The following is a 288,358-nucleotide window of genomic DNA, read 5'->3' as shown; positions in this document are numbered from 1 at the left end:
GCAAGTTGAAGACCTTTACTCTGACATGGAGACACGTATTGAAGACTATCTTCTGGAAATGGCCACACCTCCACACTCGGGCTGTTTTAGACCAATATGACAGTCAGAATAGTTTTCTGTTGTTTTAAAGTGAAACTTCTGTAGGATGTAGTTTGTGGATGGTTTTTAATTTCATGCAATGAAAGACTTGAAACTCAAAGTGAGTGTGATATTGATGTGTATGATGTTTGCACACAGTTTAAAAACATGCAAAATAAAAAATGAAACATTTTTTTGTCAGGACGTACTCTTTATACTGTTTACACTTAGACTTTTGACTTACCTTGATTGATTAAAAACAAGGTATGAGAGGAAAACCAAAAAAAGTAATGTCATAAAGTCACGGTAATAATCGCAGAGCTGTTGTGCTGATGGAACTGGCCTCAGAGAGTTGAAGCACTCAAATAAAAGAGCCTTTGGTGTGTCGTATTGTAAGAAATAAAGAAATATTTTTACTAATTCAAATATGAGTGTCTTGTTTGTTTTAATGGTTTAAGCTCAGAGTACATTGTGCTGTGGAGGAGGTTTAAAGCAGAATCCTCACTTCAGTTCATCACAAACAGTTTGTAGGATGTGTCCTCCTTCATTTAAACAAGGAATCACAACATGGAAGTCCTCAGACATAACTTTCTGTGTCTACTTCATAAACAATAAGTACCACTGAGCAGAAAACTATGTACAGAACTCACCCACCAGCATTAATTTTTCTTTTAAGATTTGATCCCACAATCAGGATTAAACCAAGCAGGATTCAGTCCCCCCTTACACATTATCCATCCATTATCTTGACCGCTTATCCCGTTAGGGGTCACGGGGGGCTGGAGCCTATCCCAGCTGACTTCAGGTGGAAGGCAGGGTACACCCTGGACAGGTCGCCAACCTATCACAGGGCAAACACAGAGAGACAGGCAATCATTCACGCACACACCTACGGGCAATTTAGAGTGATCAATCAACCTGGTGAGCATGTTTTTGGAGTGTGGGATGAAGCGAGTACCCCGAGAGAACCCACACATGCAAGAACATGCAAACTCCACTCAGAAAGGCACCTGCCAGACCAGGCAGGTAAAACTAGGAACCTTCTAGCTGTGAGGCAACAGCGCTACCCACTGCACCACCGTGCAGCCCAAATAACACATCAATGATATACTGTATAATGATATGTCTGCTTTGGTGTCTTTTACACCCAGTTAAGATGCATTCTTCTTATTGATTTGTCCCCTTTTAACTCAGCTGTAAGAGTCTGTCGGTGTGTAAGTGAGCGAATACAGGAGTTTGTTTCTTTTGGTTGAGTTATGAGTTGATTTTTGAATTATATGTTTTCATCAAACATATGTCAATCAAAATTATCAACACAAAAAAGGATATGGTCCTACTAAATGATAAAAAAAATCCAGTTCACTACATGACTTAAAAGCACCTACCTTTGTGGCTCCTACAATGCCAGCTAAATTACCAGCATGTCAATAATCCTGTCACTCAAACAATAAAACTGAATGTTTTCAAGAAACTAACATTTTTATAGTCATAAATATTGATTGCAGAAGTAAGACACTGAGAAATTATTTAATTACACATGTTTTTCAGATTAAAGATAATCAACACTCTTATTGTCAGTAGCATGTAGTTAAAGTGCAATTGTAATTAACATTCACCTCATAAGGTTAGATATTTTTTTATTCAATCATTCTGTCTGATGATAAATGGTAATTTACAAAAATGCAATATTCATTAAGTCTTAATTTTCAAAGCAACTTCAGCTGTAAAATAAATGTAACTCAGTAAAAAGTACAAAACTTGATCCAGAAATTTACTATAGTTTATGTAAAAGCTGTGTCGAAGAAGATAAACAATCCTGTGAAGTAAACATAAGCTTTACTTTTATACAGAGCTTGTACTGTCTTACTTGCCACTGTTGTGTCAGGTTTATTTTAAGCTCATTAACAAAATACATTCTTAAGGAGGTATATGAGTAAAGATTACTATTTGAATCATTGGTGCAGGAAGGCCACATTAAAAATACCTGTTATACAAGGACAATGTCCATTTTCAGATGATCATTTGTTCCAAATCTTCTGTGTTGGTTTTAGTTATCTTTATGAAATCTGTATACCTACAATATCAAAGCAAAGCTTGTTCTAGATAATGAAGTTCTAGAGAAATATCAGAATATCAGTCGTTAACAAAGAAAATATAAAGCAAAAAAAGATCTCATGAAATAGTATTACTCATGAGGATTACAGATACCATGTGTAACATACAGCAGTGGAGTACCAACCCTTACAGCTGCTGTAACACTATGTTGTAACCATTTTCTGCTCTGAGTTATCTGGATGATAAATGGTCATTTCAACTCAAACATTCATGAAAGTGACGGAGATGAAACATGGCAGCGTCTATTGTCTGATTTCACTCCAACTTAGAGACAAAACAGTCACAGCTCTGAGTGGGACGCAGCTATTGTTTGTGGTGTTCAGTTGTTTTAGCTGTTCCAGATGAAGCTGCATTCTCATCAGGCACTGACACAGCAGATCCAACATACACTCACCTGTGTGTCATTCTTTCACACACATTTACCTGCATGTTCCCCAAAACACACCACGGGTCATTGAAGAGATGGATCTTTGCTGGCCTGAGGTCAGTCTCCCAGTGAGCCTGAAGGTAAGTGGGTCCTGTGGGTGCACATGGTTGAGGAGGTTTTTGTAACATATTTCACAAAGAGGATGTTGCCAAAGTGTGTTCTTTTCACAGAGTGGTAACCCTTCGCAAGATGAGGACTACAGGTCTACTGTTGGCTGTCGGGTTATGTGTGTTAAACATCACATCATCCCTGAAAATCTGCGCTTTTAATGTTCAGAGTTTTGGAGAATCAAAGGCACACAACAAGAAGGTTATGGGGATTTTATTAAAGGTAATCTACTGAGTTCATACCAGGACTGGAGCATCATCTACTCAACTAGAACCCCTGATTGTTTTTTTTTTTCTTCTTCTGCTCCCAAGATTCTGTCTCGGTGTGACTTGTGTCTCATTCAGGAGGTCCGTGATTCCAAAGGAGAGGCAATCCAAGCTTTGGTGAAGGATCTCAACAGGTACAAGCTCTGAAAAACTCCTGAACTAAGCATAGAGTTATATCAGACAACATTTAATTAGTATCTTATTCATGTTTTTTTCAGATATGACAAATCAAACTCATATTCCTATGTTGCAAGTGAAAGGCTGGGCAGGAAGACCTACAAGGAGCAGTATGTCTACATTTATAGGTAACACACCAAACAATTGGCCTCTTGTTGGTGAATCGAAAGTTTAGAATAACATCCCTTAATGACGACTTTTTCTTTTATCTTCTCCAGGAACAATGTGCTGAAGGTCAAAGAGCATTACCAGTATCCAAAAGTAGAAGTAGAAGGGGCCAATGAGACTGATGTTTTCTCCAGAGAGCCTTTCATCATTCGCTTTCACTCCCCCACCACATGTAAGGGGAAACAAACGCAAAAGGACTCAATCAAGGAGGAGAAATAGTGCTTGTACATGCTGATATACTACTAGGACTATTATCTTTTTGTATGTACAAACATCATAACCACCTATAAACATGTATTTAAACATCTGGATATGAATGATTAGGTTCCTTTTAAATGTCATATCCAGTAAAATATCAAACCAAGGAATACGTTTGAGGCATGTTAGAAACATGCATTAAAAATGTATAATTTGGGGGTGCTGATCAAAGGTAGTTTTGGAACTAAGGCCACAGTCCTCGTCACAGAGGTCGCTGGGTTGACTCCCAGCCATGGCCCCTTGCTGCATGTCATCCCACATTCTCCTCTCCCCTCTCTCTTCATCTGTCTTATCGAATAAAGACAGAAAAATAATATATCATTTTTCATAGTGGTGAAGGATTTTGTCCTGATCGGGCAGCACACTTGTCCCAAAAATGCCATGAAGGAGATGGACCAGCTGTACACTGTCTTCAAAGGAGTTCACCAGAAGTGGAAGACCGATGTAAGTTCATCCATGTTTACCCATCCTGCTAGTTCTGTATGTTTATTTGCTCTGAAGTTACTCACTTTATCCTCATTATGGTTTCTCTCTGTTACAAACAGAACAATATCCTTTAGGAATGATTTTGCTCTGTTAAACTTCCCTTCTTGCTTCCTGTCATTTACTCAGAATGTGATGATCTTAGGAGACCTGAATGCAGACTGCAGCTATGTCACCATTAAGGGCTGGAGGGCCGTGCGCCTGAGGAGTGACCCCAGATTTCGTTGGCTTATTGGAGATGAACAAGACACAACTGTGCGTGAGAAGACACACTGCGCGTATGACAGGTAATTATATTATTCACTTGATATAATCTCCAGACGTCTTTTGAGTTGAACCAAGTATTGACAAACAGTATCGCTGTTTACATTTTCACACAGGATCATTGTCCATGGACGTGAGATTATGTCTTGTATAGTTCCAGGTTCAGCTCAACCGTTCAACTTTAAAGAGAATTTTCATCTCACTGAGGAAGAGGTAAACATAATAAAATCTTTCTTCAGTCTGTTAAGTAAGTTTAATCAAGTGTTAATCTTGTTTTTGATGGCACTTTAGGCTCTCGAGGTGAGTGACCATTATCCTGTAGAAGTCGACCTGAAGCCAAACCATCGTTACCTCCTCCGTAATGAGCTGTAGACCCCTCAGGACCACCCTCATCACACCAGGATGTTTTTATTTAACTGTAGTTTTACTTGATTTAAGCTTTTAAAATAAATCAGTGTGACCAAAAGAAGATTCACTGTTGGCAAGTTTCTTTTAGATAACTCTGAATCATTTGCACTCATCTCAGGGATATAAGACCCATGAGCGTGAAGCAGCTGCATGTTTGACTGCTGCAGCTTATTTTGTGCATCTGTTACCAAAACCACATCAAAGCTGACATCATTTCATGAGCTCACGAAGGTTAGTCCCTGCAGCAACACAAAACACAAACATTAGACATTGGATGCTTCACTGTTTAAGAGGGATTATTTAACCACTTAGTATTAACTTCTATTTAACTGTAGGTTTTTGTCAGGTAGATATTTCTAATCATATATTGGAACATTTAAATGAGACTCAATGTGTTATTTTTGCACTGTCTGTCAGACAGGAAGCCACTCTCAGCGACAACAGATGAGCTGTACTTTTTGTTCTCTTCATTACTGAGTGAAGAGATCGTCTGTGGCGTTGTGCTAATGTTTGTCCTGGGGTAAATTCTTACATTTGACATTTTTTTGCTTCTTGCAAAGATGGAACAAAGTTTTGCTGATCTACTAAGTGATGCATTTTCAGGTAAGAAGTTTGGCTTCCTTTTTGTGGTTTTAATCCTTATTTTAAAACTATTTCCAAAAGTTTTCAATTTCAAAATGATGATGTTGTTACAGAAACATCTGGTCCTGTGTTTGTTGAAGACGATATGGATTTTGAGAATTTGAATTTTGGCGAAGAGAACAAAACAGGCATCTCTGAGGAAAGCCAGCAAACAAAGGAAGACAATGGTCTGCACCAGGAAGCCACTTCTGCACCTCAAGCTGAGGATGTAAACATGGCAGAAACTGATGATAAAGGCCAGTCAGATGAGGAGGATTTTCAAGGTGTAGGGGTCACGAGTGTGGACAAAACCCAGGAGGAGGGTTATACAAGCTCAGAGGAAGATTCTGAACAAGAAGGATCTGTTTCTGAAGATGATGAAGATAGTGAGGAAGAGGAAGAAGAAGAGGATCTCAGAGCAGGAGAGGAACCTGGAGACTTGTTGATGTCAGTTTGCTGTGCTGGTTATAGAGAGGAAATGATCCTTGTAGAGGGACTACCTCCGGACCCTCAGGGTGCTGAAAACGCCCAAGATAGAAACACAGAGCAAGGTGAAAAGGAGGTGTCCTATTTTGAGAGAGTCCCTGAACGTGGCAGTGAGATGGGGATAAAAGGTGACGGGAGTGAAGATGATGAGAAAGAGAGGGAGGAAGCAAAGCAAGAGGACTCATCTGACTCTGAGCATGAGGACATGAAAATCAAACAAGAGGAAGAAGAAGAAGAAGAAGAAGAGAATCGGTGCTTCGTGCAGGAGGTTGAAAATCCTTACAGAGAAGACCACGAGAGGGAGAAATGGAGTCTGGAGTTTCCAGAAATATCTGTAAGAAATCTGCAGGATCTCCTCGCTGAAGTTGAGGGTGAGGAGAGTGTGGAGAATGTAGAGGATTTCTCTGGGGAGGAGCACCAAGAGGCAGGTGAGAGCTTTGCAGATTATCCCTCAGACTTTTCTTCCTGTGAGTATGTAGAAGAAAAACATCAGTTACGTCAAAGCAGTTCAGATGCAAATCAAGATGCCTCCCTGGAAGGAGACAGAACCTGCGCGGAAAGAGGTGAGGATATAGACAAGGAGGAAGACGAGTACCTGTACAGCAGAAATTTAGAAGATGACGATGATGATTACTTGAGGGACCTGAATGGGACAAGTGGGAGAAAAGACGAAGGGATGTTAGAGCTCCCTGAAGGAGACGCAGGGTGTGATGATGACGTTGAGACAGATCCGAGTGATTCCTGCAGCTCCAGTGATGATAAGGATGAGGTAAAGAGGAGTGATGAGGAACCGGACATATACACTGAAAACAAAATCAAACAACTAGAAGAGACTCAGCTTCACAGAAACAGCCCAGAGTTTTCCTGCTGGAGCACATCAGGCAACTACCACAGAGAGAACGCAGCAGGTCTCGACATAAACTGGAATCCAAATGTGTCAACAACGTCTGCCCTTCAGATTGAAGACCTGTTAACCACAGAGGACATAGACAGGGTGGAAACACTGCTCTCGGATGTGACTCGTCCTGCTGAAGACGTCTATTTAGCCGTACAGAGAGGAGACCCCAATACAACAATCTTCTCCAACCAGGGATCTGTGGACGATGGCTTCTTCTTCAACACTGAAGTTGAATCCTCCGGTGTCACTGTGCTGTCACAGCAAGGAGATGATGAGTACGAAGAGGAGAGGAACTGGGATCAAGAGCAGGAGAGAATTAAAGCTTTCTACAAGTTTTATGACAACGGTGACAAAGATGAAGGAGGAGAAGGTGAGTGTGGATGAATCGTTGGTGCTTCAGTGTTGAACAAATTCTATAGTTTGTTAGTTTTATTTTGTGTTTTTTAACAGAGAGGCAGACTAAAGTCCAGTTTTGTGCAGATCCTTTGTCTCGAGTCATTCACTTTGAAACCGACAGGTAAGCAGCTCTCCCATCACATTTAAGATGATCTGTTTTTATAACTACAACCTGAGTTTTGCAAGATCTTGACAACAATCTGCTTCCTTCTTTTCTTTTAAGTGACAGAGATTCAACCAGCACCTCCACAGATGTGGAAGAGGACCTGAGCTCTGCAGAAACATCTGAGGTTTGCAGATAGAAACATATGAGAAAGCACACATGAACAGTAAAACATATAGATGCTGTCACTGTTTGTCTTTTAGCAGGAGTTACAGGAGCCTGTGAACAACAACATGGAAAAGAAACCTGCTTTGGATCCACCAAACACTGAGATACCGAAGGATGTGCCAGATCTCAGGACTGCACCAGTTTGTACCAGGAAACAAAAAGTAAGTACTCACTTAGTGTTTTTAACTTAGCATTCACTTGATTGTTTGTTTACCAATACCTTCCTGTACACTTCTTTGTTCCTGCAGTGTGTCAACATGCTGAAGCTAACTCTGAAGATGGTTGCGGTGATATTGATGGGACTGTTGATGTTCTGGTTGGTCACAGACCAAGGAGAAATGTTCAACCCAGTCTCTTTCATGATGGGCAAAGCCTAATTGTTTCATGCTTCAGAAATATGATAGAATTAAAATCCAGAATGACTTAAATACCTTGTAAAAAAAAAAAAATGATGTAAGTGTGAGACATTTAATGATGCAGTGCTGTTATCTGTAATTTGCAGACTTATACTTAATAAAGATTCAACTTGTTCCAAAATAATGTTGACTAATTTGTTTGAAATGTAAAGTAGTTACTTGTCAAGGTGATCGAGTATAAATCAGGGAAAAATAAACTAAGCAATCTAAATGTAATGTGATGGATAAAACTCAGCATATTTGTGTACTTAAATACGAAAGAAAATAAGATACATGTACTTCACTTGAGTATTCCTAAACTTTAGTCGGCATAGTTTTTTGTTTTTTGGGGGAATTGAAGATTACACACACTCAAAACAAGAAATGCATTAAACACACATACAGTAAAAGTATTTAACATGTTAAAATGTTTTGTATTTTATTTGAAGAACACAAATTGCTATACGCTAATGCACTTTAAACCATAACCAAATATAATATGAATCAAGGAAAGGGTTTGTTTGTGTAATGTAGTCTTTTGTTCTTATATTTTTGATATATTTATAATCTCCAGCTTAATACAATTTTGATAAAAGAACTTAAACATTGAATTTCTGCTAATGAAATGATAGCCATAGCTACCTCTTTCTCACAATAACATTTTAGAGCTACCTTTGCTGTCTGTATTTAACCTTTGTATTTGCCCATAGTGATCATAGACCATTGGTGTCAAACATGAGGCCCGTGGGCCAAACTGTTCATGCTGGAGCTGAGGGGTCCAAAATAGTCAACTTTACCTTCTTCATTATTATAATCCATCTGTTCTTTTGATGTAAACATTACACTCTGTGTCAGGTGAATGGGTGACCTGTGTGTTTGGTGTGTTTGCAGCAGGTCTCAGGACTTAGAGAGTAAAATATTGTATAAATAATGTACTTGTACTTTTTTTGCGCTGAAACAAAGGGAAACATTTGGAGTTTACATTATTTAAAGGTTATTATGTTATGATTTTACTGGTCTGGCCTACTTCAGATCAACTTGGGCTGTATGTCGCCCCTGAACTGAAATTAGTTTGACACCCCTGCTTTAGACTGTGTAATAAAGGAAGTGACAGAAGCATACTGATGGATGGCGCTATTTTTCCTTGAGGGAAACCAGAATAAACTAAAAGAAACCATAGAAGAAGAATTTGACATGCGGAAACGGAAGTGATGCTGGATATGACTGAAGATGCGAATGTTTTCTTCACCTTGTATAACAAAGGAGGGCGGGGACGAGCCCCACTCGGTTTGAAACAGGTTTGAAAGCAGCCGTTAGACGCTACAACCATACAACGAGAAGTCTCTGCCAACACGCGCACAAAACGAGCTCGCCGTCACTTCCGGTGGGAGGAGTTACGGCAGTTGTCTTTTCTGGCAGCCGAAATCACAGCTTGGTAGACACAGGACATTAAACCATAACAGAGAAACCTAAAGAAATAAACGAGTTCTCACAGAATGTCTTCATTAAGCAGTAAATCCACGCAGGAAATAATTGACCTGCTCGATGATTACGGGATAAAGCACGGGCCTGTGGTTGGTGAGTGGCTCAGATTGAACGTTTAATCAGCGCCTGTTTTTGAATAATCAGCTAACTTCATGTTCCCTCACTATGTTTACCCTGAGCTGTGTGTTGGATTTATACTGTCTCCTGTATTCATGTGTCCATTATTTATCAAGTATTGGTTGTTTTTGCCTTGTTTATACTCAGACTCCACTAGAAGTCTGTATGAAAGGAAGATTAAAGAGGCCATGGCCAGAGGGAAGAAAGTGAAACTATCACCTGACAAAACCTTCTACAGAGAAGAAGGTAACTGTGTTCTCTTTATATTTCACATATTCTGATTGAAATGCAATACGATCAAATACACAATCCACAGGTTGAAATAGCTAACCTTATAAGCAGTGGCGTGTCCAGAGGGGTGGGGGTGTTTGCCTTATCAGAGGTGGGGTTTCTGTTAAAATCTATAATTTGGGATGAGTTAAAATACTGACAGTAGATTTTTTTTATTAGTGACTGCCCTCAAATGTGACTTTGAAAAAAAAAACTTTTGTAAGTCTTTAAGTAATTCAGCTTAGAAGATTTAAGCCACTTTGTCATGTTTTTTTTTTAAGTCAAGATGAATATAACAACTGTTTAATACTTAAATGGAAGTAGGTTGTTAAGACAGAAATGGCAAATATTATTTATTTGTAAGTGCACTGGCCACCCCTGCCTATGTGAGATCCTCAGTTGGGCCACGCCGGTCAAAAAGTTCTGGATACACCCAGCATACAAGTACTCTGCTTCTCAAGGGCGCAACTATTTGTTTTGTTAACCTCTAAGAGATGAATGTGGAGATTTCCCCAAAGATCAAATTGAAGTAACATAGGCCTGAATTAACCAGAGCCCTGCTGCAGAAAGTTAATTCAGTTATTATTACGACTCCAGAAAAATAATCATTGATCGGAGTTTATGGAAACAACAGGTTTTAAGTCCAAAGAACAGTTCTTGATTTGTTTGGTTAGTTGCTGTGTGAGTATATCCATATAAGGATGGAGGGAGTCAGATATTACAAATTGAGGATATATCATCATCTTAAAAAAACATACTTACTTGTATGAAACTGTAGTCACACATAAATGGTTATTGATTGCCGTTGAGCACATTTTTTAATGCTGTATAGACATTAACAGTCTAATGTTTGTTTTCATTTCAGAGGAGGAGGTCACCTATGTCTACAGGGCACCTGTAAGTATCTCTGTCCACATGTTTGTTTGTTTCTTTCATTACACTACTAATCAGGGAAGTGATCCTCTCCTAATGTGCAGCAACACTGTAATAAAATGGAACCATTGTAAATGTTGCAGGTGAGGAGCGATGGAGCAGGAGACAGGTATGTTCCCTTTCATATCCTCTTTTTTTATCTCCTAACAAGCAAAGAAAAAAAACTCTGAATAAGCATATACTTTTTTCCTTGCTTTTCTAGTGGGTCTTACTCGAGGTCTCAACAAGAGTGGACTGAGAGAGAACATGAGTAAGATTTAGTTAATTTGTTTGTGAAGTAGCAGCTGTCTCATTTAGTGAGGAGATGACCTTGTTCTTTCAATGAATTGAAATGACCAAATTTTCTTAATTAACAATCACTTTTTTTTTATTGTCTATCCAGTGGGTCTTTCTCAAGATCAAGACCAGAGTGGACTGAGAGAGAACACGAGTAAGATTCAGTTAAATAACAGTTGTCTCATTTAGTGAGGAGACAACTTGTTATTTCAATATATTTATTTTTTTAAAGTCTAAGTTAACAATGACTCTTTTTCTCTTCTATCTAGTGTGTCTTTCTCGAGGCCAAAACCAGAGTGGACTCAGAGAGAACACGAGTAAGTTATATTTACACACGTTTACATCTTAGAAGCTGTGGTCTGGAAAATGCAAACTCTCAGATAACGTGTAATATTTCTCTTTCTACAGAAAGTCCTACTCCGGCTACACACGGACTCAGCCTGAATACAGAGGAAAGGATACAGCTAATGAGTAAGAATGTTTATACTAAAAGTGTCAGCATCGTCTATACAGTATCTCACAAAAGTGAGTACACCCCTCACATTTCTTCTAAAGCTGATGCACAAGAAAGCCCGCAAACAGTTTACTAAAGACAGCAAGGACATGGATTACTGGAACCATGTCTTGTGGACTTATGAGACCAAGATAAACTTATTTGGTTCAGAAGGTGTTAAGCGTGTGTGGTGGCAACCAGGTGAGGAGTACAAAGACAAGTGTGTCTTGCCTACAGTCAAGCATGGTGGTGGGAGGATCATGGTCTGGGGCTGCATGAGTGCTGCACTGGGGAGCTACAGTTCATTGAGGGAACCCTGAATGCCGACATGTACTGTGACATACTGAAGCAGAGCATGATCTCCTCCCTTTGGAAACTGGACCACAGGGCAGTATTCTAACATGATAACGACCCCAAACACATCTCCAAGACGGCCCCTGCCTTGCTAAAGAAGCTGAGGGTGAAGGTGATGGAGTGGCCAAGCATGTCTCCAGACCTAAACCCTATTGAGCATCTGTGAGGCATCCTCAAATGGAAGGTGGAGGAGCACAAGGTCTCTAACATCCACCAGCTCCGTGATGTCGTCATGGAGGAGAGGAAGAGGATTCCAGTGGCAACCTGTGAAGCTCTGGGGAACTCCATGCCTAAGAGGGTGAAGGCAGCTCTAGAAAATAAAGGTGTCCCCAGCAAATATTAACACTTTAGGCCCAATTTGAACCTTTTCACTTAGGTGTGTACTCACTTTTGTTGCCGGTGGTTTAGACATTAATGGCTGTGTGTTGAGTTACTTTGAGGGGACAGTAAATTTACACTGTTATACAAGCTGTACACTGACTACTTTACATTGTATCAAAGTGTCATTTCTTCTGTGCTGTCCCATGAAAAGATATAATTAAGTATTTGCAGAAATGTGAGGGGTGTACTCACTTTTGTGAGATACTGTATGTTGCACAGTGTATAACCGATTCAAATGAAAGTTTCCTGTGTTTGAATTTTATGTCTAGCATAATTTCTGCTTCCCTTCCAGACCCTACATGTACGACACACCATCCACCTACAGATCATCCTATTTAAAATCAACACCCATGAAACCTGCGCAGCAGGCACCGCAGACCCCCCAGTCATCGCGCCTCATCCCCCTCTGGGTTCAGTTTGTTTTTTTCCTGGCCGTGGCCGCATTCCTCTACATCGTCTTTTCCAGTATGGAGACGAACGAGTCCCTCAAAGGATTAGAATGATTTTAGTTCTACTCATTCTCAGTTTGTTGGAGAGTTTCACTTTATTACGCATTTTAATATGGGGGAATGTATTTTGATTCACGCATTTATTTTAGAAATGTCATTTTGAGATTTTTGAGATATTTTTTTGTTTGAATTGCCATTAATTTTTGCTTGCTTCGCATAAAGGTAAAATATACATTTACCAGCCATCTTCACTCAGCTACACTTAGATGAAAGGATGACTTTGTCAAGTACAGATCACTAACATCACAATTGCAGCTTCCTCTAACTTGATCAGTTGCTTTTTGTCAATGCAGATGGTGCTGGGGTGACCTGTTAAAATATTGGAGCTCCAAGGTTTGCAGTTCTGAATTTGCCAAGGAATTACATTTCAGAAGCCCAACTCATTCTAAATATTACGCCACAGTTTCAAAGTAATCCTGCAATCAACAATTAAGGGTCAGTGAATTGTTTGAAAGAGTAATCTAATATTTAGAAAGCCTTATGAAGATTTTGTTGGCACATTGCACATTTAAAAACTGCAAAGCATGTTACTCAACTCCTTAATGTTCCTGAGTCTCAACCAAAAATGTCCACTGTTGAACCTCAGGAGCTGACAGTGGATCTATCTGCATGGGAAGATAACACTTTATCCACGTTAAAGTATTATTGATGAGAAATATCCTAGACATTTCCATCAAAGTTAATAGTTCCAGTTGGTCTAAAAAAACAACTAAAACAGAAGCGTCACGTTTCCAATCAAACACTAAACTTGTGTCACTATGAATATTGAGTAATCTGCAGTTTAATATTAAATACATTGCAGCAGGGTTCAATGCGTTTTTTCATTTTATTGTACTTTTAAAAAGCTTGTGTGCGCTGTCTTTCATTTTGTGTATCTTGTCCATAGAGCAGTGTGTCCAGTACTTGTAGTTTGTATTATAACACAGTTTTGACAGATTTAATCCAAGGGTCTCATCAGTTTATTGGACTTTTTGGTTTTGATTCTAGTGTTGTTTTTTGAGAAAATTTGAGAAAAGCTTTATCTTGTGGGGGAAAGAAAACCAAACTTTCGTTACAACTTGTAATAACATTTTAACTTTTAAGTCGACTCAGACAAAGTATTTCACGTTTTACATCCTGTGGAGTCTAATGTTCTGTTTGTATCACTGTTTTCTATTCAAACTATAAAAAACGTGTTTATTCAAACACTTGAAGCTTCAAGTCATTTATTCAAAGTGTTATGTTTGATCTCTAAATAATGGAAGGTGTAAACAGGGTTCCCACGCGTCCTGGAAAACCTGGAAAACAGTTGACCTAGTTTTTGAGAAAAGAGAAAGCTGAGATGAGAGGTGTCTACATTGTTACTTGGTTGCACTAATAAAGTGCTTTACATCTGTGGTTGCATTATTCTATTATCAATTTGCCATCATTTTTAACCATGTAAGAGATGATTTCATGGATAGCCATAGACTGCACGTCTTTCAATGTAGACTTCCACTGAGAGGAACATATTAGACTATTTGGGAGCTAAATTAGGAACTAAATTTAGACTGTCATACCAGCTTGATCATCAATGAAAATGTCCTTGAAATGTCCTGGAAAATGATCTCTGGAAAAGAGTGGGAACCCTGTATAAAGGTAAGTGATGAAGTTTGCATTATGTTGAAAATGTTTTCTCATATTAGTTAGATCTGACACTCGCAGTACTATCAATATTTTGTGATTCTTAAAAAGAAAAAAACTTGATGAACCCAACAACATCAGCATTTTAATCAATTACATCTCCGATCAACACTTTGAAGTGCAATAATGTACATATTATAATGACAAAAGATGCATAGTAGGGTAAGACTTAAAATACAAAAAACATCTAATCCTTTAAGGATCATTGATCTGTAGAAGATAATACATAACAAGCTAGTGGAGCTTTCATTAGTGTCACCTGGTAATAAATAAAAAAGAATGTTTTTAAACTGCATACACACACAGAGACCTGAGGAACACATCAGTTTCCACAGTTAAGCTTTAAGAAGTCGTTTTTCTCTCACCCTGGGTCAGAGTGAACCTGAAGCCAAGTTCGAACCACTTTCAGGTTTTACTGTCAACAACAGCTGTGCTAGTTTTCTCTGTGCAGCTATCTCTAGAACACAAGTTAATAATTACGGTATCTCAAGAGAAACAAGATAACAAACCGTTTCTCACTAAAAAGGTTGTTTCCTGTTGTTGCCTAAGATGTTAAACAGAGATACAGCTGTCTCCAAGTTTCTCATAACTATCCTTGTATCTTGAGAAATCGTGATATTATTTTAGATACTTTTTTTTTTTTTCTGGCTGAGATCATGAAAATAATAAATGATCTAGAGAAAACTGCCTTTAAAGAAATAAGAGCAAACATTGTTGTACTTAAATGTCCACATCTGTAGCCATTAGCCTCCACCTCACCATAATATAATGCTTCAAAGTTTAGTATTACAGTTGTGTCCAGAGCAGTAAGACTAGATTTCTGCTGTGCAGTCTTGGTTAGGTCTATAGTAGAGTCTAGTTAAAACTGTGCCTCATCTCGACTGAGCCCAACTGAGTCCAGATGGTGTCTTTTCCTAAGAGACGAAGGAGGCCCAGCCGAGCTGTTTTGTTCAGGATTACATCCACTGCTGCCTTAATCACCCATGTAGCCTTCAGCCTGTTCATGAGACAAACACAATGCTTCACTTTAACTCACTTGTGTTGACATTAACAACAGTTTGCATTTATGTGATAGTCAAACACTTTTAAGCCAGATGAGATCTGAGGGGTATATTACGAAGCAAGTTCAACATATCCCAGATATCTTCTCCTGATCCGGCTTCACTGAACCTAACAAAGGAGATCATATTTTTCAAACACTGCACTGATATTAGAAAAATATGAAGAAGTTAAACACATCACCCATATTAACTACAACACAGCTGTGTTTGAAACATGTAGGAAGAACTGAGAGAGCAGACAAAAACTGCAAATGACGTCTTATTTCTCATCACTTAGTGCAGATATAACTGACTATAATAACTCTGTTTATTCCCTGACAGTGATCTCTTACTGATTTAATCTTGTCTCGTGTGTGTAAGTTTTAGATGTAATACTTTTAGCTGCAGTCCTGACGGTATCAAACTGAGCGGTGCAGTTAGCCTACAGGACAAATACATGATTCAACGTGATAAGCACGCAGTTTTATATTTAATGCAGGAACAAAACTTCTCCTGACTCACCTGTTTTAGACTCTGTTTAAGTATGATGTCAGGAAAGAAAATCAATAACTGTCATCAGTATTTTATGTATAAAATCATACAGGTAGACAAAGTGTCCTGACAATCTCTCCCCCCTCCCCTCGCGATCAGCTCACAGAGCTCCGTCATAGAGCGAGCTGATTGGGCAGTGGGTGGATTTTTCTCCAAACTGATCTCTGATCCTGAACATAACCTGCCCTGGAGCAGGTTAGGAGTTCAGCATGAGTAACCATGGTGATCTACCCAGGTAAGATGGGAACCACCTTCGTAGTACTGAAAATCCAGAGTTAACCCTGAAGTTACCTTGATAACTGCAAATCCGGCTTCATAGTATACCCCTCAGCTGTGTTTGGCTCAGTTTTTTCAGTGTATTAAATTAATACAGTAAACAGTATCTTCTATTTTGTAGCAATAGTGCATGCAAGTATTATGACTTTATTACCTTTAGTTATCTGTTGCCTGCAGACCCGGTCAAAGCTTGTTTATTGATAAGGCAACATAAGTGTTGTCCACACCTGTAAACAGAAACACAGTTATCACTCTGGGCAACATATTTTCTAAAAGCCACATTCCTGTCAATGATGAAAAATAAACGTACAGGTTCTGGTCTCTCTTTCCAGCTCAGAGGGCTTCTTCTCCTTGTTACACAGCACCTTGGCCACAATGGCTATGATTATGACGGCCACAACAAACGTCACACCAGACACAAGCCAGCTGATCACCATCGGACTCAGCACTGGGTCTGGGTCTGAAGGAGAGAGGAAGAATCTGTGAGTTATTCATAGAGGAAATTTCAACGACTGCTTTTAATCGGTGATGTCTTTCTTTTCTGTCTGTATTATTGTAACTGGTTCACCTCTGATGGCTATAGGCAGGGGCTGGCTCTCTCTGGAGACAAAGGTGCGTCCACCCAGCTGTACCCGGTACAGGCAGTAGTAGTAGCCCTCGTTAGAGCTCTGTGCGTTGGAAAAAGTAAAAGTGACGGATGGGCTGAGGGCAGGCAGAGACTGGCGCACTGTGCCGTTGGAGCGGATTAGACGCAGCTGGAAGGAGCCTCCGGGGTACTGCTGCAGGGTGGAGCAGGTGATGTTGAAGCTGTGGCCTTTAAGGACGGAACCAGCAGGGGCTTCGGTGGACGTGTTGTACCAGTGCTGGGGAGTCAGGAGCTCCACTGTGCTCAGCAGAGAAACAACACATCTTATATTATCTGATCTACTTTGTCAGCCCTGCACCCCACATGCATCTGATAGATCACTCAAGTTTTCGTCCGTGTATAAAAGTTGAACATAGACACGATTTTCTATGATCCTTAACTTGAGATTAATATCAGAAAACCCTATATGGCATGGTGACAGGATGATTTCCAACCTAAAGAACACTGAACACAGACTAATGTTTGCTGTTAGTACGCAGAGGCAAAATAACATTTTTCCTGAAAAACAATGTTAACCCAAAATGACATATTCCCTCTGAATATCATTCATAACTCAGAAGAAATGTGTGTATCTCCAGAGCTCTCTGACATATTTTCTAATTTTCCGGTGGTGTGAAGCCTCCTGTCACATGAGTCAGTCAGCAGATTGGGACCAAATACTGATAAACAAGTAGGGACCAGCCAACATCGTTGTCTCTCTCCTCTGCTCTCAGTCTGTCTGTAACAGACGTAAATGTATCACATGTATCTTTATGAGATGCCAAAGGGACTTAAAGCATTGGTATTTGCCAAACTGTGAATGAGTAGAGCCAGCGGTGTACGTAGAGGCTGTGACAGAGGGTGGAGTAGAGACACACACTAGAGGATGACATTTTTTCAGGAATCCCACGGGTCACGGGATTCCTGCGGGATGGGAGACAAATTTGCTATTAATCACGTGATTGGGACGGTACAGGATAAAAAGTTAACAGGGCAGACGGGAGCGGGAAGGTATAGAGGGACTGTAGTTAAGTCTAACTTGTGACAGCAAGAAGTTTTCTCGGTTCATTGTGTGTAAACTGTAAACATTATCTCAGTTTATGCACCTGCACCACCAGGTAACGTGGGAATCTCTCCTGCTCTCCAGTTTAGCTCTGAAGTTTCTCCTTTTTTTTCCTCCGGTGCATTAAATCACCTTTTCCTCACTAAACTCCGGCTCTCAAGTGGAGCATACACCTAACCTGAGATAAGTGCTAGGGACTTAGTTTTCCAAAACTCCGGTACAGTATGTGAATTGTGAAGGTAATGCCTTTATCCACTGCTGTTCATTGAGGTATGTATTGCCTAAAGACTAAAGGAAGGAAAAACAATGGGAGCGGTACAGGAGCGGGAGCTATTCTGAATGGGAGAGGGATGGGGAGTATTTTTACTGGGAGCGGGGCGGAACAGGATTTTTTTTTTTTACTCTGGCCTGGGATTGGGATGGAACAAGACTTTTTTCTGTGGGAGTGGGATGGGACAGGAGTGAAAATACACTCCCGTGTCACCCTCTAACACACACAGCAGCCAGGTAAGAGTGTGACCTTGACAGCAAACAAAGTCCTGCGCTTTTGAGCGGATGAGTGGACATGTAGCTTTAGATGAACAGTATGACAATAGATCTGTTATTTTTCATACATTGCTCCCTTTTGATACTGTCAATTTTAAAAATAATATTGTGCTGTTTTCAAGTATGTGGTACTGGAAAGTATCAAAATTTACAAAAATAATTGACAACCTTACATGAGATGCAATCGAAAGCTCAAAGGAGGCAAGAAAATAGACTTTTTTGTTTACATTTTTGGTATAGTAAACTACCATAGACTGTATAAAATATGGACGTAGGATCCATGACGTCACCCATCTGTTTCTGAAGAGCTGTTTTGAGACCAATCGGCGGCGGCAGCCATATTGCTGCTGTCGAGCCAGTGTGAGGTAAAGAGACAGGCTTTGAGCCTCCTAGCCAACAGCTACAGTGTTCCCACCTGTCAATCAAGTCAGCTGTGCCTCTCATTTGAAGACTCGTAATCTCAATATCTTTGAAATTGCCGCGTTAAAAAAAAATCCCGACCCCCCTGTACAGTGTGTGCCGATTGAGAAATGAGCTAACCAGACTACACTCGTCTTTTGTATCAGGCTGTAAACATGTTTATTTCTGTTGTAAAGATCGTCTTTTTTGAATTGGTGTGTATGTGGTACCCTGTACTTCCGGAGCCAGCATCAAGCGGATCTTCAATGAACAGCGGTTTTTAACGCTTCCGCATTGGACTCATATTTTTACACCCGAGGTTGCCGCTTGTAAACTACACAAGTCAACGCCTAAGTCCAAAATGTTACTGCCCTGTTGGTTAAGATTAAGGCATTTAAATGGAAAATTAAAAAAACTGACACACCCCGAACACATGAGCATGTACTTCTTCATTGACAGAGCAGGACAAGTTCATGAGAGCGTTTAAGAGAGAATCATTGTCAGATATAAATGTCTACCACTTCTTCTCCCTGCTACTCTTTCGCATATAGCTCACTGGCTTTAATGAGCCCCCTGGCATAATGAGTGCACAGGCAGAGCATGCAGGGGTAGACGGGTAAATAGCTGGAGAGATGTATTACTGTCCTAAGACAGCCAGAGACAAAGTACTTCCTCTTCTCTTAAGAGCATTTAATAAATGGACTGCTGTCAGGCTGTGGGGGAATTTCAATGGATAAAATCAATAGTGAATCCAAATAAAAGTCCTCCCCTAGCCTACAATAAAATCAAATGAACTTGATTTAATAGACTGTTCCAGGTTGAGTCAGGCGGGGAATTACGAGTCTAATATATGTTGCACAACCAGACCCTGTGGTATGGGAATAAGTCTTGGTGCATTAATATGGATTAGACACTGCAGGTATGACTCACCCACAGTGATGTTAATGGAGTTGCTAGGTGGAGAGCTGAGTAGCTGAGAGGGGAAGCCTCCCTTGATCCTGTACCGACAACTGTAGCTGCCCTGGTGGAAAGTCTCTATGTCGGACAGCGTGAGCTCCACTGTGGTCTGGGTCTGGTCCGCTCTCTGCGTGACCAGTGGCGTGGACACTCCATGCTTGTACAGGTGGAAGTCACTGAGGTGGTGTCCCAGCAGAACGCTGCAGCCAAAGCGAACAGCCTCCCCGGGAGAGAACACAGTGTGAGGAGACAGCAAGGTGAGGGTGGGCATTAAAAGAGTACCTGTAAGAAAAAACAGGACGGTCACAAAGTGGGAAAGTAAGGGTAAAAGGCTGAAATAACAAAGACCCGGTGAACAAGCTTTCAATTAGTTTGTTGATATGCAGTATATGAAGTTAATGTGGTAGTCCTACTTCTGCAACCTGTTTCATCAGTGTTACTTTAAACAATTTCCCTTCCCAGCCAATCAACCAACATACACCTAATATTTATTTACACCACACTGAATCTATGTTAATGTGTAGAGAATAGTTCTGTCCTGAGAGTGATCTGTTTTCTCTTAATTTCAAATATATCGTGAGTAAACTGAAGATGCTCAACGCTAGTCAAATTTGAGCCGTATCACTTTGATGTGAGAACATGCCGAGATAATAGTTTCTGAATCATCATATGTGGTAGATTCAATGTCCAGTTGAGTGTTTACATGAATCAACCCAAATTTAAAACCCCAAGTATCTTTAAAACTGTCTAATTACTCACTTACTTAACCCTCCTATTATGTTGCAGGTCAAATTGACCGTTTTTAAAGTCCATATTAGGCACTTTATGCCTTCCAAACCAGCTAAATGCAGCATAAAATTCTGGGCAGCATGTGACAGATGAGGAATTGTGTTAATTTATCAACATCATTTCATAAAAATAAAAAAATTCAAAATTTAAAATGAAATTAAAAAAAATCTATGTCATGTCAAACTATTGTATTTATATTTAGCGTTTTCCAACGTACATTAAAAAAAGTTTTAACATTAATTTTAATGAAAAATGAGTGAGTTATCCTTATTGAACCATGATCTGTGAGAATTAAAGAACACCATTACACTAAATATTGATTTAAATGGTTTGTAATGGAGTTAAAAATTAGATTTAAAAAAATGTGTATTGGGATTTTTTGGGGTTGTGATTGAACATGCCCCGGGTCAAATTGACCCAGGAAAATTATTGCTGTTCCAGAGAAACGAACATAACAGGAGGGTTAAATAGTGTCTCTGAATTAATCCCACAAAAGTCAACCATCTCTCACTATTTTCAGTAGATAACGTCTCTTAGCAGAGTGAAGTTTCACCTGAGCATCTCACCCCCACATCATTCTCATGGGTGCAGTGGGAGTTACTTTGAAGGACAACTGCGCAGCGTGTCAGACTGGACTCGTGTCCTGAGCACTGGGCATGCTGCAGCCAAATCTCTCCCCTGCCTGGACCGAAGGATTCACGGTGATGGTCAAATTCAGCTAATCCACAGCCCAGCTCCAAGCACACCACGTCAGCCTCCCGGATGTCCCAGCCATGGTCACAAACAGTTCCCCACTGGTCATGGCGGAGCACCTCGACTCTGCCAGAACATCTGTTCGTCCCATCCACTAGTCTGACCCCTGCTGTGGGTCAGAGGAAAATTACTTAGAGTAAACGTGAAAGTGGCTATGGATGCTGCAGGATTACATATACCTGTGTCTTACCAAAAGCATTAACTCCATCCCACAGAAAACCAAACAGGCCTGGAGAGAAAATTACAAACATGGATTTATCATCAAGCAACACAAATGCATTCAAAAGTCCAACAATATCACTTTTTTATACTCATAACTACGGAAAAAATAATGTAGTATACAACAGTCCTATAATAAATTCCCATTTAACAGAGGTGTTCAGTATTGACTGACACTTTTCAGAGAGCATTGTTATGATACTTCTAGAGGCTGCAATATGCGGCTCTTAGGTATTATTATTTCACATTGAGAGGTGTTTCAATATCATGGTCATCCTGTGTTGCTGGAGTTTGAGGTTGAACTACACAGTGTTACATCCCTAATTATAACACAATATAATGTAAGAGCACCTCTTACTACAGCACCCAATAAAACAACTACACTACCCTTACTACATTAACTCAAAAGCAAACCCTTTATTCCTTTATTAAGATCCCCATTAGCTGCCACTAATGCAGCAGCTACTCTTCCTGGGGTCCACATAAAACAAACATAACATACAAAATATACATTAAATACAAAACTGAAAATGCAACAATCATGAAACACAAGAACAGAAAAATGCTACAAACAGAGAATACAACAACTGAATATACTACAAATGTAAGATCCAGCAAAATGCTACAAACATAAGATAGAAAAATTGAAAACTGGAAATGCTACAAACAGGAAATAGAGCAGCTAGAAATGATACAAACATAAAAACAACAACTAAAAACTCAGGATGTTCACTAAAATTCATTAAAATTCATTAATGTTAGGGTTATTATTAAGGTGTTCCTTCAAAAGTCTTTTAAATCTACCCTTGAGGGTAGTGTCTGTATTGTGACAGTTTTATGTAACTGTGTTCTAATCATATGCTTAAATGTACTTAGTAATCCTTAACTACAAGAAGCATACAGGTCCATAGTAATTTAACTTATTATTTAATGACAAATTCAAGAGAAAACTTTGTAATGTAAATTATTATTATTATTATTATTTTATAGATTAGATTAGGTTTATTTTGGTCTGCATCAACAACCAATACTTCCCTCCACAACATAGGAGCCTTGTAAAAATAACAAATAAAAGCAAAAAAACAAAACAATCACTAAGGGATTCATCAAGAAAATATATATAGACATATATACACACATATCGATATGTACATGCATACGTACAAATACACATGCACATTGACATGAGCCCTGAAAAAATAAAGCTAACTAAAGTTGAAATAACTCCTGGTCAAGTTTCCCTGTTACATAATGACAAGCAGCATAAGCTCTCTCTCTGGTCCTACTTCACAGCTAGCTGGCCAACAAGCTTAGCTAACCTATTATAGCAGACGAGGCTTATCGTTACCTGTTAAAAGGATCTGGAGAAATCTCAGCATGGTTCCCTCAGCCTTCCATCAGTCGGCCGGCTGGGAAGGATGCCGGCTGTCGAGGTGAGGACGATGCGAACAGCTGTTTAATACTAGTGACCGCACGAGACATGAGCTAGCTGCAAAGATCCAGATCATAGGGTCTAGATCAGGTCCAGATCCACTAACTCAACTCAGAGCTAAGGGTTAGCAACAAAGAGACACTACGGCTCTGGCTTCGTCAAAGTCGATAACAGAGTAATATCAATGCAGCGACAGACAATGGTTTCGTGTGTCGAGGTGAAGAAAGACTGTCGATGAATCCTGTCACAATAACATGATGTCAATCTGAATCTAGGCAGAGAGCTACATGCCGTCGTAACGCCATACTCACGTCCACAGTCAGTCCGGGACTGAGTCGTTCCCCCTGCAGCAGACAGAGGTCAGCACAAGCCGCAGCGCCGCATTTAGACCAGAAGCTTTCCCATTAAAGGGTCGCCTGCACAGGGGCGTACTACCTACACATCTTAGGACAAACAAAGTCATTCCTCAACATCTTTATGTATATATATATATATAATTTTATTTTATTGAGCGTGCAAGGGTCTAAATACATCAGTACATTCTGTGATTCAAATCATTAGTCATCTTAATTCAAAGAATAAATAAACGAATACAAATAAAAACACAACAAACAAGCAAAAAACTAAAAACTAAAAAAACAGGGAAATCAAATTTAATTTCATAGATCCTGTTTGTGTTATTCATTCACATTACAGTTACATTAAATTGATCTCACAGGTATCCCTTACACCCACTCTGACATGTATTCCACCATACACCTTCACCGACATATAGACACACACACACACACACACACACACACACACACACACACACACACACACACACACACACACACACACACACACACACACACACACACACACACACACACACACACACACACACACACACACCATACATCTTAGGACAAACAAAGTCAGTCCTCAAAATGGTTTTTTTTTGTATTTAATTTTATTTTATTGAGTGTGCAAAGGTCTAAATAAATCAGTACATTCTGTGATTCAAATAATTAGTCATCTTAACCCCCCCCAAAAAAACAAACAAAAACAAAAACAAAAACAAACAAGCAAAAAACAAACAAACAAGGAAATCAAATTTAATTTCATAGATCCTGTTTGTGTTATTCATTCACATTACAGTTACATTAAAATGATCTCACAGGTATTTTGTATCCCTTACACCTACTCTGACATGTTTACACTTGTCCACCATACACCTTCGCAGACATATAGACACACACACACACACACACACACACACACACACACACACACACACACACACACACACACACACACACACACACACACACACACACACACACACACACCATAAGCTTTCTCATTAAAGGGTCTCCTGCACAGGGGCGTACCTACACATCTAACGACAAACAAAGTCAGTCCTCAAAATGTGCAGACAATCAGATAAACTTGTAAAGATCCAAAAGTTAACCACTATTGTTCACAATAAGATATAAGATAAGATATCCCTTTATTCGTCCCACAACGGGGACATTTACAGTGTTACAGCAGCAAAGATAGTGCAAAACAGTATAAAGTAAACAAGAGCATATATAGCATTTATTAAAAAAGTTGTTAGCAATTAAAATTAAATAAGTACAAATAAACATATCTTAAGATATATATACACAATTAAATAAGTAGATTTACAAATGAAGAGTTCATTTGCAAAAACAGATAACTGACTATTTAAGAATTTAAAAAATGTTTAAAAAAGCATATTTTTTCTATTGCTAGCTTTAGGTATTATCAATCAACTGAAGTTGGGTGGCTTTGAATACGTAGGAATGACATCAATTATTAGGGGTATATCAAAAATGTAACTTTATTAAACATGTATATTAAAAAGAAATGTGTTTTGGGGAAATTTCTAAAAACGGAATTATCTGTTTATGCAAATGAAGTCTTCACATTTTCACAAAACCAGTCATACTTTGAAAAATGTGCACAGACTTGTAGCATAGGTATAAAACAATGTACAGAACAGAACTGAGAAGATGAGTAGAACAAATGTATTGCACGTGTAAGAAGAGAGGGGTGAAGTAATTATTGCACGTTAATAAATAGACGAGGGAGATATTGCACATGAGCCTGTCGTATCGTAACAGCCTGTGATATGTAGATGTAGAAGGAAATATCAGTTTATATCTCTTATTAGATATAAAATGCAAAGACGTCAACTGTCACTGTCAATTATATTTATAAGCAAGGGGATCTTCTTATAGACCTTCCTGAATTCTTCTGAAGCTATTTTACACATTCTTGTGTGCCATGAGTTAAACATGAGATACTTCAAGTCTGTTTTGGTGAGGTTATTGTTGATTATAAAGTCTGATCACAACAGGAAGAAAAGACCTGCAGTATTTCTCTGTGAGACACCATGGGGAAAGAAGTCTGTCACTGAACGAGCTTCCAATGCCACCATTGACTGCCTTTGTGATTTCAATAGACTAGATTTCCTCTTGGCCACCACCCAAACGACCTTTTGTGTTATGCAATAAGTCATTTGCTTAATCTAATTGTGTAATCATATTAGTACTGGCAAATCTGTAGCAAGTGAGTATATATGTTCCTGTTTCTCTTAAGTCATCCTTTAAAGAAGGGTTTATAAGTTGTTAAACTAATCATTCATTTATCCTGTACCAATACTAACAAGATCAGTTACAACAGAGTCATGTTTTTCAAGTCTATCTCAATACAGTGACTCATGCTATGTTTACATTTAAAGCATACCTGTTTGCTGTAAATGTCCCTTCTGTAAACTTATGGGGTGCCGACACCATATATTGCAATAACTATTTTCTTCTTTACAAACCAGGACCTATATAGAGAGAGATTTGTTTTAACATTGCTATTTACTCTATTTGTTAATAGAGTCATTAAGACTTTGTACTACGAGTAAAATCCAGTTTCAGGTTCGATGTGCTGTTACTCAGCAAAGAAACAATATTTACACAAGTATGAAAAGGGAATTTCATCATAAAAATCACAAATGAATCATCATTAGATTGAAAAAACAATGATAAATGAACCAAACTGGTCAAACTTGGACAAACTAGTCCCATCAGCGTTCGTTTGTTTGTTTACCTTATTATGAACACATTTTATTTCAATATAAATGCAACATATTAGTGTCTAATCTTTGTTCTTGATGGACCATTAGACATCAAGAACAGAAACAGGTGAAGACAGTGTAAAATAAAAACAAATGATTATGGAGAAATCCTGAAAACCAGCTTCACTCTGGGCCAGAGCAGCAGCCTGTAAGATTTATTTTCCATTCGAACCAAATCCGTTATTAAACAGAATTCAGATTTCTTTTGGTGGGTCATTCAGAGTCTAGACCTTAGAACATAACCCCTTTACCCAAGTCATAACCTTTGGAGGGAAAACTGACACACTTTCCTGATTCAACTTGCCTACATGGCCTAACCTGAATACGGAGAATATCAAATGCGCACTCTATCATTTGAGCCTCATATTTGCAAATAATGCAGGTTAGTAGGTTTGTATGTTCTCCTGCTCTGTGATCAAAATGAAAAAGTCCCTGGGGAGGGGGATACTTTCTATAGACACATGGGAAGACAAAACTTGGAAGACTGGAGTCTCTCTCATGTTCTAAATTTGACAATAAAAGGCTGTGTTTACTGAACTGGACAACCACATTTTTAGATGTATGTAACAGACTCACTTTGTTAACATCAGGTGCAAAAACCAGCTGGTACTTTGTAGCATCACAATCCTTGATGTATTTGAAGATTTTGGAACATGAATACTACGATGGAAAGAGTCAACCAAGAAAAGATTTTTCACAACCCATCTGCAGGGGCAGATCTGGGGGGCATTACCGACCTTGTAATCTGAATGGCCACCACAGGTGCCACCCAAAAAAGTAGAGGTGGAAAAAGTAAAGAAATGTTATCAATTCATGTGCACGCACGCACGCACACACGCACGCCATGCTACCTTTAAGTCAGTCAGTGCCCCAGTTGGGCCGCCCTTGCCAAATAAATCTGGATCCACCTTTGTCTGGCAGGCCTTAAGTTGCCGATCAATTTTTGCTTATATTGATGTTAACAGAATTACAAGGTGATAAATCAACATTAAGATAACAATTGATTTCAAATTGAAAACCCTTTATCAGAGGAAATGTATTAGAACATGATACCATTCCAGCACACACTGCTGCTAAAGCCCTTCCAATGAAAACCATCTGGTCACCAGCCTGGTATTTCCCGCTACAAAGCATGTGCATGAATCAACCCGAACCGCACCAGGAAGGCTTTTCATGCTGATTCATGCCTGTCTTCAAAAGTTTCTACACACAATCAGATGACTAATCCAATAGATACCCTGCGGCCTTTTCCACATTATTTCCAGTAATATATGACAAGGCTTCCCTTTGTCACTAGTTTGCCTTTTTTCCATATTCTCAACAAGTTTTATTTCACTAGAACAATATGTTAACATATTAGTCTGTAATCTTTGTTCATGATGGACCAGTAGTCATCAAGAACAGACACAGCTGGGGCAGTGTGAAAAGAAAAAAATAATACAGAGAAATCCTGAAAAACAGTTTCAGTCTGGACCAGAGCAGCAGCCTGTAAGACTTTTTTTCCATTCCAACCAAACAAAATTCAGATTCCTTTTGATGGTTCATTCAGTCTAGACCTGAAGTCATAACCTTTGGAGGGAAAACTGACCCGCTTTCCTGATTCAACTTGCCTACATGGCCTTACCTAATTTAAACCAACCTGTCAACCTGAATCAAGTTTGTATGTGCTGCCAAAGGTGTTATGTTTGAATACGGACTGACAGAGTATATCAAATGTGCACTATATCATTTGAGCCTCATATTTGCTCATAATGTACGTTAGTATCTTCTTCTGCTCTGTGATCAAAATGAAAAGGGGGGGAGGGGATACTTTTTATAGATGCACGTGAAGACAAAACTTGTACAACTTGTTCACAGGAGCCTCTCTCATGTTCTGATTTGACAGTAAAGGGCTATGTTTAGTGAACCTGGAGTCTGCAAAATTGTGTTATGCCTGCATAATAACAATAAAGAAACTTGAATCTTGAATCTTGAATCCGTTTTACAGACTTACTTTATTAACATCAGGAACCAAAACCAGCTGGTACTTTTCATGATGCACTTTATTGAACCACTGGTCAAATAAGCATCCACGTTCTCATTATCTGGTAAATTTAGCTATCTTTTTCACAAAGAAAACATACAGATAAGCCTGTATTCATATATACAGAATTTGTTGATGTATATATTAACAAAAAATATGATAAATTTCTCTGTAATTCAAACTTTAAAACCAGAGCATTGCATTTGTGAATCAGAAATCTCAAAATGATATGTGCAGTCATAAAAAATGCAAGGAACAGCACTATAACTAGCACTCCATCTGAATAACCCACTATCATAAAGTAAATGAGTCAAACTGCACGGTCATGTGAGTGGGTACATTTACCACTGAGAAAAGAAAACAAACAGTCATAAAATAACAAAACATCAAATAATTTAGTTAACTTAACACTAGTCCTCAAAGAAGATGACCTCTTTCCACAGGTTTAGAGTTTGACTGAAGTACCTCGACTTTGAACATTCTCAACTTCCAACGATAAGCTCTGATAAAACTATACGTTAAGCTCTTTGGATAACAGCACAACCTGCTTCGCTTTCACCATAAGTCTCTGTGGCACTACATAGAAAAATGTATGTGATGCATTTTTCAAGTCTCTCGCTCAGTGTGTGTTGAGTTTTTTTATAAGCGTCCATTGTCAGAAAAAAAAACCCAACTTTCAAGCTCTTCTTCATTTGGAGTCCCCGAGCAGATGGACAATGAGTTCATACGAGGAGAGGACGATGGCTGTGTTGGGGATTTGTCTAATGAGCTGTGGAATGAGTCCTCTATAAAAAGCTGCGTAGCCTTCTTCCACCATTATTAACCTCCCCGTTTGGAAGAAATACTTGTACTTGCTGCCTTCCTCACGCAGCCGTGTCCGAATGACCTCTGTGGAGACAAAAAAAAGGGGATGTTATTCACATTAAATGTGTTTATGTGATGTCAAATTGTCATACCACAGGTGACAAATGTGAGTATTTACCATGTGGGTAGGCTATGCAGGACGCACAACCCTTTGAAAATGCAGCTGCCAACATCAGTCTCAAGAAGTCTGACGCTCTTTTCTCGTTTTCACTATTCGGGGAGTTTAGCTGGCTCTTAGCGATGTGTTTTTTCAGTGTCTCGTAGATGAGGAAGCAGATCATGGTCTCCGAGATGCCAGCATACGATGCAGTCAGACCTCGGTAGAAGCCCCGGATTCCTTCACTTTTGTAAACATAGCGGGCGCACTGCAATGCGTTCATCTTTTTTTCTCCTCTGGCTCTGAAAAGATAAACCGGTTGGGCTCATTAGTACAAAAAAAAACTCAAAGCAAGTTAAAAACTAACTTCAGTAAGTGTTTATTATGAGAATGTTTCTCCTTTCTTCTAAACTTGTTCAGTAAATATGCAGCCGCTGAACTATCAAAACTGAAAACCAATCATAAGTTGTTCAAGCCAAAGAAGTCTGACAAACATTTCTTGTCATATTATGACAGAAAGAAGTTGTCTGAACATTAAGTTTTTTTTTCCTTAAACAATAACGTCACAAACTACCTGTTCCTTTTCTGTTTATTGTTTAAGCTGTTGGTGATCTTTTAACCCAATACAGTTGCATAACTCATCGTTTCCTTATAGGGTTGAATGAGTAACTGCTATAACCTTGACTTAATGTTGTCCTTTATTCCTTTTCATTTACAAAGATATCATGTTGTAATGTAGGACAGGTGTCTCTTTAAATGACACAATAAACACACGTGTTCCTTTGACCCTCACATTATACTACAGCCTGTACTCTGCAATGTAAATATAGACTCTTCCTCTGCACGCAGGACAGTGCGTCAGCTCTGTGTATTTATGGATCCAGATCACACGCTCAGGCTGCATAACTCAAGGACAGTGTGATGAAGGAGGCCTCTGTTAAAGACTTCTATTAAAGGGCACATTTATTAGGAGAATCTTACCTACTGCTAAGTCCCTAAAATAACTTAGATTCAGTCAGTCTAAAGCTAAAAAAGGTCAAGTCAAGAGTGTACACACTTTTTTTCCAGCTGCATCCTGGTCTTGACCATCCAGATGGGGTTCATTAGAGAGTTAGTAACGAAAGCTGAAAATGACATGGACAAAAGAAGCATACACAGTGTTACACCAGTGTAATAGTAGATATTGTTTTGTTTAACTACACTGTATTATTATCTTAGAGCTGTGATGCCCATTTCATGTTGTATGTAACAGGCTAACATGCTGACTGCTCACCTGCAGCACCAGCAGACGACATGTGCACCACTCCACTGTTAGGCACAAACAGCCCATTGAAGGTCTCTTTAGATTTCGAGTATGCAGCAAAATAAATGGCCCTGAAACACAGAGAACAAACTGGTTAGAGCTGTAAGGATTAACAGGCAGTGCTGGAATATGAATGCATTTCCAATATGTGCATGCTGTTTTATAAACAGCTGTGATATTATGTAATATAAGCCTTTGACAGAGTGCATCCAGAGCAGTCTGTTCCCAAGCGCCTTCACTCTCCCGCTCTCTCTCCCGCTCTCTCTCCCGCTCTCTCTCTCCCCCTCTCTCTCCCCCCTCTCTCCCCCCCCTCTCTCTCTCTATCTCTCTCCCTCCCTCCCTCTCTCCCTCCCTCTCTCACTCAATCCCTCCCTCTCTCCCTCTCTCTCTCTCTCTCTCTCCCTCTCTCTCTCTCTCTCCCCCTCTCTCTCTCCATCTCTTTCTCTCTCTCCCTCTCCCTCCCTCTGTCTCTGTCTCTGTCTCTCTGCCTGCTTGACTTCTGGAACAAACTGTCACTGCACCAGAAAGGGCTGAATAAGCACCGGGCACCACAGATGCCCCCTGAGCTGCTGTGAAGTGAGCCCGTCCAAGTTGGCCAGTGGAACGGAGGGGCAGTGGGATTACTGAGCAAAAGGATTGTGCTGAAGCTACTCATTAACCAAAAGGCAAAGTAAATGTAACCCATGACTTTGTTTTCAGTTCCCCAGTCTCAAAGTCTAATCAGCAGCAGGACACTTAATTTTATCAGTGTATTGCTGTTATATATGAGCGTTAACTTCAGAGTTTATCAACAGGAAACAGGGCCATGTACTGACCCTTTGATAACAATAAAAACAGAACACAGGTGAAATCAAAATCTCAAACCATGTACTCAAGGAAGTCTTGACTTTCAATATGACTTGGCGTCACACACAAGTTAAAATCAGCTCAATAATTATCCAGCCTTTTTTACTGCTCCATGTGTTAAACTGTGAACCCCATGACTCACACAGCCTTCCTTACTTGTGCTTATTCATGTTTGCCTCAAGCTGAGAAAATGTACAAACACAACCTTGCTTATAATGCTGACAGAGACTGCAGTCAACACTCTCGGGAGCTGATCTTTGTGAGGTTAGAGGAGGACTCGGAAGTTGTTGCCATGACAAAAGCTTCCTGTTTACAAAGCCATTCAATGCCTTCACCACCCTGTGAAATGTACTCATAGCCACAGCCAGCTCCTTTTTTGTTAACCATGGCTTGTGGGATAATACACTGTTAAATGAGATGTTTTCTTTAAAAAGCAAGAAAATAAAACTGTAGCTGTGCCAGGGCGGGGAGATGCGAGTCATAAAAGGAAAGCTCAGGATAACAGTCAAGCCCTGGAGGCATTTCTATTTCCGTCTCAGTTGATAACAATGAAGTGCTCTGTACATGAAAACAAACTCTACTATGATATAACTAGTGTGCTTCACTTTCTAGGTTTTCTTTTTAAAAGACAAAGAGGCCAGTTATTCCCAAGTTAACCTCACCTGATTACAACAGACAGGTACATTTTTAATTAATACTGCTCAATAGTTTCAGGTTTTTATCAGTCCAATCTGCAGTGTGAAAGAGCTGTAGGAACATAAAACATGTCACATTAACCAGGATGTCTCTGTACCTTGAAGGAGCCACGCCAACAAGGTTAGGCCCCAGGCCACGGAAAAGTGATCTTGGTCCCTCTTTTTCAAGGATTGATCTGAAATCAAATTTAAAAAAAACAGCCATGAATCATCAATACACCTTACATATATTCCACTGTTTATATTTACATACATTTTTACATGCTTAACTGTCTGATAATTTGAAGGCATGTGTTAGTTTATCCCCATGTCTTAAATTGGACTGAGTACGTCAGTGCTGCGTGCCGAGCCAGTCCGGGTCACTTGAGCACACTTTACATAAGATTTTGCATGTCACACCGTCTCCCCTGCAGTGCCTGGCCTGTCACTCAGCCACACCCACACAGCATTTCGGACTGCAGTGACCTTCATTCTCCAGATGACAGGGTGGTCTGCTTGGGGCCATGTAAAAGGGGGGGAGGGTACAACTGAAATTTGCGTCAGTCAGTTTCTGTAACGCACACCTGATCTCTCAGCTTGTTCCCGCTCTCTCACAGATACCTAACACCTCTTCTCACTGAAGATTTCTTTTAAAACCCAATAACGACCTAGAAGAGCCTGGTCTTTATTTTGAATGCTGTGAGAGAAAGAGTTGCAATTCATGTTAAATTTAAATACTTTATATGATACAAGCCAATATATGTTAGGGAAATAATGCATTTGTATCAGCTCAGGTGGATGAGAGCTAGCATAGGATCTCAAATGGCAAGGATATGGATTTGTTTAAGAAAATGTCTTTTGGCTTAAACAGTGTGCAGCGACAGCAGACACGAGTTCAAACCGGCTCAGTTTTAGACCCCAGTCATCTGAATGTAATATAACACTCGTGCAGCTCCCTCGTTAAAGTGCTCTCTCCTTCCTCTAGGCCCCCTGAAGCTACTCTGAGCATTTTTTAATCTAAGCAGGGTTCTTACAGAGCTACTTATAATTCCAAAAAAATACAAATAAGAGTACATTTTGAGAAATCGATTATATCACAAGGCCTGGAAAGCAGGTTTGGTGCTTTGTTGAAAGACACTTAATACAAACAGGATACTGTGTACTTAGTCCTCAGTTTATATGGGATTGGATTAGAAGCCTTCATTTGCAGACTGCAAAGCCAAAAAGCAAACGACAGGCTCTACCTGATGTGTTCCCATGGACTAAATCCTGAGAACTGTGCGGAACAACACACAACTACTCCATTCTGAACTATTCATCATGACATTTTGTTCTTTCATAACTCTGGCATGCTGAAAAACAAAGGAGTCAGCAGAGAAAAAAAAATCAGCGGCATGCCATCATGCAACAAGAAACACACAACCTAATAATTATGTCAGTCTCAAAAGCTAGTTTTTAGGAACATAAAGAGCATCAGCTGTTAGTTAGGAACATTTTGTTCCTTTGTTTGCAGGTAGGAAAACATGAACGCCTCAGGGGAAAAGTCCTAGTTGCTGCAGCATTATTTGCCTCACAACAACAACAACAACAACAACAACTTACCGTAGGACCTGCAGCAACCCTGGTGTAACAGTGCCCGGTCGGATTACCCCGGTGCCGCTCAATGTACCCAGCTGTACCTGGAAGACCGGTCTGAGGGCGAGACCAGAAGACTGCAACCGAGTCTTCAACACCTCCAGAGGGCACGTCACGATGGCCCCCACAGTACCACTACACCTGCAAATCAATAACATCAAAATTAGGATAATGGGCTATGAGGTGTTTCAAGTCTTGCAATAAATTCAGCAATGTACCATTCGTTTATTAATGCATAATCTGATCCTTTTAGTACAATAGCTATCTTTCTCAGTGTAACAGGTTTTAATATCTAGAGAATCACCCATAGCAGAAATTTTTTTTCCCCCCGTAACACAGCTGTGGAGCTGGCAGCCACTCTCAATGAACAATTATGGTCAAAGGCAGTCTCCTTCTCTGTGGTGGAAATACTCTGAGTTAACCCAACACACTGAGTGCACAGGGTTTTACAGCTCGGACATTAATAGCTCTTGGAAAATTCTGTTTAACGGAGGAACAATTGTTCTTAGACAGCAGTTTTCCAAATACAGAATAAACAAGTAATTTTGTTTTTAGCAGCTCTCACTTGTAGATCCTACAAGTGTCTCCTCTCATTAACTTCACTAGTGACAAACTTGGAGGAACAGAAACGATTAAACTCGGCCTCTGTTATGTTTACCTGTTGTGTCTGAAGGCAAAGATCCTGAATTGCTAAACCCTGACCCCTTTCTCCAATTACTGATCATTAGTCATCTGACCATGCCTATGCTATCATTTTCAAGTATAAGGAAGGAATTACACAGTGTATTCAGTTCACCCACATTGCATAACCCAATTGAATAACCAAATCCAACAAACGCATGCAACAATGTGTAAATAATGTGCTGTGGCCATGACCACTGACCAACAAGATAAGAAATCTAAGGGAATGGGTGCAATAGTCTGGGCCCTCCAACATGACAAACATGTTAATAACTCTGCACTACATGAACTGAGTACCTGTGTTGTTCAAAACATGCCTCGGTTAGAAAGGATCCAATGCTGTCATACAAGCTCAGCTGGTTTGCTTTGCAATTATGCTCTCAAGAGGTAAAAAAAATACAGTAAACACAGTAAATTTACTTGAGTTCTGTACTTAGGTACATTTTTTGAGTATCTGTACTTTAATTGAGTATTACTTTTGGGGGGAGCGTATGACTTTTACTTCACTACATTTAGGAGAAAATTATTGTACTTTTTACTCCACTACATTTCTATTAATGCTCTAGTTACCCACTACTTTTTCTTTGAAGTCAAATGAGGAATTTCCTTCTCTTTTCTGAAATCTGATACCTCAGAAAGTAGAGCAGACAAAGCGAATTTCACTCAGATCAGGCAGTTCATTTAGAGGTGGTAATGATGGCGATAATTCTCCACCTGAGCACCCATGTCCATATCTACAGCCCGTGTTAGAGGTTTTAGAAATGAAGAATGATATGTATCGTTTTAAATGTTCTCCCTGTTTTCCACTCTGCCCAAACATACAAACATTCACTGTCCAACCTGAGAAAACTTGTCGAGCTACATGACATTTGATTCATTCCAGATGAACATTTCAAACTAAGTTGTCTGAGCTTGGAGTAACTTAGTTCCTGTTTTTATTCCATGGTATATATTTTAGAGATTTCAAGTTGTGTTTTCCAGATAAACAGAATGTAACAGAATTTACTCCTATGTCTTATTGACTGCCATCATGTATTGTTAAAATACAACATTTTGAGATTTTTAAAGAAGTACGTTGAATACTTAAGTATTTTTAAAAGCAAGTACTCCATTACTTTAACTCAAGTAATAATCTGACTGAGCAACTTTCACTTGTATTGGAGTAATATTTGACCAGGAGTATCTATACTTTTAAGTAATGAAGCTGTGTACTTTGTCCACCGCTGCATATACTGCATATTTGAGCTTATAATGACATGGTTTAGTCAGCTGATCCATCCAGTTTACTTTTTCACAACACTGGTCTATATTTGACTGACATTTGCTTCACACGAGTCATCATAACACTTCAAGGGTAAAATGGCGCCGTTTCCAAAGAGCTAATTCTGTTTAAATGTGACCTTAACATAAACTGGAGAGCATCCAGCTCGTCCAGCTTGTGTCATAGTAATGAATATTACTATTCCGTGTTCATTAACAGCAGAATGTGTCCGGGTGGTGTTGAGCTGAGGGCAAAGCGAGCAGACGGTTCTGGTTTCTGGCAAGTGCTCAGTGATATTATGTAACACGGAGGAACATCTTGTGGCGAGAGGCTAACGACTCTCGTGACTGCGCCACGTCCAGACATGAGAGACACGGGTTTCTTTTTATAGCTTAACAAACTCAATGTGTTCTTTTACACACCACAGTGTCAGCGTTACCATAAAACCACCTTTATTTCACAGAACACCATGTTAAAACTATGCAGTGTAAACACGACGAGTTAATGTTGATATCCTGCTAGCTACCGGAAGCTAACAGACATCAGTGGAAATAAAAGAGGCTGTCTAGGGTTTCATTGTCCTCAATGAGCTGGGACTTGTGTGTTTGAATTGTATTAGGTTCTTAAAGATTCTAGTCACCGCATTCACCAAGTACTGCCCCACTATTAACAGATCAGAAGGCACAGAGCTCTGGTGTCTGGAGGAGGAAGTGAAATCTAACCCTGTACATAAAAAAAGAACATGCTGTGCTAACACGAACTAGCCCGCATGTTTGTACATGTGAGCCTTTTGGGCCGTTATAGATCCAACGAGGGTTATAGTCTTCACATCGGCGTTTCATTTGTTGTTTAAATAATCATAAATCTTACTGTTAAAGGACCTGCTCATTTACATTTGAGTTAACATAGATTTGACTTACCCCCCGGCGAAGAGATGTAGCAGCGTGTCTTTCTGCGGCATCTTTCTCTCTCTCAAACAGCCACCATAATCGGGATGTCTTTCTCTAAAAGCCTAGTTTAGTGCTGAGGACGAAGGGTTGGGTTGAGTTTCTGTAGTCCCAGTGTACTACTGTTCATGTGTCCCTCTATTTGTCTGTCAGTGGTGGGCCGAGCTCCAGGGTGACCTGAAGATCTGCTCACATTTACGTCAGTGGGCCGGGCGGGGGTGTTGCCCATGACGTAGGCACACGTGCTCGCCACCTTGTGCTGTGTCCTTTTTCAAGATGTTGCATAATAACTTACCCAGCAGCAGCAGTGATCCAAAAAAACAATACGCTGGACTTCTGAGCCCCCTCCTGACCTTCACTAGTTTTATTATAAAATGATAGCTTTTTTTTAACAAAACATTTTTATAAGTTCATTCGTAGTGGTGGACAGTAATAGAGTAAATTTACTTGAGTACTGTACTTAAGTACATTTCTTGAGTATCTGTACTTTACTTGAGTATTATTTTTTGAGGAAACTTATCACTTTGACTCCACTACATTTAGAGGACAATTATTGTACTTTTGACTCCACTACATTTCTATCAGTGCTCTGGTTACTCACTACTTTTGCTTTGAAGTCAGCTCATGAATTTCCTTCTCTTTTCTGAAATCTGATCCCTCAGACAGTAAAATGTGTTTGTGTAGTTCTGTTTGTCTCAGTGGTTTAGCTGTACCTATATATAAAACAGAGCAGATTTCACTCAGATCAGGCAGTTCATTTAGAGGTGGTAATGATGGCTATAATTCTCCACCTGAGCACCCATGGTCATATCTGCAGCCCGTGTTAGAGGTTTTTGAAATGAAGAATGATATGTAACGTTTTAAATGTTCTCCCTGTTTCCCACTCTGCCCAAACATACAAACATTCACTGTCCATCCTGAGAAAGTGTGTCGAGCTACGTAACGTTTGTTTCATTCCAGATGAACATTTCAAACTAAGTTGTCTGTGCTTGGAGTAACTTAGTTCCTGTTTTATTCCATGGTATTTTTTTTTAGAGATTTCAAGTAATGGTTTCTAAATTAACATAATGTAACATGATATACTCCTATGTATTCTTGACTGCAAGTATGTATTGTGAAAACACATCATTTTGAGATTTTTTAAGAAGTACTTTGAATACTTAAGTATTCTTAAAAGCAAGTACTTCAGTACTTTAACTCAAGTAATAATCTGACAGTGCAGCTTCAACTTGTATTGTAGTAATATTATATTGAAGTAATGAAGATGTGTATTTTGTCCACCACTGTTCATTCATGATTAGAATATAAGTTATATAATGCATGCAATGTGAATGAATAGACATAATAATTAAGGGAAAAAAAACGCTCACGTGTTCATTTATGTTTTTCAAAGTCTGGCTGGAGAGAAGTATGTGTAAACTTCATAACCCCTACGACGTATTTACTTTTGATGACTAAGAGCTATGAAGATGTTTTCCTGCACCGACCACAATGGAACAATTTGATCAGTATGCTTATCCCAAACTTAGTATATTTTGCTAGTTTTTGCTGTTAGAGCAGCTTTTACATACTTTTCCCTTCAATGAAAAAAGTTGTTGACCATTCATTATGGTGTTCCTACTCTGATAAGAAATAGATTAAAAAAATAGGGACAAATAACCTCATCGTCTCCAACAGGAAGACAGGAAAAAGAACAGTCCCTGATTTCTGCCTGCAACAGCATATGACTCCATGTGTGAGCCGCAGAGGACACACGATGTTACCGTACTTGCTGTCCACCGGTGAGTCATAAAAGCTGGAACGTGACTCCTGCTGGACCCCAGAGGATATCTGACCGCACAGAAAGTTTCCCAATCACCTGCAGAACCTTGTTTGTCCTTATGTCTGTACAATAATATCTGTGCCATTGTGTCAAAACAGCCTTGTCAAACCAGCTGTACTTGCTTTTGTTCTCTTTCACTTCATAACAGCCTTGTTGTTGTGCTGTATTGACAGGCCACATTGATTCTGTGATAATCCCAGAAACAACTGTTCTACTTATTCTGCTCTTTGCCCATACGGTCAGATATTAGTTTGTTCCAACAGATTTTTAAGCTTGTCATTTATTAGCAGTGTAGCATTTCACATATAACATAAGTGCAAGTCTGTTAAGTGTTGAATTTAACTGACACCCGAGGTGGTGTCAGTAAACCAGTTACATATACCAAGAGTCTGCAATGTTTATTCAGCTTGTACATTTTACTACCAGTAGTGATTGAGAAGAATAGACTAAACTTATTTAAATAATGTATGTTATGAAAACAAAAATCACAAGATCAAATGCTCAGAAGGCTTTCTTTTAATTTGATTACTTGCACTTTTTTCTAAAGTTATGAATTCCAGTCCCTCTTTCACAGCTGATTTTCAGTTGCATTGGGATTGTTGTAGCCGTAAGCCAGCCATCACACTATATGATCATTATAAGTTTGAAGTAGTTGGAAATGCTGACACCAAGTGACAGAATCTTGCAGCTACATGACAGTTTCTTACAGCACTGCCTGCAGAGAGGAGACATTTAGATTTTTAAAGCCTGGAATGTGTTTTTTTGTCCTTCTTTCTATTCTATAAGCTACATTCAGTCACTTTTCATTTAGTTTATGCCCTTTTTTGTCCTGTTTTAGCAGCGATCTGGCTTGCAGCTGCAATTAAGTTCTAGTAGGGGTGTTATCTGGTTTTCAATAAATTAGCTGTGTGTCTTTGTTTGTGTGCAAATACATCCTGCAGCTGAACCAAATACTGTGCCTTATGTTAATTTTTAAACAGTCAGATTGAAGTGTTTCAGTTTCTGTATCAGTGAAACTGGCACAGTATTTGGAACCATCAGTCAAAGAGGCTCAAATCCCCCGTACCCTATCTGAAAGTGTTGGTTTCTCTCAGTGCTTGGCTCATAAGATAAGATAAGATAAGATAAGATATACTTTATTGGTCCCTCATTGGGGGAAATTCTTTGCTACAGCAGCTTACAACACTGGACAGGGGAAAACAACAATGTAATAACATTAATAATAGCAATGATAAAGGTATAATAGAATGTACATTCCAATGCTGTTGGTTTTTAAAGCAGTGACCTTGTTATGTTATTTGTATTATCATTTTATTTATTCATTTTTTATCCTTGTTTTTCAGTGTAAACCTGTGTGTGTTTTTCTTTCTTTGCATCTGACACATAACTCTGCCTGTGAGATTGACACTTCTTTGGGGTATTCAAGTTTTGAGGTGACAGTTTGTTTCATTTACTTAGAACTCTATACTACATTAGAAACACACCAAGGAGAAGAAGAAAAAGAATGTTGAACTGCGTGGAGGTATTTGTGTTCAGCCAGGAGCTAAATGAGCCACATTTACCTATTTTAGAAAACTCAGCAGGTCTAAACATGCAAGTACATGGTGTACTTTACTCAATTACATGCAGGGCCTGCTCAGTTTTCTTAATTGTGTAACAGCCAGATTTAGCACTGCTGCAATATCTGCAGTGGAGTTGTTAGTTGTTGGGGAGTGAGGTCCTTAGATCTGTTGCACTATTTGTGAAAGAACAGATATTACAATCCTACAGTTGGTTTAACAAACCCTGTGAATGGGAATAGCTCTTGAGAGAGCTATGGATTTCACTCAAACGGTCTCTTCCTAATGCCACCCTCACTGAGCGTCGACACAGGTCCGTCAGAGAGAGGGTTCAGCTGTGGGGGGAGATAAGAGGAGGAGAGGGGTGAGGAGGAGCAGGTTTTAAAGAATAGGTTAATCTTATTCCAGTATGGTGTAGCATTATGGCTTGAGCATGAAAAGCAGTGTGAAGAATGTAAACAACAATGTCAATAATAAGCAGCAGGGAGGTGATGCACTCTTAAATTTTTAAGTGCTTGGGTAGAGAAGCTTTATATTAAACACAGGGGCCTTTAAACTGACAAAATCCTCCTTTTTGTGACAGAAAGATTAACCACAGTACTAATAAAGCACTTTTAAAACATGTTACCTCCATTGATCAACCTGTTAGTCAAATTCAGGCAGTTTGTGCTTTGAAAAGTCTGCAATGATCTAAATCAGGACTGCTGATTTATTCATGGTGGGTTATCACACTGAGGGATTTCAATTTTCATGGTCATAAAGTCATTTCTAAACTGCAGCAATGTTATCAAATGTCCAGTTTTTCTGCACCAAGTCAGCACTACACTCAGAGGAACAGCAGTCAGATGATATGTGACCACTTTGATTCCCACTTTGCCTTTTAATTGATTCAATTAGTGTTTTTTTGACCTCTTGTTTACATTAGCTTAATTCTAGCATCCAGATTAATGTTCAATCTAGTAAAATGCGTGCAAGATTTGCCAAGTGTTTGTTTTTCTAAACCCACCTGTTATGTTGCGGGTCAAATTGACACTTTTTAAAGTCTATTTTAGGTTATATATGCCTTCCAAACCAACTAAATGCAGCATAAAAATCTGGGCACCATTTGACAGAAGAGGTTTCATGTTAATTTATCAACATCACTTCATAAAAAAGAAACTTCAAAACGGAAAATAATATCAACAAAAATCTCTCATGTAAAACTATTGTATTTATATTTAGGTCTTTCCAATGTACATTAAAAAAAGTTTTAACATGAATTTTAATAAAAAAACGAGTGAGTTACACTCATTAAATCATGATCTGTGAGAATTAAATAACACCAATGGACTAAATCTTGACTTAAATTGTTAGTAATGTAGTTAAAAATTAGATTAAAAAAGGTGTATTGGGATTTTTGGGGTTCTGACACTTTTGAATAATTGAATATGCCGTGGGTCAAATTGGCCCAGGACCATTATTGCTGTTCCAGAGAATCAAAAATAATTGGAGGGTTAATGCTTGTCTGTTATGTAAGACTCTTTTGTAACTCTGTGGTTTTCTTGTTGTCAGGAGGAACCGTACAAACATTCCTTGCCGTGAGAAACCAAAGGGCCCTGCCCATCCACACAGGTGTTTTCAATTATTATGGCTGATTAGCAACTTAATCAAACAGAGTATGGTCGAAAACTCGCACTTATTGCATAAGATGATCTAGGATGTTCTACACGGATAGGCATTTTTCACAGCAGGCATGCTGGCTTGCCACGGTATCAAAAACACACAAGTGTTTCTAATAAGATTAACAAGGTCTGTGCTATATACAAGCATCCCAGCACCTAACATCGTCAGCATGCACACTAAGAGGACACTGAAACAAATGTAGCTAACTGGAACGCAGAAATTGTACATATTTACACGTGGTTTCCTGTGCCGTCAAACCTAGAATGAGTGAGAGGTTATTGAAGCACCATCAATCTGCATACCTACACTCTGTGAGGGTGAACATATTCATAGTGCACAGGATACACTTGCAAACACAGGTTGCAGATTTCAGTGCAGACCATACTTACTTATTGCAAAGCAGAAAACAGACATGTAACAGCCTTACCTTTTTGTGAACTGGAAGTATCTTTTGAACTAGTTTGAATCTCCACAGGTGCCACATGAAGTCAGTGCCTTTCTTGTTTGTGTTGTGTCAGGAAAAGAAGGCACCATTTAACAGTTGAGAAATGTCAACAAAGCTGCATGTCTGAAAGGGAGTGCTCGCCACCACAAAAGCAAACCGGGAGCTGTTGGAGATATCACTCCAGCATGTTGCACTGCTGTTTGTAGTAACCTTGAGGGTTGTGTATCTGAGAGGAGCTCCAAGTTTTCATAGACAGACCCATAGGAAAAGAAATTTAGAGAGATCTCAAAGGTGTTTCATTTATGTCTCCTAGACAACAATGAGATCTGTTTGAAAGCAAAATGAGACTATAGCATATGTCTCCTGTTTCTCATTCTTGGCTCCAGAAAAAAGTTGCAAAGAGTCTCAGCTTAGTCTCCCTTTCAGTTCAAAAGGAAATCTGGTCAGAATCTGAAATGATTCTCAGGTATTTCTCAAGTTTTGTGACTCTTTTTGAGCTCAGGTGGAGATATCAGGGAGCTCTCTCAATTGTCTCAATCTAACCTCATCCATTTGTTTTTGTCAGACTCAGTTTTTGTGTCTCAAGTTGAGCTCAGATGGAGCAAAGAAAGAGCCTGAGCCCATCTTTTCATGAACATTTATAATGCCCTGCAAAATTAAGATTTCAATGTAATTGTCCACAAACTTACAATTCTCATTCAAACATTAGAACCACTTGCAAGATCAGCTATTTAGATGTCAAATGATCTCTTCTTTGACTTCACAATATGGTCATTCCATTACAAGTTTGTTTGGAACAAAACAACTTCACAAAGATTTAGTGTATTTGAGAGGAATTGCAAAAGAGAGATTTCATACCAGGCATGACGGACGATTTATTTAAAATATGGGCCGCAAAAGGGCTGACCAGATTTAGCCAGATTATTACAATTAAAGGGGTGGATTATTTTGGGCGCTGATGGCCTAGCGGTCTAAGCGCCCCACATACAAAGGCTACAGCCCTTGTTGCAGGGGTCGCCGGTTTGATTCCCGGCCAGTTGACCATTTCCTGCATGTCTTCCCCCGCTCACTACTCCCCACATTTCCTGTCTCTCTTCAGCTGTCCTGTCAAATAAAGGCAAAAGGGCCAAAACTAAAATTAGCCATTAATGAGATCTCTCATTTAAGTCTTAAATAAGACTCATGTTATGATCTCAACTAATTCTCCTAGTGAATTTTAGGAGAAACTATTGAGAAAGGAATGAGAACAATTTGAAACTTGAATGAGGCTGAAGTGAGAATCTCAATTTTGTCTCCAGAGACTTAGAAGAGAAAGCATTGAGCAGTAAAATTTCCCTCAAAGAGAATGACATTCCCACTCATTTAAATTACAGGGGATGAACAAGGCAACAACAAACTTCCAAACCTGTATAATTTACAGCTTCAGTAATTTGACTGAGAGTTGAGGACTACCTTTTATTATTACATGAGTGTTAGGCGTCAGATCTCATTTTTTAAAGCTTAACAACCAACTTTTTTCAACATTTCACTTAAAATTTGTGATAAATATTCATCTAACCCCTGTAGTATGACATCTTCATAGGAGAACACTGTACAGTAAACAGTCAATATTTTGAAATAAACTTTAATAGATACTTACAAACAAATCTACGAGTACAAATAAAATGGAGTCTGCAAGCAAGGAAAACAAAAGGTGTGACACAGTGAAGCCCCATTAGCTTGGTGCTGAATAAGAACCATGTCTGCACATTTAAAAATACTAGAGTCAACAGGTCTATGATATGGCATTTGACAATATGTTGGCAATCATGACTTCTTTCATTACATTTGTGCAGCACTTTGTGGATTGTCTTTTCATGTCGTTACGGTGTCTTGAACCAGAAGTTAGCTGACTAAGAAACAATATTGTCCTCCGACATAACCTGAACCCTTTAAACCCCCTTTACATGTCTTAAAACACAAACACTACATCAATGGTTCTCAGCTATGCGCCAGTAAGACCCAAGAATAGCATGCGTCCATTCAAAAACTGCCACGTTTCCTGCAATTTCATTGGTTAGTTTCATTTTCTGGTTGAATTTGTGCAAACCAGTGAAATCAGTTGATGTAGAAACTGGTTGGATGATAATGTCAGGAATAACTGCAGTCTTGGGCCTTGACAGCGTGTGTTTGAAAACTACTGTACTGCACAACAAAAAGCAGGAGTGACAGAAAAGATAAAAAAAGAAGACTTTGAGACTGTATTGAGAAAGATTTCCTGCAGATGCATGCTACAAATAATCACAGTGACATTATCCTTCTGTTAAAGTTTCTGCTGATGATGTTCCTGTCCCATGCCTTGAAGGTAAGCAATAGGGCACACTTCCATATCACAGTGTAATCTGAGGTGTAGGGGCTGCTCTCCAGCTTCCTCACAGTGCAATCATCCTCACTGCACCACAGACTCATATGGAGTGGTCAGCATCTCATTTTTGTGTTGGATGAATACCAATTTTATAACAATTATCCTTTTAAAAAACAGAATCTTTAAATGCAAGAGAATCTCATTTCTATAATTCTCATTTTAAGAGAATGTTCAGGTCGACATGTGTATGTGCTGCCACCTTGTGGTCGGATACTGGCAGTGGGCTTCTGCACCAACATTTTATTTCATTTTCACACACAACCAAGGACATTTAGATTTAAAAAGGCTACAAGATAGAAATTCATCATCTTAAAGTCTAGATTTCAAAGCAGAGATACCGACCACATACATATGCCACATTTACTTACTCACTGGAAGAGTTACACCAACATGGTGACTGTCAGGGCATCGTCTGGATCAGCATGTGCATAGTGCTCAGTGATTCCTGATTTAATAAAGTTAGAAGGTACATTTGCAAAGAGTCATAAAAACAGGATAAGAAACGCTGACACAGAAGCATACTTGTTGAAGGCTGCGTCAGACCTGGTAGCTCGAGCAATGTTGTCGAACGGGTTCGACCCAAGGAGAATCCCAGAGAAATATGAGAGAGACGTGGGTGTGCTGAGCGTGTGTCTGTCTGTGAGTGAGACCGTCAGCGCCGCCATTGGTAGAGTAGATAGCTCTTGAGAGAGACAGGCAGGGGCAGTCTATGGATTTCACTCAAACGGTCTCTTCCTAATGCCACCCTCACCGAGCGTCGACACAGGTCCATCAGAGAGAGGGGTTCAGCTGTGGGGGGAGATAAGAGGAGGAGAGGGGTGAGAAGGAGCAGGTTTTAAAGAATAGGTTAATCTTATTCCAGTATGGTGTAGCATTATGGCTTGAGCATGAAAAGCAGTGTGTAGAATGTAAACAACAATGTAAATAATAAGCAGCGGGGAGGTGGTGCACTCTTAAATTTGGAAGTGCTTAGGTAGAGAAGCTTTATATTAAAAACAGGGGCCTTTAAACTGACAAAATCCTCCTTTTTGTGACAGAAAAATTAACCAGAGTACTAATAAAGCACTTTCAAAACATGTTACCTCTATTGATCAATCTGTTAGTCAAAACCACACAGTTTTAGCTTTGAAAAGTCTGCAATGATCTATATCAGGACTGCTCAGAGCATCCAGGTCCACCAGTAGATTTATTCATGGTGGGTTTTCACACTGAGGGATTTCACTCTTCTCTGAAGTAATATATTAGACAAACATTCTGCAGACGTGGTGTCAACTTCAGGGTGAGTCAGTGATGATCTCTCTGCTCTGAGAGTGGACTGGAGCGAACATCAAACTCGCAAATTTAAGATGTGTACTTCAATTTGTCCAAATTATGATCTACTAATACTCTAAATTATTCATCAATTAATTTATACTTCAGGTTTCTGATGTTGTATGTTAGAAAAAATGTAAGGTGATAAGAGAACAACCCAGCAAGTGCCAAATTTGAGTCCTATAAAATGTTCAATACAAAGTACAAACAGTTATTCTTGGACCTCCTAATATATCAACATGCAGCTCTATTGGTGTTTACTATCAGAGCTTTTATCTGATGTAAAAAATAAGACAAAAAGACAGAAATAGTGTCGGGGATTTTTCAGGCAACCAGTCTTTGCTGCAGTGCCAGCTCTGCAAACTGGTTACTGGATCCTCACAAACACAAGATCAAGTACAGACTGGGATCCAAACAGCCTCCAACAACAATGTGAGACACCATCATTTTCCTTCTTTCTCCAAAATTAAAAGGCAAAACAAATCAAATTCAAACTAGCTTTGACGCATATCAGTGCATCCGAAGTGCTCGTCTTCCAACAGGCTTTAAAACTAGGTCGAGGAGTCTGAGCTGTGCATAAAAGTCTAATGAGCACAGAGCACATGGGACATGTAGCCAGCACAGCATGTTTGGATAAGCACCTTTGTCTCCTCATTTAAAGCTTGTGATCCTTTTGCCATTGAATAATTGGCATTAATCCAATTACAGCACATTTATGTTTGTCAGGGGGGAAACAAAGCAGCTTGTTGGTTTATACATGAACATTATGGAGCACTTAATATTTTCAAATAGAGACACACTACCATCTGTAATAGAGGAAACGCAGGCTAGTTCAAATCAAATACAAAGTATATTAACTTACAACAGAGAGAGCCGGTGGTTATTTGTTCTAAGACCAGGACACAGTGACCTCATTTCATGAGTTAAAGGGATTCAGGGTTAGGGTTAAACATTATTATAGGGGCGTTGGTGGCCTAGCGGTCTAAACGCCCCACATACAGAGGCTACAGTCCTCGTCGCAGGGGTCGCCGGTTTGATTCCCGGCCGGTTGACCATTTCCTGCATGTCTTCCCCTGCTATCTACTCCCCACATTTCCTGTCTCTCTTCAGCTGTCCTATGAAATAAAGGCCAAAAGGCCAGAAATATAACTTAAAAAAAACAAACATTAATATAAAGGTAAAGTGGACTGCTAAGACAAGAATTCAAATGCCATGTTATCCCTTGTACAGCTTTTACATAATAACCAGAGAGACAGACATACTGGCGTGAGTCACAGACAGTAAATGCTGAAAACCCTGCCTGCAGTGAGCAGCCCTGCTCGGACAGTCTGACATACCCTGATCGGTCACACCTTTGTTTATTACGTCGATAAATGCCGTCACCAGTTTTGTAAGAGCTGTGCAGAACAAATTCTAACAGATAGTTAAACTCTGTGTCTCAAGAGAGAAAAGAAGAAAGATTTTAAAACATTAAGGTTTTCACTTACGATCAAGTCCATTTATGTACCGGATTCGAATCTCACAGTGTCCCCACACAGCGCTCACCACTGGGTACAGCTTCCTGCCCTTAAGTCCTCTAAATGCCACCCCTAAATAATGTCCATCCACTATGTAACCCAGAGTGCCCTCATCCATGTCCAGGACGACTAAGAGGGAGTCTGGTATGATGAAGGTGTCGTCTGGCTCGAGGAAGGCGGGGTAGCTTTTCCCCTGGTGATTCTTGCCGTCGTGGTAGAGTTTACTCCTGCAAAGGTCCCAGCCCCAGGACTCGCCATTGCTTCCCACCAAAGCTGTGTAACCCACTGAGTGTAGCGGGGCGTCACTTGTTGCAACTCCGACCACGGCATGTGTGCCCCTCTGACGCATCGCCCAGCTGATCTCCCACACGTGCAGTCCCCTCGTATAGCCGACGCGGCCCCGGATTGCGTCCGTGCTCTGTGCCACAGGGTGTCTGTGAAACACCAGCTTGTTGTCGTCCTTGACGAAGATGTTTAGCGAGCGGTCGTCGTTGTTCCACGAGTGTTGGACCTGTACGTCCAGGCCTGCAGGTGGCATGTCCAGGAGCAGGTCCAGTCGAGACGGCTTGGTGTGACTCAGGGCCTGTAGCTCCAGCTTCAGGGGGCTGAATGCCGGATCCCGCATATCAATGGTTTTAATGCCACCTGGGACTTTTTGCCCCATGCTCTGGGTGGTTATTACTAGCTACTTCTTCCTCCTCCTCCTCCACCACCACCACCTCCTCCTCCTCCTCCTCGCCCTGCTATTCCTCCCCCCTCCTCAGAGACTAATGGGGGGAGTAATCACCTGAGACCCTCTCCTCCACTGTGCTCATGCAGGCTGGTAAGCAGATTTGTGCTCCTGTGTTACAGATCGACAGCCAAGCTCTGACCAGGCGTTGGTTAGACCTACCTGAGGAGATCAGAGAGAACATACAAATTAGATATACACTAACTTCATAAGCCATCATTCAAACAGGAACATCTATCATCGAACCCAAAAAGTCTGTCCCAAACTGAGCAGAAGACAGAATGTCAGTCTGCTACCTCATGCCCTCTGATAGTGTGGCACATCTACTGTAATCTTTCCAATAAGTTCTACTCCTTTTGGAACTGTATTTAATGGAAAATCTACTTAATGTTCTAACTTGATCCATTAGGTAATCTGTTGACAACAAATATTGGCTAGGGGGGCTGTTAAGCGGCCTCAAAAGTGGCTTTGTTCTCATGTGATGCTCCGTGTATGAAACATAAAGAAAGCAGAGTCCCATGACCTCGGAAATATGAGATGTAAACCTAAATAACTGAAGACGTGGATAACTATCATTACACAACGGCAGGAAAGCATATGTCTGCCAACTGTGGCCTTGTTTCCCAGAACCTTGGTGAAGATAGTTCAAACTGCACGATCACTCGGACATATTTGCCTACAATCATTTGAAATTGATGTCAAGTCTGAAGCAGTTTCTCTCCCACACCAGCTCAACCAGGAAAGACAAGACCAACAAGTTTCTGCCACTCCAAAATAATCAACGCTAGACTGAACCTGCTATATACAATATATATATAATATATATATATATATATATATATATATATATATATATATATATATATACAGAAAACTGTTTAGTCAATATACAGTACATGTAAGATTACTACACTACAGTTCAGCAGGTTAGAGCTGACAGGTTTTATAGTTTCTAAACACATGGCTAAGAGATTTTTCCATGCTATTAATTACCTGGTAGTTAGTTTTATGTCTCTGGCTCTGTAATTGAAGGTGACGATGCACATCAGTGAGCAGGGCTAATTTGTGGAAAATACTTCTGCAGCACTTTTTGTACAGAGTATCAGACAGACATTCCTGTCTAGTTATCTGGACCATGAGAAGTTACTCATCTTATTTCCCTACCCATGTGTTACATCACAGCACTGCAGCACTAAGTTGTGTTTACCTTAAAGGAGGTTTTATCATACCAACTGGGCTAAAAGGGCAGGACAGGTATTTATTACAGATACTATTCGCTGATAGTAAGAAAGCCATAACCAGGAGATGGCTGAATAAAGAACCCCTAAGACAATGAATGGAAAGAAATTATTCAAGAAATGTATTGTAAAGAACAAATGAGTTTCTCACGAAGACGTGCAACAAAAAAGGGTGAAAATATTGGAAGAACTGGACAACTTATATGAATGTGTAATGATGTCTATATTTTCATATGTTCTGCTGTGGAAAATGCCATTTTTGTGCCTTCTGTGGACAACCTTGAACTGACAGGACCTTAAGGATTCTAAAGACATTCTCAGACACTTAAGAATTGGACATGCATGCTGTTAAATAACACAGCTAGCCATCCCACTATTTGTTTGTTTGTTAATAAGTTTGTTCTCCTCTCTGTCCCTTACTGTGGTATATCATGTCAAGCATTTTACCTCACTCATAATGATGACCCTGTCTGTCTTATGTTCCCAGTATTGTTTGTGAAAATATTTGTTACAAAACAAGAAAAATAAAGTCTAAAAAAGAAAATTAAAAAAAAAGTTTTAGCACTTCAGTGTAGCCTGCTCAAATTTTCAACAAAGTCAGCAAACTCCATCCATAAAGAAGATCTCCAAGTTTTAATAAGCACAGCTAACATTTTCCTGGAAGGTGACCTTTTCAGACGGAGTGAAGACAGAGTATATTATCTAACGAAGGACATATTTTGACCATAGACTGTATAAAATATGGACGTAGGATCCGTGACGTCACCCATCTGTTTCTGAAGCGCTGTTTTGAGGCCAATCGGCGGCGGCAGCCATATTGCTGCTGTCAAGTGATTGTGATGTAAAGAGGCGGGCTTTGAGCCTCCTAGCCAACAGCTACAGTGTTCCCGCCTGTCAATCAAGTCAGCTGTACCTCTCATTGGAAGACTCGCTATCTCAATATCTTCGAAATTGCCGCATTTGAAAAAAATTCACCTCCCCTCACAGTGTGTGCCGATCGAGAAATGAGCTATCCAGACTACACTCGTCTTTTGTACCAGGCTGTAAACATGTTTATTTCTGCTGTAAAGATCGCCTTTTTTGAATTGGTGTGTATGTGGTTTCCAGTACTTCCGGAGCCAGCCTCAAGCGGACTGCAGTTTTTAGCACTTCCGCATTGGACTCATATTTTTAGCTTGATTTTGACACACATCTTTAACATTCTGTTGTAATGCACTGGACTACAATTGGATTTCTTCTGTTTTGAGTGTGTCAGCTCAGCTGTATGCGCTTGTGGTAAAAACTGAAAAACAAAAGCCACCTGATGTGACCGTGTTTATCTCCATTGACCAGGACAAATTCAATCTGCGTGATTATAATTTCACAGATGAGCAGTTTAAGACGCTAAACAGAGAGGACTTAACCAAAAATGTGTTATGATCAATTCTGACCTTTGTGATGTTATCAAAAAATAAAAACTGGAGACCTACAAAAGACCATTCACATCTCAGTTTTGCACTGTGATATTTGACCATTACTTAAAATGTACCTGCTCTTAAAGACACAGAACCTGCACAAGTTCTGGATCCATTAAGTGTTGCAGAAAGTCTGATAGAAGAGCAACATGCTACCTTGATCCTAAAACTCTCACCATGAGTTTCCATTAATGTTTACTAGACATAATTGGTTAACACCCATGTTGTTATGTGCTCCATTGGCTCAGTGACTCATTTAGAATTCAGGCGCAAAAACAACATGAAAACACATCCAAACTTTATTTGATTAGCTGTCCTCAAGTTGACGCATTAATTAATTTCAAGATTTTTTATGAGTCGATCCCAGAAAATGCGACGACATTACGTTGCCAATTTTAAGCACTTGAAAGCAGCTCAGCTGTCAGAAAACACAAACTCAGTAAGTTGATAAAAAATACAAGAGGAAGAAATCCAGAAGGAGGATAAAGTACAATTTCCAGTCGATTGGTTATATGGTACAATGACTCATCTCATAGCCAGGTTTTTAGAGGCTGGTGAATGTAAAGGAGAGTTAGGCAGGAAAAAAAGTGTATCGCAGGCCCTTCAAGGCTGACACATCACTCAGCTACTTTTCCCACAATCTCCAAAAATAGGAGAAAGAAAAAAGAGGGGAAACACTCCAGCCATTTCTTAATATATGTCTGGCTAGTCAGAAGGCAACAGGAAAGCAGTAATAAAACGTCTGGCTTAAAGAAATAAAACACGCTCTGTCGGGTTGGAGGGAGACTCTGCTTGACCACAGCTCCTTTGAGGCAGAAACAGTTTCTGAAATGTAGAAACTTTAAAGCTGAGTGAATACCTGCTGTGCTTTACCTCACTTACTCCTTTACAATGGAGCAAAGCTGTGATGGGCATTTAAACACAGCAGCAGCACCTTCAGCTAAATCTCACTTTCTATTTTTGTTTAAATTGGACAGAAATGTTTCAAGATAAAGGTTGGTCTGTTCTATCCTTACATGTTTGATATCCCACCTTGTGAATGAAAGATCACTAACAAGCAGACACAAAGGGACTTTTTGAGATCTGCAGGTGTGATTGGCTACTGCTGCTCCGTGGTCTTCTTGGTACTTCTGCCCATGTTGCAGCCAGGCTGAAGAGAGCATTGTGTAATGTGGAAAACTGTGCTGTGCTGGGAAGGCCACTCTAATTGAATTGTAGACAAGAGTTCATTGAGAAGTGCTTTGGCTCTTCTTCTAATGCAAGTAAACAACCATTTAAATGGGTCATGTCTCTTCAGTGATTGGAAAACAGGAGGGAAGAAAAAGCAAGCAGCGGGTGGCCAGCATCTGAATGTAAACAATCTCTTTCTTCAATGCCTGTCCAGCATTCAGAGAGAGTGAAACATGTTCATTTGCACAGTCTCAGAGCCAAGAGTTTACCATTCCCTCTCGCTGTGGCAAAGAGCCACCTTACAACGCACACAACCAGTAAATAAAAACTAACAGAACAATGAAAGGTCTTCCCACATTCACCTTGGACTTTACAACAAACATGCCCCATTAGTAGTAGAAAAGGCGGCTTGTGGAGGGGATATATTTGGGCTGGGATCCTAGCCTGGACTGGTTTGGGGTTCCTGGGCCCCTGGGTTGGTTTGGAGCTTATTAAAATGCAAGAAGAAGGGCTCGCTGGAATTGCTGAGCCAAGGAAACACTTGTTTGTGTTGTAAGGCCCAATTTAGACTGGGCCCACCTGAACCCAAACCTCGGCCTGTTTGTTGACCTGCTTAATAAGGTTTACCAAATACAAAGTCGTCCTTTGTATGAAAACAAAGCTCCAAAGTGTCGCTTAAAATATTGGAGAACATTTAAACTTCTGTAGTTTACTCGGTTGCAATGACATGTATCACACGGTACTAGGATACACTTTTCATATCTGGTCAATACTTAGATTTGGTGAACAAAGCATCTCATTATCTCCATGAGGATGGGCAAATCCAAAACTGAAACTTCCCTATGTGAGGAAAGCAACTAAAGTATAATATGTCGCTCACTGCTGCCTCTGTAGTGAAGATAACAAAACAAAAAACCTTTTTAACCCTCCTGTTATGTTCATTTCTCAGGAACAGCAACAATGTTCCTGGGTCAACTTGACCCTGGGCATATTTAATCATCCAGAAGTGTCAGAACCCAAAAAATCCCAATACAGATTTTTTAAAATGTCATTATAAACTTCACTACTATCCATTTAAATCAATATTTAGTGCAATGGTGTTCTTTAACTCTCACAGATCATGGTTCAAAGAGGATACCTCACTCCTTTTTCATGTGTGTTCATGATTGAGGTGAAATATGTCACACAGTTGACAAGAAACAATTACTATTTTGGCGTTTTTCGACCGCAGGAACTTTACCCCTGAACTACGTGCATTTCGGCCGGAGGAACCAGGGTCTAAATTTAGTCAGGGGTAGATAATCTCCCCCCTGAAAAGCCCCTGCTTGGGGGGGGGTGGTACTTTTCAAAGGTCCTGGGACTTTTGGTTGAACGTAACAGTGTTTGCGGAGTTTACACAGTTGTTGAAACACAGAGGGAGTTGCTGGGAATGCATCGTAGTTTAGTTTTTTATTAAGATTTCAAAATATTATTTCATATAATTTTTTTTCCCAATACGTCACTGGCCTGATTTGCACAATCTACCTGGGACTTCAGCACGCGGTTGAAAAGCAGACAACAATGGGGGCACAGGAAACCTTTTAGTTCTGGGGAAAGTAGTTCTGGGGGCTAAAAGACCCCAGAACTCTTGGACAAAATGCACCTTTGACACTTCTGACCCCTTTTTAGCCTCCACTTTGACTGCTGGGTCAAGTTGACCCACGAACAGTATCTGTGTAATATAAACATGAAAATATGTGAAATGATTGGTTTTATTGTGTATGTTGATTGAGCTAATTATATTGAGCCAAGCAGAAGAAGTTTCATGCCAAAAATATATATATATATATATATTTTATATATATATTTAACTTTAAAATGGGTCAACCTGACCCGGAACACAGCAGGAGGGTTAATATAATTTAAGAATAAAATCTCTCTTGTGTTGAAGCGCCTCTTCGGTACAGCTGATAAAGATTGTGTGCAGGCCTGTGAATTGTTAACTCATAATAGCTTGTCATGCTAGCTAATCGTCAAACAAACTCTCGTGGACGAAGCCCCTTAGTCCACGAGCGAACACGGACACGACCAGCGCGTGGATCTCACCTGAGCTTTGTCACATTGTTCACCTGAAGCTCGTTCGCGTTCCAATGTTCGTTACACAACAAGCAGCGCAAACCGTGTTAGCACAAACAGCAACAACACCACTGACAATTAAAGGATGAAGACAAACACCAAACATCTCTTCGTCCTGTCTCGGCTGAACCTTTGGGACGTGGAAACCCTTCGCAGTAGTGTTTATGATATTAATGACATAAATGAAGATGTAAGGATGAACACAGAAACCGAAAGAAGCGCTTCGGCAGCCACCATAAGAGCTGAAAACAGGGGGAGAGAGGCTGAAAAACAAAACAGACCTTTGGAGTTTGAGAGGCAGATAAACAGGAGCCGCTTCAGTCTTCAACTACTCCATCGTAGTTTCCCGTTTCCTTGTCGTCTTACCATGTAGCATTTCAGACTGGTCATGAATTAGGTGAAATGATGATGGCTGCTCTCTAACATCTCACGCATCACGTGGTAAAATGCTCCCAGCTGCTATGCTAGATTAGGACCTCCCTACTGACGGGCTGCATGAAGTTAGATTCAAGTTGGTGTTGCCACAAACTTACTTAAAAAAAATTAACAATAACAAATTCTACAATTTTAGTTTCTTGATTCATATTTAATAACACTCTTCCTTTAATTATGATTTAACACCCCATTTTATTTTCCAGAAGAGATCAAAAGTTCACAAATTTTATGTTGTTATACTTCAGACTCCTTTGATATATAACATACATGTGCAATACTTGATTTCCGGTCATAACCATTTATTCTTAACAATTTTATTTATTTATTTATTTATTATCTAGTTCAAAATTTAGTAACTTTTATTCTACTTTATTTATTTATGTGCTTATTTATTTATTAATTAATTTATTTTAAGTATAGCATCTTAAGTTCTTTTAATTGTTTAATATTTTAGTGTTTTATTATTTCAGAAATGGTGATTTTAATTTCCTGTGTTGAGTATTAACATCTTATTTTACCTCCAGTGTCCTCATTAAGATATCATGAGAGCGTTTCCTCAGTTCGTTCAGCAACTTCTTTTTTATTTCTTTTTTTATTTTAATTGTTTTTATTTCTATTGTTGCATATATTGTGTTATCAACCATAGGATTGTGGGGTGGGTTTTGGATCAGGTTGGGGGTGGGATCTTTTTCTTAATTTATTCTATTTTAGGTTGTTTTTATGTACAGCACTTTGTGTTACAATGTCATTGTATGACAAGCACTTTATAAATAAAGTCTGATTGATCGATTGATTGATAACCATGTGCAATATTGTAAATTATTCCATAACATGTCTTATTATTATATTCATCCACTAAAATTTGCAGTCTGGCTTAGGCTAATTTAACTTATTTCATGTATTTAAAAGTACTTCTGTACCTTTCTTTGTACAGATAGTATTTTTATTTTTAATTAGAATTTTTGGATTGTGTTAAGGTTTATATATTTATTGTCCTTACTGTCTCGTTGTGTCCTTACTGCCTTGTTGTTAAGTACCAGTGTTCTATTCACCACGTCGAATTCTTTGTGTGTGCGAGCTCACTTGGCAATAAAGCTTTCTTGAATCTTGAATCTTGAATCAAAATGATTTTGAGTAAAATTTGAATCATGTTTTTTTTCTGAGGGGATTATGTATTTATCCAAAAATCAACAAAGTGACAATATGCGTGATTAAAGCAATAACAATAAAATTGCTAATCCAAATTATAAATCAATGTATTACATACAAATCAAGAAAAACTATTAGAAATGTTGGTGACAAAAAAATTGTGAAAAGCTTTGTAGTAAAACTTTTATAATGCAATAATATACGCAGTTAGCGTAAATATTGAAATATCACATAGGCTACTGTCACAAAAATAACTGATAAAAACAAGAAGAAAAAATACAGGCTATAAATGCACAAAAATGCAAACACGGTCTTGACATATAATATTATGATATATACATTTACAATTAAAATGATCAGTTCCAAATAAAAGCACAAACACAGACTGGCTGTGAATACCAAACCAACTTCAGTCCGACACCAGCATAGGACACTTAAACTGAGTAATCCAGAGTGCAGTATGACCCGGGTGAGAAATGAAGGTAAGACATCCCACTGTCACTCATTCATTTATTCATAAGTTTGACAATGAGGCAACAGTAATACATTAATCTATGCAGAAATTAGTAAAAGGTGCGTGGGTATATTCCATGTTTGCAGCCTGTTTGTAGTGTTTTTACATCCATCGTGACTGTTATATGTCTTTAAAATGGCAAAAACAATAGGGGTCCTATGATGGGTTCTTGTATGTCCTTACATGCATTCAAGGGCAGAAACATCCTATTATGGACTATCCTCAGGGCATGCATGAGATGTGTGTTAGTGAGAGAGACCATAATTGATCATTCACACTCCAATCTGTCAAGTACAGTTACACACACTCGCAAAAAACATCCATATGACCGAGTTCAGCTGGAGCAATACATTATAGCACCAGTGAGCCATGATAGCTCACACGCAGAAACACTGGGGTACCTTTTTTTCAGCTTGACCTTCAGGCCATTCAGTCCTTGCTGACAGGGTTTAAAAACACAGAGAGTGATGGTCAGACAAGTGAAGGTTTAAAACATCCGTCACAATCTTACCTCAGAGACTGACACACTGACTCTAGGGGGAATCTCGGGTATGGTGATGGACAGGAAGTTTGGATCAAAGAAGATGATGATTCTTGCACAGGACCTCCATGAGCTCATGCAGCTTGAGCATTCATGTCCAATCTCTCAAGCAAGTACGATTGCTGACAGGAGATCCTCTCAACAACTAGGGCCACTCACAAAGAACAAATATTAAAAAGCACACCCAGCAAATGACCATTTATAATTCCCATTCAACTGTACTTTTTTTGCAAACTATGAAAGACTGCTCAGAATTTCCTCTAATTCTGCAGTCCTGGGTGAATTGCAGTATGCACATGCTCCAAATTTCATCCCCACAGGCCTCTGCTGCCATCCAGTGGCTTCTCTGGATTAGATAATTTCTGCTTTGAGGTTTAGAGCATCTCATTAGGTTAATAACCCAGTCTCCTTACAGCTCTACTCTACTTAGTTATCACTTATTCAGAAAACACTTCATTCCTTATTGCATCATATTATACAAGTCAAATATGATGGAACATGTGCCTTACCATGGAACAAAAAGGGACAACAACCAGTGTCTGAATAGTGGATGAACATCCCTCTGTACTTCATGCTCTTTTTCCATCTGGTACCTGATTTCTCTTTGACAAAGACTGGAATTAATAGGACATTTAAAATGACCTTATTTGTGCATCATATGAGGCGTCTGAAGGTAAAAAGGATCGTTTTACATCCTCTGTGGAGAACATAGCTTTGCGACTTGAATTACCTCCCCCTCAGCTCGTCTCGCAGTGAAAATCCCGTTTTCCCATACGGTGATGGTGCAATGTGCTGAGCTCGGTGATATCTCAGGGCCCCTCCACAGTGGAGGAGGGGAGTGCAGACATGCTTACTGCCTCCCTTTTAGAAACCATCATTTCAGCAGGATCAATAGTACGTCCCACTCCACGGCTGGCAGAGTGCACTGCCTCTATGAGGGGGGGGGGGTGGGTAGTGGAGGAATGTGTGGACAGCTGCACCAAGGCAAGTCCGAGCAGCACACGCAGCCAAGGTGAATGATCGCATGCTGCGTCAGACACTCAGCTCCTCGCTCGTTCTGGGATGCAGTTTCTGAGGAGGACCAGTGGGTGGATGCTGTCCTCAAGTGGTGGTTGCAGTTGCAGGCAACATAGTGATGAAGCGACAGAAGTAGCTCAGCGGTCAGGTACTTCATGTTCTGAGTTTTTCTGCCCCTCAGCTGAGTCACAAATCTTCCTTCAGATGAGTAAAAATTTGCAACCTATGCAGCCTGCATAAAACTCTCCTGCTGCCTTTTTTTTTATAATCGTCCTACTCTCTGACTGTATTGAAGGGTGAGCACTTAAATAGATTCATGGTGTAGGTGAGGAGACATCTCATGTTTCAGTGGACGGCTGGATGCAATATAAGACTTGCACAGTCTGGCTTTGTGAAGCAGAAATCATTGAATGGAGGACAAAATCATCTTTACCTGTTATTAAAGAAGTGTGAATGGCCTGTAAGGTTAAGAGAGTCGCCCACTATGCTCCAAGCTCTGATGAGTCCTTTGAGTTTCAGATGAAGTTTTAACAAACAAAAGACAGAGGACGAAACATTCTCATTTTAAAGTGTTACATGTACAATGACTGTTTTTTTAGAGGAAACTTCTTAGCAAGAATGATCTGCTAGAAACAATTTTGTATAAAAATCACATTTGTTCTTTTTGTTTTGCAGATATCACCACACTGAATGTACAAGCTGTGCTGACACCACCATCAGTTTTATTATCATCTTATCTTCCATTTCCTCATAAAATATTTAGTCTGAAACTGTCATCAAATAATAAATGCAGTTTCCAAGAGTCAAAGCTGACAATAATAATGTCTTTTTTTTTCCAACTCATAGTCTTAAAATCAAATTATATTCAATTAAAAATTATATTAAAACAGATAAAGCAGCAAATCATCTGAATGCACAAGCTGGGAGAAGCAAATGTTTTTGCTTTATCCAGTTAACTGTGGCTTTAACAATCATTTATCATGAAAGCTGCAAATCTGATAATCAAATAATTGTTTTAGTCCCATTCACAAGTTTCCAAACATACTTTAATAATCATTTAAACGGATACCAGGATTGGAATTGTAATTCTCCCTTATTATTGAAGTTAACACATTAATCATTAGGGATTAATAATTAAGGGTTTGGATTATTAATTGGTGCATCCTAAGTTTGAATTTATACATAAGTTTAGTTAAGACGCATCACTAGAAATGAACGTGTGTTAACAGACTTACTCTTACAGCCGCGTTTTTATGCACACGCATCAGCAAATGTGCATTTAGCGTGTTTTGTACTTGTGTGACTTTGAAAGGAGCTCTTGCTGGTTTAGAGAAAGGAAAGGGCATCAGTAGAGAGAGGTGCACCACTGCGGGACAGGGGGATGTGGATGGGACAGGATGTGTGGTGCAGTACGAGTATCCCCTCCGCTCAGATCCCTGCTCATTTGTCAAGTTTGCCTGCAGACTTGAATGGTGCATTGCTGCTAAAATACAGAGAGGCAATCAGCAGTGGAACAGCACACCTCCAGGGAGGGGTCCCAGGTGGAGGAGAGCCTTCTTTGGTGATCTGCAGATTAAGGAGTCTTTTTGTTCAAGAAAAGCAGTGCAGAACACGCCACTGTGTCAAACTAAAGACCGATTTGCATTGGTCTTAAACTGAGGGATATTTCTATACATTTTCTAAGCGAGTGAGAAATAGCAGCATGTCTGGCATATCCATCAAAGCCACCCTAAGGCCACAGAAATTGTTATTTTGAGTTTGTTCTACTTGCAGTTTGCTGTCAGTGACGGACTAAGCTGTCTAAAGCACAGCATTCCCTGAGCTCTGTAAGGAAACAGGAATCATAGAAGAAGGAGAGAGGGTGTTACATTTTCCTCTTACCATAAAACATCTTTTCCTGCCAGTGTGGGGTCAATCATCCAGCAGACTTCATTAATTGGCTGCTTACACTCTGTCCTGCATATCAGCAGCACTGAGATGTTCTCCATACCAGGACAGGCAGAAAAGCCAAGCGAGGTCACAGCGTTAATCATGGCCTGGTTCTGCTGGTTGCCGTGGCAGTAGACAGGCAGGCCCGCAGAGCTCATGCTGCGGATCTGAGCCACAGACAGAGCCAGGAGGTGACCGGCCCGTCTGTATTCTGGTAGGGTGTAAGCCATCCTCAGCTCACACAGCTCGTCAGACAGCATCCAGGACTGGGGCCAGCCTTTCTCGTCCCTCACACAGTGGTTTGGTAGATGGCGGATACAGGCTCTCACGTGGTCCAGGCTCTCTCTGCTGCCTCCGTAAGACAAGTGTGCGTCCACCAGCTCAGCGTGGGACTCGCCCAGAATGGAAACTGGCAGCGGCGCCATCTTCCTAATGCACAGAAACAAAAATGAAGAAAATAATGAGATTAACCAATGAACCAAAAAATTATTATTTTTTCCTAATATAAGACGGCGATTGCAGAACAATTGAGTGACCTTAAATTGAATATATTCCAGAAACTCACCCCTGCCAGACCATACTCTCTTGATTGTGGTGGATGAAGGTGTTGTATCCCCCATATTCAGTCATATCCAAACCTCTAAGAGAGGCCAGTTCTTTGATGAGCTGACCATGTGAGCTTGGTATACCTTTAACAAACAGAAAGGCAAAGTGCCAGGTTAAATAAGATCTAATAACTATTACACGAATACCCATTACCTTAGTTTTATTGGACACAGTCAGTTTTTGCTTTTTGGTGACCTTTTTACACTCATCTGAAGTTCACTACTTGTTCACTGTGGGCCTCTGGTGTTATTTCTTTGTTTTTGTTCCACGTTTAAATTCAAGTAATAACTCTTATGAGTTTCTGTGTTTCTTGTTCCATGAACAGAGTAAAAAAAAAAACTATTAAAACAACCACATCTGTGTATCTTCAGCCTGAAGTACCTCATTCCTCCATGCCTTAGAGCTCAACTGTATCTAATAACCATAAAAAACACATTAATGAGTAACACTGTTGTGCTGGGTGACCCGTGCTTTCATTGCAATGAACAAGGCCATAGTAGTTTGTTATTTTGATCACCTAAACACTGTCCTGCTGATGCAAATTTGCCGGCAGATTGAGCGAGTATTATTTTGTAGCTAAAAAAAGTAGATCCCGACAAATGCTCCGTGTTCTCCTGTTTTAGGAATGTTTTCGATACAATTCTGTGCAGTGCTTTTATGAAATGACAGAGTCTGAGCATTATCTTTTTTAAAATAGTAAGACAGTCTATCTTTGTGACCCATTTTAAAGATTTATGTCGCAGTGGTGGACAAAGTACACAGCTTCATTACTTAAGTCAAAGTATAGATACTCCTGGTCAAATATTACTCCAATACAAGTGAAGGTTTGTTTAGTCAGATTAGTACTTGAGTTAAAGTACTGGAGTACTTGCTTTTAAAAATACTTAAGTATTCAAAGTACTTCTTAAAAAATCTCAAAACGTTGTATTTTCAAAATACATAAATGCAGTCAAGAATACACAGGAGTACATTCCGTTACATTATGTTTATTTAGAAACCATTACTTGAAATCTCTAAAAACTATACCATGGAATAAAAACAGACACTAAGTTACTCCAAGCACAGACAACTTAGTTTGAAATGTTCATCTGGAATGAAACAAATGTTACGTAGCTCAACACGCTTTCTCAGGTTGGACAGTGAATGTTTGTATGTTTGAGCAGAGTGGAAAACAGGGAGAACATTTCAAACGATACGTATCATTCTTCATTTCAAAAACCTCTAACACGGGCTGAAGATATGACCATGGGTGCTCAGGTGGAGAATTATAGCCATCATTACCACCTCTAAATGAACTGCCTGATCTGAGTGAAATCTGCTCTGTGTTTGCTCCACGTTCAACCGTGGAGACGCACGATATACAGGTACGGCTAAACCACTGAGACAAACAGAACTACACAAACACATTTTACTGTAAAGGTGCCCAATTTTACAGATTTCAGAAAAGAGAAGGAAACTCATGAGCTGACTTCAAAGCAAAAGTAGTGAGTAACTAGAGCATTGATAGAAAGTACAATAATTGTCTTCTGAATGTAGTGAAGTAAAAGTAATAAGTATCCCCAAAAAATAATACTCAAGTAAAGTACAGATACTCAAAAAATGTACTTAAGTATAGTACTCAAGTAAATTTTACTCTGCTACTGTCCACCACTGCTTAACTGGTAACTATAGGGCTCGGGCTAAGTGCTACAGGGACAGTGCACAGAAGAACAGGCCCTTGCAAATACTTTTTTGTATTCTTGGTTTCCACCTTTCTTTAGGTGCTGGAGCCAAAGTGTGAATTATGCTAGTTATGATTATTGTTTGTTTAGGCTGCACTCCTTTAAGTAGTCGTACGGTGGGATGAAGACAAAGCAGGTAAGCTAGGCTCTGCTTTTTCCTGTGAACCATCACTTTTTGCTTTCATTGAATAGGCTTGTTGATTATCTCTACCTGCACATGCATCGTTTTCATTTTACCTGAAAGAAAACACACATACAAGCCTTGCATTTAAATACTAACACTGTGTATTGTTATAGAGACTAATTCCCTCGGTTAGAGTAAGCAAGTTTTGATAAGCTAAGTACAAGATAAATGTCAAAGCCACGCCCTCACTCATACACTTTTTAGACACGCCAACAAGTGAAACATTGTGATTTTTATCGGCATAAACCACCTTTCAATGCCATCCTTGTGCATCCATTTCCCTGTCCATGACTTGTGAAAGACTCCATTCATACGTGATGATTGTAAAGGTAGAGTCAGCACAGGAAGTGACAAAGAGGTAGGCCATATTAGTCTACATGAAATGAATGGACTTCCTTTTTTCTTGTTTTTAAGAGAATATCATATTTTGATTGCTGTCAAGATTTGAGAAGAATTTCAACATGCATAACAAAAGCAGTGTCAAAGATAAACTGCCTACTTGAATCCAAAACACCTCATCTACTCATAAAACAGTGTTGTAACTTCATTCTTTCACACTACCTCTGAATATGAGTCTGTTCCTCCAGCGTACGACTCTCTCATTAAGCAGCAGACTTCTCAGAGCTGCTGGCTTCTTCGTGAAAACTGTGCAGATGTCAGGCATCACCTCAGAGCTGCTGCTGCTGCTGCTGAAACGCTTCACAGGCAGATACAGACATCATCAGGCCACGCTGGAAGAGCCTATCAGTCAGTTATTTCCCTGTGTGCTATACCTGTTTTTGACGGTAACAAACGGCAGCCGTGAATGTAGGCCAAGAGTCAACACACATCTCCAGGTGACACGGGTTGTTGTTAAGGATATGCAACACTCCTCCAAGAACCTGGAACGCAGAAAACAATGCAACAGGGAAAAGACCAAAATAACAAGCTGTTTGTCATCTCTGTAGAGAGGAATGACACACAAACAACACCGGAAACTGTATCTGGAAGAATGGAGCTTCATGTTCTAAACGCAAAGCTGTTTCAATATTGCTTTAACACAAATAAATAGCTTATAAAAAAAAAAAGAAGCAGCATTACAGTGATGGATTGTGGCAGCTCCTTCTGAAGGTCCTTGAGGGTTTTCAAGAGGATCATTTTAGCTTATTTATTCAGTGCAAACGTGTCCCTGCCTTGAATTTAGTCAGGAAGTGAAATTTAATCATGAAACTTAAATACTTACAGGTGTACTTCCACTGTTTTACAACCTAATGGGCATCTAAATATGACTGCTATAGATAAAATGAACACAAAGTTCAAAGTCTTCTCCGTCTGTACAGAGAACTGTCTTTATCTGTCCTGCAGTGGCCGCTGTAAATGGCAGGCATCTTAAATGCGGAAAAACTGTATAAATGGCTTTATACAGTTTGGTTTTGACTGTTTACCCTCCATTATTACAAAGAGATGCTTGAAATTCATTTTCTATGAAACCGAGGATTCCCAGCTGCAGTCTCCCTCGGTCAAGGCTGATGTGTGTGTTGTGCTCAGTTGTAAGGAACAAACCGTCTGCTGCTGACGCTGACAGAGACGCTGCTCATTCACCACAACAGAGCAGCCAGCTGTCAGAACACAGCCATTCACCATAATGTCAGTCCACCTTTTTACAACTCTCTCTCTTTCATACTGAGGAGAGAAACCTTGCATATCAAGCTCTGCCTCTCTGAGCAGGACCTTTAATTAAATGCTGAGTAATGTCTTAAGTGGTTCTCAGATAAAATGGAGAGTGAAATAAACAGTGATTTATCTCCAAATGTTTGTGCTTCCGTGTGCTCACAGTCATTTCTGTTCAAACAGATTTAGCCTCTTTGGTGTGTCTTTTTTCTTAAGAGGTGGAATTTGCACAGCTTTACAAAATGAGGTCAACAAAGAAGCTCTGGCGCAGTGAAACACACCTCTCACCCCCTTCTAGAAAAGCAGATTCCATCATTCAAACTCTCTCTGTGCCAGACTGACTTCACCAAGCGTAGAGAGAGATTTTTGTGAAGTTAATTTATTGCGGGCTAGCCTCTATTTCCTCTTCTATAGCTCTTTTTTATTGGGAATGTCAGATTTCCCCTAAGAATTTAACTTTTAACCATTCATTCTCTCTGAAATCCCTTTAGAACTTCATGTCCGATCTTCACAAATGAACTCTGCAATGCTGTGCACACAGTTTCAAAGAGCCAGGAGTCAGTCGTCAATCCAGCCGATTCTCCTCCTTGACTGAGGACTGTTGAGAATTAGTCTGAAGTGATGTGTAAACCAGGCAAGCTGCTGAGCTTGTAAATCAATGTGTCTATTATCTTTTCCGGACAGATCAATGGAGCCGAGGAATGGGCTGTGAATGGCAAGAAGAAAAAAGGCACACACAAACTCACTAGCTGATGTTTAAACTCGACTCCATTATCTGTATGTGACAAGAATGTCCATACCTGACAGAAAGCTTTTTTCCCCTCTGATGAGCATTAAGTTTTGACACAGCTCGTGCCTGATAAGACATAAAGCAATGTTGATGGCTCGCCTGATACCAGGCACAAAAAACAATCACCTGTTTTGGTAAACATTTTCAGTTAACTGCTGACACACTAACAGCCAGGCAGTTTTCACGGATCTTAATGCGAATCATAAACATGAGCGAGAGCCACGTACGTACACATTCAATGAACTGTACAGAGGAATCAACTATGAATCTCCGCACTCACATGATCTATGAGCCTTAACACACATTTACACATCGTGCCCTTGGCTGGGATAACAAGAAGGAATATTAAGAAGAGTGGAGAGCTAGAGGCGATGAGGTGACAGTAGCCAGGTAAAGCACAGGGAGGTAATCTAATAGGACGTGTAAAAGGGCCCCTCCTCATGGCTTATTCATCACAGGGGATGCCATTACGGAGAATGGCGTGGGCAATGTGAGGGATATGCTGGCGGGGGCATATTCCCCCGGTGACACAGAGTACAGAGGAGAGGACGGATGCAACGAGACTCAGCAGACTGATGCAGCAGCAGCAGCAGCACTGCATGCAGACCGCACATGCAGGGGATGATGCTCTGCTCTCTACTGATGACTGTGATGCGCATCTATGATTCAGACACTGATAAAGATGGACAGCCTTATGTACCCTCAATAGTCAGAGATGCACAATAATGTGGTTTCACCTGATTCAGCAATTCCCTGATTCAGCTGTGGTGCGTCAGATTAGCAGAGTTTCAAGCTAATCAAGCTAATATATACACAGTCTCTAATAATACTAATTTTTCACCAGAGGAAGAAAGATGGCAGAGTTCAACTAAGGGCCCAGGAGGAACAAAGTCATGCAAAAAAAAAGAAAAAAAAAGAAGCCGCACTCCTGCAGTGAGAGGCAGAGCGCTGCACTGCTGCAGAGATCAGCCAAACAGAACAGAATTTGTAATGCAAAGCCCCATGCACTGAAGCTTGGAGAGTGAACCACCAAGTGAAGGAAAGACATTGCAGAAAGAAAAGCTCAAGCTCATTGGCTGACTAAAAGATGGATGATCTCACTCTCAGAGTTGTGCAACGCGCAGAAGACAAATTCTGTTGGTCAAGATTTTTCTATATTCTAGCGCAATGCAGAATAGCACCAGTAGAGCAGTGCATCTTGGGTAATAAAGGGCAGGTATTAGGGATTGCAGATTAAGGACCTTTCACTTTACTGAAGGAGATTTTGTACCTGAGAAATGTGAAACCTTGAGCAAGTGATGAGGTTGCGACTTTTAGATTGTGACATTTATTTACTGATTGCGGATTATTGCTCATCTGTCAAAATGTGGCTGACGCATCAGTGCAACGATAATCTCTCCGCCTTGTTTCTGTGCTTTGTCTGCACTTGATTCGAAGTAATTGAGTGAAGTATAATAATTTACCAGGTGAGATTTTATTAGAATGAATTAAAAGTTTTAGAAAAGTCTGATATTTTTAACATAACTTGATACAGTAGCACATTCTGATTTCATAATTATGTTTTTGATACAAACTTAAAATGAATCTTTTAAGCAAACTTAAAATGAATCTTTTAAGCAATGCCATATCTGGAGGAATGATTTTAAGCATTTTCAGAGAAATAATATTTCAGAGATAATTTGATAAGTTTCAAAGCGCACCAGAAGAGATGGCCTCTCTGTGGAGCAAACTGTACCTCATTGAGGTTTGAGCACACTCATATCTCAAAGCAGCTTTTGCTGTAGTGTGAAAATGAATAAAAGGGAATGGAGAGTTATGTGTGCGTGGAGGGGGTCTCTCAAGTGAGGAGTTCTTTACACCGATGATCCTCGGGGGTGTTTTGTGTGTGTTGTGGGGGTTGGGGTGGGTGCAGAGGAGGACAGGGAGGAGAGGAGGGCAGACTGAGGATGTGCACACACACTGACCCTGGAGGTTGCGTTCCCCTTTAAAAGTCCCATCCCACTCAGATACGCAGAGCTCATGCAGGATCTGCTGCGGCAGTGGGGGAACACTGCTGAGCTGTGCAGTTTGTGCTGCCAGCAAGCGTGCAAAGGAGAGGAGGGGGAGCGAGCGCGTACAGGAGGAGGAGGAAGAGGAGGAGGAGTGAGGGAGAGAGAAAGAGAGAGAGAGTGCAAACAATGTCATTCTGTTCAGGAGGCAATGCTGCAGTCAACTTTGCAGCGCCATGAAAGCACATCACCAGCGACCATGAGGCTGAGAGTGAGTGCAGAGAAGTTTCCTCCTCTCCACCCCGTGTGTGATGCAGTCCGAGACTCATCCGTAGGTATACGTTTATTTCTTCTCTCGAATTATTCACCTTGTCTCTTGTCTCCTTATGTGTTTATGTCTTTGCATGGGATGTTACTTCTGAAACCAGCTTAACAGGAGTTGATATACGTGTGTCGGTGTGCATGCCTGCAGTGTTAAAGCTCCTGGATGCCTCTGTCTCATCAGTGTCAGCCTCCTCTGCACCAGTAATAACCAGGCAGCAGCCAGCCCGTTAGCAGGCAGGCTCCTCTGCTCCCTCATCCATGTTTAACACATGGTACAGGCTGGAAATAGCAGCCGGCGTGTCAGATAGCGGCTGGTTAGGGTACTCGCCATTTGACACAAGGACAAAAAGAACAACAACTAACTAACCAAGAGTTCCTCACAAGAGGACACGTTAATCTCTGCTGATTTTGCTGTGAGGAGAGTACAAATAGTCCCAGCCCTCTACTTTTCTCTGGTAGTTGTGTGTTTATATTTAGAAGCATGAGTTCCTTGTGAATATGATGCTGGAAAAAGGTAAGAGGGATCTACTGTATCAGTGGTGCTGTGCTGTCAGTGTCTGAATGCGGAAATGAGAATGAGGCTACAGTGGCCTGCATGGGACAGGGGAGCTGTGCTGCAGTCATGAAGTTGTGCTGTAGCTGCTGGGACTTTTCAAGCGTCAGAAAGTAGATGTCGGGTCAGGGTGAAGCTTTTACAGCTTCTTTTTTGAGAGTTAAGCAGAGGACTGTTTTAGAGAAAGTGCTGTGGTCTTTGTGAATGTGTTTAGATCTATTCTTTTGTGTTTTATTGGATTTAAACAGAAATGAAAAAGTCTGTGGGAACAGAACCACTTACATTGGGTAATATCAATGCAGCAGCAGTTTCTCAGCAACTCTCTTGCTCTAAAAAGTCGATGAGGCTACTTTTGTCTTTTGTGCCATATAGCACCGTCTATGCTCAACTTCAAGCCTTTACAAAGGCCATGTAAAAATAGTTTGTGGGCGAAAAGCTTCATACGAAAGTGAGTCAGTATTGGAAATGTGCACTGAACGCTGTCTGGGAGGTTTGATGATGGATCCAGCCGGGTCAGTTCGCCTTCACGCAGGCTCGGTCAGCTCTGAGTTCACCTCAGGTAACTGTGCTAAGACCTTGAAAAAAAGCCGGCCCTGCGTCGCCAGCTGGCTCTTTATGAGACAGAAGTCCCAAGCTCTCTCTCGCCTTTAGGTTTCTCCCTACTGCAGGCAAGCAAGTGCGGGAGAGCGCAGGGGATCAGAGTGATAGAGAACTGTACATGAGGTCTGTGCCACATCCAGTGCCTGACATCATCTTGGAACATCTGCAGTTCTCCTGCTCGCACTTTCACTGAGGGTGGGTGCTGCACCGCCAGCAAAGGAAATTGCCGCACTCACCTGATGTTCCTTGCACCTCACTTCTGCCCTCCCCCACCTCCCCTCCTCATCTTCCCTCCTCCTCCTTCCTCATCTCCAATTTCTCTACTGTAGTCTCTCTCAGAGGTACAGTTGCCCAGCACAGCACCTAACCGGCATGCTGTGCACCTCTGTGATTCTGCTCCCCCCCTGCCCCTCCCCCTCTCCTCCTCCTCTTTTCTCCTCCCCTCACCCCCCCCCCCCCCCCCCCCCCCTCTCCCCTGATGAAAAAGTATGCAGCACATGCTCTCACCATCCTCCTTGAGCAATTTGCCTGAGTGAATAGAGAGAGGAGAGGGAGCAAGAGGGAGGAGAAAAAAAAAAAGCAGGAGCCAGTGAGCCAGCAGCAGAACAGCAATCCTGCAGTGTCCTGCAGCAGCTGAGTTCCTGCAGTGCCGGCCTCTAATAGCACACACACACACGCATGCTCACAGAAATACAGGGATGCACATCATTCTCTCCCAGACACAGACGGTCCCTCAGTCACGTGACACAGTGGTGGTAAATGTGAGGGAGAGCAGGCCGTCTGACTCTAAACCGGACCAACCGAGTTCAGAGATAGAAAAGAAAGACAGACACACATGCAGACACACATGCACACACACATGCTACACACATGCAACACACACACTATGCTTATGGAGCTCTACAGGGAAGCAATGGTGAGATTAGCCGGTTGCCCCCCCCTCTCTGTTCCCCCCACCAATGGTGCATTGTCCCGTTCCAGCACTCCAGTTCCGATGATGTAATCAATGCAGCAAGCTTTGAACTTGCTGGGCTAGGGGTTCCTTCTCTCCCCCTTCCCGATTCCCCCCTGACTTACACAGATGCAAGAGTGAGGCCTTCGCTGCAGGTAGGGAGATGAATTAATTACACTTTTATGTGATGATTTAGCTATAAAAGTGCAGAAAATAATTTCCTGCGAGTGGGCCAGCTCAGCAACGGTCCATATTTCACTCTTGTGCAAACAGATAGTTCATGCTTCCATAAATTAAGAACCAACTTAATTGGCGAAACTACTGCTGGCGCTAAGTCAAAAAGGTGCTGTGCAGTGCCGCATCACCACTTCTAAGCAACTATCTGCAGGCTAATCTGCCTCTTCTGCTCTTCTACAAAGTTGCAGTGCATTTTTAGTTGCGATCAGTGGGGAAAAGACAAACCTCCAAACGGAGCACAAAGTCCTTTGAGTTCTTTCTGGGCGTAACATCATAGTGACTTTGCTCTTTCATTGATAAGGTCATCAGTCTGTTGACAGGCTGCAGTGGAGAGCAGCACCAGTGATATACAGCACAGTGCTTCAGAGAAGCTCAGGCAGCCAGACTGAGACCATATTGTAGCAGGTGAGTTTTGCTGAGCTGGTTCCTGCTGCTGCACCCAGAATCTGCCTAGTGATCAACTTCCACTACAGCAGTGATGAACTGGCATCACCCCTCCTCTAGTAAAAAAAAAAAAAAAAAACAGCAAGCATCAGAGCAGCTCTGCATAATTAGCACTTATGGATGGTGATGATTCTGCAAATTTGCTTCAGTTTAATGTGTCAGTAGCTAAATGGAATGAAATGTACAGTTCTTTATTTATCCCTGTGATCCAACAGAAATAATTCTCTCTCTGCTGCATTAATAAACTGCTTTTACATTCAGATTTCACATTATTAAACACCACAGATCCAGGGAACATTAATATTTCACACGCTTTATATATTTTTTCTCTGCTCATGCATGATGGGCTTCATCTGTAATTGATGTGACCTGCTGTGGGTTACCGTGTAAGATGATTTGATGAATCAGCAGCTTTCATTAGCATGCCGAGCTGATGTGGTTACAGCTTTTATTAACTATTCATTCTGATGTGTTTAATAAGAAACATGATGACTTGCTCTAATAAGAGTATGAATGAAAGACAATGCTGTGTTTGATTTTTACATGTATCCATTCAGCTTCAAACAAGGACGATTGAGGTTTAGCATTAGCTGGAAAAGACAGACACTATGGGTAGACGTTGGTCACAGCCTGCAGGCGAATATTTTATGATCTATGATGGAATAAAGTTAATCTGACAGCTGGGTTCAACTTAAAATGCTCGTCTTTCCAACACTTTTCCACTCTGTTGTCCCTCCCATCGTCTTATTAACTGTGCTTTTGCAAATACATCTACTTAAAAAAAATGTCACACCAGGAATCAATCCCAATATATCTTTGAGCAGAAACTCCGTCATGTGTTAAAGTGTTCAAAGTGAAAGCAGTGTATGCTAACCGACTGAAGCAGGCTGAGTCATGCTGGGCTTTTTTTCTGGGTTTCCCCCCTCTCTGATCCTCTGCTCCTCCCCCTCTGGTCTAGGAGCAGGCTCATGCACCCGGCCTGGCTGTTGGTGGCGTGTTGGAACATGCCTTGACTTGTTGTTCCTCCTGACTGAAGCAGAGAGAGAGAGAGAGAGAGAGAGAGAGAGAGAGAGAGACAGCCACACAGAGAGAGGGAGCGAGAGAGAGAGAGGCAGAAGGGGTGAGAGGCTTGTGGTCAACAGTTTGCCAGTGTGAAGTGACCCACATGATGGGAGAACCCTGCAGCACCCGTGGACACTGTTGATGTCAACGCCAGGGTGCCCTCGCTGGAGACGAGAGTGGATGGAGGAGCTGCTCTGCTGCCTGGCTGCTTGGTGAGTGGCATAACAGTGTTTGAATTAAAGCTGCTGACATATAATATTACAGCTGAGCACTTCTGTGAGCATCTAGGTTAATTGTTTTTGCAGAGAGAAGCAAAGCATACCTCTACTTTTGAGTAAAACTACAGAAACCTTAATACGTGTTTGGAAATTAAAAGATGCTTATATGAGACCTTCAGATCTGCTTTATAAGATGTGTAACTTGATCGAAGTTGAATGAGAACATGTTAGTTTCAAGAGCGCGGATTTAAGCGTGGTGAAAGCGTCCAAACCGAGTCCTGATGCTAACATGATGCCATGGTAACTGTACTAAAGGTTATGAATACAGCGAGCTGTAATACACCCCAAACACAGTTACCAATTACACAGTGGCACAGTAACCTCAGCACCGATAAAGAGCAGCCACCAGTGACCCTTTCACAAGTCCTCAGGGGACTCCACAATCAATGTTTGACCACGGTTTGGTCACAGAGAAGGACAGCTCACAGAGAAGGACAGCTGTTTATGTGTTTTGGTTACCTATCTTCATAATGAAAGCTTAGCTCATTAGGCAGAAGGCCATCACTCCCTCCTGCAAATCAGAGAACAAAGAGATATTCAATTCATCATAAATTACCATCTCTGTTGACAAAATAACAACTGATAATGACAAAAACTGTGATAGGACTTAAAAAGATTAGACTGCACATACTGTACATATGAAAAGCAGATACAGAAACACAGTCAGGCTATCCACTGTCGCATAAAATCAAAATGTATTAACTAGATGAGCAATATATTCAAATATGCTTGTAACAAACTAACGCAAATTATCGGCATTTAGTTTCTTTTTAACTATGATGTGTGTCTTTAATTAACAGTGCGTAGTCAGGCTTATGGATAGTTACTGAGGCAACTCTGTTTCTGGTAACCAGGGTGCTGCACTGTGGCTAAGACTCAAAACTATTGAATTATTAACACACTGCAGTTTGACATACTATCCTAATACATACATACTGAAGACAGTTCACTCTTCACAGTTCACAGCAAATGTTGTGAATAAATCTCATAATCAGTTTTTTATAACTTCACCTCATTCACCACTGATGTTAAATGTCTCCATCATGGTTTACATCTTGAAGCTAAATAATCAGAAAGCTAAATTAGTGTACAAACTTGTGCTTTGTAAACCCCAGGAGAAGCTTAGCTCCAGCACCCGGCATGCCATCAATGAGCGTGTCATGTGTAGCATTGTTCAGAAACATGGCTCTACAGTAAATACTAATGTCATTGTGAGCTATAAGATGATTAGGTCTGTGGAAAGAGACTGGAGCAGGGTAGCATGCCCGTGTGAGCACTGTTGGCTGACACTAGAACAAGTATGAAATACACAGCGGGTAAAAAAAGAGAGAGAACTGACAGAAACAAGGATGTCAGATATACTGCACAGGGTCCATATTGTTGTGTATTTGAGTGATTTTTGCATCCGTAGCCTTTCAGTACAGTGGGTCTGGGGTTGTGTATGAGACGATGTACTGTATGTATTTGTGTTTGTGTTTACCTGAAGTCGTGGAAAAACTACTGTGAGGCGGAGGGAAAGCTGTCGGTAGAACATGTCATGAACAACAAATTAATTTAGAGGAGGAACAAAGTTATTAAATCAAAGACCAGTCTAACACTATTAGTCTGCTTTTACTCTGAACACTTTAAACATTACTCAGCACTTCTAACACTCTGATACAAGGAAAAAGATTATTATATATGTATAAAATATAGAGTTTGAAATTTGACCTCTAAATCATTTATTAGACATTTTTGATTATAGTTTTTGCTCTCAATGAAATGTACTTTTCAAATAAGATTTAAATGACAAAGAAAATCAAATGCATTCAATTAATCAGGGAAAATAAGAAGTACTGTTGTAAATTAGGGAACTATTAAGAATCAGATTAAATTATTTTCTAACACGTTCAGAAAATGTAAAGTAAACATTTGAATTTCCAATTTATATCACTTTTGTCATGCTCGGAGCTAAACTTATAAATTCCTCCTATGTGGAGAGTTGATTAATTTTTCAAGTACATTTTTAATTTAATACAATCTTGTTTCCGATCTGCATCACCCAACAGTAAACTGACCATCTCTGGGTTTTGGGATAAGTGGCAAAACAAAACCAGATATCTGAAGAGGCCACATAGGAACTGAGAGAATTTGATTGTGTGATTTAACATGAAATAATTGTAATTGTAAATTGTAAGTAATTGATAATGAAAGTAATCATTGGTTGCAACCCTAATCAGGCTTCTGGATGACTGCTGTGATCATACCGGGGCCAGCATCACACCCCAGTTACGTGGTCGCCGTTACCTCTTTTTGGAACATTAAAGTTATCTAATGCAAGCTACTTCTATATAATGATTATCAGGTTTGAACTCATGTCATATCAGTGTAACAAAAACAAAAAAAAGATCAACAGTGTACTTCAGGTGTACTTTATCTTTTACTCAAATTGATACACCTGAAAGCTATTTCTCTCATGTAATATTCATCCACGCCTCACCCCAATATTTGTAAACACACCTCCCACCCCTTTTTTTTTTTTTATGTTTGGCTAGTAAAACAGAAAACAGAAGATGTATTAATGTCATCAGGAAGCCCAAAACATATTTGATGATAGGCTTTTTTGAGTCGAGTTTCGTTGCTGCTGCTGTTTGCTGTGTGATGTAGCACCGGCCAGTCATTCATTTAGCAAGCTGGGTGTTGTTTTCACTGGCATTCCTCAATCCTGCATTAGGGATTACGTCAAGCCCTGAGCAGGAAGGAATTCCTGTCATCATGTGCTCAGAGAAGGCAGCGTCTGGCCTTGCCACAAAGACATACGGATGCAGTAATTTGGCACCTGAAAGCAGGTCAAGAGGAGTTTGTGTGTTTGTCTGTGGACACTGCTTGTGTCTGTATGTGTTAAACAGTCTAGAGGCAGCAAAATAAACAACTATAGTTAGTACCCCAGCAAATTGTGCCAAATCTTGTATCAGAGCAGCACTAGCAATTTTTTCTTAGAAGAATCTTAACTCTTTCTTTCATAAAAGATAAGATCAAAACACTCCAACCACAAATTTAGTCAGGAATTTCCCGTTATGCAACTAAAAATGCGTCACAAAAAACACTAAAAGCAGACACTGAGAGCCACAAATAGCCTTTCTGCGGATTCCAACTATGAAGAAATGCCAAGTGAAGGACATTTTTCAAACTGTATGATGTCTGAAAGTCCCTTATGTATTGACACCTCTCTGTCTCCTTCATTATTCCCTGTGTTCATTTGCAGATTGTTCTCTAGTATCCATGTTGTCCTGTCAGCAAAGTAGAGTCCACAGGGGGAGGACAGTATGGAATGGTCAGCTGGCCCAAAAATAGCACTGCAGCAAGCAAACGCAACTGATAGCAAGGGGAATTTAGTTGTTGCCCTTTAGGTACACAACCACACAGGCGCTTGCATTATGTGCTACTCATGTGAACAGATAGCCATACACAGACACACACTCACACTCACACACACACACACACACACACACACACAAACACAAACACAAACACAAAGACACAGGCATGTAGATAAGAGCTAAATCAAACTGAGCTTTTTGTTGCAACATCATGAGTCATGGTAAGTCTATTCTTAGTTTGGGGGGGCTGTTTGTGTTTGCCCAAGTTGTGTGCACTTAAAGTGATGCTGCACAAGAGGCTAGAAGAGTATCAGGGATCTGTTTTGGAACAAGCTTTGGGTCACTTTAGGCAGTGGAGCGTAGACTCCTCTTTGCATTGCAGTTATATAAAACTACGCTGGACAGATAGAGTGCCCTTTTAAATCTAGATTTAGGATCTCTACAAAGCAGATTTTTACATTTACATGTATCAGGTCAATTGGATCCATTCCATTAACTCAATCTATTTCCCACTTTTCTTTTAGAGCTTCTGGCCGTTGGCATAGGACCACAGCACCCCTGGGGGCTTTTTAGTGTGAGGCCATTTCACCATGAAGCTGGGCATAAAAAGTGTGAGCGTCCGCAGTGCCAGACTCACAGGTGGAGGAGGTCCATGGCAAAGAGCAGTCAGGATCCTGCTGAAGGGGGAGGCAGGTGGAGGGGACGGATGGACGGGTGGTTGGACATGGCTCCTGTGGGTGTTTCTCTGGCAGTGTCTTAGCTGGTTGTTGTGAGGAGTGAGAACGAAGCAATCAGCAAGTATACTGCCGCAGAAATTCTTTGCAATAAGAGGCCCTGGGATGACGAAAACAAGAGGAAAGAAAAGCGTCAGCATTGTCGCAAACGTGGATCCTGCTGCTACTGTAAGTTCTTACATGTGTGTGCTGACGCTGTAGAAAGTCACATGGGCACAGGAAGCTGATACAGAAATAAGAGAAGATAGATGGTTAACAGCCTCTACAATACTCACAGATGCATCAGACTTCTACATTGTTGTGCTTTTGTGATCCTCTGCTGCCATCTTGTGACTGAAAGAAACCTCCAGGCATGTTTTGTTCACTGCAGCAATCTGTTAAACCTACAATGAATTATTTTAATGAGAGCTTTGAAAGTCCCTCTTATAAAGGAACCATAGCTCGTAATACTGGGACATTAAATTAATTATTTTTCATTTTACAAATGCATGATTTTCCTGCTATTTCTATTTCATTTTGTACAATCGAATATATATGTTTGATACTGTATAAGTTGCAGTTGAATCATTTCTTTATCTGATAAATGAAACCTGTGAAAAAGCAGTGAATAAAAGATGCATTAAGAATGATTTGGTTGTTTGTCTTGTTTTCACAGCACACACGCATTTTATCATTATTAAAAACTGGAGTTGTATGAAGCACTTTGCACTCTGAAAAGCCACTTTGAGGACACTTGAAAATATTGTGTTAGCAAGCAAACAAGGTACATCTAATGAGTGCAGATGAAGCAGGATGACTTAGATGCCAGGTGCACATTTATTCAAGTTCCCACAGACACGCAGTAAACAAAGACGCAGCTGAATGTAAAGTGTCCTCACACTTTCTACGGAAACATAAATTCTTCTGTCAATTCAATGTGAACATTTTTCCTGACAATTCCATGCATGATAACTGATAGTTAGTGTGTGTAATTCTGATGATGATGTCCAGGTGTCTGCTGCAGACTGCAGTGAAAAAAGACAATGCACCACTGCATTGCTGCAAACAGGAAAAAAGGGCTTGCAGTTTTTTCCAGGGCTGCAGCAATGCAGAAGCATTAAATTCCTGCCCTGACACAAGGTCACTGCGTTAAAGCTTCAAATCTTTCTGCGCTTAAACTCTTTGAGAAACCACAACTAGGCCAACAAAGAACAAACAGCTGCTGGACATGAGGCACATCATTACTCATCACTCAAAAATGTCACAAATGCTTCTACGCAAAATGAGCTGTTTTATAAACGGACCTAAAGGCAAACTGTGGACACCACCAGTACTTTCTAATTAAATCTGTGATATAACTTTACTGAAGGATTTTTTAATAGTTTTTTGTCCATGAATGTGACGGTCTTGTGTGTTCATACAAAAAAAAGGCTCCATGTCAATTATTTATTAAAGATTTTGTACACAAGCAACGCCTAAAGATTCATAATACAGGGATTTCTAATACAATTTTCAGTAAACTAATTTATTATTAAACCAGATAATTAGGATACTTTATCATTTAATATCATAAAGCATAAACGTGAACAACTCACAGCATGCAGGTCCACTTGTCTGTCATGAAACAGTAAGCTCAATGGCTGACATTTTCAATTAGTCTAACAAAGCAAGGTTTTTTGGCACACAGATAATCCCATAAGTATTATTTGAAGTATTTATTTAAAATGAAAATACTCATCAGGTGCATACAAATTTACCTTTGAATACGACTAACCCTTTTAGAGGAATTCTTGACACTACAAAAAAAAAAACGTAGATAAATCCTGCAGCTAAGATTTCACTGAAAGAAACATAAAGTATATTCCCTTCTTTTACTGATTATTAAATCCCCAAAAATGTCTGTCACTTACCTTTTCATTGATCATTTTTCATTTTACTAATGAATTAATTTCATAAATGTGCCTCTTATTATTTTGCTTTTGTCTAAGCATCAGTTACTATATCAGATATTTTTTCTGACTGACTTATTCTTGATGTTCAAGATTTTTTTTTATGGTAAATTAGGTCTTTTCAAGACTTTTATTGCCTTGCATTTTTGAGAAGCCGTATTACTATATTCTGAGTTGGTATTTTTATTTTTTTGAACATACTTACTTACTATTTTACTGATCTCTTTATTGATCTATTATGGTGTAGTTGGGCATTTACTTTCATTTTTAAAAATACAATATTTTAAAATAACTGACTACACTTGACCGCCCACAGACCTGACAGTCTCCAGCATCCTGAAATAAACAGCAGGGTATGAAAGCGTATAACCAGAGGTGGACAGTAACAAAGTAAATTTACTTCAATACATTTTTTGAGTATCTGTACTTTACTTGAGTATTATTTTTGGGGTACTTATTACTTTTACTCCACTACATTCAGAAGACAATTATTGTACTTTTTACTCCACTACATTTCTATCAATGCTCTAGTTACTCATTACTTTAGCTTTGAAGTCAGCCCATGAATTTCCTTCTCTTTTCTGAAATCTGATCCCTTGGTTGAACGTGGAGCAAACACAGAGCAAATTTCACTCAGATCAGGCAGTTCATTTAGAGGTGGAAATGATGGCTATAATTCTCCACCTGAGCACCCATGGTCATATCTTCAGCCCCTGTTAGAGGTTTTAGAAATGAAGAATGATATGTAACGTTTGAAATGTTCTCCCTGTTTCCCACTCTGTCCAAACACACAAAAATTCACTGTCCAACCTGAGAAAGCGTGTTGAGCTACATAACATTTGTTTCATTCCAGATGAACATTTCAAACTAAGTTGTCTGTGCTTGGAGTAACTTAGTGTCTGTTTTTATTCCATGGTATAGTTTTTACAGATTTCAAGTAACGGTTTCTAGATGAACATTATATAACATGATATACTTCTATGTATTCTTGACTGCATTTATGTATTTTGAAAATACAAAGTTTTGAGATTTTTAAGAAGTACTTTAAATACTTAAGTATTTTTAAAAGCAAGTACTCCAGTACTTTAACTCAAGTAATAATCTGACAGAGCAACTTTCACTTGTATTGGAGTAATATTTGACCTGGAGTATCTATACTTTGACTTTAAATTAATGAAGCTGTGTACTTTGTCCACCACTGCGTATAACAGGACAGCTTTGGAACAAGACTTGCCTGGAGAAGTAAAACAACATGTTTTCTTTAACTTGTCATACATTTAACCGGGGTCACACAAGCAGAGAGCATCAGTTCCATAAATAGAGCTGCATGAGACTTCCCACCAGGCTACCAGCTGACTGCCTGACTTCTGCTTTACATTCCGGTTGGTGCAAAGAGAGAGAAGACAAGGGGCGGAGAAGGAGGGGTTAAACACTTGAGAAAAGTTTGTTTGCTACCTTTGAGGCAATGGAGGATGTTTTTCACTTACATCGCTCGACTACACTCTATCTCATATAGCCTACCGCCTAAATTAAAGGTTTGTTTTAAAGTGATTGTACATGCTGCTGCAGGCTTCACAGTGATACTCGTGTCCATGAGGTGATAGAAGCTCACATATAAACGATGGCTGATGGAAATCAGACTGTTATACACTTGTCTGAGCAGGTGGTGGTTTTGTTTTCATGCGCGCTGTCGTTCCTCGGATCGTCGCTTATTATCCTCACCTTCTTCATATTCAAAGACTTGAGGACAACTCCGAGGAGGCTCCTGGTCTACCTCTCGGTGTCTGACTGGCTGTCCGCGGTCTCGTACGCCTACGGGGTCTGGAGAGTTTTCCACACCGACTCGCTGGACTGCATCGTTCAAGGAGCTGTATCCACTTTCGCCAACACCAGCTCCTTTTTCTGGACTGTGGCCATCGCTGTGTACCTGTATGTTTTCATCGTGAGGTCAAGCCAAAGGGTCGCTGACAGCCTGGTGTTGGGTTTCCACCTTGTGAGGTAGGTTATGGACGATTCTCTGCGGTTTACATCCTGTTTCAAACTATTGGTGGACAAATGTTGGATGACTTGACTAGTAGTTCAATAACTTTACGCAGCTTTAGTAAGTTGCCCCCGAAGCATCCTGGGATATTTTGTCAAAATTAGCTAAAACTGAATTATTTATTTATTTATTTATTTTTATTGAACATTTTACATAATTACAAACTCTCATTGAGGATGGTAAAAAAAATTACAATCAATTACAGTGCAAATAACACAAAGGGAATCATGTAAGGCAGGGGCGTCAAACTCATTTCAGTTCAGGGGCCACATACTGCCCAAGTTGATCTGAATCAGGGGCGTTGCGAGGCATAAAGCTCTACTGGGGCATAGGCCCCATACTATTTCCCATTTCTCACACACACACACACACACACACACACACACACACACACACACACACACACACACACACACTTTTTATGGGCAGGTGTTTTCTCGTGCCCTCTAAAGAGATCCAGAGCTTTTTTCCAGATAGTGAAACCAGTGCTCACAAATGTGTCATGTTTCATGTGTTAACCAAACATCCTACATGAGAAACAAAAAGCTGCATCTCTATTTACAGAATATTATAACCAGGGAAAGCTTTCAAACCATTGTGAATTTAATGATGTTTTGTTTTTTTTTTAACCCAAAGCAGTGGTGGGGATAGTGGGACTTCACTTGTTTAGGAATTAATGAATGTATGGGAAACACTGCGGTGGATGCAACACATTAACAACTGCGCCTAAAGTCTTTTCCTTTACTTCCTATGGCCAGTCCGCCCCTGATGCTGAGGCACGTGCCCCAGTAAAGGGGGTCTAGCGACGCCCCTGATCTGAATAAAAAAAAAACCATAACATAATAACCTGTAAATAACGACAACTCTAAAATGTTCCCTTTATTTTAGTGCAAAAAAGTTATTATCTTTATTTAAACTCAAAAAACATTAAGAGCAAGCCCTCATTTACAATGACGACGAGTATATAAAAGAAACATTAAAATGCATGACAAGCAAATAAAATATGTAACCCTAAAAGAATGATGATCAATTAAAAACAGACAGCAATTAAAAGTAATGTTACAACCATTGAAATAATGTTACACAAAGTCAGTTAAAACAGTTACAATCAGAGGTTAAAAAATTGTAAAACTAATGATTTAAAATTACTGAAAGAAACCAGTGCATTCATTTTTAAAGTGCATTGAAGTGAGTTCCATGCATATGGTGCAAAAATGCAAAAGGGAGATCTGCCCAGTTCAGAATTAACTACAAGTACAAGTACATTCTGAAAATGTTCACATTTAAGGAACTATCTCTCTACAAAGACAGCTGTTGTATTTTTCTCCATGATGAGTCTTATAGTGGGCCGAATATTTTACTCTTTAAGCCCTGAAACCTGCTGCAAACACACCTAACACACAGGTTACCCATTCACCTGACACAGAGTGTTTAATGTTTACATCAAAAGAACAGATAGATTATAATAATGACGAAGGTAAAGTTGATCATTTTGGACCCCTCAGCTCCAGCAGGAACAGTTTTCTTGCTGGACAGTGTTGTATGCAGGGGTGTAGTGCTAGTGTTAGTAATTAGTGGATCATCTTATAGTGCTCTAAAAAGTCTTCATGAATCTCAACTGTATTATGCAAACAGCAAGTAATCTATTTTCTCACTTTGAGTGAAAAGTCTAGGAAAAAAAGCACTGTTTTTGAAAAATTGCAATTAATGTCTCCTCTGTAATTTTTTCACTTTGCAAAGTCATTCCGCGGGCCGGATTGGAACTTCTGGTTGGCCGGTTTTGGCCCACGGGCCGCATGTTTGACAGCCCTGATAAGGACAACAAAACAAAATATTGTTAAACAACAAATAAGGTGCATCAGGGCTACTGAGTGAGTCAGGCATCCAAAAACAATATAAAGCAGAGCAGAGGCACAAAAAGAGGCAATCAGAGTTCAACGTAGCATACAGCTGATTGGTCAGTCCGTATATAGGAAACAGTTTGGGACAAGGGGACGTCTCATTTCAAATTTCTTTACATATTTGGCTGTTATTATAGTGGGAAAAGTTAAGAAAATATATATACATATAATATACACATACACATATATACATACAAATATACACCCATGTATACATATATACACATTTCAAATTAAAATAATAAATTATGAGTAATGTCTAAAAATATCTTGCTAGCAATCTTTCTTGTTCATAGTTTTTTCAGTGTCGAAAAAAATAATTTAAAATCATTTATAAAACCAGGAAGAAGGGCTTATAACTTCTCCACTTTGCACAATGGATATGGTATTTACCCAGTAATAAAATAATATTAATGATATCTTAAACTGAAATAGCCAAATTATCCATGTAATAAACAATATGATGTAATTCAAAAGATGGAACATCAGTTATTCTTAGTGAAACGCAATATTTTATATCTGACCAAAAAGACTGAGAGACGGGACACAGAAAAGGTAGATGCTCCAGAGTGTTAAAACTGAATTAGCATCCCGTTATGTCAGGGATTTTGGGCAGCACATAGTTATCTATCAACTTTCCTAAAAAGTAAAACAAAAACAAATAAACCAGTCTCAATAGAGTGCATGCGTCACAGTGGTCTACTTGCTTATTGAAGACGATAAAAACTAATTTCAAGGCTTTAAATTTAAATCACTGGATACTCAAGTGCCAGCTTAAGAGCTTTGTTTCCATGGTAACACCAATCAACCAAAGAGGAACGTTCTAAAGGGGCTCGTGAAGTTCCACGTATATAAAACAAACAAACCAGGTGAGTAACTGAATAACAGAAATAAATTATCATTCACAAATTAGGGACAAGAAACACAAACAAGCAAAGGATGCATGCAAGCTGATAATCACTGCTTATTATGAAATACAGTTAAAGTATAATAAAGTTAAAGGTTTCCCCCCCATGGAGGAATTTTCTATTTTGCTGAACAACAATAAACAGAATACATTAAAAAGTAGAAAGCTACTGAACAGCAATACTCTTAAAGCAACTTAAACAATATAAAACAAAGATATGACAATATATGATTAAAAGCATCATTTATCTGTAATAAACAAGCTACAGTTAAAGGGATGATGTGTCATAAACTGACCGTTTAGAGAATTGCGAGACACTATCACATTTTGTGACTACTTATAACCTGTCTTCTTATGCATGTAAATTATGAACTCTGTGTAAGTTTATTTGACTTCTGAAAAAGAGGAGCACAAATTATGCAACATAAGCCAGAATGAAAAGGCCATGTAACATTTGTTTTCATTTTCACCTCGTCTGCTCTTGTACTTGCTCCGTATCCAGAGGGTGATTCAGAGCACCCCATTAAGATGCTGTTACTCTCTTGCCACAAGGAAAAACCTGCTTTTAATAACAAAATTGGGATAAACAAATTTTCTTAATAATCACAAGGGTTTGTAAAAGACATGGTTAAATAAAAGTAACATTTTATTTTCATTATTTTGTTTGGTTTTATTGCACTCTCACTGGTTAGAAGACTCATGTACCATATTTAGCTAGAATTTCATGGGTCCCAAAAAGATTGCAAAGTAGTATCTTCGAGGTACAATTGTTTTAATTTACTTTTACAACAAATATAATAAACAAGCACAGCCAAACAGCTCTTTCAGCATAAAACTCATCAAACAAGGTTTCACTGTCTAACAAGCATCTGTTCGACTGCTGATTAAAGGAGGACTCCACTCTGAAGGCTTAGATCAGCTTATGTGTTTCATCTTTTGTGTCAGCTTCCGCCTTTGCATTAATGAGCTTTCCATGTTGATTGTGAGCAAGTAAGAAGAGAGTAGCTTCATTGTGCTGTATAATTGATCTATTTTTGGACATGCAGTTCATATTCACCCCTGGGTACACCTCACAGTGGTGACACTGGTTGTCACTATAATGTAGTTTCTGTGAATTCTCAAATGGTCCGTTCAATTGAGGATCACACACTGGAGCCATTCATCATGCTTCTGTGCATAATACACAAAAAAACACTGCCTTATGCATTTCATATTTTCACATGACCATCTATGTTTTACCAGGAAGAAATTGTTTCCTTTTAAATTGCTGTATTAGGATAAGAAAATGCCTCAGGGGCACAATTTTTGTGGTGTGTACAGACCTTGAGCAATGCAACTGTTATGACTATGCAGTGTGCACTGTGACACACTCACACATACCTTAAGCACAAGCTTATCTATCACATGATGCCACTTGTTTTGCAATATTTGAGTTGAATACAGCCAACAGTTATGTAAAAACTTTGAAAATATTAAAGACAACAAGTTGATTCTTTTGTTAAGGACGCCATGTTTGATCCTCTAAACTCTCTGTTTGGTGTTCTAGCTGGGGTGTACCTCTCGCCATCACTGCTGCAGCCGTGTCCTTGAGTAAGATTGGTTATGATGCCTCTGAGGTGTCAGTGGGCTGGTGCTGGGTGAGGATCCATGCTCCTGACCGGGTACTGTGGATGCTGCTGACTGGAAAGATCTGGGAATTCTTGGCATATCTAACCCTGCCTGTCCTCTACATCCTGATCAAAAGGCACATCCACATAGCGGTGAGAATCAAACCAGGATATTACCAGCTTCATGCATGCTCTTAAAGCCAACTTATGGGTTTTGAAGTAGCCAAAATGACATCTTCATGATGTGGATTTGTAAAAAGCATAAAAATCACAATTTCTGATGAATTCCAGCAAGTTAGGAAATCTAACTGCTGATGGGCTTTGCAACACATCATTCAGCAGATTTGTCGCTCAAGTTGAATTTTTTGTTAGCCACACTTGCATGAAGATATTTGTTTAAAGTGATGAATCAATTGTCACTTTACTGCCAATGGGAGGAGATGTAATCACAGTGGTGTGAGTTCCGCTTGCTTTGCCCCACATGGACTGTATTTCCTGTATACACCAAAGCCTGCCGATACACAATTGGTCAATACTACTTTAACTGCAAACTTACTACAGAGGGAACCCGAAACACCACCTCCCATGCTGAAAATCCAGCATGTAGCAGTAGAGATGAACACAACACTGGTTTATTTGACATATTTTTGCACAGAGGTGATGGACTGGCTGATCAACAGACTGAAACAGCTTTTCCTGAAGCCATGCTACGGGCATCACTCAGATTCTCTGTCAAGATCAAAATACCTCAGAAATGTCTGAACAAGTTCTTGATCCGACTCTTCCGACTCAGGATCTGAGCTAAGAACTTACAAGTTGTGCATTGGCCGATAGCCTCATTGTTTAGATCAAATCTGTAAGCATTTTTTTTTAAGATAACATGCCAAACAGGGTGCATTAAACTCAACCTTATCAAAAGCAGTTATTTGTTTTGATGTATTTCTCATACAGCAACCTGTAATGTTTTCTAAAATAACCCCACTGTCTGTTGCAGCACTCAGCTCTGTCTGAGTACCGTCCCATCCTGGCCAACAGGCCTCAGTCTCACTCCTTCTTCACCATGGCTGACATGAAGCTAACACTCATTCCCATCATCTTTATCTTCCTGCGCCTTTGGAGCACGGTGCGCTTCATACTGCTGCTGGTCGGTTCTCCTGCCAGACTGAACCCAGTGCTGGTCACTTTGCATGTGAGTTTGAAGTCTTTTTGCAACACAGTCTGTGGGTTGTGTGAATGACAGGACGTACATGTGGTTGTACATGTATGCTTTTTTTAAGTTAATGTGGGTGCTAAACTTGTGATGGTGTGAGGTGAATGCGGTGGTCTGAATCATCACTGAGTCATCACAAAGTTCACGTGTCACTTTTTTAGACATCTGAAAATTAGCATAGCTTTTGTGACTGTCCCTTTAAAGAAGGTTTAATCTGTTATAAAACTTGTATGAGGAATGAAGAACTTTACTGTTTTTTTTATAGGATATTGGTACTCTAAGATTGTGTCACATATTAAATGTCTATAGGTGATATTTATTGGCTTCACTCATAATGTGATGTTATCTTTTTGTCAGATGTCAATTATAAGAGGTTTGATATTATTTTCTTGCCACTTAGGAACATCTTATTCCTGTGTAATCATTTATTGCTGGCACACTCTCCTTAAATGCTTTTATTTGGACCCCACAGGGAATTGGCAACACCTCACAGGGAACAGCAAACTGCATCATGTTTGTGTTCTTTACTCAGCCAATCCGCACACGCCTCTGCAGCGCGCTCTGCTGCTGCTGTAAGTGTGGAGCAGAGGTGCAGCACTCGCATGACGACCCCCGGGGGCTGCTGACGGGAGAGGAACCCTCCACGCAGAGAGAGGAGGACAGCACCAGCCGAATCTTGACTGATAAATGATTCTTTGGATGTAATGGTTCAAATGAAAGAAGCAGCGGAGCTCTCTGTTTCACATTGAACCTCATTACAGGAAGTGTCTGCTGACAGGGACAGAGATCCTGCAGGTGCATGCACAGCTGAGAGGTCACTTACCTGCACTCTGGGTGATGAAGATGATGCTGGCTGGCTGTTAGCTACCAGTTGGTGAACATTTGGCCTGTTTTAGACTGATGGTGTTACACATGAACATTGTTGTTTAGCAGAGAGGTGCTGTTCGTCACACTTCAAGGTGCGGTTTCACTTTAAGTTGCTCCTTGCACATACTTTCTAAATGCAAATGCACACTCCACTGGCGACAGTTTAACACCCTTATTTATTATGTGATGTTTGTATTCACTTACATTCTGTTGTTATGACTGTGAAATACATGTTCAGTATTCAACTAATGTACAAATTAGAGCACAATAGCTTTTTACATTTTAGTTAACACATTAATGAATAAGAGGAAGTTGTTGCTATAGGGCATTCTCACTTTTAGTATTTAGGGTACTGAGAATTAGTTTAAACTTCTGTTACTGTGTTTGAAGATCTATAAAAAGCCTTCAGGGCCAACCTTTCCAGAATCTAATATTTGAAGCACTTTGAAAAGACTGATGTTGACAAGTCTGTGAAAAAAAACACCTTTGGTTCTCGTTAGTTAAGCAGAACAAACTCATAGAAACACCAAACTAACTGTGTATAAACAGTTTTGCCTCTTCATTGTCTGAGCACAACTTCTCGGTTGTCTGGAAGCGTAATCATTGTGAGGCTGAGATATGGCATTATACACCATTTGTGACAGTTAGAGTTAAACACATAGGCAGCATATTTAGTGTATTTTTTGTGACAAATGAATCAGTGGATTAACTCAAAAGAGGAAAAGCTGTGGGCTCTATGTATGGAGTTTTTAATCAATCCTCTGTCATCACGAGAGTCTGCATTAACTGGTTATGCTTGGAATGATCATGACTTCTTTGGAGACATTCTCAAGCAAGCTACTGTTAATCTTAGTGACAGATGATAAATTTATGGCACATATTATATTTTGCTATGCTGCTTAAACAAAGTTTTTTTCAAAAAATGTTTTATCCTGTATGACTTTGAGTCTGTTCAATACTTGATCAAATGTGACCATTTCTTAAAAATACAGTAAATGAAATGACTTATATGCACATAACAGAGTAAATTGATTAATACAAATTTCTATTATAATGCTAATGTTGAGAATAAATTCTCTCTGATTTCTCAAACCCAGTCATTCTTGCATAATCCCACAGTTGCTCTACATGTATTTTCCCTGCAGTATCTGCAATAACCCATCAGAGTTGGCTTGGTTACAAACACTGACTCCACATCACTGCTGTCATTGTGGTCAGGATGCATGACCTATCATCACATGTCCTCCTTCCTCCTGCAGAAGCAAGCCTTTCCTGTGTGAGCCTCACTTCTCCTTTGACCCCTGCTGTTGTTGGCTCCTGTTTACTCCACTGAGCTGCAGGCTGAACGCATACCAATGAGTGTGGAGCGTGTACCCATTGAACCTGGCTCACAACAATAACAAAGACACCTCTTATACTTTCTTCAGCTCTTTAAAATTTTATCTCAGACCCATTGAGTGTTAACAAGTCCGCTTCAGAGATGATGAGCTGCATTCAAATAAGATTAATCACTCTGGCAAAAGGTGAGGAAGGAGAATTCAGCCTTGTTGACATCCAATTTCCTCTTATCCTCCAGTGATTATTGTTTGTTTGACTCAGAAGGCTTATTGAAGTCTTATATGGTCTATGTTTGATGAATTGGGCAGTGCAGAAGTGGATGATAGTGTTGTAATAAGCCTATACATCAGGTTGAACTGAGTTTCCATTACACCGCAACAACACTGTACTCATCCAAGGGCGGTTAGTTCTCATAAATTATTCCCCAAATTTGGAGACTTTCTGCTGTTTATATGGAAAATATTGAAACAAAAACACACAGTTTTTAATTTATTTGTGGCCTGAAGTCATGGGACTTGGTGCAGAGTTCACTCGACTCACACAACTGGATCACATGTCTGGGAAATGGAGGAAGGGAGCACTGTCTATGCTGAAAATGGCCAGCTAGCATTTTTCTGTCCTTGCGGACACCAGCAGCCACTCAGAGGACCCACACTTACTGTATTTCCTGCAGGAATTAATCCTTTGAGTGGGTTCTGATTTTTTGGCTGACATTGAAGTAACTGGAGCCTGTGGAAACACTTCAGGAAGGGGTTTCTGCTCTCTCCTTCACTGGCTCCCTGCCCACTCAATTCATTAAGTTAGGAGGTAGCAGAAGGCCTCACTGCACTGCATGGAGTGTCCATTCACCAGTCAGGTTAATAGAAGTCAAATTTTTCGCAGCACAGGCTGTTCATTTGGCTGAGCAAATCCTTCTTGGAACTCAAAAACACTGTCCACCAAAGGTAATCATGATGGGTCAGAGCTGAAACAGGACATGGACAGAGGCTGAGTCGTGGTTGCAGTGGCTCCTGGGTTGATTTCAGTTATTAACTGCATATAAATATGGATGACATGCCTCTATCCCCCCATTGTAAAAAGTGAAGCCAAAATACCTTCCTGAAGGGCACTTACTAGGGATGCACTTGCTCATTGCGGCTATCCGTCCTGCCGACAGACATAAACACATAAGCAAATAATGTGTAGATATTTATTTCTAGCTTACTGCGTCTTAATTGCATCAATTTGATGCAAGCTAGTTCATATAGAATGTTAGGCTAACCTGTTTGTTTTCACGGTCAAACATGAAAGAACATTAACAATACTCCCTTTCTGAGACAGCTCAGCCACAAGCAGTTTGTAACACATGTTCCAGTTATATTTTAAGAGGTGGAGCCTCTAGCTACAAAGGAAAAATGCAAAAAAAAACATCAGTATGGCATTGGCTGTCAGCTGGATTGTTATTTTTTAACATCAGTATCAGTATGATGGGTGCATCTTTTGCTCTAACATTGCCCAGGTGATGTATTTTGGAGCTGAACAGAAGTGATCTGGCTGCTTCTGACTTGGTCAATGTCACGCCTCTTCTGAAAACCCAAGCACATGTAAAACTTACTGATAGCACAGCAAAAATACTCAGAGGCTGTAGTCCCAAACTGGGTGGCCTGGGATCCATTGCAACCTGTGGCCCTTTGCCACATGTCATTCCCTTTATTTACAGTCTATGGTCATTCCTCACTCTTTTTCAGTTTCCTACTTTGACCACTGTCCTATCCTCTAAATAAAGGCATAAAACCAAGCGGCAACCTCCGGTCTAAAAAATATGAGTCCAATGCGGAAGTGCTAAAAACTGCAGTTCATCGAGGATCCGCTTGAGGCTGGCTCCGGAGTACAGGAAACTGCATACAAACCAATTCAAAAAAGCCCATCTTTACAGCAGAAATAAACATGTTTATAGCCTGGTACAAAAGACGAGTGTAGTCTGGATAGCTCATTTCTCAATCGGCACACACTGTAGGGGGGGTGAATTTTTTTCTAACGCGGCAATTTAGAAGATAGTAAGATTACGATTCTCCAATGAGAGACACAGCTGACTTGACTGACAGGCAAGAACACTGTAGCTGTTGGCTAGGACGCTCAAAGCCCGCCTCTTTACTCAACAGCAGCACTATGGCTGCCACGGCCGATTCGCCTCAAAACAGCGCTTCAGAAACAGATGGGTGATGTCACGGATACTACGTCCATATTTTATACAGTTTATGCATAAAACCCACAAAATTAAAAAACTTTTTTAAAAAAACCCAGCATCATTAATTTTGACATCACATCTCTTTTTAGAATCAAATATCTAATGAAAACTGTACTTTTCTGGAAATAAACACTTTGTTATAAACCTATGTAAAAGAACTAATTTTTCATAGAAAAGCCTATTTTAAATATATTCTATTTTTATAGTTTACCGCATGTTCCATCTCTTCACCTGAAGGGGGTGGGTTTTGTGATCTATACCACAGCTCATCACCAGGGGGAGTGCTAAATGTTTTGGCTATCATGTCTTCCATCAGGTTGTCCAGTCTATAATTTCAGCCCTCTGCTCTTCGCTCCCTCTCTCTCCTGCTCCTATGTCCTGCCTCACTTCAGTTGTTGTTTACAATCAGCTAAATGTCCAAAAAAAAATAAAAAAAAAAAAAAACATGACTTGAATTTTCCTGTTACAAGGTTTTGCTCCTCTCAACAGGTTACACTGAAAATTTAAGATGATACTGCCAACTGTGATTTGGCAATCATTTGTAATCACAATTTATAACTGGATTAAAACACATCTGTGAACCTTGCATCAAGCTTAAACTCTAAGCCAGGGATTCTCAAACTTTTTGGAGCCAGGGACCCCTTACAGGTGAGAAAATTTTCCAAAGACCCCCTCATAATTGTAACATAGATTAAGCACGTGCTTACTACCATTTGCACTCTTAGTTGCCCTTGGAACTATTTCTATTGTAAAACTTATCAATCTGAATACTTCAGACCTGTTCCATAGTGATAAACAGATAATACTTCAATTTGAATCAAGTAAATCCCACGTGTATACTTTAAAACAGAGGGTCATTTCATTCCTTGTGGACTCAACATGACAGCATTTATACTTTCAAGTAATTGATCTTAAAAGCTTTCAGATAATTAACAGTAGCAAGACTGGCATATCCAGTAATTATTTCACGGACACCCAGGCTATGGTACACGGACCCCCAGGGGGCCCAGGACCCCACTTTGAGAACTCCTGCTCTAAGATATCAATGAATACTTCATCTCACCCACTGTTGGGAAGATTGATCTAGTGACATAAATAAAACTACTTAATTGTCAAATGAACTTCTCTAATAAATTGAAAAGAGGCCTTCAGAAACAGGTTACTTTCTCAAAGCTAGTTCTGCTTTGACAAAACTTTGGGATTTTGTTTCTCCATGTATACACAGATCTGACTTCTAATTATTTCAAATGTTCCACCAGCACTAGCAGACATATAGTGCCTTTAAGAGCAAACAACGTCAGGGCCACGTATAAACAAACAGACTGAGCTTCTGAGATGAGAGATGGTGCAGCATGTGACAAATAAATGCAACTCACTCATAAAAGAGATTAACAGCTGTTGTGTGTGATGTTGTGAATTTTTAATTTAGTAATTTGCCTTCAATCTGCTCGAGGATCAACACTGAAGTCTTTGCCAACTGATTGTGATTTTAACATCTGCAATCCAGCCTGCAGGTGAGCATGCAATAAAGACACTCATGTGGCTTTATCATTTAGATGATAACACCACTTCAGCATTTAATGACGGCTGTACTTCCAATCAATTGAACCATTTCAGTTACCGTAAAGTATCACATATCTTGCCTGAGACAGCAACATGACAAAATATAACTAAAGCTGGGTTATAAACCTCTGCTGCTCTCTAATCTCAGGTCCAAAGGTCAGGCAGAATCTAGCGGTGCAGTGTTGACAAATCGTGCTGTTGTGTTATTGTTTAAAGTGCAGTCTAAACACAGCCATGGTGGAACAAGAGGAATGGGAAAAGCTAGGGGAGAGGAGAGGGGTGAGTTAAACACCGGGTGTGATGATTATCACATCTGTGTTTGTTTTGTCTGTTCTGTGACAGCATGAAAATAATCATGATGGATGGTGTTTGTGTTGAAAAAGCGGTTTGACTGATGTTTCCTGTCAGAGATTAACCCTGGTTCTGGCTCTGGCAACTCTCATATCTGCGTTTGGTTCGTCATTCCAGTATGGTTATAACGTAGCTGTGATCAACTCTCCATCACCGGTAACCAAAGCATAAAATACAACACACTTAAGCGTTAAGTGTAATATGCAATCATAGAGGCAGGTGTTCCCCTCTCTTTGTAGTTCATGCAGGAGTTCTATAACACCACCTACCTGGAACGCTACGGCAAACCAATGGAGGGAACCTTCCTCACTCTGCTGTGGTCCTTGTCTGTGTCTATGTACCCGCTTGGAGGCTTCTTCGGCTCTCTGATGGTGGCCCCTCTAGTCAACAAACTTGGGAGGTAACGCTCTGTGTTGAGCCTCATCTCGGAGTGGATGTACCACATTTTGTTTGTCTAATGTGTCCTCAAATGCAGGAAAGGCACCCTCCTCTTCAACAACATCTTCTCCATCGTCCCTGCTGTGATGATGGGAGTCAGTGAGATCTCCAAGTCCTATGAGGTCATCATCGTGGCGAGATTTATAGTGGGCATCTGTGCAGGTCAGATTTGTTTGATTGATCATAACTAAAGAGTTTTCCTGATGTGTCTTAAGATCTCTTTGTCTGCAGGTCTGTCTTCAAACGTGGTGCCCATGTATCTGGTAGAACTTGCCCCCAAAAACATGAGGGGAGCCCTCGGCATCGTGCCACAGCTCTTCATCACCATTGGCATCCTCTGTGCACAAGTGCTAGGCGTCAGGAACATACTGGGCAACAGCACAGGTGAATATGAGGCCAGGCTTGGTTGGTTGGATGTTAAAGCCTTTCTTTGGGAGCTGATTTATGCTCTATTTTGGGTCAGTCTGTTAGTAAAGGAGATGTCCATGTTCCTTCTGTATCCAGGTTGGCCTCTCATGCTGGGTTTGACGGGTATTCCTGCCCTGATTGAGCTCTTGCTGCTGCCCTTCTTCCCAGAGAGCCCCAGATACATGCTCATAACACGAGGAGATGAGAAGACAGCAAAGAAAGGTGAGAAAACACAAAAACTGCCAAGTAAGGATGGTAGAAAGGGGCTTGAACCTTGCAGTGGCTTTCTTGTTTCTCCCTGTCCCTCTCTGTTCGACTTTCTTGGTCCACCCAGTCGGGGCAGATGGCCGCACACCAATGAGCCTTGTTCTGCTTGAGATTCCTGCCAGCTAAAAGGACACTTTTATTTGCAAGAGGTGCAATTATTAACTTAGACAACAGAATAGAGTCTAGTCCTGCTCTTTATGTAATGTGTCCTGAGGTAACTTTAGATGTGATTTGGCACTGTATATACAAAAAATGATTGACAGATAGTGAAGAATATGACAGTATTCAGCATGTGCTTTCACCCTCAGCATTACAGCGTCTGCGCGGCTGGGACGACGTAGATGCAGAGCTGTCAGAGATGCATCTGGAGGACCAGTCTGAGAAGGCTGAGGGCCACCTGTCTGTTCTCAGCCTGCTGTCCCAGCGCTCCCTCCGCTGGCAGCTGTTCTCCATTATCATCATGAACATGGGCCAGCAGCTGTCAGGGGTCAATGCGGTGAGGCGTGCCTGTTGTGCCAGTTGTCCATGTCCTTGTCTGTGACCCGCTAATCAACATACTGAATATTTTAGACAAAACACTACATCAGAGCGCCTTGTTGAAACAGCTACTTGTCCTGCTCTGGCTGCAGATCAAATAGACTTTGAGTCATGAGGATTAAAGACCAGGAGACCAAACAGGTTCCGTTTTCACACTGTCAACTACACCTCTGTTGCATCCTTCCTATGTTTCAACTGTGCTCTCCAACTTAAGGCAGATTTTTAACCATAACTAATGTCTCTCTCTCTCTCCACAGATCTATTACTATGCAGACAGCATTTATGCCTCTGCAGGAGTTAAGCAGAATGACATCCAGTACGTCACCGTGGGAACAGGTGCAGTGAACGTCTTCATGACCGTAGCAGCTGTAGGTACCTCCTTAGGTCAAAGCTGCTAACAGTGTGGAGGAGTTTAAGACAACTGTGCTTTAATCAGATCAGCAGGAGTAAACATTTCTGATCAGAGGATTTGTAACACACAGGTGTTCATCGTGGAGGCCTCGGGACGACGCCTGCTCCTCCTCGTTGGGTTTGGGATCTGCTGTGGAGCCTGTGTGCTGCTCACTATTGCTCTTAACTTCCAGGTACCATGTGAAAGTCTTAGCCTAACTCTCACCATAAATACACTGCTCTGCTGCTCTCTAGTGGATCAGTGTACTAAAAAACAATATGCTGCATTTCTGAAACTAGATGGTCCTGGTACAGAAAAGCAAACTGTATTATTTATAGTAATCTACACAGTGAATATATAGGAAACATGGTGTATGAGATGAAGTTAGATATTGTTGATCTGGTGCTCTAAAACTTCAAAATTTCTACAGACTTTTTCTACATTTCCTTTAATCCTTTAGAATACACAATCCAACATTTTTTATAGAACCAAAATGTAGAGTAAAAGTAAAAAAAAAAAACACTTGCAAATGAAGTCCTCAGGATTAATATGTTTGCCAGGTGCAACCCACTGATGAGCTGACACTGTATTTTTGCTGTAGATGTTGTACCAGACCTGTAATGCAACCCCATATTGACTGTTTGAGTCTAGTACCAACATTAAAGTATTTAAGAGGACCAATGGTCAGTAGGAGTCCAACAGCCTCTCTCTTATACAGTATACATTGTTAGGAGACGTCCCAAGTTCTTATGGCCTACCCAAGATTTAACCCTCCTGTTATGTTCGTTTCTTAGAGATAGCAATAATGTTCCAGGGTCAACTTGACCCGAGGCATATTTAATCATTCAAAATTGTTAGAACCACAAAAAATCCCGATACACATTTTTTAAATGTTATTATTAACTCAATTTGAATCAATATTTAGTACATTGCTGTTCTTTAATTCTCACAGATTATAGTTCAATGAGGATAACTCACTTGTTTGTTATGAAAATTCATGTTAAAACTTGTTTTATGTACATTGGAAAGTGATTGGGGTGAAATATGTATCACAATTGCAAAGAAACAATTAGTATTTGACACTTCTGACCCCTTTTAGCCTCCACTTTGACTGCCAGGTCAAGTTGACCCACGAACGGTATCTATGTAATAAAAACATGCAGGGGCGTTGCAAATGTGTGAAATTAACCATTTTCATTTTATGTGTTGTTCATGCTAATTAAGCCAAGCAGAAGAAGTTTCATAGCGAAAAATACTTTAAACATTTTTTTGATTTTTGAACTTTAAAATGGGTCAATTTGACCCACAACTTAACAGGAGGGTTAAATAACTGCAGATGGGGGTCACAAATAATACAGATTTTGAACCCCTCAAAGATAGTCCACCAGACGCTGGTCAAGAGACCCCATTAACAGTAAAAATGCCCAATTTTGAACTGTTTAGCCCATTTCTCCATTTATGCACACTATATGAAGGTGATTTTTTTATGACTCATTTGTTTTGAAGATATTAGGTCTACAAGTTTGAATCCCTAGTCATATTTAAGGGCCTGGCTGTCTTGATTGATAGACGCGCACAATGTATTTGTAAGCAAGGAGGCTAAAGGCCTACCTCAACTCTGCCTCTCTGCCTCTTTTGAGATTGAGTTAGCATTGCCAATAGGGTGACCACCATCATTGGCCTATAAATCTCTGATTCAAAACCAATAAGTGGTGTCACTGAGACCACGTCCACATTTTATATTGTCTATGGATAATGGGTACACTAGATTTTTGATTTCCCCTTTCCCTTGTAGTAGGTCTTACTCAACACAACAAACCTGTAAACCTGTGCATGAAATGCTGTTGCTGTTCTGATGCATGCACAGGTATCAGAACAGCGACTAGTAGGAGAGACAACAAGTACAGAGAAAATACATTCTTATTTAAACAATCAACTGTCCCTTTAACTTGGGTTAGTAGCAGCGTGGTTCCAAAAATACAGCACAAAACACTTTAAACCTAATGCAAGCCAAAAGAAAAAGGCTCTGGCCGGGATTCAGAGGCACAGTCATCACAGTGAAGCACATATCTGTGCTCTCTGAGGATGAAGAGCTGATTGAACAGGGCTGGATGAGCACTGATTGCAGGCAGCTGCAAAGGCCCAGCTCATATAATGGAAGCAGATATAAGGACTTCTGGTGGATCCACAAGGAAGCTCAAAGGTCAAAAATAAGCATTGAAAAAGTGACTACCAGTGCAGCAAAAAAATGTCCTTTATGTCCTTCTTTTTACTGTAAAACTGTTATTAAAATCAGGCTGCATTGTGTTAGAATGTAAGAAAGAGGTGGGCATAACAAGACTAATGGATGCAACACTGATTTGATTTGGAAGGCTCAGTGTAGAATAGCATGAGGCACCATTACGACTATGTTGGGTATCTGCAAACACTAATTTGATGCAAGATGTAATAGTTATAATTTTGTTTGTATGACAGCTAAAATACTGTGTTTGACAGAAAAACACTGAATCCATCAGACATGTTTTTTTTTACATTATGTAATTGTCTGCTGCTGATGTGAGGCATACATAGTTTTTGTTTTCACACAGTTCTGTATGATGTAGTGCAAAGTCAGATTTATCAGAGCAAACAGTCTCACTCAGAAACACTCTAAGTTTGAAACTGTAATTACTTGGAGCTAAAAACACACATTTAGAGTCCGTTCTGATGACTTGACATGTATATTTGCTGGGGTCATGAGAACTTGGGAGACATGACCACAGAATTACCCACCCATGAACAACACTGACCATTAGACAGAACCACAAACCACAGACACATAACCCAACCCTATGAGCTCACCTGTATCAAAAATCTTAAGACAAATAAAACAGTTATTTTTAAGAGCACCTCTTACAAAAAAGGAGGAATAACAGGCTTAATTGTAACCCAAATTAAACAGATTCTGCTGCATGTTTGCTTTTGTTTAAAGGATCAATACAACTGGTTAATGATCTCACAGTTTTTTGTTTGTGTTGACAGGAGAGCGTGACGTGGATGCCCTATGTCAGCATCGCCTGTGTTATCATCTACGTCATAGGACACGCCATAGGACCCAGTGAGTGTGACCCCGCCTGTGGTTATTAACACACACAGATTACCACAGTGTGCTCCATTAGCTCACGTGTTGCTTAGATGTGAGCAGACATGTAATGATATATGTTGTAGACCTGCACTCAGCTGTCTGATACACGAGCCTCCTCAGACTAATGATGTTACTCCAGTGTTTAGGTTGTTGATAACATGGTCTGATGTGTTTTCTAGGTCCCATTCCTTATGTGGTGACCACTGAGATGTTCAGGCAGTCAGCCCGACCCGCTGCCTTCATGGTCGCGGGCTCGGTCCACTGGCTCTCCAACTTCACTGTTGGCCTCGTCTTCCCCTTCCTAGAGGTTAGTTATGCAATTTCTGAGAAGGCTCACTTTGGGGAATGAAAGTTGTTATGTTATCATGTAATTGGTACAGATGTTCCCATGTCTTATTCCCACTGGGGTATGATGATGTTGATATTATTTTGAAATAGTATTTCATCACTTTCTTCTGACTGTTTGAAGGTTTTCAGACAATATTTGAACCTAAACACACGATGATGTTTAAAATACAGCACACTGGTCATAGACTGTTTTCAAGACTCTGGTTCCCAAACATTAAAGAGCATCAATGCTGTGCTTTGGTCGCATACTTCAAATCAAAAAGGAGTCAAATCATAGACACCTAAAAAAATACAACAACAGTGATAATCCTGTTTAGAATTAAAGAAACAAGAATCAAAAAAAAATTAGAGAACAGATACGCTGCAACTGAAACAATGTTGTTACAATGAGGTTGCAAAGCAAGAGAGTTATTGCTCCCAGGGATTAGTCCACCACGTTATCCCTATAAAAACTGCACCTGTCATTTTAATTCACTGTATGGATTGAAGGAAAATAATCCACCGAAGCAGGGTTTAAGGTGTTTTTCGACCGCAGGAACTTTACCCCAGAACTAAGGACTTTAACCCTGAACTACGTGCATTTCGACTGGAGGAACCAGGGTCTAAATTTAGTTGAGGGGCAGATAATCTCCCCCCTGAAAAGCCCCTGCTTGGGGGGTAGTACTTTTCAAAGGTCCTGGGACTTTCGGTTGAACGTAACGGTGTTTGTGGAGTTTACACAGTTGTTGAAACACAGAGGGAGTTCCTGGGAATGCATCCTAGATTAGTTTTTTATTAAGATTTCAAAATATTATTTATATATTTTTTTCTCCATACGTCACTGGACTGATTTGCACAATCTACCCAGGACTTCAGCCCGCGGTCGAAACACAGATAACAAAGGGGGCACAGGAAACTTTTAGTTCCGGGGAAAGTAGTTTTGGAGGCTAAAAGACCCCACAACTCTTGGTCGAAATGCACCTTTAGTTTTACATTACCCTAACCGAGCGTAGTTCTTTTAAATCCATATATTCAGTCGTACCATCTTTGTTAACTCCTTCACCACCCAACAATGCTTTTCAAAAGTTTTATACGCACTTTACAGTATGGCGTATGTGTGGACTTTGACTTTAGAAAACTCTGTGTCATCTTTTTCATGGATCAACCTCAACTGGAAGTCAACTCGTGTTTCCTACAGCCAATCTTAAGATTTTGTGATTTGCAACTTTAGTGAGATGTGGGTACTTGAAACCTCTGTGTACATATCACTGATAATGGATGATGTTAAAGTAATAACAAAGAGATATGTGACCAGTGGTTACAGTTCTAATTGTCCAGGGTGTAACCTGCCTCCCACTCAATGCCTGCAGGGGTTGTCTCTAGCCCCTCTGTGACCCTGTACGGATAAGCGGTGTAGTGGATGGATGGATTGTTAAAGTTCTGCAAGAGTGATTTTCAGTTTTCAGACTTTTAAAGCTGATGAAGTAGATGAGAGTCAGGGAACTTTTAACTAACTATTTTTACTTTTGAGACAACATTTTTTTGTTCTTAGAAGATTATCTTCATTGAGAACTTTTAATACTCACCCCCCTTTCTCTAGTATCAGCCTCTGTTTACTGGAAGAAGTTTTCCAATGGGCCTAGTAATGTTGTCTTAGTGATAAACAGAAACTTTCCTCATCCCTAATGTTCACTTCCGCTCCATCCTGCATCTTCAAACAAAATTGTAAACAAATAAGGCTCAAGATATGCATGAATATGGAAACTTTTCGACTAAAAAGCCTGCAAATCCCATTTCACCTAACCTTGGTGAATGTATGTTTACCTAGCTGACATATTTACACCGTTTCATCTTGAAGATAATCTCTCTGATCATTTTCTCCCTTCCCCCCTCTTTCTCAGAGAGGCCTGGGCCCCTACAGCTTTATCATCTTTTCCTTCATCTGTCTGGTCACGCTGGTCTACATCTGGCTGGTGGTCCCTGAGACCAAGAACAAGACCTTCCTGGAGATCTGCCAGATGTTCGCAAAGAGGAACAAAGTGCAGATCAAACTGGGTGATGGGGATCTGCCACTGAAAGAGAGCAAAGAAAAGCTGGAGGATGCAGTGCAGGTCACGGCCTTCTGAAGACAAATAAGAGCATTCAGGGGAGAGGAAGTATGCGCTCTGGGGAGGATTATAATGGAATGGAAATGTTTTAATCAAGGCTTTGTTGTTTATTTCAAAAGGGATCTTTGCACAACTTCTTTTTGTATGATTTTTTTTGTGAATAAATTAAATATCTTTGTGCTTGAGTCATTAATCAAACCACAGAGACACTTCAAAACCTTTATTGAAGATGAAAGGATGCAAAGTTTGCATTTGAAATTGACTTGGAGGTACACGAAAGATATGACATCCTTCATTCTATTATCAAAACACATTTAAATCCCCACATCAGCACTGATATTTTTTTATTTTTTTTTTACATTTTAAATCAAACAGAATAAGCTCATCTTCTTTAGGAACATCTGTACTGAGTGTCCAGCTGCACCCCTCCAAACATGCTGAGTTTGGTGCTCCCCCAGCTGATCACATTTCCCACCATGGTGCTGTTCCTCTCACACGACATCTGGTCTCGGATATCAGCCGTGGTCAGGACGTAGTCCCACATGTTGACATCAGTCATCTTCCCCTCAAAGGCTTTGTTGTTAGAGATTCCCAGTAATCCATCCTGGTCTATTCCCAGGATGAAAACACCTCCTGGGCTGACGTAGTGGCCATTCTTCAGGTACCGCCGCTCCCCCACCTTGCCATTGATCCATAGCTCCGCACCACCTGTGTGAGATGACCATGTGATGCAGTAGTTGGCCCAGTCGTGGGACATGAAGTTATGTGGCAGGTTGACGAACTCATTGCCGATCCAGAGGCCGACCTCTCTGGCGTCTCTGTCCTCGCCGATGGAGACGGTCATCTCATTCTCGTTGCCGTTGCTGGAGTAAGAGATGACAGTGTGGACGCCCTCCAGCTGAGGAAGGAGGTGCATGCAGATGGTGAAGGAGTCCAGTTCCATGGGGTGGCTAGGGCGAGCCAAAGCATAACCACCAGAGTGTTTGTCTTGGAATTGGAGCACCAGGGGGAAAAGAGCACGAGGCTCTGAGGAAGAAACAAGAATCCGAATGGAGGGTGAGAAATATCCTTCAATGTTTGATCTCAATCAATCAGAATGACAACAAAGGACTCACCATATCTTGTAGGCCTTGAGTTACGAGTTCCACCTTAGAAAAAGCAGAAAAAACACTGAATCTGGGTTCTTTAATAACACAACATCTCCAGCAGATTTGATCTCAGTTCTCTCACCTGATGTTACATGCTTTCCAAGAGACGTAATCAGACCCTCGATCTTCAGGAGTCTGGATTCAATCTCATCCTGCCGACAAAATGCTGTGAAGACAAAAGTGGAATAAACTCAGGCCTCGGTCGTGACCCGCCAAATCATAAACTCTGTGGTGTAATTGATATCTCGTAATTGCACTGCCACAACATATTACACACTTCCTTTCCCGAGGCGTGGCAGGAAAGATGACTCCACCACTCTGTCGTTGAGCGGCTGAGCGATGCGGTAATCATTCCACAGGGTCTTGTTGTCAATGTCCATCAGAGTGCTCTCCAGTTTCCTGATCTGAACAAAACAGACGAAGAAGATGGGGAAACTGCATTATGCCATAGCACAACATCTTGTTGCAACATACTGAAAAAACACTCCCAGGTGACAGAGCTTCACTCTCTTCTCTCAATATTACAAACAGAGATGTACTTCGAAACGATTCCCTTCCTGTCTGCTCTACCTGGTTGTGTGAGAGAGTGATGGGAGTATCAAACACAGTCCACAGGATGCTCTCATAGCAGGGCGGGGTGGTGAGGGAGCCCTGGTATCTGAAGAAATGGTTGAGGTTCTCGGGGAGCATGGATCGCACTTCAATGCTGGAAATGTTCATGGACTGCCCTGTAAAGGATATATGATAATTAATTTACTCTGAAATGAAGAGGAGTACGTTTCTGTGTGCAGTAACTCACCTGCATACTTGATCTTTTCCAGGTTGGAGATGAAGTCGCTGTAGTAGGTGTTTTCAAAATGACCGTCCTGAAAGAGAACCAGAGAAGATATGTTTGAGGCTTAGTCAAACTTTAAATTTAATTAAGCTTTTGTACAAAATGGGAGTTGTTAATATGTTGAACATCTAACTGAAAATAATAGATAAGGATCTAGGGAGGGGACTTTAGAGCTGCATTTTTCTGAGTTTCGAGGACAAGAACAAGGAGTAGAACAAGTACTCATCCTGGGATCTTTTTCCAAAATACATAGAATAATACGTTAGTGAAGAAATTCTTAGCAAGGTTGCTTTAAGTGCATTGTATGCACCAGGAAACAAGGAACAACATTTGGTTTGTGTATGATTCAAAACTGTTGTTATATGTGTGTATCAAAGGAAATGGTATGGTGATAGACTTGAGGGTAATGGAATAGTAATGTGGTCTATAATATTCTATTTATTATCACTTATTACATTTGTGCAGGTTTTGCAATTTCATCTGTGTATCTTATGTCAACATTGTATCCGCTAGTATCTTTGCTAATCTGCTGTGCACATAACAATATCCTTTTATTAGTGAGAAGTAAAAAAACATGAGCAGCTGATCAGAAGGGTTGTAAAACAGGTAAAAGTTCAACCAGCTGAACCGCTCTATTTGAAGGTCAAAACTGAAGGTGGCTCAACTGGGGCACTTACTAATGCAGAGGTGGCACGAAGACTGTGTGCACACTGTGTTCTCTCTAACAATCATCATATCTACTTTAACTACATTCAAGTATCATATCATAAATTCTTGTGCATATATCTTTATGAACTTCAAACAGTAAAATAACACATTTGCAAAATGCAATATTTGAACCTATTTTCGGACTCAAGAAAAATATTTGTGTCCAGAAATAAATGTGCAAAGTATTTTTTTTTATTTAATGTACTAACAGAAGAAAATGTGTGACCCTGAAATATAAGGAGGACTTTTATTAGCATGTTGCAACACAGCCCATATAGTTAATTTTAACAGAAGTCCTGCCTCTCAACCTCTTGCTACCACTTCACGCCCTGCTGTGAGGAGTTTTAATGAAAAAGACTGAAACTAATTTACCAGTGCATTAAAATGATCTACAAAAGGGAACAACACCACCAGGGACAAGACTAAAAATGTGATAAATTACTTTGAAAATGCCTGACAGCCCCCCCGGGAGTATGTCAGATGAGGCAATTAACAACACGCTGTCAAAACAGCCTTTTAAAAAATCTGTTCATGCTAAAGATGTAATGTTAGTTAAACATAAAGATTTATAATAGAGAAGGATTCAATATTTTTTTAGAAAGCACTTCTTATACTTGTTGCTTCAAATCAGGTGAAATAACCACTGATTGTACAAGAAAACACAGTTTTAGATTCAGATAAAGGTCAAAGTTGAACAAGAACATCAAACCATCACTTTTTTTCATACAAATACAATAATATCTGACTACTCTGGGTATTTTTTCCCGCAGGCTTTTTTAGAGTGAGGCTGCCACATTCCTTGATCTCAGTGTGATGGATGGTTGTAATAGGGTTAATCCTTCATCTTGCATGCCAATGAATCATTTGTCACTAAGTGAGTAAGCACATTTCCCAGTTACCCTGTTTTGTTTTCACAGTGGATACCAGCAGAGGTATTTTACATGCAGCAATGACCTCTTAAAGCCTAGACCCGCAGACTGCTCAACATCCTGAGCATTTCCTCAATAAACAAGCGTTCATTCAATGTCTCCATGCAACTTAACACTCCTGAGAGTTTTTCAACACAGCTGGATGCCCACTTATACACTTCAAATAGATTGGAAAGATAATTTTTCACTGCAAGGACCCTTCCTGTGAACTTCTTATAGCACAATTAGTGGTCATTTATAAGAAACTTCCTGTATATATGTTAATCAACATAGAGGTGACAAAAAGCAGAACTTAGAGGACAGGGAAATAAAGTGTTTGGTTTACATACATCATAGAAAAAGGCGAGCACTGCCAGTCCGTCAGGCTTATCTCTGGCTTCAGTGAAGCTCTTGTACTTGTCAGAGTTATAATGGACGACATGGAGCTGAAAGGCAAGGTGTAAATGAAAGACAGGTTAGGTGCCAGAATATGTCCAATGATGTCTTAAGCAAAATAAAAAAATTATTTATTCAGAAGAAAAGTATAGCCTTTAAGATAAACCTTACTGAGAAACAAAGTCTGAGAAAACTGTGTTTCAAATAGACATTTCCAGCTTCCTTTTTAAGGCAATCAGAACCCTACATGCTTAGATGTAACTTATATTGTTTAATGACACAAGTCTGTATATAGACACTTCATGTGTTTAATTAAGGTAAGCCTTTAATGATAATAAAATGTTTGCAATAAGTATTAAAAGCCTATCATCACTATACTGGCGTGTTCAGCAATTAGTTTAAATCCTGTTTTGTTTAAGGCCTTTTTTTTCTGTGGATTATTTTGAAGCAAACCTCTGCCATGTAACGGATGCCATCTACAGTGTGCTCTGCACCACTGGCTTCCAAGTCCCAGCCGCCCCAGTGCAGGTGCATCTGGACAGCTGTGTATTTTCCTGGGAGACCCTTGCTGATCACCATGGTGGGAGGCAGGTCAATTTGAACTTATGGAAACATGAAGATATTCAACTTTATTTAAAAGAAAACACACAGACATTAGAAGTGACACACAAATTAACATGAAACTTTGTTTTTATGTTAAATCAGGGGCATGCTATTCAGATTTGTGTGAGTTTTGTAGTGCACATAGTGAAATATCCAATGCAAACAGTCATTCACATTGCTGAAGCAAGGTAATGACGAAACCTGAGCAATATCATGAGGCAATTTAAGTGCTCTAAGAAAAAGCTGCCAAGCCCAGTGTTTCACTTTTATGTATGGCACAACTTTGGAAAGTTTTGTAAATATAAAGATTGATTTTTACATCATAAAGAAACAAATTAAAACAAATCATTCCTTGAAAGAAGGAAAAAACACGAAATGTTTACATTTTTGGCACTAAAGGTATCAGCATTCATAACAGTGGAATGGTCCTTTAAATTGTGCGTTAATCTAAAGGTCTGAGTCTTTCAAACATATTTACATGCTGGCTTCACTTACCGGAGTGTCCGTTGTTGGACATGAGAAAATTCCCTCTCAGAGCATCATATCCTTTGAGCTCCAGCTGCAGCATGTCTGGGTTGTGCCTTACGTTGCGCCGCTGGATGTCTATGGGAGACTGCTTCTTGCCTCCGCATGCAGGGTACTTGGTTGGCCAGTGCATCTGGTCCAACGCCCCCTCTGTGTGCAGAAAGTTAAGTACATAACTGTGATCACATAATAAAATCACCCACTTAGTCTGGTCCAGTATAAAGACATGTTGGGAGTGACACTGATCGAACAAGGTATTAGCGCTTGTTAGTGCAGGTCACAGGTTGTTGATTCGAGCGCACCGACAAGCACAGGACTTGTTTAACTGGATATTGCTGCTTTAACTGGAGTACTTTTTTTCCCAGCAGTATTCACTCACAAATTATTTGGGACTGCCGTGCTGTATCCTACACCTAATGATTTGTCTCTCAGTTTGTTTTCACATGCGCTTGATGCAACCACAGTCTGACAGCGGAGGTATTTGGCCAACGCAGTGTGATTCACACGGCAAACTTGGGTGAATTTTGAATAAAAAGTTCCACCATAATACCCGAGCAACTTGGGAAGAGTGCATTTGATTCGCTTCTTTTGTACGCATAAACAAATGCATTTTGGATAAACTGGCGCGCAACTTTTGCGCACCAGACTGATTTGTATCCAATTTACTTTTGACAAATGTGGTGTTCAAATAAAGCCATATCAGTTGTTTTGAGAGGAAATAGAAAATTACATAAAGTCTCTAAACCATAGACCTACCTGTGTATGTCCAATGTATGCCATCATGAGGTATCCCAGCACTGACAACACAAACTAAAACAGCGCTGACAATAAGAGAGAGAAACTCCATCGCTGAGTCCCTCTGTTCTTTAACGCAGGCAAGACTGACATCCCACGGAGATTTTCTCGCTGCATTTAAACTGCAAGTGAGGGAGGTGTTTGTCACTGCTGTAAACGCCCAGAGCTCTTCCCAGCAGAGGCAGTGACAGGGAACTACCGACTATCAGACTGTCTTATCTGGAATATGCTTCTAAATTGAGCCTCAGTCAAGCTAAATGTAAATTTAAAGCTGCAGGAAATCATGCCAAGTCTACAAAGAAACCATTAATTTTTACTTTGAGGGCAAAAGTTTTATATTTTACTTTATGATATAGGATCAAAAATCAATTTAGACATGACAATGACGATGTTGCGTTTTACAAGCAAATTCGTGTCACCGCAGCTTTGTTGGTAAAGCTGCCATCCAAGAAAGTCCCTGATTCTTTAGATAAAATCACTTCCTTGTATGAAAAAAAAACCAAACACCTGAGCCAGATGTAATAAATAATAGGCTACATCATGACGGGTATCACCTGTTGATGCTCACCAGTTACAACATGTCTCAAAAGTAAATGCCAGAGCTGTCACATTTAGGGGTGTGTAGATGTTTGTCAAGTAGGAAATTGTCCTCAAGGATTATCAAATGAATAACAGTGAATATGGTAGACAATTTTATAATCTTGCCAAGAATTCCAATAAAAGATTGATAACACTGATAAATGGCCGTCATACAGTGGCCTTAGCTTTGCAAAGACCGGGAACAGTTCACATATGAGCACCATATTAAATTCATTTTAAATCATTTGTGAGATTTAAAAGCTTCAGTTTGGGCGGATTATGTGATTTACAGACGCACTCAGGCTAGCTTTTTCCACTTGTGCTAGGTGCAAAATTAAGCTAGCTAGCTACCCTTCTTCTCTAGACTACCCTTGAAATTACAGAAATTAACCTACCAAGGAAACATCAGCTTGTTATCAATCTTACATAGGCTGAAGCTATAACAAATTAAAGGTAAAGAAAAAAGGAACAAACAAATAAAGTTTAGAAAAGTGAATGAAATGGACAAAGAAAGTCCTCATATACAGAAAATGTTGAATGTGTTAAGTCTGTGTTCTTGTGCATGAGGAAGTGAGTGAATAGCAAAATGATCAAAGGACTCAGCATGATTTAAGACCCTCATTGTTCTGCTCACATCCTTCCTCTCTGAATTTACAGCCTCTGCGGCTTGCGCTTGTTTTTGTTTTTGGCTATTCACACCTTAAGGCTTATAAAAAACTGCCTTTAAAAGGTCAAGTGTGGTAAACAGAACAAATACTTGACATGGAAGCATTTTCTACACACACACAAAGTCTAAGGACAGTATTTTCTTATGCACTTCGGTGCTCAACTTACACCAGCACTTAGTCTGGACCGGAGATGTCCTGTCCCTCAGTAAATCACTGGGTTTATCTTTTCTTCAAGGACAATCATAGCTTTTAAAGTCCTGGGGACTTTAATGATGTAATTGTACCAGACAAAAGTGAGCCCAGTACTTTAAAGGCCTCACATGTTGAGCTTGACATGTATGATTCAACTGTCCACTGTATGCAGGGGAACATGTGACGGCCTGACAAGGAGAGGAGGCGAGTAAAGATGGAAATACAAGCAAGACAAAATCCGGGTTCTCTTACCAGAAATATAATAAGATATATATTTTTTCGGACAGCTATTCAAATATGAGATATAAATTAGAAAAGGTGACATCTGATCCTGAATTAGACCTGTACATTGTCTTTTTGCATTTTTCTGACTCACGTGTGAATTAATTACAGATACGGTCTCTCGTTCCCGTACCTCCCATTGTCCTATTTGGAAAAAAGCCTGAAACTCTACCACCTTAACAAGCTAGTTTTGATGAAGTGTGATGCCAAAACACTCAACAGGCCAATTTAAACCATATGACTCCCACTGGTATGACTTTTCACCCAGTTTAGCTTCCATCAACCAGGAGAGTAAGTCACTAATGGTGGAAAGAAAATAGCCAATACTGTTAATAAGAATAGGTCAATACAACAGCAAACAATAAACCAATAATAAGAGTAACAACAAGATTCACAATATGAACAATGTGTTCTTTCTCATGGTTCACATGTTTTAGCTGAGTTAAGTGTTGGCGGATGTTTGTGCAACTCGTATCTCTCTTATTTCTCTTCCTCTGTGACACATTTGATATCTTTAAATTTCAGCTGTGAATTCTTTTGTTTTGTGGTTATCACCGCTCTTCACACTTAACATCCGCTTTTACCCCTTTAGTCTTTTGATATCTTTGTTACTCTCAATGTCTTGGGTAGGTATGTCACTGCAGCTTCTTTTTCTGCACTAGAGCTACATTGGTCTCAGGTTGAGCAGAATACAAATAAAAAATAACAAGTTTGATCATGCATTGGAAATCAAATTACTGCAATGGTGCAACTGCAGCAGTGAGAAAATTAAGCCAGCGGCAGAAAGAAGTGGTAAACTATTACTCTGGTAACCTACTACACAATTCATGCAAACTCAGCTAACAGGGGAAGCTCTGTACCAGCGTGGAAATGTCAAGGAATTAAAAATGTGGTAATGAGGTTGACCAAGATATTTAAATGCATGAAACCACGCTCATTTCTGTACTTCTGTATCAGGACACATAAAGTCTAAAGAGAGAATTAATAGATGTAAGTCTTAGTTTACCTTTTTTATTTTTTTACTAGAGAACAAATACTCTGTCCTGAAATGCCCTGCTCGCACAGACGGACATGTTTACACCTGGAAACTGACCAGTACAACCCTAGCCTGACTCATGTGAGCACTGGAGCATATTAGTCTTTGGCTGCTTGTTGTATATGAAAAGGCTTTCCTCTTCAAATTGACGTTGTGCGTTGATGAGAACGGCCTGAGTCATACACATTCATGTTTGAAACATGCACAAATCAGGGAGAAAGTCATTTCTTGCAAATTTCTCAGGAACATGAAACAGCAGGCCGAGATAAGCAAATCAGCAAACCAGCTTTCCCTCTGTGATGTCAGGGAAGGTATGTGCTTTGGTTTGGGAAAATATTCTACAATGACTGACAGCAGCATGCTACAAATAACCAGCCTTCTTTAATGCCACCTCCCATTCTGGTGCAGCTTTCTCATGCATTAGCAGAACGCCAGTGCCATTTCCTCTAACCATTTTCCAACCATGAACTTTTGAAAGTCTTGGCCCTGCTGGGTAACACTCAGAGATGAGAGGAAGTTGCCATACCTGTTCCAGAACTGTCTTTTCCATGTCCACCAAATTCTATACTCCAGTGAGCAAATTACACTATCAGTTGGTAGATTATGTGAGTTTTGTTTGTGTCCATCTGGTTCCAGTTTTTGTGCTCAGCTACGTTAACTAGCTGCTGCATGTAGCTTCCTCCAGAGTAAACAAACTTGGTAGTAGTAAAATCTTATAAAGTTTAGAAAGTATGTTTCCAAAAAAATCTTAAAACTTCTCCTTTAAAATCTACCAAAGATATATACTGGACTTGTGACCAAGTTATGATAAACACTATAACATTTTTGTGTGCCACTTCTCACTCTTCCATAAAGAATTTATAGGTTGTGCTGGTGTGGAGAGACAGGAAGGGTGGGAAGAATAAGGAGGTTTAACATGCAACAAATGTGTCCCTGCCAAGTATGGAACAGTTGACGTTGAAATGTTGTGGCATGTGCTGTTACCATTAGGCTGCAGTGGCTCCTGTGGGGCTGTCTTTCAAACAAACCATCAGTTCTGCTGTTTAAAATGTAATATGAGTCAATGATGGATTGCTTCTGCAACAACCCATCAAGTTTGCAGTTGTTAGTAAGTTGTTAATCATGTTGTTTTGGTCTAGATGCTCTGCAGCTAGTTTCCCAAGGTCAGAGTTAAAGTGACCAAGTAGAGTAGTCTGGAGGCGTCTAAGTACCAGCCAGTGGGATTCTACGCAGACTGGCAAATCAAAAGTTGCATTTGACTGGTCTGTGAAGCATTATCAAGCTTGTTATTACCAACTAAAGCCATTAGAAGAAATCTTGCCTCATAATCTTTTGACCAATGCTTGGTTTTGGAATTCATGAGCTGAGCAGTTTTCATTGTGTGAATGCTCCAAACAGGCATGCTTTCTGCTCTCACAAAGTGTGAGAGAAAGAAAAGTGCATATCTTTTATGGGGTTCAATTTGTGTTTGGCTATTTTGTTCCAAAGCAGCTGATTAAAGCTTACCTTTTTGCAAACACCCTCAAATGCAAGGTCAGCAGGTATCATAAATTAAATTTAAAAGAAATAACCGAAGTGGCTACTGTTTTGAATACTTTTGAGGTCACATTGATTGTGTGCATGCAGGCTGCTGGTTTCAATGAATAGTACCTTTTCCATTTCAGTTGGAGCCTTTCTCATAGAAGATATTTTATATGAAACAATTAGATAATGATGGCTGGATTCCATTGAGCTGAAGATCATTTCAGGATCATAGCCTAGTGTTTGCTGGTGCTGGTTCTCTGTGACACTGCTGAATATTAAAAGTACTTTAAGACTAAAGTCAAACTGTCAATCATCACGTTTCTGTCTCTTAATGGTAGGTGAAATGGAAAGTTACACAGTACACTGAGATAAAGAGTGTATTATTATGGGCCTTATCAGTATAAAATACAAGGAGATGTATAGGGCTGTTCCTTAGTGACCGAGTGTTTAAGGTCTTGTTGATAGCTACAGTGTAAACTAAAGTAATATAATATATTCCTCCATCCTTCTGTTAAACTCCTTCCAAATCTCGAATATTACGCTTCATGCAGATACATTTCACTAAGGGCGACCGGCCAGCAGATGGCGAAGTTGGATATAATACCGACAGTCTCAAGGTCACTGCAGCAGACGTCTATCGCTCTGTAGCTCTAGCATTACTGATCTGCCAGTGATGCTGCGCTCACTGCACTGCACTGCGCAGCTGCATCACATCCATGACATGTAACGCTGAGACGTCAGATGTTAAGGGGAAACCCACTACTCACTCATGCTGTGATTCATTATTCTCCTTATGAATGAGGCGAGCAGTTCATTATCAAACTGCAGATCCCTGTTCAAAACCAAGCATCGTTGCATTTGTATACTAAGAGGGAATTAAATAGAAATACACTTTTTGACTTTTATATTAATACATCGGTGACAATAAAGAGATAGTATGACACAAATATGCCGATTATTATATTTTAAAGTCTATTAACAGACCTTACGGATGAGCGCTAACTTGTTGATTGCTTACAAATTTGGTTTTCAATTTAATGCCGTTGTTTAAATGATTATGTTCAGTGCTAGGATTAAAGACTGTTTTGGGCGAATTTAAAATATAGCTACATGTGATGAAGGAAGGGGGGTTGTAATTTAAGAGGGAAGTTAAGATTAAAGATGGTGAGTCTTCGGACCACAAGGACAAGCTTCTGTATTTCAATCTGTGGTGTAAAACTGTGGAACAGACTCAATATGGAGCAATATACAGCAATGTCAGAACATAATCCAGTTCAGGAAGAGGTTCAAATAAGTCAGTTTCATGAGGTACAAGGAGGAAGACAAGTGTTGAGAATCATGAGGGGTTTGCTTTTGATTGTAGGTGTAAGTATAAAGATAGGAGATGAAGATTTGTTTTGTGGGTGACACCGTGGGAATGCACCCATAATGCAAGAAAACAGTGAATAAAGGGGTAGGATTAGATAAGTTTTAACTTCTTCCCACTCCTTTTCGCATATGTTAAGTAAAATGTTTCAGTGCTTGCTAATGGAACTGATTGATTTGTGGTTTTTGTATAACTATTTCTTCTTTTTTACTTGTATGTTTTTGTTTTCTATTTCACTTTTACATGTTCGAAATAAAGACATCAAATCCAATCAGATCAAGGCCCTGCCGGTATGCTGGTTGTGGATAGTGTCGTCCTAGTCAGTTTGGTCATAATGTAGGCACTTAAACGTCTCTTTTTGGAAATAACCACAATGATGCTTCTTGATTCTGCACATGTTGGTCATGACGACGTGCACCTAATGCTTCTTTATATTTATATGTATAAATTCGTGATGTGAATCAAAGTCAGTGCCGAAAAAAACGTGACTATGAGGGGCATGTGACCAACGACAAACCACTGCATCGGAAATCCCTGCCTGCCTCCCCGTACTGCACGTACTCACAATGCGTCACCTTTCCGCATTCTGCCCTTATTGTACATCTTCACTCGAAAAGAGAAACGAGTTTTCCCTGGTTTTCCTTAAACGTCCAAAAGTATTAGTAGCATATATATATATAAATAAACTGTGTTTTTCAATGGCTTTTACAAAGGTTATAAAAATCCGCATCCTCTTTCATTAACCCCTCACGACATGTGAAAGTCTGTCTGACTCCGGACGGTGAACGTGCTTCTCTCCTCGCACTACTCTGCCTCGTGAGTCCGTCCCAGCCAATGGCGTTGCTCCGTTAGCCGCCTCTTCCTGATTCCGTCCACTTATCATTGAGCCCGAAACGTCACGAGCGCCTTCTCTGCCTGCCCGCACGAGAGAGACAGCACCGTTCCTTGCACACAGTTAGGCGGAAAAGGTAACTTTGTCACCATTATTTCTTCCTTTTAAATGCAAAGCTTGAGCAGGGCGACAGCTGTTTAATTTTGATGCGCGTATTCTTATATAATTTGTGTTAATATAAATTATTTTTCTGTTTAATAAATGTGTACATTGTGTTCCACATCCTCGACGATAACCTCAAAGTATTGTCCTTGTGTTATATTAGAATCTTCCTGTGGGTGTCACCTGTTTTAAATACCTGTTAATTCATAACTTTGTGCCTCTGTGCCTCTTGTTGGATGGAGTAGTTTGTAGCCCACCGTCTATTTTTAAACCAGGCCGTCAGCTGGCGAGATGTCACTCCATTTAGGACTGCAGGGTGTGTGGGGAAAAGGGGCGTCATGTTGCAAGCCTGACATCCAACAGCCTTTCCCAGTTGTTAAAGAACCAATATAAGTGTCATTTTGTTGAAATGTATGGGCCTGCAGGATGTGATGCTGGTTAAGTCAGACTCAGACAATGAAGAAGCACCAGTTGCTTGCAGCAGACGTGGGGGGTGTGTCCACTGGTAGTAGGAAAATTACTGTAGGTTGTGTAGCTGAGATATGACCAGGTATAATGTGTCCTGTTTGTGATGATCAGTCATTATCTACTAAAATACCTCCAGGAAATCATCTCACTGTTAAACATCCACCATTAAGCATCCTTGGACTGTAGTACTGCAGTTTTTAAGTTATTATCTTGTTGAATTTGTATCAAACTAATTATTAACTCAATGATATTATATGCTGGCAGACCCAAAGTCGGCTGGCAGGGGGTAATGCCTACACATGTATCAGGTATCAATTGGTAATTATTTATTTATCTGTGGGTGCCATTTTGTGCTGCCAGCTAACCTCCAGCACTCAAGCTTCAAACGGTCCAAGCAGCAATGTATGTTTATTATCAACACACCCACACCCCCAACATATTTAGTACACAAACAAAAGTGATCCTTGTTGTTATTATTGCTGAAGTAGGTGAGTTTTGGCATATGGCTTAAAAATGGACTTAATCTATGTATGAAATATATTATCCCTGGAACCTATTTAGAAAAGGTTGAAAACTTTAAGTTTCAGTAACAATTTGTGCCTTCTATGGCCTCTTTTGGTTGCTCTGTTCAGCTCAAAAAGATATTTTTCTGTAGTATCACTGATTTATTCCATTAACAACTCTTATGTTGAAGCTGCCTCTACTTTTTCCTCTTCTAGAAGCCTAAAGTTGATAGTTTGACTTCAAATCAGGACAAGTGTGATGTTTGATCAACTTGAACAAGCTGTATAAAATAGTATTGGGGTTCATTATCCAGCCCCTATAAACTAAATATATCCATTCAGTCTAGTTTAGCGTCTATGTGTATTTTTGCGTGATTTTGCTTCCTCTCTCTTGCCATAGGATTTTCCATTCATTCTTCCGTTGTCCGCCTGCAGTTTGAGTGAACTAAAAGTCCACTCATGCATTCAGATTGTTAGTGAAGTGGGTTAGAACATAGATCCAGAGCAAGTTAGATAAAACAAATGAGAATCAATCATGCAGCCGGCGGTCATGGCCGCTTTGTCTGGCTCAAAACTCTGTGTGACCTCCACTTCTGGAATTCAGAGCGATAATGAAGGCTCCACGAGATAGACCACGACTCAGGCCTGAACTCATATCAGTTCAGTGTAACGTAGACAAAAGGGAATCCAACATGTGTTCTGCCAAGTCACCTATTGTAAGCTGGAGTGAGTTTTCACTCTTATCAAAGTTCTTTCCTTACCTCATTGTTTGGGTTTGGCAACCCTTTTGTAACACTGTTTTGTAATCTGAACATTCAGCACACTGAACGATCATGCGGAGTGTTTTTTTGCTGCATAAGCCACGCCCTTTCCAGGACCAATATCTACGGGGTCCTGGCCAGCCTGCATCACTTGGTCCAGGTCTTGTGCACAGTTAGTACTTGTTGTACATGATAAGAAAACTTAATAGATGCTCTTTTTCTTGCTCCATCTCAAAAGTAAAGTTATCAAGTAGACTACTTTTAAAAATCTGCCAGTCATTGAACATTGTTTTTTTTGCCTAGTCACTGTTCTCATTCAGAACTATTCTCCAGTAAGTACCAGTGCAGGGTGTTCGGCATCTGCTTGGCTTATAGAACAGCACTTTACTGACATCTCTTCCTGATTGTTTCATCCGCAGATCCAGAACCATGTCCATCCTGAAGATCCACGCTCGTGAGATTTTTGACTCCCGTGGCAACCCCACTGTGGAAGTTGACCTGTATACCAAGAAAGGTACTGTATGGCTATATTTGTAAATTCATCTAATCTACTGCAGTTTTTTAGGATTGCACGTTTATTGAGCCAGCCTATACAAATTGTTTAGTAGATAACATGAACATGTCTTTTGTTTAAAATGAACCTTCATGAGAGTGTTACTGTAAAGTGTTGCTGCAGGAACATCATATCAAAAGGTTTCCTCATTTTGTGTGTGTTGTCTCGTCAGTAAGCCAGTGAAAACGAGTGAAATCGGGGCTTAAGACTGTCAAGCCAGTGTGGCTGCCCTGCTCTGCTGCTAGCTCCATACTCAGAGTAGATCAGATCAGATGGTGGGTGTGTGAAAATAGCTCCTGTAATGTCACACTGACATACAGCACTCAGTTACTGTAATGGTTCCTGTTTGGGTCCACAGATACCTCATACAGCAAGTATTTCTAGCAAACCTTTGACTCGAATCTAAACCTCGATACTCCGTACAAGAAGAGCTGTCGGGTAAATGGAATCACAGCATTGTTACCTCACCTAGTTAACTGCTAGATTATATCAGATTATATCAGAATCAGAAATATTTCAGTAAATAGGCACTGGTGAGCATAACCATCAAAACTCTGTAATGTCTGACACGTCTGCTAAAAATTCAAATTGATTTATTCAATCAGCTAATGGCTCAACCCTGATTGAAGCTTTTAGGCAAGCTGCTCTGTGGTGCGAGCACAAACAAAGGACCAGCTCAACCCAATGAAATGTCCTGAGAATGTTAATGAAGCAGCCTGAATAACCACTGACATGGAAGAGAGTGAAACAGGCTTCACTGCCTCGTACACTGGCTGGACTTCTCTCTTCTGCAGCTCCTCTTTCAGCACTTTTAGATGGTTGCGTTCTGCTCCTGTTTACTGTAGACTGCACTTGTATTTGTCGGTGACACAATCGCTTCTTAAGTCAGCCAGGCCTGCAGTGGCATCATCGACAGCACAGACCAATGAGAGTGTGCTACAATCGGAGCACGTCTGTCATAGTGAGTGTAATATGTTATGTAACCAGATTGCCTTTCAGTCAGTGGCACACTATAAATCTTTCTCTTGGTGGAAGGATGTAGTTTCACTTACTGATGCTGCTTAATCCTGTGAACGAGGAGCACTAAATAACAATAATAATAATGATTGTATTTGTAAAATAAACCGGGCAGATCATAAAAACACACTTCAAGATAAAGAAATAAAACAGATTTTGAAAGACATACAATTCCCCATAAAGAACTCTAAAGGAATAAGATAATTTTAAAATACACTTCTTAAGACGGTTAAAATAAAATAAAGTCAAATAAAAGTCAGATAAAAATCTGGGAAGGCTCTGCGATAAAAGTACGTTTGAAGAAGGGATTTGAAAGAGCTCACTGACAGAACAGAAATGTGTTCAATTCTATGTACTGGTATGTTTGATAATGAATTATGTCTGTCTGAAAAACTATTAAGTACCATGTTTGAAGGGTTAACTGCTCTCTGTTGGATAAATGGGTTTTTTTTAATATGTAAGAGCACAACATCCTTTTCAATATCCTTATGGATGGGTGCAAGCATTCTTGAGCAGCAGCCACAATCTGTCTTCAAGCAGATGATTTGTTTGGTCTGGACTCACGGCCTAGTCAGCATCTGTCCTGAGCCCTAAATCCCCTCAGACTTACCCAAGTCCTGCCGCTCCACTGAGCACAATGAATAGATTTTTGGCTCATCCTAATTTTTTCATCCTCGGATTGTGCGACTCCATAATGGCCAGCCCCTTCTGCATGGGTGTGGCTTGGCATCCTTGCAAAGATACACTGCACATGCTCAGTTGGCAACCTGTCTTCCCCTGTTACATCACAGCCATCTGCAACACAGCCATGATTACATGCAACACACATGCGTGATTTCTCTCTCTGTACAGAAAGTGTACAGTACATGAAACCCCCTTGGCTTTTTATTGAATATTTCTCTTTTACTATCGAGCAGTGCCTAGAGTATTCTTTGCACTTTCCACACTTGTGTCTACAGTTTCTCAGTTACATACATTAAACAGTTCTCACACAATTTAAGGTTGTTCATAAAATAGTTGTAATGAGGGCTTATCTGCTGCCTTCTTCCTGGACATGACACAGCACTTTTGAAAATGACATTTGCAAACTGTCCTCTCTGTCTCCAAGGTCTTTTCAGAGCTGCAGTGCCCAGCGGTGCCTCCACTGGCATCTATGAGGCTCTTGAGCTCCGTGACAATGACAAAACACGCTACATGGGCAAAGGTACAGCATTTGAATTGATTCCTCCTTTGAACTCCCTCTCTTTTATTGCTTTCTTTTATGTTATTTCAACACTTCTATACATACTGTAGTCTGCCTTCTTCTCTCCATCTTCATTTCCAATTTCTCCATCTTTCTTCCTCTTGTTAGGGGTGAAAAGAGCAGTTAAATATATTAATGATTTCTTGGCCCCTGCATTGTGTAACCAGGTAAATAAAGTGTGATATAACAGGATTTTAGAGATTGATGTGCACTGCAGCATGCAGAATGGGTTTGCCTTTGAAAACTAACCTCTGCAGGCTCTAACAGATGTTCACAGATCTAAAATAAAAAGGAATAAATATTTACCATTTCACTTTTAACACATCCTGGAAGTTTAGATAAGGTGCTCTGTGTTCATCTGTCTCACCTGCTCTGCATGGTTTTCCTCTGTCTGCATCAGTCATGGTCTGCTTGTCCCTTGCAGGTGTCTCAAAAGCTGTAAATCATATCAATACAACAATTGCACCTGCACTGGTTAACAAGGTAGGACCGTTTATTGTTTGCCCAATATTACAGAAATCAATTCATCAGTTCATTGAATAGATAGTTTACATACTTTGCAAATCAAATGGAAAATTAGTAGACCAAATTTTATTATTTTTTCAACGGCACTGTCTCCCAATGACTAACTGTCATTTAAGAACAAATGGTAAGACATAACATAAAACTTACATGATGAGTTTGTGGTTTCTTACTGAACTTTAGCGCACATAAAATAATTAATCAGGAATACCTATTATGAGATGTTGTGATAACAGACACTAATGGAGTGTGCTCTTCCTAACTACTAAATTATTTTAACCCTTGGTAATCATTTTCATCAGAACTTACAGGTTAAATTGTCTTGTTTTGATCATTCAGGATGTGAATGTGCTGGACCAGGCTAAGGTGGACAAGCTGATGCTCGACATGGATGGCACAGAAAACAAGTGTAAGATGCTTCATGTACTGAAACTGCTCAGTCCCTTTTGGTATCAAAATTAGGGATGTACATTTTTAGTATTTTCCGTGATCGATTTTTGAAAATGTTAACAATCAATTATCGATTAATCAATTTAAAAACTATATTCTTACGTCAAAAACAATGCAAAATACGTTTTTTCCACCTAAATCATATTTTCCACAGCAACAAAATGCATGTAACTGACGGTATTGAATACGGGTACATGTTTATCACTGATTATCATCGATCAGGCTCATAAAAATATTCTCTGCAGACATAGTCTTATAATGTTAAGGCTCGTAATACTAACAGAAAAGTACTTCAGACTCACAGAGTCCAGTTTTCTACCTACTCGTTCTTATTCAGAAAAATAAACGTGTATTCGGTCAGGTTTCAGCCGGGAGTGCAACTGGGTCATAATCAGTCCAGCTGCAGAAAAGCCCAGACGGCTCTGATGTTGCTGGTCGGCAAACATGGGGTACTAACAATTCCCAACAGTCTGTTGGCTTTGCATCTAAAGGTGGGAAATGTTCTGTTTAAAGTTATCAACCTTTGTTGGCAGCAGTTGCATATTGATCCTCTTTAAAAAGCGGAGACCTGACGCACAGCCTCAGCCACCAGCTGAGCTTCTCTGTGTGCAACACCTTTAACAGCTGATTCACTTCGAAACATGCTTTAAACTTAAAACACCTCCCTGATTGATGAGTGTAGTATGAGACCACATGATGTTCGTTCCACGTGACGGAAAATTGAAAACAAAAATGCGTGTTTCGAGTAATGTCTTAACAATCAATTAATCAATAATCGATTAATTGCGTACATCCCTAATCAAAATCATTGCAAAGATTTGTGAGCTTAGCATGTAGTAGGTTCAAAATGTAGCTTTATTAGCATACAGTGTTGTATGGCTAGTGTAAGTACAGTGAACAGAACTTTTTATGATAGTACTTTTGATGATCTCCACATTAATGTGATGAGTTCACTTCTTTCAGCTAACACTTTGACAATGCATTGCCTCACATTTTATATATAAGAAGAAATTTGCAGTGGGGCTCAACCACTTTGCACAGTTGGTTCATATTACTGAGTATCTCTTTCAAAGTGATAGAGTTAATGAGGGGGTGAATGAACAGACATTGATAAAACTTGGACCTGTAACATGTAAAGTAACTACTTTACAAAATGATTTAATGAACCCATACATCAATAGACACACACATTGTGTTATTGCAACGGAGAGAAGCATATCGTTTCAAAGTCATGCATTATTGATTTTTAATTAGCCATGAAGAGATTGAGTAAAGGCTTTAGATATCCGCAGACAAGCATATTTCTTTATGATGTCTTGGAAGAATGAATGTTAATATGTTAATTTCATACATGTAAATAAAAAATTAAAAAGTGATCTCTTCCCTCCCTCAGCTAAGTTTGGTGCTAATGCTATCCTGGGCGTCTCCCTGGCTGTGTGCAAGGCTGGTGCTGCAGAGAAGGGCGTTCCTCTCTACCGTCACATCGCTGATCTGGCTGGCAACCCTGAAGTCATCCTCCCTGTCCCTGTGAGCATGATGACATATAGACTCTTTACTCCAATAATCCTCACAGACATGTACCATTAATGTTTGATCCAAAGACTCATTCTTTTCTGCTGTAATTCAATCAGGCTGAAAACTGACACTCTAAGCTTTCCTTCAGGCTTTCAACGTCATCAACGGCGGCTCCCATGCAGGCAACAAGCTGGCCATGCAGGAGTTCATGATCCTGCCAGTGGGAGCCAGCAGCTTCAAGGAGGCCATGCGTATTGGCGCAGAGGTCTACCACAACCTGAAGAATGTCATTAAGGAGAAGTATGGCAAGGATGCCACCAATGTAGGAGATGAGGGAGGCTTCGCTCCCAACATCCTTGAGAACAAGGAAGGTGAGAGGGAACATGGTATCATAACACAACCATGAAAACTGTCTGCAGGCCTTTGAACTGGGAAACATGAATACATGACTTGTTATTTATCTAAATATATTATATATATATTTAGTACACTGTTAAGTGGTTAGTTTTTATTTAGGATCACAGGACAGTGTTGCTGTGTGTCTTGAAAGCAATACATACTCATACCTTCCAGGGAAGTGCTTCACTTATCATGTCCCTCTTGGACTGACACAGAGTTTCTAAATTAAGGTCTCAAGTGCACTAACTGCCCGCCTCTGACTCCAGTGTCAGGTCGGTGTGCTGATATGACAAATGCCCTGGTGGTGTAAAAGTCTTCTGCAGAGACTTATTTATTCCAAGTGAATGTTTAATTGAATAAACACATTTTGACTGAAGTATGTTTCGTTTGTCTCAGCTCTGGAGCTGCTGAAGAATGCCATCGCCAAAGCCGGCTACACTGATAAGATTGTTATTGGCATGGATGTGGCTGCCTCTGAGTTCTACAAGGCTGGCAAGTATGACCTGGACTTCAAATCTCCTGATGACCCCAGCCGCTACATCTCACCTGACAAGCTGGCTGACCTCTACAGGGGCTTTGTTAAAGATTACCCCGGTGAGTGTTTTTTATTATTTATTTATTTTTACATATACCCTGTTGATTCTAGCTCAAAACTCTGTGCTCAGTGACCCTGAACATGCAAAGTTTACAAGATTATATAGGGATGAATTAAGCATGTCTTGGCAATGCAAAGCAGAAAGGACAGATGGAATTAACAGCACCAGAGTCCTTTCCAGGTATGTAATCTCACAAAAATCGCAAGCAGATTAAATTGTTAAAATGAGAGTAAAATGTTATAACAAACCACAGAGCATCACTGTCAACATTCAGAAGACAATTCTGCTGCCCCCAAGTGGCCAAAAAATTTCATTACAGTGGATATAAGGTTTCTGTAGCTAATAACATAAAAGTTAACTATTGGCTTCTTAACTATGCTGTTTTAGATTGTCAACATATAACATTTCTGTCTCCTTCATCTCTTGTCCTTATATCCTCACAGTGGTGTCCATCGAGGATCCCTTTGACCAGGATGACTGGGAAGCTTGGGCCAAATTTACAGCCAGCACCAGTATCCAGGTTGTTGGCGACGACCTCACAGTGACCAACCCCAAACGCATCGCCAAGGGTGTGGCAGAAAAGTCCTGCAACTGCCTGCTGCTTAAAGTCAACCAGATTGGCTCCGTCACAGAGTCCCTGGATGCGTGAGTGTTCCCCGGCAGAGCATTATGAACATAATCCTGAAGGTTAGATCAAATGAGTGTAAAACACGTGTTTTTTTCTTTTAGCTGCAAGATGGCACAAAGCAATGGCTGGGGTGTGATGGTCAGCCATCGCTCTGGAGAGACAGAGGACACCTTTATTGCTGACCTGGTGGTTGGTCTCTGCACTGGACAGGTAAAACTTGACCTCACAAGGACCTTCATTCATTCATTTGCATGTTTGATAAGCTGATGAATAAAGTGTTTGGTGTAGCTTTGGTATTACAGATTGGATTTTTATATGTCATTGCATTCCTTTTCAGATCAAGACAGGTGCACCTTGCCGATCTGAGCGTTTGGCCAAGTACAACCAGCTGCTCAGGTGAGTCCAGCCCGAAAACAAACTATATGCACTTTTAATAGCTAAATAAAACATTTTAAACAAACTTTTTCCAACACTTATGTTTACTATTTGCTCTATAGATTCATGATATAATAGACTCTCTTCAGGTATACACCTGTCAGTTTTAACACAGACTTCATCCCTCTATTCCAGGATTGAAGAGGAGCTCGGTGACAAGGCCCGCTTTGCTGGCCAGAACTTCAGGCACCCCATCTGAGCTGGTCCTCCTTCTTGGGCCTCTGTGTGTTCATTGCTCATAAAAAATATCCCCACATATAAATGCCACGCTAGATCGCCTGCCCTGTCCGGAGAGAAGATCAAGAGAGAATCGAAGAAATCCAAGGTCCAAGTCTGTGGTCTGTGGCGTGGAGGAGCTACAGTACATGATAGTGAAACCACAGTTCAGCTCACCCTCAAACTCTGCTTTCGCTCTTCAATAGTGTTGGTCCTTCTGTTTGTGTCTGTGTAACTGTGTGGGAGGTTTTTGTTTAGCTTCTTGTGAGTTGTAGTGACTTCTTGAGTATTTGAGCTACTGTAACTTTAGTACGGCTCTGTCTTGAGCAGAGGTAACAGTACTGTATGTGCAATGTGTCGCATATGACAAGGTCTTGTATTGCTGTAAGCGTTGGCAGGAATATGAAATAAACAATATAGTTTGAAATATTTTGTGATTTCTTTGTATTCACATGTTCAGGTGCTCAATAAAACCATTGGTGTTTTCTCATCTAGTCTTTTAAATATATAAACTGCCTTTAAATTGCAAAACTTAAATATTGACATTATGAACAGGCACACAAGGAGAGAATTTAACAAATCTACCTGATTATAATCACAAATTATGGAGAGTTGACATCTCTCTTCCAGATTTAGTGAGAGTACTTTCAATAAAAGGCTCTGCTTCTGTGTGTGTGAAGGGTGTGATGTAAACTGAGAGTCACTGAGAGGTGGAAACACGACCCCAGAGCTCTTAAACGCCATTTTTGTCTGCCCTTTGGGTAAAAGGATCCGGGGGCTGTATGCAAGCTCTTTTTTGTATGGAGCCCTGCCAAGGTAAATGAGGGTCTATACACCGGTGGCATGGTACTGAGGGGGGATTGCCAGCTGGGTCTGTGCCATGCCAATTTACTTTGTGTGAGGCCTGTCTGAATCTGCCTCCATTGTTAAGCCATCACCAAGGAGATGTATAACAAATCACGGGTACAAAGAAACTATCACGCATACATTACAGGTTTATGAACATCCTGTGGCTATAAGGTGCATCAGACTTCATTTACATACTTTTCATTTACTAACAGCAATGTACGTGCAGAAAGTGTAAAGCTAGAAGAAAGTAAACCAGGGAAAGTAAATTGATACATAAGCTTCCTTATGAGTAAAATACAGGTCTTGTTTCAGGAACACAGGATGCTGAATTCTTTCCTTTGAGCCTTGCACCATCTAGTGGTCCAGTCTATGCAGTACACTTTCCTGACATGTTCCTTTAATTACAAATTTGAAGCTCAACCAGTGACACAGAAATGTAATTTATTTGATTTGTTGAACTTTTGAGCATCTCAGTCAGATTTTATGTAGATAACACCATGAAAGACAAAAACAAGAAAGTGATTAAGTGAGTCTACATCTTTAGGGTTTGCAGGTTAAAGCTATGGTGAGGAACTTTCTGTTGGCATCATATACTGTACATGTATGAAAACGTCACACACACACACACACACACACACACACACACACACACAGACACACACACACACACACACACACACACACACACACAATACATGGAAGAGAGAGGAAACAAATGACAATTTTAACTTGTATTTTAAGTAGGCTATTCAGTTCTACAAGTAACTCCTGTTCCACAAGAGCTATTCCGTATTCAGTTGCATTCTACTGTCATTTTATACTTTTACAGCTTTGTTCTGTTGTTATTCAGCTGCTTAATTTCTTGTTCTAATCTTGCTGACATTTTGTGGTTTATTTCATATTCTGTGATACAGTTCTGTTCTATTCTGCAATCATTTTTTATTTGATGTCCTGTTTTTATCTTCAGGTCTGTTAATCACTTACAAGCTGCATTGCAATATTACAAAGATCCATCCTATTTGTTGCTGCAGTTTGTTCAAGACTCCTTTAATGTAGGTTATTATCCAGCTTTCTTACTGATCTTCTGGTTGTGTAAGAAGCTTGATTCTGATTGGTCAAAACCCCTTGACAACCCCTTGACAGTGGATATTAACATTCACTAACATGAGCAACACCAGAGTCAAACTGATTGCATGCATTCATGTCATAACAATCCACTGAAAAGAGTTCGGTCACATTTAACAGGCAGATAAGAATCCATCACCATGGAATGCTTACTGACATGGAATCACTGGGATTATTTTTTTTTAACTGTAAACATAAATCATTTTAAATCAATAATATAATATTTTAATCCATGTTTTTGACAACGTGTTTGTATTTTCAGTTAGTAGCTGGGTAATAAGCAGGATAATGTATGGTTAGCAGGTTGTTATGGGAAAAAGAATCCCTTTGGGTCACTGTCTCGTCTCACCCTGTTGGAATTTTTTTTCCCATAACAACCTGCTAACCATACATCACCCTTACTTATCCTATTCAATTCAATTGGATTTTAATGCAGTGATTTTCTCCTTTGCAACAGCCCAAACCTTCTTCATACTGAGTGCTTTATTCTGAAATGTCAGGTGTTTAAGATATTTTCCTTTCTTTACTCAGTCAGGTGTTGGTGTGTAAATGATTCACCACAAAGTAATCCTTTTCCATTGAATTCAGTTCTATTATATAATAAAAAAAAGACAATGGTCATCTGATTTATGCTGATGACATAGTCATCCAGTCCCCCTACAGTGATGGCCTACAGCATCTGCTCAGAATATGCTCTAGCTATGGTGTGCAGCATGACATCAAGTTCAACAGCAAAAAGAGTGTTATAATGATTGTGAAATCCAAGGATGATCAGAAGCAAAACGTTCCTTCTTTCTGTATCTCTGATCAAGTGCTTAGTGTAGTGGACAAAGTCAGAAATGACTTATGTGATGATGATGATCTGCAGCGACAGTGCTGTAAACTTTATGCACAGGCTAATATGCTGGCACGTAAATTTCCAATGTGCACCGATAATGTTAAAACAGAGCGTTTTAGAGCTTCCTCTTTATACTGCCATTTGTGGTGCAGTAGAGCTAAATTGAAAAAGGCTCAGGTAGCTTATAATGTTGCATATCAAGTTTTCCTTAAACTACCAAGATGGACCAGTGCAAGTTTTATGTTTGTATAAAAAAATGTCCCTATGTTTCATGCTGTACTAAGAAATTTGATGTATACATTTATGTGTCGCTTAGCTGATTCAGAAAATGACATTTTAAGGGAGCTGACTCAGCCCACATTAAGTGACACAATGTACTTTTCTTTCTTTTGGAAACATTGGAACAAATGCCCTTTTGCCCTCTAGTCCCATGTACAGACCCGGTGCTTGACTTGTGACTTGTAGCATGTATATATGATGGATGTGTTGTAGATGTTAAATGTTGGATGGTTGTTGTATGGTAAGATATAAATGAATTGCCCTTCGTGGGATCAATTAAGTTGTCTGAATCTAAATCTGAATGAATGTGTAAACTGTTGTCATATGATCTTTTTATTTCTTACTGAACATGTATTTTACTTATTTTTACCCTTTGATATTACTCTTGTGCTGATATGGACCTATGGGTCTAAAATAAAATATATCTAATGGTGGGTTTCTTTTTTCCTACTGTCCTTCTAAATTCTAGTTACCCTTTTCCAAGTTTGTCTTTTAATAAACAATGTGTTTATTGTAAAACAAATCAATACTGCTGTTCATTTAAACGTCCCAGAAAAATCCTCCTCTATTCTATTACATTCTTCTGGGCTCATTGTCAGTCCCAAATATAGCTTTGGCAGTTTCACAGGTTTTACAAGAATGAAAATAGACTAAGTGTTTCCGCAGAATAGACACCCTCCTGTAGACATTGACACTGCCTCTCTTTGTGTGTGTGGATGTTCCCACTTTTGGCCAGTGGGTGACGATATTTTACCGGTTGAACTTTGAGAACCCCCCAACTGTTCTCACCCCAAGATGAAGAAGGATGCTGTCATGCTGAGTTGCCCCTCACACACACTAGTCTGAGCATTCCGGCAACGATTACTCCCTCTTTATTCTCAATCATTTATGACAGCATTATATCAAACGTGCTCGGCTCCGTTGTAGATACCTGAGAGAAGATTTACAGGTGGCACTGCAGCTGTTGTGCTACTCTGTGTAGTGGCGACACTTGGCTAATTGCCCCTGCTGCTGCTGCTGCTGCTGGTGCTATTGTTTGTTGTTGCAGCCTCTCATCAAACAAATCACTGATGTTGTAGATCAAGCCCTTTAAGGTAAGTGCTGTGAGCTTCTACCAGTATTTGCCTTTGACGTTCATTAAAAAAACAAGAAAGAAATGACACACACGAAGGAACAGTATGTTAACGTTTCTGTTAACCCTTGCTTGCTAGCATGTTGGCTAATTTGCCTATTAGCATCAGCTAGCTAGTTAGCTAATAGACTTGTTTGCCTTCACTGTTGCTGGTAACTAGCACTGATTGGGAATGCCAGCTAGGAGAAGGGGGGGATGTAATGTCTGGATACTAACTGCTCGTTGACACCGGTTACCACATAACCTTTGCAACACACTCTACAACATTACATTGTATAAGATGCTCTGTTGTTTTAATGTGTATGTAACCTTGCAGTAACTCAAAGCAGGCGTTTTCCCTTCTGAATCAGCCGGTGTAGTAGCTGTATTCCAGGGAGTAGTCGTAGCCCATTCAGCTATTGTCATTAGCTCATGGAGACGTTGCTAGCTGACGATGCTAACTTGCTGTCTTTGTCTGCTTTGACTTTTTCTTCATTTATTGTTAATTTAGTGTCCAGTTTGAGTGTTTATACGAGTATGGCGTGAGCCGGTTTGAAACAAAGGTGACACTCATGTTGGCTTTTTGGGAACAAAGCTGTGAGGCTAGTACAATCTTCATAGCAACAAAAAATGTCAACAAAAAGAATCACTAGATTTGACATCCACACTTCAACTCTGGCAGCTTGTAGGTAGTGTAGAATATTTAAATGAATGGATTTAGCTTTATAAAGTCCAGTGACAGTATTAAATGCAGTATTTCTTCTTATATCAGTGATGTAGAGTTTGTATCTGTTATTAGGTGTAAGTTATAAGCATAATCTGTAAATTTGAAATTGTAAACAAATACACAATCCCTGACTTTTTGTGGCTGTCCTTTTATTGAGATTTCAAAGATGGTTGCTGTACATTTCAGTCTTTATATTGTACAAAGGTAGAACCATTTAAAGCTAGTATACTCATTACTGAGTGCCTCTGACTCACTCCTGACTGATTCACTTTCTTGTGCCTCACAGGCTTCACAGCCCTTAACAATTGTGGACACCATAACTAATAAAACTGCACTGTGGTCAATGATCAAAGCAGTGCCAAACACTTGTTTTGTTCTATACATGCCAAGCTATTTTCGGCCCATTACAGAATGTAATTCAATGTTGACAACAAAATATTTGCTTGTCAAGGTGCCATAATATTCCGCTGCGTTTGAGGAAATCTTTAATGAACTATCTGATATCCTGCCAGTATTGCATTGTAAAACATAGATAGACTCACCACTACAGTTTGTTTAATGACTGTAAACAAGCCAATGTGGAGAGAGGCTTTGGTACTTTGCAGTCGCCAGCACTGTGTAACTATCTGTTCAGTTATTGTCTCCTGTCCAGACATGACTCTAAAGGGAGAGGCCACTGAAAAAACACAGGGCTCATAAACACATCATTACATATGTCTGTAATGTCTTTTACACACTATGGTTTTGTAAGGCAAGGCAAGACAACTTTATTTGTATAGCGCATTTCATACACGAGGGCAACTCGATGTGCTTTACATTAAAGAATTAAAAGCATTGGAAACATTCAGACAAGCATAAAAGAGCACAATTAAAATGACAAATAATTAAACATAGAAAAGAAAAGGATAATTAGACATATATTAAAAGTAAATTTAAATTTTGCATTTAAAGTGTGTTAAAATAAGCTAAGATAGGAAGGCAGTGGCAAATAAAAAAGTCTTAATCTTTGATTTAAAAGGGGTGAGAGTTGGAGCGGACCTGCAGCTTTCAGGGAGTGTGTTCCAGATATGTGGTGCATAATGACTAAACGCTGCTTCACCATGTTTCGTTCTGACTCTCGGGACTGAAAGCAGACCAGTACCTGATGACCTCAGAGGTCGAGATGGTTCATAAAGTAATAGCTGATCAGCAAAGTATTTTGGGGCCTAAACCATTCAGTGCTTTATAAACCATCAGCAGGATTTTAAAGTCTACTCTCTGACAGACAGGAAGCCAGTGTAGAGATCTAAGAACTGGAGTGATGTGGTCTACTTTTTTGGTCTTTGTTAGGACTTGGCAGCAGCATTCTGTATGAGCTGCAGTTGTCTGATGGACTTTTTAGGGAGTCCTGTAAAGACACCGTTACAGTAGTCTAGTCTGCTAAAGATAAATGCATGGACAGAGATAGATAGCCCCATCACAGCAACATTGTTTTTAAATAGTGACTTTGTTAAAACAATTTTAAGCTTAACTAAAAGTAGTTTTTCCTTGAATTAGCTTTCACGTGACATGTTCTGTGCTATGGGATTAAAGCTCCTGTGGTGAGGTTTTAGTTATTTATGAAACACGCTAGAATGAATAGTGATACCTCTTAATGACCGATCAAAGCAAACAAGACCATCAGAGAAAATATTGCTTATTTATTTAGAGTCATCTTTAATGCTCCTATATGCTGTTAAGAGGTAGGTGTCAGGCCATGTGATTTATAGCACTCAGGGGAAACAGCCTTTTCATCCCACTCTTTCCCACAGCAAATGTTCCCAACTAGTGATAGATGCAACTGTGAAAAAGGTGTTTACCCAAAAAGCCTTACCTCCACATGAACAGGACAAGATCAGCAATGAGATAAGATGAACTACTCTTCCCACAGGGGGCACTCATGTCAACAGAAAGTTACTCACAGGAGACATAATCTCTGCCTTCATCATAGACCTTTTTACACTTCTTTTTTTTTTTTTAGCTCCACACATTTCCAAACACCACACATAATGTTTAAGTGGCTTTTCCTCCAGCCGACTGCTTAGACGTTGTGACTTAAATTTTCTTTAAACTACCACTTAGGCTGTAAACATGCCAGGTTGGGTTGTAAAGGTCTGCCATTACAGGCTATACGTTAATTACTGCTTAAGCATGGCTATGACAGAAATCACCTCAATGTCTGCCTTTTGTTTTTTTGTAGAAAGAAACATTTTTATTATCAGGCAGGATGCTTATTCAGAGTTGTGACATTTATGTTTTTTTTCATGTTATTCCTTATTTCTTTTGTATGAATCTGCCAAATCTGTATCAATCCACATTATCTGGTTAGTTCAGGGGTCATAAGAGGTCAGATTGTTTTATAGCATATCAATTTGAATGGGATCTCAAAAGCAGCAGTGGGTAAAATTACTTTGAGTCACATATCCAATGACACACCCCGTCCATCCAATGTTAACCTAGCTGAGTGGCTGCAGCAGCCTCAGCAAAGTGATGATAAGAGAAGTGTAATAACCCTGCTATTTTCCTTTTAACTACGTGTGCGTGTTTGAGTACTGGCAGCTCCCTGTGAGTTATGTGTCGTACATGTAAGGCCAGACTCCTTAAAAAAATTCTTTTAAAAAATCCCCTTTTCTCTGCAACCCTGACAACTCTTTGTCGGAGGATTTGTCAATACACATGCTCAGGAATTCAGTGTTTGCATGCTGCGCTCGAATGGCATCTTGCTGTTTCTCACCTCGATGCCGTCACTACGTCTTTGCTTCACCATGAATTGTCTTGAAAGATGATTCCCCATTATAATGCCTGGCTCTTGTCTCCCAGCTGCTTACTATTGTGGCATTGTGTTGCAGTATGCTGTAACTTGTCATCACTGGGGCTAGCCTGTATTTTTAAAAGAGGCAGTTTACTCTCAGCACGGCTATTGTGTTTCAGATAAGGGTGATTAGGCTGATTTATTGCTTTGTTCAAGACTCCTCTCAGATTTGAAACCCAGTTTATGACGAGGTAAGCAGTGACAGGTTTTGCGTGGACCTCAAACTTCAAATTGACCTCCTAGTGTATTACCATGTGTCTTCTTTACTGTATGACATTGCATAATACATGCAAAGTTGATGAAGTGGACAGAAGGAGAGCAAGTGGATGAACTGATGTAGCTTTTTTCCTTCACATTGCATGATAGCATCTTGACTGCAAGATATCTAGCTGTTACATAGAAAATTAATGCTCCGAACAAAGGAGCAATGTTCGCTCAAAGACCTCTTGATGGGCCATTCAAGTGCTGTATATTCATTAAAAATAACAATCTGTCAGCACTTACTGACAGCACGCACAACAAGCCAAGCTCTCTTTATTGTTCTCCGAAGATGTTTTTCAGTTCCTGTGCCAAGAGCCGGGTAATTGGCTGTAGCAAAGCCTTGCATGTGTTGTTTTAAGATATTGGACTGACACGCACAGGGCACACACACTGGCAGAAACGAGGCAAGCACGCTCATCACCCCCCCTCCTCTTCCTCCTCCTTCTCCTCCTCCTCCTCATGGCTTATCCCAGCAAGTCAGAGGAGGCATGATTCTGGATGTGTTTTGTGTTCTTTGACAGCTTCCCTTCACCTCTCATAAGAGGAGATCCAAGCATGCTGCATCATATCTCATCTTTGTTTGATTCAGGACTGGCTGTGCTGCTCCACAATTGTGCCGAGGAGATAGCATCGGCAAACGCAACCTGTGTTAACAATTGTGAGCTGTCGTGCTACATACTGCTGCTGGTATTTGATGTTACTGGATGTGATTGAATCTAAGGTTTTTTTTTGTGTGTGTGTGCATAGCCATGATGAATTCTGTCTCACTGTGTCATGCTCATGCTGGCTGTGTCTTATTGGGCTGGTCTGGTGTGTGGACTCACCTCTCATCTAATCAGGAGCGTTGTGTTTTAGAAGGTCAGAGTGTAGAACACTTAAAAACGGATCTCAGTACTTACTGTGTTGGATTCTTATTTGTGGCTTTGGGGCAGTCGAAATGCAAAGTGTTGCAACTCACCGCATGTCAGTGTCTCTTTTGTGATTTGTGTACATGACGGCTTGAACACAATGGAGTGTGTGGAAACTGGAAAAAGAGGCTTGGCTTGACATTTTGTAGGAGTTGTAGAGCAAACCGCGAACAAAGTGCAACGACTACACAAAGTAGATGTCATGATGATGGTGACCCCATAGCTTATCTATCTTTTAAACGTTGTTAGATTACCACTACAGCTCACTGATAAATACAGCATCATCATCTGCATACTGGTGTGTGTTTTAACTATTTATTAGTCAGTTTGTATGCTTACTAAAGAATGTTCAAAAATAACAGTCAGCCATTTGCCACCACAGAAAAAGCGGAAAATGAAATGGTGTAGGATCAGCTGGCTGGCCCCTGAAGAGAGGGAGAGAAAGGAGGAGAGAGGAGGAGGAGGAGGAGGAGTAGTAGTAGTATGCTGTGTGTGTGTGTGTGTGTGTGTGTGTGTGTGTGTGTGCGTGTGCGTGTGTCAGTGCTGATTAGGTAAGAGATTGCCTCATGTAATGACACGGCATGGCGCTAGTGGTGCAGAAACACAAACAATGCATACCAGTGTTTTACTGCGTGCACCCCCCGCAGCTGCTTGCCTCAAGATGTTTATATAGACATATACGCTCTCCCCAGAATATTTCAACCTCTTCAGATAGTGTGTACTTTTTTTTTCTTTTTTTTTTTTTCTCAATGACACACATTTACTCCATCCGGACGCCAATAGCCTGTTTCTCTTTGCGCTTTTTTTTCCTCTATTGTGGCACAATCGAAAAATGGAGGTGATTAAAGGAAAAGAGCACAATAGAGACTGTGCAGTTTTCTATCAGCGCTCATTGTTGCTATTGACAGCAGCCATTTTTCAGTGCTGAGATGTATGTTATTAAATTGGCTGCATAGCCTCTCAAACCCACAGAGTGTCTCCTGAAGCTTAAGGGGAAAGGTTGTGTTATTGTAACACAGTTTAGGTTTCCAGAGGTGTAATGGACCTTTTATACGCAGCAATGCTAACTCAGTTTCATTCAATAATGCACCAGTTTCCTATATGCTCTGTTGTGCTTTGTCTTAGGGCAGATACACACTTCCAATGCGAGGCACAGCTGACTTGATTGACAGTCGGGAACACTATAGCTGTTGGCGAGGAGGCTCAAACTCCTCCTGTTTATGTCACACTAGCTCGACAGCAGCAATATGGCTGCCGCCGCCGCCTGGCCTCAAAACAGCGCTTCAGAAACAGACAGGTGACGTCACGGATACTTCGTCCAGATTTTATACAGTCTATGGATCAAAGCCAGCAAAGGCCCGATTGTCCGATGTTTGCAAACGACATCTTGTCGGATTGTCCTGTGGTGTGGGTAGGGATGGGTACCTTTCACAAAAATAAAATCTCAAATTTGTTTAATTTAACATGAAATGAACAGAAACAGGATTATATAGGTGATTAGATATATTAGCTGACACGTGCTTGTGGCGTCTTATTGCTTTTTCGTGAGTTTATCAATGAACACTGCCGTCTCTTTATAATAACAGGACACACAACTTACTTGTTGGGCATTCATGCACACAGGAACGGTTATAAACATGGCAGGTAGTCGGAGCGAGAGAGACCGTCTCAACCATAGATTGTATAAAATAAACTCAATCCTCCTGAAGTTCTGCCTCGCGGTGAGTGCACGTGCCCATCAGCTGCAGGCTCCGTTGGCTCCGTGGCGCGCTCCCGTGCAGATGCAGAGAGCAGGGAGCAGGGAGCAGAGACGTCCACCCGATCAGTCTCAATCTTTATTACAGGGCGAAAGTATGGAAAATCACCTCCTCTTCCAGTGAGTATTGTCACGTGTACTGGAGCAAAAGCCAATGAAAACGCGAGCAGACTCAGCTGACTGACGGTAGAGGAAGTAAAAACAAACAAACATGGCGCCGGTGAAAACTCACCGCTGTTGCGCATACAATTCACGCTGTAATGCATACAGCCAACATTCCTGCCGTCTCTATGACTTTTTCCATAATCGTTTTTCATTTTTGGTTGTATATTCAGAAAGTAAGAGGCTGAAAACCATAGACTAAAGAGTAGACCCCGCATTGGCTGCTTGGGCGCAAGTCATACGGCCGCCATCTTGGTCCGGTCATCCTATCCATGATCCTACCTCTAAATGTAAACTGAAGCAGCGGAGACTTCAAGATGCCAGAGCACTGTGCGGCAAAATACCAATCATACATCACATATATCACATATCAGAATATTCTATTACTGTTAAGCCCACTATGAGTATTAAAACACACCAAACTATGTGTCCTGTATCATACCTACATGTATGACGTTTGCAAAAAAAAACCCTGCATGAAAACTAGTTTTGGGGGGCGCTGGTGGCCTAGCGGTTTAAGCGCCCCACGTACAGAGGCTACAGTCCTCATCGCAGAGGTCGCCGGTTTGATTGCCGGCCGGTCGACCATATCCTGCATGTCTTCCCCTGCTCTCTACTCCCCACATTTCCTGTCTCTCTTCAGCTGTCCTATAGAATAAAGGCAAAAAGGGCAAAAATATAACTTAAAAAATCAGTTTAGTATTCAGTGAGATATGATTGATTAAATGCTCTGACACTGAATAGCACCTCCCAAACAGATTACACAGAGTGGAGCAGGTGACCAGACCAAGATGATGGCCCCACAGCTCGTCAGCGGCAATAGGTAGTAGCGGTCGATGCGGCGTCTACTCTTTATTATGTCTATGCCGAACACGATCATCATTGCCTCTTCCTGTTCCTCCGCCATCTTTGTTTTCATCGGAGTCACGTTTTACTACGCGAGATTTGGAATATTGAGCGTGAAGAGCCTGATACTCTGCTAAAGAACGAAGAATCAGAAGAGAGAGATCTTGTGCAATCTGTCTTTTGTTATCAAGTATGTGGTCTCTACATGTGAAGGTTTGAAGAATCCTGTAATGTGTGCCAGGCATTAGATCAAATGTAAAGTAAGTGTAAAGATCTGCTGTGTTTTTATTACAAAGCCACCTTGATTAGCAAGTCAAAGGAAAACAGTCGATTTCATCGACTGATTTATAGAAAGGTGTGTCAATAGCCACCGTCTTTCCTCCACACTAACATATGTCTTTGTCATTACTTTAAGTGGCTTTGAATTCTTGTTGTGTTTTCTCTGTTGCTTGTGCAGGACATTGATTTTCAACACAGCAGATGAGACAAATCATTAATACATCTTTAAACAACGCACTGGTTGTGCTCTGTGGCCGCCGTGACTGATCCAGTTATTGCTCCGATGCTGTGACCGTGCACATGAGGCTCAGTTTGCTTGCAGAGCCGCACAGCCAAGACCTGTGACTGATGTTTTAATGGAGACAGCCCACAAAGCCAGTGACGTGCTCCGGGTTCATGCAACCATAAGGAGATGACCCCAGTGACATTGTGGCAACTGTGCGCACTCCTCTGTCCGCGAGGTGCCTCTGGTAAACTGCGTCCTTGCTCGCCCTTGCAGGTGAGGCGCACCTATTGAGCCCCACTGAGCCTCCAGTTTAGGTGCAGGGGGAGTTAGGGCCGGATCGACTGTAGGTTTTAAGGATGGACATCTTGTCTCTGTAGCGCAGTTCCAGCAGGCGGCACAGAGAAAATGAGTTCTGAGGATTGGGTTTTAGATTTGCCACTGTAGCACTTCAGCTCTGATACACTCCCGCTACCATCAGGGGGAGGCTGTCAGAGAGAGAGAGGGAGAGAGAGGGAGAGGGAGAGAGAACGGCGAAGCACAGCAGAGCTATCTAATAGATCAATTTGTAATAAATCTGTTGCCTCAAGCTGTTGTTGTTCGCTTCTACTCAGTAAAAGGTGTCTGTGTTTCACAGGCAAGAAAATGCTTGTCAGGCAGGGCATACAGAGCTATCAGTGAATGAGACGCGCCTAAAGCACAGTAAATCATTTTCTCTGTGCTCAGTTTACATAGGTCGAACATGCTGCTCTCTTATCAGTGCATTCCATTGGTCGGGGAAAAAAGGAGGGTTATAACCAATCGATGGGGCCGAGCGCAGAAATGAGGAAGTAACGCTCCCCTCACATTAAATTTGCCCATTATCCAATATGAGCCATTAATCACGATGAAGGAGCTATTGATTAGGCCATCAGCCAAGGTTGGCCGATTTATTTGCCAGGAGTCATTCCGCAATGTGAGGATCTGTTGAAGCAGCGCTGCTTTTTGTAAGTACCAAGCAGCAGAATTAAAAGGCTCCTTTTATTATGACAACATTTTGATCTTTAAGGTAACAAAAGAGCGGGCCCCTCTATAAGGACCACAGGGGAGCTCTCCCTGCTCCTCCTCCACTAGCAGCCATATGGACCGTGCTAATTGTGTTTTACGCCAACCATTTTCACCGATACATTGGGGACTTGTGGAAGTGCTGTAGCTATAATGTCACCAGCAGCGGGGTTGGCTCATGAAAGAAACATTAGCGAGCGAGATGAGAAGACAGGAAGGCAATACACTGAGAGTCAACACAATTATTGATTTTATTCAAATGGAATCTGTGCCTCTCCGCTCTGAGTCTGATACTGCTTGCGTTCAAAGTATGATTTCTATTATTTCTTTTTTTTTCCCCAATTGGAGCTATTCTCTGCGAGTGTTTGGTGCAGTCTCACACATGCACTTTGTCAATTGATGAAATGTAATTCCAGGCATGATGCCAGTTTGTAAGAATATAGCTAAAGAGCAGCTTTCCCTTGTAATCCCACAGATTTTTCATCCTATTAATTCACGTCTGGTTCTGACCAGTAGCACGTTTATCCAGCTGTAATTGTTCCTCAGCAGAGAAATCGTCTTCCATTCGCTTTGTTTTGTGACAACACAATCGCTGAGGTCTGAATGGTTGAATGTAAATGTGACATTCACAGTATTTGCTTCTGCCCTCCAGGCCACGGATTGGTTGTAAAAGCGTTTCAAGTGCTAAGTGTGACTGAGGCAAATCAGTGTGTGTTTTAACGTGTTTATAATATGCAATCATGAAAAGGGCACATCTATGGAAATGAGATCCTGTGAAGGAGGGGAGGGGCGCTGGAAGAGAGGGATACTGAGAAGAAGAGGAGAGGGGGGGGGTTTGTTCGTGGTGGTGGTGGTGGTGGTGGTGTGTGTGTGTGTGTGTGTGTGTGTGTGTGTGTGTGTGTGTGTGTTTCATTGTGTCCCCGCTAACAGTTTTCTTGTAATTATTGAAATTGATGTTTGCTGCGGAGCTGTAAATCTGCGAGATCTCTTGTTAATAAAGCGGCAGAGGCAGGCGAGGCGTTAGGCTGGGAAATAAAAGGCAATCAAGCCTCCCAACATCCTGCACCTCGCCCCAAAATGAAGCAGCAGAAATCCTAATTAACTGAGAGGACGAGCCCGCTCTTACTACAGCGCAAGCTCGCCTATAGTCTCTGCCAGAGCTAGCTGCTAATGAAGATGCTGTTGTAGCTGCTTGCAACCTCTCTCTATCTCTCTCTCTTTTACCTTCCTTCCAGCTTTCTTTTACTTATTCTGGCATGCCTTAGGTATTTTCTTCCTCCTCCTCCTCCTCCTCCCTCTCCATTGTGATGTGACTGTTGCCCTGATGGAGTGAGAGGAGCTTTGTTGCCTGAAGGTGTCCAGGAGCCCTGCACAGGAAAAAATCGGTGAGCGAGATGACGGCCTCTGTGATGGTTATTGCTGCTTATGTAAAAAGGCTCTGACAGAGAGAGATATAGAGAGAGAGACAGCGATTGATCTCCTCCCATTGATTTCATAGATCCTCTTTAAGATGACAATAAAGTTGTCTTTGTGTGTCATCCTCAAGTGCTCCTTTTCAAATCAGCGATGTGGCAAATTGCTCCTGTCATCAGCCGCCCATATTCAAACAGCATTGTGTGATCATCCAAGGAGTTGAAAGTCAGGTTAAATCTCGCTTTTGCACACTTGGTATTTTGTTTGTGCATGTGTCTGTGTGCAGCAACACTGCAAGGCTTTGAACCTGACATTCAGTAATTTGTTGGTTTGTATCACTGCCAAAGCTCTTGGAATATACAGACCTGCTAAGTAGCTTTAATACAAAGTAAGATGTTCTTAGAGAAAGCAGTGCTATAAGCATGCGTCGAGTGAGTGAGTGATGATTGATTGTTTGAAACCTGAGCTCTCCTCAAGCACCCAGCCTGCTGCTGCTGCTGCTGCTGTTCACTATTTACCTGTAAACTTGTCCTCTCGGCTCTCTGCTTTGTCTGAGGATGGCCGCAGAGTTCTTTCTCTGTCGCCTCTACCCTCTCCACCACCACCCCTTTGTTGTACCAAGCAGCCCCCTGAAGCCTCCAGGGGATGAATGGACAAATAGAACGACAGCGAGAGGTGAGGCTCAGCCCCCCCCCCCCCCTTTCCTCACTCTCCCATCTATCTCTCTCCCTCGCGAGCACTCTACCAGACAAGTTTCCAGGCACTCAAAAGCAGCAAATCGACTCACTGTAGGATTCACTGTCACTTAGCCGAGCTGGGGCATAGCAGCGCACCAGGAGGCCATATCCTCCTCCTCCTCTTCCTCTCCCCATTTCACCGCCTTCTCAAATGAAGAAAATGCTATTTGGCATGGCATTCCCAAGGCCTGGTTCTCTGTATGGATGGGCTAATTCCAGCCGAGGCCCTCAGGGACTCAATATTTTCAGATGAAAAGCAGAATTCATTGATGACGATTTGACATTGATGCATTCTGTACAATAAGGTTGGCTGGCCCTCTCTCCATGAAAGATGCAATATCCATTGGAATCTTTTTATCTATAAAGCTGTCTTAGGAAAATTTTCAACCTACCTTACTGAACTTCTTCCTTACCCAAACTGTTTATATCAGACTCGCACCTCAAACCAGCTACTTTTGCATGTTCCCTGAGTTCGGTCAGAACTGGGAAAAACTGCTTTTTGTTTCTCTGCTCCTGACTCCTGGAACAAGTTGCAGCAGCTTCTTGAATTAAATGCACTTTTACCTTTTGGACAATTAAGAATCTTAATTTTTAACCTTTCCACCCGCTTCGTAACGTTTTTAGCTAGGTTAACCTGTGTATATTTATTGTATCATTTTGACCACGGCCCTTCCTATTTTAGCTTTTATAGTCAATCCCCAACACTAGGGCTGGGCGATATGGCCATGGAATAAAATCCCTGCTTTTTTTTTTTTTTACAAAAAACTTAATTTACGGTTTTAATCAATTTTGTGTTTTTCTCCTGAAAATAGTAATTAAAGCAGTATAACTTTCAGCTAGATGTCTTGCTTGAAACAAAGCTACAGAACAACTTAAAGAGACTTAATTTTCCATCTCATGAAAATAATCATTTCTTTGACTGTGACATTAAGCACCATGAACCAAAACTACTTCAAAAAAGTAAAAATAAAAGTACCTCCTCTGGAAAAAAATGTTTTCTTTGTCGCATAAACCTCCTTGAAAACTGAATTCTATATGCTATTCCTGAAAAAAGATCAATTCCCCTATTTGGATAGATGTAGTGCAAATATATCTTTCATCAAATATCACATTTTTGCAGAAAAATAAAAAGTATAATCAAAATGATCCTATTTGATGAGTTTGATACTCTTGATGCGTTGTTTTTTTGTTTGTTTTTTAAATGTCACTGTAAATGACTCGATTTCATTCTAAATGAGGGTTGCCCCTCAATGATTTCTCAAGCATAAATAAAGGCTGATTGATTGATTGATTGAATGCCTGTCAGATTTCAGATCATTCAAACAGGCAGGGTCTGCCGAGCAGCTTGATTTGCTCTGGTCAATTTTAAACAACACATTTGGTGGGCGACAATGTGCATCACCCATAGCATGAATCTCTCATCAAGGTTGGTGTTGTTTTGTTTGTGCACAGATTTCACGATTGTGTTCGAGTGCTGTCAGAGTTTCAGTCTCATCCTTTTTATTCCTGGCACAAAGCAAACGATCTGCTCGGCGCGCAGCCAGTCCTTGCTGCAAACAACGAATGTAGTAACTAGACGAAGGTGCCGTCTGTCCCGGTATCGCACTCCAATGCATGCACAAGTGCGTTGAAACATGTACCCGGTGTAGTGAAAGCCCCCCGAAAAAAATCCTCCTGACAGCAAGGAGTTTAAAATTTCACTCCTCAGTGCGACAGCTTTGTCACAGGCAGGAGATTCTCCAGCACCTCTGGCGGCCCTCAGAGACTGGTTCCTCAGAGACACAGCAGTCCTCACTTTCGTCTCCCTTTTTCCCTCTGTATTTAGCACTCACTCTTTTTCCTCTAATCAACGACAGCCTTGTGAACATCTCTGCATAAAACAATACACAATGCTGCTTTGTCTGTTTCTGCTCTGAATCTTCCCCAGAGTTTTTTTTTTGTCTTGCCTGTACAGCTGCTGCTGTGAAAAGGATGAGAACAGGCAAAGAAAACCAAAAAAAGGACACGTTGTCTTTACTCCCTCCTTCTCTTTTCTTCCTTTTGGCTTCTCTCTCTCTCTCTATCCCTCCTGTCTTCTCTTTATAGACCACTACCTTGCTAATGTATCCGCTCACATTACACACCGGGCTGGTCCACCTTGTATTTGCTGTTACAGAGAGATAAAGACGATGAAAGTGGGGAATGCGTGTGATGTTCTGCGGGAATTTACTTTAGCAGTTTTGGTGTGCATGAAAGTGTATGGGGGGGAAGGTTCTTTTTTTTTTTCGCACGTTTGTAAGAAAAAAATGGAGAGTGAGGGAGTGCATGGCATGTTTTAATTGTTTGTGACACACCAAATAAGAAACAATAATGTGTGACTAGCAGGCCGGGGAGATTACAATCTGTGCGGCCGCTTTAAGGAGTGCCAGAGAGATGCATTACCACGTCTTTGTCTCCCTTTCTGCCCCTTTGAGCCATAAACCACTCACAAGCATTTAGCCAGCAGTGATTTCTCCTCTGTTCACCTCAGCGCCCTGTTTGTGATCCTGTGGCGCTGCTGGTTGAAAACCTCCCAGGCTACTTGGGTGTACTTGTGTACGTGTGTGTGTGTCTGTTCTCGCAGCCCTGCTTTCCGACAAATCTCTGCAGCACCACCTGATTTGACTTGGTAATGGGCCATTGATGAGTCTTGGGGGAAATCGGGGGGGAAAAAGGAGCACAAAACTGTACAGCAAATACCCACTACTGTGAGGCGGCTGTAAAGACGGCGTCAGGTTTCTCAATAGCGTTGACAAAAGGTGAAGAGTGTGAGGTGAAAAATGGAGGACTGTGGAGATATAGCTGTCATTTGTTGATGCCTGTGGCTGCCTGTTATTCCTGCAGGGAGGAGAAAAGAAGCTTCAAGGAGGAGATGGGCTTCAGCACCCAGGTTTTAAACTCCATTTGTATCTTTACTCCCCCTGTGCTGAAAAAGCAGGTTCTCTCCCCGGGACGGCAGATTATTTACATCTTTAGCAGAGCTCATTGCTCACAGAATATCGAGTTCAGTGTGGAGGACATAAAAGGTAGCCGAGCCAGGAGTAGTAGTGCAGATAAAAGCAGCACCGCTTAAGCACTCTGTTATTTGAAGCACATTTCTACTGCTGTTGATGTAGCCACTAGCCTAATAATTCATCTTGCCCAGTTTTTATCACTCAGCGCACGCCTACGCTCATGCACACACACACACACACACACGCACACATACATCTCACAAACACAAATTCCCCCTTGCGAGCGAGGACAGGCCACCTCTAATATAAAACAAGCGATTCAGAGATGAAATGCTCATCATTCTGCCGTCTCACCATGGCCATCCAGCAAGTGGAGTATTGCTGCTACAAAAAAAGCAGGGGCTGCCTGCGCCCAGCTCTCTCACAGGGGCATCTTGTCTGTGTTATCACTCCAGCTAGTGCTGCAATTAATATTAATGTGCTTTAAAGCACGCTCCAGCAGCCCCGCTTCCCTCTCCCTCCAGCTTGTGTGTGTGTGTGTGTGTGTGTGTGTGTGTGTGTGTGTGTGTGTGTGTGTGTGTGTGTGTGTGTGTGTGTGTGTGTGTGTGTGTGTGTGTGTGTGTGTGTGCGTGTGCGTGTGTGTGACTCAGGAGGAAGAGAGCAATAAAGCCAGCGGGGGATAAGAATCTAGGCAGGATATGACAGTCCTCATGTCAGCTGTCTTAGAGCTGGAGGGATATGTGGATAAAGACAAGGGATGAAACTGAATCCCAACCAGACAGGCAGGCAGGTAGTGGCCACGGCAAGGTACCAAGGTAGAGACTCCCAGCATCCTCCTCTGTGGTTCATGCTGCGGGGGTTGTGCGTAGGCTGTTTATTTAGTCATGTTGTAATAATGCTTGACCTTTTCTTTCAAGTCCACGGCCTGACCTTTAGCACCTTACTCTTCTACAAATCAGACAGTGTGTATGTGTGTGTGTCACAAAATCCACACATATGCACACGTGCGGAGAGGGAAACGAGCACCTCCTTTGCAGGGAGCTTCATGGTCTGCCAACTCCAGGAGTGGATTGTTCCAAATTAGTATGCATTAGGTGGTTAGTGCAAAGCATTTAATTATGCGAGATGGCACTAAACTGTCTATGTTATGATTAGCCCAACACGCTACAACCTTAATTTCTTCATTTTTTCCCTCTCTTTTTCCATGGGTGAGGAGGAGGAGGAGGTATGGGGGAGTATAATAGGCTGGTGAAGGAGGATGAGGGGTTGGGGGGATGGATATAGAAATCTCCCCATATTTCCATTAGATCTTACAAGTATCTCTGCAGCCAGTGTTTCCTTCCCTGGAAGGATTTTTGAAACCCCCTCTCCCCTCCTTCCTTCACTGCCCTCCCCCCTGATACTTTGTCAGCCGATTTTGAATCAAGCCGCTTCCTTTTCATGTGTGTGTGTGTGTGTGCACGGTCGCCGCTCTCTGTTTTCACTGAGCCGCTGCTTTTTTTTGTTTTTTACGGTGGGCACGGCTTTTTTAATCTTGGGCAGCAGGCAGCGGTGGCAGAAACAGCCATGGCAGAGTTGGAGTGAGCCAGGCGAGCAGCCATCGAGGCAGTCAGTCAGTCAGTCAGTCAGTCACTGCAGTGGAGCCCCAGCAGCCCCCCGGAGGAGCCTATTATACAGGAGAGATATCAAACCATGAATCATTTACACTGGTCCCCTCCACCACCACCACCACCTCTCCTCTATTCTCCTACCCTTCCATGCAGCCTTGACGCCTGGCCGGCCGCCTGCTCGCCGCTCTCTGCATCTTTAATGAATGATTATTGCATTTTATAAACAATGGCTACAGTAATTAAAGTAGTATTGATCCTTTCCACGTTGGCCAAGGTGAACAAAAATGTTCTTTTGCCCTCCTATTTTAGCATTCTAAAATGCTGGGTTAAGAAAGTCCCTCTAGGAACAGCAGATTTATTCGCTGTGATTTTTTTTCACCCTCCTGCTCAGGCATTACGAGAATAGCCTTTATTCAGGGAGCAGGGTGATAATAATATAACAGGGAGGGTTTATTTTTCTGGGGTGGTTCTTATTGTGCAGTGTGCAGTGAGGATTGTGTAGGCGTGATTCCTTATGGTGGTTGTTTTGTGTAAAAGGTGTAGGGACACAGAGGTTAATATGCTGGAAAAGAGTGATTTAGGTCAGTGGTCGTGTCTGCATCTGTCACCATGACAAGCTGCTGCTTTAGGAGGCTGAGCGGTGGTGAATAAAAGGAGAGAGAGAAAGAAACAGAGACAAGTGAGGACAGAGCTGGCTCTTTCAAAAAAAAAAAGAAGGAAAACCTGACTCGACTGTGATTTGTTCTCTCAGCGACAGGCACCATGTTACAAGCAGGCGTTTGATATAAACCTAATCAGTTTCACCTCTTTATGGAGGATCAAGACAGTTAAAGCCTCTGCAAATAAGTGCGTATCTCCCTGCCCTCCCTCCATCTGTTTTTTCTTCCCCCCCTCCTCCTCTCCCACCCTCCTCTCCTCTGCTCTCCCTGCTGTCATTTCTCCTGGTCATTTCTCCTCCTCTCTTCTCACTTTCACTTTCACTGTGCCGTGTCTCTTTCTCCCTCTCGACACGTCTCTTGTGTTTTTCCCCCAGCAGACCTCTCCCCTTGTTTCATTCAGGAGTGCGCTCTCTCGCTTCTGTGTTGTCACAATCAGTGATGAGGAAGAAGTGCTGGCATCCCCACAATAGGATTAGTGGAGCCATTTTGTGTATCACTTATTAATGGGAGCATCTTTTTTTGTTCTGTGAACTGTAGGGCTCACCTGTAAATAGATTTCCCGCATGTTTTAACTTCAAGATTTGTTGGAGTTTGGCGGTAAAATGTCTCTTTAGGTGCATTTAGACCAACAGTTCCAGGGTCTGTTTTTTTAAAAATACTTTTTCTGCTTTTCATATTTTAAACAGACATGACATACAAACAACCACAGCACAATACAAAAATAAAATAAATACACGTATCAACCCCTCTACTCCCTGAGGCTCAAAAAGAAAGAAAAAGAAAATAAACAAATAAATTAAAAATAGCAACAACAAACAAACAAACACACAAAAAAAACAACAACAAAAAAGTCACAAAACTAGACAGGGTCTTCGTACTGCTATTCTGTGTCTACTTTTAAATGTGTTCCGGGGTCTTTTAGCCCCCAGAACTACTTTCCCCGGAACTAAAAGGTTCCTGTGCCCCCATTGTTGTCTGCGTTTTGACCGTGGGCTGAAGTCCCGGGGAGATTGTGCAAATCAGGCCAGTGACGTATAGAGAAAAAAATTATATTAAATAATATTTTGAAATCCTAAAAAAAAACTAAACTAGTATGCATTCCCAGGAACTCCCTCTGTGTTTCAACAAATGTGTAAACTCCACAAACACCATAACATTTAACCGAAAGTCCCAGGACCTTTGAAGACTACTACCCCCAACGCAGGGGCTTTCAGGGGGGAGATTATCTACCCCTGAACTAAATTCAGACCCTGGTTCCTCCGGTCGAAATGCTCATAGTTCAGGGGTAAAGTCCCTAGTTCCATGGTAAAGTTCCTGCGGTGGAAAGCACCTTTTGGTTGTAAATATCTTCACTCACAGGATTTATTTATATCCTTCAGAGGGTTGTGGTGCGATGTGATTTGTCAGACCTCATTATTTTCCACTCACAGTTGTTGATTTTCTGCTCAGTAACATCATCATAAAACAACGCTCCCAAACAAAACATAAAAATGTGACAATCAGATCCATCCTGCTCCCACTAGCCGGCACTGATCGCAGCCTTTTCCTCCCTGCCCTCCGCCTTATCCCTTTTGTTAGCGAACCACATGTCTCTCTACACGGCTTAGTCTAATCAGCGCTAAATATTCAGCCGTAGCCCGTTGCCTAATCAGCCAGAGCATAATCATTGTCAACCAATTGCATTCCTCTTGACCTCCCAGATGGAGGTATACTGCACAGCCTCTCCATAGCGCCGCCTCAATTACTGCAGCAGTAATGGTGATAAAGAAGAGCATGGGCTCAAATGAAAATGGCTGATTGATGTGGACACACATGGCTTATAATTGGATTATAAGGAAGGACGTTAATGGTGTTAGGGGGTGCCATGGTGAGGCGGGATTCTAAACACTGACCAGGTATTTAGAGATTTTTGCCGTCCCGCCTCCTCATGTTATGCAGTTGTGCATCGCAACAGCATCCTTGGGGGGGTTTTCAGGAATCAGAAGCACGGCCCTATTGTTTCCACTCCTGCGGCTGCTGTGTGTGTCAGTAACATGCTTATGTGAGCTACCAGTGACTGGCCCTCTTATGTGAGGGGGACAGCTGTGTGATCAGAACAAAAAGCTGCCTATATCCACAGCAGCAGCCCCTCTGGTATGACACACTAGCACATACACAAATGCATGCACGCATGGAATGACTCGGTGGCAGAATTTAAGGAGATGTGTCCAGTTGCAGTGCGTGACAAGTTTGACAAAACCGTCCTGTTTGTTCCTAATGAATCTATCAGTAATGTTGAACTTCTGCAGCCTCACAGCGTTCCACAGCTTTACTTCACGCCTACATGTCTAGGTTTATTCCTCTTGGTGATTAATAAGGTTAATTTAGTCATCTCTACATATTGACTAATTGATTTTTGGACAGTTGCTGGTCAGTCATGTTGCTGAGGGGAGGATCAGAGGTTCCCACTGTTGTCAAACTACTCTTTATTCACTTCTGTTTACCCTTAATGTGGAGCATTAAGAGAGGGATGTAATTAATTGACCCTGGCAGGCTCAGATGGGGGGCTGTGGTCGTGGTCGTGGTCATGTCTCAGAGCAGCTGCAGCTCACCGTCTCCTCCGTCCTCTGCCACCAGCCCTCCTCTCAGTGTGCATATCTCCACCGAGCGCCCAGGACTCCCCGCTGACCAATTGGCTCTGGGTAAGTGCAACGATGCCGGATGCCTGAGCCTGCGTGAGCGGCATAATACCAACTAATGCCTGAAGGAGTACTCTCCCCCGTTCCTATCTCGCCTCTCCTCCTCCTCCTCAGCCGCCGCTTAGCCGAGCCCGGGCGGCTTGCAGAGCATAGCAGAGCGGAGCAGAGTGCCTCCTTCTTTCTCCCTCTCACTCTGCTCTGCCTGGCAGTTTATTAAAGGGAATACTAGCTTTTTCCTTGCGCCCGGGCGTTTGATTTTTTCGACAGTAGCAGAAGCTGTCACGGCAGATAAAAGGCAACGGGCCCCTCAGAATTACAGTGCAAGCAGCATCTGTATTTACTGCGTCATTCTCCCAGCCTCTGACAAGGGAGGAGGAGGAGGAGGAGGAGAAGGAGAAGGAGAGGTGGAGAAAATGGAGGACAGGCTGCTGCATTCATGTGTCTTTACATTGACATGTCTCATCAGGGAGAGAGGTGGACAGACAGTCTGCAGTGAAGCCATCAATCAGCCCTTTTCAATACGCCTGTCCAGCACACTGTAATACTCACACAGAAAGACTGACAAAGGACAGCGTTATTGCTGCTGTTGACATGTTTTTATAAACCTCTTCTGCTGTTGGCTTTGTCAGGCCGAGTAAAACAGGGAGGTTATTGTGCTGTGTGGGCTAAAAATGTCAAGAAAGACCCTTTATGTTTTTTTCACAGAGACATTATGATTGCTGGTGTTGATTCCATTTCGTGTATGATTTTCATTCGAGTTTAAAAACATAGAAAATAAAATTACTGTGTAAAAAGAAAGAGGTCTCACTCTCTCCCTGTGGGACTAATTGATTCCTCTGATGTTTGCCACTTTAAGTTAAGCAGATCATTTGTTAAAAATACTCTTATTTCAGTTTCCTCGACTTCTCTCCAAAACAACACAGGGAGAAATATTTTCCTTGCGGTCTCCCTCCGCCAAGGCTGTGGGTCATGCTAATTTTTCATCTGGATCATTTCATTGAGCTTTAATTAACACAACAAGGATTCTCTGTCCTCCAGTGTCATCCACTCAAGACTGCTAATACAAACTCATTAGCTTAACTCCCGCTAACTCCAAAACAAAATGTTATTACGCTGTTTGCAGTTTGGGTGTGTATTAGATTTGATTATGTTGATGTTTTCATCCACATAAATGAGGTTTTAGGTTCATATCCCGAAGGCAATGTCTAATAGAAGCCTTTATTTTATATAATGGAGCAGGGGTTCCCAAAGTGTGGGGGGTTGCAAGACACAAATGGGGGGTTGTGAGATGTCTTCCAGAATGTTTTTTTAAGTTACCTAAAATAAATTATTATTAATAATAATTTTTGTTTATTTACCTTGTTTGCTTATTTTTATCTTTCTTTTTGTTTGTACTGTTAATAATTGTTATTTATTTATTTATTTGTTATTAATATTATTATTATTATTATTATTATTATTATTATTATTATTATTATTATTATTATTATTTTATGTTTTATTATTACTATTATTGTGATTTTGTATTTGTTTATTTTTTGCTCTTTGTTGGTTTTGTATTACTTATAGGGTTGCAAAATTCCGGGAAAATCTGAAACTTTCCAGGGGAATTAATGGGAATTTATGGGAATAAATGGGAATAAACCAGGAATTTAATAAATTGAAGGTTGATCTCTTAATGGGGAACTTAAATATAGCACATAGCAGACTACTTACTGCAGGGCTATTGAGACCACTTCCCTTACATGCATTGTGCATTCCTCCAGCACATGCACAGATGATATTTTAATTTTGGATGGATGTCTGCTTATAACAATGCAAATATTTATGCTTGGATATAATACATTTCCATTAAATCACCCTCAATTCCCAGTGAATTCCCATAAATTCCCTTAATTCCCATGGAACGTTTCCAATTTGCAATATTTCCAAAATTCCCCAGCTTAACGTCCCATGGAAATTTACCAGAAACTTTCCACCCCTTTGCAACCCTACTTATATATAATTTGTTAACTTGTGGTGAACAAAGAAATAATGAAAAAATGTAATAAAAAAAATGTGAATAGCAAAAGTTATCTAAAAATAGTACATTTAACCCATTTATATTAAAAAATATCGACAAAATGGGTAGCCAAATGTCAAATAAAACCTTGAAAATAGAAAATGTAATGAGTTTTCTGCCTTTCTTTGTTGCCAGATGACTCCTAAGTTTAGAGTTAGTGAACAGTTAATTATCAAAAGCATCAGTAGCAGCAGGTTAATTCATAACGACACAGGAAACACAGCCACATGCTCATATAGGTAGGCTAATTTTCTGCAGACCTGCTAAATGAAGCCACATTAAATCACTCTGAGGGACAGTGGGGGTTGCGAGTCATTGGCACCTATATTTTTGGGGGGTCACGGGCTGAAAAGTTTGGCATCCCCTGCAATAGAGAGCAGTCCTGTGCTGTTTTGCTTCTCTGCTTCATCTTCTCCAGCAGCGTTTAAAGCAACCAGCTGTCTGTCTTTGTCACGCGTCATAGCCGTAGCCTGTGGTGACAGCAAGACTAATGTATTCATGGCGCGGCCACGGTGAGAGGCATTACTTTACCTTTGCTTAATTGAGGGGAAACTCCCCTGACACCTGCTTAGCGCTGCGCTATGCTAGCAGAGCGGCCAGACTCAACCCTAGGAGCCGAGGCCAATGAACCCTGACTGAGAAATAACACAAGCTGAGACCACCCAGGGACTGCCGAGGGGAGGAACGATTTAATAATGCTGATGAGATATTACACCGACTCTTCCTCCCCTCTCTCTCTCTCTCACACTCATTACTTCTTACCTGGGGAGGGAGACGGCTTTGACGAGGTTGCCTGAAGGTGTAGTTAGATGGGGCTGCTAAATATTTCACACCCTAAAGACAGAGGAGTGAGAGGAGACAAGAAGTCAAAAAGGGGCAGAAAATCAGTGCAGAGGGGTTTGACATGGATTGTGGAGGGAGTGTAGTCAAGGGCAGGCTTGTAATTGGCTGACACCAGAATGTAGCGCTGGATATGTGTGTGCATTTCTGAATGCGTGTGTGCAGCCAGACTATATCTGAATACTGTAAAGCCAAATATATCGCTCCAGCCAGACTGCATCTCTCTCTCAGGGTGTTGATACGCTGCCATCACCTCGCTCCACAGTGAATGTTGATCTCAAGTGCAGCAGACACAGTTTATTATTTTCTTTGGGCTCCAACACCAATTCAACCCACCTACCTATTCCTGCAGCGATACAGGCAAGATCCCGTCCCAGACTCGGCAGCATGACAGCTCCACTGAGCCCCTGCCTCGTTTTTAATTGTCCCATGCCCCCAGGGGCTGCTGGGAGCTAGCTGGGCGGGGTTGAACATTTTCTCCAAGGTAAGGGGGGGGCGGGTGTGTGGGTGACAGATCACTCGCCGTGTCAGGTGCAGGTGTGGAGAAGAGAGATGGAGAGGGTGCTGACAAGCCGACCGTGGGGAGCCATTCACCGAGACAGGAGAGGAGAGAGATTTTATGTAAGAGGGGACAAAGGAAGCATCCATTACGCAGCTTCAGCACCATCACTGATGATCCAGATGTTTTCAGCTTCTGCGAACAGACACAACAGCTCGAAAAGTATGCAAAGAGCACAACACGGTCCTAGCTTTGAGGCAGCAGTTGTTGTTTCTTCTGAGCTGATGAGGACATAACATCATATTTGTCACATTTAAAACCACAACAGTCTGCTTCCCACTCAGTCTGCAGGTTTTTTATATCTAGTTCAGCCTGACAGATTTGACTGGAGCCAAAACAATGACTCCACCTAGAAAGAACAACCATGAAAACATCAAGATAATTGAGTCATTATTTAAGTATATTTACCTTTTAATTTACTCATGAATATTTTAACTTATTTTTCTCTTACTGCTGATCTTACAAGCATTTTTTAAAGCTGCACTTGTTTTTAGTCTGTTGTGTTTGCACTGATGCTTTTACACTAATGAAGTTCCTAACGGATAAAGTCCTTTGAATTGAATGAAATGAAGTTGAATTAAAACATTTCATGTTTCCAGCATTTGAAGTGCATAACACATAACCGCATATAAAGAATAAACAGACTTTTTATTGGTAGGTAGATCAAATCAATTTGCATATGTCACTCTGAAGTGTCTTTTTTATTGTAAGGTATGCATGTGATGTCAGGGTAGGCGGAGTCACTGCACTCACATCCCCTGAGAGAAAAAAATTGTAGCACTAAAAGCACTTGGAAACAGCATCAGCATTCAGCCTGAGTGCTGTGAAAACACAAAACAGACTTCTGAATAAAGAACTGAGCGGTGCACTACAAAGAAAGATTAAAGGGGAAAAACAGGTCTGTTGATTCTAAAGTCAGTTTTCAATTTAACAAAGCTCAAAGATCTTTTTTACCCTGGCTAGATTCTAACTTACTGAGTAAAGCTGCTGGTTGGGACCAGGTTATGTTCAGAGTTTCAGCTTTAATTAAGCTGGAAAGAACCATCCGTTCACTTAATGGCATCATGATGTCCTCTGTGGGCAGTTTAGATCCTCAACTGAAATAAGTCTTTGAAACATCTCCAACCATTATGTTAATGACAATAGTTAAAGTAGCACATATGCATCATATCTCCAAGCTTCTGCATTTATTAAGTAATGTAATATAATCCAACAACCACACTTTACCATAGACAGTATAAAATGGATGTAGTATCCGTGACATCACTCATCTGTTCCTGAGCGCTGTTTGGAAGCCAATCAATGGCGGCAGCCATATTGGAAATGCGGAACTCAACCAGGCATACTGTGACGTAAAGAGGCGGAGTTGGAGCCTCCTAGCCAACAGCTATGTGTTCCTGTCTGGGAGTCAAGTCAGCCATATCCTTATTTGGCGAAAAACTTGTAATCTTAATATCTTCTGAACCGTTGCGCTGAAAAATATTCCCCCCCCCGCACAGTGTGTGCTGATAGAGAAATTAGCTTGGTGGAGCCAAGACGTTTTCTGAACCAGGCTGTAAACATGTTTATTAATGCTGCAAAGATTGTCTTTTTTGAATTGGTGTGTATGTGGTTTCTGGTATTTCTGCAGCCAGCCTCAAGCGGATTCTCCATGAACTGCAGTTTATAACACTTCCGCATGGGCTTCATCGTTTGAGGCCAGAGGTTACCGCTTAGTACCATCCTTACAGTAGAAGAACAATCGCAGCATTTGAAAACATTAGAAAACATTTATAAGCTTGGTACGAGTATCATGCAGAGTCCATTTAAGGCTAGTTTTACAGTGAAAGAGGACAAATAAAAAGTCTACAGGTAGTTATAATAGACAAAATGATATCACTAATTCAGTGTGACTCTTTTTTCAAAAAGTATTACAGGTGTGTTTGTGTATTGTTCATGTAGTTGAAGTGTCCTCCGCCCTAATCGCAGCCCCTGCCTGTATTCCTGAAACCCTTGTTAAAGTTTTTGAGCTGCACTGTGTTTAGTTTTCAAATTAGAAACAAACAGGAGGCGATGACAGTTTATGAGCTTGTAAAATCAGTATATTGAATTTCAAAATAACACACTAATTTCCTGCAGGCTTTGTTTTGTGTGCTTATAAATGTCAGGAAACCTGATTTCTGGCCACATCTAGAAGTCCTTGGATGGCACTGTGTTAAGTAAATTGGTGAGATCTCTGTTGAGTCTATCTGCCCTTGATTCAAGCAGAATCAGTTTTACTCTTGTCTGATTGTTTCCCCTCTGAAGGTAGTCGTGTTGCAAAATGTTTTTGCCACTTGGTCCCAGAAAGGGGGCGTGTCCTAGTGGTAGTGTTCTAGTCAGGACCACATTAACTTAGACCAAGACATGTCCGAGACCAGAGTGCACCGAGACCAAGACAAGACCAAGACATTTAGGGATCAAGACTGAGTCAAGACCAAGACCAAGGCAGGGCAAGACCAAGACCATATAAATCAATGAAAAATCATCATGAGAGTTAACAAAATAAAAGACTTCTGTTTATTTTATTTAAGTTTGCTTTGAATACTATTGACAGCAACAAACAAGGATTTGTCTTTGTTGCCTTTCTTTTGACTCCTTAAGTTTCATTTTTTCTCTTATCACAGTAATGACAGGGACACAGAGTGCATCAGTGGTAGTCTCGACCAGTCTTGATGTAAAATACGGAGTCCGCCCAGTTCGAGACGGAGACAAGGCACAGTAAAAATGCTTTTGATTCCAAGACGAGACCTGAAATAATCGGCCTCGAGACAAAGACCGGTTTCGAGTACTACAACACTACCTAGTGGTAAAGTACCCTCAGTGCATACCTGCTGTTGTCTTACAGAATTAACCAAATCAGCTGATTTATTGCTGAATGTAAATAACTGTAAAAGTTGCAGACTGTTGTAGACTGCATTTATTAAGGGCTGCAGCAGTTTCACATGTGACCTTATGTATTTTTTATGAGCTTTTCATGTGGGTTGCTAATTCCCTTTTATAAGCTTTCCGGCGCAGTCTAATTAATATCTTTAGACGCCTCCTCCACATTACATCAGTGCTCTCTCAGTACTCAGCCTCATGCTGTATCCCCTCTGCCATCTCTCTGCTGCTGCATTAGAGCCTTCTCTGCAATAACACCGGGCTTTGTGCTATTTGTCTTGCAGCTACGTGAAAGCTGAGTCATATAATCAAGTCTGTTTTCTTGAAGCAGTTGGATGGGTGTAAACACTTTCGGAGTTCTGATTGTGATTCATCATCGCTTTGAGGTGCATAAACACACACGCATCGAAAACGCTGTTGAATCAGGAAATTAGAATTTGTGTGTTAATGTTATTATGTTTTCCCTGACTTTGCAGCATTCGAGTTCAAGTAACTGGAAAGAAAAGTCTGTTTTCATGGCAGTTTGTTATTGTCTCTATTGTGTGAATAATTGAAAAATTGCTCTAGCCGTAAACATTCAGACTTTCAGTCTTTTTAAGTCAAAAATGGGAACAATAGCAGGGTGGTAGACAGATGCTGGAATGAGATGTTGAGCAGCAGCAGACAGGAAGCATAGACATGGTTCGGGGTCTTGCTCTTCCTGTGTTGCTCGCACAGAGACGTCATCCAGCCAGTCACGTCGGGGTCAGAGGCTCTGAAAATAGCCCCCGGAGAGAATTCGGGCTGCGCTGATAGCATACCTGCTGCTGCTGCTGCTGCTGCTGCTGCTGCTGCTGCTGCTATGCTGTTGTCCAACTTGCTGTGCTTTTCTGTTCGGATTGTTCTGCAATACCTAACACAAAGATGGAGTGTGGCCATTACACCTCTGGCTCTACAACACTCCCTGCAGACACACTTGTGCTCACTTGCACCTGCAAAAGCATGCACCTACCTGCAGCTTTGCTCAAAGTCAGTGCATTTAACACATTTTTGTATGCATGCATGGATGCAAAGATCGCCACACACACGCACACGCACACGCACGCACACGCACACGCACGCACACACACGCACACACACGCACACACACGCACACACACGCACACACACGCACACACACGCACACACACGCACACACACTTTAAATTAGATTGTGCGGCTACCACAAAAGGGTTGCCAGCTTTTTTGCACCGGGTCAGAGTTGACTGCAAATTACAGCTGCTGGTCGGTGACAGATCTCAATGCACTCTGTGTTTACCCTCAAACCTGCCCCCCTCTCCTCCTCCTCCCCCCCTTCCTCACATGGATGAGACGGTAGCACAGCTGAGAGCACACACAGCCATTTTGTAACACCTCAAGGAACCTTTCCCTCCTCTGCCTGTATGAGGAATAGATGAGGTGGTGCCATTAAGTGAATTTGCTGTTATTTCCCCAGGCTCTTAGCTGAAGATGTCAAACCTCAGCCACTGAGGCAGCCAAGGATGACTGCCGACTCAGACGGAGGCAAACACACACATTTACACACACACACACACACACATAAAAAACGCACCACTCTCTCTTCCTCACACATGATCAGCTTTCATGCTTCTGTGTAATTTATCAAATTGCTTGGGCGTGTGATGAATGGGCCCAGATCTCTAAAAGGAAAATAAGACATTATTATTTTGCATTAGGTCGCCGTTATGTCCATGTAAGTAAGAGCTTAGGATTTAATTGCAGCATAAATGGTAAACATTGTATTCACATTTTCTAAAACAATAATCCAGTAGGCCTAATTGCTTGAGAGTTTTACAGACTACACTTGAGCGCTTACACAAGCCGAATCAGCTTGTTAAACAAAAATTGTTCAATCCCATTACTTATACTACACACTGCTATATTCTCTCAGTGTGAGAAATGAGCAAGTAGGCTTAATGCTCTCCACATTTCCTCACAAACGCCTGCACTCACACAGCCTGTACTGTAGAAGAGGGCTGCTTCTCTCCTGGTGATTTGTCACAGCTCCCCATTGTATTACACACCAACCTCTCCTTCACACTCCAAACCCCCTTTTCCTCCCTCCTCCTCCTCCTCCTCCTCCTCTTCCTCCTCTTTTTCCCCTTTCTCTCCCTCCTTCTCCCTCGCTCCCTAAATCATTTCTTTACATGTGTGTGGGTGCCCCCTCTCGCTGTGATTCTGATACTTCATAACGGCGGGAGGAAATTGAGCTGACCTTGAGGCGGCCGGGCTCCTTTATAATGCTGATGTATGGGGCTGTGGGCGCAGGCAGCCAGTAAGTGAGAGGCATGTTTTTATTTGCCGAGGAGCAGGGCCCGGTGTCAGGACGCATAACAAGGTTCATTTCTCGCCCACTCGAGCTGGCTAGTGTGCTGGGAAGCTTAGTGTCAAGTATTCAAGTCCACAAGGTGTGATTTACCTGCATTAGCCTTTGTATACTAGAATGAGTTGCATCATATTGGCTAAAGGGTGTCAAAAGACTCGCAGGGAGTTAACCCTGCTGATGGATTAGCCTCAGTGGAGTCTTGCTGTTGCCTGTGGCCTCATCTCAAGGTTCCACTGAAGAGGATATACAAGATTGACCAGTTAGAAGTTGGTCAAGCGGTTGACAGGGCGATCATTTTTTAAAACAATACAGTGTCTTTGACAAACTTATTTTACCCCGGCTGTCTCCGATGTCTTTATTTGCTCAGTGTACGCAGCACTCTTTCTTCTCCTTCTCTCTCTGCTCAGCACGGCAATCAGCTTCCTCAACACAATCACGCTGCTCTCAAATTACAGCCAGGATTGAGACTGAGTTGGTTGCAGGAAAAAGACAAGAGGGCTTATGATTCAAAAAGGAAAGCTGTATTCAGGAGGCTGGCATGATAAATTAATATTTGTTAAATATAAATGCAATCCAATGCAAGAGATGGAACGTTTGTGATGCTTGTAAAAAGCATCTTTTAGTTCAAATGTTTATTCAACTATCCAGCACTTTTGAAGTCTGCTACACAATGTCAGCTTTTCTGTCATTATTTTGACCACAAATTAAACCAACGGATGTATGCTGCATGATTGATAAGCTGAAGTGATGCCTACAAACATCAGCAAATCAAAGAGATGGCTTTTAACTGTAAGGCTGTGTACGTGCAAGAATTAATACAATACGTTTCATAAATCAATATTTCACTATACTCTTCAATTCTGTAGGCAAGGCAATATGTCACATTTTCTTGAAAAACTGTATTGTGTATAAAACAGGAACATATACATTAAGTTAAAGGTTTAGTCAACACCAGGATGACTAGTCTGTTAAATGAATAATTATATTTATGTTAACGTGAGCCTGAAATGTACTTCACAAACTCACACACTTTTTTTGTGGGATTAATTTTGGTGCAAGTATCTACATTTTAATACAGATGTTACAAATAGTGTAAATAAACCTATCCATTTGATAACATATTCTGACATAACAATGACTCCATAGATTTTCACTGATTACATTATTCACAACATAGTTTACAAAATCAAATCCTTCCTCATGTTGCGTAGAAAGCAGGGATCGATTGAGACATGTCACATTCTATTTCAGTCCTCATTAAGATGTCTCTGTTTTTGAGCCTTAGATGTTCTCGTAATTCTGGTGCAGACAATTCTCAAGATGCAAACGTTTTTTAATGTGGTGTAAATAGCATTTACTCCAAATGTAGATTACATTTTGTCCTTCAAGGTACAATGTGTAGAAATTTGATAAATTAATGATATCCAGGAGTCAGATTCTACATGAAAATGTAGAGATAGACCGATTATCGTCGCCGATATTCAGCATTTTGACGCATATCAGCCTTTTTAAAGAAAAATCTGACGGCAGATAAGAGATCAATTTAAAACTGGGTTATTTTGGCTCATTTCTCCCTGCAGTTTCTCATCACGGGACGAGCTGAGCAGCATCCGTTGTGGCCCCTACAACTACTAGTGATTAAAAACTCATACAACCCCCCTTCAAAAACACTGAGATATCCCTTTAAAACAAAGATAAGTGAAAGATTAACATTTCAGTTATATTTACATTTTGGAAAACTTCATTTGCCGTAGAAAACTTTAAGGAGCTATTTATTTGTTTAAGTTTTCATTTAACATTATAAGACATGCTGCTGAGCCTGGGAGCTCCCTGCACTTTGTGTTAGAATTTTAAAACAAAGGTCTTAATCGTCTAAGATAAAAAATAAAACCTTGAACATGTTGCAAATCTGAAAAGCTGTTTAATAAACATTAAAGGCATTTAAAAAAAGTTAAGTGTTGGAGTTTGTATCATTCAAAATTTTGACAACAATATTTCCCCTTTTACTGCAAATGAATATCGGCTTCAAATATCGGTTATTGGCCTCCTTGACTACTAATAATTGGTATCGGTATCGGCCCTAAAAAACATATTGGTCTATCTCTATTAAAATGCTCCCTTCCCTCTCCTGTCAGTGATGTGACGGTGGCCTTTGAGGACAAAAAGCTCATGGGATGCATGATTATTGTATTGATCCTCTATTTTTTAGGTTTTTACCACCAAAACACAAACTCTTCTTCTGTGTCTTCCAACTGGTGTATTCAATTAATACAAAACCAGTTGGATACTAGTTTGTCCTTTCTGTGCTATGGTAAAAAAAACATGGCAGTTCAAGATGGCAGACTCCGTGAAAAGGGACCTGCTCCTATTCAGCCATAAAAATCTCATTCAAAGTTAACAAAAACAAAAGGATGTTTATATTCAGGTGATTCATCACTAATATAAACACACTTATGAATACTACATTCCCTTATTATCAAGTCTGTTCTGCTGAATGCTGCTAAATCCTACACACTGCACCTTTAAATCCTAATAAGATGAAACAAAGGGTCTTGATTCTCTATGATAAATCTCATCTCCCAAACAGGATATTTTTTCTCTTCATCTGATCAGCCATACAAGGAAACCAATCTGCCTTTGCACACAGCGCATGTTAGAACCCATTTCCACACTCACTCACTTTTCTCAGCTTCATAGCTGAATTGACATTTTTCACATTATGCTACCGTGAGCTTTCTCCCTGACAGGGCTACAATAGACATAATATATGCACTTATTCATTTGTTGTGACTTTGTCTGGACTGTTTAAGAGTCATTTGAGCCTTAATTTGGATCTGTGAGTAATAGTGGTGGCTGCTGTTGACATTAAGATGAGCGGAGGAGGCTCTTCAGCCCTGCCAATTCGGCTCACTTCTCATATGGCACCGATCCACTCGCCTAACCCCACGTCTGGATGCTGCTCTCTGAAAAGCCGGCAAGGACCCAATTCATTTACCACACATCCAACAACACATTGACTGCGTGCAAAATATGTTTCAGCAGCTTAACAGCAGCAGACTAATCAATTGATCCAGATTTTGCCGTCCATTGATCCTGGCACACCCTGGGTCCAGATAATTACACTGCATGTATGATAATGATATCATTAGCAGCCCATGGCGGATCTATTAGGGCCGGTGGTGGAAATGCTACTTAAAGCCTATGCAAACCATGCATAAAAACATTTGCACTGCCAAATGCTGAGGATCCAAATCTGCTTTGCAAATGCCTCCCTGTCACCCATCGCCCTCCCCTCCCCCAATATCCCCACCCCAACTCTCCAAGGTAACAGTAGAGGCGGATGAGCCCTGCTGGTGCTGCTGACTGGCATTCTGTGCATTGATGAATGTTGCAGACTGACGGTTCAATGTGCTTACCTAATAAGAGCTGCTCTTCTGTCATTGTGAGTTTCTCCATCTATCTCTCTCTCTCTCTCTCTCTCTCTCTCTCTCTCTCTCTCTCTCTCTCTCTCTCTCTCTCTCTCTCTCTCTCTCTCTCTCTCTCTCTGTCTCTCTCTCTCTCTCTCTCTCACTAACCTCGCTCATATTGGAAGTAGAAAGGAGGATGGTGTTCCACTTGGTCACACACTGCAGCCTCCACACTCTCAAAGTTTAATAGAGCTGCCTCTCATACACACTAATCAACAGGTAATTGCTTTAGTTTGGTTTTATAGGTGGCTAAGGTCAGTCATGGTGACCAGTGCGGCCAGTTTGGACAAGGGAATCCGGTTGAGGATAGATTGTACATTGTGTTCTATCATCTCAGAGGCTTTACCCAGCTCTGGCCCAAGACTAATTTCCCCCTGCAGAGGTAGAGGTAGAAGTTAGGCCTGCATAATATGAGATCATTCTGCAATGTACTCATCAGTCATAACATACAGACCCTATCTTCAGTCTCTGCTCCTGTCATGTATGTTAAGGAGTGGACAAAATGCACTGTACTCCACTACCCACCCACTATGACTTGAATAATAAATAGAAAATACAGTTATCTTTTTGACCATGTCTTCAAATAATGGAAATGGAGATCGTCAACGTCAACGTAGATTTTATGTTAGAGCTGTTGTATGGGTTGCATTAGATAGCACGGGTGGTCATTATGGTATGCTGATTGGTATACTTTTATATAGTGATGGTACAAAGTTAATTTAACCCGGCTAAACCCGGGATCACAGAGTGTGTGGATGAAAAATTATAAATTGGTTTACAAAGTGCGACTAACATTAGCAGAGCTAGCACCTCCAGCCAGTAGGTTACCGTCCACATGCTGGTAGCATATGCTGGTCCAGTCAGGTTATGTGCCAGTTTAACCAGACACAGCCTACAAACAACTTTATCTCCATTTTCTATATCAAAATACTGCCAAACAGGGCGTGGATTTAGCTCAGGGGTTAAATTGCGTGCCCATATAGTGTGCGGCCCGGATTCGATTCCAACCTGCAGCCCCTTTCCTGCATGTCATTCCCCCATTCTCTCTCCCAGTTTGCTGCTCTCTCTCGACTCTATCCTCCTTTTTTTTTTTTTAAGGTATATTTTGGGCCTTTTTGCCTTTATTGTATAGGACAGCTGAAGAGAGACAGGAAATATGGGGAGTAGTGAGCGGGGGAAGACATGCAGAGAATGGTCGACCAACCGGGAATCAAACCGGCGACCCCTGCGACGAGGACTGTAGCCTCTGTAGGTGGGGCGCTTAGACTGCTAGGCCACCAGCGACCCTATCCTCTTTAAATAAAGTATTAAAAGCCCCAAAAATATAATTTAAAAATATATACCGCAAAAACACACCATGCTACCAGATTCCCGGCCGAGCTACAGCTTAGACATAACATATGCCCAGCAAACAGGCCTAAGGTATTCAGTAAAGTACAATATTATTGGTAAAATATCGGTATCAGTACTAGGGATGGGTACAAATACTCGAGTACTCGGGTACTCGCCATTGACCCCATTATTGGAATAGCATTTTTTTACTCGCGCACCTGGCAACATAACTTGGACTCGTACAGTGTTACAGGTGTGACCATGTGATTTTTTAACTGAATATACTCGGTCGGAAAATAATTCACGGGATATACGGGGGTATGACTTCTCCGGCCCTGGCTTCAGCTTTAGAACACACCGAGCAAAAACAACTGTTTTACGGCAGCTAAGGCAACTCTCTAGGAACACGTTATTCCATCGAAAGCAAAAGCACAACAAATAAAGAACCGTCTGCGACACCTGCGACATGTCAGCTAAAAAAAGTGATGTCTGGAAGTACATTGATAAAAACAATGAAGTTAATGTGCAGTGCAAGATATGTGGCGTTAAACTTGCATACCATAGAAATACTAGTTTGATGCTTAACCACATGCGCTTAAAGCACAAGGAGAAAACAGAGGAGACGGATAACAGGCAATCTCTCATCACGTCTTTTGCTCGCCCTGTTAGCACACGTCGTTGTGATGAAACCAGAGCGGAGAAGATTAGCCTGATAATAACCAAAATTGACTTATTTATTTATTTAGTTTTGTTTATGGTTAAAAATATATATAATTGCGAGTACTTGAGTAATCGTTCATTAGGTAATTCGAGTAATTGAGTAAAAGGATTACTCTAAATTCCCATCCCATTCCAATCAGTACATAAAAGCTGAAAAAGTTAAAGGTCAGTTTTCGCAGATATTTCTGCTGCTTCATGGTGATGCATTAATCATGCGCTCAAAATAGCAACTTATGTTCACCAATAAAAAGCTTTGGAAACAGACACCTAAATAGTTATTTGTAACACACAGGTGATGCATGGTGAAGCCAAACTACACCCTGTTAATACTACTATTTTTTTTTTTAAGTTATATTTTTGGGCATTTTTGCCTTTATGGATAGGACAGCTGGAGAGAGACCGGAATTTGGGGAGTAGAAAGTGGGGGAGGACATGCAGCAAATGGTCGAGGCTGGAATCGAACCTGCAACCTCAGCGATGAAGACTATAGCCTCTATATGTGGGGTGCTTATACCGCTAGGCCACCAGCGCCCCATTAATACTACTATTAACCGTCATCCTTAACAGCACCAAGAGTTTGTGAAAAGTAAAATGTGTAGTGTGTTAGTGTTTGTATATTGGACTTATTTTACACATTACTCCTGCTGGTAACGTTGGCTGTCCTGAATCCAGTCTAATTTCATGAAACAGATGCTCGTTTCTTTATGAATCCAAGGTTTTGCTAGTCATATTTTCCACTTTTCTCCTCATCCGCTGCCATTTTGCTGGCCAGCCTGGCAGTCACCACCAAATTCAAATCAATTAATCTGGAGGAAGCAGACAGCTTGATAGAGCTTCATTTGATTGGCTGAATTGTGTGAAAGGTAAAATGTTGACGAGCTCAATGTGAAAAAGAAAATGCCTTTTCATTTCATTTTGATCCAGGAAGATTTCGTGATAAGTTTGTTGTGGGCTTTTCATTTGGCCGTGAATGTGAAAATACAATTAATTATATCTATTCCCAGAGACTATCTTAGAATCAATTTTTAATCTTTCAACCCTCGTTTGGAATCTTTACTCATAATCAACACACTTGGCGCTTCCCTCCTCAGAGTTTAGGGATATTAAAGATGCAGCACATACATTATGTGCATCTCCTTCACATTGTGTGTTGGAGGTGTTTAATCGGGTAGCTTGAGCCTGGTGTTATAATAGTGGCTTTTTCTGAAGAGCATGTGGTGGACAAAGTCATCGACAGACTGAGAGGCGGACTAAAGTCATGAAAGCGGACTGCTTGTCTTTGATGTCAGCCAGCTTCCAAAGGGCCATGGTGGTCAGAGGGGATCAGGGTTTCAGCTTGGGATTTTAGGATTGTCAAGTCAAAAAGGCCTCATTGGGGCTGAGTGAATTCTGTGTGTGTGTGTGTGTGTGTGTGTGTGTGTGTGTGTGTGTGTGTGTGTGTGTGTGTGTGTGTGTGTGTGTGTGTGTGTGTGTGTGTGTGTGTGTGTGTGTGTGTGTGTGTGTGTGTGTGTGTGTGTGTGTGTGTGTGTGTGTGTGACGGAGAGCATGGCAGCAAAAGAAGGAAGGGCCAGTTTGTCTTTGTCATCATCCCCATCAGCCCTCTGTGCTCACATACAATAACACTCAACTGGCAGAGCATGGAAGTGATCTTTCACTTGAGCACACATACTAGAATATAGGACTGGACATTTCTAGGCCTGTTGAGCTTGTTTTGGTTGCTCTGTTGTGACTAGCAGGAGAAACTGGATGGAATGGAGTTTGTTAAGGGAATGATTGTGCATGCCTTGTGCTATTTGGAATCAGCCTTGAGGTCAACACACAAGCAGATATTTGAAATATCCCAGAGGTTAGTCACAGTTTGATTTTGAGGTTTTTCAAAAAAATCTCAAACTCACCATATTGTCTGTCACCGTGGAAATCCCAGAGTTCCCAAAAGGGATCAGAAAATCAATGTGAGCTATTCATACATGGATCTAATCCTCAGATTTACTGCCATTTAATCTGCGGTTATGGCACCGCTCTGATGGCTCTAATGCCCGTCAAGCAGATGTCTCTGCTCAGCCAGCAAGGTTAGGCCGCACCTGGTCACACAGCCCTGGCGCTAGTTTGGCATATTTCACCTCCTCCTCAGGTGGCAGCTTTTTTTTTTTTTTTTTTTTAATGAAAACACGCGTTACAGTGTCATAGTGCTGCTGATAGATAATCACGGCAAATGTTTACATCAAACATCTGTGATCCTGAAATCTCCTCTGGTGGTTTTGATCACCACATGACTGTAAATATTATGTGCTGATCTGGATGGTTGTTGTGTCTATTTGTGCTATTTATGACACTCTACCCCTGCTCGCTGTGCTGTTGAATAGTGCTGAGAGTGCACACAGAGAGATTCTCGGGTTTTATTCATGGCACACCCGTCGTGATTTTCAGATTCCAACAGGAACAGACCATTTCACATCAAAATGCAGGCTGATTCTAGAGGCGTATTGCATCAGAAGCAGGGCATGAATAATAACAAACAGGCTTTTTTTTTTTTCTTTTGTTTTTACATCTTGCAAATGTGTTGCCTGTTGTTTTGTACAAGCTTTGCTGTCAATAAGTAATTGGTTCCAGACACACCCTCCTTTGAAGAGAAATAGCTCAGACAAAATCCTGAACACATTCGTCTGACAGTGCCCTACATTTTCATTAGTTGCTCTTCATTTTATCTCGCCTGTTCGGAGACAAACCAAACAGATAATGACTTACAAAAACATACAGGCAATACTGTTTATAATGAAAAGCTATGAGCTATTATCCTCATCATTCATTTTGAATCAGGCCCCATAAAAGAGGCGAACGCTTGAGTACCACGAGCAAAATGAAATAATTGACTGCAATTAACTGATTTGATGAAAATAACGACACAATTATGAAACAATCACTTTTTTAATTAGTGAATCGTCGTCGAAGAAAAAAAAAAAGTATTTGATAAAGTAAGATGTGTACCTAGCAGTTAAACTCGGGTTGTAACACCCTGCACATGGCTGCAGGCGCACACGCAGCATAGTCAGAAAACGTGCACATTCCCCAGTCAAAGCAGCTTTAACAATGCCTCGCTCTGAAACACAGATTGATAGTGTCTTTTGTGTGTCTGTCAGTGTGCGAGTGCACGATTGTGTGTGCTGCGTTTCCGGGTGTTAAAGGGAGTAAATGCAGGGAATCTCTGTGTGCGGATGCTGAATGTGAAATGTCAATGTTATTGAACAGGTGCTGCGAGGCAGAGCTGTGATGTTTTTATTTCCAAGCTCTTGTCAAGCAAGGCAGAGAAGAGAGGGCTCATGGGATAATGGAGGAGGTTCAGGGGTGGGGGACTGTGTGTGTGTGTGTGTGTGTGTGTGTGTGTGTGTGTGTGTGTGTGTGTGTGTGTGTGTGTGTGTGTGTGTGTGTGTGTGTGTGTGTGTGTGTGTGTGTGTGTGTGTGTGTGTGTGTCAGGTATGAGTGCTAGATCTGTATGCATCCAGAGAGGTTTATTGAGAGGAGGGAAATGAATACAGGCTTAGAATAAATGCTGAAAATCTCGTCATAGAAAATGTTAACTGCACTGTGAATGCTATTCTTTTTCGGTGTGTGCGAACCTGAATGTTTTTCTTTGCCTACATTCGCCATGTGTTCAGTATGAGGTTAAATATTGCTGCTTCTTCACCCATGCATACACCTTGACTGTCAAGCTGTTATCACCTCATTTGTTCCATTTACACGCCATTCATGTTTTTTCCCCTGTCCTTTGTGTGTGTGCGTCTGTGTCCCCCCCCCCCCCCCCCCCTTCAGTTTTTCTCTTGCAGACTGTCGTTGTGTCAATACTTGTTGAGAGGAAATGTGGCAGAGAGCTAGGAGGTGAATGCAGTCAAGGTTAGTCAACAACATTTCGTGACACTGGAGCACTGACTAACACAGCATTATTTTGTGTATCTCTGCACTAATCCCCCTCTACTTCCCCCCAAAATGTTTCTATTCCTGCCCCACCCAGTGGACCTTGATCATGCTCTCTACCTGCCCTTGGTGCTCCCTCAGCCATATTCTCTCTCCATCATCATCACCCCTCTGCTGTCCACCTCCCTCTTGAAGACTCCTTCCCTGCTATTTACTGTCTCTGTGGAGGAATAAACTTAAGCCTGTAGCCACTTATTCATACCTCAACTGCTAACTCATGCTAACCCCTCCCTGAGTTTAGATGCATTAGCCCTTAAAGTTGACTGCTTTAATCATTAGCAGAGGACCCTGAGTTGACTCCTCATTTTCCAGCTAAATCTTTGTACATTTCTTCTTAGAGCTGTTTAGTTGTACCCAGTAAAAGCTCAAAGAGGGCTCGAATTACTGTAACCTTCAAAACTATGTCTCGTGACTACACTTAAGTGTTAATTATTTACAAGGTTTTGGATTGGAACAGATTACTAATTCACATTAGTGTCTTGCTCCCTGAAAAAAAACAATCATTTAAGCATATAAAAGCACTAGGGATGTAAGGATACACTCAACCCACGATTCGACTCAAATCCCGATTTTTGGTTCACGATACAATTCACTCACGATTCTCTAACGATTTTCAAGAAAACTGGATTGAACTCAAAATTGAAATAACTATTATTTTATTTCAGTTCTCAGATATGGACAGTATTTTTTCTCTTATTTCTTTTTTAAACAAAGTAATCCTTTTTCATTTTTAAGTTGTGTTGTAACTCAAATAAAACAACTGAACACTTTTTTCAGCACCTTGCAAAAAAACAAAAATTGGACGTACAAAAATACCTCACTGGAAAATTTCAGAACAATTATAGAGAAATGGAAAGTGAACAATTCCCAAATGAAAGTATTAAATATTAAAACAAATAAGGTAAATCTCTTAAAATTAGGGATGTCAATTTCAAGTATTCTCCTTGATCGTTTTTTGGAAATGTTAACAATCAATTATCGCTTAATCATTAAAAAAAAACGTTAATTTTTTCCATGTTAAAAAGAATGCCAAATGCGTAAAATTAAGTGTGTTTTGGTCAATGGTGGGCGGGATGTCAGTAGCATGGCTCTATCAGCCAATCCCTGCTGTGCAGACTTTTGTCTCAAAGAGGTCACAAGTGCAATATATCCGAATCTGTAATGGGAGTATTTTAGTTTCACTCTTGTAGAACCAAAAGAGGTAGAGACGCGTTGTCCATCTTCATTTGCAGTCAGTGGAGCTGAGCTGGAAAGAGACACATACTCAAAGCTGTGTATTCAGCAAAATGTCTTGATTCACATGACTAAATTCTGAGTTAGCTAAAGCCCTGAAACTTAGCACCTCCTATACACCGGCCCTTTTCTTTACACTGCAGACAGTGCAGTGCTGTCTTTAGCACCTTCACACCTTTGAGCTGCTACCCTGCTATTGAGCTTTCACTTATGATTATGTGTTGCACTTATAATTCCAGTGAAAGTGTGTGAAAATGTGATTACCTTCTTGCCATTTTCTACTTCCCTCTTTCTCCATTAAAAAAAAAAAGTGCAAGAGCTAGCAAAGCGACTATCTGACCGTCCACAACAGCAGCGGAGAAGCCAGTCACGCTATGGAGGGGGCTGCAGTTCAAAGCCGACTCGCAGGTTACTTAATGAGTTTGGTAATTGGCTTGCTGTGGCCTCCGTGCATCCCTGCCCTCCTGCTGCTGATGTGTGCAGGAACAGAGAGAGAGCTGCGGCTTGCACTCGCTTTCTCGCTCCTCCCTTCCCTCACTCCGACCATCCATCTTTTCCTCCATCTTTCCATCCTCTTTCAAGAGCTGACTAGCTAATGCTATATCGAGCCCCCTCTGTGTGTGCTCCTGGGATGAAGACAGCTAGCATGCTGCATGTTAGCTTTCTACTCTGCTCAATATTGAATATCAACAGTGTTACTCTATCTCCCTTTCCCTCAGTCTCTCCTGCTTATTTGCTATCTTTTACACACACTCTTTTTTTCTTCTCTGTCTTTCTCACACACACACATGCACACACAATCACACACACATCTATTATATGTTAGATCCTTCATGCATTATGCAGAATATGTGCATCCAAACAAGCAATTTGCAGAGTTTCCAGCTCACCACTTCAGAGTGGTAATTCTCTCTGTGTCCACAGCAGCATAATGAGAAACACACTGCTATGCTCAGTTGATTCATAAGTCCAAACAATAAAGACAAAGAGTAGCAGGCGTGCTATGTAATCATAAATGACACCTAACATATTATTCTCAGATTTCACCACATTATCTCTTCAACAGCGACATCAAAGGGATGACTATCACTCTCGTATTGCTGCTGTTGTAATAATGTGTGGTAGGAAGAAAAGCATCTAGTTTACATTTCATTACACATTACTGGTTATATACACATTCATTTTGAGCTATAAAAGTTGGGTAAAAACTTGATGTGACCTTGATGGTTTGAGTGTATTTCAGAGAGCAGTATGTTTTTAGTTTGGATTGTTTATTGCTTTGTTTGTAATAAACCCCCAGATTTAGTGCCTTTTGGGATCTGCTCCAGCGAGGCTAAGCTAATATATATTCTAGCTAATGAGCCAGCTTTCCACTGTTCCCCATTAATTTCCATTTTGTAGCTTTAAAAAGCCATAAATAAAGCTTGCATGCATTAGCAAATGTAGCCGTCTCCGGTTGCAAGACGGCTGCCAAGCTTTTTATCTACTCCCACAGTAGACCGGTGGATTGTGAGCGCTGCAGGGGTTGGAAGGCCAAAGCACGGCTAAGTGGCTCCTCTTGACCTCAGCACTGATCTCCAAACTGTCTCCTCCGACTGAGCACAGACACAGTTTCACCCATTCGTTCCCGAAAAAAAAAAACAGTCTAATCTCCTAACACAGCCTTCAACTCCCCGTGTGTGTGTGTGTATGCCGTCTCTTTGAATAACACATCCTTTTCTCACCGCACCCACTGCTGACACGCTGACCGTACACTCCCCTGCATGTGAGATTTCTTCTCTTTGCTATTATGCGTGCCAAATTGGAGGGAAAAAAAGGAATGCAAAGGAGGGTGAATTGGAAAAAAATTTCAAGATGTGAGAATGACTGGAGAATCTTGTTCATCTGACCTATAATGGATGTGCTTATTCTGGTTATCACTATCTATCTGTAAACTAGATAGCTGAATCATTAGCTTACACACTGAGAGCAGCCGAGTGTGACCAGAGGAGAATAATTGATTTCTGAATAAGCATTGGAGGGAAAAAAAAAAAAAGGCTCAGCTTTGTGGGCCATTGCGCCATTTTGAGCGTCTTAATAACCATGCAATGAATTATAGTGTGGGTCGTTTTTTTTTTTCCAGTTTTGTTTTACACACCATGATCCTCTGTTCTCCAACCTCCTCTTTCAGCACAGCAACAGTGGAAAGCTGCACCACCCCTCAGTGTCCATAGGGTGGCAGTGTGTGGAGGTGAGACAGCCATGTGCTCTGTGTGAAATGGAGCAGTCACTGGCTATTTGTGCAGATTAGCTGTGAGACAGTAACCACACAGGAATCACACGCCCCAACCGCCACTCTCCCTCTCTCCCTCTCTCTTTCTCTCTTTATTTTCCTTTTCACGATCATGAACCCTGTTTTATTTTGCAGACGTTTCAAACCCCACTCTCACCCTGCTGGATTTCCCTAACTGTATCCTGAGCTAAGCATTACACACGTTTGTTTATCTTGCTCCGTTTTTGTTCACGGAAAAGGATTTGCCTGAAATGTAAACTTCCTCTTTTTCACCGCAGCTTTGCGAGTACACTCTGTCTCTCTGGGGGCCCTCCTTGAAGTACAGTCTCATTCCTCAGAGTCTGTCCTCGAAGCAGCCACACCGTGCTGAACTGCTCTTTATATACAGATGAATGAGGCCCTATTTGAGAATTCTGACCGACAGACAGTCCACGTGAGAGCTTGAAGAATGTGGAAAATCAGGGAGTTTAAAAAAGCATTCAAGGTATTACGTATGAGTGTTTGTTTGTGTTTGTTTTCACTTTCTATGCTTGTTAGTTTATAACCATGCAGAAAGGGTGGATTATGTTCCAGTTCTCACTTTCATTCTCTTTACCTTGCACTCTTCATCGCGCTGTGATCTGACAGAAACTGTTGACCTCTTTGTGGGAACACAGACATGGTGTGAACTTCTGTTTCGAGCTGTTTGTTTCCTCCTTGTATATATCAATGAGCATTCAGGTTTTGCTGTGTTTTCTGAAGAGCTGTGCTTCCTCTCACTAACACTTGATCAGTTTGCCTGCCAGGTGGCAGCTACCTCCATCTGGAATAAGGTTTACTTACTTTCATTTTTTTAAATATATGCAATAGTTTTACCAAATGGCTGCTGTGAGCAAGTTCCACTCTCTTGAGTAGCTTGTGTAGCTTGGCAGAGAGATTAGACATATGTAGCCTACAAGTGTCTTGGTTTTCAGAGTGTTGCAAGGCTGCCAAATGTGACTGTGAATAGCTATGTAAACAAGATAGCTATGTGAGGCTAGACCTTGCTCTCATTGCCTAAAGTGAAATACCATTCCTCAGCTTCTCTCACATTTTTACAACTGTGTTAATGATGGCAAATAAAGGGCTTGCTAGGTAGCGGCTTAATTACTAGCTGTCTGTTTGGATTGTCTCCAAAGGGCATCTTGATAGGGCTATTAGCCAGTGCAGAGAAAAGTGTAACCTCTCTCCTTTCAAAGGATCCTTCTCTGAGCACTGTTTTTAGCTAAAGCAACAATCCTAGAAAACCCATGAATCTTCATATCCACAAGCGTGTAGTTAACCGTATTTAGTTGAGTAATTTCCTTGAGTAACTTTGTTGGGAGATTGGAGAGGATTGTTTTATTGCTTCCCCCTCTCTTAACCCCCTCAAGGCAAACTGTGTTTTAATTAGTCATGTAAGACCCTATTTTCCCTTTGGATTCCCCCAACTTGTAAAGTGCTCTCTTAAGAATCCACAAAGGCTAAAAGGGGCAATGAATGATTTGAAGTCAGCTTTTTTTTCCTTTTTTTTTTTTCTTGCCTGCCAGCCGAGTGGGGTAGGGTGGGGTGAGAGGGGGCTATCAGCACTTGCCGTCAGCATGAGGAGCAGTAACTTGAGGCAGCAGTCACACAGAGTCTTTGTTCTTTATGGATTTAGTACGTGTTGCAAAGAGAGTCAGTGCTTTAAAGCCCCATCTGGAAAAGCACTGATCGAGTTTCTAATATGAGAAGACCGGATCCTGCAGATAAAGACCTGCCTGAGAATGGTATAAAACTGATCTCAATGTTCAATCTAGCACATCCATTTTTTTCCCCTCGTATATTATGTTTTGGCAGAAGGGAAGTTAGCTTGTTACACAGCAGAGATTTAGTCATGTGTTAAAGTCGAGCTTCTGAAGTACACCCCCGCCGCTGCTGCTGCCACAACCTAACCCTCCTCTCAGTTTACAAGTCTGTTTTCTTCTCTCAATCCTTTTTTTTTCCTTCAACTTGTCTGCTCATCCCTGGTGAATGTATTAAATGAAGTTACTAGATATGAGTGCTTAAGAGGCCAGGGCCTCTGAGGCTTGCCAAGTCTCTCGCAGGCTTGGCTCAGTCATCCATGTCACTTTTTTCTGTTGTTTCAGCTACTGGCTGACTTTACTTGTATTGCCAAGCACTTTCTCTCTGTGTGGCTCCCTCTCTCTCTCTCGCTCTCTCTCTGTTTGCTGCCTCTGAGTGGCTTGTTTTTCTCCAGCGTGGAGAAATCAGGCTAAAGCAAACAGTGTGTGTCAGCCACAGCTTTTGTTAAGTATTCATTTTTAATGAGCGTAAGTGGCTACAGAATCCTATAAACCATAAATGGAGTAGTCAGACAAGGAGGGAGAAGGGGTGGGGGGGGGGGCATGTTGGCCTTGGATTCAGAGGCAGTCTTTCAGGCTTTTTGTTTAGTAACACTTGTACTAATTATGTTTGATGTGGATGAAGAAAACATATTTCAGAATGGTAGTTTGTGTCGCCTTTTTTCCTCCTCACACGCCCCCTCCGGCTTTGTTATCTCTTACAAGGAATTCTTCTCCTTTAATAATCTTTAGGAAAAAGGGTGTCACTGAAAAAAAGTGTCATTTTTCTCTTTCGAGCAGCCGCAGCTCTGTTCGATTTCATTTCCTTCTGAATTGAGTTAAAAGACACACCAAGCATCCAGTTTTTGTTCTGTTGGGATCGAAGGCATATGTAGCTATAAAAAAAAAAAAAAAAAAAGAGGGGGGTGCTCTGGGAAAAAGGTATTGTGACGGGCGGTTTGAATGCTGAACAGAATTGAATAGACACAGTCAGCTTCCCAGATACATGCTTAGGCCTGTAGAATGTGGAGTGCTTTGCTTGTAACTGCACCGGTTGTCTCCTTTCATTATCGGTTAATGGTGCCCAACTTGACAGAGCCATGTGATAAACAGTGGAGCTGTGAAATCCTGGAGGTGGAGTTCTCGTCTGCTTGATAATGGGATCTCATCTGCCGGGGAGGGGGAGCCTGCCCTGCCAGCCAATCCAGCTTTACCCTGCACTGCCTTCTCAGAGGATTCAGAGCACTCACCCTTCAGTGCTGTCTTAGCCTTGACTTAAGCCTCACAAGCCCACAGAAAGTGTTGACATTTGACTGGTTTCTTCTTGTAGAATAATGCTCAGTTATAGAAATATAATTGTTTCCCTTCAGGGCTTTTACTGTCCATTAGAATGGTAGAGACGAGCATGCGTGCTTGATATCAATCTAAGATCCACTCAGTGTTTGTGTAACTCAGGAATGGAGGCAGACTGTGTGTGTCTGTGTGTGCAAATATCATAAACATTGACCTTGTGAAATGTATACATACTGTGATAAGGGAGGTGCTATGGTGTTAGGTTTCTGGTCACATTGAGGAGCTAGGATAAGGTTTTTTACCAGCACCTTCTTGCACAGCAGAACCCCCCCTCCTCTCTCTTTCTCCTCCCCTTATCTCCACCCTCTTGCTATTGAAACGAAGACGACCAACATGGTTTGCAGCACAATAAAGGACCCCCTGCACACCACCCTCAACTCAATTGCTATTGATCCTGGCCGCCTGTCTCTCCTGCTGCCTGTGTTGGGCTTTAGTGCTATAAAAAAAAAGAAAGAAGAGCCCAACGTGCAAACTATTTGCTAAGTTAATTGGATTTTGACAGTGATCCAATATCATGTCTAAGACAATGAAAATGTGTCAGGCCCGCTCAGTGAAATGGAAATTATCCTATTAATATAAATCTTAATGCAGTCTATCTTTGTTTTCCCGCTCTTCTGACATGTAGAGGAGATGTCAGTCAGATTAATTTTTTTGTATTAGTTGCAGTATAATAAAGAGAAACCAGAATGTTATCTATGTTTTCCATCAGAAAATGACACAAAATGAGTAAAAGACCCTGAAAAAACAACCAGGATCACATTTGATGTGATGTGCATGGAGCTAGCCATTAAAATCTCTCCCCCTCACCCCACCCTGAATATTGCTAATGGACTATTCACATTATCATCCATGCTTGTTTCTGCCTTTTTAATGGGTGGGGTGACTAATTAATTCATTATCCAAAAATGCAAATGAGCTCCACATGCCTGAGAAGCATTCAGACACTTTTCCTCTCCAGTGTATTTTTTTTCTCTCCAGCAGATGAATATATACCACTAATGTTTCCTGTCAGAACATCATTGTATCTGTTAATGCTTTATGCATTTCAACGTGTCAGTCGGTGCTTTGTGGGATTGTGCAGAGAGGAAAAAATGTAGGATATTGAGCAGTTATTTACAAGGCAATACTACAACTACTACTAGCTTTCATTGTCTCGCTTTTGTGTTACACTCACATTCCCATAAGCGTAACCATTGATCGGTTTGCTGCTGATGGTACGTCGGGCCACTTTGGCTGCTGTTGTGCATCTCCCTTTCTGGTGCACCACACACACACAAACACACACACCGTGCACGCAGCGTTGTCCCTACGGGGCTGCCATCAATCAAAAGCCCCATTGGCGTCCCCCCAACCACCACCACCACCACCCTTTTGTCCATGATGATTATTTGAATCCAGTCCATGTTTTTGTTTCGCTCGTTTTTTTTTCTCCATTTTTTTTGGAGTGTGGTCGGGGTAATTCTCCTTCACTAGTGTCTGGATAAAGAAAGACTAGGTCAGCCATGTGGATGCGTCTGTTGAACAGCTGAAGAGGAGGAGGAGGAGGAGGAGGGGGGAGAGAGGGGGGTTTACAGAGACGGAGGGAGCGATAGGGGGAGCGTGGAGAGTGTGTGTGCATAGGAAAAGAGAGAAAGAGAAGAGGGGGGGAGCGAGAGAGAGCGCGTGTGTGTGGAAAAAAGGAAGCGGAGCCTGTAAACGGCGAACTCGCTGGTTTCCTACCCCTCGGAACAACTACCAGCGCCGTGTTAGTTTTCATGCGGACACTTATCATCGACGGCAACAACAACACGGCCAAAAAAGGACTAAAAGGAACCGTATCGAAGGGACGCTGTAGTGCCTTTTTTCCCCCGACGTGAACACTCCATCAGTAAAGTGAAACCGTCTTTTGTTGAAACAAGTGCTCGCCTGAACCCCTCCGTGCGTTAAAAAAAAAACAAAAAAAAACGGGGGGTGTAGTGAAGAAAAAAGTGTCCGTGTTCGCGTCGATTTGTCCCGGTTCTTTGGATTTGGCCAGCTTTGAGGTCAACCCGGGCAAGAATCGCGATTTGAACTTGTTTGCAGCAGTCTCCAGGACTCCAAGAATCACCAGACTGGCGGGTGAGTTGTTGAATACAGAAAAAAAAAAAAAGATTGCAGGACGGTTGTGGTTGGAGGTGGGAGGAGGAGGGGGAGATGAGACAGGGAGAGCAATGTGCGGGTGATTAAAAAACGGAATTCGGGCAATATTGTTACATTAAGCCGGCTGGCACGTCGACTTTGACCTAATAGTGTCCACATTTTGTTTAGACCCGGAGTAGGAAGCGTGCGTGACCTCGAGTCAAATGCGAGTGCTCCAGCAAGCTGAAAGTTGGCTTCATTGTTGTAAAACTTGGCTCTGCGTGGACGGCGCAGAAGACCCCTCCAGCAACCTCCATGACCTGGCTAGGCTGGGACAGGCTTTCAGCTTGCTAATGGTTTTAAGGTGGCAATAATGAAGCAAACACGAGGAGAGCTTAAATGGCAACTTTGTTGTCTGGTAAACAATGCACCAGAGTTAAAAAAAAACAAAACACACTTTTTTGTTTTCAAGTGTACAAGCCAAAGACTTCAAAGTAAGAAATAGTTGCATTTGACAGGGAGATTAGTGGCACATAAAGTTGATGAGTGGGATTTCCCCAAGTTTCACAAAGTATTTGTTGTTGGATTTACAGCCCCGCTCCTGTCATACATTGATTATTGGATTGTCATAACAGAAAGAAGTTGAGCTTCTTTTGTTGTTTTCTTAAATAAGGGTCTGGGGGCTGTGTGTGGGATATGAGGCTGTACCAGTTGCAAACTGGTGAAGGGCCACCAAATTAACTTGACTTCCCCCTTCAGCACCCCAGAGGCTATGAACTCTGGCCCAAGCACATGCAGCTCTCACTGTGGGGGGTGAAGAGGGGGAGATCTGTGCTTGTTGTTGAAAAGAGTAAGGGGGGGCTGGCTGGTGGGATGTGTGTTTAGGAGGAGGGGTCAGCTTAGGATTTGAACTAGACTACAGTTATTTGTCTGAAAGGCAGCTTATCTAATGTTTTCCAGTTATAGTAGAAGAGGGGGAGGAGGTCGTGTTTACTTAAATGGGTGTAAAATTGGTCATAGTAAGTTTTCATGTGACTCCAGTCAGACGCTGAATCCTCAGGGGATGTGGTCTCATAAGTACAAAGAAGCTTCAGCCCTTGAAACAAGATTCAAATCAGGAGGAGGAGGGGGGGCTCTGATTGCCTTCAAACCCCCTGAAACATGAAAACAATCCTTTCCTGAATCCTCCCTCTGCTGCTGCTCTTCCCCTGAACTATTACATGGACTCAGAAGTTGCATTGCTAAGTGTGAGGAGCTAATCTCCACCAGTCCCAGCTTCCTGGAGCTTTTTTGTCTTTGCTACACTTGCTGGCTGAGAAGTGACCTCCAGTTTAATGATTCAGATGTGATTAATCCACTGGCTTCATGGGCTAATGTATGTCACAAGCGCTGCGGGGTAACGGATGGTTGTTGGAACATGAAGGATGATTACACTACATAAATAAAGCTTGAACATTTGAGGCTTATTCTGTTTTAAAGTTATATTTTTTGGGCCTTTTTGCCTTTATTTTATAGGATAGCTGAAGAGAGACAGGAACTGTGGGAAGACATGCAGGAAATGGTCGACCGGCCGGGAATCGAGCCGGCGACCCCTGCGACGAGGACTGTAGCCTCGGTAGGTGGGATACTTAGACCGCTAGGCACGAGGGTCAATACAAGTTATGATGTTAACAAGGGTTGTCTTGTAGTCCTTTTCAAACTGAACTCTGACCTGCCAGCACTCTATGATATACTGAGAAGTGAGTGAAATCAGATTTAGATATCACTTATGAATGTAGTGAGAAAGTATAACAAGCATCTCTTCATTTTTTATTGAGGATCATCGTGTGATGTTACACTCTTTAGTGGTGAGATAAAATACTGATTCACTTGAATATAAGGACTTTATTATACTGTTATGATTCTGATAAAAATGCAACGTTTTGATTCATAGTTTACATGCAAAGATGTTTTATGTTTTTGTTCACACAAAAAGTAGTGCTTTAATTCTGGGGGTATCTGCAAACATGATAAAAATAGAAATAGAAATGTCACTGTGAGGTTGCTATTTGGGATGTGGTGTGTTCTCAACAGGATCACAGCTTTCCTGAAAGACCATTTCTGTTTTTATGATCTTAGCAAGAGGAGAATTACTCCTTTTATTAAAGTATAGGTTTCTCCATGAGTCTGTAACCAGTAATGTGACAGCAGTATTTTGGTTTTGTGGCTAACATGCAATCACAGTCTCTGCCTCCACTGTCATGTGAGAAAAATGGCCTTGCTTGTCTCCCTGAACACATTTTGAAACGGCCTCTTCCTCACCTCCCGGAGGTTAGAATATCCATTTAGTTTCACTACTTGTGGATTGAATGGAGAAGGAAGTGGTCAGCTCTCTTAATGGAGTTGTACACAAGAGCCTGAGTTGTTCTGCAGCGTGGGATTTGTATGGGAAGAGTGCGCTGAGTGTTTTTCGCAGTAAGGCTTCTATCAGATGAGAATACAACAGACTTAATCTAAATTAAGTACACATTACCATACTACTGTAAGTATCCTTTCACATCATCTCTTGTTTGCAGAGCTTGGTACCAGTGTTTGTAGGAAATTAAATATGACATGCAATTTGATCCAGGTCTGAGCCCGCTGTCTGTGTTGTTGATTCATGTTAACCGAGGGGGAAGCATTGTAGAGCTGTGAGTCACAAACACTAGTCTCACCGCTGACAAGGTGGAGGGATCTAGTAAACATTCTGCTCACATACGGGGCGCGTGTACGAGTGTCACCTCTGAGGAATCCGAGGGGCGATATCCGGATCAAAGAGGCTGTTTCCGACCATACAGAGAGAGCGATGCTTCATAGAGTGCGGCTGTAACGGCTGTCTAGCTGCTCAGAGGCGGCTCGATGTTTGACAGGGCATTGGAAAAACGTTATTTAATCTGCTCGCATGATGGTCCTCACTGGGATTGCACCACGCTGCGTCTCTGCCCACCTTTCCCCCCCTCCTCCTCCTCCTCGTGTCAGGTTGATGGCTGCTAGGAATACAGTCAGAGGTTGTGTGAGTCTAGTTTCTTAACACCATGATGTAATGCAGAAAGAATCATACAAAGTGTAATTCCTGCAGTGTTGGCGGGCCTCTTAATTCTCTCTCTAATGAGTAAGTCTGCTGGGGTCTTGATATCTTTTCCATTTGTGTGACAGTCTGGATGACTCAACTGTATTCCACTGTAATCACAGAAATGACCCGGCTGTTATTATAATAAGCCACATAAAAGAAAACAGATGGTATGTGTGACCCATTAAAAACAGTTTGTAAGAAGCTGATCAGAAAAACGCTGAATTACATCACCAGCTTCTTGTTTTTATGACTTGTGTCTTAACTGCTAAATAAAATGTATCGTTCTCACATTTTTCCTCCCACATCTGACCCCAACGATACAAAAATGCAGGAGCCGTCTGGCCATAAAGCAGGGCGGAAAATCGATGAGAAGTCATGGCTGTCCATACCATTGTTGGTGCCGTTTCCATCCTCCTGCACAGAAACAGACTCTCTGTGTTACGGAGCGATGATAAATCTCTCCAGGTCTTGTTGGTTCTTTAAACGGGTTTCATTTCTAAATGGAGTGAACCAGTCTGGCACTTCCTGAACTATTGTCCTGTGAGATAGTGGTTTACCAGTGACGCCTTTAGAATACATTAGCCCCTGATTGACTGACTACATACACATGAAGCCAGTAGCAGTGCTAAGGAGGCAGTACCCTCTGGTGGGTGGAACAGAGGGACGAAGAACTATCCACAGAAAAATTTCCATCTCATTTGTTGTGCGCACAGAAGAAGGGCCGATATCTTTAATTAACATAAACCTCAAGAGCCGCAGATGAGTGAGAAATTGGGATAATTGAAAATGGGCCCTGTCTTCTTTTTCCCCCCTCTCTGCTTGTACATCTTTAAAGCAGCTGAGCCCATCCGAGGGCACTTTCACACATGTTAAGTGGGGGGGACATCTGGCCTTGTTAATTCAGTGCATGGTCATAAAGTGGAATGGCGGTCCCCACAGGCCCCGGCCCCGCTTTGACACCGTCAGATGGAGCCCGTGTGTCCTTACTGCCTCGTCCTCATCCCTGTTGACTGTCCTTTTGACACCAGCGACAACACCTCGAAAAGAGCGTCCTCACTGTCCCGCTATGACGGTTTGACACGGACACTAATGTCTGAGGGAGATGCGGTGACAGCCTTATACATCGTCATCTCAATGAAATAGTTACTACCCTAAGGTTTATTTTGACCAATCCTCACTGTTATTTACTGAATACAACAACAACAAGAAAAAACAGAAGAAGCTGTTTGGAATCCACTCTGCGCCTTATATCAGATATCACCATCCTGTGTCCTAAAGGTGTATGTGTGTTATGATGAATAAGCTCTCATAATCTGTATCCTGCTATCCACTGTACATCCCAGGAAATCCTCGCAAATAATCAAATGACAAGCAGCGGGGGGAAGCGATCGTGCTGCGCCTTCATTTCCGATTTCAGCAAGTAAACATTTAATGTGTTTAAATGTATCACAGCGTTATTTATGCATAGAATCTGCTGTTAAGTCTGAATTATACATCAGCTGATGAATAATGCATCAGTGCCATTCCTTAATGATTACATGCCAGGCAGCGAATGGTAATATTTGCTGATAAATTTTTACCATTGATCTTTCTGGTGTTTAACCAGTAGAGAGATGATGTTTGCACCATTTTTATGTTCAGGGGTGGATTTTTATTCAGTCAAAGCTTTTATTGTTTGTTTCAAAGAGGGTGTCCTTAAAAAAATTACAAGTGGGCTCTGGAGAAGCAAAGCAGAAACGATACAATCTGGACTCTCTGAGCACCAGCATGTAAGCACACGTAGTTTCCCTTCCCTATCTAACGTCTCAGCGAGGTTCATGTGATTACAAACTCTTCTCTGTTACGATGACTTATTTAGCCTCAGACCTCCACAGATCAATGTCCAATTACAGTTTTGTCTTTTGTTGGCTTGTAGCCATTACACGACAGATATGTTTGTTTGAAGCGCAGAGTCTAGACGATGTCTGCTGCATTGGTAATATCGCCCATTCTTGCTAAAGGTTGTCTTTTGATACTGTGGCTTTATTGGCACTGCCTTTAACAGCCGCGTCAAGCTAGATTATTGGCACATTATCCCTATAATGCTGCAAGCCTACTATGCTTGTGCCTTGAAGCTCAGCCCGTTACTGTGCAGATGTATTGCTTGTCCACACAATGAGAAAATATTGACTTGTCACTCACTCATTTGATTAGTTGTGCGGACGATCCTGCTTTTCATTTGTCACCCTGGCAACGCAAATGGGGAAACATGGCAGCAGTCTCTCTCTCTCTCTCTCTCTCTCTCTCTCTCTCTCTCTCTCTCTCTCTCTCCTCTCTCTCTCTCTCTCTCTCTCTCTCTCTCTCTCGTAATGAAGCAGTGGAGCATTGCAGACTTATCACATCTGGAAACCTCTCTGAGCAGGAATGAATGTCTTTATCACTCATGGTGTATCATTGGCACTTGTCAGCTCAGCTAGTATTCGTTAAAAAGCCAACATTTGACAGCTTTTTTTTTTTTTTTCCACCGCAGAATGTGCAGCTGCGTGGGAGTTATGTTCTCCAACAACCCCACTTTGATTTTACGGCTTAGTCGAGAGAGATTTAGCCCTATATTTACAGTGTTGGCGAGTTACTGCTTTTTTCTTTTTGTCTGTAATAAGAGCAGCTTAAAGCAGTCTGCTGCTGCTGCTGCTGCTGTGTGTGTAAGCCAGGTCATTACCAGAGCACCTTACATTTAACCCAGCCGGCTTCATCAGTGGCCTTGTTCTTCCAAAAATAATGAGGTAGACGGTGAGGGCTGCCCCAGGCTGCATGTAGGGAGATGATCTCTCTGAACCGGCAAATCATTCCTGTTTTTTATGCTAAAAAGGCAGGCTAATGACTATTCTTGATGTGTGTCAGCGCTTTAAGTTAACTAGCTTTAATTCACAGAAAGATCTAATGGGCTTGATTGTCAAGCTGAGTCGAGGCAGTCAGTTAGAGGCTCGCGCCCGGGTGGGGGGGTGGGGGTGGGTTGTAATTGTTTTTGCTGGCGGTGATCCTCTGGAAGGGATGACCTGCACAATCCAGATATGTAAACTGGGAGAAACTGAATGGCAGCGTTCTGATACCCCCTCACTGTTTTCCCCTTGAACAACCTGCCTTTTTAAAAATCTAATTTCTAGGCTCTGCACAAACACACTTTGGATTACGCTTGGCAGTAACGGCTGCTTTGCACAAAACCTGTGTCTGCTCAACTAAGCATTTCAAACATGTAAATCATACGTGGAAAATGGAGATCTTTGAGGAAATCATTAACTGTGACGGCGCACCAAACAAAGAGAGGGAGAGTTAAAGACAACAGATGCTCAAAGGGTTTGATTCTGCTTATTGGAGCATGACACTCATTTAGTGCAGCGGAGAATCTCACTGCTAGACAATAGTGCTGTGTCTTGGCAATGCCCAGATAGTCATCTGTTCTCCAGAGGCTTTCACTACATTCGCTTAATGTTTTCCTACCTTCGTCCAAACCTCACATTTCTTTGTTTGCTCCAGCCTGGTGTCACTTTTTAGCTCTATCAGAGTGCTTGTTTGCCTGCAAGAGACAGCTTGTTATGTTTATCAGGCTGTAACAGAGTCGACTTCCACCTCTTATGTTACATAAATAACAAAGCTGCTCAGCCCTGCGCCAGCAAAAGAGGCACGCTGCCATGATAAAGTGAGCTGACTCTATTGCTCTGATAAAGATCAACTTAAGACCCACCAGGAAGCCGTCCAGTTTGCAAACACGCGCTTTTTAGGGTTAGCGTTTGAGTCAGCGTCGGGGCAAGACCGGACATCTGTCTCCCAGTGATCCATAACGCCCACAATCCCTCCCACAGACTGTCAGCTTTGGCACCCAGGCAAGTACACCGGTTGCTGTAGTGCAACCCAGCCACCCACAACAGTGGCTTATCTTGCTAGCATAACAAACAAACGGGGCTAACAAAGAGGATAGAAAGCAATAGGACAACACACAACAACAGAGGGCCTCAGGAGCACCGTGCCTTCATAACTCCACTTCAAAATGGAGGCCCCCTTTTGTTCTGAGATTGTTGGAGAGCACATCATAGCAAGGTAGCAGCGCAGCTTTTCATCCTCAAACGGCGCTCACTCCCACTCGTTCAGTTTGCCTGTCGGTGGAGGAGATCCTCTGCCTGATAGGGCTTCAGAGAAAGGTATTCCTGTGGGACCGCTGTTGAGGGATTTCTGCAGTTCTGCCACGCGCTGATTAAAGGAACACTTGTAGATAATCCTTTTAAAAATAGGCCTTTGTTGTGGCAGTGGTGGATGGAGCCGGGCTGGGAGAGGGGGACAGAAAAAAAAGCTCTCAGATTTAGATTTTTTTAAACGTTATCACCTTGGTATGATCGGCAACTCTGCTAAGATAAATATTTAATGACAGGGCGTCTGAAATAGAGCTGTTACCGACTGCTGGTGAGAAACGGAGCTTCTATTTAGAGCCTGTACAGTTCCATAAAGCCATGGCATTGGTAGGACAGCCCAAGGTTATTAGTGTGGTATGAGAGGAGTATGTGTGTGTGTGTGTGTGTGTGTGTTTGTGGTGTGAGTGTGTGTCTGTGGGCTGCTGAAGAGGTCTCACTCTTGTTCTTCGCTGCAGTGATATGAAGGAGAGAAATGCACTCAGTCTTGTTATTGAGCATTCACTCATGAATCCTTGATGGATTACGGGTGTGTGTATGTGTGTGAGAGGGAGAGAGAGAGGGAAGGCGATGCGAGCTGTTGTGGCAGCACTACGCTTAATGCACGACAGCGATTACCATTCAGGCGCACTTCACTGGAACTATTTCCACAAGCGAAACAGCTGTGTGTGTTTTGCCCTTTTACTACCTTAGTTTTGCTCGTTCATTTCACATGCTCCCTGCCCTCTGGGGTTCTTGTTTGATGTCATTCATGTCATGCAAAATTGATCACGAAAGGCTTGCATCAATGCTTTGCTGCAATGAAGTTCTCACAGTGTAAAGGCAGATTTCCCCGACATTGATTCTCTTAACCTTACACTTTCACACTCAAGTGAATGGAACCTTCAAATTGATAACAGCTTCGCTTCTCTGGTTTTTTTTTTGGCGGGGATAATGAAATGAAGCATGAATTAGGACTTGAGTGTGAGCACACAGCTCATTTAAACACTGATCTTGGCTCTTGCTTGATTCATCCTGTTTACTCATTACATGATAGATATGGCTAAAGCAATTACTTTCAGCTTCCAAGCACCCTGCTTTTTGGTCACACTGTGGCTCTCATTCATTTCCCAACCAAGGCCCCGTGGCTTCCATCACTAACATCTTGCCACTTTGTGTAGGAAATAGGTGGGTAAACACAGCGGAGTCCTTGAAGCACTCCCCATTCTTGCTATTGGATTACCAGCTGCCTTTCCTGGTCTCATCTGCACAGATGAGTGCCAAGATCAATGGCGCTCTTAGTGCAAAGCTAATTCGATCAGGACTGGCTTTGCTACTGCTGATCAGAGATTATTTTTTTCTCCTCTTACGTGAAACAAAAAATGTAATCAAGTCAAGCCCGTGTTCAATAGCCACGTATTTTCAGCCCCGCTCCGACTCCCATAGACATCAATTAGGAGGCATTTCATATTCATTATTGAACTGTTGGGTTGGCTTGCTGAGAAGAGGTGTGGAGATGGAGGTGGGTGAACTGCTGCGTAAAGTGATCCGGCCTGTTTTTTGCTGAGTGAAGCAGGATTGCTGTGTTTTCTCCAGCAGAGCAACCAGCATCATAAATAAGCTAAGAGCATTTTTTTCTTCTTTTTTTTTTTTTTATTATAGAGGAATGAGGTGTCTCCTGGTTTGACGGCGGAGAGAGAAAAGAGGTTGAAGGGCATATTGACCCTCTTGTTCTGGAAAGCGAAAAGCAGGCTCGTCAGTGCCCCTGGTTCCTCATTAATTATTGTTTGATGCTAATAAAGGAGGGGGGGAGGTGGAGATGGGGCATGTTATGAAACATAATTATTCATTGCTGCATTCCCCCTTCGTCAAGCCTTCCTTGTTCCCCCCCCCAATCCCACCCTGTGAGCTCGGTGAGGAAGCTGCCAGTGCTGTCAGTCGAGTACAGCGGGCGAAGATGTCCCCTCAGCCTTTTAAGGAGGGGACAGGAGGGAGCAGGGTGAAGGGCGCCATTTGCTCGAGTGATATATGAGGAGAGACAGCAATATATGTAAGGAGCTGCTGAAAGAAAGATAGAAGGTCAAGGCACATTACACTCCAGCCATTTATTGGCTGAACACCTAGTCTGACCTAGACTGCAAATACCAGTTGCTCAGCAGCCACACCTTTCCTTTTTTTTTTGTATATGTATGTGTGTCCTTGTCAAGTGTGTGTTTGTGTGTGTGTGTGTGTGTGAATGGTCCACACATTTGAGATTGACACACATGTATACACACGGTCTGAATGCTGCACTGTAGTGAATAAGCTCTCAGTGGCTTTAATAAGCTCACAGATGCAGTGGGAAGCTATTTTAACAGGACTGTAGCTCTAAACTGTCCTCATAGATTTCCACGAAGCGCTTGCCACGGCTCAAGCTCTAGAGACTGATTTTGTATGCATGAGCACAGCATATGGTGTGCTTAAACACAATGTAAGAATGGGATTAGTTAACACTGTGTCTCATAACATTGTGGTAATTAAGCGCAGTACATGTTATTCCAGTACTATATTTAGAATTTAAGCAGAGCTATGTTGTGCAGATTGGCATTTAGATGGTATAGGGGTATTTAGGTGATCTGAACTAACTGCTTCAGAAATTAGTTCTTAAAAGACAACATTTGCAATCTGTGTCTTACTGTGCATTTAAAAATGTTCCCGTCAAGTCCTCCCGCTGCTCCCTGTTTATCAGCACGGGTGATGATTGAATTTTAAAAACCTTAATTACAAACTAGCTTTCCGCCCCTTAACATTGATCTGACACCATGCATCCCCACTCTGCAAAATACCAGCACATCAAAACTTAACTCCACGCTCCAAGAGAGCAGTCGACACAACTGAAATGATTTAGATTGTAACGTTGAAACGTTGAAAGAGAATGTGATTGTTACATACGAAAAAAGGACACAGACTTTTTAAAAAGAGCAGTTTGAATAGACGCAGACGTTTTGGGTTTAATTAGATTTTAATTAAAATGTCTAAAGGCACGGCAAGGGATTTTTAACTGATTTTCGTAATAGTGTGACTCTTACACTGATGCCTTTCATGACCTTCATAGTAACACAAGATCATCAGTTAAAAGACATTGAAAATTTGGAACTCACCTGGAAGTGGCTGTTTAAAGTTTAGCAGTGAGATGTTCTATACTCATGGCTGATACTGGAGCAAGATTATCAAAAGACAAATGTATTCTGTTGAAGTATTGCTTCAGACCAAGAAACTCTACAACCAAGCTTTGCCAGGTAAAAGAGCAAAATGACCATGAACAAGATTTAACTTTTATACTGGTATGTGAATGCTTCACAGCTCTTCTACACTGCCTTGTTAATGTTTTATTATTTCTTATAATAATAATAATCAGAATCAGAATCAGAATAATAATTGTATTTGTGGAGCACTTTTCAAAAACCAAGTACAAAGTGCTTCACATGGACAGCAAAATAAAACAGGCAGATCATAAAAACACCAAGTCAAGATAAAGAAATAAAAGCTGTTTAAAAGAAAAAAATCCCCTGAAAGAACTCTAAAGCAGGGGTTCCCAAAGTGTGGGTCGGGATCCCCTGGGGGTCGCGAGACACAAATGGGGGGTCGTGAGATGTCTTCCAGATTTCTTTTGGGGGGGGGGATTATCTAAAAATAGTACATTTCACCCATCGTAATAGAAAATATCAACATTAATAGTAATTAATCTTGAAATAACACCCTGAAAATAAAAAATTTAGTGAGTCAGCCTTCCTTTGTTGCCAGATGACTCCTAAGTTTAGATTTAGTGAACAGTTGATTATCAAAAGCATCAGTAGCAGTAGGTTAATTCATAACGGCACAGGAAACACAGCAACATGCTCATATACATGTATGTAGGGTCATTTTCTCCAGACCAGCTAAATGAAGCCACATTAAATCACTCTGAGGGATAGTGGGGTCGCAAGCCTTTGGCACCTATATTTTAGGAGTCACGGGCTGAGAAGTTTGGGAACCGCTGCTCTAAATAAAATATAGTCAAATAAAATTCAGATAAAATCCGGCGAAGGCTCTGAGATAAAAGTATGTTGTAAGAAGGGATTTAAAAGACTCACTGACTTATCAGATGGTTCCAGAGTGTCGGACCCCTCACTGCGAACGCCCTGTCCCCTTTTGTTTTCATAATAATAATAATAATATTTGTCTGTAAGATTATTCACAGCATTCACACCTAGTGTTCGTTTATGTGCTGTTAATACATTCCATGCTTGGCGTATTGTAAGCTTTTATTTAAGTAGGGAACATCAGAATGCTTTGCCCTTGTCATGTCTGGACTTGCCATGTTTGTCAGCAACCTTTTTTAGCAGAGCAAAGTACAGGACGAAAATAATCCGCAGCATGCTAGCGTTTGTCATGAGTCAGGTTTGATCACTTGTAACCATTAAAGCACACCTTTGACAGAAACATGTCATGAATGAGGAACACACATCTACACAGCTGCTGAAAACAGCCCAGCACCAGCTGCTTCACGGAGTGACGCAACACAAATCTGTTTAACAACTGTTTTGTTGTTATGTTCGCTAAACAAGCTAGCACTAGCATAGTTTGTTGCATATTCAGAATTATACATCGCTACAAATCAATACCCTCCTTCATTGCTCTGCGTCCCCCGAGGAGTTGTCTTGAACAAAGAAAAGTAGTATTTAAAGGAAGATGTGTATTCCATTCATTTACTTCCAAAAGAAATGCTTTACCACAGTGGGTGATGGTGCTCATGGGAAATGCAGTCTTCATCCCTGAGGAATGCTAACTGTTTTGTCCACAGGGGACACTTGAATCAGCACAACATGAAAACTCCACACAGTACCTTTTAGAGTTACACTTTTTAAGGAATACTTCTTCTGTCTAACTCTTGATTGTAAAGCTTAAGGTGCATTTCGACCAAGAGTTCCGGGGTCTTTCAGCCCACAGAACTACTTTACCCAGATCTAAAAGGTTCCTGTGCCCCCCATTGTAGTCTCGCTTTCGACCACAGGGCCAAAGCCCTGGATAGATTGTGCAAATCAGGCCAGTGAGGTATCTGATGAGGATATTGAATCTTTAAAACTCCCTCTGTGTTTCAACAGCTGTGTAAACGCCACAAACACCATTACATTCAGCTGAAGGTCTCCAGTTTACAGGGTCACTTTTAAAACCGTAACACTTGGAGAGACGCATTCACGGTGGGCTGAGAGAAGACTACTGTTACAAGCTGCTAAATCAAGAGAATCACAGCTTCTTCTTCTTTTGAAAAGTACACACACATACAAAAAGGATAGAACTAATGAAAGAAAGAGAAATCAAGTGAATCACAGATGTGTGTGATGTTATTGTGGACGGCAGGCGGAATAAAAACACTCCGGTTAATCTACCAATCATTCACGTTCAGCATTGAAGGCCCTGCCCCCCAAAAGCCCCGGGGCCTTTGAAAAGTACTACCCCTCTAGCAGGGGCTTTTTAGGGGGGAGATTATCTACCCCTGAACTACTTTTTTGCCCTTGGTCCGTCGGTCTAAACGCACATAGTTCCAGGGTAGAGTCCCTAGTTCCAAGGTAAAGCTCCTCCGGTCAAAAAACGCCTTTATTGTTGATTTCATAGCTGAGTCAAACCCTGAAAGAAAAACTCCATACCCTCTTGTCACTGACTTGATGTGACTCCTGCTTTCACTTTGTTCAATACAAAGAAATAAAACCCTTCAGCTGCTGCATCTATACTTAAAAAAGACCAAGTATCTTTCTCAGGCAGGGCTGAGTAGTATTTTTCACCGTCATTAATGACCCAGCGACGAGGAAGACAAGTCGGTGTGACTGCCATGGTCAAGGCCCAACATTAACATTCCAAGAATATATGAGGCTTATTCACAGCAAGTCAGCCGCACACAGCCAGCTGAGTTCACCTTTGGTTTATAAAAAGACAACAGGCCTTGAGTCAGCCAGAGCTACAGTATGTTGTGTCAGGCTGTATTTTAATGTGCCAATGTTGTTGCAAAGTGAAGGATGCAATGTGTAGTCCAATATATTGCAGTTGTTAGGCATTTGGAGAGATGAAAAAATATGCAGCTTGTGTTTGCTGCAGGCATAGCACACTATCAGTCAGGGATCAAGTCTCCATTTCACACATGAACAGGCAGAGTAATCTGGATCACTACTGTACACTGTGTAATATCCACACTCTGCTCTCATATTTTCCTGAAAGCCCATTGTTCTAACCCCCTGCTGCTGCTTATGTTTGGAAAAATGGTTACCTTTAGCAGCTGCTGTGTATTTTGGTAGGTTGAGAAGCTAACCATTCGCTTGTGAACCACGCAGGTTTGACTCCTTTGAAATTAATCGCGTGTATTTATATCCTACTTTTGTGCGTGGGTGGCCAGTGTGTTTGTGTCGGGGGTCTGCTGAAATGCCACTGCTTGGAGAGGCTGGGTCTCAGCCCCCTGCATGTTTTATGAGCTGTCCTCAGAGGATATGGGAGCTCAGATCCTGCTTGTTGTCGCAGTGCTATCATCACTCCTGGACATTAATCCCTAGCTGTATGAAGCCCATACAGGACCCAGCAACATCTCCTACGCAGCCTTGTGTACGGCTATAGTTTAAAAAGTATGTCCGGCCCTCACAGAGCATTGATTCATATTATTCTGCAGGGTGCTTTCCCCTCTGCCTTGGATCACAATCCTGAATGCTACATTGAGTATTCCACCCCCCCCAATAACCTCCCCCCACTGACTGCATCCTAAAACTGCCCATTTCTTTGAGTTAGGAACATGCTCTGGAGACATCTATTGGCATTGCTCACATGTTGGTTTACAGAGGTGTCAAAAGTATTCACATTCACTACTCAAGTAGGAGTAGAGATACAAGGGTTTAAAAAGAATAGGGATAGACCAGTTATCGGCCGAGCTGATTGTCGGCACCGATATTGGCATTTTGATGCTATAGGCACCGATAATCGGCATTTTGATGCATATTAGCATCTGCCTTTTTAAAAGTCAGACGGCCGATAAGAGATCAATTTAAAACTGGGTTATTTTGGCTCAAAATTCACTAAATCACGTGGCAGAAATGACACCGTCTGCGGATACCGTAGCATAGCTTCTGTTCCATTTCTCCCTGCAGTTTCTCATCACAGGGGACAAGCTGAGCAGCATCCATTGTGGCCCCTACAATTAATAGTGATTTAAAACTCATACCACCCCACTTAAAAAACAAAATGAAATACCCCCATAAAACAAAGTGGTTTGGTTAAAAATGTTCACAAGTAATGATAGCGCTGGCTAATTAGAGGAAATACCATCCTGTGCTATGTAGAGGTGGAGGTGTTTTTTGGGCTTGGATCATTATAAGACATTGAATGGAGGGATTACCCCCCCTCCTCTTCTTGACCATCTGTTCCAGGATCGGGCCGAGTTCGCCACCACATAGCTAAATAATTTAGGCGGAAAAATGGTCTTGTGTACTGACCTAATGGCTTTGTTTTTTGGTAGCTGTTCCTGAAGTCATCCTCCAGTGCTCCTGCTGGCCCGACCTGTCAGTCTGAAACCTCGGAGCTGTCTTATCTGTCACTCTAATCTATTTATGTTAGTTTTTCCTCTTGTGTTGGCACGTCGCTCTGTGTGACACAGTGATTAGAGTAGCTGGAGGATGTAGGGCAGCTGTATGAATACATTTCCTCCTCTCCCACACTCATTTAGACTACCAGTCAGAGTTGAACTGACAGATTGGATCGTTAAGCTGATAGGCAGATTTTTGAGGAGGAGGAGGAGGAGTGGGGATATTTGATTGCAGATATCAGCTGAAGTGAGTGCTTGAATATTAAAATCTCAAGAGCCCTTTCAGTCTAACAGGAGACAAAATCACTGTTTTTGCTCGCAGTAAATCTTCCCGCTGTATACATCTGATTGAGAGAATGTCATGTAACTCATTTCCTCCTCCCTCTTCTACAACACTGTTCAATTTATAGAGATAGATGTTTGAAGATACACCCCATACTGTTATTTTTTTTAGCACCCCTCAGGTTTGAATGCGTCCCCTGTGTGTTTTTTATATCCCATCTGACCCCACTTTTACCTTTTGGGTACATTTCCATTACAACAGCATAATTCACCCAAAAAATTGAATTGGTGTTGCCTCTTCAGACGTGGAACATGGTAGAAAAAACCTTTCAAATCATGAGCTTCATCCACATTGGGGAACCCATAGATTTACAGGGAAACTCAATTAAGAGCCACATTCATGATCTCACTGTGCAGCCAGGTTTCTCACATTCCCCTGCTTCTCTTATCAATGACACATTGAGAGAGGTCCAGTTCTGGGTCTGCTCACGATTACATTTCTCCAGAGTGCCTCATTTAGAGGGAAAGGTGAGGGGTGACAATGGACAACCCTGACATTTCCCTCAGGAGCTGTGTCTAAACATGACGCCTGGTGAAGCAGTCAGAGCCGCCAACATGGCCTTCAGCTTTTGTTCCAGTCGCACAAACGTGGCCAACTTGACAGGCAAGTAGCTGGTATCAGGCTGCAAAGGGAAGTCCTGTCCACGGACGTCTTGGTGTTGTTGAGCGGTCCCCTCAGAGCACACAAACAGGGACTAGAGTGGGATTTAGATTTCTTTTAAAGATGGAGTAGAGCCTTACACCCCATGGAGCACACAGTCTGATCCTTATGTCTGTGCTTGAAAGTACCGGAGAACCTCTGGACAGAAAGTACGTTTGACTTAATGACAATCTGATTATAATACAAAAGGAGATGCTAATGTAAGCCTGGGGAAACTTTGTAAATTGTCTTAATCTTTCTAGGTAGTGGTAGTTTATTGTTGCAGACTGTGTCATTGTTCCTTAGTATCTGTTCCTGTACAGCAGCAGTGCTCTGCCTTTTATCATGGGAGTCTCTAGGCAGGTTTAAATGTTGATGTTGGAAAGCCCCAAGCTATCTTTTCTCGAGCAACAGCTTTTACCTACTAAACTAACCCCGGATGCAGGCTAAAAATAGAGCCTTTGTGAGCACAGCTTAAGCAAAGGGGGGAAAAAAAGATGTGGTTACTCATCAGTGAATTGAAAAACAAGTGGAGCAGACAAGTGTCTTTGCCCCTCCGATGCGAACTAAAACAGAGAGGGCCTGCGAGAATAAAAGTGAGCCGTGATTGCACCAGGTACAACAAAGCAGGCGGGGGGGAGTGGGGGGGGGGTTGCAGAGACCACAGAGAATCCCTCGTGAAGTGGCCTACCCCTCGCCTCCAGCTGAGCCCTTCATTGTGCTGTTGTTTCCAGGGGGGCTTGGATGGCAGCTTAGATTAGATGGCACTGAGTAATGGATTGGAGCTGACGAAAACCTGCTGCAGCCCGACATCACCACAGCAAGGATCCGTGCACTGCCGGGGATCTGGCTGGTTTATTCGGATCAATTTGAGTTGCCCTCATTGTTAATAACCCTGTGTATATTCATGCTAACATTGTTCTGCTCTAATCTGTATTCATGCGAGTATTTCATTCAATCCCTCTGCAAAGCCAGCACTAAATCCTTGCCAATCACATTTTGCTACTTCATAATTCTCCGATTGAATATGCCATGAATGACTTTACAGGCACTCCTCCAAAACTGAGTGGATCACTGCGCTGCTTATATTGTTGAAAGATTTTATTTAGCATTTAAATGCATATATTTCTAGTTTGAGTATTAGTTTCTTTTATAAAGCTGTGTGAATACATTCCCAGATTTTGCAACTTTATATTCCAAGATAATCAATTACTTAAATATGGTGGCATAGAAGAAGAAACCCTACAGGGGCATAAGCATGATAATTTGGATGTTTACCCGTGGACAGGTTTTGATTAAAACTACAGAGATGAGCACGGATTTGGGTAAATGTGGGAGTGCTTGAAATGAATAAAACATGGGTTTTAAAAAGAGGCTGTGTGAGAGAGAAAGAGAGAGAGAGAGAAAGCTGTTTAGTAACAGAAACCTGCTGTGTGGCCATTGTGGGGGATGATGTGTTAATCGAGCCACAAACTGTGTGGTTTTTCAGGCCAAAGGTCTCATTTAAACAGGCTTGGAAAAGAGAAATGTATTTGAGCGGGGCCCCGCTGGCTGCTAGCCCTTGACTCTGTCGCAGTAATGTAAATGGTGGATTAGGTGACGTTGCTGGGACCCCCTTAAACCCCCCCCTCTCCCGCCACTGCCCCCCCTCCGCCCCTCCCTCTCTTTTCCATTAAGACAGCTGGTATCTTTCAAAGGGTCCTGGCCCAGTGATTGATGTGTATAGCTGCAAGCCTCACCTGCCCCCTCACGGCGTTATTCATCGGCCAGGCAGCCAGTCGCTGCTTTCTGCTAAGCACTTTGTTTCCCCGGGAGTGGGTGGAGAGCTTTCTCCCTCGCTTTCTCTTTCTCATTCTCTTCCCTGTCAGGCATCAATACATTATGACTCTTCATCGCCACAGTGTTACTGCCTCACTTCTCTCTGTTGCTCTTTTGTCTGCGTTAAACTATAGCTAATAAACGTGCAACAAATCCACCATAAACACATGAACGTAGTGTTAACCAACTGGAACATTTTTGCACCAAGAAACCAGGAACATTTTTAAATGTGTATATTGTTACTGGTTTGCTTAACCTGTTTCTTTCTGAACACGAGTCCGCTAATTGAAATAGATCGGGGAGTCAGGCTAAAGTGTATCCAGATGCCAACTAATAGCACCTGGATTGTAACGATACTTAAAGAGGCTTAAAGCCGCCCGCAACATCAAAGCAGAATGGACCAGCCCTTCATTTGCAGCAGTCTGGGGTCCTCGCTGGTTTCAGTGGAAGAGGCTTATGTTACTGATTAGAGCAGAGAAGAGGTGCTTAGCTCATACACAGATTCTGGCAGCTCCCAGGATTAGAGCTGTGCTATCAAATGGTACCTTCATCAACGTTTTCATGTTCCTCACACCTCCGAGACACGCTGCTGGTTATGGACCCAGGGAGAGGGAGGTGTGGTGGGCACTGTATGTAATTTAACACACTAAAGGAGGTGTGTGTTCATGGCAGTGTGTGTGTGTGCTCCTGTCTCTCTCACCCTCTCTCTCTAGAGTCCTTATGTTTCTGTGTGTGTTCATGTGAGTGTATAGCCCAGTGGTCGCCGTGGTAACTCATCATTAGGTGATTAATGGGGCTGTGACGAGGCTGCGGTTTAATCAGGCCCGGTGTTTGTGTTGAAGCCGACGACAAGAGCAGCTGCCCTGTCAGTTGGTGTCTGCTCACGAGATGACGGCACCCGCTGCTGAGGAGCACATCGTCAAAAGTGCTTCATTGTACAGCGTCTGTGTGTGTTTGTGTGTGTGTGTGTTTGTGTGTGTGTGTGTGTGTGTGTCTTCCACCTTCCTCTTTTCTTTTCTTCTCACTTTTTCTTAAAAAGACATCTTTTTCCCAGACAAGCTGTATGATTTACAGCAGGGACTTCTCCACCTGGCTCAATCTCCTTCTCCACCACCCTCCCTCGCCAAACCTGCTATCACAGCCATGGTAACACGGGTGCTGATTGCCTGGTCTGATCCCTCTGGGGGTTGAAATAACTATTTCTAGTTAATATGTTGCAGTAGGTTGGAGGGGGCCAAACACTAGCAGTAAATGAGACGCCTCCTTTTTTGTAGACACAGTGTGTAGGCCAGTGTAGTGCAGATGGCGTGCTGCTTTAGCCTCACTGCTAAAGGAGGATTTCATTATGCTGTTAGAGAGTGGTCGCTGGATTCTTTTTGAAGGGAACGTCGGGAGCTGAAAATGGCAGTGGACCGGGCATGGCAAATGACTGGCTCAGCCGCTCTCCTCTCTCTTTCCCTTACCCAGTGGATTGCCGCGCTCTTCCCCTCCAGAGCTGTCACTTCACATTAACACAGCAGCGACTGTCAGCCAGGCCAGAGAGAGAGAGAGAGAGGGAGAGAGAAGAGAGGGAGAGAGAGGGCCAGGGTGGGGTGGGATGGGTTGCAGTCCAGTCATCCAGAGTACACACACACATTCACATACACATAACCACACGCAGATGAGTAAAATTGAGCCTGGTGTCATCACAGATGGTCTGAAGAGAAGCTAGCCAGTTAACTCCGTCATTGAGCCCCAAGCTGTGTCCCTCCCCTGGCAGTGCAGAAAGACATGCAGCGTCTTGTGCTGAAAAGCCCTCGACACCTTATCTCTGAGGAATTCTATTGGCTGCACGCCTCATCGTCAATGCAGCAAAGTAGCTTTTGTTGTGCTTATTTAGTTACCACTTCCCTAAAGCTAATTGTGTTACACATAACAGTACATGCTGCACTCTTCTTTCTGCCTTTCTTGCTCTCCTTTTGTCTGTTTTTTTTCACCCTTTAATAACTCTGTTTCACTGCTGCTCTGAAAGAATGGAAATGTGTTTGAGCAGGAAGCTGGAAGGTTCTGTACTTTGATAAAAAAACTGCTCAGTTCTCTCCAGAGTATACATTGTGGGAGTGCCAACAATTACTGTGATGTTGAGAAGAGTCAGCTCAGCTGCCTGATCTCTAGAACTAATCTCATATTTCTCACCCAGAAAAGGTCTGCTCCTGCACAAAACGAGCATTTTTACTCAGAGAATGTGTCTTCTGAACTACAAGGATGATAGTTATTGACAAAGAGTTATGCTTATTGTCCTTCTCCTTTTCTTCCACAGCTTTTCTGAAACTCTGGGGTTGTTGGTGTGGCCAAATTTTCCCTGGATTTGACTGGTAAATTCAGAAGACTGAAGCCCAGGCTCACAGTCTACCTTTCACGGAGGCCCAGCCGTGAGAGGACTGAGGAAGGCACGTGGCGGATCATGACGGCCGATAAAGAGAAGGAGAGGGAGAAAGAGCGGGACAGAGACAGAGACAGGGACAGGGACAAGAGGGAGGCCGGGAAATCTAAACGACAGGACGGGGACCAGAGCGAGAGCTCCAGGCCCCGGCGCAGCTGTACGCTGGAGGGCGGAGCCAAGAACTATGCAGAAAGCGAGCACAGCGAAGACGAGGACAACGACAATGGCAGCACAGGCGGAGGCAGCGGCACGGCCGAGGAGGCCGGCAAGAAAGGCAAGAAGAAGACGCCCAAGAAGAAGTCACGCTACGAGCGCACAGAGAATGGAGAAATCACGTCCTTCATCACAGAGGACGATGTTGTTTACAGACCTGGAGGTAAGTCCTCGTCATGGCTAATGTCCGCGTGTACATTCCTGTAAAGCACATGAGGTTTTCTATTTAAAGGTGACATATTACGCTCTTTTTCATCAAAATATATTGGTCTAAGAGGTCCCCAAAACATGTCTTTAAAGTTTATTGCTCAAAAAAACCACTTTGAAATCAGATTTTGGCATGCCTGTAAACCCCTCTTTTTCAGCCCTGCTCAGAACAGGCTGTTTTCCTCTGTCTGGGCCTTTAAATGAGAATGAGCTCTCTGACCACGCCCCCTCAGGAAGTGGATGTGGCCTCGGCTGTCCAGCACGTTGATCTAATGTTTACATGTTGGCTGAATATACACGGCTGCTCACAGACCCACGTTACTTCAACCCTCTGAATTTGATCCAGAATCTGATCCTGATGGAGAGGCGCCTGCAGCAGGACCTTTCTGAACGATTGGTCACAGATTTAGTGTTTCTTGTTGTTTTATTTGTCAGTATGTCGACGTGTGTCTTGGTACACAGCGACGAACATGTAGCTATGTGGCTATGCTAACTAGTGCTAGCACTTATCCATGATAAATAAAAATCATCCACTAGATCTTCAAATCTGCAGACGTGGGGAGTAAAACCGACCTTTTGTTTACTAAGACAGCTTACAACTAGCATGCCTCCCTCCTAAGCTCCTTGTTAGCACACGTGTGTCTGAAAAATGGAGGAGGGATTGAGTTGTATTTTATACAGTCTATGGGCTGAACAAGCACCGAGCTCTGACTTCTGTTACAGACCTGATATTGTTGTGACGTATGAAAAACACTGAAAACTGAAACGGCTCGTTTCAGCACACATTTACAGCAAGGTGGAGAAATCAAAACAGGGGCAGAATGGATTTTTTTCATTTCCGGGGGGTTTGTAGACATGCCAGGGACACATATTTCAGGTAGAGAACCATTAAAAAGTTGATTTTGTATGATATGTCACCTTTAAAACCAAAAAGCCCACTCTCTTACCGTCACATTCACTTATTTGCTTATGCTTTGTGTTGAAAGTCTGAACAGTCAGACAAATTGTTGTCATCACACATCAGAAGGTAAACCTGGCTGGGATAGAATAAAGCAGAAATAAAAAAGAGTGAAAATGGAATAAACCACATTTTGAAGACAGCAACGATTGATTTCTTGGCTTTAGAATAAAAAGTCACCTATGAGGTAAAAAGCTGCAGAGGGATTTCAGATTCTCCAAAGTAGCAACACTCTCACAGCAGAAGTACTCCCTCAGGCCAAAGGCCGATGCATCATGCAATCAATTTCAAGTCGACCCACTCTGTGCTTTGTCTTTGGAGTAGTCAATATAGCAAAGTGGTGCTTCACAAGATGATGTGAAAGTGACGACAGCCATGATAATGATTTCATCCCAACACCATCCGACTCATTGAAAGTATGCTATCATGTCACGAGCTGGAGGTGCTCTTGTTTCCCGGAGAGATGTTTGAGCGGCGGGTACAATGTCTTTATTATGTCGGATGAATGCTTTTAAAAGGGAGAACAAATCTTTTCAGCCGCTGTAAACATAGCCTCTCTTTCACCTACTGTTTTTAGAGTGGTCGTGTTCGAGAGAGGAATGTCTGAAGGAAGCCAGGCCAGCTAGCTGTGCGTGCGTGCGTGTGTGTGTGTGTGTACAGTCTGCTCTCGCTCTGCTCCTGCTCACTGCTATCAGCCTTGCAACTAAATCATTGCCGCTATGTCTTTTTGTTTATCTAGCAGCTAGCAAAAGGTCAAGTAGTGGGGAGGGGGGGGTTGGTGATGGCCCACATTTCTTGGGTGCTTATTGGAAAGAGGTGGGAAATTACAGCCAGTGTGTTAGGTTATATTCTTCTCCAGCAACCTACCCACACACAAACACTTACCTCTCCTCCTTTCTGTTCAACATCTTTTAAGAGGCAGCTTCAAGTAGCTGCAGTGAAACAGCCTGACCTCCCCATCCTACACTCCCCGTCTAGCTGTGTAATCTTGTCGGCTAAATTATCTCTGCACTGGTATCAGTAGAGGTCCTCAAGAAAGCAGTCAATCCGAACCCAATCCTTGTTGTTTTTCCACTCTCTTTCTGTGTCCCTCATGCTCTGCAATGGATTCCATTCAAGCTTTTTTTGCTCCACATTTTCTGTTTGATAGAGAGAGCACTGGTGCTTTGTCTCTTAGTTAACCACTCAGAGAGAGGGGAGGGGGGGAGGGGGGGTAAAGAGGAAGAAAAGGGGTGATAAAAACGGGAGCAGTCAGTCACATCAATGAAACATTCAAAAGGCATATAAACAAAGCCGCCGGTCTCTGTGGATTAGCCCCTGCCGAATATTTATATTTCCACATTGGAGCCAACAGCACAGCCAGTGTCTCGCTGATGGGGAATATTTATGTTTCCTGTCGTCTTCTTCAATTAGTGTGACAGGTCTACAGCAGCCGGGGTGTCACAACCTGCTCCCACCACGCAGAGCGGGGCTGTTTAGATTAGGGATGAGCCAGGATTGGGTTGTGACTGCTCTAGCTCCAGAATGCTAGTTTGTAATTTACCTCCTATTGTCATCATGGAGGATCCTCCACCTTAGCAACTGACCTCCTGCCGGTCCCCTCTGCTTATTGTTCAAGCGATAAGCCCTGTGTGTGTACGTGTGTGTGTGCACAGTGCGTGTTTTCTACCTCCTGCTTGGTCATTGGTAGCAGCCTTCTTGCAATCAGATTTGATGTGTGCGGCTTAGGCAGGCACAAAGCCTGCGCTGGATTATGCTTTGCTAAATGTTAAATCCCTTTATAGCCGTCTAGTGACACACAATATGTAAAAATGACCACCCCTGGAGAGGGATTTGCTCCGCCCCAGACATGCAGAGAGGAAGGGGATCGGTGTTGGAGAGCTGTGTGGAAAGACAACAGAATACAGTTTTGATTGCTTTGGTCACAGGGAATTTCAGAAACAAACCAATCATACAAGAACTAACTGGTAATCTAGTATTGAAGCATTCTGCACAGTCCCAATCGACACCGTCCAATCTCTGCTTGGCCTTTCTATCCTTTGAAGATGGGTTCAGGCGGCTTAGCTTACATCGATTGGATTGGAAAGGGTGGAAGGAGAAGTGTAGTGGGCCAATAGGTAGGCCTGCAGCTAAATCTAGCTCTGCTGCTGTTTAAAAAGGATGGAGGAGTGTGTCTGTGGCGTCAGGGGATCTGTGTCCTGGGCCGTTTGTATGGACGGCTGCCTGGGTGAACAGTTGGATGGAGTGCAAGCAGACATGAGAGATCGATCTCTGCCCTATGGCTGAGCTCTTGCCACTTCCCCAGGCCTAACCAGACACCTCCGAAGCCTGTTCTCTACTAGCTGGATGTTTAATCCAGTGTAGCATATATAATTCTCCATAGAAACTCACACATCTGAATGTTATTATAATCAAGCATCTCCCGGAGGAGCCAGTATGATGTGAATCTGTAAGTGTTGGGATTCATTATTCCAGAGCCAAGACACCCCAGGCTGGAGCTATGTTAGCATAGCACATCTCCCCCTGCTAGAAGAAGTAGCTGTCGATCAGGTCGCCTCGCTCAGCCAAGCTAACATAAATCAAGCCCTGGGAGTCATCCCATGTTGAAACATAGCATGTGAATCTGAAGCCTGTCGCTAACTGAACAGATCTATTTTTAAAAAGCCCTCCCTGCTCTCCCATCTCTCCCAACGCTGGAGACTCTGGGAAAAGGGCTTTTTTAGTGAAATCCAACCACCTGCCGTCTGCTAAATGAGAAAGCGTGGGCTAGCCGAGAGGGAAAGGAGGAGAGGAAGGAGGGGGGGGGGAGAAGGGGTGTTGTCAAAGAGCCTCTGTTCTCCCCCAGGAGCTCAGTCAGCTGTAGGCCTGCCCTGTTGTAGAGAGCTGATGGTATCACTTGCCAGGTATTTCCCACTGCTTCTCCAGCGAGAAGAAGAGGAGAGTTGCCGGGCTTGTGTTTGTGGAGAGAGGAAGGAAAGTTGGAAGAATCAAGTGTCCGTGTGCCTCTGGGGTTCGACTGCCTGTTACGCCGCCCACACAGGGATTGGCCCAGCAGGAAGTGGCACAAGTCCGCCATGGTCATCAGCCTGTCAGTCCTGCAGAGGCACTGCAGACTGCTTTGGATCAGTAATAACAGCACTTCTCCTTCTTCCTGGGCCCTCCAGTCTCCTCACACCCCTGTGGTTCCATTATTGCATTCCTTGTGCTATTTAATTTTAGGATCAGTACACTCAAGGGGGGTAGCTTTGCTAAAGCCATGCACTACTGCTCTGCTGTGTGTGTGTGTGTATTTGTGCATGTGTGCTCTTCCAGTTTAAGCCTAGCACTACTTTTAACAATGCAGGTGTGTCCTGCCTCTAGGCTAGCACTCCGCACCTGCAAGCCTGGCTTAAATAAACCCTCCTCTAGACTTAATAGGCCTGGCTTGTGTCTTAAATTATTCTTTATTCTTTATTCGGATCCCCATTAGCTTCGACAACGTGGTCGCTAGTCTTCCTGGGGTCCACACATAACAATAAAAACAGTAATTTACAATCACAATTCAAAACATCTTAAAAGATATAATAATATATTGCTTTTTATTTTATTGTTGTGCTTATCCTTGTAATCATATAGATACAGCTGTAAACAAAAAAGGAAAAATGAAGAATTGTGAATACTATTGTGTAAATTGTTGAATTTGAAATAAAAACTAACTTAAAAAAAATATATATATATTGATGAACATGGAATAAGCCATAGCAACCCTGAGAAAAATAATCTAAGAGAAATAGAAAATAAAAAAGAATACATAAACAGTCAGAATCAATCAATCAATCAATTAACCTTTATTGGTATAGCGCCAAACCACAACAAACGTTATCTCAAGACGCTTTTACAAACATAGCAGGTCTAGACAATACTCTATGTCAAATAATGAACAGAGACCCAACTTCAAGACAGGGTAATACTCAGTCTTACCCCACCTTAATCCATCATGAGCATTGCACATCGCAGTATTTAGCTAGTTACAGTGGCGAGGAAAAACTTCCTTTTACAGGCAGAAACCTCAAGCAGAACCAGACTCATGTTAGACAGCCATCATGCCTCAACTGAGTTGGTTCTTGAAAGAGGGATAGAGGGGAGTAAGAGAGAGCGATGATAGTGATGAGACGAGTAGTAGAAGCTGTTGCCGCTGGAGACCAGCACGTCCGTATCAGCTGGATACGGACGAGTATCAGAAGATCGCAACAGATAATAATTGAGTCTATCTCAAGATTAAAACAAATCTTTTGATGACTTTTAAAAAGGGATTTTGTTCTTGAGTTTTCTATCAGCAATAGGAAGCATATTCCAGGCAGTAAATCCTCTATATAAAACAGTTCGCATCAAGGAATTTGTCCTTGGGCTCGGTAAGCTCAGGAGCTTTGAACTCACTTGACGCGTAGTGTGCTTGTGGCATGAACCTATGTACACCAGCTTTTCTTGAAAGAAGTTCGGGGTGTTTTTCCAGACTGCGTTATGCATGAAGTTGAAGATATTTGTTTTTATTTTTGTCCTCCACAGTCAGCCAATGTAACTGATTATGCATCTCACAGACGTTGGTACGGAAATTACAATGTAGCACTAATCTGGCAGCTCTGTTCTACGTGAGATGAAGTTTTTTAAGGTGCTTCTCAGCAGCGCTAGACCAGATAACCGGACAGCACTCCAATTGTGACAGCACAAGTGACCGAACAACATCAATCATAACAGACTGTGGAACATAAGCAGAACATTTCCTTGCGACCGCAATGCTCTTTCCCATCTTGGATACAATATAATCACTGTGGTCTGACCAGAACAGAAGGTTGTCTAGAATAACTCCCAATAATGTGGTTTTAGTAACCTGCTCGACTGACATCCCATCTATAGATAATTTTGCTAATATTCTCTCTTTGTTTGGTTGGTATCATTCCAGCCACCCTCACCTTCTCCATTGTTTACAAAACATTGGCGTATTCGACCGTGTTTACGATGTGACTTTCCATCGTTGTCGGCTTGTAAAAGAAATTGGCGATGAGAAAACCCTCCCCCCGCTGAAACACTGCAAGTGAAACAGCATCTTATTGGCAAAATACAAAGTAGACATTGCTATTTTGCTGAGGCTAGGTGTGTTTTAGATTAGACATGCTTGGCAGCTGTAAGAGAATGGATGGCTGAGCAATGAGCTACAGCTGAGAAAATTGCTCTGTGTGTGCATATGTGTGTGTGTGTGTGTGTGTGTGTGTGTGTGTGTGTGTGTGTGTGTGTGTGTGTGTGTGTTAGTGTGTGTGTGTGTGTGTGTGTGAGTGAGAGAGAGTATCTGGAGGTTATAACAATGAACACGCTGTTGCTTGAACTGAGCAGTGACAAAGCTAAGGATCAGGTTTCAGTGAAGTGCTCGGGTGTGAGGAACCGTTGCTCGATAGCTCCGCGATTATCTCCCCTTCGTGTCGAAGTATTGAACTTTCTCCCGCTCTCTCGGGGTCTGGGTGGCGTGATGGGCAGCAGGGGCGGAGGCGGGGCAGAAGAAGCTGAACTTCCAGCTGCTGAGAGAGTGAGAGCACTCTTCTACAAAGGCCCTGCTGTGGATCTCCCTCCCACAGCGAAAGGCTACATCCATCCAACGAGCACACACTTCATCCCCTTTAAAAAAAAAAAAAAAAAAAAAGCTGCACCCCTCCCCCCATGTAGACCCCCACCACAGCTAAACCCCTTGTCCCCCCTCTTTTCCACTTCTCCACTTGAGCGAGAAGACCCACTTCCAAATGCACAAAATGGCAGGAATGTTTAACAAGCCAGGCGGACCCTGGAGGGACCGTGTGACAAGCCCCTTCCAACCCCCCTACCCCAACCTTCCCTGAGCTCAGTTAGCTCATTTTTGGCTCAAAAGGCCGAGTCTGCTGCTTTAACTCGGTCTTAACTTCACGTTCATTGGGATTCATGCTATAGTGGCTCTCAGAGAAATGCCCTTGAGGTAGTAGACTTTTAGTGCCCGGGATGAATTCAAAATGTGCTTTTGACGTTCGAAGAATAGACTTGCTTGCTGTCTGTGAATGATTAAACTAGATCCCTGTCTCCCCCCCCCCCCCCCCCCCCTCCCCCACCACCTATCTTTTCACTCCGGTTGTCTGTTCCTCGTGCCTGTTGACGTGCTCTGGGGTGCGGACACGGAGATCTGGCCTCTCTAAATGAATGTGCCGAAGAGGTGAAGGGACACTAAACCCTAATTCCCCCGATTTGACTCCTCCGAAACATGTCATCTCATTCAGATTAGCCCTCTTTTGTTCTCAGCCTTCCCCCACTCCCTCCCTCATGCTCCCTCCTCCTTCTCCTCCACACACTCCCCCCCCTCACTCTCTCAACACACACACACACACACACACACACACACACACACACACACACACACACACACACACACACACACACACACACACACACACACATGTGTTGCTAACAGATCACACAATACCTCTGATGGATATTTTCATTCATGTTATCTTGTAAATGACTTCCAGGGATGGGGTAGAGGAGGGAGAGGGGACGAGCGAGAAGAGGGCAGTAGTGAGGGAGATATTGTGCGTCACTCTGAGCCAGCGAGGGTGATAACCCTCCCCCCCCTTTAGAACAGCTCATTCAGACCACAGCAGATAACAAGCCCACCCTGGGGTTACACACACACACACACACACACACCAAGCCTCTCAAAAAAAAAACAAAGACAATGATGTCACATGCGCACTCATACACACCAGCCCCTCTACAAATTGTATCTTGGGTGTCAGAGCCATTTAATATCTCTGCCACCTCTCTTTTCCTCTGCAAGCGGTAAGATAAACCACAGCCGGATCGATAACTCTGTTGACACAAACAAATAAATAACACATGATGGCACTGTCAGTCACCGGGGGAAAAAAAAGCTAGCCACTCATCTTTTGTTTGGGGAAAATGCGGCTTCTGTCTTTTTTTTGTAAGAAACAGCTCAGCATTTGTTCTGGTAGAATGAGTACCAGCAGTGAACGCTATCCGTGTAACTATCACCTTGCTTCTTCTTTATGTTTTTGGAATGAAAGCATACCGAGCTTGATAATTGCGTCTGTTTTAATAGCCTTGTGTATGTTGGAACATTTACACTGTGCCTGTTGAGACAGTAATAAGTATCCTTTACAGGAAGGTACTTATACAAATATAAACTTAATTCCTCCTCATGATGACACTGCAGGGTTTTGTCCTTTTGTTTAAAAGCTAAAAGCAAAAATTAATTTGTCTCTTTTGCATTCAGATGTCTTTTTCTATAAAATTTGAAACCCTTGGCTGTTTCTGTAAAGCACTGTGCCAGGCTGAGCTGTAACCATTAGCCACCTCTCCCCCTCCTCCTCCTCCTCCTCCCCCTCCTCCCTTTTTTTCTCTCCCCAGAAGTGGCTGTGTGTTTTTGTCCTCTGCAGCGTGAATGTTTTTGTTAAGGAGATGAGAGTTCATGACCTGGCCATACCAGCAGTCGCATTCAATTTAACAGCACATTCAGCCCGGGCCACCTCCTCACTCCCAATGTGAGAGGGCCGCCTTTTAACACTTGTAAGGGGTTATGTAATTAAACCAAATTTGAACACATGAAGAAGAGGATGGAGGGTGGGTTTATGTTTTTAGTGTCAGCGCTAAGTGGGGGGAAAGAGTTAGCCGGACATATATAGACGCAATGACAGAAGGTGTCATCTTGTAGAAGGAGGTACAGTGATGACTGCAGGGGAGGGTGGAATGAGGTTAAAGCCAGTATTGCTCACTGGTGTATAAATGGAGTGGAACAATAACATAATTCCCCTTGGGCGTAATGTTTGCTTTGGAAAGGCAACCTTGTAGCGCTCCAAAAGTCCTTAATCCTATTACTCGCATTCCAATTGAATTTGACTCAAGGAGAGAAAATGTCTTTCAGCAGAGGTAACAGAACACAAAATAACATATTACTGAGTCTGGCTGCATAAAAAACATGAAAGCTCTCTGAAGTGTGAACATCTTTCAAACTCACATTTTTCCTTCCTCTTTTCTCTCACGCAGATTGTGTGTACATTGAAAGTCGGCGGCCCAACACTCCCTACTTCATTTGTAGCATTCAGGATTTCAAAACTGGTGAGTACATTTCACATCCTGCCTCAGCTGTTTTATGTCCCTTTGTCCTCGCAGTGACCTGACATCAGCTACTAATACACACACACCCATCCTGTGTCTCTCACTGAAAACAATCACTGTTGTGTTGAAGTGCGCACTAGATGCAGAAAGCAATCAAGGCTGTGTGGGTGTAAGCACAGTAATTACACAATGAAGTTGCATTGTGGAAGTCTGACAAGAATCGAGTCCAAATCATATTAAGATATAATTTATAATCAGTGAGTATTCTGGGTTTCTTTCTCAAAGTGTCATGCAGAAAAAGAGAAAGGCATCACCCTGGAATATTAACCACCTTTGCGATCCACTGGCAGTGTAATAATGCTTGTAATGGAACAAAGATGTTTGTCGATGCACTTAATTGATTTAATGAAGGAGACCTTCACCGGTTTCAATTGATTTTTTTTTTACAACATTATGTGTCCAAATTGCCTCTTTTGCTGAATAACAGAAGAAATTAGCTTTTAATTTGCTGCTGAGAAAGGGTGATTCATCAGGCTCCATCAGTTTAGTGAAGTGGAGCTTGTTTTCTCTGCAATAGGACACCTAGAATGTATCGCATACACACACAATTGATTTTCCCACACTGCATTTTTCTGTTTGTCAAAGGGGGGAATTGCATTGGAGTTCATTGAGCAGAATTTGTCTTTGGTCATGTTGATGATAAAGGGTACAACAGGATGGCCTAACATGAAGCAGTAGTCCCCTCTGATGAGATGCTGCAGGTGTAGAATCCATCTGTCTCATTACTACCTGCCAGCTATCAAGATTTTTAAAATCATGTACAACTTGTTAGATGATGAAGAAGCTTGGCTGTCTGTGGTTTTTTTTCTAAGAAGTCATTTCACAAGTGTGATTTCTTGCTGAAGAAATTTGCCTGACAGTGCTCGCTCAGTTTAAAAGCCTGGTATTGATTATGCATCTGTAAGTGATTGTTTTTAATTGTTCCTTTTGTCTGCTTTCTGGAGAGCGTATCACATTTGCAGTCTGGGCTCTAATATTTAATGGACTTCAGGAATATGTAATCAATCGGTCTGTGTTGCCAAATGAAGAAGCATTGAGTCCTTGTGGAGCGAGTGCTGCCTGTCTTTAAACAGATTGGTTGCCTGAGCAAAGCGCTAAGGGCTCAGGGAGAGGAGGCCAGGTCCCAGGGGGCCACAGTAATGGCTTCCAACATCCAGGGTGATGATGGGGGGTCAGCTTAGAGGCCACACACACACACACACACACACACACACACACACACACACACACACACACCAATTTTGCATTAGTTGGAACAGTGTTTGTATGTTTATTTGTGTGTGTATGCATTTAAGGTAAGCCTGTTGGTGAATATGTGTGTGTGTGAAGGGCAGTGTAGAAAGGGTTTTAAGGTGAGCTGCAGGCCTTTATAGAGGGGAGGACAGCCAGGCCCCACAGCAGCAGGGCTTTAATCGGATTGTTGCAAGAGAGTGCTGAGGACGGCAGGAACCCCTCCTCACGCACACACATGCGCACACACACACACAAAAAAATAACCCATGCACCTGCACCTTGATTAAGAGCGCCAGAAGAGGTCTGGGGCAGACAGAGGTAATTGTCCAGGGAGAGAGAGCGAATACTGGCTCCATTAGCTGACCTCTCTCGCTCTTATTTTCTCTCCCTCTGTCTCTCCCTCTCTCTCTCTCTGTATCTGTGTCTCTCGCTCTCTGCTACTCCCTCCCCCATCCATCTGTAATTAATGAACAGCCATCTGCATGCCTGTATGTGTTTGAGCAGACTGTACCCTTGTCCCTCCTATGTTAAAACAACAAGCCCCGCTGGCTTTCTAAACAACTACAGGCTTTTTTTTTTCCTTTTTTCAATGAGCTCACTTGACGCCAGGCTACAAATCACAAATGATGGCACCGTCCTCGCTACAATTCAAACTAGTATCTCTATTTACTGGACCAGCACAGAATCCTCCTTTAGTATGATAGCTGATTTCTGTTGTAATTGCACACGATGGTATAAAAACTATCCAGCTCACAGACTTTAAAAACCAACATGTCATCCTGCTCTCTAAGCCGGGGGCAGACGTGTGTCTTTGGGAGAAAAAAAGATGGCAGCCATTTGCTCTTTTGTGCCACATATTGCTTAATGGTCAGTGTAATCTCATTTCCTTCTATTGCTACTATATATTGAAAAGGAGAGACAACAGGCAACTTGGGCTCTGCACACCAGGCATCAACTCATCCTCTTTATATCCTTTCCTCCCTCCCAGCCCCCATTTTTTTCTCTTACTGCTCAAATTATCGATCTTCCTCCCCTCTGTGTAGGAGAGCAGGGCTTTGGAGGTGCAGCAGAGGGGGAGGAATTTCATTGGTCCTGAACCAAACACCTCATCAATATTGGCCCTCTTGCACCTTCTCCCTCTTTCCTGCCTGCCTCTCCTCCTCTCAGTCTTCTGGCTGTAACCGTCTTACTCGTGTACTTTATCTAATGACCTGTGAATCCAATTAGTGGTGTGTAGAAATCCTGAATGCAGCCATCAATCTCTCCTGCATGGGGAGGATGGAAGCTCCGGCTCTCTTGTGTCTTTACATTTTTTTCTCACTATGTCTCTCTCTGAGTCGTGTGGATTCTGAGACTAGTATTGTTGCATGTTTGTGAGCTTTCAATGTTGCATCTGTACACACAAAAAAAAACAGCGCAGTCAGTCAGCGATTACGCATTTAGAAAAATCCATTCGGCAGCATTATTGGGGTCATTTTGGACTATCATTTTTTCCTACTTTGTTTAGTCAACACTGGCAGCTGTGGTGCACACTGTAACCCCTGTGACATATTGATCTGGCCATATAGATTTCAGACTCCTGGTTTCTTCATGAAATATCTGCCTGGATACAGAGGTGACCAGCAGGAGGCCATTTTAACTGTAAGCAGTACTATACTACAACAGTACTAACTATATAAAGACGGGAAGCACAACATTTTAATGCAACTTAGTCTATTATTAACCACTTCAACGCCAATGTTATGGCACAGGGCAAAGTAGAAACAGATGTAATCTTTTCCATTGAAGTAATGGAAAACTAGTTTACATGAATTTGATAGAAAGCTGTTAATTTGGGCCAATCCCCTGTGACTGCAAACAGAGGTGTTGTCATCAAATTCTGCATCCTGTTGAAAGGCATTCCCTGTGGGGTATCTTCTTGTACCCACCACTTTTCATTTAAGTTTTTTGTTGAATTTTTAATAACATATAAACAAGTACAGGGTGTTTTCAAAGACCGAGTCTTGTTTTGGCATGGACATACTCTGACATGTCATATAAAAAAAGGAGATTTGACAATTAAAACAAATATATCACTTATAAAAAGAAATCCAAATATAAGGAATCCAGTCCATTAAATAAAATGTGCTGCATTTAATCTCTGGTTCCAGTGCTTTTATCAGTTTTTGAATATTTCCCAAAAGTTCCCAGGGGCTCGTCCTGTCCTCCATGTTGCCCTTCAGTCTGCAGAGCATAGACTCTAGGACGCCGTCTCTACCATTGCATCCATCCATTCCCTCAGATTAGGAGACACAGCTGTTTTCCCAATGTCTTAGAATAAGTCTTGAAGCCGTAACCAGGCCCACCATGATAACAGAAAATGTGCTTTTCGATATTCATTTCTGAATATTTGTGGTTGACTTATCATGAAAATTAGTAAATTGGTCTCAATATATCACAGCCCTGATAACAAGACCCCCCCCCCCCCCCCCCCCCCCCCCCCTTCAACACTAATTCTCACGGAAAAAATCTTAAATTACCTTTTCGGTATAAAGAAACATACATGTGAATTTTCTGAATGAAAGTTGTCACATTGAAGTGGAATAAATATGATCCTCTGTGTAAATGAAGCTCTTGATGTATCAGTATGTATATACCATAACATTAAAATAGCCTTAGTTTAAAATAATCACCTCTGCAGTTGACTTAACTACGATCTGTTTTACATACACGTATTCTTCTCAGAATGTCTATTTTGCTCTTCATTCATGCGCTCCTAATCCTCCCATCTTCCATTTAAGAGGGCCAACATTTCCCAAAATGTATTCTCCCCTGAGGTTGGTTTCAGTTTACTCCAGGTGCCCTAACCTCTGCTGTGTGTTCTAATTAATGAGAGTTATGCAGTGAGCTGCAGGCTGTAGATGTGTGTGTTGTGTTGTATGATGTGTATGTTTGTCTGTCTGTATATACTCTGAACATGCAGCTTATATTATGATAGTACAGATCATGTACGTACATATCATCATGGTACACAAAGACCTTAGTGAGGAGGAGGAGAGCCTGAGACAATAATCTATCACACAGACAGCATCCTGAGCCTTGAACCATCTGCAGCCATATCTGTTCATTGACACTAACTTCACTCATCCATCCTGCTCTCCTAGCTCAATTTTCTCTTTTCTCTCATCCCTGTTTCTACACTTCACCCCTCATCCCCTCTCTCCTCTTTATCTGCTGTCACTCACCTCCCCCGCTCCCTCCCTCCCTTCTCCCACCCCATGTTCTAGTCATTGTGTCCATGTCCTCGACGCTCATTGACCCCCCCATCCTCCCTCTCTGCTTGTATCCAACCTCATTTACTGTTATTGGCCAAGTCAGCTGTGCTCCATCCTCCCTCCTTTCCTTCCTTCTCTCCACTTCCTCTTCCTCTTTCTCTTACTCCCCCTTGCTTTTTTTCCCTGCACCCCTGTCCCCTCCCTCTTTCGCTAATGGAGTGATTGCAGCGTTTTTCCCTCGGGGAACGAGGGATCGAGGAACACAGTGCGCCAACACACACCACCCACCCACACAGTATCTCTTCCACTGTAAGCCACACACACAACACACACACACACACACACACACACACACACACACACACACACACACACACACACACACACGCACACCCTTCCTCCTGGATCCCCCCTGCTTATGGACATTTAATTAGATGCCATGTACAATACAATTATCTTGCCAGGAGTCCGGCTCATATGTTGCGGGGCCTGATCAGCTTAAAGGATGAGAGATATTCTCTGTCATGTAACCTGTATACACTGTATGCGTGTGTGTTAGTGTGTGTGTGCTCTCACCACTGGTTTACGATGTGCTCCTCATCTGAGGATCAGATTTTTGCTAAAGCCACCACAAGGGTTTAGGCTGCTTTGTTTGCATAGAGAGATGCATGAATACAAATCTGCGATGCGTCCAGCAGAAGCAGGCTGCGATGGAATGTGTTTGTTCTGCTGTCCAACACAGTCTAACAGCATCGCCAGCTTGGACACTGTACACGTGTGTTATTGAAATAATTGATTTGTTATTCTAATTGATGGGATGAGTTCAAATGAAAGGTGTGCCTGGAGAGGACGGCAGATTAGCTATGAACCTTAGCCTCTATCGATCAGTGTTTGGCTCTGCTTGTTATATTTGTACATGCTTGTTGGTTTTACATCACCTCTGACAGCCTAACCAGTAATGCTTGGTTATTTTCACTGATGCTAGAGAATAGGGCGAAGTCAAACGATCGATTCATCGATATGATTTTTTTTTTCTCAATACAGTATTGATTCAGACGATCTGTTGTCATAAAGCCCCAGTACTGTGGGGGAGAACTGATCACCCATTACTGGTGCATCCCAGAAAACAGTGTTTTGTTTGATATATTAATTATTCTACCGCTCCATCTGTGCTCCTCCTAACGCTCTCACGGTTATTTACAGCTCTTAACAACATGCTGAACAGTTTTTGCTGCAGTTAAAAAACATAACGTGATTTTTTTTAAAATTCTATTTCTGCATTAATAGCATTAATGAATCACGATGCTTGACTTGTCATTCACACTTTGAAACATGTAGAATTAATTTGACATATTCTCACACTCATGGGGGATTTATATTTTGTTGTTGATTGTGAGATATCACCTCGTTTATGTTTGAAAACTGGTTAGAATGATTGACGGGCATGTCAAAACATGACTTATCAGATAGCCTGACAACAGTGAGCAGTTTTTTTTTATAAATATTTCAATATGTCAGAAATACTTCTTGAATTTCATGTGATAACAATGGGGGAAAAATAGAATGTACAAGCACCTTTATGCTTAAAAAAGCACCCAGATTTGCAGTCTTTATTGCTTTGCTTCATTCTTGTTTTTTTGCAGTTCTTCATCCATTTTTGTTTTTAAGCATGATCCGGATTCAAAACCATTCATTTCAAATTGTATAAATTGATGTGATTTATTAGCTGTGTATTCACTGACATTTCACTGTCCATGTTTGTCTCCACGTGTATCCGTTGCAAGTTTGTGTTGGATGGATGTAACAGCGGAGCTTTCCCAGTCGTCATGTAAACAGCATTTGTACACCTCCAGTGCACACTAACCTTCATACACACGCACACAAGAATATTAATTTTATCTCCTGCAACTGTTTCCTGACGGTTTTAGCTGGTGCTTATCTTACAGCCTAGGATAATGCCATCCATTCAGAGCCCATAATTAAAAATGTTTGATAAAGATGCAAATATATGTGCATAAATACGCATGCTTAACGTGAGCAGTTATTGGGTTTTCCATGGACCCTGACTACAGTCCTAATGGAATCCAAAATGCAAAGAATTAGACTAACAATGAGGTCCACTAGCTAATTAGCTCACCGCTAGCTTGTGTGAGCATATTCAGATCCATTAGACAATCTCTTAAAGTACAGTGTAGCATATTGAAGTGGAGTTCCCTGTCACCCCTCTGATCAGCCCTCAGATTTTTCTCTTTATGTAAAGTTTCAGTGGGAATGTCCTGTCATGCATGCAGCAGTGAGTCAATGAAATGAAAACGTCTGATAGTGAAGCAGAACCTGCGCGCTTATTTCACCAAATATTCCTCCATTGGTGCCGAGCCGCTGAGATGACGGTAGGAGGTTGACTAGACAGGCATCACTTGTCTCTTGTCAGTGCCTAGAAGGCTGCATTCCCTCTTTTTATCTCCCTGTTTCTCCAATCCAACCCCCCCCCCCCTCCCCCTCAGAACATTTTGAAATGCAATTATGGATCAGTGAGCACCGCCATCAGTCGCACTTCTTGTTAATATTTATCGAGTGGAGCAGCAGCCGCTGCCATCTCTTGAGAGGGGCGCTACCCTCATTAGGGGCAATTTTGTATGTATGTGTGTGTGTGAATGTATGTGTGTACTGCTGGGCTCTCCGCTTTCATTCCATGGTCCACTCAGCTGCTGTGAGCGAGCGGGTACATTTCACAGACATGAGCATGTGGAGGTGCAGCCTTTCAAAGTAGTGTGTGTGTGTGGCTGTCTTAAGTGTGTGCTCGTCTCTGTGCTCAGTGTGAGGAAGCAGCTCTGACAAGGGCATCTCAGCGTCTATAGACATGACCGGCCAGCCGAGCCCGCTGCAAGCTGTTTGATTGAAGCATCTGCCTGTAATGGTCCCCATTGAGTCACAGCCTTAAAACGTTAGAAGAACCACAGCACATCAGCTGCTGAGTGCTGAGCGGACATTCACTGTCACTTATCTACTAAAGTAAAACAGAGTGGGATGGTTTCTGACATTATACTCCTGAAGTTAAATTTTTAAAATCCAACAAGCTTATTCTGCTCACATTACCTGCTTTTATTTGACAAACAGCCCCTCTCTTTCCTCCCCCTCACACTTGGCTGTTACTACACCCTGTGAGTAAAGGATTTTTTACTGCTGCTTTGGCAGTATCAGGTGACTTTCCCCATTATGGCTGTTTGATTAATGCCTCCTATGAGCTGGAATGCACCCCACCAATCCTGCTTTTTTCTCCCACTTCCTCCTCCTCCTCCTCCTCTCTTTTAGCTCACTTAAAATTTCATTGAGCTGAAGCTATTACTGCTGTTCTTTGGAGTAACATTAGGGCATTAAGCTGAGGTGCTGAGGTCACTGGCTGCAGCAACTGCTTTTTTCTATGCGAGCACGTTCTTAAACAGAAGCAACGAGACCGAGACTGACAAGTGCGAGTCCTTCTCCGGTGTCAGTTTGCCAGCTCTGTGCGTTTCTCAAATCAGATGGAGACAGGCACGCATCTCTCAGACAGCTACACAGCCCCGTCTCTTCAGGGAGGCAGTTTAGATTGATTGTCCACACGAGTGCAGCGATGAATAAATACAGAAAACACAAATGGCAAGGTTGAGATAACAGCACAGCTCAGAGTCAGCAAGCAAGAGGCTGCATTCAGCTCTGCTCCTTAGGTTTAACATCAACCCCCCTCCAAACCTTACCTCTGCTCCTCACTGTTTCTATCCCCAATCTTTTCATCTTTTTTTGGACAGATACCACTTCTTTCTCTCCCTCTCTGCCCTCCCTGTGCATTAGCTAAATGCTGCTATGGAAACTAGTCGTTCAGCCAATAGCATCATCTCTTTCTCCAGGATATGAGATGAGGAGGAGAGGGAAGGGGAGTGGAGCTGATTGAAATCAAAATGAGCTTTTTGTGTGTGTGTGTTTTCACGAGTGGTGATTAGCCTCCCACTTGGAGAGGGTGCCACCTCTGGACAGTGGGGGCTGGTCGGGGCTGGAGGGCCGGACCAGTGGCCATCGCATTTTCATAAGCCTCTTTGAGAGCTCAATCAATAGGCAGCTCTGTGACCCACCACTGCTAAATAATGTAGCAGAGAGGCCTTCTGCCTTCGTTCTCATGGAGTTTCATTCGTTTGGTTTACTGTCATTTGGCAATTTTTCTTTTTTTGGTTGACAGATGACATTTGGGCTAGGGATGTACATTTAAAGTATTTTCATGATTTATTTTTGGAAATGTTAACCATCAATATCGATACATCAATTAAAAAACAACAATATTATTCTTGTGTCAAAACAAGTCCAATACGTTTTTTTCCCTTTAAATTATATTTCTTTTATTTATTTATTTTTTTTCTATATATATTTTTGACCTTTTTGCCTTTATTTTAAGACCAGCTGAAGAGAGACAAGAAATGTGGGGAGCAGAGAGCAGGGAAGACATGCAGGAAATGGTCGACCGGCCGGGAATCGAACCGGCGACCCCTGTGACGAGGACCGTAGGCCTCTGTATGTGGGGTGCTTAGACCGCTAGGCCACCAGCGCCCCTAAATTATATTTTCTACATCAACAAAATGTATATAACTCACGGTATTGAATATGGGTAACATGGTTAACACTGATTTTCAATGATTAGGCTCATAAAAATATCTCTGTGGACATAGTCTTATAAAGTGAAGGCTCATAATACTAACAGAAACGTACTTCAGACTCACAGAGTCCAGTTTTCTGTCTACCCGTTCTTATTGAGAAAAATAAGCATGTGTATTCGGTCAGTTATCTGCCGGGTCTCAAATCAGTCACTAGCAATTCCCACCAGTCTGTTGGCTTTGTAACCAACGGTGGGGAAATGTCCTGTTCAAAGTCGTCAACCTTTGTGTCTGTGTCGTTGTTGGCAGCAGTTGCGTATTGATCCTCTTTAAAAACCGGAGACCTGACGCACAGCCGCCAGCTGAGCATCTCCACTGTGCGCAACACCTTTAACAGCTGATTCACATCAAAACATGCTTTAAACTAAAAACACCTCCCTGATAGCTGAGTGTAATATGAGACCACATGATGTTTGTTCCACGTGACGGAAAATTGAAAACGAAAATGCGTGTTTTGAGTAATTAATTAACAATCAATTAATCAATAATCGATGTGTACATCCCTAATTTGGGCCTGGCGTTTATATCCAAGTGCTAATTTCACCCCTTGTTGATGAGTTGTTGAAAAATTCTGTGGTCCCTTTCGACACTTTTTTTTCTCTCGCACATCACACACAAAAAATGTCTCCTCTGATGTCGCCACTAACATCTGAAGCAAATGTACTGCTCCTGCATGAAGCACAACGCTTTATCTTTACAGCAGAGGAGCAAACAGACATTGCTTTCATCTTTGGCACCAGTTAGATGAGACAGTGCAAAAAAATAAATGTAGCAAAAGATGCCAAGAAAGGCATCCCGAAAGCCGTCAGGACTCCAAACCTGGTCATTGTGCATGAAAATAATGACAGAGCCTGTTTAATTACCTGACCAGCTCTTCCTGTTGAAATGATAACAGTGTCTGGGCTATAGGGGGTTAGCTTTAAATTAGAGGGTGAAGGGGTCTTTGAAGTAGTCCACAGTCTCACCATCACTAGGACTTATTGGTTTCTAAAAAGCTCATCTTTGTCTGCAGGTATCACTTGAGTGATTATTCCCCTTCTTTTCGAGCCACCCAGCTCTGAATCTAGTAACCAGACACTAAACACATTTGCGTGGATTGGTCAAGCTTTAATTGGATTGGCCCTTTGCTCTGAAAATGGGCGGCTAATTTTAACCCACCTCCTCCTGGTCCCTCTCCACACTTTACATTTCCACTTCCTCTCTTGTTCCCCTATTTTTCCTCCTCTCCACTTCCCACCCCCCCCCCCCGCTCTCTCAGCTTAAGTGGGTATCTGGCGTGCCACCAGCGGTTCTCAGCTCCAGCTCAGTGTAATTTCCAGCTTGTCCAATGTGTGACATGCCAATAAAAAGAATGAGAGAGAACTGGAGAAGAGGAGGAGGAGGAGGAGGAGAGAGTAGGAGGAGGGGACGAGAGGGTTACACTGTGGAAGTGGAGATTTACAGTGGTATCAAGTTCACACGCTTCCACCAGGGCCTTATTTTCCCCCCTCCTCTTTTCTCTGTTAAAGAACACATGGCGCAAATTAACTCCTCCAGCAGAGAGAGAGCAAAGGAAGGAAGGAAAGAAGGGAAAGGGCATAAGTCAGGGAGAGGAGCAGACATGAGAGGAGGAAATTTCAGGGATTGCTGTTAGGTCTGAGGAATGTCTACACTTTGTACCTCGAGCCCGCTGCCTCACACAGCCCTTAAAACAACAGCATCACCGCAGGGCTGCCATCTCCAGCAGCTCCCCTGCAGCAGCACTGCAATCTAATACAGCCCCTCTGACATATTGTACATGTGCTACAGCTTCTCTCACTGCTAGCTTTATCATTTCTCCATCTCCTGAATACTTGTTGATGTAATGCAAAACAACTGGCCACATATGCTGGAGCTTTGATCATGAAAGGGAAATATCAGTCCCTGTAAGAAGTCTTATTTGCTATCTCTCTAGAAAAACAGTCAGTGAATGTGATAACAAAAACTCAGACCTAGAAACCAAAAACATAGTTTTATCATCATGTCATCAAAATGTCAACACAGGGGCTGCTCCATAACAAAATAATGTGGATTTGAAGTGCTCATATCTGAGATGGGGATGTTAATTCTTACTAATATCGATACTTACATAGAAACAATTTCAACTTTTATCTGTACCTAAGTGATACTGTCCTTTTAATCACTGGCACTTTCAGTCATTTTTCTAGTGCTTTGAAAGAAATGTCTGTATTTTGATTTCAATATTTGCTTTGAAAAATCTTGGCATCAGTATTTTTAATGATGCATCATAAGCTGATTAGAGTGTGTGTTAGGAAGATTAAAAGGTCATAATTCAGTCTGAATATCTGTTTGTAATGCTGGTGGAAAACAAACAGTTTCTCCTCCAAAGTCTGCATTATTCCATGACATTTTCTGTTTCTTCAATTTGCATTTCTACACATCATGATGATGCTTTACAGAGGGGTTTTACCGATATTGGTATTTCTCGGCCGATACAGATGCCGATTATAAGTAGTTCATGAGATGATAACCCATAGTTGTACTGGAATGTAATTATGCATTTACTTATTTATTATTAATTTAATTGGCGATCTGTCGTGAAATGCTGAATATCGGCCCCCAACAATCGGCGAATCCAATAAACGGTCAAACCCCATCTTAAGCATTACCATAGAGGCATTTCGACCAAGAGTTCCGGGGTCTTTAAGCCCCCAGAACTACTTTCCCCAGAACTAGAAGGTTCCTGTGCTCCCATTGTTGTCTGGGTTTCAACCGCAAGCTGAAATCCCGGGGAGATTGTTCAAATCAGTCCAGTGACGTATGGAGATAAAAAATTATATGAAATAATATTTTGAAATCTTAATAAATAACTAAACTAGTATGCATTCCCAGGAACTCCATCTGTGTTTCGAACACTGTGTTACTCCACAAATACTGTTACGATCAACCGAAAGTCCCAGGACCTTTAAAAAGTACTACCCCAAAGAAGGGGCTTTTCAGGGGGGAGATTATCTACCCCTGAACTGAATTTAGACCCTGGTTCCTCCGGTCGTAACACACGTAGTTCAGGGGTAAAGTCCCTAGTTCCGGGGTAAAGTTCCTGCGATCGAAAAACGCCTCTTGTAGTTATATTACTGACCTGACCATGAACATATCACATCTTATTTCAACCTGTGAACACTAACCAGAACAATATAAATTACAGTATTCATGATCTTACTTTAAAGTGATTTGCAAGCTGTAGTTTAAATTCAGTCAAAGCAAAGGTACAATTTCAACGTATTCTATTTTTCTTACAAGTCATGAACACATTTCTTTATGGGCTGTGTGGTGCCAAAAAAACAGTATAAAGAAAGAAGTCTAACTGTGAAGTTTTGGGCTTACTACAAAGGTATAAAAACCCCTTCAGGCCGAGGCACTAGAAGGCTGTCAGTGGTTAGTGACTGTCATGCAGCTGGAGTGACAGTGTTTTCGAGCCAGAGTCAGTGGAAAGTAGTGTATTTTATTTTAAGTCGATGCACGGTGCTGATGTGCTTGGCCGTGGAGGCTGTGTTCCCCCTGTGAGAAAGTATTTTGCAACACAAATTGCATTTCACTTCCTGCCTATCTTCTGCTTTGGTAAAATGTAGCCAAACATTAGACCTCTTTGCATGTTCAGCCATCTCAGCAGCAGAGTCCTGAATTTCTGTTGGCTGGCAAATGTATTCATTGAAAAACTTTGTTATGAAATGACCTGACTTGACTTGAAATACATTTTGGCTCCCACAAGACTCAATAGCAGAATGAATAAGCTCATTTTGAAAAAGCAGACTTTGGTCCTAAATAAAACCAGGTTTAGATTCCTACTCTAAACACATTCCTACCCTCAAATTACGACTAAAAGAAATGATTACTAAAAGATGAGAATGCAGCATAAAGAGTGAGAGAGTACAGCCTCCCCCTCTGTAGCACAAAAAGATGACTATCTCTGACACTGTGTAAACTACAAAACAGCAGCTTAGCAGAAAAAGCAGCACAAACAGGTTTTCAGATTTCACTCGGTGACAAATTTAGTCTGGTCTTTCTGGGACACAGAGGGAGGACTGTGTGTTTTTCTGTTTAGTGTGCAGTGCGTCATATTTCCTCCACAGGTTTGTGGCTGGTGTTGCATGTGTTTTGATGGGCGAGTCCAAATTGTGTTTGCCTGTCTGTCACCACCGATGGATCACATGGACTGAGGGAACCACAGCTGCGAGCGCTCGGCGCGGGCTTCACCACACGAGCACACTCACTTCATTTATTCTGCACATAGGTGTTTTTACATTGTGTGTGACTTTTCTCCACACACGAAACAGTCCACACTTCATTATTTCCTGAGTTGTGTAATCCTCAGTTCATCTGTTTTGCTTCAGAGAACCATCCCTTCCAACCTCCAAAACCTCCACCATCTCCTTTACTTGTCCACAGTTTCTCACCACATACCCCCCCCCCCCCTTCTCTCCTTCTCTCTCCCTCCAGCCTGGTCTCTCCCCTGAACATCATCTCTACTGAGATTTCATGCTACTACCAGTTGATTTTATTGTTGCCTCGATCTCTAACAGCACGCTCTGAAGCAGCATAAACACTATCCCGCGCTGGTAAAGACATTTCCTGGCATCAAAGGGCTGAGTCTGTGCTATCCCCTCAGTAGCTGTATTCATTTCTGCTCCCGCCACGCTCAAACGCTCTTTGTTCTTCTCTTTATAGGAATGTACTTAACAGTTTGGCAGTGTTGTGTTTGCGAACAGAGCCGCCTTTGTTCCAGCAGGCAGTTAACACTTGTGTACAGAGCAGAGGAGGAAAGTCTGCCTTATTAAGCCCACTGTTAAATTAGCCTAAGCATTCTCTTAATGAAATGATTAAGAAAATACAGACCTCCCTTAAGTCCCCCTTTTTTGTACAGTGTCAAATCCGCGTTTCTTTTGTCCAATAGCTTCTCCTTTACCCTTTTACAGCTGTTCTCACAATCTGTGTTTGGAGCCTTTTGTCTAATGTGCTGCTTAATTCCTCGTCTTACTTGCTCTGGAGCTAATTGGAATAATCTGAGCATTGTAAATACATTCTTTTAATCCAGATGCTACGGCTGAGTTTTTAACGGTTGGACTACCACAGCTGACTACATAGACTTTACTAAGGCATCGCAGCAGGCTAACCTTGGGCTATTGAACTTAACCAGCCCATTATAGATTGCCGTAATGCCATCTCATTTAAGGGTGAGTAACTCTTTATAGGCTCTCATCATTTGCCTTTTTTCCATATCTTAAAGTATTCTTCTCCTTTTTTTCTCCTCTTACTTATCCTCTCCTCTGCTGTCTGCTCCTTGTGATGAATGTTATCCCTCAAGGCATTGTGGGATAGAAGGGTGGGGGCCGGTTTGGGCCATTACTGATAGTGAACAAGCTGACATCGTGTCCGAATCAGTTCACACACCAGCAGGAAAGGACAGAGAGAGGGAAAAAATAGAAAAACCTGTCTCCTACCTTCACCCTCCTCTCCAGGTGAAATGGAATGATTTAATGTGCGGCCCTGCCGGAGTGGGTAATGGAGTTGGCGGATGAGTGCGAGAGGCTACCCTCCATCAGCAGGTGGAGGGTGTGGAGAGGGGTGTTGGAGGTGATTGAGACCCCCGTCTGTCTAGGCGTGCTCCTTGTATAGACGCTGACCTCTCGTCCTCTCCTCCCCGCAGAGCTTAGATACACACATTTACACGAAACACACACCTCATTTCCTCAGCGTGTGCACCGCTGTGGAACTTGTGCTTACACTCCTCTGGCTGTGGACGTGTGACAGGACCTGTAGGGGACTGATGGGGCTTGCTGTTAGCAGATGGCTGACTCTGTCACTTAGTACTTCTGGCCCAAAACGTCATCTCCAAAGACACATCATCGGATCATTAACTGCATTTTAAGACTTCCTGTGAGCGACCTGGAGATGTTATGGTACTTATTTATAAAGTGCTGCTTTTTAAAGCTGTAAACTGATGTAGGTAATATAGTACTTTTTGTTTATCTGATCACACAGCTGCAATAAAAGTCACTTTGAGCCTGTCCTGGAGGTTATATTTCAGTCCAATACAAGATTTAATTCAAACAGTGAAAGGTAGAGAGAGAGATTATTGATCACTACTATTGATCACACTCCCTCTGTCCTTGCTCTCCCTCCCTCCCCTTGTCTTTTTCTTTTGTTTGTTACCGTTAACATTTTACAGTCTATGGAGCCCCTGTATGACCGCTCACATCTAGTCCACCCCAGCATTAAGCCCCTACATGCAGAGGTGCTGGTTGCTTATCCTTCAGAGATTAGATTTAACAGCCCCACTCTTCATCCATGGAGAGATCCCCCGCTAAAATCAGCACGCAGCAGAAACCGGCCATAATTAGGTGCAAACTGTTTGCCGCCACGCTAAAATGCCATTTAAATGCCAAATGGCAGCAAGGCTGTGTATAATATGAGGGATCTCTGGCCTGTTGCTGCAGACTCTCTGCTGGATTGTTGCTGCTGCCAGGTAAGAGGTTGCACAGAGATAAGTGGTCGTTCCTGCAGCTTCAGCCTACACTGACCTTGTTTGCTCATCAGCGAGTGCTCCCCATCCAAAACCTTTCACTCTCACCAACAGGTATAGTCAGCACAGATGTTATCTGGTAAACAGGAGAGAACAAGTATGAAAGTAATTAATATGCCTGTGTCTGTGTGTCCTGCTACTAGCACTGTAGAGGCGTGTGGAATCCCTCTGAGCAGTCTCTCTCATCGAGGAAAACTTTTTTATTTACAACCTCAATCTTCCTCAGCTGTAACAGCTGCTTAAGCTCTTTGATGAAGTCTTTTGTCTATGTAGAGCTGACACCCACTCTTTGCTTTCTCATTGAACTGCTTTGACTTCAGTGGGCTAGCTTCTGGTGAGTGCACCACTGCAGGCCCATATAAGGCATTTGTATCAGCTCTTTGTGGTTCTGCACAGAATCACAAGGTGTCTGGAGCCCACCTGTCAAGCCCTACCACAGCCATCTTTAGCACTGGCCTGAGAAAAACCACCAGAGCACAGCCGGCTCCACGCTAGCCTGCACTTGGCTTTGCTTACACGCTTAAACAACAATATTTATTATGGTAATATGTCATGCTAAGCTCACAGTCATTGGCTGCCTTGAATGAAAAGAAGCAGTGTTTCACAGGGCTGGTGCAGCAGCCGCCGAGCTTTATAGCCTTTAAAGTTAAAGCAAGGCTACACAACCCCACATCCCTACCAAAGCCTCTAATGTGTGTGCATGTGTGCGCCTGCATCACTGTGTGTGAGCAGCGTGTGTAATCACTCCTCGCTGGCGGGCTCACAGGGAGAGGTGGAATCAATGCAGTGGGCCATGAAGAAAGGAGAGAGAACGGAGGGGAGGGGAGGGAGGAGGCTGATCAATATCATAGCAGCAGGGTGGGGTAATATCCACTTCATGCAGCGCTGCCACAAACAGCGAGGATTGTGGGATGAGGAGGAGGGGGGGGGCGCAGAGGAGAGGAACAACAGCGAGAGGGAGGGGCAACGGTAAAAAGATGCAAATCTCCGTGGCGCCGGTAAACAAGAGGCTTTGTGTCAATCACCAGATGAAGTGGCACATTTAGCATTCTCCTCTCTCCTCAACCATTCCAACACTGCTGGGGATTGTTTGCTTGGCAGCTGCACGCCCATTGGTCCAAGCCAGTGACGGGGGCGTGGCCATGCAGTGATAGAATATGGGCTGCCATGGCAATGATACCCACTGTTTAAGAGAGTCATCAATAACCCCGCCCAGTTGTACTCCACAGAGTGTTAGTCAATGTCTGCCGGATCATTCCATCATCAGCCTATCATATCACTCTCTACACACAATCTATTACAAGCATCCACTCTGTTACAAAGAGCCAGCTGTAAGAACACCTAATCGGCCTCCACCCAAGGACAGGTGGATGTCAATCACACCAGCACAAAAGAGAGAGGGAGAAAAGAGATGAGAAACTGCCAACGAAACAGGCCAGACTCACAGCAGTACATACAGCTCTGTCTTTATGCAGCCTCTGCTTTGTTGTTAGAGGTTTGCGTGCACCCTAACAGATCCCGTGCTGATGCTGATTGCATGGCATGGTGAACTGTGTCTCCTTTCTGCTTGATTTAACTTCAAAGCTGTGACCAGGGTAAGCAGAGCAGCACTCTCATTGAGCCGGGAGACAGGATGTGATGGCGGACAACTGAGCTGTGCACTGTAAACGGACACTTCCTCTGTGGTGGGTAGGAAGTCCCCCTCTAAACCATATGTTCACACTGGGATGCACGACCAACTGTATGTATGTATATATATATATATATATATATATACGTCTGTCTGTCTGTCTGTCTGTCTGTCTGTCTGTCTGTCTGTCTGTCTGTGTGGGGGGGGGGGGGGGGGGGGTGTTTGGGTGCATTCCTTGGTTTCCCTCACAGTTTGTTCATTTATTCCTCCTTTGTCCCTGTGCAGATCTGTGTGTAGTATCTTGCCCTGAACATGCTGTTTCCACTAATTAAACTGACAATCCTCTTATCTAACACCTCACAGTCATTTTTTTAAAGACACATGCAGACTTGTGTTTGTGTGTCACTTTTCAATGAGGTAGCTGGGGCAAGTGAGGGGTGAAAATGAAGCAAAAAGGTGACTTGCAGAGAAGAAAGCAGCATCTCAGACACAGCTCTGACCTCTCTGTCTTTGCTTTCTCTCTCTCTCTCTCTCTCTCTCTCTCTCTCTCCTCTCTCTCTCTCTCTCTCTCTCTCTCTCCCTCTCTCTCTCTCTCTCTCACTGCGGGTAAACAGTCGTCCCTCTCTCCTCGCTGACAGAGTGAGCTGAGGCAAGAAATTCCCCTGTCTACAGCCAAAATCCTTTACCTCCTCTTACCCAGCCCTGGATGCTGCCACACAAAGCTAATGCAGTCTGAGCCTATACCCGTGCATGTGTGAGTGTGTGTGAGTGAGTGCGTGTTCAAAGTATGCCTTTTGATTTACAGACACACACACAGATAAATGGGCGGAGAAGGCTTTGATGTGCCCCGGTTGCAGAGTGGAGATGTTGGTGTGTTGTTCAACCTCTTTGTCTCTCTCTCTCTCTCTCTCTCTCTCTCTCTCCTCTCTCTCTCTCTCTCTCTCTCTCTCTCTCTCTCTCTCTGTCTTGGTGGGTGTTTGATCGTTTTTTACAGAGACATTAAGGGCTGTGGCATAATTTGAAGAAGGTAAAATCTAATCAAGTCATAGCATTTTTAGTTTTCCCTGCAAAACTGCCAGCAGTTGGCACCTCATTCTGTTAGCCAAGTGTTTCTTGGTACATTGCCATTGTGTTGTGCAAATGTTCAGAAGTTACAACAATCAAAGAATGGTTAAGAAAATGGTATAATATTTATTGATCAATTGGGCATAAATGTCACACAAAAACTCACATTACGTAACCATTACATTGTAAATGCCATCAGTGTGTTACTTATGTGTTGAAGTGAAGGACTGTATGAGGTTGTACCAAGCGGCAACCTCCGGTCTCAAAATATGAAGCCCATGCGGAAGTGTCATAAACTGCAATTCATGGAGAATCTGCTTGAGGCTGGCTGCAGAAACACCGGAAACCACATAGACACCAATTCAAAAAAGACGATCTTTGCAGCATTAATAACCATGTTTACAGCCTGGTTCAAAAAGCGGCTTGGCTCTACATCATCACGGTTCAGAAGATATGTAGATTATGAGTTTTTGCCCAAATAAGGACATGACTGACTTGACCCCCGGACGGGAACACATAGCTGTTGGTTAGGAGGCTCAAACTCCGCCTCTTAAGTCACACTCTGCCTCGTTGAGTTCTGCATTTCCAATATGGCTGCCGCCGTCGATTGGCTTCAAAACAGCGCTCAGGAACAGATGGGTGACGTCATGGATACTACGTCCATTATTTATGCAGTCTATGGGTTGTACAAGCATTTAGATCGTCAACAATTATAGCATTATTTATTTTAAAAGTGTGTTAGTTTGTCCCTTATGGCACACCGTAGTTAAGCAACCGCAGTGTCTTCCTGCTTCCTGCTGAAGCTGTGATGGAAAATATCACACCACCACTGCACTCTGAATGGCACATTTTCAGACAGCTCAGCTAACAAAAGTGATACACACTTTGTGTCACACAAAATTTAAATATCACTAAAGCACTTCAAGTTTGCCAGCCATGAGCTAAGCATACAGGTGAAGCTCATCAGACTGTCAGTGAAAAACTGCCTCACAAAGGCGGGCAGAGTATGTTGTGTGTGTGTGAACAATAAGCACAGACTTGTGGATGAAACTTAGTTGAAGAAAATAACTACAGCACTTGTTGAATTGGTGGCAACTGACTTCTACGCTGGTGTAGCAGTGCAGCATTTATTTGAATAAATTATCTAAAAGTCAAGATCAGACGTATATTTCATTGCATTCATTCATACCCCAAATTAGGACACTGGTAAGATTTGCTTTACATTGTTAGTATTGACTTAAAACTGTTTTAAAATGTAAAATAATGGAATTTTAAGCAAGATTAATTGCTTTTAGCCATTGAAATTCAGCAAAACACTTAATCATTTGACAACCCTAATTTAGATGTGTTTTTTCCCACTTGAAAAAAGAAACTCTGCTCATTTAATGAAGACCAGGCTTTGCATGGTTTATTGCTCTTGCCTGTTTTCCATCGCTAGTTTGAGAAGATGAATCAGATAAACACACACTGCTATTTTTTATTCCTGCTAATTGTCTTAATCTACATTTTCATGCCTCATTCACTGACTTCACTTTCATTATGACATCAGTTTGACAGTTAAACACAGAAAAGACAAAAAAAAATCACTCAATTTAAAAGCACCAAAAAAAATCCCTCTCGGTGAGTTCACTGCGTAGGAGGAATGAATAAAGGTTTCAATCAATAACACCCTAACACAGTCCCAAACAATTTAGCCTTTTCCATTAATTTAAAAATGCCTTTGGACTTCCTCACAGCTGGTTTATACTTGGTAATCACTGAATTAAGGAGGCAAAATGTTCAAAAAAGTATGCTTTACTGTGACTTAAAATTCAGTTTCTGGTTGAATTAAACATGTTTCAGATGGACTGAAATGCCCCCCCCCACCCCAACACTCTCAGAAACTCCATAATCATGTTACAATATGTCGGCTGTTATTGCCGGTCTAGACTGAGAGTCATGCAGCACAGCTCCTTCCAGCACTGGGCCAGCCTTGTTATTGCAGCTGTGTTGTCTACAATACATCTCTTGTTGCAGCACAGCAGGAGGCTGCTCAAAGCTTCTGGCCTGTGTGTGTATGTGCGCCTATCAGTGTGTGTGCGCACATGTGTTATAATCACATTCTTCCCCGGCACTCAGGCTGCAGTCACATTGAGTGGTCTTTAGATTTTGTGATCTCTAACTGTGTTTTGTGGTATGCCTGAAACTTCTTTTAAACCCCTTTGTGCACACACACATCTGATAGCCTTCTGCATTTGCATCCACACTGATATATTGTTTCACACACACACACACACACACACACACACACACGTTGGGTAATTTGCATGTGATTATTTGCATATTGTACAAAGCAAGCGTGCCTGACAGACCACCCACTGCTCGGCTAGTGCGGCATCTGGCTGCAACACTGCTTACATGATGTATTACTGATAGGACCAGTGTCATCACAAGAGACTGACGGACAGGCGAGGTCACCTTCAGACGCAGAGATAGTGGGGAGAGAGAGAGACGAAGACAGAGACAGAGAGATGGATATCTACAGAAGCAGTGGCCAGATAAAACAATACAATCACAACTCATGGTGATATGAGCCCTTCAAGGCCGTCTGCGATGCTGTCTGTCCGGTTAAACACACAGCGTTAAGATCTGTTTCTGCATGCTCGCCCTTTTAGTCTCTGTTTATTTGCCTCCATCTGCGGCTGTGTATCAACACTCCTCTGTCTCATGGGGGTACATGTGCTGGAAATGAGCTTGGTTGTGTGTGCCCATTAGTGTATATATATATATATATGCTGGCCATGCAGACCAACACATTTTAATTTGTAAAACCCTACCAAAACTGATTCTGGTATCTGGCTTGTCAATCGACCTTCACAGAGACCTGATTCATTATCAATTGATTTAAAAAAAATACACATACTATTCAGGACTTCTCTTTGCAGAGAGAAACAGAGAATATAATGTTACAATTTAAAAGTGGAGCTGCAACAATAGAAATATTGATAACTCTATTACCTGTCTAGTATTTCTGGTCCCACTAGAAATAGTGACACAATTGAATGGTTTAATCACCTTTTAACAACTATCATTATGTGAGATGGGAACTCATTCAGAATGTTAACAGAAATGTTTTGCGACAGTGTCAACTAGGGATGTACACAATGAATCGATTATCGATTGTTAGTATTATGAGCCTTCACATTATAAGACTATGTCTGCAGAGAATAGTTTTATGAGCCTGATTGTTGATATTCAGCGTGTTATGTTGTACCCGTATTCAATACTGTCAGTTTTTGCATTTTGCTGCTGTAGAAAATATAATTTTGCGGGAAAAAACATATTTGACATAAGAATAATAATGTTTTTTTTATTGATGAATCGATAATTGATTGTTAACATTTCCAAAAATCAATCACCGAAAATACTTAAAATGTACATCTCAACAGGCAGAATGAAATGTGCCCGACTCCCTTCCGTGGACGGATGTGTGTGATCAGGTTGTCCCTAGTGTCTCTCCTGCCTTTGAGAATTAATCACCCTTGTTATATGGTTTTGACCAATCAGAATTAAGTAATTGAAAATAGTGCTACTCCTTGAATCTGCAGCTTTGCATCCTTCCCTGTCAGAGGTTTTCCTGTTTCAAACTTTGCCAAAGAAACTCCCCTATTTTAGGCACTATTGGAGGCATCATAGATACTTGTAAAAACATTGGCATCTTTTAATCTATAAGTGCATCTTAGGTCTACTTCCCTCTTACCTCCTCACCTACATTGCACAGAAGAGCTGAGGAGCTCATAATCTTCGATCTCAGGATCTCTTATTACTGTGTTCTGAGGGTCAGGACTGAACTTGGAAAGAAGGGCCTTCAGGTTTGCTGCTCCCTCGACCTGGAATGCCTTACAAAAGGGTCGGATAACTTTGAATGCTTTTAAGCGGTCCTTAAATGACTTGGAGGCTGATGCATCTGTCTGCAGATGTTTTCTTTAAATTTCACTCATGCTGTTTCTCTGGAGGTATTTGTTGTGTAGCTGTTGTATGCGTCTGCTATTTGTGTATTGTCTATTTGTAACTCTGTAACTGTGCTGCTGCCTATCTTGGCCAGGACTCTCTTGGAAAAGAGATTTTTAATCTCAATGAGCATTTCCTGGTTAAATAAAGGTTATAAATAAATAATAGTATCAGACAACAACTCCACTCTATAGATACTCCTGACTGCTGCTCTTTCATAGAAAAGACAACAGACTTGCACACTGAGGACATCCTTTCCCTTTTTTAACAACACTCAATCATTCTTTTCATCAGTCTATTAAGCCCCGCACACAACATCTCTCCATTTACTGATTGAGTAGCTGGCGAGTCACTCAACCTGTCCGCCCTTCACATACACTATCTGCTTCATTTGCAAATTTACTACTACGGTATTACCCTACATTTTAGCCTGGATGTTGCACCTGTCTGTGTCTGTCTGTGTTTGTCAATTATACCAAGAGGGACATCGATTAGCATTGGCTTAAGCAAACGTTCTCATTTCCTGTCTTCCATTACAGTGCTCAGTAAGCTCACAGCTCTTTCTCTGCCACTGGTAGTTGTACACACACACACACACACACACACACACACACATACCTTCGCACACACACAGAGTCCAGATTAGCTTGCTGGGCAAGCATCCAAGAAGCGTGCGCACACACACACACACACACACACACACACACACACACACACACACACACACACACACACACACACACACACACAGAGAACCTGATATTCATATCCTTTCTGCACCCACCCCTCCCCCCTCTCTTCCTCCACAGCAGAAGTCCAGTCAGTTTTAGTAAGATGTCTCATTAGCTCACCATGCTATGCTAACAAGGCTGAAGCTAGCACAATGGATCACAAGCAAGACAGCCTTTCCAAACCAAACACCCGACCACTTAAACACTCAGCTTCACACAAAGAGAACCCACGTCTTCCAAAAAACACCGGCATTCCCTCTTGTGTTCTGTGTTCAATTCTGAATCCTGACTCATGGGTATTACCTTGAGACCAGACAAGTCTGTGCTCTCAAGGGAACGTCCCCCTGTTCACACACACACACACACACACACACACACACACACACACACACACACACACACACACACACACACACACACACACAGAGGAAGCCAGGTATCAAAGTGAGGCGGCTAAAGGCAGCAATGACCATGTTTCCTGGCAGGCTGTAACTGTAAGTCTGGCTGAGAGGGAGAGCTCGGGAAATAAAGTCAGTATTATGATCTGAACACCCAGATATCAGCTCCTCTAACCGCCTCCATCTGTCCTCGCACAGCCTACGTTTGAAGTCTCACTTGGATCTGCATTCTTTTTTTTTTGCCTAAATCACTAAACACAAGTTGTCAGGTCCCCGGTGCTCCGTGTCTGTGGTCTGCAGATAATGATCATCATTAGTGAGTGTATTCTTTTATATCCTCTCTCCTTTAGCCTTTCAGGGCGCTTCTCTTTGTACCATCACTTAACTCCTCTTGAATTTTCTTGGCTAAAAGAGCTGCGCATTAGAAGTGTGTTGGAGACAAAGACAAGTATTGAAGTTGGACACAGCCTGGATGTTTTATGGAGCGAGCAAGCCAGGGCTAGTGCTCTGCATTCTCTCTGTTAAGCAGGAGAGCATCACGGTCAAAGTCCTGCGTTTTTCTCATTATTTCTGCTGTTCATTTACTTCCTCTCACTGTGCCGTATTTGAAATAAATTAGCTGGTGCATTAATTAGCCCTGTTTGTCATCAGCATGCAGAGACAAAGTGTTTTGTGTGTACTTGCCCTTAGATGTGGCAGTCATGTGTGGTGCTTGTGACTCTCCAGTGAGTAAAGTGTGCCTGTGGTTGACAGTATGATGCATCAGTAGTGGCCCTCAGCCTTCAAGACTTAATTAGTATCATCTGCCAGTTCCACGTGACTCAAGCCCTCCCTTCTTCCCCTCATCTCTGCCACCATCCCTCCCTTTTCTAACCAGACCTGTTACCATCCTCTGATGTGTCGCTGTATGTCGTCAATTTGCACGATGACGCGACTATCAAGGAGTCTGTCGTAAAGCGATTTATGTGTGTCTGCTTGATTCCTTGAAAGGAGTTTTTTTAAATTTGAGGCAGGCTCGTGTTCAAAGGCGCACACACACACTCGCACTCAGACCCACATGCATGCACAAAGAGCAACGAGAGCAAATCTGCCCACTTTGAAACGGCTAAAGCTCATCCAATCCAATATGGAGCCGGGCTGACAGATGGGCCCAGTGTGTTCAAAGCAGAGGGCGCCGATTTAATATCCAAACAGGTCAAGCCAGGGAGAGGCAGAAAGAGAAGCACCCCTGTGTAGGAACGGCGCAAAGGTCCTGCCAACACCACCGCCACCACAGCTGGGACTCACCTCACCCCCTTCCCACCCCCCCACCCCACACCCCCTTTTTCCTCTTGCCTCCCACACTCCATTTGTTCTTGTTGCCAGGCGGGGAAGCAGGCTGCGCACAGCTTCTCCTCACAAACATTATAATCAGCATTTGTTTAGTGTTATTATACTGTACGTGCCCAAGAGAAGAGAAGGAGGCTTGAGGAGGGCAGGGTTATCCTTCCTTCCTCCAAATAGCCAAGTGCTCACTGCGAAGCCCATAAGGAGAAGAGGATTGCAGAGAGGAATCCTGCTGCTGCTGCTGGCTCTGACAGCCTGATTTAGAGGTGCTTTTTCTTACCTCTGACACAGAGTCCCAGGCTGCCCCGCTCTACTGCAGGGCTGGGAGAAGAATAGTGGTGCTTATCCTGAAAGCCTGTTATTTGTGTATGTGTGTGTGTATGTGTGTTTGCTCACACAGCATGCTGGCATTTCTTTGTAACAACCTCCTTTGTCAGTCACTGAGATGTCGTAGATTGCGTGAGCACAGCAGATCCCTTGTACCTCGCCAGTTTATGTTCAGACATACAGTGTGTGTGTGTGTGTGTGTGTGTGCGCGCACTTGTGTGCACGTGTGTATTCTGTCGTCCAGATGGAAGTGCTTATTGAGTGCTGGTGTGCTGGCAGATATCTCTGTCTGTGAGAGAGCAGGAGAAAATAAGAGAGAAAGAAAGGAAAATGAGGAAGAGAGAAAGCCAAGTGGAAAACCCTTCCAATCAGATCCATCATCTTTCTCTCTCTCTGTGTGTATGTGTGTGTGTCTGTGTGTGTTGATGGGTGTGCATGTGTGATCTTCCCAGCCAGCTCTTCCTGCCTCCCCTCTCTAATCTTATCATGTTGGAGCAGCAGATTAGTCCTCCCAGATCCCATCTCTGCCTCCAAATGCCACAATCAGCCTTTTGTTCTTCGGTCGTGCTTACTCTCCCCTTGCGGCGGGCGAGGTTCAACACTCCCACAATCCGCCCTCCGTGTGCCGTTTTGAGCCTCCCTGCCTGTCAATGTCACACCGCCACTACCCGCCCTGATCCGCCATACCCGAGCCTCCTCGTGCCCCTGGGGCGTTAGCTAACTAAGCTGTTAGCTCAGCAGCCTGCTAGCCAGGCTGAACTGCTTGACATTCCTTGCTAACACTGAGCTGCTGCTCTTGCCTGTTTGACCTCTCTCCCCCCTCCTCCCTCTTCTTTCCTCCATCTCTCTCTTTTCTGTCTCCTTTATCTGCGTGTTTGGAATCCGTCTTTCCTTCCTGACTCCTGGCCGCCACCTCTGAAGGAAGTCATAGATCCTGGCTGCTGATGTCACCAATGAAGGGGAGGGAGGGAGGGAGCGGGGTTTGTTAACAGGGTTAGCAGAGGAAGAAGAGAGTGTTTGAAAAGCAGGGAAAATAAACAGAGGTTTCCTGTTAACGAGGTGCTCTGGGGGTCTGTCGTGTGGGAGCGGGAGGGTCTGGGGAGGGTCTGGTTTTGTTTAAAGCAGAGTTCTAGTGTTACAGTGAGGGGAGGAGGGGGGAGTGTAGTGGGGCATTAGGTTTGAGGGTTACAGGTTGTTACAATGCTCCCTTTAGTTTTGTCACAGCTCAACTTGGCTACGAGGCAGTGACCCTATTGTAAAGGCCACTGTGAACAGATGTGGGAGGAATCTGCTGCCGCTGCTCCTCACGCTCTCAAACATAGAAAGGTGTTAGTGTTGTCTTTGTTTTTTTACACTGATAAGCACGGTATTGATTTCACATTCTTTTACTTGCAAACATGGAATTGATTCCACACGTCATTCTGTCATTTAAGTCTACAGGGCTTGTCTTCTTTTTAAGCTTTAAGCCTTTTTCTTGTTAAAAAGGAAGTCTTACCCTCTGTGTACCCCCCCCCCCCCCCCCCCCCCCCCCCCTCTCTCTCTATGTCTTTGTAGTGGTGTAGTCACACACAGGGGCCCCTGCTCCAGAGTTGACTGCACACACATGCAGTCACACAAAGAAACGTGCACAGCCATTGTAGATCCAAATGGCCAGCCACCTTCAGCTAGTCAGAGGAAGAATTAATCGACTCACATAAAGCCTGGATTGTATGTGCTGCTTCATGAACAGTGATGGATGCTTTGAATTGTAGTTTTCTTAATCATTTTGATAAATTCACTCTACTCTCAATTATTGTTATAATTTCCACCTCTTGATAAGTGGCTCTCCTTAAATCAAAACCCCAGCCTGATGATGAGTTTGCCCAAGAATGTCACAGACCAGCCTAAGCCATAAGAAGAGGGGGGGGGGGGGGGGGCTTTGTGCTCAGCTCCAAAGCATGACTCTCAGATTTATGTCTCCTCCATGAATAAAGGGGCAGCCTTGTACCCCGGGGGCTCCAGTAAAGCAGGAGGAGGAGAGTTGTAATTTTAAGTCGAAGGGAAATGAGAAGGTCTTGCTCCTCCTACCTTAATCCATCCCCCCTTCTCTTCTGCCGTGTCTCCTTGCACTTTTACCCCTCTTGTTTCATTTCTCCCTCTCAGTAGTGGGTTAGTGAGTCTTTTGGCCCTCTCCGCAGTGAGTGGCATTCCCAGGGTTTAGGGCCCAGGAGGAGGGAGGGCAGGGCCATGTTTAGCCTCTGGCAGGACAGACAAAGATGGCCGACATTGTGCGAGGCTCAGCTCTCTACAGGCAGCGTGGAATGTCTCTAATCAATTCAGCATTGTGGTTCCCTCTTATATGTCCCCTCTCTGTCATTTTCTATGGCAGGCTTAGCAAAAAAAAACAGACAATACAACTAGTGGTTCCTTCGGCGAGCCTCAGCTGTCTATCATCCCCCTCCATTTTCTCCCAGTGTTATCTACTCATTTTTCCACCCTGCGTGTTTATAGAATTGTGATAATTGAAAGCTATGCTTCACTCCCACTACGTGCTCCATATGTTGCACTCACAGTCTTCCTCTCTGTCTCCCTCCCTCTTTTTGCCTGAGAGGGCTTAACGCCCCTGTGAGCTTCTAAACAGCAATCTGCTCTGGAGAGCAGCAGCTCCTCTGTAGTGACGAGGATACTGATGATAGCTGAAGTAACATTTTCTCTCTCGCTCTGTTAGGGTGGTTTAAAATGTTTCAGGCTTGTGAATAAGGTGTAAATCTGTGTCTGTTTTGTGTGTGTGTGTCTATACTTTTCTGTCTGCGTCAGGCTCTGTGTTCCAGCTCTCTGAAATCCCTTTGATTTTTCTGGTTTCACAGACAGAAAATGAAATGTTCAGGTAGCACACTGGCAGCATTTACAGTCTCCTTAAAGTATTAATTATGTATAAGCACAGGATAACTACTCGTTCAGTGTTGGCAGGCTGCCTGTTAGTTTAGAAGGCAACAGTGTCAGTACATTGGAAAGACAAGAGGGGAGGGGAAGGTGGGCTAACTGCTGTGAGGGAGGGAGGGACATGACGTCATTACACACATTTCCTTGTGCACGCACGCACGCACACACACACACACACACACACACACACACACACACACACACACACACACACACACACACACACACATACAGAGTATGTCTATGTGCTCAGGGGTCTGTGTCACAGTCCATCAGTATGGCTCTCTCTTGAATAACAGTCATAAGTGTGTGTGGATGTGTGATGTTGCGTGTATACTCGCACAATCATCTGGAGCAGTAAATGTAGCTGGCTGACTGCGTGCCAGCTGCTCTATAACACAACCCAGCTCTTTTACTCCTCCTTCCTGCTTAAGGTTGGAGAAAGGGAAGAACAAGGGGGGGAGACAATGGAGAGGTAAAGGAGTGGAGGGCTGGAATGAGAAATATTGGAAAAGGAAGGAGGGAGGGGAGAGAGGAGAGGAGGAATGGAGAGAATGGGAAAACCAGAGGTGGGCTTGAGGGTTTAGGGAGGTGATGATTTGCTTGGCTGAGTGTGCTCCATCTCCTCCCCGGTGACATAACAGAACAATGTACTCTAAAAGCTTTAAATATCTTTACCCTGACCTCATGTTTCTACACACACACACACACACACACACACACACACATGCACACACACATGCAGACACAGTTACAAGCCTGGAAAGAGCGGATGTTAAACTGTCTGTCTTACATTATTAGAGACTTTTTTCCTTTATTCCATTTTTCCATCTGCTCATTCCTTCTTCCCTCCATGGGTGGTGTCAGTGCAGGTGTTTTAGCCTGCTTTGTACAGTACAGCACACTATAGTGCAGAGCAATGAGGGCTCTAATAAAGATGGCTGGGGCCAACAGGATTGTGTTGCAGTCCGGCAGTCTCCTTAATGTTCTTTCAAACCACTGTGACGGTCAGTTGGGCTCATGTGAAGGCACAATAAATATTTTACAACATGAAATGAAAACAGTATTTTGCCCTTTTCATCCCTCACCTCGCTGCTGGCCTCAGTTTTTTGCCATTTTCTTCCAACCCCCTCTCCCTCTCTTTTTTTCCCCCTCCTCTGGGTTTTTTTCATTGACTGGCTCTGGAGAAGCCCCCATCCTACATCAGAGCTGCCACTTGCTGGCCATGTTAGGGATTACAAGCCTTTGCTGATGTGCACTTTTTGAAAGGACCAGTAAGTGGCAGCACTTGTAAAATATAATAGCATGATGAAAGGAAACAATACCTATGCATGAGTAAAAATGTAAAGCCCTAATACTTTATTAAAATCATTAATGTGTTGTGGTTAAGTGAAACCCAGAAGGCAGAGATTTACCTCTCCTCCAGCCCCCTCATGGTTTTTCTGTCTCCACACTGCCTCCAGCAAACGGCCATCCCACTGTTTACTTTATTAAGGCTCTAAATGCTCTGCAATCCCTTTTTAATTGACTCAGTCTCTCTGCGTGCTTTTTGGCACCAGCCTGTGTGAGTCATAAACTGTGTGTCTGTGCAGCATCTCTGTTTACCAAGAGGCTGGTTTGTGACGTTATGTGATCAAACAAAATGATGTCTGTAAATCTTTGTGTGTGCTGTTTTTTCCCTCCTGCTCACTCGCTGTGTGTCTCTCTGTGTGTTGTAGAGTAAACGGGACCATCTGCTGATGAATGTGAAATGGTACTACCGCCAGTCAGAGGTGCCTGACTCTGTCTACCAGCACCTGGTGCAGGATCGCAACAATGAGAACGGTGAGATTGCCTTTCCTAAAAGCGTGTATAAAACACACACACATATACACAGAGAGAGAGAGCAAATACACTTTCTTTCTCTGTAACACTCAATTTCTCTCCTTCAGAAACACAAACACACACACACACACACACACACACACACACACACACACACACACACCTGCCTCAGTTCTTCAGGCTGCTGGGAGATGTAAGAGCTAGCTGTGAATTGCATTTCAAACAGAAGCCAGAAGATGGTGTCCCGGGCAGCAGAGCCAATCCTCTGGCTCCGTGCTGTTCCCCCGGTAACACTCCCTCAGGCCAGACAGCCTCACTGTCAAGTGTTAATAACCTGCGGTGTCATGTGGCCCTCGAGCGCAAACTCTCAACACCATCAGTGCCAGTGGACTCATCACAATCTGACATATACTCATCCACAGGAACATTACAGCCTCGGCTTTATAACAACTGACTCACACATGATGAAGAGAGAGAGGACAGAGAGGACTTTGAAATAACTGGAATATTCAGTTGATGAATAAATGTTTGGATTAAATAGAAAACACTTTAAAACACTCTAAAACACTTTGTTGTAATGTCTACTTAAAATCTTTTGATTTCTATAAAGTTCTTCATTAATACATCCATCACAAAGTTTACATGTAAATCTATGAAAAGAAAAACATCCTCGGTTAATTTCATCCATTATTAATGTTCCTCCATCCCTCTCAGTCCAACAAAACAAGTTATTGTTCCCAAAATGTTGACTTCAAAGTGTTTGATGTACTGTGCCTCAGGCAAGCAAGCACTCAGTGTCCTCGCTATGAACACTGTGTTATTCTAGCTGATAGTCTCAGTTTGCTTTAAGTTGTGTTTTCAGGTTTATGAATGCTTTTATTCACTCAGTTCTGTGAAACAGCAGCAGATTCACATCACTCACACAGACCTTTTACACACCCTGATATCAGACATGTTTTTAAGATGTGCATAAAGCTCTTTCTTCAGGTCAACACTGGTGTAAAAACTGTGTAAAAACACTGTATTACCTAGAGAACAAATACATATGCAGTCACTCCGGCCCAGCCTTGATGCTGTTTTCCCTCTCTACAACATATCTTAGTATCAGTTGTTTCAGTGGGAAGGTTTTAGTTTCGGTGTCATTGAGGTTATCAGCCAGACACTCTGTACGCTGTTCCCTGTAGAAACAGCATCAGTGTTGCAGTGCTCAGTTATCTGCAGTCTGTCCTTGCAGCAGAGACTCAGGATTATTAGAATTGATGTCATAAGGCCGGAGCACAGCGTCCACAGCTCGCAACAACTCGGGTCGTTTGTCAACGACGAGTGCTGGCTCGACTTGGTACTGCTGATGCGTCTTAACCCCCGTAAGGGTCATTTCACTTGAGAACTGAACATTATGTCCTCTCCTCAGGGGACAGCTCTTTATTGGCCTTATTGAATTATGTGGCATAATATTGACCTCTACAGACTTGTTACTTTGTAGGCAGAACTACGCTCATGATTTTATTACTGAGTTCAAATGCCTGACTTACTTTATCTCTGTTCCCTCTTTGTCATAGATAAGTGAGTGTGGTTGGCTCTAGCTCTATATTTAATGTAGAAATGCATTCAGTACAACTGTTTCTTTCTTCCTGTGCAGACTCTGGCCGGGAGCTGGTTATCACAGACCCGGTGGTCAGGAGTCGAGAACTCTTCATTTCTGACTATGTGGATACTTATCATGCTGCTGCTCTCAGGTAAACAAACACCAACAAAACATCTACCTGCAAACACACACACTCACACACACTGGGACCTTTTGAATAGATAAAAGCTGCACGTTAAAGTAACAGTATGTTTCTTACAGGTATCTTTACTCTCAATGTCCACCCCTAAAGGCCCCAAAACAGAAATATCGTGCCTGTTGAAATAGCTGTGCTTATATTGAAAGCACAGTGTCCCTGTTTCTACAATCATCTTCTATTCTTATAAATAATGACACTTTTGTAGCCTCTTCTACATCAATTTAGCTTCTGAAATTGACTCTCCACTTAGACAATAATCAGAAGCCCAGATGCACAGTAAACATTTTTCAAAACAGCATAAGACAAGAGTACAATTCTTTTACAACAGTATGTAATCATTAGTAGTCAAGGCAAGGCAAGGCGTGTTTATTTATAAAGCACCATTCATACAAAGAGCAATTCAAAGTGCTTCACAGAGTTAAAAACAAAAAACAGAACAGTAACAATCAACAAAAGCACACAGCAAACACTTCAAACATTAAAGTTTTATATGCGGCCAGTTATGTTTCATCTACTCTATCTCTCTCTGTACTTAGGTAACTTAACGTACATAGTAAATAGTGTTGGGTCTTATTATTTATTTATTTAAATTAGCAGGGATTATTATAAATAATCAGCCTCTTCACTGCTCTGAAGTCCGTAACTTGCAGAGTCTTAGTCACTGGTCTGGTGTTACTATACAAACTATCCAAAAATACTTTCTGCTGTGATCCAGATTCACAAAAAGACCAAAACAAATGCTTTAATGTCCTATTCCCAGGAATAAAAATAACACTTACTGCCTACAAAAACTGACTGTGGCAGCTCAAAAGATTCATGATTCATAATGACAGTTAAGAAAAATCATATAATTATCAATGGTTTCCTAATATAATTGGGTATAAGTTACCCTGTTATTTTGTATGTGTTTTGTCCCCAATTCCAAACAATCCACATGACTTTTAGTCATGGCAAAGACCGTAAAACTTGGTGCAGACCTACCTCAATGTTAGGTGAGGAAAAAACATGTTATTGTATTTCTCGGTCAGTTTCACCACATAAATACTTATACACTGCCTCTGTGTTTATATCAGGCTCACATGGACCATCTCTATAAAAGAGTACAAGTGCTTATGATGGTTTATTCATATAATATTCAAATCTACATTGCTGCTGTAACAGCTGAAGTAGAAATAGGCTAAATGTTTAAAGATGCTACAAATATAGAAACATATGTTTCATGCTGACTTCCATTAAAACACAGACTGAATTGGCTGTGCATTAAAACCCCTCAAACCCACACCTGTCATAACATGAGCCTCCAGTGAAAAGTGATGGCACCCACTCTTTTTGTTCTTCATGTCAGGAGACAGTAACGCAGGCTTAATGGTTTTCTTGGTGTGAAATCCGTTATTAAGTGTTCATTCTGTATTTCCTGTGTCTGTCTCTTCAGCCATTCCTGTCTGGCCACCCCTCCCACCCCTCCCACCCCTCCCACCTCTCCCACTTCCCCTTTTCCTTAACCAAAACCATCTGTGAGCAGCACAACGGCGGGCAGCCAAAACCCCGTCTCTCAGAAACCACTGATTTCAGGGCAAATTAGCGGCACAGAGCACCCTTTGATTTGACTTATTCTCCAGGCTTTAGATAAACGGGAGGGAATTCCAGAGGGATGCTGTAATGCTGCAGCTCTCCGAAGACAGCTCTCCTCAGCGCCCTTTAATCTTTTCATGGGGATGAAGATACTATTTCTCTGCATGGCAGCACAGCTCTGTATGCCTGTGATGGCTGTTATTCTGATAGAGCCAGACACCAGGGTGCTGGAAACAGGAAATAGTATCAAGATGTGGTCAGAAACACGTCCCTCTCAGCTCACTGGGGGGTCATCGCATCAGTTAGAAGACATACAGGTTGAATTCTTGTTTAGATCTCTGTGCTTCCTCCTTCCCCACTTCAGGACGAGGCAGAGCTGACATGTTCAGCTGGTGTTTACGGGTTCAGTAGCCAGGGCCTGATGTGTTGCAGCAAAGTCAGCAGGCAGTGACAGCCACGAGATACCTGCTGCTGTATTTGTCACCTCCAATAGACGAGCACCCTGAGAGCATCTAATTAGGCCTGCGTCTGCTTCTGCTAGGGCATCACTTTGTCATGTTGTTGCTGTTGTCTAATAAAGCCTGTCTTCTCTCTCACAGGGGGAAATGCAACATTTCCCATTTCTCCGACATTTTTGCTGCCAGGGAGTTCAAAGCTCGCATCGACTCCTTTTTCTATATCCTTGGATATAACCCCGAGACCAGGTGAGGAGCTTTCTGTCCACTCAGTTTCACTCACACTGTTTCCGCTTTCATCTGTACAAAGACTAAAAATGCAGGCCCACTCTATACAAAACTCACACTTTGAATAAAAGTAGAACTATAGTACTTTTTAAAGATCAGGTTAGATTTTCAAGAAAGAAAACTACCCATCATGATACCTGAAGCCCGATGTGAATTCTATTTTTATCAGAATCAAAGTTAAGCAGCATCTGAGAGGCTAGGACTTGGTAGTATTCAACATTATTATATAATTTATTTAATAATGATCCAAACAATCAAAGTCATAATATTTCAGTGTTCCTGTCAGTTTGAATGATAAAATAATGCACTTGTTGCATCAGCTACAAATGAAAGGCAATAGGTTAAATTGCAGTTTAAAAAATAATTTTAAACCATAAGTCTCAGTCCCAAGAAAATAATGTCAGACAAAATAAAATGTTAGACAGAGTGGGCTTTTTTCTGAATACATTCACAGTTTTCACAAAATGAGTTCACAGCGGGATCAAATGTCATCAAATGCAACAGTTGGTAAAATCCTCCCTTTAGCAAGCTACAGGTATCAAATTATTTATGCAAACATTTATTGATATTTTCTTTACTCAAGTTTTACTTGGATGAGCATAAATACAATCAAAATGTATTACTCTTATAGGAAAGGAGATGCATGAGTGAGATTTTACATCAACTGTCTGCTTCACCGGCTTTGTTTCAGTGCTGTGTCTCATGATACGCTCTGCTCATTACTGCCGTCAGTGTCGTCAGTGCACAAAGAAAGGTCGTAATGTGGTATAACAGTAGAAAATGAGCCTGCAAACCCCCTGCTGCTTTGTAATAGTTTTGGTGCCTGCTATATGAGTCAAGCTACAAGTTTGTAATCTTTCACGTTTAAATGAAAGCACATGAGAAGTCTGCATAAAGCTCATTGATGTTTGTTGAGGTCACATAATTCCCTTTTTACAGTTAGATATTTTACAGCAGTTAAAGGTCAGCCGTTACTGGTTATCTTGAAGACACAATGAAATACATTTGGCTGCTGCAGATGATAACATCTTCCTGCAGTTCTTACATGTGCTTTAAATTGGACAAAATCTAATTTCTCTGTCTCACTGGATGCTGCAGATCAGCTACCTTGTATTATGTCTGTGTAGATGAGCAAGTTGCATCATTTTTTTCTCTTATCCTGTGTTATTCTGGGTCTCTCCTAATTTTCTATATAGCTTGAGAAAAAATTGCCTTGTTTTTTTATTTCTGTGGTTACTGAACCTCTTTACTTGTGAACACATTATCTTCAATCACTCTAAAATATTTAGCGACTAATCTACTGAATCTTTTTTGAGCACTAGAAAATAGTAATTTATTCTGTATTACCTACTTTTTCAGAGTATGCTCTATACTGTAATGTCCCACAGAGCACAATGAAGACCGCACTATCTGAGTGAGATGTTAGTTTTTTGTCAGCCGTTACTAGTTATCTGTGACACAGATGACATTTGTAACATTGGGTTCCCTAGCTGCTAAACAGAGAATTGTTTTGAATTGGAAGATTCGAACTCCAACCTGTTTCAGTGTGTACAGCTGGTTAGAAGAGTTTGTAGACCTTATTGGGATGGAACGAGCTGCTGCCACATTAATACATCTCGATCAGGGATTAAATGGATTGTGGGATACAGTTAGATCCTTCTTGAACTCCTTACCAGAGTAAATATGATATTAGTTCCATGATTGTTATGGTTATTTTTTTATAATCAGCCATATCAACATGAATTTACAAGTTACATGAACTTCAAGCATGCTTTAAGTAGCCTATTTATTGATGCCTCCAACCTCTGTCGTCCTTTTGTTTTTGTTTGTGGTAGGCTTCTTTCTTTTATTTATTTTGTGTGTATATACTGTAGGTAATGTATGTACGTAATGTTTAGGCGTTTTTTGACCGCAGGAACTTTACCCTTAACTAGGGACTTTACCCCTGAACTACGTGCGTTTCGATCGGAGGAACCAGGGTCTAAATTTGGTTCAGAGGAAGATAATCTCCCCCCTGAAAAGCCCCTGCTTGGGGGGGTAGTACTTTTCAAAGGTCCTGGGACTTTTGGTTGAACGTAACAGTGTTTGTGGAGTTAACACAGTTGTTGAAACACAGAGGGAGTTCCTGGGAATGTATACTAGTTCAGTTTTTTATTAAGATTTAAAAATATTATTTAATATAATATTTTTTCTTCCGTACGTCACTGGCCTGATTTGCACAAACTACCTGGGACTTCAGCAAGTGGTCAAAATGCAGACAACAATGGGGGCACAGGAACCTTTTAGTTCTGGGGGCTAAAAGACCCAGGAACTCTTGGTCGAAATGCACCTTTTAAGATTTATGTCCTGTTCATGTATGGAATATATATATTAAAAAAATATGTTAGTTTTTGCAAGAGGATCTCGAATGAGCAGCTAAAAAAGGAGAATCCTCATTTTTGTTTATCTGTTGCTAATGTTTGGAGTATCTCACATGTTGCAGTGACGGCTGTCCTTGTTATTGGCATCTAGTGTTGAGGGTAGGGAACCCCCTCCTTCATGGCCCTGTTCAGTCTCAGTCCCCCGCTCGCTCGCTCCCTCCCTCCCTCCTTCCCTCCCTCCTCTGCTCGTTTGGTATTCTGAGCGGGGTGTCTGCAGCCTTGCAATTTCGCTGCTGTTTATTATGGCGCAGACATACGGGGAGAGATGAATTCCGTATCCTGCATGCGTGTCTGTCTGCCCCCGTGTGTGTCTGCGCGTGTGTGCGCTTGCATGAGGTCGCAGCACATGCTCAGTAGTGTCTACAGCTCAGCCAGCCGAGCTCGCGACGCTGTTACGTGCAGGCTGAGGTCACAGCACAAGCTCAGTGAACACCTCTCCGGAGCGAATGCGTGCTTCTCCATTTTGAGCACCTAGAAATAGGTGGGAGAGGGGAGGTAACTCCAACGAGCATTATACACACACAGTGTCACCACCCAAACCTTAGGGCTCGATGTCAGAAATGGACGATTTGTTCAGTCCCCGGAGGTAGGTCTGCGATCATTTCTTCTCGTGCTTTCTCGTGCCTTTATTGCCTGCTGCTGCGCGAGCGCCTGGCTCGTTTTTATTTTCACGAGTCGCGCGTTCCAGCTGTCTGACAAATCTGTGTGATGTTTGCAATGTGTCCGTGTGGCTGTCATTATGTTTACCGGCTGTATTTGTGTCGACAAGCACATGAACGAGTGTGCACACTGTGTCGGGAGCTGCAGATGTGAGCATGCATTCTGTCACTGCGGATCACATACCGTTACGCGTTCGTGCGACTATAGTGTGAATGCCGTTTTATCACACTCTTATAAACACGTTATACAATGAAGCCTTGTTAGATGCTCGGTGCATCCTTTAGAAGAAAGCTGGCGAATATGCAATCAGCATGCCTTATAAGACCCGGAGAAGCTGCCCCTGGCTCCATTTTGCAGATCCTGTTTACAACCGGGAAGACATGGCGCATGGAGCGGTGCAGGTCTGCACACAAAAGCCAGCTATAGGATGTGCTCACACTGCTCGTGGCACCTGAATACCACGCAGTTGGGTTTGTTTTGCTGTGCTGCAATTATGTCAGTGTGCCACAGACTGGCGCCTGTGATTGGCTGGAATTGATGGAGGGGGCGGGGCTACCCTTGATTGCCCACACACAAAGTTGACCAGCCTGTCACGTTGTTGTTTGGGTTTAATGAGTAAGCCTGTAATTATTTGACAAGATTGGGAGCTAATGCTGCATTAGATCAGAACTTGTTGTGTGAAACAACTGGGCATGTTGTACATTGTTTAATGTTCTCAGCAACAGGCTTTATGCAGCTTATTATGACTAGAAATCCGAATTAGAACTAATAACTTTGATTCATCATGTATGCTTCTCTTATCCTGACTAAAAACTAGCTTCTTTTGTCTTCAGGAATTATTAATCCCACACCAAAATGTATTATTTTGGTGTTTGCATTTGTATCCCCCCTCATTTCATCACACTTTTCTAAGTATTGCTTGTTCTGTATGCCACATCTGCATAGGAATACCTGCAGCAGTCTTTATGTAGACTTTACTGCTACGGTTGCATCTGTATTCTGCCTCCTCTCCCAGGACCTGAGCAGCGTTCCATCTGAATGTCTGCTCCCAGGATTTGCCTGAGTAAAACATGGCTGCCTTTAGACACCACTGCGATGCTGGAGCGCCGCTGCTCATTTGTCATCTTTACAGCCTACTGCCAAACGTGCAGCAGACCTGGCCCGGCTGCACATTGTCAGGAACACATTTGTGAAACTTTCTCAGCAAGAACAAAGATTAGATTCACACCCACTCAGTGTATTTTTCACATTTTTTGTAGTTAGGAGCTTGAATGCAACATGTACTGATTCTAACCATCCAGCATTGACTGCTTATATTTCATAACCTTCAGGGACATAATAGTGCACTAAATACTTAGAGTGAATGTTGAAGTGTTCTGAAATCATTTTGATATCTTAAAACATCAGAGCGCTGATGAGTTGAAGATGATTGATACTATGTAGTGTTGTTCATCTTAAACTCAGACAGATTGTGACGGCTTCATGTTTAGATTTGTCTTTTCTACAGAGATTTTTGTGTGTGTGATTGAATAAAACAAAGTGTTTCTGCATGTTGGAGCAGCAGACTTTCCTGGCAGGCCTGGGGACATTTTCTGCAGCTGAAATTCAGTTTTTGGCCCAAGCTTGAATCTATCTGCGCCAGGGCTTCTGTCAGCCATAGTTCAGAGTAGTCCTGTGCTGTCTGAGAGGAGCTTTTTTTTTTTGTAAAGAAGGGGAAATGGGGTTTCAATTTGTACCCGTCAGAGGGGTTCAGCGGTTAGGGTTTTTTCTTTTAAAAGAGACCGGAGGGGCTTTGGCCTCTCAGGTTTCCTCCAGGTCTTGTGATGGAGTGTGAGCTTCTCCGGGTGCAAATCACGCTGACAGATTCTGGGCCGCCCTGCGCTCGGCTGTATGAAAATCGGCGCTGTTACCTAGGCAACCAAAGGAAAGGCTTTTGAAAAGGAACATCTTGTCATTTTCTTTAATCCACTGCAGCTGGAGATCCCAACACTATTATTAAATTGCAGTTGCCATGGCTACCAACATTTGTACCAGCAGCCGTTTGAGAGGCTCTCGCCCCACGTATCCAGAGCCAGTTCCCCCACCTCAACCCCCCTCCTCTTCCTCTTTTAGGGGATTCTGTTTTATTGCTGCATCCACAATATCAGGCCTGCTAATGTTCTCTGCTAAGCTAGCTGTGCAGAAGAAGAATATTCTTTATTCCCCTTTCACAACACAACACTCAAGTACTCTTCTTACCTTTTAAAAATTTCAAAAAGAAAGAGTCACTTCCTTGTCCCTTGTACTCTAGTTCCTTGAATTTGATCCTGGTCAGGTCACAGTCTTTTCTTCCTTCCTTTAAAGCTTCGTTGAAACTAAACAGTTCTTTGATGCTGTTTAGTTTTTCTTGGCAAGCATCAAAGAATCAGATTTCTCTCAGCGAACTTTGAAATGTAAGTAACGTGTTTCATTCTTCTCTGTTTGTGTCTTCCCAGGCGTTTAAACAGCACACAAGGGGAAATCCGAGTGGGACCTAGCCACCAAGTAAGTCATTGTTCAGCACACATCACCCGGTAAACAGCTCTTCAATGAGGAGGAAAGTTGGAAAAAGCATACAGCCACTTTGTAACATAGGGAAAACTTGAAAACAGCTTTATTGAAATTATCCCACATAAGACTTGCTTATAACAAGTTAGTCTGTTTTTTTTCTGCTGAGCATTTCTCTGAAGATAGAGAAATATTTGAATACAGGACATTTAAAACTGTCTAACCTAAGGTTAATAGCATGAAAGCAGCTGTAGATTTATAAGGCATTTATATCAGACTGTTATATGACACCTTTTATGTGAACCCTGGTCGAGTCAAGGTCTTTTAAATTATTTACTCTATCAGTAACTAAGAAGTTTGTGCCATCAGTTACTCTATTACTCTCAAGTGTTTGCACCAGACTACCATGAAACTTTCCTGGAGATTTGTGTACTAACTTGTGATACAAACTTACTTAGTTATTTTTGTAGGATGTGAACATGTTAAATTTGAAACAAAAACACTTAAGGTAATGAGATAGCCTTGTTGATCTGAAATGCTGCATGAAGAGAAAGTCATCTGAGTACTGTGCTTCCATGTTGTGTTAAGGTATTGAATCGTTATGAGTGTAACCTGTCCTCATCTCTCGCTGCCACCTCCCGGGTAAAACTCGATGACAGGAGGTTGATAGTTGATATTCTCTTCTAGCTTGTATGCTATTTGTAGCATGACACCATCTGTCCCTCTCTTTTTTCCCTGTACCCAATTAGGCCAAGCTCCCTGAGCTGCAGCCTTTCCCCTCTCCTGGTGGCCAGCCCGTTACCGAGAATGAGGAGCTGGTCTGGATGCCAGGGGTCAATGACTGTGATCTTCTCATGTACCTCAGAGCCGCAAGGTGAGCTTAGAAAAGGAGTGCTGTCCAAGCAGGGCTGCAAGGTTAACCCAAACAAGGTCAGGGATTAGTATTACTGATGAAGTTAAAGATAGCTTTTTAAAACGTGTAAGACTCACATATACAAGACAGATGTCCTTTCACTGTTAACATGTTTCTGTACCTAAGAGTATTTCGGTATCTTCAAAGAGGTACTTTAGTACTACTTATTAATGTTGCACTTTATCAGGTGATGCACCATGGGCTTAAATCATTCATCAGTGTTCCCTGACATGTTGTGGCAATGAAAGTGATACGTGTTAACTGGTTTCTGTGTTATGTTGGGGGCCCCGGTGTAATTAATCACAATCTGTCACTGTGACAGGCAGTGTTATAGAAGTTCCATCTTAGCCTATATTGAGCCATGACATAGTTACTCCTGCTCAAGTCCTGCTCAGTGGAAATATTTAAAGTACTTTTTAACATAGGTAATACAGAATAAATTACTATTTTCTAGTGCTCAAAAAGGATTCAGTAGATAAGTCGCTAAATATTTGAGAGTGATTGAAGATAATGTGTTCATGAGTAAAGAGGTTAAGTAACCACAGAGGTGCTAATAAAGACTTTCAGTGGTATGAGACCTACAAGAATAACACAAACAAAGACACAAAATAGTAAAATACAAGGTTTGAAATTGTGGAACTTTGAAATTATTTTACTATAACCAGAATATTGTAATTCTTGCATATCCTTATTTTGACTTATGGATTTTCATTTGATATACTTATGCTGCTCTCTCTTTCTTCTACATGTATTGCTAAGTTACCTGGTTTCTGATTAAAGTAGACACATTTCTCTACATGCTCTCCCTAAATGTGTGCCTTTTAAAAGTTCTGCAGGTTGTCCCCTTATAAATGACATATTGCAGATCTTTCAGTTTTGCAATCTTATTTAATTACTTACTATGTTACTGCTGTTACAAATGTGTGTCTGTAATAGCCATGTTAATAATTTCAAACCAGAGTTGACTGTGCAGAAGTTTGTGGCTGCAGTTTTTAGACTGTTTACACATGGCACCAGGCCACACTTTTGTTAGATGTTTTATCAAGAAGTTATTTTTCTATACAACTATTTAATGTATGTTGGGCTGTTCTTTATGCTCCCTGATTCAATATGTGACCAAAGTGGTATTCAGTCAGGATTGAACAGTTCTTTGTAAGTTTTTTATTTCTTTATCAGGAGGGGAGATGGAGGAAGTTCGAAGGAGTTAAAAAAAAAAAAGAACAAACAAACAACACTTCTAAAGTTACCAAAAGGAGGAGGAAGTCATCTCAAATGCTGTGAGACAAGATTCAAACAATAAAACTGATTCCTTCATGTGTTCTGTCTACAGGAGTATGGCTGCCTTTGCAGGGATGTGTGACGGAGGCTCCACTGAAGACGGGTGTCTAGCAGCCTCTAGAGATGACACTACATTAAACGCACTTAACACTGTAAGTAATCATCTTCAAGTCTTACAAGTATTACAGCATACAAAACAGGAAACAGATTTTTGTTGGATGTGGTTCGTTTTAACTGTTGTTTTTGCTATGATGTTACTCCGCTGTAACGGGCAATGATAAAGCCCCTGAGCCGGTAGAGTAGCCCCCTTTAGTAAACCCAGCCTCAGAGGCTTACAACACATTAGGCTTAATGAGAGATTTGTCCATCACAATGGTAATGAATACCGAGGAATCAAGCACAAGAAAGAGATTAGAATCATCACAAACAGGGCATTTATATTCTGACTCTATAAAGTGGAAAATTAACATAGCTGGCAGGTCATTGTCTCTCGACCTTCCTCTCCATTTGCAATTCCAATGAGCAATGCTTGTTTATTCTCAGAGGAAGAGCTCCAGCGCTGCCTGTTTCCCTAATTTGAATGTGACACGGACCTTAAAGCTGCACTGCAATTGCCTTGTCAACGTGTTCTGTATTTCCATGTGGGTTCACGGATCTTTAGCACACCGTTTCCTCTGATGCTGTTAGGTCTCTAGCAAAAGCTTCAGTCATTCCTGCATGGAATGAAATGTGTCAAAACAGCTAGAAATGTCCCTCCTAGGTCACTGTTAAAAAAAAAAAAAAAAGTTGTGAACTTTGAATGTTACATTTTTGATATGCACACACTTTTATTAGATTTACAAGTTGTTGTTTTTCTTTTGTTCTCAGCTTCACGAGAGCAGCTATGATGCAGGAAAAGCTCTCCAGCGTCTAGTGAAGAAGCCTGTACCCAAACTGATAGAGAAGTGCTGGTCTGAAGATGAAGTGGTAAGAGAGCATTGACTTTTAACTTTAACAGTGTTCATCAAGATGTCATGCATGAAAAATGATCATCACAAAGGTATAAGTCTGAAGCTGACATATACAACAAATGTATCTTTTGTTATTTCAGTCTACTATTTATTTGTTTTTCTGGTCTTTGTGTTCCTGGTATTGATAGCTGCTGTCTGTCAGAGCTCGCTTTGTGTCTTTAGAGGGAGCTATTGAGAGACTTAAAACAGGGCTGTTGGCTCACTCTCACAAGACATGAGCAAAAAAAAAAAACTCACCCGTTTCCAGCTCCTCCAAGGCCCAAGAGCAGCTGCATCCTGTTTATCAGCCGCAGAATAAATCTTGAGCATGGAAGTCTGGAAAGGGGGAAAGATTGAGGGCTGGTAATGTTCGCCTCCATTTGAATTTAGATGTGAATTTCAGTGCAGCTGTTGAAGGGCTGGAAGCAGAAAATGGCAGCCCTTCTCCCCTAGATCAAACACCCCATCATGAGTGAGGAGGAGGAGGAGGGAAATGAAAGTGCTGGATAACACCGTGTCAAAACGAGTGAGAGCTGCAGCCTCTGCCTTGATGCTTTATGACACGCTGCACTACATGTTTGTATACGTTCTCCCTTTTATGACCACAAATCTTTGGGAGACACAAGCCTCCACCGCTAGAATTAATTCCTCCTCTTGGGTGAATGATTCTGTCTCCACTTTGATATTGTTTGCTAATGCTGAAGCTTGTGGCAGCCTTTTGTTGAGCTTTGAATCTGGCAGATCAGATCCGGTGTAAGTGCACAGGATGATTTGTGTTGTAATTGAACATGATGGGCAGGGCACATTTGAATAAAACCAGAGCCCACGGCAGGACCACAGCGAATCACAACAAATTAAGTCAGCCGTCCTTTTGTGCCACGGTTATGAGTTTGCCTTTATTTATGCATGTTTGCTGGGGCCAAGCTGAACGGCTGTGTGAAGATGATCAGAGTGGGAGCAGACAGTTCGGCGTGTGGGTTGGAGGTAGAACACGCTCTGTACATCCCTATTTGAGTCAGGAAAAATAATGTAGTACCATTTTGTTTGTTTGTAATTACACACCCTCGTGTATTAATGACATAATCCTAAAAGTGTTTATTGAGCTGTAGGCTAGGAGAGAACTTAATTTCAGCCCGGTCTAGAGGCAATTCAATATATTCAAGCCTATATTCAATTTTTAACTTCTTTTTTCAAGACTTGCCTTTATTTCATAGGACAGCTGAAGAGAGACTGGAAATGTGGGGAGCAGAGAGTCAGGACAGACATGCAGCAAAGGGTTATGATCAAAAGTAGAACCGCTGCCAAGAGGACTACAGCCTCTGTACATTCGGCGCACGCTTAAACCACTAGGCTAACCAGCATACCACTAACACTGAATATTTAAGTCTGAAATAGATGATAATATACAACCTCATAAATAATTTAGACACCACTTTTAAATTGATTTCCTCTTGTTAAGCTATTTTTAGTTCCTTTTTTTTTAGCAAAATGAAGATTTCTGATTTACTGTATACAATGTCTCTCTCAACATCCTAGCTGCCAAATGAAATTTTTCAATTAGGTCTCTTAATTTAAAAAAATAACTGGTTAGAAAAACTAAACGGTGCAGTATTTCCAGAGTGTGAATAGTGCAAAGGAAAAACCGATTCATATTCATTTCAACAACAAACAACAACTTAGGTTTAAACAGGAGAGCCCTACTTTTATTCAATCATTTGTCAAGCGATCACCAAATCAGTACCTCACTAACCTGTATAAGGTATCATATTTCCCCCTGTTGGATAAAATAATTTAGGATAAATTGTATTAGTTGTTAATGGAAACAATAAGTTCTTAGAAGCTAACTTTCTATGATAGTATTTTACAGGAATAGTTTGGTAACAACATTGAATAACGGCTGTGAATCCTCTCCTCGTTAAATTGATGTTCTCACAAGCATCAAAGTTACACCATCCAGACTTTCACAGAGCGGTTTCATCATGTTCAGACAGCATTATGTAAGAGAAGCTGAGCTATCAAGGAGTTCAGTACACACTGTTTTGTTCAGTGCTGTGTGGGTTTTTGTGTCCGTGGGTGGAAGTCTCGAGGAAGCTGTTTGTGTCCCACCTTCCCATCAGCAGCGGTCTCTGCTTGTCTCCGGCCCTACAAGGACACAGCTCCCAGTGATCAGATCACCAGTTGTGCCTTTCCAGCCCTGCAGCCTTGAGGGACAGGTGTAAATGTAGCTCCAACCTTGACGCACTCACAGAAATCAGCCCCTGCTTCTCTTTATTTATTTATCAGGCCCCGTTCCTCCTCCCCTCCCTCCACCATCTCATCCCCTCCAGTCGCTGCTTCATTATTCCTGCCTGCTCTTTTTTTCACCCCACCCCTGCATTTTTTCAGAGACGTGAATAAAAGTGACAGTGGGGGCCACTGGAATGACAGAATCAGCCTGTCTGCGGGGTCACTTGTCACCCTCCTCTCCCCCTTTGACTTCTCTTGCCCCCCCCCCCCCCCCCCCCCCCACTCCAACCCTGCTGTCTGTTCTCTGTGCCTGCAGCTGCTAACACACAGCACCTACCTCTATCTCAGCTCTCTGATTCAGGAAAATATTTATAATTTTCTCCCTGCGAATCCAAGCGAGAGATAACAGCACTGCGATCATCACATTCAGCTGTTTCATCACTGTGCTGGAGGAAGTGACAATGCTGCTCAGCAAAGTGGTTTTATTCATCGTTATTGTTGTGATGCTGACACAGGAAACATCCTCTACACTTATCTTCATACCATGAGATTGTGAGAACAACTTTCACCAATTACTCATTCACTCCTGTGATCAGAGCGTCTCTCAAACATGAATCAATTTGGTAATGACTTCAGAAAACAAAGAAAAATCATAAGATTTAAAAAATGAAAAGAAATATAGAGTCAACATATTTCACCATAAACTTCAAACTACCTTGGATCTCTAAAGCAAGCTGTTGAGTATTGGTTTTAAAAAAGAAAGAGATGAAATTACTCATACATTACAGTTTTTATAGGCTGGCTAAAGTTTTCCGACAAGCAGACATGAAACAGTCTTGAGTGTTTTCTGTCTAACCCAAAAAGGCAATCCCACTACACTGCTGCTTTATGTGTTTTATCAGCAGTCAGATTAATGCTCTCTGCCCACACAAAACTCTCCTCACATACTTTGATTGTGCAACATGTTGAAAAAAAACACTCTTTTAAAATCCAAAAATATCACCACAGTGGATTATTCTCCTGTCCAAAGAAACACTTGTTGTGAAGCTTGAAACCACGTTTTTGCTGATAAGATGTGATTTCAGCGGTGGAGACTATTTGTTCTTTTAAGAACTAAAGATCCTGTTAGATTGTTATTAGAAGAAATAATCTTTTGGGGTTGCTTCATGGGCTGTGGCCATCTACTGCTGACACTTTCTGGGCAAGGATGGTTTTATATACACAGGCTATAGAAAAGTTTTTAGTTAACATTTATGATGCTTCAGTTATGAGTGGGGCAGACAGCATTGGAAAAAAATGTAGGCCACACATAACACCTATACAGAAAACAGCATTAAGAACACGTCATTTTTGAAGCCTGTTATGGAAATTGGATGTTAATGATGCATTCTATCGTTGTGAAATATGTAAATATATATACAGATATGTAATTATACATAGACGTCAGTACAAGCCTCATAAGTAATCTATTTTCCCCAATGCCATATTAAATATATCAATAAACTGAAACAGTCAGATTTGGCTTTATTTAAAGAGCAGTGTCCAAAATTAAGAAGTTTAAGACAAGATAAAGAAAAAAAACACTTTAAAAGGCTTTAAAAATGTATTAAAGGAACTATTACAATGAAAATTTGAGTAAAATCAGGAAGTGCCTATTTATAAACTCCTAAAAAATAACTTTAAAAAATAATTCTAGAATTAAAAACAATCAAATACTTGCAGTCTTTTTTATGCTATATTTTTAAACAAATGTTATCTCAAGCTTATTTATCTTTATGTTTATTTTAAATGTCAAATTTACATCCAGCCTCAGAAGCAGGGCTGTTGCTGTGGTGATCTTGTGTAATTATTTGCCCTCAGTAATCTGAAGACTGTAAATAGAACAGATTTTTTTCCTGGAGTTGTTCATTTTTTTCACTGAGTCTCAATGATATTCAAAGAAGGTCAGTGTTATATCATCTCTTTGAATCTTTTTCACCTTTGTGCTGTGAAATCGGTGCAGATTATCTGAACAACGTGATATAATGCAGTTGACTCCGTGCATGAAGCTCCTGCCATTCCTAATGTGAGTAAGTGTTGCTAATAATGCATCGGCCAACAGGAGGTGCCATATAAACAATCAGAAGCAGCAGCAGCCGTGCTGTGTGTCACCGCGTCAGAGACAGGGAGGCTGATCTATGACTGCTGCAGGGCAGCAGGTCTATTCCTCCGCCAGCTGCACTGTGCCGTGTCTTATCTCCGGCTGTGTCTTGAACTGATGGATGACTGGAGCAGGCCGCCGACAGCACTGAGCAGGGAGGGGGAAGGAAGGAGGGAGGGAGGGATGAGAGAGAAGAGAGCAGCAGCCCCCCAGTGGTTGAACGCAAACCTACAGACCTGAGACACAACATGCCGCCTTGCATCTCCTGCTGGAGGCTGTACATTATTTTTGAGTCAGACAAGCTGCTTTACTGTAGCAGCTCTCGTCTGCAGAGGGAGCTCTGTTTACCAAAGATTTAGTGTCAACAGTGCTTTTTTAATACCATCATGGTACTGTGCCAGCAAAGCTTTTTAAGGTTGTTTAGTAACTAAATAACAGGCAGGATGGGTGTGTGCTGGAATTTCCTGTCACCTTTTGTGTCGGTGCAAGCTAAAGGAAGCAGAGGATGTTGCAGTGCCTGCTGAAAGTTGGCACAATGTCTCATGACTATTATTGGGTAAATATAAAAACATTACATTTGGGCTGCCAAAGTCTTCAGTAGGATTGTTGAGTTTTAAGTTTAAAGAGGTTCTCCTTCAGTGTTTACAGACATTTTAACATGTCTAAACATAGACTTCTGGTGTGAGTGTAAAGAGGATGTGGGTAGCCTAGTGTCTGTCAGTGCGGTCTCCCTTTCTCTTCTTCAAGCATGTTGTGATTTTCTCTCTGCACTCCATGGCCAGTCTTATTACTGGATGATATTTTATAACAGACAGTAGTGTTGTTAGCCTCTGGTTTTGGCTGGCTTGCTTGACCGTCCTCGCCCTCTGGGTTTGTACACTGTGAGCTTTGAAAGGTCAGCTTTTAACAACGAGTCAAGTATAATGACTCCATATTGAGTGAGGGTGGCTTTGTTTGCTGTTGGCTGGACTTGCATCAGTGTTTTGGTGGTATGACATTTAGAAGGATTTATGTTGTATGTGTGCTCCCCGCGCTGTTTGTCATCATGATACCATCTTTGTGCATACGTCTGCATTATCTTAACCAGTTTAACAACTCCCAACAATCAACTCAAGCAGGAAGTGCGCACACACAACAATGGCCTATTGAATCATCCTTTCTCCTTCTCCTCCTCCTCCTTTTATACGTCTCTTCTGCAGCCTCACAATAGCGCTCTGTTAGCCTCCGAGGGGGAAACTTGGGGCGGGTTTAAAAGCGCCAGCTCTCTGGAACACACTCAGAGAGAGAAGCCTGTTGTTTCTGCACAGCGGATGGCCATTTGGTAGAGCTTCCACCCAGCTCGTCCCCCCCCCCCCCCTTTTTTTTTTTTCCTGCTCTCTTGCTCGTTGCTTGCTCACTCAGGCTCTCTCTGCCCCTCCTCCTCCGCGGTGTCGCCTAGCAACGCAGGGCTGGAGCAATAGGAGCAGGGGCAGAGCGATTCAGGGAGCAGATTGGCGGATGATTTATTAGCTGGGCTGGAGCGCAGTGAGCCCAGGCAGCTGAAATGGAGCCTTAAACTGGAGCCGACGCACAGAGAGGGGAGGAGGAGGAGGGAGAGCCAGCGAGAGAAAGAAAACGGAAGGGAGGGGGCGAGGAGAGAGGGAGCGTGCAGCACACAGATCCTCTATGGAGACAGACGGGCAGACTGTGTAAATAGTACAGTAGGGGAACATAATTAAGGTGACATAATCAGGACAGATGCACAGGCTGCACTGACAGGTTGATTTGTCGACTTGTTCTAAAATCACAGTGAGACAGGAAATCTGAGTTCTGAGTCTCTTCCGTCCTGCAAAATCCCCCTCTGTCTTATAAAAACACCTAATGACATGGCTCTTATGAGAGTTCTGAGATCCTTCTCTACATGCTGTTTCACCCCTCCCCCCCAAAAAAAGAACATTTTGTTTGTACTTGTTATCCTGCTATGTGTCAGTTTGCCCACCTGCAGCTCCGTACGCCTTTGTGTCGGATGAAATTTAAAACTGAGTGTAAAAGCACTTTCTTTCTTGGCTGTGATTCATTTGGTCTTTTTTTTTTTACCATATTAGCTTGTTTAATTTGCCCATAATAAATGTGAAAAAAATGTTAGAATGGTTGAGATTTTTTTTCCTCTGAGATATTTGACATATCATTGATATTAATCCCAACTCATCCTCAGGACAACACCTGAGTTAAGTGAGAAATTAAACATGTATGCATCCTTCTGAAATGTTGTCCATTTTTTTAAAGAGCACAATCTCAAAGAGTATTTCTCTGCTTTTGTCATCGCCTGCCAAACAAATCATGTGATGTTGATCCTTTAAATCTCTGCTGCGTTCCTCTGGTTTTGTGTCGCTCAGTAGAAGTTGACTGACAGTCCCAATAGTAATCTGCTCTTAACCCCTCAAGTGGTTGAAGATATGTGTCGGATGCAGGGGAGCGCCTTGTGTTGCAGACGGCTCCATCTACTGGCTAATCAGCCACTACACCTTCAGTGTGATTAATGCAAATTAACTGCTGCCTCATGTCACAGTTAGGACGGGATGTTTTGTTCAGCTGTCTGCATGTTTACACTGTTCTTTTGATCAGGCTTCTCATGTTGATTATTTAGTCTGGTCTAACTCAGCAGTGTACTTTTGACATTGTGCTTCTCACAATTACACAATTAGACTTTAAAACTTCAGACTGTGTCGTTAGTTTGCATAATGGATAAATACAGTGTGTCCTTTCTTTTGTTGAAATCAGTCTGTCTTTCTGGCCTGTAATTTTCCTCCTGAACACACAGTCGTGTTCTGCAGCTGGCTGCTTTACTTCAGTAAGTTTGGCCTTTGTTCCCAACCAAAGCTGGGTATGTAAACAATCTGTGGTTACATAATGTTCTGTACATGGCCTGGAAAATGAACCCTTGACACTCAGGAGAGACTCCATGTCTGGTTTTCCTTCTCACTTGTCTCCTTCCACCATGTCCAAGACCTTTCTCCACACAAATTGTATCAGCCAGCCTCCCCTCGCAGGCTGGCAGTTAGTTGAGTTTGTGCGCCTGAGTGTGTGCTCACTCAAACCTTTGAATATATTTAAAGGAGAACTGTAGTCTCAGATCTTCAGCTTTGGTGTATTTACATTAACATACGGTGGCCTGGTTTTTCCCTGTGTGGGGGGAGAGGCATGAAGCCTGTTAATGCAGCATTAGAGGATCGAGATCAGGCTGAAATGAGCGCTGTGCTAGACACAAACATGACGCTCAGGACTCCAGTCCTGGTTTTCCAGCCTGCTGCAAACCAGAGGCTCTCTTGCAGAAAGATCACATGTAAAGCCTTCCCCTTTGTAGTGGAAGAGCAGAGAGTGACAAGCTATTTCTTGCTTGTAAAAAAACGGGGGAAAAAGCAGTGTACCATCTGAGTCGTTGTGGATTTGTCCCCTAATTTCTCCTCTACCTGTGGCTGGATGTAGAGATTTGTGCCGTGCTCTCTGAGGACTTTTCGCTGGAGTTACTTGAGGGGGGAAACGGTTGGCTTAGATCACTGAGGAACAGGGCTCGCCTCTGGAACAAGAAAGTAAATCTGTTGGTTGTCTGCTCCGCTGGTTATGAATGTTTTCAGCCTCCGCTTTTTATGGCTCGCGGTCTGTGGCTCTTAAAGGAGAAGAAATACATTTAGGTGGTTCAGCTTTTTGGTGTTTATTTGTTTCTGATGTTGTTTTTGTGCTAACGGAGGTGAGACAGCATGTCAACATTCAGTGTTCATGTCATAAAATTCAATGTTATGGAGTAGCAGTTTATTTCTTTGTGCCTTTCACCTCCTTGCACTCATGTGAGGGTATATTTGTCGACATTTTGACATGTTTTTGTACGCCTGTACAATGCTGAAATTTCCTGTCAAAAATAGAAACTGTCCACCAGGCACAGTGAGGCAGTTCCTTGCTTTTCAACTCTGAAGTTTTGATTATTACTGAAAACTTTTCACTTCATTAGAATTTAATCAGAAAATAATACTTTTTAAAACTGGGTTTATTCAGAACATAAAAAAGCGAGCTTAATCTCAGCGTCTCTCCTCAGCCTTGCTTGTCATTTCCTCTCTCGTCCCTGAGATGGCTGTGTTTTCACCCGACTTTAAATGGCTACAGAGGTTTAGATACACATCAAACCTCTCAAACCACAGACTAGCGAAAGGAAAACAATGTTATTTGTCGTTGTGCTCGCCTGTTACTTTATGCGGTCTCAGTTTAGCTGACTTCACAGATAGTAACAGCTCTTTCTTTTTCTCTCTCCATCTCTCTCTCTTTTTCTTCTGTGAAAAATTACAGAAGCGCTTCATTAAAGGGTTGAGACAGTTCGGCAAAAACTTCTTCAGGATCCGAAAAGAGCTGCTGCCCAACAAAGAGACGGTAAGATGATTTATTTCTCCCTGTGCAACTTTTCCTGTGTGTGTGTGTGTGTGTGTGTGTGTGTGTGTGTGTGTGTGTGTGTGTGTGCGTGTGTGCGTGTGTGCGTGTGTGTGTGTGTGTCATTTGTTTACAGCTCTGAAACATATAAAACGAGGTTCATGTGGTTTGTTGCCGCTAATGGAAAGCTTTAGCAGGACCCTATTTTAGTGGGATATTTTAAGCAGGGCTCATTTTTACACTGAGGCCTTTTTGATAAGAAGTTGCAACAGACATACTCAGATATAAAAAACATCACACCAGACAAATAAAGGATAAACATACTTTACAGACAGCCATTTAAACCTTGTAAGTGACACGCTGAACATTAATTAGCACCCTCTGTTAGCAACTTGTAAACATGTTGTGCAGATGTGATGTGAGTCTCTGTGTTTGCAGCACATCTCAGGTCTGAGGAGCAGATTTAGTTCCCATGTTTAAAGCAGCACATGAGATGCTTTTTTTCATAGTATTTACTAACTTTTACAATAAAGTGCAGCTTAATGGCCTCCAAGAGGATTAGCAAATTCAGATTGAAGACTTAAGCTCTTAAATAGTCGTTCTGTTTAAGGACTAAATTATATTTAGTGTCTCACAGTGGCAAATCTGAATCGAATTGTAGAGACAGAAACACAACTGGACCTGCGGTGCTTAGCTCATTCTTTATAAGGGAGCATCACCTATTTTTAATCACATTAAAAAGAGATATGTTCACTCACATTATTTCAGATTTTGAGTTTAAGAAGTTATTTTTGTGTGTTAATGTCTTAACTGATAGCTTTCTCTTTTATATGCTATTAGCAGCGGTGCCAGCAAACCTCTTACAGAATCACAAAGTATTAATAAGTTAGATTTTGTTGCTGTCGAGTTTCCAAGACTCCTTGTACTCAATTTGAGAGTGAAGGCAGGATCCAAATTTGCACTTTGAACCTGGCTGAAGTTCAGCTCTGCTTTGATTTGCAACCTAGAATATTGAGGCTGTATTTTATTCCCAGATTATACTGTAACATCGGCTGTTCTTGCATTGCATTCATTCTTTCTTTGTACTTTAAGTTTTTTCGATCACTAAGATATAATTATTCAATTTTCCATGACTTAAAAACACTCTAGTAGTTGAAGTTATGTGCAGATTACCTGCTTTATGTGTGAGTGTTATTGTGCACATTCAACAATTGTGTGACCTGTTTAGTGGGACAAATCCAGGCCTAACAATGATTAACACCAGTTAACCCTAATAATATGTGATAATGAAACAAAACAAGGACACACACTTTGTGTTTGTGCTCTCTAAGCTGACAGACAGCTTTGTTTCTTACATGTATAAGGAAATACTTGAAGCACTTTGTTGCACTAACTAAGGTTTTCTCTCCAGTTTAAATTCTTGCTTGTGTTGTACGTCGCTTTGGACAAAAGCGTCTACTAAATAAAATTGTAGAATTGTAGAAATACTCTCATAGCTTGGAAAGCGCTTGATTCACCTCAGCTATAATCCCTAGTGAAAGGGGAACGTGTTCAACATGTTCCGATCGACTCAAAGTCCTCCTCACCTTTAACTCAGCTGTGAGAGAATTCTTCGATGTGAGCTTAAATGTCTGAGGCAGAGCAGACTCTGCCGTCTGTGCGAGGCTGCTCCTGCTGGAAGTTTGCCCGAGTAGCGCTGACACAGACATCAAAGGAAAATCAGAGGTGTTTGTCATACTTCTCACCACTTAATTTCCTTGTCTGCTCTGAGCTAAGGATATGTCAGCCCGACTTCTTAAGCACCAAGCGCGCGTGCACACGCACGCACGCGCACACAAACACACACACACACACACACAAACACACACACACACACACACACACACACACACACACACACACACACACACACACACACACACACACACCATGTAATATTTTTTTACTCAAGAACTCTTTAGTGTCACCTCCTTTGTGCTACATTTTTTATGCCTCAAAACCAATTTGAACCTCTTGAATAAGAGATTAAAGTGTATGAATACAGTTTCCGGGCAGAGGTTTCTTCAATTATTTTTACTGGTTTTGAAATATACGAGTCGTCCAGTTGATTGGCTATAAAGGAGGTATTAATGTAATTCAACCTGGAGGGGGAGTCTACTTGGCAGGAGAGGTAATAGACCTCCTCCAGGATCCAGGCCTGCCACCACCACAGAGCAGAGACGGATTAATTTTTCCCCTGCAAATGGAAAATAAACTGCCCTTTAAACATATGAAAAGAGGAGAAAATGACTGGGAGAGCAAGGGGAGGGTGGCAGCGAGCAGAGGAGAAGGGGTAATGGGTGCGTTGGCTTAATATAGACACTAAAAAAAAACCAGGGTAGTCGCACAGGTAAAAAAAACTGCTTGTGAGCGAACCTGTTTTTGTGTTCTTAGATTGGTCAGAGTGAGTGCCAGTCAACAGCCCAAGGACAACCACATTTATCTTTTACATGCTTATTCCAAAATCCTATCTCCGAAACATGAGCTCAATAATATCTCAGTATTTCACTTGTAGGAAAACACATGTTTTGGTTGGGGGGGGGGGTGTATGCTGCTTTAAGACCTGGCCTGTACCGATATCCAGAGGTCCAGCACTGTGAGTCTGCCCCTTACTGTTCCTCCCTTCTAGCCCCCATTAGCCGCGCTGCCCCTGAAGCGCCAGCAAGGCTCAAACAGCCAGTGCCAAGGGTAAGCACCCAGCGCTGTGTAAACACACCAGGCCTGACTAGCACTCAGGAATGTTTTATATAATGTCACATAAAGGCCCAGAGGGGGGAAGAGGGTGTGTCGTCTGACCGTCTGCAGCTGGCTTTGCTGCCACCATTTCCTTCACTCCACAGAGAGGATGTCATGAAATGTGAGCTTCCACTGTTAAAGAAACAAATTGTGCTGAAACTGCAGATCACTGATAAATAATTGAGATCAAGAAATGTGGCTTAAGAGGAAATCAACAGACTGTATTTGCTGAGCTGATTTGTATCAGCTGCAGTTCTGTTGACTGCCGAGCTGAGCAGAGAAATTGAGAGTTGAAAATGAGATCAAATTAGAAAGTTTGACCTAAATCCGCACATGACTGAGCCCGAACCATTTCAGTGGTGGAGAGACGTAGAGCAGTAAACATGCAAATCAAATGTTAGTCAGTTAAATAATGTGCAAATAAGAACACCTTAACATAACCGGCCTTCTACTATTTTAGGGACGGGGTTTATATTAAGGATTCATGGTCGTGTCCTCTTACGGTTGCATCACAGAGTTAAAAGTTCTGCAACTGAATCAACTCGTGCCTTCCTGTATTTAGTAAAGCTTACATCCCCATGTTAGAGATGATAAAATACATGATGATACAAGTTATGGATTAATTTACTGTTGCATATCAATGAAATGTGTATTAATAGATTGTGAAATTGTGTCACCAGGACAAAGAGCAACCACCGCTGTGTAACAGTTAACAGATATTGAACCAAAGCTTTGAGCGAGTGCATGTTTATCAGTTCAGTTTACCCTTCTGGCTTTATTCCTGCATCCTGTTTTTGTATTCTCTGGTGGATTCTCACTTCTTCCTTTCGTTTAAAAATTCATACAGTTTATTTCCATAGTATGTGAAATGACAACAACAAAGGTTACTTATTTAAATAAGTGGTAGTTTATAAAAGCATGAAAAGAACAAAGTTGTTCAACATTTTTAAAACATGTCTATGTTACATGCGTTTTTATTAAAGATATTCTATAGTTCAAGAGTAACATATTGCTCCTCTTAACAAAATGGCAAAGTGCATCAAAAAAAAATACACAAGAATAAAGGAAGAGCAGATTAAAACAACACAAAAAAAGACTAAACAAAGGAAATACAATTCAGAAAAATGGCAGATGATTTAAAAAATTTAAAAGGATTTTCAAAAAAATAAAGTTTTAACAGATAGGATAAGATACTCCTTTATTCATCCCACAACGGGGAAATTCATGGAGTTACAGCAGCAAACAAAAAGGTGTACAGTACAAGAATTCCAACAAGATTATATATATATATATATATATATATATATATATATAAAAGTCCATCAGTTTAGGAGTAGCTCTTAAAAGCTAAAGAGATGTATTGTGTTACTGTGGACTACAGGGAGTTCCACAGTGTCCACAGGAGCCCTACCTACCCAGTCACCTTAGGTCACAAGCTAGGATGTATAAACTGGAATGCCCCAGCAGCACCCAGGAGTCAACACATCTTTTGGAGCATGCCCTTTTAAAAACTTAAAAAGTACAAATAGTCATCAGTTTAATGATAATGTGAGCTGTAACAGTTTGCTGGTAGATCAGCTGCCAGCCTTGTAAACATACATGTACGAAGCAAAAGAAAAAAACAAACACTGAGCTGATTCATGAAGACATTTTCTGCTGCTGGTCCCTGCAGTGTTTCAGCACGGGGGTGGAAGAGACAGAAAGGTGCAGTGGCTGTGTGTTAGAAAAGCTAACACAGGTGAAGCCACCGTGTGTACTTGGCTCATGTTAACGTCACAGGTCAAACAAGTGACCTCAGATGGCAGCTGATTAAGTAGAAGCAATTATTTAAAGACAAAAAAAAACAAAAAGAAAGAAAGAAAATCGTAGTTCTCAGTTTTACTTGTGTCTTTCAAACTTCTCTGTTGCAGTTGATGGAACAGTTCAGGGAACAAAAGTCACACTGACCTCAGAGCGTGTTCTAACTTTCAGGGCATATGGCAGACCTGAGCTGTATGTCCCCTTTTGAAAACGCTGCCTTGTTTCTGTCAGCACTCAGATCAACCAGGAGGTGATGTGCCGAGCAGTTTCTTGCAACATCTTGTTCTTTCTCTCAGAGAACAGAGAGCACTGAGCCCCCTCTCCCGTCCCCCCTCCCCCTCAGGCCCTGTCATTTGCAGGATGGCCGACAGCAGAACCGTGTTCTCAACACAACCTCACAGCAGATGTTTGCCCCGGTACAATCTGTACAAACGTCAAATTGAATTCATTGCCATGTCCTTAGCTCAGCAGCCAGAACCTTGGGGATGACTGTGATTATAAATACTTTGGTTCAAACACTAATTAAACGGCTACAAACTACAGGGGCCTGGTCCAGTTGGCAGCAGCTGTCAGGAGTGTGACAGAACAGCTTCCTTGTTTGGTAAATGATATCACTTGTTAAGACGGTGAAATCGCTGTCGACTGACGGAAGCTCGACCAGCATCTATTGATGTTCATTCCGCAGACCACAGGCAATTTATTCCGGCTGAGTGTAGGCAAAATCCTCCTTTTTTTCTGCCTAATAGACGGCAAACAGAGAGCCAGAGCTCCCTGTGTAATTGAGTTCTTTGGTGGGCTTCATGTTGTAGGCTTTTTTTTGGGGGGACGAGCTTATCAGCAGAACATACAGGATCGACCCTCCAGCAAAAAAGGCACTGTTGCCATCCAATCTGCTTTCATAGGCAAAAGCGCTTACAGCGGGAAAAACACGAGTGCTGATTCTTCAGCATGTGCATCCCTGACCTGTGAAAGCAGAGCTTATTCAGTCATTCTCAGGCAGAAAGGCTCAGCGCAGCAGGGAATGGCTGTCTATTTAACCGCCTTTCACTACTCTCTGCTCCACCAGCCAAGGTCCTTTTACTATTCAGAGGCCACTGTCTGCTGATAGGCTCTGAGGCATCAGTGTGCTGGAGATCTGACTTTGAATCTACATGTGACTGATACCTGACAGTCAGATTCACCCTCAAGGTTTCATATAAAAACTACGAGGTGAATAGTGCAGCTTTGGAAATAGAGGTAAAAGATAAATCAGGATGTTGGAAGGAATTTTTTCGTTACAATTATTATTTCAACAGGAAAAAAAGGATGTTCATGTTCATATATTTAATGAAAGTTAGATATTTAGGAGTACATAACAGAATATTCTGAATTAATTTAATACCTTTCTGTCATGCTGTATCTCTCTATTACTAAGTTTCTAATTTTAGCATGTGTGGACTAATTTATGTTGACGACAAACCTATCCTTCTACATGTTACGTGCCAAGAACATCACTTTTACGTCACATTCCTCCCTGTAAAGATGATAAATATGTTCAAAGGAAGGCTTCAAAAAAAAAAACATATCCTTTTTCCGCAGGAGAACATATTGAAAGACCCTGAAGGCATCACAAGTATGTTTCTGACCTGCTTAACCACGTACGCGTTTACAAAGTTCCTCCCTTACAGTTACAGCCAGCAGGAGGATGATAGAAAAGTCAAGCACGCTCACTGAAACGACACCCTGTACAACCTGTCACGGGTGATGAAGAACCCCGTGTCCAGGGGTCGAGCACATACATAATTAAACCTGGTTTGATTTAGCTCCGAGAAATACATCCCCCCCTCACCTCGCTGAAATGAATCAGGAAGCAATCCTCCCTCCTCGGGCTGCAGACTGCAGAGGAAGCAGGAGGAGCACAGGTTCATGCAGCACTAATGGATGTTTACACAACTTACTATCGGCCACCAGAACCCAGAAAATCACACGCTCCCTGTGCGCTCCGCTCTCACGACTAAACTGCCTCAAGTTTTGAGCAGAGATTTTTTATTTGCTGAGAGACTTCCAGTAAGGATTGTGGTCAGATTCAGTGTTGATTGTCCATTGTTATCCTCTGCTGGCTCTTTATTCCTCCCTCTCTGGGCTCTCCTCCACGCTCGGCCCTCCCCCTCCTCAGCTCTCCCCTGTTCTCTCCTCCTTCCCTTGCTCTTGCCAGTAACGGCCTTAACCGTTTGGCTTCATGTCAAAGCAGGGGCCTTTTGTAGCTCTGTCACAAATCTGCCAGGAAAAACAGAAACCATCTGTTCAGGCCTGGGCCTGAGAGGGGATGAGGGTGTAAATACACAAGTTTAGCCCTCGCCCTCAGCCCTGCCCGCGCACACGGGACCACCGAGCCCAGCAAAGGATCCTGCACTCCCACTCAGCCTCAACGTGAACTTACACCCACAATCAGACTGTATGTAGTCCACAGTGAACTTAAAGTTAAGCCATAATCAGTGTTCAGCAGGAACATTAGATGGACTAAATCATAGTATATAAGTAGACAACTGAATGTGATCTTCAAAAATCTTCATCTCTAACAGCACATTAAAATTAAATTTAACTCTACAGATGCTGCCCTCATTTCCCGTGACCTGCAGAGTTAAAGGAAAATTTAGAAATCCTTTTTATTCAATAATGCAAAAAAATCTGTTAATTAAAAAAAGTATATTTATTGATAAAACAGGACTTAAAATAATTAGAAATTATTTTTAGTAATGACTCGAAACACAGATTTCTTTTCAAGTTCTGCATGAGTACAACATTAGATTAAAGAAGCATAAAAATCTCTGCATGACACATACGATCTGTACGTGTCAAAAGAAAAAATATCTCCATGCTTGCATGCAGTCAACCGTTTTAAGTGGCAATAACTGGAATGAAGGCCCTGAGTGTCGTGATAGAAGGGTAAGCCTTTCCTTGTCGGATAATCCACCGACCAGAAAGCTCCTGCAGATGGAAGCAGTCTAAAAGGCCTTATAATACCAAGCTTATGTTGTCACTATCTCATGTTCTGCGGAGCTGCAGCACACTCAGTACCACTCTGCAGTGATTTAGTGTACTGGAGGGAAATTATGGTGCAGAGGCCAGGGCCAATCTGGATTTCTATTTCAAGGATTTCAATGAAGTGTTTTAAGGACAGGTTCATGGGATCATTTCTGTTTCCCTCCTCGCTTCATTACATTTTTTAAAAAAGAGCTTTTTACTTTGAAGACTTAATAAGTACACACAAACTCCTTGGCTGAACATCTAACCACGGAGAGAGAGAGAACACAGAGTAACACATGTAAAAGTGTTGCTACGGCTGTATGGCAGCATGACACAGTGACTTTGATATAGGTATAAGTCAGTCAGGGTGAAAGACGGACGTGTTTGACTCCAAGTGAAATAGATTTGATGTGCAGACAGCCTGAGATGTAACCTGTCAATCTCCCTTTGACACTAATTTACAGCACAGAGCCTCCAACATACAGAGAGTTGCCGTGTTCATCTTAAAGTGCACTGTAGTCACTGATATAACTCAGATTCTACATGTTCAGATTCACATTTATTGATCTGCTCCCTTGATTGTGTTGTCTTACAAGTAATTCATGTTTGATAAGTTGACTACCTTCTAAATTGAGGTTTAATGAAAAAAAAGTCAAAAGAGATGATTAAAACATCTTTTTTTATAAAAACTAATATCACTCCTTTTTTAAGCCTGCAATAATTTCCCTAAATCAACATTTAATCTGAACTTGACAAGCTGCTTCTTTTGTTTTCCCCCTGTACAATTACATCTGGCAGCACCGGCTCATCAGTGCACCTGTTAATTCCCTTTCAAAAGCCCTAATGTTAATGTTTTCATTAGCTGCCGCCTAATATAATGGTGCTTGACACAGTGTAAGTGATGGAGAGGCAGGGTGACCTTTCCTCGTGTCTGCGAGCTGTTGTTCGAGGCCGTGTAGTTGTCAGCCTGCAGCGACGAGGCAGAGAGGCACTGCTGAGAACATTCATTAAGCACAAAGCAAAGCCAGCGCTCGGCACCACTCGACACTTTTGATCTGCACATTTCAATTAGATTTCACATCAGGATGCCTGCCTTCCCTCAGTTAGCACCTGCGTCCTGCCCTCCCCTACTGGCCGGCCAGGCTTTAGAGGGAGGTGCACAGGAAATGACTGGAAAGTTGTGTTACCATCCTAAAGTAGACGCACATGTTGCACATAAAAAGCTTTTTTTGACACTATAATGAAATTTGACCACTCTTTCCTTGGCTTAAGGTTAGATTAAAAAAAAATAAAAAACAGAGTGAACTGAAGGACTGTTGTTATTACAAAGTAAAAGTTTAATCGTCTGTTTCCAACTTCTTTATTTTTCAATGGGGCTCTACTGGTTTGTCTCGGTCTAGCTTCTGCATGTGGAATTGTTGCCAGTGCTCCAGATGTGCTCATCTGCTACAGTTCTGAAGTCCAAAAAGCCAAGACAACAAGCCGTAGCTCTTTGGAAAGTACACTGTAGCGCTGCCTCTGCCATAACACAGCCAGGCACCTTAATTTACCCTGAAATCGGAGAAGGTTTCAATCAGCTCAGGCAACCTCAGTAAATGTTCCCAGCACTGCTCTGCCTGATAAGAAGCTGTCCTGCAGTCGCTGCTAGATATGAATTTCCCCTAAGAGCCACATGAAGGGAGATCTTATTAGAGGGGCCTAAGCCCACTGAGTTGAGTATTTTCTGCCAATCAGAGCAGCGATTTGAAAAAGACTGTACTCGCTCCTTAATGTCAGATACTCACAAGACTTATTGGAGCGATAAAGAAGCACACACTGGCCAATCCCTGACCTTTGCTTCCCACAGCAAAGAACAAGAAGCCATCTTCCCTCGAGCAGTTTTTGTATGTCATGAGATAAGAAATAAGAAATTAAAGCTGCTTTATGTTTCCTAAAGCACCAGCATATTAGAAAATGCAAGCTTGGTTAAAATGTTATTTATTCTTATTGTTAAAATATCTTTGAGTGGAAAGCTTTAAAAACCTTTTCTCGTTTGTTTTGGTACATTTTTTAGAGGATGTTAAGCCGTTGCTGAAAAGTTGTTAATGCATTTAGAGAGCAATACACTGACTAATTTATGTCAAGTTTCTCAGCTGAGGCGGAGAAGGAAAAACAATCGATAGCCATTAAAGTCTGGGAGCTTTGTTGAACAGCAGTTTAACAGACCTCAAACAGTATGCTGGTGCCCTCTGGGCTTGAAAGATTACAGGTGACTTACGGCTCACCCAGCAGTCACACAACACCTTCATGAATTTGTTATAGAGCCAGAAGAGAAATAATAACAAACCAAGAGTGCATGTTGAGGAGGAAAAAGGCCAAAGCTCCAAAGAAAACTACATAATTATCTCTGACCCCTCTCGGCAGTTATCAATGCTTGTGTATGATGAGTGCCTGGCCGCAAAGCAGCAGTTAATATGCACAGGCTGCTTCAGCAAAGTGCTTTCTGATCCATGATTGCATGTGTTAATGTTTCAGTCGGGTATTGATTTCCTGGCTGCCTTTTGTACAGTGGATTTATCCGCCTCGCTCGCTGGCAAAGCGCGCCCCTCCGAATGTTTGATTAAAGTTCAATTGACTCTTCCAGTGAAGGGGCGAGGAGCCATTTCACTCCCTATTTGTAGCGCCAAAGCTCTGCCTGACATGTTCTTTTGTTCCCATTCACGCTCCTGCCACCCAGGCAGCCACCAATGCACTGATCCTAATATCCCTGCATTCAGTCAGCCTCCTCGCCTAATCCTGGGACAGACAGGGCCGCAGCACAAACATGCCCGGCTAGATCCAAATCCTGGCAGGGACTCATCCACTCCAGAGCCTTGTATTGTGAATTCTTGTGCTGACTGCTAATTTCTGTTTTCCACATACGCAATTCAACTACAGATTTTCACAGGGAAAACATTCCTCTTGAAAGCAAGTTTCTGAATTGGAAAGAAAACTTTATGTTTGTGTTCTTGTGATTGAGCGTTGGTTTTGTTTGTTATTTCAGGGAGAGCTCATTACCTTCTACTACTATTGGAAGAAGACTCCAGAGGCAGCAAGTTGTCGAGCCCACCGCAGACACCGCCGCCAGCCCGTCTTCCGTCGTATCAAAACACGGACAGCTTCAACTCCTGTCAACACCCCCTCTCGGCCCCCCTCCAGCGAGTTCCGTACGTATATTTGACCCTTTAACAGCAGCTAGGGAGGAAATGGGGACATGACCTTATACATTCTGGTGTAAGAGTGATTTATATAAAGGTTTTTTTCCCCCCTCTCTTCCAGTGGACCTCAGCTCAGCCAGTGAAGATGACTTTGACAGTGAAGACAGCGAACAGGAGCTGAAGGGCTACGCCTGCCGCCACTGTTTCACCACCAGTAAGACACCACCTTTCATTTACAGACACAGTCACATTCACATCATGGACTTCTTGGCTATTTCTGTCCTGAAGAGCATCAGTGTAGGGCTGTGCAACACACCCCTGTGTGACAGATGAACATCAAAGATGTCAGGACTAATTTGATCATATCAGACATGAGCCCACAGCTCGTTTAGTCTCCACCTCATTATCATCCCCCTCTTTACACACAGCTGGCCCCCACTGCCACGCTCCTATCTGATCACACTTAGGGCACTGACTTCACAATGAGGGTGGATAATAACTGATAATAACTCTACAAAAACATTAATCCACTCCTGAAAAGTCTGTAGTGATGAACAGAATGATACATAATCCTTATTTTTTTTCCTGAATGAAAAATATTTAGAATATTTGCTATTCCCATCAGTCTTACTAAAGTTGTGAGGTCATTTCCACATGCGTGTTCTTCTTTACGCCTGCATGAGTGTGTTTTTTCACAACTGTAAATGGCTTTTTTCAGCCTCCAAGGACTGGCACCACGGGGGCCGGGAGAACATCTTACTGTGCACAGACTGCCGCATCCACTTCAAGAAGTACGGTGAGCTACCCCCCATCGAGAAGCCTGTGGACCCGCCGCCATTTATGTTCAAACCTGTCAAAGAGGAAGAGGATGGACTCAGCGGGAAGCATAGCATGAGGACCCGACGGAACCGAGGCTCGGTGAGCTCACACTCCCCTATCCATCCCTCTGTTTTCACCTTCAGGGAACTGTAGCCTCAGAGTTATCTCCTGAGTAACACAGAGCCAGACTACAAAGAAATGAGTGTATACTCTGTCTAGACCCGTAGGACAGGCCAGCTCTGGAAGGGATTGTTTCATGAGTATAGTTTAGAGTGTACACATCTCAGTTTTTTTTATACAAATTAGCCCTATATAGGTCATTTTACATGTTGATTCTGTGTTTGTTTAAAGATGTCGACGCTACGTAGTGGTCGTAAGAAGCAGACAGCAAGTCCTGATGGCAGAGCCTCGCCTACCAACGAGGACCTGCGCTCCAGTGGACGTACCTCACCCAGTGCAGCAAGTACTGACAGCACAGATAGCAAGACAGACTCCATGAAGAAGCCCAGCAAGGTAAACAAAACAAAGACCGTTTGAAACTTTGTCTCGCATTGAATTTATTTAAAATGAACACTAATTACTCTACTGCTTTGGCTCCACAGAAGATTAAAGAGGAGGCTCCTTCACCTATGAAGAGTGCCAAACGGCAGCGAGAGAAGGGAGCCTCAGACACAGAGGAGCCAGAGAGAGCCAGTGCCAAAAAGTCCAAGACACAAGTGAGTCTGCGGTCTTTAAATAGCTTATTGTATATATTTCAACGCATACTTTATGTAATGACTCTGTAACTTCTTATTTTTTTCCTCAGGAGCTGAGCAGACCAGATTCGCCTTCAGAATGCGAAGGAGAAGGAGAAGGGGAAGGCGAGGGCGAGAGCTCTGACGGGCGCAGCATCAACGAGGAGCTCAGTAGCGATCCTAAAGACATTGATCAGGACAACCGGAGCTCCTCCCCAAGCATTCCCAGCCCCCGCGACAATGAGAGTGACTCAGACTCATCCGCTCAGCAGCAGAGCCAGCTCCTACAGAGCCAGCACCCTCCGGTCATCCAATGTCAGCCAGGCACCTCAGCTGCCTCCTCAGCACCACCTCCGCCTACAACCTCAGCCCCCTCATTGCCCCCACAGGTCTCCCCCACAGCAGCCTCCACCTCTCTACCTCCCCAGCCTCTGCCCCAGGCAGGCCCAGTATCTCTTATCCAGTCAGGAGCAATCCTCCACCCTCAAAGGCTTCCTTCTCCACACTCACCTATATCTCAGGCCCCGCCTCCTGGCCCCCCTGTCCCACCACCAACATTACCAAGCTCACATCACGGGCCCATGCCTCCTTTGCCCCATCCACTTCAGCCTGGCCCCTCACACCTGCCTCACCCTCACTCCATGCCCCCTCAGGGCTTCCCTGTGGGTCAGTCTCAGGTCCCTCCCCTTCCAATACCTGGCCCATCACAGCAGAGGCCTCACTCGCCTCCTTCCCAGTCCCAGCTATCCGCTCAGACCGGAGGTCAGCCTCCCAGAGAGCAGCCTCTTCCCCCTGCCCCAATGTCCATGCCTCACATCAAGCCCCCACCAACCACACCCATTCCTCAGATACCCAACCCACAGTCTCACAAACACCCACCTCATGCATCTGCGCCTCCATTCCCTCAGATGCCTTCAAACCTGCCTCCACCTCCTGCACTCAAACCACTCAGCTCTTTGTCCACCCATCATCCTCCATCGGCACACCCACCTCCCCTGCAGCTCATGCCACAAGGTCAGCAGCTCCAGCCTCCACCCGCACAGCCACCAGTCCTCACACAATCCCAGAGTCTCCCACCACCATCAGCCAGCCACCAACCTCCACCAGCTCCTCCTCTGCCACCCACCACAGCAGCCTCACACCCCAACGGGCCACCACAGCCGCCATTCTCAAGTCATCCTTTCAACACAGTTCTACCTCCAACTGGCCCTCCCCCATCCTCCTCAAACTCTATGCCCAGTATACAGCCTCCATCTTCCTCAGCTTCATCATCCTCCATCTCCATGCCACTTCCTGCCTCGGTCACTTGTGCTGGACCGGGCCCGGCACTCCCTCCCATACACATCAAAGAGGAGCCTTTGGACGAGACAGAAGAACCAGAGAGCCCCCCACCCCCACAGAGAAGCCCCTCCCCAGAGCCTACTGTCGTCAATACACCCAGCCATGCCAGCCAATCAGCACGGTACGTCTCCATTTTTACCCCCAAACTCTCTGTGAAGATGAAAACCTTCACCTGCACAAGCTGTTATTTATCAGCAGTCTGTCAAGCTGCTTACTGTCTTTTCAAGGGATTCTGATTAGCTCTCAAACACATCCAACTACAAAGAGCCTTTGCCTTCAGATTTTAAGGCTTTGATGTAAGCAACAAATCGAATGTCCTCAGCAAAAACAGACATCCAAGGCCGCAATTAGCCCTGAGCTCTGAGTGGCTGATGGTTTGGAATTATCTAGGATGGAGAGCAGGGAGATTAATTACAGTGAGATGCGAGTGAACTGAGGCATCAGAATAAAACTATCTGTAGTTGCCTTGTGCTTAAGTGGCTCTCAGACTGCCAATGAATAGCAATGAGGATGTTAATACATAGTCAGCATAGCTATAGAAGTGAATGCCAAGGGAGTTTGTTTCCTTTTGAATAATGGACCGCTGTTAGCTAATGCAAGCTGTATTTTATCTAATGGGACATTATCCTTCCATTCAACATGCCTTATTAGACAACACATACTAATTTACACACCACAACATTATTCCCTTTTTATGAGTGAACACAGAGTGTTTAAATATCTCCTCTCTATCATGACCACAGGTTCCTCAAGCACCTGGACCGGGGCTACAACTCGTGTGCTAGGACAGATTTCTACTTCACTCCCCTGGCTTCATCCAAACTGGCCAAGAAGCGAGAAGAAGCTGTGGAGAGAGTCAAGAGGGAAGCAGAACAGAAAGCCAGGGAAGAGAAGGAGAGGGAGAGGGAAAAAGAAAGAGAAAGAGAAAGAGAGCGGGAACGAGAGAAGGAAGCAGAGCGAGCTTCGGTGAGTGGTTGTTTGTTTCTCTCTTTTGTTTTGTATTAATTGTATTTTTTTCCCTTACAACCTCTCTGAACATGTCAATCTCCCCTCACAGAAACCCTCCAGTTCTCATGAAAGCAGAATGGAACCTCATATGGCTCATGCCCACATGCGTCAAGCCTACGACGGCCCCCCAACTACGATTGCAGCTGTGCCACCTTACATCGGGCCGGACACCCCTGCCCTTCGCACCCTCAGCGAGTACGCTCGACCCCACGTAATGTCCCCTACCAATCGAAACCACCCCTTCTTTGTGTCCCTCAACCCTGCGGACCCTTTGCTGGCCTATCACATGCCCAATTTATACAATGCTGATCCCGCCATGCGGGAGCGCGAGCTGCGAGAACGGGAGATGCGAGAGAGGGAGATTCGTGAGAGAGAGCTGAGGGAGAGGATGAAACCTGGTTTCGAGGTTAAGCCTCCAGAGATGGACTCACTCCACCCTTCCACAAATCCCATGGAGCACTTTGCCCGGCATGGGGCCATCACGTTGCCCCCCATGGCAGGCCCTCACCCTTTCGCCTCCTTCCATCCAGGCCTGAACCCATTAGAGCGTGAGCGGCTGGCCCTCGCCGGGCCACAGCTGCGGGCAGAAATGAGCTACCCAGAGAGGTTGGCTGCAGAGAGACTTCATGCCGAGAGGATGGCCACAGTAGCCAACGACCCCATCGCACGTCTACAGATGTTCAATGTCACGCCACACCACCACCAGCACTCGCATATCCACTCCCATCTACACCTACACCAGCAAGATCCTCTCCACCAAGGTAAAGGAAAGCCCTGCTCATACACACACATATCAATGTCTCTGTACTGTCGTTAAAATATTCTATTTGTTTAAAAAAATAACAAAGAATGATCGAAAGAAAAATGTAATGAAGAAACATTATTGTTGTTAATTATTCTGTAAATACATTTACAGAAGTCTGTTAAGGTGTTTGGTATAAAGGTTTCAAACTGACAACATTTTTTGACTTTGAGAGCCTCTACTTAGCAAAAAGTTTTACATTTCCTGTAACAGAAATCTCATGCTTGAAAGATGTTGCTGGAGTTAAACTCATAGATAAGAAAAAAAAAAAATCTATTTCAAACTTGTCAGAATTTGAATTTCTTCTCACACTTCAGAAGATGTGTTCAACATGTTTGATATGTTGTTTTACTAGTAAACAGTTTTTCTGATGAACTTTCTTAAATTTAGCTTACTTTTCTGAATGCTTCATTGTCTATTTTCAACATAGAATCTTTTTTAGTTATATATTTTTACAGCAATAGAGAGATCTGCATTATCAGCACAACGAGCAGAAAATCTTTATATAGATCATTTGTAAATTGTAACTATAATTGAAAATTGTATCGGACCTAGAGTAGAGCCTTGAGGAACTCCACAGACTGATAGTGTCTCTACTGACGATGCAGCAATTTGAAGCTGGAAATGATCTCTCTTATGAACCATGACCAAGACTTAGAATTATTTTAGTCAATCTTTAAAGTTTTCAAACATTCTGCTTTAATTCTGACATATTTCAGACCACTTGTGATGTTATCAACCCGTTAGTTTAACGTATCAGCAAGTGAAGTTATTGAAAAGTATTGAGAATCTCTTCATAACTTTTTGAAATTTAAATGAATTAGGATGCTTGAACTTCTATCATTTAAGTTCATTCTGTGATACTGTTTAAAATGTGTACATGATATCAAACTGCTTTTTACATATGAGATATGAAGTAAGCTTGCTATAGTCTTATGAAGTTCCTGATAGAGCAAACAGAAGTTTTACAGTGCATTCATGTTGTAAAGTTGCATTCTCTGTTTAACCCTGAGAGGGTATTTTGTGTGATATGCTATCTTTTGATGAGTGCACCTTTAACCTAAAACTCTGACTCCCAAAAGGTGGGGGTGAATGTCTTGTGTGTCCTCCGGGCTCTGGGGGCCATCCCCTGGCAGTAGATCCCCTGGCTGGACCTCACCTGGCCCGCTTCCCATACCCGCCCGGCGCCATCCCCAATGCCCTCCTCGGCCAGCCACACGAACACGAGATGCTGCGCCACCCCGTCTTTGGTAAGCTCACTGCCAGTTTCATCTCTCATCTGCAGTAATATCACATCCAATCCAATCAGCCCCCTGTAGCTCTGCCAAATAGCCTGATCAAATCTTTGTGTTGTGCCTCTTCCAGGTACTCCATACCCACGGGAACTACCCGGAGGCCTGCCACCGCCCATGTCCGCAGCCCACCAGCTGCAGGCCATGCATGCCCAGTCAGCTGAGCTCCAAAGGTTGGCCATGGAGCAGCAGTGGCTCCACGGGCACCATCACATGCACGGAGGACCATTGCCTGGCCAGGAGGACTACTACAGGTCAGATAAGCAACAGACAACACAATAAAGAAAACTTAATCATAAAAGAAGATAAACCTAGTGTGCATCCCTCTGACTTGTCTAACATAAACATTTGTTGTTTTGTGTGTTTCAGTCGACTGAAGAAGGAGAGCGACAAGCAGCTGTAACCGGTCAGGGGAGGCAGCGACTGACAGGTGCAGGACCTGGGAAGTTGTTACAGAGTTGTTCCATTCAGTTTTGAAGAACAAAAAAGGGCCAAGTGGATCGTCTGAGAATTCTTCTGCTATTTGGTTTTTTGTTCTGTCAAGGACTTTTTTTATTATGATTTTTCAAGACATTGACTTTCTTTGGTATATAGCCAGTAGTGACAACGTCCTCAAGACTCCTGCATGACAAGCTTCCCTGACATTTTTTTGTAGGTGCTAGAACAAGACACTGTGCTTATCAACATAAAAAAAGACAAGACCGGTCAGGCCGTTTATGGAAAAATAACAAGTGCTATCTTAAATTCAACATTTATTTTAATACATTGTTGGAGGTTTTTCATAATTTTAAGAAAAGCTACAGCATGGCGTTTTTGAGTCTGTAAATAGTATATATAAACATATAATTATTATTATAATTATTATTATTACTAGGTGTGGACTCCAAACCAAGTCGTTTCAACCTCCAATATAATTGTTTTGAAGCATTATCCCTTGTTTCAGAGGGGAGCACCATGGCATTATATATGAGCAGTTCCTGAGAGAGTTGTGGTTCAGTTGTGACGTTCCTCTGACATCACTGTGTTAGATTTAGTCCTACATATTCTCCATGTAAAACCATAAACACACCCAAATCCATTCATCATCCCGCAGCAGGCTGTCAGAATGTGTAAACTCAACATGTTGAGTTAATGATTTGAAAAACTTGAAGAGGTGACACAGTCGTCACTGCGGCTTCCGTGGAGCGCACAGCGAGACCATGGATTAAAAGAAAAAGAACAGTTTGCACTGAGAGAGCTCCACTCATCTGGTTTTACCCTTTAGCTTAAAATCACAATTTAAGTGGAAGAAAATGGAGTGACCCTTCATCTTGTTTTTACAGAGAATGATTTTAACAACCATTTTTAAAATGTAGACACCAGAAATGTTTGGCTGAACTGAAGAAATTCAAAATTGCTTTGAGTTTTTTTTTAAATTACCAGGACCTAAATTTGTTCACATAACAGGAGCCGAGCAGGACTTTGGAATTGTTTTAAAAGTGTGAATGATTGTGAGTCAGTTCAGGGTGTGTTGTTGAGTCACTTTCTCTCATCCTGGTTCAGTCGTCCATGTTTGTCGCAGGGCTCACATCTGACTGAGTCGCCCTCCAACTAGGCTGTAATAATGTTCACTGTGACACTAGAGGGGGCCTGCCGATGCACAACGACCAGGAAGGAGAGGGTGATGATTAAGTGTGACTGAATGAGTGTGCGTGCAATGAGTGTTTTCCTCACAATGTTTTCGTATGCCTTGGTTCCTTAGGGATACTCGCAGCCTCCTGGGCCTCAGGAGTGTGTGTTTGTGTGTGCCACTGACTGTTACAAGTCGTGTTGACCTGTCGTACAGTGCACATGAGCCTAAGTTTGTCTTTTTTTATTGTTTTTATCTGTAGCCATGACATAAGTTCTGCGTTTGTTCCATGAGCTAAGACTGTTTGACCGTCATGGACATCATAAAACTGTGGCTTTCTTTCTTTCTTTTAACCAAATGAAGAAACTGTACTTGCGTTTTAAAAGTTACCATATCTACCCTTGGAGCACTATAATTAACATTTGAACACTTACAAGCATCAAAGTCATGCCCCATTTTTTAAACCCCCCCAAAAAAGTCTCACTCTGTCTCGCCATCTCCCATTCCTGTCTCTCTCCCGACGACGGCTCCTTCATCATCTCGCCTTGTTTCCTGACGGTTCCCTTCGCCTTTTATTCCCTCTTTTTTGTGTCTCCAAAACCTTTGATGTTAAGTGTTGTCAATGGTTTAGCTTCTTGTTTGAAAGCAGCAATAGCAGAATGTAAATTCTGACTGCTAAGATTTATATATATACTGGTATCTTGAAGCTTATTGTATATATGAGTAGTCGCCATGGGATGACACAATGTAAACAAAAAGTAGAAATAATAAGAAAAATTGTGAGTCCTGTGTTCTCTCCATTTGAGTATTTTGTAATTTTTTTGAAAAATTTGTGGAATTAAAATAAACGACTAAGTTACACCACAACACATGGCTTGATTTTTCATTCTGCTCTCTGGTAAATAAATGAAACCTTGTGCTTTTTGTGAACAAAGTCGTCTTGCTGAGAAGAGGTGCTTTTCCGTCGCAGGAACTTTACCCCGGAACTAGGAACTTTATCCCGGAACTACGTGCATTTCGACCGTAGGAACCAGGGTCTAAATTTAGTTCAGGGGTAGATCATCTCCCCCCTGTACAGCCCCTGCTTTGGGGGGTAGTACTTCTTAAAGGTCCTGGGACTTTCGGTTGAACATAACGGTGTTTGTGGAGTTTACACAGTTGTCGAAACACAGAGGGAGTTCCTGCAAATGCATACTAGTTTAGTTTTTTATTAAGATTTCAAAATATTATTCTTCACTGGCCTGATTTGCACAATCTACCCGGGACTTCAGCCCACGGTCGAAACGCAAACAATGGGGGCACAGGAACCTTTAAGTTCAGGGTAAAGTAGTTCTGGGGACTAAAAGACCCCAGAACTCTTGGTCGAAATGTACCTGTAGAGTAGACTGCTTAATCCCAATAGCAAAGTAAAACTGTAATCCTGTTCTAAGGGTCAACAATCGTTATTACTCCCTGCTGAAAGGCAAAGACAGAAAGCTGAAACCATCTTAATGCTCTGTTTTTCTTACATTTGTGAAATGTAATTCTCTAGCTGAGCAGGGGGACTGAAGCTGGGTCTGTTTTTGATAACACTCACCTCCTACATTTGCTCTTGAATAATACAATTTTTGCAGGACAGGACGAATGTGTTACAGAATAGGTCAGGCACCCTATTTCTCATTTTCCAGCCTTCCATTTTCTCAGCTCCACAAACACCAAGCTTTAAGAGATCACCTCAGCAGCAGGTAGTGAATCTCGGGGCTGAATATTGCACTGCTGTGGTATAATAACATCAAAGGAGGGCTAAGCCAGAAGGAACACTTACTCAGACTGAGATACCTCGCTATCAGCAGGGCCGGCCTGTCATTTCATCCTGTGTGTGTGGAGAGTGATAGACCAGCAATCTGTGATGCTGTGCCGCAGCGATGGCTGTCATTTTGAGGGGGAGCTATTATTCTACCACTGCTCTCTGAAATGATGCCTCGTCCTCGGGAAAACGAGGTTCCTTGGATGCTCTATCCTGGGGCTGTCATGTGACGGCAGCTTTGTGAGAAGGTGCCGCTTGCTTGTTGTTGCTGGCTCGCCTCACCTCCCCATAAGAGACAACAAGACGTCAGAGCAGAGCAGCGCTGGCTGGTTGAATAATTCATCTCCCCCTCCTCCTCTTCCTCACCGGCGATGGAGCGACTGTGACTTGTGTCAACTCAAATCCTTCTCACAACACTGTGTGTACCCCTCAGGCATGCACACAGGGAAACATCGTCTCACAGAAATCTGCTCTTTCTGTCTGAATAGCAATATGTCTTCTGCTGCTCTCACTGTGTTATTGTGTCTGCTGCAGCAGGTTTCGGACACTGAGCCTCCTTTTCTCCTCCGTCCTCCTGTCTCTTTTCTCTCGCTCTGCCGGGCCTGCCTGCTGCGGAGAGTGATGCTCAGTGGCAGAGAGGGAGCCTACATGCTATTAGTGCATTCAGTCGGAAGGTAGCCGTGTTCCTTCAGCGGGTAGCTCTGCAGCTGCTCTGTAGCTGAGCAGGAGCCTGTTTGTGTAGAAATGAGCCATGCTGACACAGAAAGCAAAGCTGCTGCTGCTGGTGTGATTCCACAACCACTGTCTGGATTAGATTCACAGGAGACATGACACCAGATATTTCATTTGTCTGGGAGTCTGTTTTATGTTCTTTGAGTAGAAATAATCATTGACTCCATGTTCCTTTGAAAACATAGTTTGTACTCTTCTAGGCAAGAGTTCCTTTGCAAAGTTAAATTGTACGTGCTCCTGCATTATTTGCGTCATGTTTCTGTACATTGTGTCCCCCCCACTCAGATCATTTTAGAAATATCAATAAGAGTGTGTATGCTAACGTATAGTCTCCCTTATTCATAATCTGTCTACTTATCAACAATTTAACTGTTTCATTTTATACTAGTTTACTCCTCTAACATTGAAAAGTCCATCAGGTGATATTGGTAGATGTTGTCAAACTCCATGCACTGATGGCTTTGTGATGAAGATGGGAGCCATTTTTATGTGAAAATGAAAGCCTGCCCTAAGCTTTATTGTACAAATAACGGTGTCACAGACATTGATGAGTAATTTTGACCTTTTTCATGGTCTGATTTAATATCATGTGTTTTTGCTTGGTTGGTTTCCTGTTTCCTAATCTGCATTTAGTACAGTTGTCTTTGTGTGTGTTTGAACACATCTTTTTTCATCTGTTACAAGCATGTTTAACTGAATGTAACTCTTCATTATGTGAATTCAATTAAGATAATTTAATCAAAGGATCATAATGATTTCTAAATAACTTTCATGGTTGCATCATCAGCCTTCTTCCATTGATAATTTAGGAAATCCATCATCTAAAAATCAGTTCAAGTGGAGTTCACCATCAGCATTGTTCAGATTAAAGTTAAACAGGCTTAGGCATAGAAGTTGTTGCTATGACAATGTTGGATTTTTAATTCACCCTCAAAGCACGTTCATTCAGAAACATATCTAGACATATAATCTGGATATCTTGTTTCAACTGAGACGATGGATTGACATTCTGACACCTACAAAACAACAACCTGTGGCTGTGTGAGAACTCTAAATAAAAATGCAGCACAGCTGCAGGAGTTTTGTGCATGCAAATCCCAATAATTAAACCCATCTAAAATGCAAATGAACCCATCTCAAATATGCAAACATGCATTTTATTTAAAACAAGGTCGGTCCCTGCATTTCACACAGCTGAATATTTATATCAATGACACAGCCTTCATTTTCCAAGGAAAGGTTAGAGCAAGGATTTCCTGTAAAACGCTGGAATGATAAATACACCTGGAGGAGGGTTTAAATTCTGCTGTATGGTAAGATACTTGTCATGTCGCCGTGTGCTTTCAAGCACTTTTCCTGTAAAGTCAGAGTAAAGGTCAGGCTGAGAATTCAGGCTCTGCATTTGTCACAAAGCAGGTGTGAAAAACAAACCTGCCGCTTCATGCCAGGAAAAAGCCTCCCTCAGATTTTGGATAAGTGAACCTGCAGTTAGTCCATTTTTCCTGACCCTCAATCCACTCACCCAGCTGTGATCACCTCCCTCCTTATGCTGTCATTCATGGCTGAGCTTCCACACCAACTCTATCTTTTAAGAAGTGCATACCAAGTTCAGATGCTAACTTAAAGCTGTGTTGAGGAGTATTTGGATGATTTTAAAACTGACTGATATTAATGTAGATGCCTCTTCAGGACCCATAAAAAAAAACAACTTTGGTAACAGGTGTTAATCTTTCTAGATTGCTAATTCTAACACCTGTTACTGCTGACAGGGGAATGTGTCAGATGAGGCAATGAACAGCAACCTCAAGAAACAGCCTTTGCTTACATTTCCAGAGCAAATGTTCATAAGAGTGATTTTTTTTTTTACCGAGTAGACAGCAGGAGGAGGCTCTAATTTAGTTTTAGAATTATAAAAGACAAGAACAGGGGAAAGATAAAAACTTACCACTTTGTCCACAGGAGTCGCCAAAATTGCACAATCCAAAAGTTCCTCTCAGGGGCTTTAAAGTAGTTTCACAAAGAAAAGGGAACTGGAGACATAGTAGAGACTTTTTATTTTTCACAATGAAATTAATTCTTTCTTTTTTTTTAAACTTTGATAATTGATTTTCACATAGAAAAACAGTCACATCCAAAATTAGAAGTTGGTACATTTTCCTTTTTTTTTTTGGAACAAAGAAACACAGAAATGACATACGAAATACAAAACAACAAATAACCCCCCACCCCGACGCAAACTCCCTCCAGATTAACTATATAGAATTCCAAAAATGGATAACATAAGTTAAAAAGCAAGTTTAATAAGATAAACAAATGAAAGCAATAATCTAAACATTGTAAGGCACAACATGGTGATGCTCAGTCTAAAGACACACAGCAAGCCGAGCTATCAACATGAGATAAGAAAGGGTCCCAGATTTTTTTTAAAGATGTGAGCCTTGCCCCTCAGGGTCAGCCAAATATTTTCAAGTTTAAGAAAATAAAGTACACTCTTAATCCAGCTCGAATGGGTAGGTGGGGCAGAAGACTTCAAATTCAACAATATCAGCCTTCTGGCCAGCAAAGTCGTAAAAGCTAACATGTCCTTCGTGGCTGGAGAAAGAACAGATAGAGGAGGAGACACACCAAACAAAACAGTAGAAGCATTAGAGACCAGTCTTACTCAAGTTGCAGTAGTCAATGAAATTAATCATAAAGGATACATGTGTTTGATTTATTTCTCACTCAGAGCTAACTATACCAAACTCTAACCACTGTGTTTGGCCCCTGTCCTTTATCATGACACATCAATGAGTCAAAGGTTTGACTGAATCACGTGTCTAAGTTATTTACTCCCAAGTTAGTGTTATTTTTCTGCTTCCCAGTTTCTCCATTCAACAACCTCTCAGAGGGAAATCTTGAACTCTCAACACCACGAAATCTATTTCTAAAGTAGATTTCAGATACAAATTACTTTTCAGATTTTAGATTTCCAAAAGCATGTATGATTGGTTCATAGATTATTGTGAACCCTAATGACCAACTACCAGTAGAGCCATTTATGTATTAATGAATCAATATTAAAACCCAACAGTATTATAAAATAGCTCTTACAATAACTTCACATGAGAACATTTTGTTGCCAGTTCTTCTTCACTGGACTTAAAATGTTCACTTTTGACTTTGAACAGATTATTTTCATGCTTCATTTTTGCCACTTTTACTTAAAAATAAAAATGTAATATTCCCTCGTTCCTTAATTCTACTTCTACAGTTCTGTGTGACATATTGAAATTTTCACAGTTTTAATTTGGTTGCGTCTCAGATTAAAAATGTAATCCATTACATTAGGCTGTCTTAAAATAAGCATAAAATGCAGTAATTTCCACTTCAGCCAGCTTTAATATCATATTATGGTTAAGCCTATTAGACAGTTAAACTCAAAGGAACCATTCTGCCTCACTCCATGTTTAGTTTTCATTCTGTCTTCTTCTTACTTATTCATTGTGCTGAATGTTAAAGCCCATGTGATGGGTTTTTGAATGGTTATGAAACAGATTCAAATCAACAGTGACGCCTTGTTATGAACTACAAGAGCAAACAAGGCCATCTCCACACACACAGGAGGACTTTTACTAGGTGTAATTTTTAGTGCCTGGAGGGGGAGGTGTCAAACAAGATGACTGACAACACACTGAAAATAAAAATATTGTCAGAAAACATATTTACATGCGAACAGGACAAAAACAGCAAAGATTGAGGAGGTACTGATTTGTCCATAAGGGGTGCCAAAATTGACACAAATATAAAGTTCCTCACAGACAGTGGTGGACAAAGTACACAGCTTCATTACTTAAGTCAAAGTATAGATCCTCCAGGTCAAATATTACTCCAATACAAGTGAAAGTTGCTCTGTCAGATTATTACTTAAGTTAAAGTACTGAAGTACTTGCTTTTAAAAATACACAAGTATTCAAAGTACTTCTTAAAAAATCTCAAAACGTTTTATTTTCAAAATACATTAGTGCAGTCAAGAATACATTGAGGTACATTCTGTAACATTATGTTTATTTAGAAACCATTACATGAAATCTCTAAAAACTATACAATGGAATAAAAACAGACACTAAGTTACTCCAAGCACAGACAACTTAGTTTGAAATGTTCATCTGGATTGAAACAAATGTAACGTAGCTCAACATGCTTTCTCAGGTTGGACAGTGAATGTTTGTATGTTTGGGCAGAGTGGGAAACAGGGAGAACATTTCAAATGATACGTATCATTCATCATTTCAAAAACCTCTAACACGGGCTGAAGATATGACCGTGGGTGCTCAGGTGGAGAATTATAGCCATCATTACCACCTCTAAATTAACTGCCTGATCTGAGTGAAATCTGCTCTGTGTTTGCTCCACGTTCAACCGTGGAGACGCATGATATAGAGGTACGACTAAACCACTGAGACAAACAGAACTACACAAACACATTTTTCTGTCTTAGGGATCAGATTTCAGAAAAGAGAAGGAAGCTGACTTCATGAGTTGACTTAAAGCAAAAGAAGTGAGTAACTAGAGCACTGATAGAAATGTAGTGGAGTCAAAAGTATGTTATTTGTCTTCTGAATGTAGTGGAGTAAAAGTAATAAGTATCCCTAAAAAAGAATACTCAAGTAAAGTACAGATACTGAAAAAATGTACTTAAGTACAGTACTCAAGTAAAATTCCTTTGTTACTGTCCACCACTGCTCACAGGAGATGTAACTTGGGTTTTTATTGTCTCTGTGGTTTTGCTTGTTAGATTTAAGAGAGTGAATTCTTGTCAGTCTACATTACCCATAATGCATCTTAACCCCTGACAGTTCAGTTGAAGATAAGGATGTGTGAAGCCACCTGCAGCTCCTGTAGCTCTGGGCTGCAAGCTTTAATGAAAAATCACAAGCCGGCTGCAGATAACCAAACTTACTCTGACTCGTATGACATCATTTGGGGAAATATGTCAGAGAGTTCAGCTCCCTGTAGAGCCACAGAAAGGTTTATACAACTCTCATCCTATATGCATGAGTACTCCACAAGAAGAACACACTGTAAGATGTAACTATTTATGTAACACTGAGTGTTTCATGGTTTAGTTTCTATCTTTTTAAAACAAAGCTGGAGCTTAATATCTGAGACACTGGTGTGAGAATAAAAAAGCTCAATGGCCTGACTTCAGTGAGCTTAGCTCTCTTATAAGCTGTACCCTGTAGTTCAAGTTCTGGTTCTGGGTGAGGCTAGGTGGGAATTGACGGTCAAGGCTGAGCTCTCAATATGTTCTTGTGACGCTGTAAAAAGATCTTGGACAGAAAATACTCAAAACAGGGGAGGATACTGTAGCTCTGCATACCAACAGAATAATATTTCATGTCTAAGAGTTGGCTGCCATTTTGATCAGCCTCAATGTTCAGCTCTAGCATGTGTGCTGTAATGACTTTCCCTAATGTGTGTGTCTGTATCAGTTTATCTGTGTGCGTCTGTTTTTCTTGCAGCCTGCTGTGTGTGTTTGAGGCCTTGGCTGCAGCTCTCATACTTCTAATGATATCCTGCTCATGCATTCCTGTCATAGCCGATCTGGATTCCCCCTTGTCTCCACCAACGGATCAACCCGGTGCAGCCACTGGCCCAGCTCGAGCATTCCTTACCCACTCCCAACACACAAACACACGCACACCCTCAGGAGGCCTTTGACGACGCCTACCCACCACAAACCTCACACACACACACACACACACACACACACACACACACACACACACACACACACACACACACACACACACATACACACATGAACACACTCTCTCTCCCTTCTGTTTCTATTGTGTTGAGTTTGATTTTAGAGGAACAGCCTGTAGCCAGAGTCGCAGGAACTCTTTGTTCAGCAGAGCGGTGCCAGGTTTGGTTCCTCGCTGGCAGCAGATAGACAAAGCATGGCTCACACGCTAGACTTCCAGGCTCCTCTTTAATGTGTTGTCATAAAACATGCAGCTGGCAGAGACTTAGCGTTCAGTGGAACTCTGCTGCCGGGTATTGCCCTTCCAACTGTCCTCGTCCATGTTTGTCTCTGCAGCGCCTGTGCTCTGTCACCGTCACATAGACCTGACATTTCTGCTTCTCCACAGAACAGCTTTTCAATTCACCACTCACCGGTGGAAAATCTGACAAAATCAGGAGACGGCTGAGACTACAGTCTGCAGAAATGTCCTCTTCTGTCATCTCGAAATGTTGGGACAGTGGAGGGATATTGGTTCTTCTGGCAGAGCACTCACTCAAATTTATTTTTCAGATGAAAATAAGACTCCAGGCTGTCATCTGATTTACTTCTCCTCTGCATGAAGGGAAAAGAAACCCAGAACCAATTTAAGAAGCAGTCAGCATACAGCCATGTGGCTTTCCCCTAACCCCTTTAATGTGCACTCATGAGGGTTTCATAACCTTTTAGAACTCAAAAACAGATTTGTTTTACTATTGAATTTACAAATAAACTCTGTTAATCCTTAAACCAGGAAGAATATAATAAATCCCAAACCCGCTGTCACACACAATGGGTTTACGATACAATCCAGCACTTATTCACTCCTGATGCACTTCAGTTCACTCTTAATCTACATGCAGGTGGTCACATCTTATTACTTTTCCACCAGTTTTATTTTTAAATCCCAAACCTATCTTAGAGCAATGACTGTCTCCTTTCCTGCCAAGAGTTTATTGTTTTTCTCCACATAAATACTGTCATTATATTGTCATCTCTGTATCTGAGAGCAGCAGCCAAAGATGCTTTTTGTGACGGTGTAGTTAGGTCCATTTTATTTCCTGTAGTTTGTGTATTTTATGGAAAGATAAGTCAAGTATTGAAAATATAACAACCACACTAAAATAATCTCATTTGGACTAATTTATTTTGTCATACATTACAGCTCCAGCTGGTTATGAAACAGACTGAATTTAATCCAGATGTCCATTTATAGGCGTTTTTCCACCGCAGGGATTTTACCCCTGAACTACGCGCATTTCAATCGGAGGAACCAGGGTCTAAATTTAGTTCAGGAGTAGATAATCTCCCCTCTGAAAAGCCCCTGCTTGGAGGGTAGTACTTTTCAAAGGTCCTGGGACTTTCGGTTGACCGTAACAGTGTTTGTGGAGTTTACACAGTTGTTGAAACACAGAGGGAGATCCTGGGAATGTATACTAGTTTAGTTTTTTATTAAGATTTCAAAATATTATTTAATATAATTTTTTTTCTCCATACGTCACTGGCCTGATTTGCACAATCTACCCGGGAACAATGGGGGCACAGGAACCTTTTAGTTCCGGGGAAAGTAGTTCTGTGGGCTAAAAGACCCCGGAACTCTTGGTCGAAATGCACCTTAAGATCTACAAATACAAACCAGACCATCAGACAAAAACACAGATAACTAAATTCACTTCTTACACAACTTTCTTACTTATTAACTAGCAGGGTTAAACATTGGACTCTTGATTGTTCAAAACCCTATGACAAGGGTGATTTATTCTCAACCACAAAGGTGATGCAAAGGACAACCTGATGGCACACTTTATATAGCAGATATCAATGTGTTCAAAGGAGTGCCAGCCCATTTAACCTCTGCCTGTTGACACTGTGGCTGTTTTCAAAACGGCCTGCTACATACTACCAACTAATATAGTGGGCAATAGGTACTGCCTACTACATACTGCGTTTGAATTTAGTATGTAGTATGACTGCTCTGTTCAGTCTGTGTTGCAGTACGCTGAGCCAGACGTCACTGAATATCCGGTTTCGTAAAGCAGAAGTAAACAATGGACAAGCTGATAGCAAAACTGCTTCTTTAGAATTCACTAAGGATTTAAAAGGTTAGGAGATAGTTTATATGGAATTCAATAATTTTCACAGCTCCTAAGAATTGAGTTCCCCCCGTCTCAAAAAGAAGAGAAAAGAAAATGCTGAACGAGCACTGTGCATTGTGGGAAACAGTATATGAGGCAGACTGGTCCGATGCATACTGTGACATTTTTCCAAATCAGTAGACATCCGGGGAGTTTTGGTATACTGCAGATTTTGCTCTTGTTCACATACTACATACTGAATTCTGGCCAAATCAGTACGTACTGCCAGTATAGTAGGCGGTTTCAAAAACAGCCTGTGACAAAGACGTTAGCCTCTGTCTCAGGCTGATCTTCAGAGTTGCTGGGCACAGTTGTGAGAGCAGCTTGGGGATTACTTCAAACTAGCTTAAACCCGGTTGTGAATAGCAGCATGTTAAAAGTTGTGATATTTGTCACTATTATGTTTAAAGGTTTGTTCACTGCAAATAGAGATGGACCGAAAGGTCAACATAAATCTTCCTGCAGAGGTCTGCTCACCTTTACAAACATTACCTTTAATGGGGATGTTCAATTTAGTGTGATTTATAACAATTAAGTACTGGTATGCTAATGTTTTAACTTGACTGTGAATTGAAATGTTCAGTTTGATGTTAATTTGTCCCCCAAGGAGGCTGATAAGAATCAGTTACCATGGAAGTGCTGTTGACCGTGGAATCAGAGGGAGTATTTTTTCTATATATGACCACAATGTCAATGTCAAAGTCATAAACTGCACAATCCTGGAATAGAATTTTTTTATTCATTTCCATGCCAAAGGTGGAAATGGAGTTATATTCAACCCTCTCTACTTCCTGTTACATGTATTCAACACTCTCACAGTACAGACCAAAGCCCACCATTCTTCTGCGCTGCACCTCTCTCAACACATGTTGCTACAGTACCTGCTGCGTGCTCGGATATATTTATTAGGAGCCAGTATCTGTGTTCTAAATCCATATTATACAATATATCTGTGCAGGGTTTGATTTCATACTAAAGTTTTCATCACAGTTACTGACAAAAACTAGTTTTATTTACAAAAAGTCCATGTGCATTGTGAGAATGCTTCACCGCTAAGAGTGTGATGTTGATAGACTCTATTGTCCAACAGAGGAAATGGAGGAGCTGGTCCACCCCGCTGTGGTTTAAAAACTTTTAAGAAATAAACAGTTTTTGGATGGCTGTAATATTCAAATGTTATAGTTTGATTGAGTTGTTATGGTGCACTTACATTAAAGTATAATTTATTTTCTGGAGAGAGGGTTTAGAAGCAGGTTTTTCTTTAGTAAAAACAACAGATGCAGTATTCTTTACTGAACCACTTCTTCATGACACATCAGATACCCTGGACATCTCCTCTGCGCTCCTCATTCTTAAGCTTTACTGCTGAAAGAAGTACACTTAGAATCATTAATAGACTTTCAACACTAATTGATATTTTTATGCTCTAAAAGATACATTTTATTGTGAAAATAATTGTACAATGTTAGAGTCTGGGTAGGTCTATCATGAATAAATGGATATGATATTATATCAACTGCATTGTGGGTAATGTCTGTATTGCTGAAGCCTGTTTTACTCTTGGAAATATCTTCTCTTGTCGTCTGAGGTGACGACATGTGATCAGAAACGTAGTGGCTGTGTGTTACAGCTTCCCTGGAGACAACTTTGCATTGCTGTGCTGACCCTTTGTGTTTCATGATGAGATCAGAATCTTATTTTTATACCTTTACTCCATCCTCCTTCCAGCAATAACTAATGATGTATTTGTATTATAGATCAAACACTCAGCATTTATATTGGAGGACTGAGGATAATGCAGTTACAAATTCCCAAAGCCCAATTTGATTTTTTTCACCTTTGTCTCAAAGATTTTCAACAAAAAGGGGTACAGTGAGAAACAGACGAATCTCTTATGAAGAGGAGAATGTTAGATATATTTCTAGATTATTTACTGAGAAATAACTACACGGTAAAATTATCATGAATAAATCATTTGCAGTTGGATTAAACTGATCAGCTGAGTATCTACTTTTGGCACAAATTCAAAACACATTTTTGAATTTGTTTTCAAGCCTTAAAATCCTAAACTGTATTTGAATCTTTCCTTAAATGATCAATACCTACTTACAACTCTCTGATTCCTCCAGCCACTGTCTGTTAGCTGTTCTTTTCATATTGAATTAATTCCAGTGCACCACAGATGTGGTTATGGGATCAGATGTTGTTGACTTGACTGACCTGATAAACTTCAGGTCAGCTGCCTGTCCCAGCTTCTCCTCATACAGATAACTCAGGTTCAACCCTGGCCTTTCAGATCTGCTGTGGTGGCTCCATAAAGCCTGCCTATGTCAGGGTAGCAACAGCGCTGATGCTAAATAAATCACAGGAGGTAAATGGCTTCTCCTCCTCAGCAATTTCCTCAGCGCTCATCAGTCTGTGTGCTAGGACTGATAGCATGCTGTCAGTCGCCTGCTACCTTAAAGTAACCCAGAATTTGATTTCACTGCAGTGTGGCAGCAGGTTAGCTTCCCCTCCTGTTGTTCAGAGGACTGGGATAGGAAGGGAAAAGGGGCTCTAGGGGCTTGACCCAGGGGGCTAAGGGGTCTAACTGGTCTAACTGGGGTTGTGATGTTGTGCCTTGGGGGCTAGCAGGGACAGGAAGCACCCTGACCTTGTGTTTGTGTAATGGTTGTCCCTGTGATAGATGTTGTTGTCAGAGTATTCACCTGCTGCTGTGCGGGGCTGTCCACTAACCCTGACGCAGATAGATTGGCCTTTGTTTTTTCCCTCACCTCCACTATGTAATTAATCTTCAGTAAGAGTCTATTGAAGAGAATGCTATGAGACTGTGTGCTGCTCAGTGGTGGGTGGGTACGAGGAGGCAGCGCTCAAGGCCTCGAGGATAAGCACCACCCAAAAGAAGATGTTTAAATGCATGCAGCTTGGGACCTGTGCGCTCACCTTGGTTATCAAAAAAGAAGAGGCGGCAAGCACAATATTTGTCCCTGCTCCAGAGCACAATTTATCTTGGATGAAAATAGCAGCTCTGGGAAGATTCAGCAGTAATAGACCCTCTCCTGCACCACTGCCAGCACATATTTTATACTGAGGCCTGGTTTATCTCCACCTATTGCCTCACCGCATGTTTTCTGCTCCATTTCACAAGATAATGAGGCTGTGAGCTAAAACAGCTGAAAGCTAATGAACATATCTGTGCTGCGATATTTTTTAGATCCTTACAGAATTTGTAGAATAAAAGCAGCAAATCTCATAACATTTAAGAGATAAGGAATGAGTGAAAATACATTTTATGCCAATATGTGCTGGTGATCTTCTACAAATTGCACACTTTACTCTTGAAAAAGTCTGTCCCTGTTTGTACTGCTCAATTCTGTGAACATAAATAACCAGAAGTAATAACTCCAGGGTGTCAGACGGCTTCATTTGTACATAAATATATCACAAATCTATGTATTTATTCACCATACAGTGTGTTAAGGGAGGACTGTTTTTATCTCTGTAATGATACCAATGAGTACAGCATCTTTGAGCTTTGTGATGCAGAGGTTTGTAAGCAGTGTTTGTGATGTGAGTATAAAATCCTCCTCGGGGTGCAGCAGTGGGCTGCTAATCAGAAGCTGTGGCTAATCCCTTGGCTGTGGAGCTTTTCAGCAGCTGAGAGCAGCGGGGTTATGGACAAACTGGAGCCCCCTCGAGATGGAGGTGTGAAGCAAATCCAGGCAAATCACTGAGCCTCAAAATGAACAGAGACAAAGTAAAAGAGGCATGTACTGTATTTCTTTTTTTTTTTTTTAAAGGCTTCTTTATATTGCTGCACTTTAATGCTGTGCAGAGGGACTGGTCAGTTTAATGAGATGATGTGAAGCCTGGAAATGAATAGTGTTGTGATATCCTGCAGCACAGCAAATAGAAGCACTGGGAGCCATTGAGCTGCAGAGCCTGAGGCGCAGCACTGCAGAGCAAACAGGCAGAGTGTTGGTTTACTAAACGATGCAGGATGGATGCTGGGTAATCACCACTCTGCTCATAAATCCTCATTTATAGGCACCTTTTAGAATAGACCGACTCCAATTCACTCTGGCTATATCACCACGCTGACCAGATAATCATCTCATCATGTGATCCAAACATATGACTAACATTATATTACAATAATCTGATTTAAATGTATCTTGAAAACCCATTTACTTCTACAGAAACATGAAGCAGGATGCACAGCGCTCATCCCGATTATCCATGTTCATGTTGAACATTTCTCTGGTGCAGCCCCGGGGTTGTGGTGGAACAGTGCATGGTTTAGTGGAGCCCTCCTCCCTCCCTGTAAGCCCCTCTACTCCGGTGGCTGGCTGCAGATTTAATGGGCTTAGCAGCTGTTGAGGAAAAGCAGTGAGGGCTTGTGGCATATGCTCTGGTTAGAACAAAGAGCAGCAAGCACACCACACAGGCTACAACAGCCCGAGCTGTACGCAGAGCTGCCACAGGGGCTACAGTCAGCCATTAAACTCCTTTTACAGCTTGTGTTCATTCATTTTATTTGATTGACTTTTTGTTCGTGCAATGTTCTGCATTTTGATGGTTTTTTATCAGTCCTTTTCATCATTTTCACCCATTCCAGAAAATAATTCAAAGATAATAATGTTTTTTGAATTGAAGCTCATGTTTCAAAGCAGCAGTCACTTTTTCCTCTTTTCTGTGTGAGGTTGTAGTGAGTGTGTAATCTCTTAATTCATGAAATGAGAGCACAGGATGGTGTTTCAAAGATTCTTGACAAGGCCGCCCTCTTCAGGGACAGCTGGAATCCTCCAACACGTCTCCTTTTACTGTTCTTCCTGATGCTCTTTGGATAGAGAGCGGTGCGCAGAGTCCTCTAGTGGAAATTGTGTAAACAGTGCAGTGGAAAACTCATCCAACATTTAAACAGACACAGGTTTGTTCCTGCTGACATTTGCATCAAATTAACACAAACTTAAAGCTTAACTGTGATTTGTTTTAAAGAAAGAGAACAGTCTTTTTTTTTTCAGGCTGATGAACAATGAACTAATTTCAGACTTTCTGCCTGGAGCTCTCTTATTTGATTTGGCAAAGTGCTCCACTGCTGCCTGCAAATATGATCAGATTATAAAATGAAAACTAATTAACTAACATTGCTTTTGCAAAGAAGAACAAGCAGCAAAGGTTTCCTTCTTTTTTTCTTCTTCTTTAAACATTGCACACTGTATTTCCTGTACATAAAACAAAGTGACAGATTGCACAGATCCGTTTTGTGCATAGAACCGGCCCACGCAGCTTGGTTCCTCCTACAATTACCAGCTGTTCTGGACACACACAGGCTGATGTAAGTTTTATTGCCATTTGCACAGTTGCTCTGTGCATATATGAGCTTCAACAGGCAGGGTGTGTAAACAGTGATAATGTTGTGTTTGTGCACGGTGTATGTGTGTGTGTGTGTGTGTGTGTGTGTGTGTGTGTGTGTGTGTGTGTGTGTGTGTGTGTGTGTGTGTGTGTTTTGCTCGGTCTCTCTGACTGTTAGCAAACACACCATGGTGCCATGTTCTCCCACTCACTGCAGACAGAAACAGCTCAGTGACTGTGTGGGAGTCAAGTGTGGCAGCTTTGCTAACTGTCTGTGCTCGTAAGCGTACAGTATAAGCTCTATAAATCAAGAAGCTGCTCGTGCTGTGTTTGTGTGCCTCTGTAGGTGTGTATGAATAAAAAGAAGGCAGTAAAAGCTGTCTCTTGCATTGCCTCTTTGCCCTCATTAAAGAAAAAAGAACATGTTGTAGCACTAGCTTCACTGGAGGGAGGCAAAATATTTAAACAAAGCGAAAGGCTTTGAGTGGAACAGAATGAAACAGTAAACACTTGGCATTGTGTGAGAGAGAAATGACGGCAGCCTGTGAGGAAGAGGAAGAGAAAATGAGCCCGAGCAAGAGGCCGCAGGATGAACAAAGGCTTATCGTGTGTAATCTCAGCCGGTGTTGCTTGTCAGTCTCATCATGGCTGACCTTGTCTCCAGCTCTGCTATAAGCATGACCTTCTGCCCGGACTTGGCTGAATGAACCCGTCACACTGTGTTTGTCTGGGAGCCGCTCGCCCCCACACCAACACACCAACCAACCAGAAGCACCGCTTGTGTGCGTGCGTGCGTGCGTGCATGTGTGCGTGTCTCCCTTACTTCACAGTGTAACAGCATGAGGTGTAGATGAAGAAAGTGAGGTTAAATGGGGGAAAGTGTAACACCTGTATTGTATGTGGTTCAATTATTGTACTGCAGTGTTGTATAACTGTGTGCATTTGTGGGTGGCTGCAAAGAGGGGTCTGAGTGAGATGTTAAAAATTGCAACACTATTGCTTTGATTTTTAACACAACATACTCATTTTTTGAATATGTCTACCAACCGAACATTATAATGAATGTGTGTCAGCCAATAGCTCTAGAAAAAGGATGACAGTAATTCCATAATCATTGCCCCCCTACTGAGAAGCAAATATTTAAATATAAGCCACAAATATGAACTTTTATTAACTTTAAAGGCTGGGCACTGTTGTTTTAAGCCAAACTCAATCAAACAGGTGTGAAGACAGAGTTTGTATCTGCTGATCTGTTTGGAAAGTGTATTTTTGGTCCCTTCTTTTTCTTTTCTTTTTTTTTTTTTACAACACAGTGACACATCAATGTGTTTTTTGGACAAACATGGGAGTCTATGGCAACGTGGGAAAAGCTATGCTACATCAGGTTTTGACCACACATTAAATATTTGCTGGTGGGATGAACCTTTGTTGGATTTTTGAAAAAAAAAAAACAAGCACCACAGCAGATTTTACTTCCCTGAATTTTCACATTATTCATACTCAGTCAGTGTTCAGAGTTTCAACGATCATACACCAAAATAAATGATAAATTAAGTTCTCCAATACTAAAAATGTAGAGATTATTTCACAGTCTTAAGAGGATAAAAGAACTGGAGGAACTTACCTCCACCAGGTTCAGTTGGGGAAGAAAATCTGTTTACAAGAATCCAACATCAAGTCACTGAACATATTGTAGAAAAACTTTCTAATAAGTCTTTAAATTATTTTGTCAGTTGTTTATTGTATTTTTGACTGGCATTGAATGTGAAAGTCTCCATTTTATATCCATTATTCAAAGCTCCTGTGAGGAACCTTTGATTGATGTGGATTTTGCTGATCTTATCCCACATACGTATAGAGGGGGTTTAGTGGGAAAATCTTGTCTAGCTGTCAAACCTATCACTTGAGAAGTTTTGCTGTGGAAAATATGGAAAAGGCTGTTTCAGCAACATACTTCCTTTGACATATACCCTGTGGCAGTGGTCACATGCACTAAATACTAGTATCAAAAAATTAATAATCTTGTCATTGATGGTTTTGTTTGCTTTTGAAGGTCATGTACAAGCATCAATATTAATTTTGATCTGTATAACCAGCTGAAAACTCCTCACGGGGGCTTTCAATAAGTAACAGAGCAATGGTTTCTGTTAAAATTACAGTAATAATATCTAATTATGGCTTGTCTATTCATGTTTTAGGTTTATCAGAGAAACAACCATTTTCCCACTTAGAAATAAAACACATCTAACACAAAACAAAGTTTGTCTGGAGGAAAGTCAGTCTGCAAAGCAGCATGTTAAGTTGAAAATAATTGAATATACACAAGGACAAGGCTGTCATGTTATATAAGTCTATGGATATGTGC

General features: G+C 41.8%; 13 protein-coding genes across 20 annotated transcripts in view; 8 read left to right on the top strand and 5 right to left on the bottom strand.

Moving 5' to 3' along the window:
• The window catches only part of LOC117821610 (TRAF3-interacting JNK-activating modulator), a 7,349-nt gene extending 6,845 nt beyond the window's left edge, over window positions 1–504 (top strand). Inside the window, exon 14 of the mRNA XM_034696017.1 lies at window positions 1–504. This exon is cut by the window's left edge and continues 101 nt beyond it. Coding sequence (XP_034551908.1) covers window positions 1–100 — 100 coding nt within the window. The 3' untranslated portion in view covers window positions 101–504.
• A 2,302-nt stretch (window positions 505–2,806) lies between these two features.
• On the top strand, window positions 2,807–4,799 carry dnase1l1l (deoxyribonuclease I-like 1-like). Its single transcript, XM_034694900.1, has 8 exons — window positions 2,807–2,950; window positions 3,040–3,128; window positions 3,213–3,299; window positions 3,390–3,511; window positions 3,929–4,041; window positions 4,210–4,367; window positions 4,461–4,557; window positions 4,636–4,799. The coding sequence occupies exons 1-8, from the start codon at window positions 2,810–2,812 to the stop codon at window positions 4,714–4,716; spliced, it is 888 nt and encodes a 295-aa protein (XP_034550791.1). The 5' UTR covers window positions 2,807–2,809; the 3' UTR covers window positions 4,717–4,799.
• Window positions 4,800–4,948: 149 nt separating this feature from the next.
• si:dkey-183p4.10 (FK506-binding protein 5) lies at window positions 4,949–8,024 on the top strand. The gene is made up of 7 exons (XM_034694899.1): window positions 4,949–4,983; window positions 5,313–5,355; window positions 5,448–7,127; window positions 7,208–7,274; window positions 7,377–7,443; window positions 7,520–7,645; window positions 7,733–8,024. The coding sequence occupies exons 2-7, from the start codon at window positions 5,313–5,315 to the stop codon at window positions 7,859–7,861; spliced, it is 2,112 nt and encodes a 703-aa protein (XP_034550790.1). The 5' UTR covers window positions 4,949–4,983; the 3' UTR covers window positions 7,862–8,024.
• A 1,112-nt stretch (window positions 8,025–9,136) lies between these two features.
• On the top strand, window positions 9,137–13,884 carry LOC117821989 (lamina-associated polypeptide 2, isoforms beta/delta/epsilon/gamma-like). 2 transcript variants are annotated; one of them, XM_034696580.1, is made up of 9 exons: window positions 9,137–9,457; window positions 9,629–9,727; window positions 10,617–10,648; window positions 10,768–10,793; window positions 10,887–10,934; window positions 11,067–11,114; window positions 11,230–11,277; window positions 11,369–11,431; window positions 12,481–13,884. In XM_034696580.1, the coding sequence occupies exons 1-9, from the start codon at window positions 9,376–9,378 to the stop codon at window positions 12,689–12,691; spliced, it is 657 nt and encodes a 218-aa protein (XP_034552471.1). In that variant the 5' UTR covers window positions 9,137–9,375; the 3' UTR covers window positions 12,692–13,884. The 2 variants fall into 2 exon arrangements, with proteins under 2 accessions (XP_034552471.1, XP_034552472.1); XM_034696581.1 differs by lacking the exon at window positions 11,230–11,277.
• Window positions 13,885–14,422: 538 nt separating this feature from the next.
• On the bottom strand, window positions 14,423–23,408 carry si:ch211-150o23.3. Of its 3 annotated transcripts, none has more exons than XM_034696371.1 (9): window positions 23,322–23,408; window positions 22,927–23,003; window positions 21,550–21,588; window positions 21,160–21,468; window positions 19,791–20,099; window positions 16,796–17,110; window positions 16,538–16,687; window positions 16,382–16,454; window positions 14,423–15,356 (listed from the first exon to the last, which is right to left on the bottom strand). In XM_034696371.1, exons 2-8 carry the CDS (start codon window positions 22,955–22,957, stop codon window positions 16,411–16,413), a joined length of 1,197 nt encoding a protein of 398 aa, XP_034552262.1. In that variant the 5' UTR covers window positions 22,958–23,003; window positions 23,322–23,408; the 3' UTR covers window positions 14,423–15,356; window positions 16,382–16,410. The 3 variants fall into 3 exon arrangements, with proteins under 3 accessions (XP_034552262.1, XP_034552260.1, XP_034552259.1); XM_034696369.1 differs by having other exon boundaries at window positions 22,927–23,067; window positions 23,322–23,393; XM_034696368.1 differs by having other exon boundaries at window positions 22,927–23,370.
• A 4,716-nt stretch (window positions 23,409–28,124) lies between these two features.
• Window positions 28,125–36,713, bottom strand: slc25a33 (solute carrier family 25 member 33). Its single transcript, XM_034696568.1, has 7 exons — window positions 36,454–36,713; window positions 33,559–33,732; window positions 32,076–32,153; window positions 30,407–30,507; window positions 30,191–30,257; window positions 29,155–29,435; window positions 28,125–29,060 (listed from the first exon to the last, which is right to left on the bottom strand). The coding sequence occupies exons 1-7, from the start codon at window positions 36,492–36,494 to the stop codon at window positions 28,861–28,863; spliced, it is 942 nt and encodes a 313-aa protein (XP_034552459.1). The 5' UTR covers window positions 36,495–36,713; the 3' UTR covers window positions 28,125–28,860.
• Window positions 36,714–43,574: 6,861 nt separating this feature from the next.
• On the bottom strand, window positions 43,575–54,379 carry spsb1 (splA/ryanodine receptor domain and SOCS box containing 1). 2 transcript variants are annotated; one of them, XM_034695574.1, is made up of 3 exons: window positions 54,189–54,379; window positions 47,171–48,092; window positions 43,575–45,161 (listed from the first exon to the last, which is right to left on the bottom strand). In XM_034695574.1, the coding sequence occupies exons 2-3, from the start codon at window positions 47,862–47,864 to the stop codon at window positions 45,025–45,027; spliced, it is 831 nt and encodes a 276-aa protein (XP_034551465.1). In that variant the 5' UTR covers window positions 47,865–48,092; window positions 54,189–54,379; the 3' UTR covers window positions 43,575–45,024. The 2 variants fall into 2 exon arrangements, with proteins under 2 accessions (XP_034551465.1, XP_034551466.1); XM_034695575.1 differs by having other exon boundaries at window positions 47,171–48,088.
• A 3,731-nt stretch (window positions 54,380–58,110) lies between these two features.
• LOC117821859 (glycine N-acyltransferase-like protein 2) lies at window positions 58,111–78,843 on the bottom strand. The gene is made up of 4 exons (XM_034696392.1): window positions 78,625–78,843; window positions 70,416–70,571; window positions 60,058–60,181; window positions 58,111–59,921 (listed from the first exon to the last, which is right to left on the bottom strand). Exons 2-4 carry the CDS (start codon window positions 70,435–70,437, stop codon window positions 59,441–59,443), a joined length of 627 nt encoding a protein of 208 aa, XP_034552283.1. The 5' UTR covers window positions 70,438–70,571; window positions 78,625–78,843; the 3' UTR covers window positions 58,111–59,440.
• Window positions 78,241–86,439, top strand: gpr157 (G protein-coupled receptor 157). The gene is made up of 4 exons (XM_034696391.1): window positions 78,241–78,900; window positions 83,298–83,511; window positions 84,353–84,547; window positions 85,041–86,439. Exons 1-4 carry the CDS (start codon window positions 78,524–78,526, stop codon window positions 85,257–85,259), a joined length of 1,005 nt encoding a protein of 334 aa, XP_034552282.1. The 5' UTR covers window positions 78,241–78,523; the 3' UTR covers window positions 85,260–86,439.
• Window positions 86,440–90,972: 4,533 nt separating this feature from the next.
• Window positions 90,973–98,692, top strand: LOC117821684 (solute carrier family 2, facilitated glucose transporter member 5-like). Its single transcript, XM_034696127.1, has 11 exons — window positions 90,973–91,070; window positions 91,154–91,314; window positions 91,390–91,514; window positions 91,584–91,736; window positions 91,857–91,982; window positions 92,336–92,523; window positions 92,822–92,932; window positions 93,047–93,148; window positions 95,977–96,052; window positions 96,259–96,386; window positions 98,308–98,692. Exons 2-11 carry the CDS (start codon window positions 91,157–91,159, stop codon window positions 98,530–98,532), a joined length of 1,392 nt encoding a protein of 463 aa, XP_034552018.1. The 5' UTR covers window positions 90,973–91,070; window positions 91,154–91,156; the 3' UTR covers window positions 98,533–98,692.
• A 27-nt stretch (window positions 98,693–98,719) lies between these two features.
• On the bottom strand, window positions 98,720–105,455 carry ca6 (carbonic anhydrase VI). 3 transcript variants are annotated; one of them, XM_034695940.1, is made up of 10 exons: window positions 105,407–105,455; window positions 103,608–103,787; window positions 102,963–103,111; window positions 102,464–102,559; window positions 100,462–100,528; window positions 100,233–100,390; window positions 99,940–100,066; window positions 99,745–99,828; window positions 99,630–99,662; window positions 98,720–99,540 (listed from the first exon to the last, which is right to left on the bottom strand). In XM_034695940.1, exons 2-10 carry the CDS (start codon window positions 103,768–103,770, stop codon window positions 98,906–98,908), a joined length of 1,512 nt encoding a protein of 503 aa, XP_034551831.1. In that variant the 5' UTR covers window positions 103,771–103,787; window positions 105,407–105,455; the 3' UTR covers window positions 98,720–98,905. The 3 variants fall into 3 exon arrangements, with proteins under 3 accessions (XP_034551831.1, XP_034551830.1, XP_034551832.1); XM_034695939.1 differs by lacking the exon at window positions 105,407–105,455 and adding an exon at window positions 104,394–104,725; XM_034695941.1 differs by lacking the exon at window positions 105,407–105,455 and having other exon boundaries at window positions 102,963–103,136; window positions 103,608–103,701.
• Window positions 105,456–110,919: 5,464 nt separating this feature from the next.
• On the top strand, window positions 110,920–120,809 carry eno1a (enolase 1a, (alpha)). Its single transcript, XM_034695942.1, has 12 exons — window positions 110,920–111,047; window positions 113,225–113,319; window positions 115,484–115,579; window positions 116,043–116,101; window positions 116,480–116,549; window positions 117,984–118,117; window positions 118,254–118,476; window positions 118,901–119,098; window positions 119,544–119,745; window positions 119,830–119,938; window positions 120,066–120,124; window positions 120,299–120,809. Exons 2-12 carry the CDS (start codon window positions 113,235–113,237, stop codon window positions 120,360–120,362), a joined length of 1,299 nt encoding a protein of 432 aa, XP_034551833.1. The 5' UTR covers window positions 110,920–111,047; window positions 113,225–113,234; the 3' UTR covers window positions 120,363–120,809.
• A 3,438-nt stretch (window positions 120,810–124,247) lies between these two features.
• Window positions 124,248–271,085, top strand: rerea (arginine-glutamic acid dipeptide (RE) repeats a). 2 transcript variants are annotated; one of them, XM_034695164.1, is made up of 23 exons: window positions 124,248–124,564; window positions 161,740–161,820; window positions 190,585–191,083; window positions 200,141–200,212; window positions 230,105–230,210; window positions 231,850–231,946; window positions 234,166–234,270; window positions 239,864–239,912; window positions 240,665–240,789; window positions 242,159–242,258; window positions 242,974–243,072; window positions 251,779–251,859; window positions 262,460–262,622; window positions 262,735–262,827; window positions 263,332–263,531; window positions 263,784–263,945; window positions 264,035–264,148; window positions 264,238–265,628; window positions 266,251–266,473; window positions 266,565–267,276; window positions 268,400–268,567; window positions 268,683–268,863; window positions 268,979–271,085. In XM_034695164.1, exons 3-23 carry the CDS (start codon window positions 190,892–190,894, stop codon window positions 269,010–269,012), a joined length of 4,467 nt encoding a protein of 1,488 aa, XP_034551055.1. In that variant the 5' UTR covers window positions 124,248–124,564; window positions 161,740–161,820; window positions 190,585–190,891; the 3' UTR covers window positions 269,013–271,085. The 2 variants fall into 2 exon arrangements, with proteins under 2 accessions (XP_034551055.1, XP_034551056.1); XM_034695165.1 differs by lacking the exons at window positions 124,248–124,564; window positions 161,740–161,820; window positions 190,585–191,083; ... (2 more) ...; window positions 231,850–231,946; window positions 234,166–234,270 and adding an exon at window positions 237,049–237,315 and having other exon boundaries at window positions 268,979–269,094.
• Window positions 271,086–288,358: the final 17,273 nt, after the last annotated feature.

This window comes from Notolabrus celidotus, chromosome 11 (genome assembly GCF_009762535.1).
Source record: "Notolabrus celidotus isolate fNotCel1 chromosome 11, fNotCel1.pri, whole genome shotgun sequence".
Taxonomy (NCBI): domain Eukaryota; kingdom Metazoa; phylum Chordata; class Actinopteri; order Labriformes; family Labridae; genus Notolabrus; species Notolabrus celidotus.
Note: the sequence above shows the minus strand (reverse complement) of the source record. Positions and strands in the feature narration are given on the sequence as shown.

Coding starts and splice junctions, on each gene's coding strand:
- dnase1l1l (XM_034694900.1), top strand. CDS start 2,810: ATGAGGACTACAGGTCTACTGTTGGCTGTCGGGTTATGTGTGTTAAAC. Junction 3,129..3,212: donor TTGGTGAAGGATCTCAACAG/GTACAAGCTCTG, acceptor TGTTTTTTTCAG/ATATGACAAATCAAACTCAT. Junction 4,558..4,635: donor TTCATCTCACTGAGGAAGAG/GTAAACATAATA, acceptor ATGGCACTTTAG/GCTCTCGAGGTGAGTGACCA.
- si:dkey-183p4.10 (XM_034694899.1), top strand. CDS start 5,313: ATGGAACAAAGTTTTGCTGATCTACTAAGTGATGCATTTTCAG. Junction 5,356..5,447: donor ACTAAGTGATGCATTTTCAG/GTAAGAAGTTTG, acceptor ATGTTGTTACAG/AAACATCTGGTCCTGTGTTT. Junction 7,646..7,732: donor TTTGTACCAGGAAACAAAAA/GTAAGTACTCAC, acceptor TTGTTCCTGCAG/TGTGTCAACATGCTGAAGCT.
- LOC117821989 (XM_034696580.1), top strand. CDS start 9,376: ATGTCTTCATTAAGCAGTAAATCCACGCAGGAAATAATTGACCTGCTC. Junction 11,278..11,368: donor TGGACTCAGAGAGAACACGA/GTAAGTTATATT, acceptor CTCTTTCTACAG/AAAGTCCTACTCCGGCTACA. Junction 11,432..12,480: donor GGAAAGGATACAGCTAATGA/GTAAGAATGTTT, acceptor CTTCCCTTCCAG/ACCCTACATGTACGACACAC.
- si:ch211-150o23.3 (XM_034696371.1), bottom strand. CDS start 22,957: ATGCTGAGATTTCTCCAGATCCTTTTAACAG. Junction 21,469..21,549: donor GGATGGAGTTAATGCTTTTG/GTAAGACACAGG, acceptor TCTGACCCACAG/CAGGGGTCAGACTAGTGGAT. Junction 17,111..19,790: donor CTCCATTAACATCACTGTGG/GTGAGTCATACC, acceptor TGCTGAGCACAG/TGGAGCTCCTGACTCCCCAG.
- slc25a33 (XM_034696568.1), bottom strand. CDS start 36,494: ATGCCGCAGAAAGACACGCTGCTACATCTCTTCGCCGGGGG. Junction 32,154..33,558: donor GGGTTGCTGCAGGTCCTACG/GTAAGTTGTTGT, acceptor ATTTGATTTCAG/ATCAATCCTTGAAAAAGAGG. Junction 29,436..30,190: donor AGGATGCAGCTGGAAAAAAA/GTGTGTACACTC, acceptor TTATCTTTTCAG/AGCCAGAGGAGAAAAAAAGA.
- spsb1 (XM_034695574.1), bottom strand. CDS start 47,864: ATGGGGCAAAAAGTCCCAGGTGGCATTAAAACCATTGATATGCGGGAT. Junction 45,162..47,170: donor GTACATAAATGGACTTGATC/GTAAGTGAAAAC, acceptor CTCCCCCCACAG/CTGAACCCCTCTCTCTGATG.
- LOC117821859 (XM_034696392.1), bottom strand. CDS start 70,437: ATGACTCAGCCTGCTTCAGTCG. Junction 60,182..70,415: donor GACTCAGCCTGCTTCAGTCG/GTTAGCATACAC, acceptor TGTTTGTTAAAG/GTATACCAAGCTCACATGGT. Junction 59,922..60,057: donor GAGAGTATGGTCTGGCAGGG/GTGAGTTTCTGG, acceptor TCTGTGCATTAG/GAAGATGGCGCCGCTGCCAG.
- gpr157 (XM_034696391.1), top strand. CDS start 78,524: ATGGCTGATGGAAATCAGACTGTTATACACTTGTCTGAGCAGGTGGTG. Junction 78,901..83,297: donor TTGGGTTTCCACCTTGTGAG/GTAGGTTATGGA, acceptor TTGGTGTTCTAG/CTGGGGTGTACCTCTCGCCA. Junction 83,512..84,352: donor AAAGGCACATCCACATAGCG/GTGAGAATCAAA, acceptor TGTCTGTTGCAG/CACTCAGCTCTGTCTGAGTA.
- LOC117821684 (XM_034696127.1), top strand. CDS start 91,157: ATGCAGGAGTTCTATAACACCACCTACCTGGAACGCTACGGCAAACCA. Junction 92,524..92,821: donor AGCTGTCAGGGGTCAATGCG/GTGAGGCGTGCC, acceptor CTCTCTCCACAG/ATCTATTACTATGCAGACAG. Junction 96,387..98,307: donor TCGTCTTCCCCTTCCTAGAG/GTTAGTTATGCA, acceptor CCTCTTTCTCAG/AGAGGCCTGGGCCCCTACAG.
- ca6 (XM_034695939.1), bottom strand. CDS start 104,484: ATGGAGTTTCTCTCTCTTATTGTCAGCGCTGTTTTAGTTTGTGTTGTC. Junction 100,067..100,232: donor TCACTCTCTCACACAACCAG/GTAGAGCAGACA, acceptor TGTTTTGTTCAG/ATCAGGAAACTGGAGAGCAC. Junction 99,663..99,744: donor TGGAAAGCATGTAACATCAG/GTGAGAGAACTG, acceptor GCTTTTTCTAAG/GTGGAACTCGTAACTCAAGG.
- eno1a (XM_034695942.1), top strand. CDS start 113,235: ATGTCCATCCTGAAGATCCACGCTCGTGAGATTTTTGACTCCCGTGGC. Junction 116,550..117,983: donor GGATGGCACAGAAAACAAGT/GTAAGATGCTTC, acceptor TCCCTCCCTCAG/CTAAGTTTGGTGCTAATGCT. Junction 118,118..118,253: donor AAGTCATCCTCCCTGTCCCT/GTGAGCATGATG, acceptor GCTTTCCTTCAG/GCTTTCAACGTCATCAACGG.
- rerea (XM_034695164.1), top strand. CDS start 190,892: ATGCAGAAAGCGAGCACAGCGAAGACGAGGACAACGACAATGGCAGCA. Junction 263,946..264,034: donor CCATGAAGAAGCCCAGCAAG/GTAAACAAAACA, acceptor TTGGCTCCACAG/AAGATTAAAGAGGAGGCTCC. Junction 265,629..266,250: donor CATGCCAGCCAATCAGCACG/GTACGTCTCCAT, acceptor TCATGACCACAG/GTTCCTCAAGCACCTGGACC.